A 277,626-nucleotide genomic window follows, 5' to 3' on the forward strand; every position below is an offset into this window, starting at 1 on the left:
TGGGAGAGCTCATCAACAGATTCCTGGGCTGCGATTCTACTTTTATTTCCTGTGTAGCCCACATGTTTGCAGGGAGTAGGATTTTGAGGCCACCAGAACCTTTAACACCCATAAATGTGCAGAAGTGTTTTCAGATTTCACTCCCTTAGATCTTGACTGTTTTATAGCTGCCCGGGCGCCCTTGGCCAGCATTTTCAGCACGTGCACCTGGGATGGAGCCAGAGGCCCACAGCACACGGTACGAGAGTCACACACACACACGGAGCCGTTGCGCTTCCCTGGGTCTGAGCTCCACCTGTGGGCAGGAAGTCCAATCAGGCGAGTCGTGGGCGTTTGTAGGGTCGGCACGCCTGTGGCCATCAGGTCCTGCTGCCCTCTGGCCTTCCTACCTGCCAGGCCATCCTCTCCCGGCCACAGCATCCCAGGCCCGGATCAGCTTCCCCATCACCATTGCCCGCTGTCCAGTTCGGCAGACACCCTGTGCAGTGGCCCTTGGGAAGCCACATGTGGCCTTTCCTTCAGGCTAGGTGGACAAGGGGACGCTGCAGCAGCGGGCCGTCCGTTCTGACGCTCACAGACCTTCCTGTACCAGCAGCTGTGTGCAGAGTCCTGAGAGCTGGCCGAGTGTGCTCTCCTGCCCTGTTCTCTGCAGTGCTGGCGGCGGTCCCCAGGGGTCCCCTGCCCCTCCCTGTTACCAGGCCTGATGGGTGCCCTCTGGGCGCCGCGCAGGGCCTGTGGAGACCTCCGCCCAGAGCTCAGGAGGGGGAGCAGGTACTCAGCTGTTGGTAGCAGCTGCTCTTTCGGGAGGTGGTCCCAGGGGTGCCTACTAGGCCTGACCTTATGGGCTTCCTGCTGAAGCTCCAAATGCAGCAGAAAAGGGAAAAACGACTTCTTCCACGCCAGGTGGGTCCCTGCGGGGCTCCCCCCACGTGCGGCCACCACCAGCCCCGCTGAGCGCCCCGCCAGCTCGTGCACCCCCACCCCCCCACCCCGGCCCCGGCCACCGGAGCTGCAGGCTGGGCTGGCGGTCAGTTTTTAAACTGCGGTTTAACAAATAATGGGAGGAAGACACACAGGCAAATGACTCCCCTCCTGCCTGTTCATTATTTTTAAACTGTGTCTGCTTTTCAGTTTATTTTTAAATCTCAAAAGCACAAGGAACATGCTGTTTATCTCCGGCAAGCCTGTTCTCTCCGACGTGACCATTCGCCACTTCCCGGCCAAGTCTGGAGCATCCCGCCTCTGGCCGGGCCCCAGTTGGCCTGATGGGCAGGAATAACCCCGTAGAACCCATGGACCCCGGACACCCGCTCCTTCAGGCCACGGGGGCCTCTCCCTGACCAGGGCAGCTTACCCGGCTCAGCCCCTGACCTTTAAAAACCTTATCGCGGGCTTCCCTGGTGGCGCAGCGGTTGAGAGTCCGCCTGCCGATGCGGGGGACACGGGTTCGTGCCCCGGTCCGGGAAGATCCCACATGCCGCGGAGCGGCTGGGCCCGTGAGCCATGGCCGCTGAGCCTGCGCGTCCGGAGCCTGTGCTCCGCAACGGGAGAGGCCACAACGGTGAGAGGCCCGCGTACCGCAAAAAAAAAAAAAACACCTTATCGCGGGCTTCCCTGGTGGCGCAGTGGTTGAGAGTCCGCCTGCCGATGCAGGGGACACGGGTTCGTGCCCCGGTCCGGGAAGATCCCACGTGCCGCGGAGCGGCTGGGCCCGTGAGCCATGGCCGCTGAGCCTGCGCGTCCGGAGCCTGTGCTCCGCAACGGGAGAGGCCACAACGGTGAGAGGCCCGCGTACCGCAAAAAAAAGAAAAAACCTTATCGTGTTCAGGGGAAATCTTTCTACACTGCTTTACCCACGTGACGCCTTGCAGGCTTAAGGTATAAAGGAGAAATACTGTAACCCTTTTCCTGGTGACTTGGGTCATTACAACGATTAATTGTTTCTAAATCTTAACAGTTTGTTGAGGGCTCCTGACATGGTCCAGCTCCTTTAATCTTTAAAACCACCGTACGTGGTGAGTTCTGTTACCACCCCCAGTTCACAGGTGGGAACGCTGAGGCTCAGAGAGGTGAGGAAGCCTGCCAAAGTCACCCCCCGCCCGCACCGTGGTGCATGACAGGCCGGGATTGGAGCCAGCTCACCTGATGACGCTGCCGTGACACCGAAGCCCTGGAGGGATGCTGCCTCGTGCGGGGCTGTTTGTCCCTGTGCTAAAAGGCCCCAGACACCTTTTCTTAAACTTCTTGTCGGAGGGGGTGTCAGTTATTTCTTTCCTTAAAAAACAACTTGTTTCGGCTTCTGGTCCACCCGTATCTGGGATGGACTTGATGAAGAAGACTGTTAGAAATGTGTGCAAACCAAGAGTGGGTAGGAGCTGAAGGAGGGCCGAGATGTGTCAGGGAGTCGTGAGCAAAACCGCAGCCGAGATGTTCTGTGATGCTTCCCTTCGCGGCTGCCGAGAGGCTTGCTTTTGTCCGTGTTCCGCATCTCGTTCAAAATCCAGTAGGGCTCTTCCGGGTTGTTCGCAATAACCGATGGGTATCAAGTGCCCACCGGAACCCAGAATTTCGGGGTATAGTACAGGCACCCCCTCTGTTCAAACTCAGGACCAGCTGTGAGGTGCGTGGCAGTGCCAGCTTCGGGTGTGAAACCAGGGCTCAGAGACGGTCCATGCCTTGCCTGCTACGCCAGCTGGTGAGTCCAGAAGCCCCTCGCAGGTCGGACACCGGGAGCCCCAGATCAACTGAAAGGCAAAGGAAGGGAATGAGGGGGACCGCAGATTAAGAGACTTAGAAGGGGGCCTCACAGTCGGACCCTCGGGATGCACCCTGGATGATGAAATCGTAAAGGTGAAGGTGAGGGTCTGGGAGGACCGGCGGCGGGGCCGTGGCCGGGACTCGTGCCGGATGGGCTCCTGGGGTGACTGGGCAGCGCTGACTTCTGACCTGGGTGGTGGTTGCAGAGTGTTTGTCTAGAGGAGCTCATGAAGCCGAACGTCTGTGTGGTTTTCTGTATTTACATTTTATTTTATAATAAATGAAGCTTAGAAAAGAAGCTGCTCTGGGTGGAGCCCTGGGAACGGGCCCCGTGACAACCCGGGCCGGGTCCCTGCTCTGGGTGAAGGGACCACAGGGGCCTCCTGACCAGGAGGGGCCCACTCGGAGCAGCTTCCAGCATTTTTGGAACAGCTTCCCGAGTTCCACCTCTGTGGTTCAAAACCACCTATACTGGTATTTTAGAACATGGTTAAGTCCACCCACTTATTTTTACTTAAATAAATGTGTATCTAAGAGAAACTTTAAACCGTTGCTGCAGTTAGAAAGTCTTCCTCACATGTAATAAATGGCAGGTAATATAAAAATGCACAAGCGAGCGTGAAACACCAAAGTGTACCATCGGTCGCTCTCCTCGTTTTGTCTGCAGTAGCTTTGTGCCCGAGGCTGCCCTGTCTGTAAAGTAGAGAGATTCACGATGATGGAGTTGCAATACAGACCCAGACTCCTCTCCCTTGACACCCTCAGGAGGCTGGAAAAAAGAGACGCTTTCCCACTGAGACCCGTGATGGCTAATGCACCCCTGCATCACCTGGCTGCATCCAGCGTCTGCCCACGTTTTAGAAATGTGTGACGTGCTTATTTCGGGTCTGGCTCAGGACGCAGAGGGGGCTTCAGTGGCCGATTCGAGGGGCTTTGAGAGCTGGCTTTTTCCTAGGAGTGGACAGGGTGGGACGGAGACCCTGCTGCTCGGAGACTGGGAGGTGACCTCAGCGACGGGGCCACCAGGGTGCCCGGCGCAGTGTCGCCGCATTGCCTGGAGACCCCTCCCCAGGGATGGGCTGGCATCTGCTGAGTCGTGGGCCCTTCTCCAGGGAACACCGGCTTCCTCTGTTGGGTTCGTGCCGGGATGGTGCGCTCCCCCTCAGCCTCTCTTCTCGTGGGGGACAGACAAGGCAGGGGCTGGCGTGGACGTGCCCCAGATGGGGAACAGGGAAGAGGCGCCCAGGTCAGCTTCACTCAAGGTCTGCACATCTGCTGCATGGAGCAGTGACTCTCCTGCAGTGTCAACAGCGCCCAGGGGCACAGGGTCCCTCAGCGGCGTCCTTTCAGTGTCCACACACTCACCTTTGGTTCAGGCCAGTTTTGAACCCCTAGTGTGAGTGTCCAGGGAGGCTGTAACAAAGGACCACTCGTGGGGCAGCTTTTTTAAAAAATAGATTTATTTATTTATTTGGCTGCGTCGGGTCTCTAGTTGCGGCACGCAGGATCTTCATTGCCGCGTGAAGGTCGCGCACGCAGGGCGGCTTTAGAACCACAGAAACTTGTTCTCTCCCGGTTCTGGAAGCCAGATTCTGAAATCAAGGTGTGGGCAGGTGAGCCGCTCCTTCTGAAGACTCTGGGGGAGGAAGCTTCCTGCCTCTCCCAGCTTCTGGGGAACCCGGGCATCCCTGGACTTGTGGCCGCGTCCCTCCAGCCTCTGCCTCTGTGGTCACCTGGCCTCCTCCTGTGTCTCTGTGTCCTGTTCTCCTCTTATAAGGACACGGTCATTGGACCAGGACCCACCCTGCTCCAATGCAGCCTCATCTTCACTCGGTCGCATCTGCAGAAACCCTATTTCCAAAGAAGGTCACCTTCACAGGTCCCAGGGGTTGGGATGTCGACGTACCTTTTGGGGGGGCCTCATCCCACCCGCCGCACCCAGGAGTGGGTGGCCACAGTGGGCGGTGGCCAGGAGCTTGCTGGGACTCCTGGAGACGTGGTGGTTAAGAGCTGGGCTCTGACTGACCGAACGGTGGGAAGGAGAGGGGATGGCACTCTGGAGACAGGGGTGACATCACGGATGTGGCCCCATTGTCCTCCCAGCGATCCCGGATGCGGGGTCAGGGGGCTGCCTTATTATACAGATGAGATCGTTTGGGCCTCCGGAGAGGCAAGGACCGCTCAGGCGCCTGGCTGAGCTGGGTGTGACTGCTGGGGAGACCTCCCCACCAAGGGATGGGATGTGTCCTGTTCCCCCTGGACCAGCGTTTGTCCAGTGAGCTCTCACAGCACCCACACCCGCGGGGCACAGGTCGCTGGCCCCGGCATCTGGAGGTGCGGCATCGTGGTCCTTGGCCTCCTGGCCGCTGATCTGCGCCGGAGACATGAACCCCTCCAGGTCCACAATTCCCTGTGTCCTGCTAAAGCGATCGGCCAGGCCTGGGTGCATCAGGCACGCCCACCCCCCGGGCCAGGTCCTCGCTTCGCGCTCAAGGGCCCCTGGTTCCTCCCCTCCTGCGAGACTCTCAGCGGGTCCCAGGCCCTGGGGAGTGAACCGGGGGAGAGTAGCTGTGCTTGTCTCACCTGTGTTTACCTGGGAACCGAAAAACACTCTTTCAAGAGAGCCTCTTAGAAGGCAAGAAACGTGCCAGCTCCTTCCCTGGGGCCCTGGGACTCTGGCTCCCGAGGGCAACTCCTGGCTGCCTGGTTGCGGTAGGAGCTGCCCTGGGCACGCCTCTCCCTGGTCCTGCAGCCCTTTCTGCCCAGACCTGGGGCGCTGGCTCCCCGGGCCGCAGGGACCACTCAGGAGGCTGTGGTGACACAAGCGGGGGAAACGGCAGCTGATCGGGTTCAGAGGCCTGCGTCATCGTGTAGGGGCGCGGGGGTGAGCACTCAGGGTGGAAAAGGGAGACAAGGGCCTCGCACAGCTGTGTACCAGCATCCGGCACTTAGGACACCCTCGGCAGGGCCCAGTAACCAGGCTGGCCGTACCCCAAGCTGCCGGGCGCCCGGCCAGGGCAGTGACTGCCCGTTGACACGTCGGCGAGAGCCGGGTCGTTTTGATGATCAAAGAGGAAGAAAGGGAGCAGGGTTGGGGGCTGCCCTCACCTTGGGGGCACACGGGCGTGTGCCGGCGCGGGGGCCGAGGGCTCGAGCCACCCGACCCGCTGGCCGTCGGCTCTGGTCAGCGCCTGGCCTCACCTCTTGGTGGTGGGGTTGCCTCCTAGGAGGTCCCAGAGGACGTAAACCCAGGAGCCTGGGAGAGGCCGCGGTGTGCACCCGACCAGAGTGGGCACAAGCGTGCTGTTTGGCCGTGAACCGTCCGTATGGGCTGCGCGGGCTCCGAGCCTGCTGACCGGCCACACGGCAGCCCCGCGGGCAGGGCCGAGGAGCGGGGTCCCGGCGGCGGTGGTAGTGGGGAGGGAAGTGACGAGGGGCTTGCTGCCAGAGTCCCCTGCCCCAGCACGTGTCGCAGCGCTGTCTAGGCCGCCCAGCAGGGCAGCCTGCTGGAGTGGTGGCCTCCGAGGGGTGACCGCCCCCAACCCAGGCCGGTGGGAGCTGAGGGCAGCACCCGGGCCCCCGCTCCCAGCCTCTGCCAGGTTTCCGGCTCGGGGCCTCTGGTGAGGTGTTGCTGATCTTGGGGGGCTGTTGTGAATCAGGAGAGACGCCCCGGACAGCCGGGAGACCCACATAATCAGGCCGGAGTCTGTGAAAGGCCTAGGGCAGGGCCGGAGGGCCCCAGGCCGCTCTGCAGTGGGCGAGGCGGGGGCCCAGCCGCTGGGGGTCCACGCTCTTGGGACGCTGCAGCCCACCGAGCGGCGGGCACCGGGGACCCCCAGCTGTTCTTGCCACTCGTTACCTGGCTGACTCTGAATCTGGATCACCTTCCCCATTTCGGGGAGGGAGCACTGGCTTTTCCCCGGGGTGCAGCCTCTGATCGGCCGGCTGTCACCTTTTCAATGTCCTCAGAGGCACCTGGCTTGTTTTTAGTCTTTTAAACTCTGAGCCTTGTTTGGGGGGTGGGGTGAGGACAGGACTCTAATGTTATGTGAATTTCTTCTCTCGTTTCAAGGCTTTTATTAAATTCTCCCTTTAAGCTTTCAAGAGAGAGCTTTGAGCCTCTCCTTTTTGACTCTGTATCACAGAAAATGTGAAATACGAAGGCGGAGAGGACAGTGTAACAGAGGCTCCCTCGACGCCCCGCGGTCCCCAGAGCCGACCCCGGACGGACGCAGCTGCACCTCATCTCCCTGGACTCGGGTTTAAAATAGAGCTTCGTGCTCAGCTCCTGACCTTCACCCCCGCTTTCTCCTTCTTTTGTCGCCGGCCTTCATAACCGCCGTAGAGCACGTGTTCAGGGTGGAGGTGTCCCCAGGTTCCCCTCCAGGTCTGTCTGTGTGGGATTTCCAGGGCAGGGCCCCGTGGCCATCCACACACAGTGCTGGGGAGCAGGAGGCAGTGGGGAAGGTTCTGGAAGGTCACACCCCAGACAGCCCACGTGACCTCGAGGAACTCCTGGAGGGGTCAAGCCCACCCTCCCCGAAGACCCTCAGGAGAGACTCCAGGCGCTGTTTCCTCCCTGCCTGGCAGAGTCCCGGGATGGGCCTCTGGGCCGTGCGTCCCCAGCCTCTGCCTCTGCTGTGCTCTCCCGCGTGCCCCCTGCCCCCCGTCTGTTCATGGCCCCTTGGAGCAGCTCTGAAGGTGGAGAGGTTACTTCCTCAGTCAGCCGAGTCTGGTTCCCGAGCGCCTCACGGATACACATCCCACTCGGTCAGATCACCCCCGCCTCCATCCCCCCCCAGGAGCATCACCGTTGGTACATGCTACTTGCTGAATGCTCCCCGGGCACTGGGGCTGCAGGGACAAGCCGGGTGCCCCACCTGGGGTACTGCTCCCAGGAATGGAGGAGATGCCACAGCAGAGGTTCTGAGACCTGGTGCCGGGTGGGGGTGGGGGGTCATGTGAAGAACAGGAGACGAAGAGCTAGGATTGGGGGAACAGCCCAGGGGAGTGGCCCTGGGCCAGACACCGGCCCTGCCAGGTGCTAGGAGCTGAGGGCCTCTTGGTGAGGCTGGGGCGGCCGTGGGCATCTGGAGAGCAGGCTCCGGTCCACTCCGGCCTGGAGGTGGAAGGGCCGTGCAAGTGGGGGGAGTATGGGGTTGTCGGCTCCCAGAGAGGGGGTCCAGCTGGGCGAGAGGGACCCCAGGCTTCCCCACGCTCCTCCAAGGCCCTCGGGCCACCTGCCCTTGCAAGACCACGTTCCCCCGAGTTCCCCGAGTCCGGGGCAAGAGCTCCTCCCGCCCCCTGGAGGCCCAGCATCTCTTGCTGCTTCTTGTTTGCTTTCGGGCTGCTGACAGCTCTGCCGGGGGCGTGCTCCGCAGTAAGACGGGCGCGCGCTCTTCGTGGAGAGCAGACGAGACGGAGAAGGTCGTATGGACCGATTTACACACTCACGGGTTGATGGCTTCCGTCACCGCGCCCTGGAGCCTCTGAGGCACAGCCCACTCCTTGGCATATCCCTTTCGAGTCCGCAGCGTGGTCTCCGTGGCCACGTTTAGCATCCGCTGTACCCACATCCCTTCGTTTACTCGCCACCTACCTGTCGGTGGGTATTTTCACTGCTGAAAATAGCCCTGCAGAGCAAATCCTCCCACATGTGTCTCTTGGCACAGATATTGATTATATGGATTTCACGCCCCATAGTAAATTTCTGGAAGTCGGATCATCGGCTCAGGGGACGCTCGTGCTTGACACTTTGATTCACGCTCACAAACGACCCTCCAAAGAGGCCGTGCGCCTTCCCCTCCCTCCGTCCCTCCTCAGGGCCGTGTGCTCATGGGGTGTCCGCTGGGCTGACCCATAGGGCACAGAGGAGCAGCCTGAAAGCAGGGGGCTTCCCGCCGAGCAGCGGGCCATAGTCTGTCGCCCTGGGCCGGCCTCGGTCTGTGACTGGCCCTACCTGAGCGCTCAAGGTCAGTTCAGGCCGACCAGCAGAGGCAGGTCCTGCGCTCAGCCCCTGGGGACACGGAGTGTGAAACACACCCGACCCCGAGGGCTGCAGCCGAGCGCCCCCTCCTCCTGGGACCTCTGCCAGGATCACCTGGACCCCTCCAGACCGCTGTCCAGCCCGGCCCCTGGAGCGGGCCTGACCAGGCTGGCCAGACCTCTGCCACTGGAGAAGGAGGGGCTCGCTGAAGTTCCACCGAGGGCAGGCTGCCTGAGGCTCGGCTGCAGGGCGACACCCGCCCCCGTGCCCTGGGGACCCAGCGAGTCGTACACCTGGTCACGCACGCCCGGTCTGCGCAGAAGCCACCTTTCCTGTGACCGACTCATTATTCTCACTTTGGAGCTGGGGGGAGGGCTGAGTCCGTGGAGTCCTTCTCCCTGAAAACTGAAGCCTGGGCAGGATCCCCGGGGGCAGAGCTGGGGCCTGGACCCGCCCCACCACCTGGCCTCCCCCAGCCCCGGCCCGCCGTGCGTGCCCGTCCCCCCTCTGATGGAGCACGGTCCTTACTCATCACTGGGCTTTGGGGGGCACTGGGGCAACAAGACCCCTCTGTCCTCAGCCGAGCCACGTCTAAACTCTCAGCTCCCCCTGCAAACCAGGGGCGCGGGGGACACATGAGCAATAGAGGGGCCAGGCCCCCTCGGTTTATGGGCTCCACGCCCCGATACTCTCGCGGTCCGTGCTTCTCTGTGCCAGGCCCTGCAAAGGCCAGCGCCATCCTCTCCCGGGCCTTGGAGGGACCCCAAGATCAGCCCCCTTCCCGAGGAGAAACCTACCTGCTCCCCAGCACCACGTGCCGGCGGCTCAGCGGTTCTGCCGAAGACACGTAACCCAAAGTGCAGTGGAAACCCAGGGCCCAAGCCAGCCGGACGGTGGGAACCAGCCAGACGCCCTGTCCCCGGGTCCAGCAGCCATGCCCATCGGGGGCCCCGGCCACCATGTTGCTGCAGCCCAGCCCCCTCTCAGGCTGGGGTCTCCACTTATATCTTCTCTCCCCTTCCCTTGCAAGGGCCCTCAGATCTTTAGAGACCCCTTTCCACCCTCCCACAGAGCACACTGCTCACCTCCCGGGCCTCCACCAGCTCCAGATGTCCGTCCGGGTTTCCCCGAGGTAAGCGTCAGTTAGAAATGATCATCGGCTGCTCTGGGCTCTGGGGCCGACGCTGCTGGGGCTGGCATGACCCAGGGGGGCAGCGGGCAGCCCCCTCCACTGTTCTCTAACGGGGGCTCCCCAAACAGCCCCCTCAGCCCACCCAAATCATCGGGGAGCACCGCTGGGCAGTGTGACTTTCCTCCGGTGATGACACAAAGAAAGCACATGATGGACCACCGCTCGTCCCAGAAGGGCCACAGGCCTGGGTTCCATTCAGACCCCGCCAGCCTCGGGCCCCCTCCCTGCCCAGGCCTCGCCTGTAAAATGATACTCGATTCTTGCTGGGTCGGAGTGGGGGGCTCGAGTCTGTGATAGCACCTTGAGAAGTCGGCCCCCGAGAACACACCCCTGGGATGCTCGGGGACACAGCCCTTCCCAGCCTCGGGGTCCCCAGCCGGTGCTGGGCCGGAGCCAGAACAGATCTTCGCAACCCTCGAGAACCCTGGTGGTCCACTGGTTGGGATTCCGCGCTCCCAGCGCAGGGGGCCCGGGTTCGATCCCTGGTCAGGGAACTAGATCCCACATGCCGCAACTAAGACCCGGCGCAGCCAAATAAATAAATACTTTAAAAAAAAAAGGAAGCAGCAGCTGGGGGGCAGGAGCAGCTTGCTGGAAGCTTCAGGGTCGGGGGTGACACCAAGCTGAGTGCTGGGGCCGGTCCCAGCTCTGGAGCGGGGTGTCGGGCAGCGGGGAGGCACCGCTGGCCCAGGGACCCGGGAGACCAAAGGCAGGGATGCGTGAAGCTGCCTGGCATTTGAGACCTGGTACCGGGGCCATCTGCATGGCAGGAGAGCTGCCACCTCCCAGGAGCTCCCTGGGGGCTCCATGGTGGAGGGGCAGGGGCGGGAGGGTCTGAGGCTTCATCCGGGGATGGAGCCCTAGGAGGTTAGTCAAGGGGGCGACAGGGTAAAAGGTGGCTCTGCTGAGGGTGATGGGACAGTGGGAGGAGCTGATGGGTGTCGGCCTGACCCAGGTGAGCGGGAGGGGCAGGTGCAAGCGGAGGGGACAAGGGGACGAGAGCCACTGGGACTCCTGCAGGCCAAGGGGGGCACTGCGTACCTTCCCGTGGGTGGCAAGGTGCTGTAACGCCTCATCCCCACCCCAGGTCTCTGCTGGTCTGGGTGCCCCTGAAACTCCCTGCAGTGAGTTGAATGGTGACCCCCAAAAGATATGTCCAAGTCCTAACCCCAAAAGCCGTGAATGCATCCTTACTTGGATTTAGGAATTTGCAGGGGTAGTTAAGGGAAAGGTCTTGACCGAGGTCATCCTGGATTATCTCGTGGACCTTAAATCCCGTGATTTAGGAGAAAGGGAAGGAGAGGGAGGTTTGAGACATGGACATGCAGGGGAGGCCACGGGAAGACAGAGGCAGAGACTGAGGGTTGTTTCTGTAAGTCACAGAGTTCTTGGGGCCCCCAGAAGCTGGAAGAGGCAGGAGGGAGCCTCTGAGGGTGTGGCCCTGCCGACACCTTGATTTCAGACTCTGACCTCCAGAACTGGGAGAGAATCCGTTTCTGTTGTTTATAAACTGCCCAGCATGTGGTCCTCTGTTCCGGCCGCCCCAGGACACCGATACAGCCCCTCTCTGTGGAAACCTGTTAATTCTCTCCAAAAAGCCTCAGGACGCAGTGAAGCTGCCACTGTCACCGGCCACCTCTACAGTCAGCAGGTGACAGGGGACACTGGCTGCTGTCACCTCTAACCTCCAGAAGGAGAAGGCCCTTCTGGGTCAGGCCCTGATGGGTAAAGCCACCAGTCCCTCTGTCTCCTTGGACTGGCCTTCACTGGCTGGGGGGCAGAGGGGGGATGTCAAACCTCCTCCCCAGTCAGAAAGGACAGCCTGGAGGGGGTGGCCCTGTGGTCTCAGCATGTGGGCGCCTCCCACACATCAGGTCAGGAGCCTGACCTCTCATGGGGCCAGAGAGGGCGCCACCCCGGGGGCTGGGACGGGGCTGTCTCTCGAAACCAAGGGAAGGTGTTTCAGGGCGAATGATGGGGCCCGGAGGGAGCGCCGACGGGCAGGCTGGGTTCCCTGGGGCGTCCCCCAAGGCAGGCATAGACGAAGGGGCAGCAGGCTGTCTGGGCAGGTATCTGAAAAGCTCATCCTGACCCAGAGGGACACGGCTGACCCGAGCCGGCCTCTGAGCGGTCGCTGTGTCCCCGTCACTCTCGGTCTCATTTATAGCTGTCACCTGCTCACGAGGCGCCCGATGCAGCGTCACGCTTTAGAACTTGTCATTTCATGGCGTGACCAACGTGTCAGGGGACAGACCCAGATTTAGGTCTCAGAGCTCGGAGGACAAGCCCTGCCTCCTCACCTCTCCCACAGGGCCATTTCTCAGCCCCAGTGGCCTCCGGGAGCCCTGACCTCGGGGGTCGTTGGGGGTCTCTGGACCCTTCTCCAAACCTCAGTATCTCCACCGGACAAGGCACGGTGGCGGGACTTGGGCTGGGCGGCCGCCGCTTCAGTGTCTGGAGAACGGGTCAGGCGTGCTGACTACACACCTGGTGAGAGGGCCATGGGTCCACTCCACAGAGCTCAGGATTGGCCAGAGGCTGGCAGGGCCACTGGCCACTGTGATTATGATCAATGGAAATGTGATAAGTCCTGCAATTTTGATTTTTTTTTAAAGAAACAGCGTCCATCATCACTTCTGCATAGTGCCTTCTAGACGGCTCCTCTTAGTGAATTCCTTTCCATGTTGAATAATATTCCGTGGTATGGATGGACCACAGTTTGGTTAGCCGTTGATCAGCTGATGGAAGTCTGGGCTGCTTCTGCTTTTTGGACACGTGTGTGCACGCTGCTTGTGGATAGAGGTTTTCATTTCTTCCTTGTTTCTCTTTTGGTCTCTTTGTGAGCCCTTGGCATGCCCCCCGCACCCCGCCAATGTCTCGTGGTTCAGGCCGATGTCACACTGACACTTTGGCACCAGGAAGCCGGACGCCCTCAAGTGGGGTTTGCTTGGGCCCTGACAGTGGGCTGAGGGTCCAGTGAGCAAAAGCGTCTGGAGGCAGGACCGGGGGTCCGCAAGCTTGGTGACCACATCCCTGAGATGTCAGGTCACCTTCCTGGACTGTCCCTACCGTGGCAGGACAAGGTGGGGCCCTCGGCCCTGTGCCAGTTTGGTCCTACCTGACTGGCAAGGCCACTTTCTCCGCCAGGCGCATGACAGGTGACAGAACGGGTTTCCCCAGAAACCACCAGGGAGTGGCAGGTGGAGGCTGTGACCGGGCGCCCACAGCCTGACTTGGGGGTCACTGGTTGGGGGGCTGCCTCTACTGGTTATCCCAGAAGGGCGTGGAAGGCAGGGCTTCTATTCCCGCCCCAGCAGCTGCCCGCCCAGCGGGTCAGTGCTGAACAAGGCCTTGAGCTGGACGCTGAAGGGGCGCCAGGAGCCATGCAGGAAGACCCCGTGAGCTCCAGCCGGAAGTGCAGACAGCCCCTCCCCGAGTTAAAACCTGCGGGCTGGGCTGCAGGAGGGCCAGGGCGGCGGAACAGCGCACAGTAGGTGCTCACGGATCGGGCTGCAGGGGAAGTGGCTGGAGGAGCACGGGACGTGGGGGAGAGAAGGGCAGCCCATCCACCCAGAGGGGTCCTGGGCTCTTGCAGGCGGCGGGGCCGGGAAAGCTGGGGACATGGCAAGGGGGCAGTGGGCTTCCCTGCTGTACGGACCTGCAGCCCATAAACGTTCTCTCTCTGGAGTTCCTGTTCTGGCTCTCAGGACAGTCCCGGCAGATGTGGGCAGCCCTTCCCCTGGGGTTGACGCCGAGCCGGGGGTCGGGGGGCAAGCACGCCTGCCCCGGGTGAGCTGGGAGTCGAGGGGGCGGTGCCACCCGGCCACATGTCCCGGGGTGAGTCAGCTCACCCTTGGGGCCTCAGTTACCGCATCTGTAAAATGCAGAAAAGGCGGGAAAACAGAGCATGGCGACGCTTGCGGTCATTTTTGCTTCCAAGACCTAGGATCCTCCCAGCCCCTGGACAGGGTGGGAGGCCGGCAGGAGGGGAGGAGGGGCATGGTGCCTGCCGCCCACCTGCTGACTCCTTCAGTGCCCTGCAGGATGCGATGCAGGGGGGCGTGCGCCCCTTGGGGAGCTGCCGCTGTGTGAGGATTGGGACTGTCCAGCAAGAGGGAGTTTTCAGTTTATGCAAGGATTCGCCCTGGACGTCAGAGAAGCTGGGCCCCCTCCTGCTCTCTCCACGCACTCAAGTTGTGACGAAACCCCCCAGAACCCAACTCCTGGAAACCTCGGTGAGCCCTGCACCCCAGGGCTATGTAAGAATGAGCTCCAGCCCTACTGGAAACCCCACTGGCCCAGTGCTGGGTGGGAGGGTGTCGGGGGTCCACGTCCTCCCCCACTGCAGATGCTCCTGGAGGAAGCCGGGTGCCGGCCATTCCCAGGTGAGCAGGGAGCCCGGGGTCTTCGCCTTCTGGTACTTGGGTCCTGAGAGCCACGTCCCATCCTCGCCAGGAGCAGTCATGACAGGGGCGGTGAGTCCCACTCAGTGAGTCCCCCGGGGCTCCCCGTGAGTGGGGACCCCGCTCGTCTGAAGGCTCAAGGGGAAGCAGTTTCCCCTAAGCGAGCGGGCTGGGCGCACAGGAATGGGACCAAGGCTCTTAAGGGTCCCGAGAGACAGGTCATTCCCAGTGAGGCTCTGTTTCCCCCTCCAGCCTCGAGGAGCAAAGGGGGCGGCCCAAGGATGCTTGGCTGCATCTGGGGCAGAGAGGGTGCCCCGGCCCTGGATCTGGAGCTCGTTTCCTTCAGAAGAGAGATTCGGGGGGAACAGTCAGGAAAGGAGGTTTCACCCTCCACCGAGACGAGGCCAGGGAGGGGTTTTGTGGAGTCCGAAGCCAGTTGGGCATTAAAGAGGAAGCAATAGAATTGTATGTTAAGCCAGGTGGCGTGGCTTCTATGGTCATTGTTGTTTGTTTTCTTTTAAATTTCAGACTTTTTTTTTAAATTGAAGTATAGTTGATTTGCAGTGTTGTGTTGGTTTCAGGTGTACAGCAAAGTGATTCAACTCTACACATATATATTCTTTTTAAGACTCTTTTGTGCTATAGGTTATTGCAAGATATTGAGTGGAGTTCCCTGTGCTGTGCAACAGGACCTTGTTGGTTATCTGTTTTATACAGAGTGGTGTGTATCTGTTAATCCCAAATTCCTAATTTATCCCTCCCCCCCTTTCCCCTTTGGTGACCATAAGTTTGTCTTCTCTCTGTGAGTTATAGTGTGTGTTGTAAATAGTTGGTTCTTGGCATAAGTTCAGTTATTTTAACCCAGACCGTGATCATGCTTCTCTGTCTCAGCCCTCCGGGGGCTACAACGTCGACACCAAATAAAGGGCTGGCAGCCGCGTGCCAGGCTGCACGTCCTACGGAGTGTGGGGAGCAGGGAGGCGGGTCCGCTTCCCTGAGATCACATGCTCGGTTTTCCCACACGTTGTTCAAAGTCTTTTCCACCTGCAGTGTGGCCGAGGCTGGTTTGGGACAAGACTGGAGTGTAATTACTGCACGGCGTCTGCCCGCCCGGATCCCCGGGGCCATCAAGCAAACCAGCTGAGGAGCCGGCCACGGGCCCACGCGTGCACGCCTGACCCTCACATTTGTGTTCCGTGGCCCCGTGGCGGTGTTCGCAGTCACGCTGGTCTTCCCAGCTCTGTTGGGAGCCCACCTCTCAGCCTCAGTCCCCCAGAGGGCTTTGGTTTCCCCATGGACGGCTCCCCGGAAAGGGGCCTGCGCTGTCTCTGTCCGGCCGCACGCCAAGCCTTCCCCGGCCCCGGCCATCGCTGCACTCCTGACGCCAGGCTTGTCTCTTCAGGGCTCGGTGCTGCAAACCGTTTCACGTTTGTTGGTGCTGCTGTTCTAAACCCTCTGCGAGCCTCGACTCCACAATAACCGTACGACGGGTGCTGCGTGAGCCTGTTACAGACGAGGAAACCGAGGCACTGAGTAGGTGCGTGGCCGGTCTCCCCACCCCATGGTGCTGCCTCCCCGCCGGCTACACCTGTGCTCTTATCACGGGCCCCCGTGCCGTGTTGTCAGTGATCATAGCAGGAGGAGAGGGCAGCCTGACGTCCGGGTGTGTCGGTCAGGGTTCTCTGGTGTGTGTATCTGTAGACGTATAATCTATACGTAATAAACACGTATATATATATATGTAGAGAGAGAGGGAGAGACTTATGATAAGGAATTGGTTCGGGGCTTCCCTGGTGGCGCACTGGTTGAGAGTCTGCCTGCCGATGCAGGGGACACAGGTTCGTGCCCCGGTCCGGGAAGATCCCACATGCCGCGGAGCGGCTGGGCCTGTGAGCCATGGCCACTGAGCTTGCGCGTCTGGAGCCTGTGCTCCGCAACGGGAGAGGCCACAACGGTGAGAGGCCCGCGTACCGCAAAAAAAAAAAAAAAAGGAATCGGTTCGTACCGTCACGCAGGCTGAGCAGTCTGAAAATCTGCGGTGATCGCAAGCTAGAGACCCGGGGCACTGGTGGTTTAGTTCCGCTCCAAACACCAGTGGGCTCGAGACCGAGGAAACGAGCGGATGCTTCGGTTCAGGTCTGAAGGCAGAAAAAATCCAACACCCGAGTTCGAAGGCATCAGGCAGGAGAAATGCCCTTAGTCGGGAGGCTCAGCCTTCGGTGCTATTTAAGCCTTCAAGTGACTGGACAAGGCCCGCCCACACTGCGGAGAACCACGTGCTTTACCGAATCCGCCGATTCGGATGTTCAGCCTCATCCAGAAACACCTTCCCAGACACACCCAGTATCGTGTTTGACCAAATGTCTGAGCCCCCATGTGGCCCAGTCAAGTGGATGCATAAAATTAACCAGGTGCCCTTCTTGTGACCTCCTTGGTCTCAGAAACGAGGTGCCCACAGCCAACCCTGGGCTGCCGCAAGCCTGGGGGATCAGGGAGCCTGGACGCCCCAGCCAGGCCCCCAGTCTCCGGCTCGATGCTGTACAGCATGGTGGGTGGGGAGACGTTGCCCGTCCCCGGGGGTCCAGGCTTACTGGGTCCTCGGTGCCCCTCTCTCTGGTTGGGGAGGGCCCCGAGGCCTGACCGAGCTGGTGGACACCGTGCGGGGATTACGCTCTGTTGATGTCCCAGAACCAGCCTTGGGCACAGTCCAGCTGGGGTATGCTTTGCACGACTTGTGGGAAAACCGGGCATTGGATCTCCGTGGACCTCACGCACCCATGAGCACAGGGGTTCTGCGAGATCAGGCCCTCATCTCCCCCGAGTGAGCCAGCGTGCGCCCCCAACCCAGCACCGAGCAGCCGGGGGCCAGGCTGGCTGGCATTGAAGATGACCCACCAGCGAGCCTGTGAAGGTGGCACGTGAATGAGGGCGCCTCTTCTTGGCAAGAGGCAGGGTTTCTCCACACTCAGAACTGGCCCGGGTCAGCCGGGCTGGCGTAGGAAGGAGGAGACGGAGGCTGCATCGCCCCCGCCCCGATGAGGCTGAGTTCCTGGTGTTCGTGTGGGGTCCTGAGCAGGTTTGGGGGCACCCTGCCGCGCCGTGCTTCAGCGCTCTCAGCCAGCAGACGGGGCAGCCACCTCCCTGCAGGAGCTACAGAGATGCCTGCTCAGGTGTGGCCAAGGTGCTGGAGGAGGGGCGCCCGACCCGATTCCAGGGACGCTGCAGGGCTGGGGCACGGGCAGGGGCTGGGGGAGAGGAAGACTGCTGCACCCACACCTCTGGATCCCACCACCATGACCTCTGTGGGAGACCTGAGCCTTTTCGGGGGCGGGGGCCCCCCGCCCAAGTTGGGGGGCCACATTGCTGAGTCTCTTAGGGAGCTTCTAGGTGCTTTCAGGAGCCCACCCGCCTCTGCACACGCTCTGCCTTTTCCTGGGCTGTGGGCGCCGCACCTCCCCTTCCCCAGATGGTGGTTGTCTGAGCCCCACATGGGCCCGGCCCGGCCTGGAGCTCACACCATCAATCACCCGAGGGACACAGAGGAGAGCTGGGCTGTGTGTGCCCTTCCCAGGTGGCACCACTCCCCGGCGGCACCGCCCTGGCCCTTCACAGAGCATTCCTTTGGGCCACCCCTTGCTGAGACGCGCAGGGCAGAACCCAGCAGTCTGACCAAGGAGGGCCCGCTGGAATCATCCCCTCCCTTTTTCTGGGGGCCTCACTCTCGGTTAACACAGTCCAGGATGGTGGGTGTTGCTTAGGGAACCTGGGCCAGATTCTCCCCTGCGGAGGGAGATCCTTGACAGAGATGCCCTGAGGTAGAGCCCTGGCTGTGCCCATTCCCGCCCTGCACCGCCGAGGGCCAGTGCCCCGCTCCGGGGACCCCCAGCAGGCTTCGGCCCCACCCATCCCCTGGCAGCCCTCCTGGCCTCGTCTCCTTCTGTTTACTGGACGACTGCGCCTCCAGGGGCCGCCAGTCTTACCTACCTAGTTTTCAGGCCCGCTCAGCGCCCGCCCCAGGGCCACCAGGACAGGAGCAGCTGCGGAAGGTCCCGTGGGGGGAGCAGGGGGTGGGCAGGGGGAGAGGCTGAGGCTGGAGGGGTCTGGAGGAGAGTGCAGACTCACCTGAGCCCCCAGAATCCCCTCAGGGTTGGCGATGACCCACCACTTCCCCTCTTCTCCCGACCCCCTCCATGCCCCTCCCTGCCTGCTGGGAGGGAGTCTGGGCCACAGCAGCCCCTGGCCCACTTTGTTCTCCTTTTCTTATTGGAATTTCCCTCCCAGGCTTGGCCCTGCAATGAGGGAAGATGGGCGGGTGGCCATCTGCGGCCGGGTGCCCCCCAGGGCAGCCACCCAACTGCTGTCCGTCAGCGCCACCACCCAGGCGGGCAGCGGCCTGTGGGGTGTCTCCCGGGGGAGGGAGCACGCAGAGCAGAAGCCCCGCTGGGAGAGCCAGGTCACAGGGGATGTCCGGGAGACATCAGCACCCCTGGGAGAGCCCTCCAGTGTGCGGAGGACTTCATGTCAGCAGCCAGCCCCACAGCACGGGCAGTGCCTCGGGCGTGAGGTCACTCCGGGGCCCAGATCCAGCTGCCTGGTTCAGATGCTGGACCTGAGGGTGGGCAGCCCCGACCCTTGACCCTCGGCAAGCCCATCTCCTGGGGGGCTCCTGCCTCCCCTCCCCGTCGTCCTCCCCACTGCCCTGCACCCCGCCTGGTTGCACAGCACCCGTCCTCTCACCGCCCCCTCCCCGTCCCAGAGCACTGCGACCAGGATGCAGTTTGCAGCAGAAACTCAAACTCTCATTTGGGACAGGTGGGCGGGCAGGGTCTGGGTAGGACAGGGTGGGGTCAGGCCTGCAGCGGGGACCACATCCGATCAGGCCACAGTGGCCCGGGCTTCCCAGAACTGGGCGGGAGTGGCCTGATGCAGAGGAAGTGGCAAGTGGGCGGTGCCCAGGCCAGCCGATGGTGGTACTGAGTGTGCCAGTTGGCCCCGTGTCGGTCAGGAAGCCAGGTGGGTGGGCGCCAGGGCCCCGCCCTACCCACGGGCATGTGATCTGGCTGAGTCAGCCGAGAACACCCAGGCAAGGCCTCGAGCAGGGCAGGCCACTTCCTGCCCCTCTCCGCAGGGCTCAGGCACTCCGAGGTGGCCTGACTGGGAACTGTCTCTCTGGGGGAGACCCGTCTCCCACCACCTCCCCCAGGATCCTGTACCCCACTTCCTTTCTGCCCCTGCCCTCAGCCATCTTCAAGGTGCATGGGGACTGGGGGCTTAAAGCTATGCCACCTCGCGGGGACCCGGGCACTGTTCAAGCCACTGGACCTCAGGCTGGTCTTTCCTGCTCTCGGGGCCTCTTTAAAATGAGATCTGCATCTTTAAAATGAGATCATGAGATCTGCTACCCTCACCTCTCCGATATCGTAAGAATCACATCAGGTGGAATAATGCATATGAAAGGGCCTGGGACGCGTCAGGGGTCCATCAGCACAGGTCCAAAGTTCTGAACACTGGTCTGGACCCGTCAGGGATGCGCCCCCATGCCACGGTGCGCTGAAGGGGCTGCTGCTCCCATGGGGGCTGCTCAGGCTGCCCAGTTTGAGCCCCAGATGCTAGGTCCAGCTGGGGGACAGTAGCCAGGACATGTTTCTGGACCCTCATGAGGGTCCTCTTGGCAGGGACTTCGTGGTCACTAGCCTTGGGACCTTAGCACGTTTCTGGAATGCAAATGTGTGGTGTTGACATCATGGTTGCTGTCCTTTAACCGATGGCTACTGTACTTTAACTGATGGCTGCTGTCCTTCCCTGGGATCTGCTGACCTGTCCATTGGGTGTGCAGACAGAGAGCCAAGCAGGTGGGTTCACATGGCTTCATCCCTGAGCTTATCTGTGATTTCAGAGCATTTTTCCCCTCGCCTTTTACAATCCGTTTTGTTCAAGCAGAATTAAGGGCACTCTGAGTGCGGGCACACTGGTGGTGGCCGGGCTGCAAGTGCGCGCTTCTCCTGCACCCGCCAATTAACAGAGAGCCCCCCGTGGCCCGAGCCGCGTCTCCCCTGCCCAGGAACCCTTGCCCTCCTGCCCTCTAGCACAGTTAGGCCAGTTGTGACACTCAGCCACTGGTGAGAAAGCTAACCAGGCAGCCAGGAACTCACACTGGGTTCACCGTCTCGGCCTCTGCAGGGGGCTTTGCCACCCCCACTCAGAGGAACCCCCCCCTTTACAATTAGGGGCTCAGAGATGAGCATGGCCAGCTGAGGCCACACAGCCATTACAGGCAGGACTGGACCTTTTCCCAGGCTCAGAATTGTCCCCCCCCACCTCCGCGCCTGCAGGTGGGATGCGAAGTGAGACCAGGATTCTGTTGGATTCCTTCTCAGAGCCTCAGCCCTTCCCACCGAGAGCTGCAAGCAGCTCATCGGATTCTGGCCCCAGATAAGCGGGCTGGGCATCCTGTCTGTGCTGGCCGATAAGGCACCAAAGACCTTTCTTTACAAAGATCACATTGTTCTGGCCCAAAGGTGGGCCTCTGGTGGTGGAGGGAGGGGACAGTGTTTGGAGGCAAATAACTGCTCGGAAGGCGGCTTCCAGTGGGGGAGGGGAGGGGGCAGGATGCAGGCACCCAGGTGGGGCAGGGTGGGCTCTGTGCAGCTCTCCAGGCCTTGATGTTGGCCAGGCGGCTTGTTTAGGGACAGAGAGCTTGTCACCTACCAGGTGCCCGAGCTAGTGCTGGAGCTCAGGGACATGGGGCTGGCCCAGGCAGGGCCGAGCCTGACCTATACCCCGTCTACTCTGGGCCAGCACCACGTGGGACCCGTCTGCCCCCGACGCTGGGGGGCCTTCAGGCCCCAGAGGGGAAACAGAAGCCGAGGAGCCAGCTCAGGCCGTGCAGGGTGAGGGCGGCCAAGCCGGAAGTCGGAGCTGCCTCCCGTCCTGTGCTCCCCTATCTGTCCCCCTCATCTCCCAGGTGGCCTGGGAGTGGCAATGGGGCAGGAGGAAGTGGGGAGCCCTAAGGAAGCAGACCAGGAGGCTCCTGCGGTTGACAGGAAGGCTCCTGCGCCGGGGTAGAACTTGAAGGTCAGCTTGTCCAGCCCCCTGCTGCCGGGCAGGGATGCACCGAGACACCACCCGTGGATACGTCCCGGCTGTGGTTGCAGGACCCTGACGGCTCCTGGCAGCGATGTTTCACTTGAGGCCCCCGTGGTGCCCATCAGCCCGGGCCTTCTGCATCCTCGGGGTGCAGGCGGGGTACAGGAGTCTGGAGCAGGCTGCAAGGAGGCTGCTGGGACTCAGAGGACGCCGGGGAGGCGGGTCTATCCCTGGATGCCTGGACAGCCACCACCTTGCCCAGAGCAGGGCTGCAGGAGGGGCCCCTGCCCTACTTGCTCCGGGCCCCCAGGGCTACTCCCTGACCCGTGACAGCCCTGACCCCTCTCAAGCCCCCTTGCCAACGTGAGCTGATTCATTCTGGAAATGCTGCATTGGCCCTACGGGTGCCCGGCCTGAGTGGGTACCCAGGGGTTCAGGCAGTCGAGGAATCAGCTGGGATGTGCCCCACAGCGGAAGCCCAGCCCGGCAGGGAGTTAGCGCGTGGACCGAACTAAGACACGAGGGGTGTGTGCCTCGGGCCCCGAGACGGGCAGACGTGCTGCCCCCGAGAGGGCTGGGTCAGGGTTCCTTCCCTCTGCGAGGACCAGCTGAGAGGAGGAGTGGTGGGGGGCCAGCCCTGCCTGTCCTGGAGCTTCGCGGGCCAAGGGGTGGGCCCGCCTAGACGCCTGCCTCCATACGAAGGAGCTTGCTCAGACGGACAAACCTGGCGGTCCCAGCGGCGGTGGGGGGGGGGGGGGCTTGTCCCCAGGGGCACGTGTGCCTCCAGGGCTGGGATTCCTGCTTGCTGGGTGGGCCGCGAGGGCTCCGGCAGCAAACCACAGCCCACCGTCCCCCAGAGGTGCCACCACCGCCAGGGCCTGCAGGAAGCTGACCACACCTGCGCCCTCAACCCTGCAGGTCAGCGTGGGAAACGCTGCCACGCCTTCCCAAGCCCCGAGGCTGGCTTGGTCTTGGGTCTGAGCAGGGGCTGCAGCGGCTTCCCTGCTGAGCTCCAGGCCTGCAAAGCCCTCCCCCGAGGCTCGGCCAGGGCTGGGCAATCCCAGGCCACAGACCTTCTCCCCAGCCGCCGCCCCTCTTCCTGATTCCTGAGCTCCCCCTTAGGGGGCCCGGGAGCCTCTGGGCTGGGGGCCCCCTCTTGCTGAAACACCCGAGGCTCCCACACAGGGATGTCAGGGCCCCTCACGCTCAGGCCCCCTCATGTGCTGTGTCGGGGGCCGTCTCACCGTGTCGGGGTGCCCTTGGGCTCCTTCCTCCAGACCCTGCGGTGTCCCCTCAGACACCTGGACTTCATGATAATGAGGGCCTGGTGAAGCCACAGCAGCCTCACTTCTGGCAGCGGGGGAAGAATCTAGGCAACTGTAGGCCGAGGGCGAGCTGTGTACGGGCAAGCATCACCCCAGTAACCAAGGGTAACGGAGGGGTGTTACTGTGGTCGGGGCACAGGCCAGCCGTCAGAGGTTGGGGAGGCCAGTGAGGGCAAAGCACATGGCGGCCCGAGATGTCTCAGGCGGGCAGAATCCAGGCTCCAAGGGCCCAGGGCTGGGCCCAGAGAGAGCGTGCCCTGAGCCCTTGGGCAGCTGGAGCCCAGGCCGGGACAGAGGGAGAGAGCTGCCCGCCGCGGGTGTGGTCCCTGGTTGCTGGCTCAGCCTGGGAGTCTATTTCCTCATCCGCCTCCCTCCCTCCTCCTCCCTCCATCCTCACGGGTCTGTGCTCCCTGGGCTACGAGCCTTCAGCTTTCCCTGCGAGGTGCAGAGCATCAGACAAGGTCATGGTCAGCCCAGCATCGGGTTGACGGTCCTCCCAGCTTGGAGCCTCCAAGGGTCCGCAGACCCGCCAGGTGCCAGATTCCTCCTGCCTCCTGCCAGTGCCTGGAGGGCAGGGCCTCAGTCCTCGGCTACACCAGGCATGGCAGGAGGCCCGGGACAGGAACCTCACCAGGGCTACCGTGAAAATCGGCCCCCAAGCTGACGCTGGCCAGAGGTTCCTCCCCTAACCCGCAGAGGAGGGACGAAGCCCAGGGACATTTGCTCTGCTGCCTTCATTCACCCCAGGCTCTGGGGTCCACAAGCCCTGGAGCGGAGTGGCGCCCACGCCCGCTGCAAGTCCCTGCTCCCGGCCCTGGGGAGGCTCAGCAAACGGGAGGGACAGTGCTGTCCCCTTTCCTGGAACTTGCACCCTGGGGTGGAAGAAAGTTGACACAGAAGAAGGAATGTAGGAGCAACAGTCCAGCAACTTGGACTGTTCCACGGAGATGTGGCATTGTGCGAGACAGGGGGGTGGCAACCTTCTGGGAAGGGACATTTGAGCGGAGAGTGGAATTTGAGAAGGACCCAGCCACACGGACGGACGGAGATGTGGGCGAGGGCGTTCGGGGCGGGGGGGGGGACGTCAGAGCAGAGGCCCCAGTGGGCACGGGCTTAGCATGTTCAAAGAACATAACGGGGGCCAGTGTGTCTGGGGCAAGTGGGTGACAGAGCCAGGCAGGGAATGAGGTGGGAGGAGCGGGCAGGGGTCCTGACGGCCTGGAAAACAGGAACAAGGAGACAGAGGCCGGACTGTGTTCTAAACGCGGTGTGGAGCCTCTGGCGAGAGGGGCCCTGGATTTAGCTCTGAAATGAACGAAGCAGCATCTCCCCCTCCTTGACCCCAAACGAGATCATAGACAGCAGCCAGGGGTGGGCATTGGGAAGGCCGAGGGGCCGCGTGTACACCCTGAGGCCTTGCCGAAGGAGAGGGGCCACCTCGCTGTCCGAGTGGGTCAGAGGGGGGCCTTTGGGGGCCCACGCCTGCTCTGGGGTGTCAGGACACGGGTGCACGCCGGCACTGCACTCGGATCTGTGGGGGTCTGTTCTGGACCAGCTGTTCAGCCATTTGGATGTCACCTCTGATGTATCTGATTATTGGGCAAATAGGAAGGAAGGGGGGAAGGGAAATCAAGCTGCTCTGCTGACGAGAGAGATTCACGGAGGAGGGAGGGGAGAGAGTTGGGACGGATGGATGATGGATCGATGGATTCATGGATCCATGGATGGTTAAATGATTGGATGTTTGGATGGATGGATGGGTGGCTAGGAGGTTAGATGGATGGACAGATAGGCAGGTGGGAAGATGGGTGGCTGGCTAGCTGGATGGATGGATGGAAAGGAGGGAGGGAAGGTGGAAGGGAGGATGGTGTATATGAGCAGATGGTGGGGCTCACAGACTAATGAGTCCCACTGGCCGCTGGTGGTTAGCTGTGCTGGGGGAGAAGAAAGGCAGCCAGTGACCTCTGTGCCCTCCCCACCCTGCCCTGGTAGAGCCGGGGTGCATGGCCAGATGGGGGAGCTGAGATCTGTGGGCAGGAGCCCCTCTCCGTGCCCCAAGTTTGCAAGACTCAACCCCTAAGAGACAGACAGCTCCAGGTGAGGAAGGCCTACCTGTGTCATCCCTCATCACGTGTCCTGGGGCCTCCAGGGCAGGAGCAGGTCTGACTCACCTTGGGTGCCAGCCAGGTGCTTGGAAGATCTCAGCTACATGAGTAAGACGGCGGCGGACCTCCTCTCAGGTGCTGGCTCCCTGGCCTGAGACACATCTGGGGAGTCAGTGAGTGAGCACTGAGACTGCAAGCAGGGGCTGGGCTTCCAGACTCCTGCCCTCTCCTCCCCCACAGTGGGTTTGCTAGAAGCTAAGCTGAACTGGTGAGGGGGGGGACTCGGGCCAGGACTGAGAATCAGCCTACTTGACTCAAGCACAGCCGTTGCCAATTAATAACTGTGCGACCTGGGGCCCCAAATCCCAACCTCTCTGAAACCAGTTTCCCCCTCTGTGAAATGGCAGAGGTAACAAGCTTAGCCGGGTGACACGGTAGTGATTAGGAAGGGTGGGGCCCCTGGGCCCACTGCAGCCTTGGAGCACCCCCACTCTGACCCCTGAGCAGGGAACACAGAGGAGTTTCCGGGGCTGCCGACGGAACCCTGGGCCACCCTGCCCACTCCTGAAGCCCTGCCCGGGTCCACTCGCCCACCTGTCACAGCAGGAAAGGCTCTGTGTTTCTGCTGCCCCGCCCAGGAAGGCCCAGGGCCAGGGGAGAAAGCGGGAACTTTGTCCTGGGCTTGGCAGGAGGCCACCGGCCCACCCGGGAGGCGGCAGGAGGCACCCCTGGGCCTTTAGAAATCGGTCACTGGGCCTTTATGCAGCACGTCCTCAGGGAGTGGAAAGAACCCAGGATTCCGAGCCAGAGTTCCTGCTCTGCCAACATCTACCAGGCCGTGACCACAAGGCTAGGCCATCAGCTCTTGGAGCCATGATTTTCTCATCCATAAAATGGGCTGACGTCGGTGGCGGCGTGCCGTCCACTGGGAACTGCTTGCCCCAGCCCCACTCGGGGCGGGGCTGCAAGGGGGCAGGAGACAGAGGGAGCTGCCTCTTTCCTAACCTGGGCAGACCGGGGCAGTGGCAGGGCTTGGGAGGGCACGGCAGGCACCTGAAGGACTGGCCGTCGGGCTCCCCCGGGGGCCGCTGCTTCTTTTGGGACCGGACACTGGTTTGGGCAGTGCTGTGGAGCAGGAAGGTGATGTCTTGGGCGGAGCGTGGATTCGGGTGCACCTCACCGTAAGCACGCCTGCACTTCCTCTCCGAGTTAAGGCGCTTTGGGTGCAGGTATCAGAAACCCAGCAGGGAGCTGAAGCCGGGGAGGGCAGGAGGCGGGGTCTCGAGGCGTCCTTAGGTGGGATGGGCAGGCCAGGTTCAGGGACGGCCCCAGCCTCATGCCAGCTCCCCCGAGGGCTCTGTGGCCACCTGTCTGGACCGCCTGCGTCCCCCTCTCTGGGAAGCTCTTGGCCCCCTCCCCTGCGTGCACCAGTCGCTGTCTTCCCACCACGGAGCTCCATCCCCTAGCGGGGGAAGTCTGGTGGCCCGGCATGGGTCAGGGGCCCACCTCAGCTCCACTTCACCGTGTCCAAGGTCCTACAGAGCCGACTTAGTGCCGGGCCTGGGGGGCAGGGGGTCCTGCCACAGCTGTGACAGCCAAACTTCCAGCGGGGCCGGTCCGGGCCTGGCTTCTGCCATGGGCCCTGGAAAGCCTGAGCTTGGCCGTGCAGCCTTCCCTGGGTGACCCGCAGGCCCCTCGGGCCCTCGTCCCATTTCTGAGACGTCCCCTGAGTGGGGACCTGGCTGTAAGACACGGTGGCCCCGGCCACTCGGCCCTGGCTCTCTGGCGGGTCTCTGGTCCCCTTGCCAGGGCGGGTGGAGGATGCCCCCTCCAGGCCGCAGGCTGCCCCAGCCTCGGCGTGAGGCGTGACCAGTACTCTCCCCTCCTTCCTTCCAGAAGCCCCCCAGCGCCCACGCCATGAAGGAGGAGGCCTTTCTGCGACGACGCTTCTCACTGTGTCCGCCCTCCTCCACCCCTCAGAAAGTCGACCCCCGGAAACTCAGCCGCAACCTGCTCTTGGGTGGAGAGAATGAGCTCGACCCTCTGGGTCCAGGTCAGCGTCCACATGGGAACCCGGTCACCTGGCACGTGGGCCACGGGTGGGGACAGCTGCCGAGCCTGGGCCCTCCTCAGCTTCGAAGCCCAGCTGTGTGGCCTCAGGCAGGTCCCTTTCCCTCTCTGTGCTGTCCAGGTTGGGGAGGGAGGGCGTCGGCCTTGCTGTGCTCACACCCCAGCCCCTGGTGCCTCCCGGTCAGGATGGCTCTCCCCTAGTCATGGCTTCTCCACTTCCTGCAAGGACCTGGCAATAAGCCACCAGCCACAGGGAGCGGGCAGGAGTGGCCCGTCAGGCGGCCTCAGGCCTCCTCTGAGACCATGGCCTCTTCTTCCTGGCCGTGAACCTGAGCTTTAGAAACCCACTTCAAAACAAACAAAGCTATATGGAATCTAAAAAAAAAAAAATGGTTCTGAAGAACCTAGGGGCAGGACAGGAATAAAGATGCAGATGTAAAGAATGGACTTGAGGACACGGGGAGGGGGAAGGGTAAGCTGGGACAAAGTGAGAGAGTGGCATGGACATATATACACTACCAAATGTAAAATAGCTAGTGGGAAGCAGCCGCATAGCACAGGGAGAGCAGCTCAGTGCTTTGTGACCACCTAGACGGGTGGGATAGGGAGGGTGGGAGGGAGACGCAAAGAGGGAGGAGATACGGGGATGTATGTATACGTATAGCTGATTCACTTTGTTATACAGCAGAAATTAATACACCATTGTAAAGCAATTATACTCCAATAACGATGTTTAAAAAAAAAAAACGGAGCTGGGCACGGGCAGCCGCTCCCCCCAGGGTCAAATCCAGACACCTCACACCCGCCTCCCTCCCCTCAAGCGAGCTGGAGAGGAAGCGTGCTGGGAGGGGCGCGGGGACAGTGTCCGGCCACCTCCCTCCGAGAGCCCAGCACTGGGGAGCAATGGAATTCCAGCCAGCGGATTTGGGGCGTGGGGGGAAGCCAGGCGAGGTCTGGGTACCCTGAACTGAAAACAGGGTTCCTGTCTTACAGACCCCGGAGGGTGTGCCACACCAGCGCCCAGGGCACCCGGGCTTCTCCCAGCGGTGACACCCCCTCATGACGCTGGCTGGTGCTCATTAGCTCTCTGGTCCCGCAGCCACCGCCTGGGCTGGCTTCCTGCCCCGCCCAGGCCACCCGTGCCGGTGCCCGTGCCTCGCCTGCCACACACTGGGCAGAGGCGGAGGGGCTGCCCGGCAGCCATGCCCCGGTCCTCATGCCGGCCACTCTCTTGCAGGGAAGGACATGGAGCCCAACAGCCCATCGCCGCCCAGAGATGAAGGGCCCCCAACCCCAGGCTCTGCCACGAAGGTGCCACCGGTAGGAGCCCGGCTGTGGGAGGACCCAAGGCAGGGAGCCTGCCCTGGGGACGATGGGAAGTGGCTGGAGGGAGGGGACAGCAGGGCTGCCGGCCGAACCCACCATTGCCAGCCCTTGGCTTTGAATCAGGGAGGCTGCTGGAGCCGGGGACGGAGTCACAGAGCTTGTGAGTTGTTTATCAAAGCCACCTTCTTGAGTAACACAGGTCGGGGATGCAGGGCCCGGAGGAGGCTGGGGCTGCCAGGGGGCCTCAGGGACAGAAAATCATGGTAAAAGGAGGCCCCGGGCTCTTCTGTCATAGGGAACCCGCCCAGGTGTGAGCGCATCCTCCCTCTGCCTGTGTCTGTGCTGTGCCCTCCACCCGTGCACCCTCTTCAGGGCAACGCCGAGTTCGGGGAAAGGGCACGCGCACACACAGATACACACACAGATACACACACACACACACACACACACACACACACACACACACCACGTGCTCCCCAGCCCAGCGCCTCTCAGCTGGGGCCCAGCCGTGCACCTCCAGGCAGAAGCTGTGGTCCAGGGAAGGTGTGGGGCCCCAGGTACAGGTGCCAGGTTGTAGACACGCCCTTCCTTCCCCCAAGGGCCTCAGGCCAGGGGAGCCACGGCCCCCGGATTGGAGGCCCCAGTTCTGGCGGTGCGGCTGGGCGGCTGGAGGCACATAGAGGCCAGTTCTCCCCACCCTGGCTGCCCCGTGAGACCCAGAGTGACAACTGCCTGCTCCTCTGGGACCCCACGCCCTCCCCTGTCCAGCAAGGAGTGTGTGGTGGTCCTCCCTGCATCCACTTCCGGCAGGGAAGAAACCGGACCTTTCGTGGGTCACCCCTCAGCCAGCGCTTCCCCGCCTCGGTCCCCAGGGCTGCCGGCTGCTGGGAGTGCAGTTGGAGCGCCTGCGTTTGTGTGTGTGGAATTTTTTTAATTAAAATTTTTTTTTAGATTACAGTAAAATACACATAACAAAATGTACCATCCTAACCATTTTTAAGTCTACAGTTTAAGTACATTCACATTATTATGTCACCATCACCGCCATCCACCCCGAGAACTTTTTCATCTTATAAAACTGACAGTCTGTCCCCATTAAACACTCACGTCCCACCCCTTCCCCAGCTCTGGGCCCCGCCGTCCTACTTTCTGTCTCTATCATTGTGACTCCTCTAGGGACCTCCCGTGAGTGGATCGCACAGTATTTGTCCTTTTGTGTCTGGCTTATTTCACTCACTATAATGTCCTCATGTTCATCCAGGTTGTAGCTGGGTCAGAATTTTCTTCCTTTTTAAGGCTGAATAATGTTCCACTGTGTGGCTGGACCATACTTTGTTTATTCAGTCATCTGTCTACGGACACGTATATTTTTTTAAGACACAGATTTATTTCATGAAAACATGGTTCTTCCTTCTACAACCCAATAAAACATTAAACCCCATAAAACCACATCAAATGCTATCAGGAACACTTGGTTCAAATTTCAGATTTCACCCATTCAGAAATGATGTCTGGGCATCCTCTCTGGGCAAGGCCCACACCGCTGTAGGTGCTGGGGATGGAGTCGTTGGTAAAACAAAGTCCCTCTCTCCTGGAGCTTATGTTCTAGAGGGAAGACAGGCACCAGACAAAACAAGTAAGGTCTAGAACATGTCAGAGGCTGAGGGAGGAAAGAAAGGACAGCTCTGGACACCCCCAGGTTCTTTTCTTTTTTAACAATTTTTTTAAATGTATTTATTTTTGGCTGTGTTGGGTCTTCGTTGCTGTGCGCGGGCTTTCTCTAGCCACGGTGAGCGGCGGCTCCTCTTCGCTGCGGTGCGCGGGCTTCTCACTGCGGTGGCTTCTCTTGTCGTGGAGCACGGGCTCTAGGTGCGCGGGCTTCAGTAGTTGTGGCTCGTGGGCTCTAGAGCGCAGGCTCAGTAGTTGTGGCGCACGGGCTTCGTCGCTCCGCGGCATGTGGGATCCTCCCGGACCGGGGCACGAACCCGCGTCCCCTGCATTGGCAGGCGGACTCTTAACCACTGCGCCACCAGGGAAGCTCCCTAAATCACTTTTTTAAAGGTATTTTTAGGTTTTTGGTCAGACTCCCGCGTTCATGGTTCTGAGCAGCGTGTCTCACTCCTGGGGGTGCTGCGTTATCGCCCCACTGTGCCTTGAGGTTCAGTGGCCCTCGGGAACGAGCAGGGGGGTCTGGTGGGCCTTGGCGGGGTCCCCAGCATGGCTCTAGGATGGAGGAGTAGGGGCACTGTCTGCAGTGACCCGGCCCGGTGGGGCTTGGGGGGCCCAGGAGCAGAGGGTTGCAGGGCACAGACGCCCCATCCCGTCCACCCCCCAGCCCCGCTGTCTCCAATCGCACCTCTCTCTTCCTCTGTTGCCCCCAACAAGCTCCTTTCAGCCGCATCTGGTGGAAAGCTGGGCGGCAGGGAATTGGCAGAGGGTTCATTCACTCACTCATTCATTCATCCATTCATCCAAGATGCTCACCGAGCTCCCAGCTGCTGGTGCCAAGGGGATGCTGGGATGAAGCCAAGCCCAGTGGAGCTCTCGACAGTAAGCAGAAACGTCTGTGTGGCTGTAATTGCAGGAGATGCTCAGCCGGCCAGGGGTGGCTGGTGTCATCCGGGTCTGATGCCAGCAGGGTGGGCAGAGCCGTCTTCCTCCCGGGGAAGCAGCTCAGCGGGGCCTGAGGAAGGAGCAGGGGTTGCTCAGCAACAGGGAAGAGCATTCAGGCTGGGGGAACAGCATGTGCTAAGGAAGCTAGGCATAAGAATCCCAGCTCCCCGGGAGCCGGAGGATCAGCCCGGCCCCCAGAGGCCTGTCGCCCAGCTCCTTCTCACCACTCCTGCTTCAACACAGAGGATGCTTCCAGAGCAGAGTCCCCCAGGCGCCTCGTCCCATGTCCCTGTCTTCCTGGGATCCCTGGCCCGAGTTCAGCCCAAGCTCGGCCCCTCACGAGCTGTGTGACCTCTGCCAGGTTCTGAGCCTCTCTGTGCCACAGCCTCCTCACCTGCAGGGCATGGGTAGTAAGAATGCCTGAAGCTGCGCTGGTTCCCGTGCACACACATGCTCTCCAACCCCCTCTCTCACCCGCTGTTCCCTGGGGGCGGCCTGTCCCTCTGTTCTAACCCCAGCACCCGAGGCCATGCCTGGCACGTAGTGCCGTGGGGACGGCCGGTCCCCGGGACAGTTCCGGCCGCAGCCCTGCCCCTGGCTCTGCAGCCTCGGGGGTCACTGCGCCTCTCTGTGCCTCAGTTTCCTCATCCATCGGGTGGGGGTGGTAACTGGGCCCGCCTCCTGGGTGGTCGTGAGAAGTAGGTGAGCAAAGGCAGTAAAGACCTGAGAGGACCCGGCAACGGCGGAGCGGTCAAGAGCGTTGCCAAGGCTGCTCACCTCACGCAGGGAGGGAGCTGAGGGCCGTTGGCCTCTGGTCCTCCGGGCCTCCCTCCCTTGCCTGGAGGCTCGGGGTGGAGGCACTCAGCCCAGAGGACGAGCAGGGCAGGCAAATTTCTGCAAAGGACCAGAAAGGGAACGTTTTAAGCTCGGCAGCCACACGAGCTCCATCGCGAGAACTTGCCGTGGCCGTTAGAGCCAATGCAGCCACGACAGCAGGCCAACAGTGGGCGCGTCCGGTGGCCACGATCACCTGATTGGTGGATGCGGAAATCTGAATTTCATCATTTTCACATCTCACGTTGATTTTTTTTCCCCCCATCCCCTTAAAAATGTAAAACCCGGGACTTCCCTGGCAGTCCAGTGGTTAGGACTGTGGGCTTCCACTGCAGGGGGCGTGGGTTCAATCCCCGGTCCGGGAACTAAGATCCCGCAAGCCACGCAGCATGGCCAAAAAAAACCCAAACAAACTGTAAACCCCATTCTGGCTTCGCAGGCTCCACAGACGCAGGCCCATAGCCTTTAGTCCTGGCTTTTTCTCCCCACTCCCCCACCCCGGCTGCCATTTCCCCGTCTGTTAAAGGACGGAGGCCCCATCCGCTCCCAGATCCCTGGATGCAGCTGCCTGGTGGGCGTGGCTGGCTGCACCTCCTCCCTGCAAGCGTTGGGAGAGGGCCTGGGCGTTGCCCCACCCAGCAGCTGCTGTCAGGGCACTAGGGATGGGGGTCCCCACTGCATACGTGCGCCCTCCCTGACCAGAGGCTGGGCGCCAGGTGATGGCTAAGATGGACGCCTCCTGGGCACCACGGGGAGGGTCATTGCCATGTGCCCAACGCAGGTCCCCAGGGAGGGGGTCCACCGCAGACACGCCCCCGGTGACCCACCCCAGCTCGTGTTCACGTGCCCACCTCCTGAGGCCTGTTCACCCCCTCCCCCGGGGCAGGGAGGGGGAGGGACGCCTTTCTCCCACCTCCTGCTTCCTGCGCCCCGGCACCACCCCTCACCTCCGCACACCTGTCCTCTTCTCCCCTCCCTCCAGCAACCTGAGTCTTTCTTGCAGGCAGAATACAGGCTGTGCAATGGGTCCGACAGGGAATGTGTATCCCCGACAGCCAAGGTCACCAAGAAGGAAGCTCTCAAGGTGGGCCCAGGCCTGGGGAAGGGGCACGGTGTGTCGTTTGTTGGATGAATGGGCACCCCAGCCAGTGAGGCCACACCTCCACCCCAGCCTGCCAAAGGGAGGGGGACAGACCGCACCCTGGCCACCTCCACACCCCCTCTTCCTGTGCTCTCCCTGCCCCCCTCCTCGTCCCCTGGCTAGACGGTGGAGGCCCTCGCGAGTAGAAGGCCCCCCGGGAGGGCCAGCCCAGGGCCTCCTCCCCTGACCCACCTGCGGGTGCCCTGGGCCCAGGCACAGAAGGAGAGCTACCGCCAGGAGAAGAAGCGCGCCACCAAGCAGCTGCTCAGCGCCTTGACAGACCCCAGCGTAGTCATCATGGCCGACAGCCTGAAGGTGAGCACGTGTGTGTGCCAGCGCTGGCCAGGCTCCCTCGGGAGGCCTCCCCCAGGGGCAGTGCAGGGTCACTAGCCACTCGGGAGACGGTTAGGCATGCTGGCTGCTGCAAACTGTATGTGTCCTGGGGCTGCCCTGACAAATGGCCACAAGCTGGTGACTTATGACAACCAAAGATGACCCCCAGGTCCAGAGGCCAAAGTCCAAACTCAAGGTCCTGGCAGCGCCAGGCTCCTTCCCGAGGCTCTAAAGGAGGGTTCTTCCTGCCTCTCCCAGCTTCTGAGGGCCCCGGGCATCCCTGGACTTGTGGCCACGTCCCTCCAGCCTCTGCTTCTGTGGTCACCTGACCTCTTCCTGTGTCTCTGTGTCTTCTTCTCCTCTTATAAGGACACGGTCATTGGACCAGGGCCCACCCTGCTCCAATGCAGCCTCATCTTCACTTGGTCGCATCTGCAGAAACCCTATTTCTAATTAAGGTGGGGGGTCCTGACCTGCTGGCGGGGGTCCCAGAGTGCCCATAGAGCCCCCTGCTGGGATACAGGAGGGAGGTGAAACTCGGACTTTGGGAGAAAGGACCGGGGTTGTGTTCAGACCTCACTGAGGCAGCGAGAGAGTCCCTCAGCTCCCAAGCTTCGGTTTCCCCCTCCGTACAGAGGGGGTAAAGCTGCCGAATCCCGGGGCTGCCACGAGGGGCAGAGGAGACAAGGGGACCGGGGAGCCTGGGCTTCTACAGAGCCCTGGGCCCGCGTGGCTCCTTTTCTCTGCTCCACAAAATTACGAATAAAAAATTAAGTACAAAAGTGAATATTTAGGATGAGAAAAGAAATGATCACAGGTTTCAAAATCACAAAGCTGACAATTGCAGCAGTCACTTCCGATTCCCAGTTCCCCCCAGGGCCCTGGCAGGGCCTTGAACTTGAGCTCCATGGACTTCACCCGTACATCTGGCTACAGCACCCTCCTTTGGATTCACCATCATTCCGAGTTCCTGTTAAATCCTAAAAGAGAACTCTGCCCAGAGCCCAAAGCCCTGTGTATCCGCCCCGCCCCCAGCCGTCCAGATGCCCCTGGGTCCCGGGCAGGCATGACGGCAGCGCCCCTCCCCCCAGATCCGCGGGACCCTGAAGAGTTGGACCAAACTGTGGTGCGTGCTGAAGCCGGGGGTGCTGCTCATCTACAAGACGCCCAAGGTGGGCCAGTGGGTGGGTACGGTCCTGCTGCACTGCTGCGAGCTCATTGAGAGGCCCTCTAAGAAGGACGGCTTCTGCTTCAAGCTCTTCCACCCACTGGACCAGTCCGTCTGGGCCGTGAAGGTACCGCAGTGCGAGCCCTGGGGCTTGGGAGGGCCAGGCAAGGAGAGAGCCCCCGGGGGCAGGTGGCTGTGTGGGAGGAGAGCACAGATGGGCAGTCAGGAGGCTCCTCCTGGGGCCCCAGCGGCACGGAGTCCAGAAATGGGCTGACAGGTCCAAGGGTTAAGTCACTCAGTGGCCAGGGGATCAGATGTGGTCACTGGAGGTTGGGGGCGCTCAGGGCCTGGGGGCCCCATGGGATGAGATCACACCTCGAGCCGTGTCCAGAGGCTGAGGAATGCGGCCATGTGAGGGCAGCTGCTCTGAACCCAGACCTCACCCTCATAACCTGGGGGCTGCCCAGCCCAGGACCAAAGGGGGTCAGGTTGCCAAGTGAAATCCTGAATGCCCAGTTAAATTTGGATTTCAGGGGAAGATCAGAAAGTTTTTTTAGGGACTTTCCTGGTGGTCCAGTGGTAAAGAATCCGCCTTCCAATGCAGGGGACGCGGGTTCAGTCCCTGGTCAGGGAACTAAGATCCCCCATGCCGGCAGGGCAACCAAGCCCGTGCGCCGCAGCTACCGAGCTCACGTGCCTCAACTAGAGAGCCCCCATGCCGCAAACTACAGAGCCCACGCGCCCTGGAGCCTGCGCGCCACAACTAGAGAAGGGAAAACCCGCAGGCCACAGCTAGAGAGAAGCCCGCGCGCTGCAATGAAAGATCCCGCGTGCCTCACGAAGATGGTGCCTGCCACAACTAAGACCTGACGCAACCAAAAATAAATTAAAATAAATAAATCTTTTTTTAAAAAAAGTTTTTTTAGGATAAGTATGTCCCAAAAAGAAATGAAATTGAGATATTTGTAGTGAGGTGGATGGACCTAGAGTCTGTCGTACAGAGTGAAGTAAGTCAGAAAGAGAAAAACAAACACCGTACGCTAACGCATATATATGGAATCTAAAAAAAAAAAAAACTCTGTCCCAAATATTTCACGGGGTATACTTACACTGTGTATGTAATTTTTCTGAGATTCAGATTTAACTGGGTGTCCTGGATCTGCACCTGCTGATTCTGGCCACCCTAAAGTGGGGGGGCTCAGAGCTGGAAAGCCAAGGGTGGGACCACCAGCTAAGAAGGGGGACCGAGCACCCCACCCGTTCACCTCTCTTGCCGCCTGCCACATCTGCGTGGTCAGGTGCCTGACCCTGCCTAGGGTCCTGAGGCCCCGGAAGCATCCATGCGTGTCTGAGTGTGGGTCCACGTGACCGCACAACCTGTGTTTCCACCCATCCCCGGCCCATCCCTTGGGTGACGCCGGGTCTCTGCCTCTCCAGGGCCCCAAAGGTGAGAGCGTGGGCTCCATCACACAGCCCCTCCCCAGCAGCTACCTGATCTTCAGGGCCGCCTCCGAGTCAGACGGTGAGTACCTTCCTGCCCTGCTGGTCTCCACGGTGACCCCACCTGAAGCACCCCTCCCCTTGGCGGGATTTAGGCCGGGTGTATGGGACCCCGGTTCGGACCCCTTCACCGCCATCCAAGGAGGCAGCCTGGTGTCGGGGGACGAGCCCGCCGCTCAGCAGCCCCCTCTCTGGAGCCTCAGTCTTCCCCGTGGGCAAAAGATGGACAGTAGCAGTGTCTCCCCAGTTGCTATGCGAATCTGATGACCTTATTTAAAAGCAACCAGATAACAGTTACTGGGTGCCAACCACGTGCCAGGCACCACTGAATCAGCAGATGCTACTGTTACCATCCACGTTTGACACATGCGGAGACAGGTTGGGTGAACTGCAGGTGAGAAAGTGCTGGAGCCGGGGCGAAGCCAGGTTCCCAAATCAGCGCACGTGTTTGGAGCGCCCTCTAGTGGCTGCCCCGAGTAAACGCGGCTGCCCCCCCCCCCCGCCCCCCACCCCCACACACCCCGCCCCATCGCCGCCCCATCGCCGAGCCCTGAGGGCCGGCGCCTCCCAGGGATCTGGTGTAAGACTCCCACCCCACCAGCAGTTCAGGGCAGGCAAGGTCCTGCCCGAGGCAGCCTGGCCTGACCACTGGGCTCCGGCCCTCCCGGCTGGGAGTCTGGGGCAGGCGGCCGTCCCTAAGGTGCCATGCCACCCCCTGGTGGCCAGACGCTGCATCCACGCTCCAGGGGGCCGTCCTGAGTCCCTTGAATGCCACCCTCATTTCCCCAGCCCCCCACTCGGTGCCAGGCCCCCTGTGGGCCCTGGGATGGGCTGGGCAGCTAGTGCTCCCGGGGAGCCTGCAATCTAGTGCGAGAGAACAGCAGCAAACCAGCAGACGAGGCCAACTGGGCTGAAGCATGTGCTGAGTCCCTGATGGGGTCGGGGGCCACGGTCAGGGAGGAAGGGCATCCACAGCCCCTGTGGGTATCAGGGTGGGCTTCCTGGAGGAGGAGGAGGAATGGGCTCGAAGGATGCGTGCTATTCAGGATGTCTAGTCCCTCGTGGCAACCACAAAAAACGCACGTCAGGGCCCCAGGCCCCACTCAGCGCGTGTGGGTTTCCCAGCTCTCGCCTGCGGGCTCTGCTCCCATGAGCGCCCCACCTTCCACCACCATGACCTTTCAGCCCTGGCTGAAAGTTGGAAGGTTGGTATCCAGCCAAGCCTGCAGTGAAACCCCCCGCCCCCCGCGGGATGCCGGGTGTCCTCCTGATAACCAGGAGCCACCCTCCCTGCAAGCCCCTCCTCCGCGATCCCCAGCGCGCCCCTCCCAACGCCAGGTCCCGGGATGCACCACAGAGAGTTAGGGAAGGAAATTCACTGTCTCCAAGAGGGAGACACTTTGAGGCTTTGGAGAAGGAAAGAACCGAGTTCAAGGTCCTTCAATCCCAGGTCCAGCCTGCGGGCAGCCTCTACCAGAAGGGCTGCAGGGGGCTGAGGATAAGGGCTGGGGGCTGGAGGCGCTGGCTCTGGCCACCCCACCCCGGCTCCCCGCCTGCCTGGCCCTCCCCTCCCCCCGGAGCTGTTCCAACACCAGGGGCTGCCTGTCTGCGGCCTTAGCTCAGCAGCCCTTCCCCAGCCTGCCAGCCCCCCTCCTGCCCTGTGCTGCAGGCCAGGAAAGCCCTGGGCGCAGAGACCCCCTCCCGCCCCGACCCGTGGGGGCCAGTCTCCATCAGGGAGGGCCCTCACCCTGACGCCACAGGTGGGAGCTCGCAGGACCTCTGGGTGCAGAGTGGCCTGAGCTTGCTACACGTATGACCTTGAGGGGGTCACTTACGCATCCTGGCCTTAGCCCTTGTCTGTGACGTGGGTGACCGACAGTGTGCTGGGAGTGGGGGGTCCGGGGGGGGGCTCCTTGTTGAGGAATGGAGGGATGGGGGCGGGCAGGCTCCCTGACAGAGGGGCAGGAAGCTCCCCAGTGTGCAGTGGTTGCCTCCCCAGCTGGGGGCTGCTCATCGCCCCTGACCCGCCCCCACCCCCCCACTACAGGCCGCTGCTGGCTGGACGCCCTGGAGCTGGCACTGCGCTGCTCCAGCCTCCTGCGACTCAGCTCGTGCAGGCAGGGCCGCGACGGGGAGCCCGGGTCCTCGCCAGACGCGTCACCCTCCTCGCTCTGCGGGCTGCCCCCCTCGGCCGCCGTCCACGACCAGGACCTGTTCCCGTGAGCAGGGGCGTGGCGGGCAGGGACCAGCCTCTCCCGGGAGCCTGCGGGGGACTCCTGGGCCCGGGCTCTCCCTGGCACCACTGCACGGGGTCTCCTTGTACGTGGGGAGAAGATGGGGGGCAAACGCCGCCGAGGTCTGGCTGCCCAAACCCCAGGCCAGGAGGCAGGCCTCCTCCACTCGAGGTGGACCGGGGAGCCTCAGGGTGTTCGCCTGTGAACTGGGGCTTATGGTGTCAAATGCCCATCGCTGAGGCTTTTCAGCACAGGGATGGGGCTGAGGCGCCAGGCAGCGAGGGGTGCCCCGGGTGAGGGTACCGGGGGGTGTGCCCAGAGGTGGGCGTGCCAGGGCCTCACCTGTGACCAGCAGCCCACGGGCGCCGTCCACCTTCCAGACTGAACGGGTCCTCCTTGGAGAATGACGCTTTCTCAGACAAGTCAGAGAGAGAGAACGCTGAGGACTCAGATAAGGAGACCCAGGACCGCAGGCGGAAGGCCGAGAGCGGGAGTGAGCAGTCGGAGGCCCCGGGGCGCCCCACGCGCAGAGGGACCACGTACGTGGTACAGGAACACGAGGACCTGGGGGAGGTGAGAGCCCGCCCTGCCTGGAGCTCGGGCGCCGCCCAGCACCCACCCCGCACCCCTGAAGCGGTGGAGGCGACGCCTGGCCGTCCCCTCGGGGAGAGCCCGCAGGGTCTGCTACACCCAGAGGGCCAGGGGCACGGGAAGGCCAGGATGGCGGGACTCAGGGAGAGCCGGGAGGGCCGCGGGGCTCTGGTGAGGGTGTTGGGGGGGCCACAGGGCAGGTTCAGGTGGCGGCCTGCCAGGGTCCAGGTGAGACCTTCAGAAGGTCAAGGGGCAGAGGTGGAGCCTGGGACCCGCTAAGGAGGAGCTGTTGTCTGGACAAAGCTGACGGTGCCCTGGACCCAGGCACAGTCGGGGTGGGGAAGGGAGAAGGGGTTCAGGGCGCGTCCAGAGGCAGATGGCGATGCCACCTGTGAGACGGGCGCTCTGGAAGAAAGAGCTGGCGGCTGGGGGTGGGACCCGACTGTGTCCCAGGCTTGGACGTGCAAGGGAGACGCTGCTGCACGGGAGGGTCTGGGGCTTAGGGGGCCGTCTGGACATAGGGCAGCCCAAGGGGCCCAGGGGCCCAGGCACCCCAGCCTTCAGAGGCTGAGCACAGACGGGGCTCCGCAGAGGAACCCTGGGAGGCATGGCAGGGAGGGGAGGGGTGGCCTCAGGGGCAGCTGTGCTGGGAGCTGGAGGAGAGACAGGGTGACACGGGGGTGGTGGTGACCTTCACCAGGGCACTTTTGGTGGAGAGGAGGGGCAGAAGCCAGAGGGAGAGGGTTAGAGGGAGTGCGGGTGGGATGGAGGGTGCAGGGGATTCCCAGCTGCAGCAGCTGCCGTGCGCGCCCCGAAGCTGGCCTGGACATCAAAGCCAGGGAGCCACAGCCTCATGGGGGTCAGACATGACCGCTGCCTCTGGGGGCTTCCCCTCCCCTCGGTGCCCAGGCGAGCTGTCCAAGTGAGTGCCACTAGGCCTCCGCCACAGCTGTGCAGACACAGAGAGGCAGAGTGACTGCCTGAGGCGGCCCAGCAGGGTGGTGATGGGCCCTGATGCAGGGCTGGCTGCTGGCACCCCATTCTGCTGCCTCCCTGGGGGGTCAGGGGATGGGGATCCACAGCCAAGTCTAGCCACACCCCAGGCCCGAGGCCCTGGAGCCACAGACCGGGGGGTGGGGATGGGGGTCCATGGGGAGGGGCTTGGCGTTGGCCCGGGAACTGTGGCTCGATGGCACTTCCCGAGAGTGGAGGGTCCCCGATGCACAGTCCTACCTGGGAGCACCTGCCCCGCCAGCCAGCTGTCTTTAGACAGCCGCATGACCCTTTCTGAGATCACTCTGCCCACCTGAGGGTTTGCTGGTTGGTGTGGCCTGGGAGATGGAGCCCCCCTACCCTGCCCCCTCGCCCCCTGCCCAGACAAAGCCCAAAGCTCCGGGGCTCAGTCTCTCTGTGGCACGTGTTTGGAGCCTCGGTCTCAGGGAAGAGAGGGGGGGCCCAGGGCGGCCCCCTCTAGCCGTGCGATCCTGGACAGGTGAAGACCCCCTCTGAAGGGGGTGCAGGCCTGAAGCACCTGTGTCACCCCATGAAGACAAGATGGGCTGGGGGTGGGAGGAGGTCTCCTCGAGCACATGGCACCTGCTGCCGCGGCACAGGTCATGCAAAGTCCACAGACAGGTGTCAGTAGCCAAGGTGGATGTGCACCAACCGCGGGGAGGGCCCAGGCTGGCCAGGAGCAGAGGCAGACGGGAGCCGGCCTGGGCCAGCGGCTGCCCCTCGGGCCTGCTGGAAAATGCAGGACTCAGGTGGGGCTGGGACAGGTCCTCTGGGTGTGGCGGCCCGGCCAGGGGGTACGCGTGGCCGCCCTACCCCCCATCCCGCCCCCTCCAGGCTCCCCGCCCAGCTCTGGCTGCAGCCTGACCGCGGTCCCTCTGCCGGCAGCTGGGCGAAGCATCGCAGGTAGAGACAGTGTCTGACGAGCACAAGAGTCTGATGTGGGTCCTGCTGAAGCAGCTGCGGCCGGGCATGGACCTGTCCCGCGTGGTGCTGCCCACCTTCGTCCTGGAGCCCCGCTCCTTCCTCAACAAGCTCTCCGACTACTACTACCACGCCGACCTGCTCTCCAGGTGAGCGATGGGGAGGTGCCCAGAGACACCCCCCCCCAGGCTCCCTCAGCCCCTGCCTGCCCCACAGAGAGTCCTAAGGGTCCCCAGGAAACTGTCCCTGAAGCCTCTGCCTCCAAGGGGCCCGGCCTCCATGGGAGGAGCTGGTGGACAGGGAGGACGGGGCAGCCCCACGTCCGGTCAGGGCCACCATTACAGGTGAGCCCAGCACCTTCTGTGCACCTGAGCCCTGGCATTGGCTCCCTCAAGCTGAAGAAGGCGGAGGTTGGAAGGGGGGCTGCAGGCCCAGCAGCCCACGCAGAGGGAGCTGGGTGAGGGCGAGAGCATCCCGGGGGCTTCCTGGAGGCGGCACCCTGCCGGCCTCGAGCCAGCAGCACCCTCTCTGCCCCAGCACTGGAGCCACCCTGACATTTTCCAGTTCTGTGGAAAACCCGATTCCCCGGAGTGTTGGGGGAGGGTGGGAAACTCCTTTTTGGGGGCTGGGCAGCTGGGGAGGGGCCTGGGTTTTCAGCAAGTGAATGGAGGTTGAAACGGAAGGAGAGAGGGCGCCGGGAAAGGGCAGAGGGCGGCCCAGGTCCCCCGATCTGGAGTGAGGGCATTCCCCCACCCCATCGCAGGGCTGCACTGGAGGAGGACGCCTACAGCCGAATCAAGCTTGTGCTGCAGTGGTACCTGTCCGGCTTCTACAAGAAGCCCAAGGTGAGAAGCACCGGCCGGGGAGGGAGCAACTACAGCCCAGCCCTGCGCCCTGGCACCCAACCCCACCCAGAGTCCAAGGCCATCCCCTACCCCGCGTGACCCTGAAGGATCCTGGTCGTCCCCACAGTGGTCCCAGGTCCTCAGAGATGGGGGACCAAGCCCTGACTTCCCACCCAGGGAAGCGACTGAAATAGCAGGGCTGGAGAATTGGGGCTTTAACTTGAAAGGTCATTAGAAGCCGCAGGGGGCTTTGAGCGGGCTGTGCACCGGCTTCCCCTGAGGTCCGGGGAGAGCTTGATGTGATTAGGGTCTCACGTGCCCCTCAGAGCCAAGAAGTGGGCAGGGCACCTCGTAGGCCGTCCGCCCAGAGTGTAAACCAAGGGTAAAACATAGTCGCCCCAGACCAGGAGTGGGGCGCTGTTCCCAGATGCTGGTGGGAAACTAGACATCCCTTCTAGAGACCTCCTCCCTACAGGTGCCCGGGGCTGTGGGCAGCAGGCAGCCCCTCTTGTTGTCCCTCGGTCCACACCCCATCCCAACTGGCATCTGTGCCCCACCCACAGCTTCTCACACAAGCCTCTTTGTTCACTGCCTGCAGGGGATCAAGAAGCCCTACAACCCCATTCTGGGGGAGACCTTCCGCTGCTGCTGGTTCCACCCCCAGAACCACAGCCACACCTTCTACATAGCTGAGCAGGCAAGGGCCCGGCCACCCTGGGCTGGCTGCTGGGTTCTGCAGCGGACGGGGCCCTGGCAGGGGGCAGGGGGCGTCTGACCCCCAGGCATGTTTCTGGGTGGCTCCACCTTCGACCACTGGAAGAGCTCTGGCCTCACTGCTGCCAGCAGGGATTCTCCCAGGACGCGCAGGCACCATCTTGGCTGTGACAGCAGAAAGTGTTTCCTTAGGGAGGGGGGACAGCGCATCCCATTTCCCTGGGGGGATGCGGGGATTGCATTCAGCTCCCCACCGGGCCCCAGGACTCAGGCCCGGCTTCGCTGGACGTTGGGGCTGAGAGATGGGGACTGCCCTTGCGCCTGCTCCTGGCACTGGGAGGGATGTGGTGGGGGACCGGGCCTGCCTGCTACTGGGGCTGTCGCAGGAGCCACCTCTCCACCCACAGGTGTCCCACCACCCACCCGTGTCCGCCTTCCACGTCAGCAACCGAAAGGACGGCTTCTGCATCAGTGGCAGCATCACAGCCAAGTCCCGGTTCTACGGTGAGGGGGGCTCCCCTGGGCCTCGAGGAAATGGGGGGAGGACTGACCTGCCGCACTCGGTGGTCACCAAGACCTCCCCCGGTGGCCATGTTCGTGTCCCTCTCCGCCTCTCCTAGCCAGGGCCCACGAAGGGTAAAGTGCTCAGAGCCTGGGGTCAGGCAGAGCCCTCCGAAGCCCCCTCCCCCCGGCCTCTCATCCCTCAGCCGTAGAGTTTGCACTGATGCTGGGAGGGTTACGGGAAGGAGCCACATGAAGGTGCCATCTAGAGCTGGCTGTCCAATTCAGCACCACTGGCCACACGTGGCTATTTTGATTGATTCAAACGAAATAAAACTTAAAAGGCAGCTCTGCAGTTGCTCTGGCCGCAGTGCAAGTATCCACATGCTACATGGGATAGAACAGTTTCATCATCACAGGACAGTCTATCGGGCAGCACCCCTCAAGAGTCTGGCACCGTGGGTCTGTCTGCATTTTTCCGTCCTGTCGACCTTCCTATTGTTCTCACTGGCGGGCAGGTGCTCTGAGTGCCTCTGTGTGCCCAGCAGACTGCAGAGGGTGTACAGGCTCGGCCCACCTTTTCCACCCCTGTGCTCCCGTCACTGACTGTGGCTGTGACTCTCAGCCCTGAGCGGGCTGTACCCCCTCTCCGCTGGTGTTTAAAATCAGAGCAGAGGCCCTAGTTTGAAAAGGTCTGAAGCCTCCACCCTAAGAATCCCTGCTTTAGTAAGTGAAATAAGCATGAACACATGGCGACTTAGGTAATTCCTCAGGATGGATGACTTGTACGACCTGGACGGGGCCTTTACAGAATCTGAGGCTCAGAGAGGTTAAGCAACCCGCCCACAGTCACACAGCTGGAGGTGCCTGGGACTCTTTCCACCTGTTGGAAGGGAGCTCAGGTCCTGTGACTGGGGGTGGAGGTGGGGGCCCAGGTCCCGAGGATCAGTCTCGTCTCACTGGTCCCACTGCCCTGTCTCTGCAGGGAACTCACTGTCAGCTCTGCTGGACGGCAAGGCCACCCTCACCTTCCTGAACCGGGTGGAGGATTACACGCTTACCATGCCCTACGCCCACTGCAAAGGTGAGAGGCCATGGTACTCCCACCCTGGAGGGCAGAACCCAGGCCGGCTCCCTCAGGGAGAGCACGCTGGTTCTTGTCTATTTGAAGGTATCTTATTTGACCCTCACTCTTCCATGACTTTTTAGCTGGGTATGGAATTCCAGGCAGATTATCCTTCTGTCCTCTTTGGAAGCTTGTTACCACCTTCTAATTTCCATTGTGGTTGGTGATCAATCATCTGTTGGCCTGTTTGTTACATGTTCTGCTTTTCTCTGTAGCTGCTTTTAAGATCGTCTCTTGTCTGTGGTTTTCTGCAATTTCACTGCAGTAGTTCAAGGTTTGGATTTCTTTTTTTTTTTTTTTCCTCTACAGTGTCGTGTTAATTTCTGGCATACAGCAAAGTGATTCAGTTATAGGATTTCTTTTTTATTTTTTAATTAACAGACTTTCTTTTTTACAGTGCTTTTAGGTTTACAAAACTTTTAGCAGAAAGTGCAGAGCTCCATATACCCCCCCATCCCAACATGCACACAGACACACAGACACACACACACACACACACACACACACACACTCGGATCCCCTACTGTTAACATCTTGCATTGGTATGCTACAATTGGTTAGCTCATGTTGACACATTATTATTAACTTAAGTCTATAGTTTACATTAGGGTTCACACTTTGTGTTGTACAATTATATGGATTTGGACAAATGCATGTTTCTACCGTTACAGTATCACAATAGTTTCACCACCCTAAAAAATCTCTTATGGTTAGACGTGAATAGATGAATTCACCTATTCATCCCTCCCCCCTCCCCTCAACCCCTGGTAACCACTGATCTTTTAACTGTCTCCATAGTTTTGCTTTTTTTGGAATGTCATAGAGTTGGAATCCCAGGGTATGTAGCTTTTTCAAACCTGCGTCTTTGACTAAGCGATATGCATTTAAGATTCCTCCATGCCTTTCGGTAGCTTGACAGCTCTGGATTTCTTTATTTCTTCTATTTGTAAGGGCTTTTGTTTGTTTGAACTTTTTTTTTTTTTTTTTTTTTTTGCGGTACGTGGGCCTCTCACCGCTGTGGCCCCTCCCACTGCGGAGCACAGGCTCCGGACGCGCAGGCTCAGCGGCCATGGCTCACGGGCCCAGCCGCTCCGCGGCGTGTGGGATCCTCCCGGACCGGGGCACGAACTCGTGTCCCCTGCATCGGCAGGCGGACTCTCAACCACTGCGCCACCAGGGAAGCCCTGTTTGAACTTTTTAAGCAGCGATTTCATGGTTTTGATCAAGTGTGGGAGTTTTTAAGCCCTTATTTTTTAATACTGCCTCTCTCCAATTTCTCAATTTTTTTTCTAGAACTTCAGACACTCTGTGCCCTGCATCTGATATCTTTTACGTCTTTGCGTTCTAGATAAGTTCTTTAGATCTACCTTTAACTATGATTAACCTAATATTTAACTCATCCACTGAGTTCAATGTCGAAGTTTTGGATTATTTTCCCCCCAGAAGCTCTACTTGATTCCACTTCAAACCTTCCTGTTCTTTTATACTTGTATCTTGTTCCTCGATCAAGTTCACAGTTTCTTCTCATAGATCTGTAAACATGGTAAATGCAATTCTTTTCTATTCGCTATCTAGGAATCCTAATATTCTAGCCAGTTTGCAGCTGTGTCCCCACTGCCCACAGCAGTGAGATTCTGGATAAACATTTGTTGAGTGGATGACTGTATATATTAAGACCTTGAGATTCTAATTCTGCTTGGGGTTTTCCCCTGTACTAGGCTGTCATGTACAGTAGGCTGTTTCTGGGCCACACAGGAAGTTTCCATTTGAGTCCCAAACTCACCTTACAAATTGAAGGCCAGGGATGTAGGGGGTGGGGATATTTTTAACCCCTAGAACCCTGCCCAATGCAACTGTTTCCTTGGCTCTCCTTTTGCTGAGAGCATAGCGATGTGAGAGTCCCGGTTTTATGGAAATGTCTCGGAACACACTTTCCTTGTTGCTCTGGCCCAAGCCCCTCTGTCCTGCACCCCACTGGACACCAAGGGCTCAGGTCAGCAAAGTCCTCTCTGCTCAGAGGACAGATGCACTTCTTCCTCTTTCTCCCCCTCTCCTTCTTGTTTGTTTTTTCTCCCAGAAGATTGCCCTTATTTTCTGGCATGACTGTCTGTTCATTAGTGCATTTAAAAGAGCATTACTTTTTCTTCAACTTTTCATTATTGAAAACTTCAAACACATGTGAAAGGACAGTGACCCCCCACACACACACACACAACGTACCCAAAACGCAGCGAGCACCAGTCGTTTCCTTTATCCCCACACGCCTCCCACCTCATTCATTTGAAGTAGACCGCAGATATCACGTCATCTCTGCGTTTCATAGTGTCGCTAAAAGATAAGGAATCCCCTTCTTAACCACAACCACGGGACTATCATTACACCAAAAATTAAAAAAAAAAAACAAAAAAAAACAAAACTCAAGGCTCTTTCCCTAATACCATGAGGTATACAGTCAGTGTTCAATGTGCTCTGATTGTCATAAATAAATGTGTGTTTACATACGTACATACACACGTATGTTACGATTCACTTGTTTGAACAGGATTCCAGAGAAGGGTCACACTTTGTGCTTGGTGTGAACCTTGACCCTTCTTTCCCTTGCACTGTATTTGTGGAAGGAATAAGGTCATTTTCTTGTGGGGTTTCCTCTAGTCTGGACGTACTGGCTGTGTCCGTGGTGTAGTTGAACGTATTCTCTGTAAACTGGAAGCTGACCTCATCCCTGGAGGTCTGATCGCTTTTCAGGCACAGTTTTTCCAACAAGACAACAGTAGGTGGCTTCCCGTCCTCCTGCCGTGGGGCTCGTGACGTCGGGTTGGCTCCACGTCTGTGATCTTAAGTGACGTGGATTCTCAGCTCCTGGTCCCTCCAACCTGGTGACGGTCCATCGCTCCTTCATCCAGCCAGCAGGCAGCCTCCTGCGAAGAGAAAGTCGCCCTCGCCTACCACGTGCTTACCCGCTAGGCCAGTACCTGTAGGATAAATGCCAGAGCTCTTCAAAATAGTCATGAGTTTTCCTTCCCTTGCCCCTGGCTCCTCCAAAGGGGATCCTTGGTGAGGTCGTTGTTGCTTTGAGTATTATCTGATCAGAACATGCATGATCGACTCGGAACATTCCAGCTAGAACATTCCATGCTCCTTGTGCCTTGTTGGCCAGCGGGAGCCCTCAGATTGGCCCCTGTGTCCTCTGTACCCAGCCCAAGTGGCCTGCCTCCTTTTGCTGTGACCCCGGGAGACCCTGACGTCTCCTGCCCTACACCTTGAATCGGGCATTGCTCCTGGGAGACCCAGGTTCCTGCCAGCAGGAAATGGTACTTAGACACCGTTGTCTGGAGGCGAGGTCTGCTTCCTACGAGTGGTTTGATCATCGTTTCTAGGGCTTTCGTCCAGTGAGCTGAAGATAGAATCTTTTTTTTTTTTTTTTTTTTTTACGATTAAAACAGGTGAGTTCACACTGACATTTCCAATCCAGATTCAAGACGGCCGGTCTTTTAACGCCCCATTCACCTCACACGTGAAATGTCTCCCCCCACGCCGGAAAGCCACTTTCCGTGACCTCGCCACGCTCGCTTTTTGTCCTAGCACACACAGCACTCAGAGTGACACTCAGCCCCACCACCAACAGGGCGATGGCTGAAGGCAGCGTGGGCTGTGATGTCTGTGCTTCTTGTCCTGAGTAGATCCCTCTGGGATCTGTAAGGTCATCAGATATACCCCTCTGGGATCACGCCCACTCTGGTCTTTTGTTTCATTTCACTTTGGATTTTTAGGAATTGTTCTTTTAACTTCATTTTTAAAATAATTTTGTAAATGAAATATGTACCTGGTTCCAAAGTCAAAACTACATAACAAGGTATAGACAGTTCTAGGGTCTCTCAGACCTCCTCCCCCACCCTCCGCAGTAGAGAATCGGGCCCTGCACACCCGGCCCTGCAGCTGCTTCTCTCACTCTGCGTTGGTGTGTCCTGGAGAGACACCAGAGCAGCTCAGAGGCCCGACTCCCTTCCATGTAGCTTTTCCACCCTGTGCACAGGGGAATTGGGGGGTGATTCCAGCCTTTTTGCAATTTCAATTAGCTTGTCTTTTTAAATTTTTTTTTAATTAGTGCTAAATCTTTTTTTTTTTTAAATAAAGTTATTTATTTATTTATTTTTGGCTGCGTTGGATCTTCGTTGCTGCGTGCTGGCTTTCTCTAGTTGCAGCACGCAGGCTTTCTCTAGTTGCGGCAAGCGGAGGCTACTCTTGGTTGCGGTGCATGGGCTTCTCACTGCGGTGTCTTCTCTTGTTGTGGAGCACGGCCTCTAGGCACGCGGGCTTCAGTAGTTGTGGCTTGTGGGCTCTAGAGCACAGGCTCAGTAGTTGTGGCTCATGGGCTTAGCTGTTCCGCAGCATCTGTGATCTTCCTGGACCAGGGCTCGAACCCATGTCCCCTGCATTGGTAGGTGGATTCTTAACCACTGAGCCACCAGGGAAGTCTGTTTTTTTAATTTTTTTTTTTTTTTTTTTTTTTTTTATGCGTTACGCGGGCCTCTCACTGTTGTGGCCTCTCCCGTTGCGGAGGACAGGCTCCGGACGCGCAGGCTCAGCGGCCATGGCTCACGGGCCCAGCCGCTCCGCGGCACGTGGGATCTTCCCAGACCGGGGCACGAACCCGCGTCCCCTGCATCGGCAGGCGGACTCTCAACCACTGCGCCACCAGGGAAGCCCTGTTTTTTTAATTTTTGAAAGACTTATTTTATCCCACATCTCTAAGTGTTTTCAAGTGAGAATGATCCTTTCTTCCTTCCTTCTCCTTCCTTCCTTCCTTCCCTCATTTCTTTTTTTCTTTTAGAGTAAGCCCTCCATAAGACCAGAAATAGAAGACTCATGCTTTCCTTCAGTAATTAAAAAATATATGTATTAAGTTAAAAAAAAAATAAAACCACGTGGGCCCGTCCTGGGCGCAGCAGTGAGCAGGGAAGATGCAGGCACCCACATCGGGGCAGGATCTGCGGAGCGGAGTGACAGGCCTTGACGAGGGTCTCCCGGGGGCAGTGGGGCTCCTGGGAGCCTGGAACAGGGGCTGCTGGAGGAGGTGACCTAGTAAAGGGTGGGGGTGTCTCCCAGACTTAGCAACTCGCATGAGCAAAGGCCCTGGGGCCAGAGACCCCGTTCGATGCAGGGAGCTGGTCACTGCGGAATCAGGCCCGGTCACGGGCCCTGCTCACCTAACGAGATTCTCCCCCTCCTGGCAGCACTGCCCCCAGAGCGCCTGCCCCCTCCCTGCTCCCGTCTCGCCCTCCGGGCCCTGATAGGGGCCTCCCCGGCTCAGTGTTGCTGGGTCAGGACTCAGTAGAGGTCTGGGGACTCGGCTGGCCAGGGGGTGGCCCTGACCCCTCAATGCGGCTGTGTTCCAGGCATTCTCTACGGCACCATGACCATGGAGCTGGGCGGCAGAGTGACCGTCGAGTGTGAGAAGAACAACTTCCAGGCTGAACTGGAATTCAAGCTCAAGGTAGCACTGGCCACAGCACCTCGGCCACCCAGGGGCCTTGGGGGGCGTGGGGCTTGGGCCGGGGAGAGGCAAGGCCTTGGGTGGCCCCCTCTTGCCCTCTCAGTGCCCCAGGGATGGTTTCCTGAGCAGGTGCACATGGACAAGCAGCTCCTGGCTTCCCTGTAGCACAGCGGGGCTCGGAGAGGGGAAGGGGCTGCCCACAGGCCACACAGCAGAGCTAGGACAGGCCCAGGCCCCTTCCCCACCACGGGGCACAAAGCCCTGGCAGGAACCCAGCACCCTTGAGCTCAGGCTGGACCGTGGGCGAGCGTGGCCACCTCCAGCTTCAGTCCCGTCCCAGCCGGCCCCCCATGCACTGGGGCCGGGAGCTCACCTCCCGCCCACCCATGAGGAAGGGGCCCCTCCTCCCCAGCTCCACGAGGGGACCTCACCGGCGTTGTAAGGGCATCATCTCGGGTGTGTCCCCACAGCCCTTCTTCGGCGGCAGCACGAGCATCAACCAGATCTCCGGGAAGATCACGTCGGGCGAGGAGGTCCTGGCGCGGCTCACGGGACACTGGGTGAGAGGCCGCCTCCGGGCAGGCGCGGGTGGGCCCGGGGGCAGCAGAGGCCACGGCCGGTACCTCTGACCTGCCCGGCTGTCTGGGGCAGGACAGGGAAGTGTTCATCAAGGAGGAGGGCAGAGGAGGCGCCGAGCTCTTCTGGAACCCGAGCGAGGAGGTCCGCGGGCAGCGGCTGAAGCGCCACACGGTGCCTTTGGAGGAGCAGACAGAGCTGGAGTCAGAGAGGTAAGGCCCGGGCGCCGCAGGACCCCTGCCCACGGCTGGGGTGGCCGGGCCGGCAGCTGCTGTCTCCTGGGTGCACGTCCCCTGGATGTCTGTGGCAGGGAGGATGGACCTGAGTGGACCTTTCTTGGCAGAGGACACATCCAGCTGTGGGCAGCTGGAGAGAGAGCAGGGGAGGCCTGGGGAAGAGCAGGCTCCGGGGCAGATGACCTGCAGTCCACAGGGAGGGCCCTGCTGGTGGCAGGTGTGCGTCCAGCCCAGGAGACCCGGGCACCCTGAGAGGCAGTGAGCTCCCTGTCACTGGAGGCAATCAAGCGGAGGTTGCTCTGAGGCTCCCCTCTAGTGTGAGGGGACGGGACTGCCCAGGTCCCCCCGCTCAGAACGTGTGCTCCGCTCGCAGGCTCTGGCAGCACGTCACCAGGGCCATCAGCGAGGGTGACCAGCACAAAGCCACACAGGAGAAGTTTGCCCTGGAGGAGGCACAGCGGCATCAGGCCCGAGAGCGCCAGCAGAACCTGGTGCCCTGGACGCCGCAGCTGTTCCACCTGGACCCCACCACCCAGGAGTGGCGCTACCGATACGAGGAGTGAGTGCTGGCAGACAGCGGCCTGGGCCCCGCGGTGGGCTGGGTAGCAGACCCCCACCATCCTGGCCCTGGGTGATGGGGAGGGAGGGTCACACAGGGGCTGCACACAGGTGCAGGCAACGGTCACTCCCCTGGGGGTCTCCGGTCCTGCTGGGAGGCTGAGGGCTGGGCCGGGCTGGGGCCCCCTCACTCCGAGGGCCACCGCCCCTGCCAACAGACACTCTCTGGACCCTCCAGCCACAGCCCCTGGGACCCCCTGAAGGACATTGCCCAGTTTGAGCAAGACGGGGTCCTGCACACCCTGCAGCGGGAGACCATGGCCCGCCAGACCACCTTCCTGGGCAGCCCGGGGCCCAGGCACCAGGTCAGCACCACCCCCAGGGCCCCTGCTGGGTCCCTCCAGGTGTGGCCCCATGCCCACCCTCACACCCACCTGCCTGGCCCCCCTCCTCTGGGTCCCCCACCCTGGCACACTCTGACCCACATCCTAGCAGGGTCTCCTCTGGCATCCCCCTGCATCCCTGTCCTGCCCTTCCCTGCCCAGCATGGGGCCTGGACGCCTGGATTTGCAGGACGCTCAGTTCCCAGGGCACCCTGGTGTTCAGGGCACTGTGCCAGGGTGTATGGTCCTGGCCCATCAACCCCCAGAGCCGCCCTCTGCGGTGCGGGCAGCATGCTATCCCATTCCACAGATGAAGAAACAGAGGCTCTGGGCAGCCCAGGGACTCGCCCAAGTAGGAGCAGGAGACGGCGCATTTACCCAGATGCCTGGGCCTCAAAAGTGTGGGAGAGAGGGTGGGAGGTGCGGGGGAGGGCAGGTGGGAGCTTCCAGGAGACACGAGGAAGGAGAGCTCCAGACAGAGGTGCCTTTTGAGGGAAGCCTGGAGTGGCCCCCACCACGTGGGCAGGTTCCACGTGTGGAACAGCACACACTACGCCAGCTAGGCACCCACGGTGCACACGGCCGGGGGGCACGGCCCACCCGGGGCAGGGAGGGACGGACTCCCCATCTTGCCCAGGGGCCCCAATTTTCCCAGCAAACAGGGGCCACAGTATCTCACTAGCCACGTGTGTCCCACCCACCCTTCCGCCACATTCCGCGGCCCCTCGACCTCGACCAGATGGCCCCAGCCCCTCGCACACGTGTCCACCTGACGCCCCTCTGCATCCTCCTCCTTCACTTAAGCCTTTCTAGTCGGCTCAGGCCCCACCAAACCCCAAAACCTGTCCCTGCAGCAAAGTCCACCTGGGTGGACTGCCCCACCCTCCATCTCTGTCTGCACCTCCCATCGCTGACCCTACCCCCCAGCACTGACCCCACCCCATCGCCGACCCCACCCCCCAGCACTGACCCCACCCCCATCGCTGACCCCACCCCCCCATCAATGATACACATCAGAGCCACAGGGCCCTAATGCAGAGCGTCCAGGCACCATCCTGGGCCTGTCTGTTGGACACAGGCCTGCTGTCACCTGGCCACTCCTGTACTCAGGGGGCTTGTTTGAGGCCGGCCAGCCTGGGGGTCCCTCCATGATGGGGGAGCCCTCAGCTCACACACTGAGCGGGTCCCTGGCCCCACCCCCATCATCTCCGCATGTACTGGGCAGGACCTCGTGACGGTCCCCAGGCCGCCGCAGAGGGGCCAGCAATCTGCATTACCCCTGAGGACCCTGAGGCCCGGGGGGGAGTGAGGCTCCAGTCCAGGCAGGCCAGGGCCAGACCTCCTCTGTGCACCCTGAGCCAGCAGTTCCCTCCTCTGCCGGCCACCTCCTCTGGAGCTGCCCTGGCATAAGCCCACCACGTCCCCAAGGCCAGCGACACCCCAGCAGGTCCCCGAGGGCACGGCGGGCGCACGAGGGTGCGGTGGGTGTGGGTGAGCTCCCGGCCACAGCCGCTCCATCTCCCTCCAGGGGTCTGGCCCCGACCGGCGGCTCCGCAAGGCCAGCGACCAGCCATCTGGCCACAGCCAGGCCACCGAGAGCAGCGGCTCCACGCCCGAGTCCTGCCCAGAGCTCTCTGACGAGGAGGAGGACCGTGACTTCGCTCCCGGTGAGCCCTCCGGGGCCAGGCCCTCTTCAGGGCGGGAGGACAGAGAAGCCGAAGGGCAGAGGGGGGTGTGAGAGGGGGCAGGGCTCCCGAGTCTGCACTCAGGGGGCGGGGGCCAGAGCGAGGGGCGGGGCTGTGACCTGTCCATCTGTCTGTGACTCCCCGGATTGGCTCCTGCCTCTCTGCCCCCTGCCCTCAAGGGCGTGCCTGTCTCCCCAGCTTGGTTCCCGCCTCTGGGCGAATCAGAGGCCAGCGGAGCCCGGGGTTCCCTCTGGAAACATCCCTCGGCACCACCTCCCTGTGTTATTAGCTTCAACTGAAGGCTCCTGTGAGGTGGGACACGGCCCCACGACCCCACCTGCCGGCTCCCCAGACATCCCCGCTCATCCTCACTTCTCCCCCCCACCCCGTGTTCCCTTGTCCCCCGGGTCCTGCGTCCCAGGCTGCGAGAGCCCGTGCCCTCGGTGTGGGAAGGAAGCGTGGCGGCTGCAGTTGCTGCACGAGGGGATCCTGTCCATCCGGGAGGCCCAGCAGGAGCTACATAGGTGGGCCATGCTCGGGGGTCCAGCCGGGGCTCCGGGTCAGAGAGCAGGAGAGCCAGAGCCGGCGGGGGGTGAGGGCAGGCGTTCACCTGCACTGTCACTTGCGCTAGAACCCTCAGGACTTCAGCCGGTCCGGCTACTGGGCGAGGAGGACAGGGGACCTCCTGGGTTCTGCCCTCTGCGAGGGGCGGGCAGGGCAGAACGCGGCGTGTGAACAGGCTGAGCTGGCAAGGAGGATGCTGGGTCTGGCGGGGGCTTGATGGAGTCCAGGTGAACCAGGGCAGGGCTGCCCGTGCTTGTGGCGGGTGGAGCAGACAGAAGCTGGAAGGAGGTGCTGCCAGCACCGGCTCCCCCGAGGATGCCTCCTACCGCCCCGCGGTGGCCCCAGCTCCAAGAATAGTGGGTCCTCAGGAACAGCTGGGTGAGTCATCTCGGGGAAGACTGGGAACACACTCTATTTGCCGGCACCAGGAGGCAGAGCCCTGCTTGCCAGCTCTGCCCCAGAGCCAGGCTCCCGGCTCCAGCAGGGCTGCAGGACTCCCGGCCTGTGGGACCTCGGGCTGTCCCTGCCTCGGTCTCCCCATCTGTGAACTGGGGTGACAGCAGTGGCCCTGGGGCGGGAAGAGGATGGAGCAGAGGGCTGAGCTCTGTGCCTGGCACCCAGCAAGCACTTAACCAGCTGTTAGCATCGGAGCCGCCCTCGGAAGCCTAGAATTTCATGCCTGTGACCCACCCATATGTGGCATAGAGGCATTTCACACCTTTTTAGCACCCCACTCCACTGCAGGCTGTGTGGGGCTGAGAGAGGGAGAGGAATGCTGTCTCCACGGTCAGGGAGGGCTTCCTGGAGGAGGATGCAGGTGGGCAGGGAGGAGCTGCAAAGGGGGAGAGCAGAGGCCAGCACTGAGAGCAGAGGGCACCACAGGTGGGCTGCTGCCAGGAGAAGGGCGAGTCAGGTGAGGGGGCGGAGATGGTGGAGCTGAACCCAGAGGCCGTGGGAGCCGGGAGGGTCGGGGTGGCCATCTAGCACCACAGGAGGAAACTAGTTGCCAGGCGGGTGGCTGGGAGAACCACCGGAAGCTTCTGCTGAGGTCCAGACACACACTGACGTCAGAGTCCAGGGCGGGGCTCTGGGTTTCCTGGGCTGCCATACAGAGTACCACAGGGAAGCAGCTTCAACCACAGACATTTACCTCTCCCAGTCCTGGAGGCTGGAAGTCCAAGATCAGTGCAGGGCTGGTTCCTCCTGAGGCCTCTCCTCGGCGTGTAGACGGCCGTCTTCTCCCTGGTCCTCACGGGGTCGTCCCTCTGTGTGTGTCTGTGTCCTGACCTCCTCTTCTTATAAGGACAGCAGTCCTACGGGATTAGGGCCCATCCTAGTGGCCGCATTTTACTTTATTCACCTCTTTAAAGGTCACATCTCCAAATACAGTTGCATTCTGGGGCGCTGGGGGTCAGGATTCCAACAGAGGACTTTGGGGGACACAGTTCAGCCCATAACAATGGAGGTGGGAGGGAGGATGTAAGAGGCCCAGCTCCCCCAGCCTTGACCCCCCCACACCCGGAATGTGTGCCCAGGAAGCGCAGTGCAGCCACTGTGCCCTGGGTCCGTCCCCCCGCATTTGCACCCCGGGGCAGGGATGTGCCATCCTGCCTGGGCTGGCCCCCGCTGAACTGCGGTGCCCTATCATTCCAGGCATCTCTCGGCCGTGCTGAGCTCCACGGCACAGGCCAGGCAGGCACCGGCCCCGGGCCTCTTGCACAGTCCCCGCTCGTGGTTCCTGCTCTGCATGTTCCTGGCGTGTCAGCTGCTCATTAACTACATCCTCAAATAAGAGCCCTTCGGGGATGGCGTGGGCATCGCCTGCAGAACTCGGGCAGCCCCAGCCTCCGTCCCAGGCACCTAGCACTTTAAGCCAGCCCCGTGGAGGCAGAGACCCAGCGAGCACGGCCTCTGTGGACAGAGGGGCCCACAGCGGCACAACAGCAGGAGGGACCTGGGGGGCCACACGGGGTCCTCCCGGGGAGGCGCTGGCCTTAATGCTGAAGCCAAATGCCACATTCGTCATGCACTGCACTCCCTGGTGACCTCGTCCCATCCTCCCTGGTCAGCCTCAGGGTATTGATGGCGGAGGGGCAGGAGAGCCTGCAGGGCTCTGGATGTCCCCCAGCAGGGGTGAGTGGGGGGCGTTGAGGAGCAAGCCGGGACCCCAGGCCCTCCTTGGCCTAACACACAGGCCATCCCTTCCTGAGACCCTGCCCACATTGCCGTGGAGGGGCCACAGGTGGGCTGGGGGCGCCAGCTGGACCGCTTTGGAGAGGGCGCTTGGGGCTTTATTCTGCCTTTGTGCTGTCTGGACAGAGCCCAGTTCATATACCTACAGGACGCGCCCCACCTCCCTCAGCCAGGACGTGCCAAGCTGGGGTGGGCACATGTGAGCACGGCGTGCCTGGGGACAGCGTCCCCGGCCCGGAGCCTGAGTTGGACACTGCTCAGATTGATGCACGGTCTTCTCCTCCCACATGTTTTTAATAAACGCAATCGCAGTATTTTAGGCAGGCTGCAAACAGCGCCTGGCGTCTGGCCTCCATTCCTGTGTCAAATGCCAGGGTGTGTGTGTGTGTGTGTGTGTGTGTGAGAGAGAGAGAGAGAGAGAGCATCTGCACATGTAGATACACACGGAGCCTTAAACTATGTTGTGACGGTGTCATCTGAGCTGACTGTCCAGTTTATGTACCCACGTTCTTACCCTCCCCCAGTTTGGGGACATGTCTTTGCTCCATCCCTTGAAATAAACAAGACACACATATTGTGTGTGTTGTCTTCTTGGGGAACTTCTGGAAACTGGCGGGGGTGGGATGTCTTTCAGGGGAGAAACTCAATGCCAGCAGAAGCTGTCTGGGGCTGGAGGGGCCCAGGGAAGGGTCCGAGGCCCTGAGGATGGAGGGAGGAGGTCTGTGAAGGATGGGGGTGCAGTTTGCAGGGAGCAGTTAGAAGCAGCCCACCCTGCTGAGCCAGCGCCAGGAAGCTGGGGTCCTGTCAAACAGCCGCTGAGCCAGCTGAGGACACGGGAGGGGCGCTGCCCACCGGGGCCTCCAGGGTGGCCCTCAAGCCCATTTGGCCTGGTCCCTTCTCCACAGTAACAGCCCCCTCCCTGCCCTGCTGCCCCCAGCCCAGCCCTTCAGTTCCACTGTGGCCACCATTCCCAGTACTCACAAACACCAGGGCCAGGTGAGTGGGCCTCCCTTTTCTGGGACAACCCAGGATACCCCAGAAGGGGAGGGTGGGGACAGCTGACCGCAGACCCCATGCACCACAGTACAGGGAGACTGCAGCCCAGCCCTGACAGTACACGAAGGAGGAAAGACACAGAGGGAGAGGCCGCAGGACAGGATGGACTTGGACTGGGGCCGAGGAAGGGGCAGGTGGGCACTGCCATCCCAGCCCTCACGCCTGCACCAAGCAGACGGGACTCCCAGGATCCCGCATCGAGGGCAGTCCCCCTAGACTGGCTCTGGATCCCATGTGGTTGTCCCTCCCTGCTGAGGGTGGGTGCTTTCCAGGTGGAAGTATTCTGCACCTTGTTACTGAGGCAGGTTGCTCTGGACCCAAAGCCCTGGGCCACCTATCTTGCACCCTGACCCCTTCAGAGCCAGACGGGGCCACCCTGCTGCAGCCTGATCCACCAGCCCCTCCAACCCCTGACCCCTGCAGCCTCGGAATCTCCTCCAGAATTCTCTTTATGTCCTTGGTAGGCCAAGAACTACTCTAAATAACGAGGAAAAGAAAGCTGGGTGGGCATCGTCCCAGGGGAACAGGTGGCCAATGCCCAGAGGGGTGGCTGCAAGGGCATCACGCAGCCCCTCCGTACAGTAAAAACCTGGACGTGGTTTCAGGCTCCATCAGCCAACTCTTGGGTGTCCAGATGCTGGTGGTTAAATCTAGAATGATGTAGGGTCCAGAGCTGGGCCTCCCACCCTCACGTCCACTCAGCACCCATCTCCCCTCCCCGCTGACAGTGTGCCTGGCTTGGCTCCCAGGGCATCTGGGCGGGACGAGGATGTTGCAGCTGGACTAGGAGAGTGGAAGCTCAGGAGGGCCTGTGCGGGTGCCCCACCTCACCCTCTAGGAGACTCAGAGCAGCAGAGAGGCTGAGGAGATGCACTTCCTGGGGACACGGTGACAGTCACCTCACCTTGTCACCTCCTTGGGTGAACAGCCAGCAACCTCTAGTAGGAAGAACTTCTAGCAGAAGCGACCTGGGTCCCGGACAGGGCAGAGAGACTCAAGCAGCTGAGAGGGCCCCCTGGAGTACGGGATTCCGGGTGGGGGCGGGGGACGTTGGAGGAGGTTGAGGAGATGAAGGGGCGCGAAGCTCCCTGTGGATGTGCCTGGGCTGCATCCTGCTCTCCCCACGAAGGAAGGGTCTCCTCCCCTTGAATCCCTCTCATCCACCTCACCCGCCTCCCTCATCAACGTCGCTCCCGCGGGCAGCTCAAAAGATGCTGTGGGCTGAGGCGGGGAGAGAGAGACAGACGCTCGGTGTGCGGCGGCCACCCGAGCCCAGGTCGGAGCCCCTGGGGCATCTGGGGCCGAGGGCGCAGGAGGGGCGGGTGAGGGGGGACCGGCGGTCGGCAGCGTGCTCGCCCAGGAGGGGCTGGGGAGGGGGGCGCGGCAAGCGAGGCGCTCCGTCCTTTCCTTTGCAGCGGGGGCTGTGCATACACCCTGCTCTCCCCCGCCCCCTCGGAAGCGACTGGGCAACAAGTTAAACTTGAGGGGAGGGCCGGGAATGGCCGTCCCGGGGGCGCCAAAGCCCGAAGCCCATCGGTGGCCCCGGCGCGGCGACGGCCTGGGCTGAAGACCTCGGCATCTGAGGCGGGAGGGGCGGGGGCCAGGGGCGGGCAGGGCCGAAACGTGAGTCTAGGACCACCGGCTCTAGGCGTCTCCTCCGCGTGGCCGACCTACGGGAATTCGGGGAAGCGGAAAGTACCGCTTCCAGCAGGGAGGCGCGGCAACTGGGAGGCGGAGCCCGTGGGTGGGGCGAGGGGAAGGCCGTCCGCTCCGATTGGGTACTTTGGTCAGAAGCTCCCCTCCGATTGGCTGTGAAGTCAGAAACTCTTCAGTGAACGGGGCCCGGGGGTCGACGGGTAGCCAGGCTTGGACGTGTGACCGCAGTTGTCGGCTCGTCCGAAGAGGCGTCGCGATGGAGCCCCGGGCGCGCGGTGTCCTGGCGGTGCTGCTGCTGCTCGCGGCGCAGGTGGGACGGCGGCGGAGGGGCTCGGGGGAGGGAAGACTCTGAGAACGGGAAGGGGGCTGTGGCCTGGGCGCGCGTCCGGAGCGAGGATGTCCCGGGCGGCGGGACATCCCGCACCCGGATTCCCATCCCGAGCAGGTCTCAACGGGAAGTTTCCTGCACCCAAAGGCCCAGGCGGGGCCGAGCCCGCTGCACATCCTTGGTGACTGAGCGCGGGGAGCCCCAGTGGAAGGGGGGGGGGCATGCGAGGGACGGGACTGCGGAGGGCCGGGGCTGCGGGGGGTGCTGTGTGTGTGTGTGTACCTTCAAATATATAATACAAAGATGTACACATTCACATACACACTCAGATCCCCGTTCCCAACCCATAGACAATATCCTTTCTTAACACAGTCTATATGCAACAGGTGAAACGATTAACTATAGACTAGAAAAAATCAAATACTAAATTCCAAAGGTTTACTACCACAAAGGGTCTAGTTCTGGCCATGCAAATAAAATAGGCGCCCACCATCGAAGTAGTCAACAAATCCACATGCATTTGGGAACTAAAGAACATATTCCCCCCAAATAATACTGCTCTGTATCGCGAGTGGAACAGCACGGAGATGCTCCCCCGAGGAAGCCCACTTCCACGAGGGAGGCAGTGCTCCGGGTTGGGGGGTGACTGCCACTCCTTGCTCAGGGGTCTCGGTGTCTGCTTCCATCAGGAGCAGAGGCATCTTTTGATAATGCCAGTCTCCACTTTCTGATTGAAGGTGACCATGGCAACCGGGGAGACCCGGTGTAACCCGGGGGAGTATGAGGTTACCAGCCTTTCCCGCTGCAGCAAACTCTGCCCGGCTGGTGAGTCTGGGACCACTTCCAGAGCCTTCCGGGGCAGACCCTGCCTGGGAGGAGGGAGGCCGCAGTCCCTTTGAGCAGAGCTGGGGGCTGCCTGTGGGGAGTACCTGGCTGTCTGTGGGTGGGAGGGCCTCTCCTGGGCAGCTGCCCAGTGCCCCACCTCTGCACCCACCTTGGGGGCTCTCGTGTGAACAGAGTGGTGTGTGCTTGTTTTGAGATGGGTGAGGTGAGTTCAGCAGGGTTTGGAGGACAGAAGTGGTGGCCCATGCCCAGGCTGGACACGCCCACCTTCCCACCCGCACCCCATCCACACTCAGACAGGTGTGCCCACGTGATCAATGAAAGTCCCTTCACGGCCTCCTCTTGTAAGGGTCCAGCCACACACCTGTACCATCACCATGGGCATCGTCCACTCACACACACCTGTACACGTGCCTCATTTTATCTGGGAAAGTGTGCCTTCCGGGGCTCCTGGTTCAGAGACCAAACACCCAAAACCTGGACACTCAGGCCCGTATCCTCCCCACACACACCCACGCACACCCGCCAGTACACACACTACATACATCTATACACACACATCCATGCGTTCACACGCACACCTACATGAACCACATGTAGGAAAGAAAGGGACACAGTTGGTCCAACATGAAATCTTGTGACCTCTGCCCAGCATCCACATACTGCATGTCATCAGTAAAAGCCAAGGGGCAATTCAGGTCCCCGGTTTCTGGGACACCTGTGGCCTCGGATCAGTCCAGAATGTTCCAAGGAGACGGGAGGAGAGGGGTGGGTACTGTGCAGGGCGTCTGGCCTCCAGGTGCCTTGGGACCTCCTCATGCAGAGGCCTCAGAGACCAGGCAGGGTCTGCGGCAGAGCAGGACAGCCCTGGACACCCACCTCCCCTCCGTGTACCACCTGCCACAGGCTACTACGTCAGCAAATACATAGACCAGGACCACAGCGTTGGAGAATGCAGGGAGTGCGAGTATGGAACCTTCCGGGCCCACCCCAGTGAGGAAAGCAGCTGCGTGCCGTGTTCCCAGTGCCGGGAGGGTGAGTGGGCTGCCGTCCAGGCAACGTGCCCCTGTCGACTGGCCCTGTGGGAACCTCACCACAGGAAATTATCACAGAGGAACACGGGGATGGGGCTGCTAGAGCAGACATCACAAAGTGCTTGGTTTTTGTTTTGTTTTGTTTTTTTGCGGTACGCGGGCCTCTCACCGCTGTGGCCTCTCCCGTTGCGGAGCACAGGCTCCGGACGCGTAGGCTCAGCGGCCATGGCTCATGGGCCCAGCCGCTCTGCGGCACGTGGGATCTTCCCGGACCGGGGCACGAACCCGTGTCCCCTGCATCGGCAGGTGGACTCCCAACCACTGCGCCACCAGGGAAGCCCCAAAGTGCTTGTTTTTATCATGATGCTGTGTGTATTGGCTAAAGAATCAACCTACAGGTCATTAGGATTTCAGAGTTGCTACGTATAAGGATGATATACAGAAGTTCTTCCAAATCTCTGTATATCGGTGACATTGTTTTTTAAAATGTAATTGAAATATACCACTTCCATTAGCAAAAAAACCCCCAAACAAACAAGATTCTTTGGAATAAATCTAGCAAAGCATGTGTAAATGTGTAAGTGAACAAACAACATTTAAGGAAATCTAAATATGGAGAGGAATACCACAAGATAGTAAGCAGGAAGGCTCAACATTTTGTTGGGGGGTTTTTTGGGCCACACGGTGTAACTTGCAGAATCTTAGTTCCTGACCAGGAACTGAACCTGGGCCACAGCAGTGACAGCGCTGCGTCCTAACCACTGGACAGATAGGGAACTCCCTCAGTGTTTTAAAAGTATCAGTTTTCCCAGGAATGGTTCTTAGATTTAGTGCATTCCCAATGAAAATCCCAACAGAATGTATCAACTTATCATGCCATACCCCTTAAGTAGATACAATTTTAGTTTTAAAAAGTAAACTATCCCAATAGGAGATTTCATAAAACTGGCTATGCTGATAGTTGCCAAAACAGCTTCCTTTCCTAAAGGAGGAAAACAAGATAGCACACTGGCTCCCCCAAGTACTAGGACTCTGTACAGAGGACAGTTCATCAGTGCGATATTCACGTGGGGGTGGACAGTGGGCCCCGTGGAAATAGCCCCGTAGATGTGAAATGTGGGGTGTGGCCCCAGGAGCGAGCCCGTCACAGGCGAAAGGCGGAATCCCCCAGTGATGCTGGGAGAGACCGTTCAGTGTCCACACTGAGTAGTGCTCTTCCGATCTTTGTGGGACAAACGAGATGGACAGAATGATTTGGGGGTGTTTCTGAGCAGTTGGCCCTGTGCCCCAGCCCAGATTGCAGGGTCACCCACGGGCCCCGCCACAGACACTCCAGATGCAGGGGATGAGGTCTGGCTGGTCCCTGTCTCCATCCCTGCTGGGGAAGGAGGGGGGTGAAGATTCTGAGGCTTTGACTACGAACCTGGACGTGGCCGGCGTGGGCAGGACAGAGTCCAGGCCCCTGTGACTGACCCTTGGCCTTCCCTCCAGCAGATCAGGAGGTGGTGACTGAATGCTTCTCAACTAGCGACCGGCTATGCCAGTGCAAGCAGGGCAACTTCTACTGCGACTCCATGGACTGCACAGAGAGCTGCTTCTGGTGCAAAAGGTGTTGGCCTGGGGTGTGTGAGCTGAACAAACAGGCCTGGGCGTGGGTTCCCTTCCTCCATTCACTGCCTGTTTGGCTTTGGGTCACTTATTCTTCCGCCCCCTTCCCGGAGCCTCCGTTTTCCCATGTGTAAAATGGGGCTAATGGTGGCACCTGCCCCCAAGAGGTGTCCTGAAATTAAGTTAGACAAGTCACCTGGATGTTTCCACCTGGTGACGGACTGGAGTCAGTGCTCATTCCTTCCTTCCTTCCTTCCTTCAGGTGTGATCATGAGCCCCGTGTGGCCTGCAGGTCTTATGGCAGGCCTGGCGCCCCCAGCCATGGTGGAGACCATCCCAACACCTATACAATGACAAGCCCATGAGGGACAGAGGGGATGCTAGAGACAGCTCTCTAGAGCAGATGCCCCGTGAGGGAGGGAGGGAGGAAGCTCCAGGCAAAGAAAACCACAGGCAGAGAGGACGGCAGTACCACGCCCTGAGGCAGGGTGGGATGCCCACTGTCACGGTAAGAGTCTCCTGGGACTGCTGTAACAAAGCACCACAAGTGGGTGGCTTTTAATAAACAACAGAAATGTATTCTTTCACGGTTCTGGAGACCAGAAGTCCGAAATCAAGGTGTCAGCAGCCGTGCTCCCTCCGAAGAGTCTCAGGGAGGAATTTCCCTCGCTCCCTCAGCTTTCCATGTTGCCGGCAGCCCTTGGCGCTCCTTGGCTTGTAGGCACATCACTTCAATCTCTGCTTCCACCTCCGGGTGGTCTTCGCCCTGTGCGCTCTTCTGTATCTGCATCTTCACGTGGCCTTCTCTCTGCCTGCATACAATTTCCTTCTTGTAAGGACGCTGGTCATCGATTCAGGTCCACCCTGATCCAGTATGACCTCATCTTAACACGATTACGTCTGCAGAGACCGCATTTCCAAATAAGGTCCCATTCTGTGGTTTCGAGTGGGCACAGGTACTGGGGGGACTTTGGGGAAGACACAGCGGTAAAGCCACGTGTAAAATCGCTCACGTTTGTAGACTCTTAAATACAACTCAGACCGTGTTGAACTGTTGGCTTGGGGACCGGACAAGTCCAGAGTAAGGACTGCCCTCAGGTCTGGTCTGATCAGGGCTCTGGCTTCTCTGGACTTGCTTGCCTGTCCCCTTCTCCATGAGCTTCATCTTTAGGCTGACTTGCCTCTTGGTAGAGATATGGCTACAGCAGGTCCAGTCCTCATAGCCACACACATCTCTATCCGGGAACAGAGGCAGAGGGAGGCCCCTCCCCTATATATCAGAGAATCCCCAAGCGTTATTTTCATTGAGCCATTTTGGGCCAGATAGCCCAGGAAATGCCAGACACTGATGGCCTGAAGCCTGGTGGGGCAGCACAGGACCCGGGGCTGGTCCCTCGAACCCCTGACGGGTGGGTTTTAAGAAGGATGCTTTGGGCTGGGCCTGGGCGGGGAGAAGTAATACTCAGAGTTTCTTTATTCTTCCTCTCAGGTGTGAAGACAGCACCATCCTTCAACCCTGCAACGCCACAAGGGATACAGTTTGTGCCGTAAAAATTCATCCAGAGGCTGGTACGGTCTGATTCTGTCTCTTAAATCCATAAAAGTAAAAAGTTGAGGTTCTGTGGGCCCTAAGGTCCCTGTTGTCACAATTCAACTCTGCTGCTGTTGCTTGGCTGTGTGTGAATAAAACTTTATTTATAGCAGTGGGCAGGACTTGGCCCATGGGTCACCGTTCATACACTCCTGTCTTGAGTAAACAAATAGAATCCTTGGGGACAAGCGGTGGCTCTGCCATCCTTGTCCCCATGTTGGGGCCGTGCCGGCTCAGGCACTATTTTTTTTTTTTTTTTTTTTTTTTTGCGGCACGCGGGCCTCTCACTGTCGCGGCCTCTCCCGTTGCGGAGCGCAGGCTCAGCGGCCACGGCTCACGGGCCCAGCCGCTCCGCGGCACGTGGGATCTTCCCGGACCGGGGCACGAACCCGCGTCCCCTGCATCGGCAGGCGGACTCTCAACCGCTGCACCACCAGGGAAGCCCCATTCTTTTTTTTATTATTGAAGTATAGTTGATTTACAATATTGTGTTAGTTTCTGGTGTACAGCAGTGATTCAGTTTTATATATATATATACATACACATATTCCTTTTCAGATTCTTTTCCATTATGGTTTATCCCAGGATACTGAATAAAGTTCCCTGGGCTCTACAGTAGGACCTTGTTGTTGGTCTGTTTTATATATAGTAGTGTGTATCTATTAATCCCAAACTCCTAATTTATCTCCCCCTCATCCCCCCTTACCCTTTGGTAATCATGTTTGTTTTCTACATCTGTGAGTCTGCCTCTGTTTACTAAACATGTTCATTTGTGTCATATTTTTAGATTCCACACATAAGTGATTTCATGCGGTATTTGTCATTCTCTGCCTGACTTACTTCACTTCATGTGATCATCTCTAGGTCCATCCAGGTCCCTGAAGATGTCTTGCCCATTTTTATATTCGGTTGTCTGGGGTTTTCATTTTCTTATTTTTGATGATTATTTATAAACATTGGTAATTATTTATAAGCTTGGGATACAAGCCCTTTGTATCGGATATCTGCACCCACCTCTGCCCCCGAGAGTGCCTTTTTACTCGCTTTATGGGGTCTCTTGTGGACAGAGGTCCTTCATTTTAATGAGGTCAAGTTTGTGGCTGTTTTCCTCTATGTTTGGTACTCTTCCTCTCCCGGGTGAGAAATCTTTGCTCACCCGGAGAAAGTATTCTGCTCTGTGACCTGCCAGCAGCTTCGTGGTCTTACCTTTCTCTTTTTCACCCTACACGAACCTGGAATTAGTGTTTTGCGAGGTGTGAGGTAGGGGTCTAGGTTCAGTGTATGTTTTCCCACTGCACATATCGACTACCCCGTTTTGTGTTTTGAAGACGATCCCTTCCCCGCCCTCAGTGTTACTTGGTCATAACTGAGCGCCGTGTCCATCTGGGCTTCCTGTCTGTCTGTTCTGGGGCCAGTGCCACTTTCCTGCCAACCTTGACATTGGAGCTGAAGTCCCCCTTGCCTCCTTCCACAGGGTCGTCAGGCCACCCTTGGACTCAGCACATCCACTGAGGTTTAAAAATCAGCTTGTCAGTTTCCTTCTGTTTTAAATAACATGCAAGGACCTTTTTTCTTTAAATTTTTACCGGAGTATAGTTGATTTACAATGTTGTGTTAGTTTCAGGTGTACAGCAAAGTGAATCAGCTATACATATACATATATCCACTCTTTTTTAGATTCTTTTCCCGTATAGGGCATTACGGAGTATTGAGTAGAGTTCCCTGTGCTGTACAGTAGGTCCTTGCTGTTTATCTACCTTATATATAGTGGTGTGTATATGTCAATCCCAGTCTCCCAATTTATCCCTCCCCCCTCCTGCACCCTGGTAACCATACATTTGATTTCTGCATCTGTAACTCTGTTTCTGTTTTGTACATAAGTTCATTTGTACCCTTTTTTTAGATTCCACATATGAGTGATATCATATGATATTTGTCGTTCTCTGTCTGACTTACTTCACTCAGTATGACAATCTCTAAATCCATCCATGTTGCTGCAAGTGGCATTATTTCGTTCTCTTTTATGGCTGAGTAGTGTTCCATTGTATATGTACCACATCTTCTTCATCCATTCATCTGCTGATCAACATTTACGTTGCTTCCATGCCCTGGCTATTGTAAATAGTGCTGCAGCGAACCCTGGGGTGCATGTGTCTTTTTGAATTATGGTTTTCTTCAGATATATGCCCAGGAGTGAGTTTGCTGGATCGTATGGTAGTTCTATTTTTAGTTTTTTAAGGAACCTCCATACTGTTCTCCAATATGGCTGTACCCGTTTACGTTCCCACCAACAGTGCAGGAGTGTTCCCTCTTCTCCACACCCTCTCCAGCACTTGTTGTTTGTAGATTTTCTGATGATGCCCATTCTAACTGGTGTGAGGTGATACCCCACTGTAGTTCTGATTTGCATTTCTCTAATAATTAGTGATGTTGAGCATCTTTTCATATGCTTTTTAGCCACCTGTATGTCTTCTTTGGAGAAATGTCTATTTAGATCTTCCACCCATTTTTCGACTGGGTTGTTTGTTTTTTTAATATTGAGCTGCATGAGCTGTTTATATATTTTGGAGATTAATCCTTTGTCCGATGATTCATTTACAAATATTTTCTCCCATTCTGAGGGTTGTCTTCTTGTTATGTTTATGGTTTCCTTTGCTGGGCAAAAACTTTTCAGTTTAAGTAGGTCCCATTTGTTTATTTTTGTTTTTATTTTCATTACTGTAGGAGGTGGCTCAAAAAAGATCTTACTGTGATGTACGTCAAGGAGTGTGCTGCCTGTGTTTTCCTCTAAGGGTTTTATAGTATCTGGCCTTACATTTAGGTCTTTAATCCATTTTGAGTTTATTTTTGTGTATGGTGTTAGAGAGTTTTCTACTTTCATTCTTTTCCGTGTAGCTGTCCAGTTTTCCCAGCACCCCTTATTGAAGAGGCTGTCTTTTCTCCATTGCATATTCTTGACTCCTCTGCCATAGATTAGGTGACCATGGGTGTGTGGGTTTTTCTCTGCACTTTCAATCCTGTTCCATTAATCTATAATTCTGTTTTTGTGCCAGTACCATACTGTCTTGATTACTGTAGCTTTGTGGTATAGTCTGAAGTCAGGAAGCCTGATTTCTCCAGCTCCATTTTTCTTTCTCAAGATTACTTTGGCTGTTCGGGGTCTTCCGTGTTTCCGTGTACATTGTAAAAATTTTTCTTCTAGTTCTGTGAAAAATGCCACTGGTAATTTGATAGGGATCGCATTGAATCTGTAGATTGCTTTGGGTAGTATAATCATTTTCACAATATTGATTCTTCCAATCCAAGAACATGGTGTATCTGTCCATCTGTTTGTGTCGTCTTTGATTTCTTTCATCAGCATCTTATAGTTTTCTGAATACAGGTCTTTTGCCTCCTTATCCCTAGGTACTTTATTCTTTTAGATGTGATGGTAAATGGGATTGTTTCCTTGATTTCTCTTTCTGATCTTTCATTGTTGGTGTATAGGAATGCAAGAGATTTCGGTATATTTATTTTGTATCCTACAACTTTACCGAATTCATTGATTAGCTCTAGTAGTTTTCTGGTGGCATCTTTAGGGTTTCCTATGTATAGTATCATGTCATCTGCAAACAGTGACAGTTTTATTTCTTCTTTTCCAATTTTTATTTCTTTTTCTTCTCTGATTGCCGTGGTGAGGACTTCCGAGACTTTGTTGAATAATAGTGGCATCCTTGTCGCCTTCCTGATCTTAGAGGAAGTGCTTTCAGCTTTTCAGCATTGAGTATGATGTTTGCTGTGGGTTTCTCGTATATGGCCTTTATTATGTTGAGGTAGGTTCCCTCTATAACCCGCAAACACTTTTAAAGGCTATTATAACACCAAAACAGAAGGCAGAATGAGGAAGGGCCTGATCAGAGAATAAAAAGAGCCTTTAAGCAGAACAGTGGCTACACGGGAAAGACCCGCTCCTTCCTCCTCTGTCCTGGGTGACAGATTGCATCAGGGTGGCCGAGCGTCCACGGCTCTGATGGGCCCGCCCCGCCCCCCGTGTCTGTGCGTCCACGGCTCCTGTCGGCGCTGGGAGCTCAGCAGGGTGAGACGGAGACACCCCGGTGGTCACGCCAGAGGTCTCCCCAGGGTGGACCCTGCCCTGTCCCTTGGGCCAGCGTGGCCCAGCCCTACTGCCATGAGGACTGGCCATCCCCTCCCTCCTCCCAGCCTCCTCCGGGCTCTGCCTGCTGCTGGCCCTGTAGTAAATCCTGCAGCTGCGACCACTCACACCTGAGCCCCATCCCGGGATGCCAGGGCCTCTTGCTGCTCTGCTGGCCGGTCAGACCTCCTGCTGCTTCCAAGGATGAGAGCAACAGCCCAGGGCCTCTGAGCCCAGGTCCTGTCTGAGCAGGAAGGAGGAGCCTGTCGTGCCTCCTGCCGGGGAGGCTCGTGGCGACAGTCGTCAAGGGAGCACTTCGGGGCCTGGAGAATGGCGATGCTGCCACCACGCCCAAGAGCTGCATGTCACTTGGATGGGGTAAGCGTGCCTGGCACTGCGACAGCATTCTCTGTTTTGCCTCCTTGCAGGAAACCTAATGTGGGCGTGGATCCTCCTTGCTGTGACTCTGGTCCTTTCCATCGCCACGGCCATCATCACCGCCATCACTCGCCACTATAGAAGAAGAGGTAAAGCAGAGTCACGTTGATCCTTGAGGAAACCAGGTCAGCAAGGGCACCAGGAGCTCAGAAGTGGGGGCCTGGGGTCAGTGGTTCCTGACGGGAGCCTCTCGTTTGAACACAGCTCTGCTCACTTTCCATCTCGGGGGCCCTGCATGTGTCTGGGCTCGGAGCCGCCCGCGGCGTACTCCCCGACGTGCAGGGCTTGAGACCAAAGTCGCAGGGCAGCTGCTGGGGACAGGCGTCCAGGGCGCCGGGGGCCGGGAAGCCAGGAGAGACGGGTGCAGCTCCAGCCAGGGGGTCTTGGAGGAGGCGGTCCCTGGGTGCTGGGGAAGCTTACCAAGTAAGTGCCCCTCCTGTGTTTTCCCAGCTGCGTGTTTTTTCCAGTCGGTTGTCGGTTTTGGGAAACGTAAGTCCACTTTCTTGACTGTGAATTCGAGGCATTTCCTCTCCTCACAGAAGTTGCTGTAATAGTTAATATCAATTGTTTTCTGTTCTTTCTCTTCTTTTTGAGTTGCAGAAAATCCAAAGGAGCCAGGCAGCCCTGTAAGTATCCCCTGGGATTTGTCCAGTGAAGCCCCAGGAGGTGGAGGGGTGGGGGACAGCCCCAGGCCTTCCCCGCTGCGTCCACATTTAGCCTGTGCAGTGGTGTCTGCGCCCACCTTAGCGGAGCCCTGGAACATCTGTGCTGGAAGATTTAAATTCTGCTGGCGCACAGGGGACAAAAGGCTTTCTTTGGTATCCCAGGGCTGCTGAGACAGGTCCCCATAGACGGGGGGCTTAAAACATTACGAGCTTACTGCCCCACAGTTCTGGAGGCCAGAGATCCGAAGTCGAGGGGTTGGCGGGTTTGGTCCCCTCGGGGCTCTAGGGGCAGGTCCTTCCTCGCTTCCCCTGTTTGGGGCTGGACTTGCTTGGCACTCCTTGGCTTATGGGCGCGTCACTCCAATTTCTGCTGTGTTCACACAGCCTCTCCCCGTGTGTCTCTGAATCTCTCTCCTTTTAAGGGCACTAGTCATAGGATACCAGTCCCACTCTTATCCAGTATGACCTCGGCTGAAGAGACCCTATTTCTAAGTAGGTCCCATTCACGAGTACTATGGATTAGGATGTGGGTCTATCCTTGGGTGCCCACCATTCAACCCACCACAGGCTTCTCTTGGGATCCCCCGAGGAGTCGGTGGCAGAGCAGGGACCTGACCCCGTGCAGTGTTCCTCTCGAAATTGCACAGGCCTTGCTTACCTATCAGACAGTTGGCATTTCTTTCCTTAAAAGTGGCTTGGGAAGGGCCTGTCCTGCAGGCTCCTGTCACCAGAAGAAACGACTTTGTTCTTTAGTCACCTAGAAGCAGCCAGCCCAAGGAGGTGCAGATGCCCATGGACCTTGAGAGGGGCCAACCAGCCCCTGGTGTGGAGACCAGGCCGATGTTGGAGGTAGAGGACTCAGCCCTGGCGCCCGAGGCCAGGACTCACCCGGGACCCTCCAAGGACGCTGGGGAAATCCTTGAGCTACAGGAGCTGGGGGCCAAAGGAAGTCCAGCAGCCCCAGAGCAGACAATACAACAGACTCAAGCTCCCGAGACCCCCAGGCCCCCAGGCCAAGCAGAGGTGTCCCCTTCCCTCCACAGCCTGGAGCAGGTAAGTGGACCGTTGGGAGGGTCTGAATGATGACCAAGCCCCTGCTCGCTGAGTGCAGGGCTGTGTGTGGCGCTCTTGCAGAGTTCTTGTCTGAGTTTCCTGAGGCTGATATAACAAAGTCCCACAGCCCAGGGGCAGGGAGGAGGGTGTTTAAACATCAGACTTTTATTGTCTCATGGTTCTGGAGGCTGGAAGTCGGAGATCAAGGTGTCGCAGGGTCACTTCCCGCCGAGGGCTGTGAGGGAGAATCTGGTCCAGGCCTCTCCCAGCTTCTGGCGGTTTCCGGCAATCTGAGGTTCCTTGGCTTGGAGGAGCATCCCCCCATCTCTACCTTCATCTTCACGTGGCCTTCTCCCTGTGTGTGAGTCCCTCTCCAAATTTCCCCTTTTGATAAGGACCCCAGTCATATTGGATCAGAGGCCACCCTAGTGACCTCATCTTAACTTGATTGTGAGCAACAATGCTGTTTCCAAATACGGTCACAGTCACAGGTACGGGGAGGACTTCAGAACCTTTGCGGGGACACAGTTCGACCCATAACCTTCCCCAACCCTACCTGCTGTCTGAGGGTGTAACAGGGAAGAGCCAATTCTGACTCCATGTTGGACCTGTTTCTTAGACTTTAGCCATTGCTTTTCATTGCTTTTGTTACTATAATCATCCATAACGGCCTGCCTCGGGGAACCCTGCCCCTCTGCCGGAATGTTAGACCGAAGTGCCTCTGTTCAGCTCACAGGGAGACAATCTGACCCCGCCCACCTGTGAATGGCTGCAGAGAGGAAGAAATTAACACATCCCCTCCTCAGTTCCAGGAGATGATTTGCAAGACCGATGGTCCTCTTTACTTTACTTCCCCACCGCCTCTCCCTCTCTGTTCTGCCTTTTTACTTTACTTCCCTGTCTGATTCTATAGAAGAAAATGGCACCCGGACTCCGATAAGGTGGTTATTTTGAGACATAAGTCTGCCATCTTCTCGGTCTGCCGGCTTTCCGAATAAAGTATTCCTTGTCTCAACACCTCACGTCTGACTTATTGGCCTGTGTGCGGTGAGCAGCGCGAGCTTGGACGCGGTAACCAGGGGACCATGGCACCCGGGGGGGCAGAGGCTCAGCGTGTGTCCTCGCTGGGCCCCAGGGCTGGGAAACAGCAGGACCGAGGAGGCACAGCCCGTGGTGCTGGACCTGAAGCCTCCTGCGCTGTCAGCAGAGCTGGGCCAAGCAGCCCCTGGGTGCCGGGCCTGGCATCTGGTAGAACACGGGGCTGCAGGGGCAGGGTGTGCGATGGATCCCGAGATGGGTGGGATTGTCCCCGGTGGGCCGTGTCCAGCCGTGCACAGCAGGAAGCGACGGTTCCTATCCTCCGCTGTGGGGCTGCTGGGGGCTTTCCCGAGTGGGTGACACCTGAATGGGGTTTGACAAATGATCAGACACCCACTAAGTGGCCCTGCGGGGGAGGGCCAGGGTTGCTGGTGATGAGCAACCCTAAGGCAGGGCAAGGTCAGGGGCTGAAGAAAGGGGAGACTGGGAGGAGATCACGGACCCCTGGGCCATCCTTGCACAGCCACGGGGCTTGAGAAGTCCGGAGACTGTAGGTTCCATGGGTCGTGCGCCATTATGCATCTTTTCAGGGAGCCGGCCTGTGACTTTTGTCGGATTCTCCAGGGCTCCTGAGACGAATAAAATGCAGAAGTTGGGGCCCCTGCCGAGGGTCAGGTCAGGGTGACGTGCCAGTCCCTGGGTGTCCCTCTGGGGCTGTGCTGTAACAGGGCAGCTGTTCTTACCCTTTTTACCAGCCATGGGACAGAGCAGTGGGTCCTTGCCGGCTGTGGGCAGAGGCAGAGCTGAGATTTGAACCACGTGGTCAGGCTCCTGGCCTCAGGCCCAGGCATCTCAAGGAACGCCTGGCCTCATCCAGGGAGAACCCCGTGCTCGTGGCAGCTCCTTCAGACAGGTGGTCAGCTTTCATCTGTCTGGCGTCCCGTCCATGCTCGGATTTCCCTGAACTAGGAGGCTGTGTGGATAAGTCACTAATATTTGTCCACAGTGCATGTCTGTAGACCTGTGTCCTCTCCATTGTCTTATCCAGAGAGCAGGTCACCGCCAGGTGACATCGTTCAGCTGTTACCCGAACCCCCCGGGGGGGAAGGAGCTGGGCCTGGGTCTGGGAAGAGTCAGGAGCACATGCAGAGCAGCAGGGACCCCCGCCCGCCCAAGCAGGGGCGGCCGTGACGGCACGGTGTCGCCCGCACGCCCAGGCCGTGTCCTGGGGGAGTGTGACCCAGAGGATACGCTGGGCTGTGAGCTCTCTGCTACCCGTGGGGGGACGGAGTGGGGGGGACTCCCCACGGGCTGACTCAGGGGTCTTATCATGTTGATAGAGGCCCACCGGCCCCCAGCCACAGCTCCCACAAGAAACCAGGTTCTGGTTCTATTTCAGTAGAATTCCTCTAAGAGGCCACACAGGTTTCTGCTCCCGGAACCATTTTATTCTCTTCTCTCTGCAGGAATATGAACAAAAGTAGTTTTTGAAGGACGTTTCCTGTGTTGGTAAGTAGTCTAAATTCTTCATTTTCTTTTTTTATTTGTTAACATTTTTTTGTGTGTTTTTTTGGTTAACAAATTTTTGTTAACAAATTTTTCTCGTTTATTTGTTTAGGCTAAATCTTCCTTGTTGGGACTTCCCTGATAGTCCAGTGGCTAAGACTCCATGCTCCCAATGCAGGGGGCCTGGGTTCGATCCCTTACTGGGGAAATAGATCCCACATGCCACAACTAAAGATCTCGCATGCTGCAACAAAGATCCCGTGTGCCGCAACTAAGACCTGGTGCGGCCAAATAAATAAATATATATTTTCTAAAAGTCTTCCTTCTTTGACATGAATGCTAAGGCCTAATGTCTTTATTTTTGAGACGGGGGACCACCTGCCTACCCGAAGCTTAGGGAACTTTCCTGTGGACTTGAGATCCACTTTTTCACATTCACCAATGGCAGTAGAGAAACAGATATTTGTCAGATGTAAGTTTTGTGGGGTTCATAAAGAAGGATTGGATGTTGTTTTTATTTTATTATACATTCCTGTTTTTAAGAGAAAGTATGAGTGGGTGATGGGGATACTTATCTAACCCTAGATCAGTGGGTCCCCATGGCTGGGATGCTACGGGCTTAGGGGCAAAAAGGGCAAGATTTATCGAGCACATGCTGTGTGCCAGGTGCTTTTTATAATCTTATTCTAACAGCTCTGGGAGACTGCCCCATTTTACAGAGTTAAAACACGACAATCCGAAGCTCAGAGAGGCTACAAAACTTGCCCCAGGTCTCAAGGCCTAACCTGGTCCCCCGCTGATGCCAGGAGGCCTACCCGTCCGGAGCACCTCACAGCCCATGGCTGCGTGGCATGTGAGAGGGGCAGGGCAGGGCGGACGTCAGCAGATGCTTTATCCACAGGGCTTCTGACTTGCCTGGGGTTCCTTCTCCCAGGTTCACTGGCACCAGTAATGAATGAGCAACAGACGTGTCAAGAGACACAGCAGGTCATGGCCAGACCTTGGCCTCCCGGCCCCTGGGCCTGATCCCTCCTGTGGGATCATCTGGGCTGGCGCAGGACTTCCCAGGTCGTGGGCTCAGGGCAGGTGGAAGCACCTCTAGGGCCACACTCCTGGGAGCCGAGTTACAGCGGATGCTCCACGGGCCTCCCAGGAATGTAAACAAACTCTCCCTTTTTGCTTTTATTTTTTTCATCCATCAATAAGATCTATTGTGAATTCAGACATGAGGTTCCAGAAAGTAACTGGAAGATGTCATGGGGTCTACTGGACTTGAAGAAAATGATGAGATATGGGAACCCCAACATCCAGGAAATTTGGAAGAGCTCCTCAGGCGGAGGAATGGGCTAGGGAGGGACATTTCTGTATTTAAACTCGTGGCTGCCCTCCATAACATGGAGCTACATATATGTTTGCAAATTATAAACAAATTGGTTGCAGAAGGTATCTTAGGTAGGCATACAGAGAGCTCCCAATAAACTCTTTTTTGACACAGGGCTGTTACTTTACACAGTGTCCTGGATGGGTAGGGTCTGAGCTTCTTTTTTTTTTTTCTTTGCGGTACATGGGCCTCTCACTGTTGTGGCCTCTACCGTTGTGGAGTACAGGCTCTGGACGCGCAGGCCCAACGGCCATGGCTCACGGGCCCAGCCGCTCCGCGGCATGTGGGATCTTCCCGGACCGGGGCACAAACCCGTGTACCCTGCATCGGCAGGCGGACTCTCAGCCACTGCGCCACCAGGGAAGCCCGGATCTGAACATCTTTTCCAGTTCTGATCCCACCAGAAACTTCATGAATCCCAGATGGAACTGCAGTCCTTATCCCAATGGATTCTGTATAAACTTCCAATGGGGACATCAGCTCTGCCCACAAGCAAAGGTGCTTCTCTGTCAGGGGCACTGCCTGTGGCCAGTGTGGCAGAGATGGGATCCCAGGGGACTGCTGATTGCACTGGGTGGGCTCACGTTCCTCGGAGCATTTCCCTAGGCTCTGCGGCCAGGAGAGTTTGGTGGTTGTCTTTCTGCCCCCATCAACTCCTTGATCTCAGAGTCACTGTGATGTCTGCATGACCTGCGACAGGGCGTGGCATTGAGCAGGTGCTCCATGAATAGGTACAAGGAAGTTGGTGACAGGCAACCTACAGGCCGCTCTGAGTAGTCAGAGACGTTGGTCCATACCTGGCCCTGGGACCAGACTGTCCCTATCAAAAATGGGCAGAAGGCTCTGCTCAGTATTCTGTGATAACCTCTATGGGAAAAGAATCTGAAAAAGAATGCTTATATGTATATGTATAACTGCATCACTTAGCTGTATACCTGAAACGAACACAGCGTTGTATATCAACTATACTCCAATATAAAAAATAAATTAAATTTTTAAAACCGGCCAGAAGAAACAACAAAACAAAACAAAAAATGGGCAGAAGACCTAAACAGACATTTCTCCAAAGAATACAAACAGATGGCCAATAGGCACAGGGAAAGATGCTCAACATCACTAATTATCAGAGAAATGCAAATCAGAACTACAACGACGTATCACCTCCCACCGGTCAGAATGGCCATCATCAAGAAGTCTACAAATAACAAATGCTTGAGAGGGTGTAGATAAAAGGGAACCCTCTTACACTGTTGGTGAGAATGTAAATTGATGCAGCCACTATGGAGAATAGTATGGAGGTTCCTTAAGAAACTAAAAATAGAGTTACCATGTGATCCAGCAATCCCACTCCTGGGCATACATCTGGAGAAAACTCTACTTCCAAAAGATACATGCACCCCAGTGTTCAAAGCAGCCCTATTCACGATAGCCAAGACATGGAAGCAACCTAAGTGTCCGTCGACAGAGGAACGAACAAAGAAGATGTGGTACACATACAATGGAATATTAACTCAGCCATAAAAAAAGAATGAAATAATGCCATTTGCAGCTACGTGGATGGACCTAGAGATTGTCATACTGAGTGAAGTAAGACAGAGAAAGAGAAATATCGTATGATATCACTTATATGTGCTATCTAAAATATAATAGAGATGAACTTATTTACAAGGCGGAAACAGACCCACAGACACAGAGAACAAACTTGTGGTTGGCAAAGGGGAAAGACGGGAGGGATCAATTAGGAGTATGGGATTAACAGATACACACCACTATATATAAAATTGATAAACAAGGGCCTACTCTATAGCACAGGGAGCTATATTCAGTATCCTGTAATAACCTATAATGGCAAAGAATCTGAAAAAGAATATATATATGTATGTATAATTGAATCGCTTTTCTGTACACCTGAAACTAACACAAAGTTGTAAATCGACTATACTTCAATTAAAAAAAAAAAACCCAAAAAACCTAAGACTATCCCTCTGCTCTTGTATCTGAGGATCAGATTGGAATGTGACCAGCTTTAGGCCCCTGCTTCCTAATCCAGAACTAGCCAGGGTGGGGCATGGTGACAGTCACAGAGACCTTTTTTAAGTACCTGAAACTATTTTTTTAAGGAATGGATATCATTATAAACTTTTTGAGATAATTATAGATTTACATGCAGCTGTAAGAAATAATATGGAGAGATCTCCTCACCCTTTACCCAGTTTCCTAAAATGCTAACATTTTGCACAATTATGGTACAATATTAAAGCCGGGATAATGACACTGACACAGTGAATATACCCAACATTTCCATCATCACAAGGACCACTCATGTTGCCCTTTTTTTTTTTTTTAATGTTGCATCTTTTTTTTTTAACTTTTTATTTTATATTGGAGTAGAGTTGATTAACAAGGTTGTGTTTGTTTCAGGTGTAGCCACATCCACCTTCTTCCCGCATTAACTTCTGGTATTCACTTGTCTTTATTTCTATGATTTTTGCCATTTCAAAATGTTAAATAACTAGAATCACACAGTATGTAATGTTATGAGATTTTTTTTCTTTGCATTTAGCATCATTCTTTAGAAAAGTAGCTTAAACTGTTAAAGTTTTAATGCCAAAGATACGCTTTTGCCAAAAAGTTGTACAATTTAGCAATACTTGCTTTTATACTTTTTCTTTACCTAATGAAATTTCTGTCCTAAGTGTTTCTTTTCATTCCCTGTGTGTGCAGAAGCTTGAGTGTGATGTCCTTGGGAGATGGTATCTTACACAGAGGAAGGCAGAGGCGCTGAGGATGTGATCTGTGGGCTGAGGGACTCTAGAATGGGGATTAAACGCCAGAGAAGCCTCTTCTCCTCGTTTGTGTTATTCCCCCCGGGGCCTCTGTCTCTGGGAATGACAACCCTGTCCATACAGAGTGTGCGCTCCACCCTGCCCCCCTTTCTCACTCACCCCAAACATCATCAGTCCTTGGAAATGCTCACAAAACAGCTGCTTTCTTCCACCCAGCACCAAGTGTCTTCAACTTCAAGTTCATTATTAAAGGAAATGCCATAACCACCAGTCTCTCTCAGGACAGAAACGTGGGTGTCATCCCTGGCCCTCACCTCGCTCACCCGCCCCACCCCCATCCCAGCATCTGCTGCCCCTCACGGCTCTCCCAGATCTGCCTGCTCACCCTGCTGGTCCAGGGCACCGTCTCCTCTCCTACAGACTATCGATAAGGCTTCCTGTCAAGTCTTGCTTTCCTCCTGGCTTTTTCCCTAATCCACTCCACCGCCACACAGCAGCTGGAATGAGAGGTCTACAGCACAAATCCAGTCAAGCCTGCTGGGTCTCTGCCATTCTTGACTTTGCTTACAAGATGCTTCAAGAAGCGCCAGCCCTAGCCTTTGCCCCAAGCCCCATCTCTCGCCAGGGCTGCTCCAGCCTGCCCTGCGGTCAGGCTGAATTTCTCAGTGGCTTGCTCTCTGTTGGTGTCACTTGCAGGACAGTATCCTCTGCATGGAATGCACTTCCCACCCATTCCCAATACCCTCCTCTAAACCTCCTTCCAACTGGTCCTCCCTCCCCGGACCCTGGGAGACAATTTTTCCACGCAAGTGGGTGGGTGGGCGGATGGTTCAGGCGGTAATGCGAGCGATGGGGAGCGGCAGATGAAGCTTCGCCCTCCCGCCTCTCACCTCCTGCTGTGCGGCCCGGTTCCTAACAGGCCGCGGACCGCTACCGGTCTGCAACCCGGGAGCTGGGGACCCCTGCTCAAGGGCACTGGCCGCAGCGCAGTAGGAACTACAACTCCCAGCATGCCCCGGCCTGCGGCGTCTCGAGCCGCGGCGGTTGCCTAGCGACTGGGCGTGTCCCGGAAGGCGCGCCGCCTCCGGCGGGACTTCCGGGGCGGTGGTTGCGTCAGATTCTGGGAAGCTGTCGGCGCGGCCGCGAGTGGGGCATTCCAGCGATGGCAGGTTCTTCCGCGGAGCACGGTGAGTGCGCGCGGCGGGCGGGCCAGCGGGGGCGACCCCGGGCCGAGGGGCGGAGGGGCCACCGGGGATCTGAGGGGGCGCCAGGTCCCTGAGGGGCGGGTCTGAGGGCGCGCAGAGGGCGGGGCGCGACCCCCGGGCCCCCCCGGCAGGCCCCTCTCCTCCAACCTCGCGGGGACCCGGCTCCGGACCCGGAACTGCCGAGGCCACCCCGTCCCCAGCCCCGGTCCCCTCCTTGGGTCCTCCGGGTTCCATTGCGCCTTGACCCCAGGACGTGGCCCTGCGTTTCCCCCGCCGGTCCCTGGGCCGGACCTCGCCCCTCCTGTCCCCTGGACTTTGGGGGACAGGCACAGCCCTAGGGTTGTTTTCGTTTCCGCCCAGCCCGGGCAGCACCCGAGTTGGCACTTAGGAAAATGAGACCGAGGAAACAGGGTACGCGGACATACAGGAAAGGGCTTGGGGTTTTACGAAGGCTTTCATCTGCGGCTGCAGACAGTGGCCATTGGGACCTGCGTGGTCACAGCGTTATTGCCGCCTCCGAGGTTCCGTGAGCAGCGCTGGCTCTGCCCACCAGAGTCACTCGTGGCGCCAGCCGGTAGACACGCCGCCCACAGGCAGACTCCAGGGAGCGCTGGGCCCTTGCTCCCCTCCCTCGGGCAAGATTGTAGGTGCCAGACAGACCGGAGGTTGTCCCTGGATTCCCGAGTCTGGAGCAGACTTTCTTCAGGAAGAACTCTCAGTGTGTAGTATTTATTCGCCGGGCTGCCGGGTTTAGGCTGTGCAGGCTTCCTGGAGCCCTGTGATCCCTCTTGCTCCTGGGGTTCCAGGCGGGGAGCTCTGACCACCTGGGTAACCCAGTGACGTGGGAGGCCCCTGATGACAGGGCTGCTGTGGTACCCACCTTCCGGGCGCCCCGCATTCCACACGACAGGTGTGCCTGGATTCCAGCACCATCTCTACCCACCTGGAGCCTCGGCCCTCGGCCCTCAGAAGTGCACCCGGACTCCTGTAACATAGCAGCGTGGTTGACACCCCAGTCTTCTGAGCGAGCCGGGCTGGGGGCCCACCTCTGCCCCTTCCTCACGTGCAGCAGGGTAACACGTCCCCGCTCGGAGGATGTAGTGGGCATTAAAGGGGCTGGTAGAGGTTAAGGGTTTAGAAGAACACTTGGCGTGAAACGGGCGCTGTGCCCGGGTTGAGAGCCCAAGCTTGTTTCTTTTCTCTCTTCCTTCCTTCCTTCTTTCCTTCTTCATTTGTGAACACAACTGACGTATTCGGTTTTGGGGTTTTGGTTTTTTCAATTGCTTCGGAACTTGAGGTTTTCAGAGCCTTGGTAAGAATTGGCCTGTTTCTGGAGATTGATACCAGAGTTCTAGATATTCTTGCTTCCCGGGTTCTGAATGCTTTTCATTCTCAAGGTTGGATTTTTTCGAAAGTGACCATCTTTCCGGACTTTTTAAGGAGACCCTCGTCTAGAATATTCTTCCCATTTCTGGTCATCTTCCTTAAGTTGGCTCAGAATGTCCATTTGGTTCCCTGCCACTGGGGTTAAAGCTTTTCCTTTGTAGCTTGAACGTGCAGCCTGTTCCAGGGCCCAGTGTTTTTAGAAAGACGAGTCTCATCCCTGAGGACCCCGGGGTGGATGGAGCGCGTGTCAGAGGCCTTGCCCTGCAGATCGGGCCACTTTGGTGGCTGTGTGTTAGGTCAGGTTTGCAGTTTAATTTTTTATACAGTGTAATTCAAAGGTTCTTCGTAATAATACAGCTAGCTTTTTTTCTTAGCGTGAGTCTGTGCTAAATATATCTGCAGGGGGCCTGTAATCCTCAAGAGCAAGGCTTTGTGGTCGATACTGCCCTTATCTTCCTGTGCAGGCAAGAGTCCTGAGGTTCAGAGAAGTTAAGTGATTTGTCCAAGGTCACACAGCTAGCCAGGGCCTGTGTGACTGCAGCAGGGACGTTGACTACTCTGCCTTGCTGCCTCTGATGACACCATTCAGATGAACAGCAAGCGCCCCAATTCCAGAGCGCGTCAAGGCAGACAAGAGGAGGGAGCTGATACACTTTCCTGTGTTTCCCAGAGAAGAAATGAAATGTACATATTTATAGACTACAGACATCTGCTCATCCCTGAACCCACAGTCTCCTGGTATTTACACCTTGGGAGTTGTGAGAGAGAGCGCCCTCGGGGGGAGATTAAACCGTTCCCAGTGTCCACACTGCTGTCCCCGGGCAGTGGTGCCGTCTGATCACCTGTGTGTCCTCAGGGCATCAGGTCGTGGTGCTTCTCGTGACCTAAAAATCCCACGTGAAAGACTCACATCTGCTGTTTCTGTGGGAAATTGCCCCTGAGCGGTTGAAAATAATTTCCTTAAATAGATCTGTCACTTTATTTATTCAGTAGATGTGCTTCCGGCACCGGCTCTGCCGGACGCTGCTGGCCGTGGAGATGCAGCATGCCTGGAGGAGCGTCTCGGCCTTCCTGGGCCTTCCGTCCAGCGGGGTGGGGTGGCCGGAGCCCAGAAGCCCGATGCCTCCCCAGGTTGCATGGGCCATTCCTCTCTTGGTCGCTCCCCAGTGCGTGTGCTGCCGGGTGGCCTGAGTCTACGCAGGTGGTTCAGGGCCCAGGCCCCTTCCCTCTAAGGCTCCACAGTCTGCCAGAAACTTGGCCGGCTCCTTCTCTGCCAGCTGCCCCGTGGGCAGGGCGGAGTGCAGGGAATCACGCCGGAGACAGGGTCGGTCCGGACGCTGCTGTGGGCATTTAGCCTACTGGCCAAGCCCAGCCCCGGAGCCCCGAGACAGAGAGCCTGGGTCTGGGGAGCCCCCTGTGCTCTGCTCCTGAGGGAGGGCCTGGCTGCAGGGCCGGTAGGGAGCCTCCCGAGAGAGGCTGGAAGCTGATCCTAGAGAAAAAAGGGGAGCGGGAGTCCTGGCAGAGAGCACCTCGTGCACTAAGACCAGAGGGCCAGCAGCACTGCTTTCCGGCAAGTTCCTGAGGCCAGAGTGGGGAGGGGGGCTGGAGGTGGGCCACAGGACCAGGTCTGCAAGGGCCTTGCGGAATTTGGGTCTTGTCTTTGCATTCTGGCAGGATATCTGCCCCCTCCCCAGCGTGTACCAAGGCAGGTAGAGCAGGAAGAACCCAAGACGCTGGTAACCGGTGGCCTGGGCCCGTGGCGGTGGTGGGTGTGAGACGTGGACAGTCTGGGGAGGACCGGGGCAGGTGCTGGGTTTGCCGTGGGATGAAAGAAACAGCCACCCAGCTTCAGACCCAGTGGGGAAGGTGGCTGTACCGTTCTCGGACTTGTCCCCAGTTGGAGGGCGAGACACGATGCTTGGGAGCACCCTGTGGACAAGTGACTGCTGGGCCTCCAGGGCTGGTGCTCAGGACAGAAGGGGGCGCTAGAGAGGGCCTGTGGGAGGAGGTCCTGGGTGCCGGGAGTGGGTGGCATTGCCACCAGGTGGGTGCACCTCTCTCCTTTATGAGATTCGTGTGAGGAGGGGATCGATTCGTTCGAGAAGGCTTTTCCAGTCCCCGTTCTGAGAGCCACCTGGGCAGGCTGGGAAGCCCCACAGGAAAGAAAAGTGGGCCTGAAGAGGGACCCAGGGGGAGGGGCCGCTGCAGAGGCGGGCCAGGGAAGCTGGAGGAGCCTTTGCAGAAAGGACCTGACCCACAGGGCCGGGTGCCGCCGGGGCCTCGCAAGGTGTGGACCCGAGAGGCCTTCAGCAAGTGCGGGAGGGGTGCAGACCCCCGCTGCGCTGGGCCTGGGAGCTCAGGAGGAAGGCAGACCTGCGGTGAAGGGGCCTGCGCTTCAGCAAGCCGCCTGGGGGCTCTTGGCAGCTGAGCTCTGCACCCGCCCCACCCAGGTTCCGATTCCAAAGGTCTCAGGTGGGCCTGGAACGGGTGCTTCCAGGAGCTGGCCCTGCTGCCACTGCGCTGGAGCCTCGCTGAGTGGGAGCCTGACTGGAGCAGAGGAGGGGGTGGGAGAAAGCAGGCCGCGGGCTGTTGTCCAGCACGTGTGAATGCTGATGGGAGGGGCCAGGGGAGGTGACGGCTTGGTGTGAATTCGGTTCCTTAGCTGGTTCTTGTGTTCGTGCGAGTTCAGTAAGCGTTTTCTAAACCGTGAAGACCACGGTCCACGTTTAGGGCCTTCCCACAGTCAGAAGGTGTGTGTCCTGCGATGCATTTCTGGATGGACCTGCGGTGGACCTGGCGGTGGGTGTGGCGCGTGCGTGGGGCTCCCTGGGGAGGGCCAGCGTGGCCAGTGGGCGCCCTGCTCGGGAACCATGTCCTCTCATCTTGGCATCACGGGCTGATAGCCAGACCGCAGTCTGGCCCAAACCCAGGGCCACTTGAAAGCTGACCAGTTTTTAAATTTGTTTCCTCAAGTTACGCTTAGCTACAGCTGCCACGGTGACCCCGTGACTGTCCCCCTCTGCCCTGCGGGCTCCCTGCTCCAGATGGGGCTTCTTAAATGCGTGTGTGATCCCTGGGTAAACTCCTCCAGGGCAATTGCAATGGTAGTAATACAGGAGCGATTAAAATAGTAGTAATGGCAACTGCTGGGCGCTGGCTGTGTGCCCGGCAGTATTTCAGACAGTTTACAAGTGTAATTTCTCTAACGCTCACCAGCTTTGCCAGGCGTGTGTTGTGTGAGCCTGATTTACCCTCGAGAGGAGCCCGCCGGGTGAGGGAGGGAGGGGTGCAGACCCCGCTGAGCCCTTGTCCCCTGAGCTGCTTCATTAGTGCTTTAAAGCCATCGTGTTGGTAGAATGTTTGACATGTTTTTCTCATTGTGAAAATAACGTATGCTTATCGTAGAAAATGTGCGCAGTGCAGAGAAAAGAGGGAAATAAAATGCCCTGTGCGCGTACTCCTCCAGGGTAGCCAACGTCAGGGTCTCTGTTCCTGGAGTAGTTCCGGAGTGAGGGAAGTCTGTCCGGTGCTGTCCTGGGGGTAAAGGGGCAGGGGGAGCTGGGGGACCACGCAGCTTCTCAGAGAGGGGCTGTCACCTCTGCTTCCTTCCCCTCCCTCCTGTGTCCTGGCATAGATGGCTGCACCAGAGGGATGCTCGGAGACGGGGAGAGGGAGCTTGGAGGGTCGGTGTCGGGTGACCAGCTGCCGAAGGATGGCCTGGCCCACTCCGGGATGCGTCCCCCCCGCCGCCACCGCCCCGGCTCTGTCCACCCTCTGGCAGGTCCTCTGACTTAGCTTTCGTGAACTGAACTTTCTCCATCACGAGAAAGGAGCATGCTTCCCGACTCCTGACAGGCTGGCAGGGCTGCCGGGGAACCGTGCCAGGTGCAGTGAAGTTCCCTGGAAGGAAGACTCCGTGCCAAGGAATTTATGTGGAGTTAGGTTTCCCGGTGCCCAGGACCGCCCTGGCAGGTGCTGTTCCCTTCTCCCTGGGTGGGAGAGAGCTGTCCTGTCAGAGAGGGGTGGGGGGCACAGACCCGCCTGGCCTTCCTTCACTGTCTCAGAGGGGATCTGAGCCCTCAGGCTGGGTCCTTAGAGCCAGCCACCTGCCCCCGGGAAGGAAGGCGAGCTGGCTGGCGCTGCTCCAGGGCCCTCGTGGGTTCCCCAGGGTTCCCACTGGCACCTTGGGCGGGAGGGGCCGCCTCTGTGTCTCTCTTTGCTCCCTCCGACACTTCCAAGAACTGGAGTGGAAAGTAGCTGCTTCTCCTGGTAGGTCAGGTGTGGAACAAAAGCAGCGCCCCCTGTAGGTGAGCGCCCTCGGGCAGCAGGACTCCAGCTCAGCCCGCCACAGGTTAGAAGCCTTCTTAGACTCAGCCGGGTCCCCACCCTGGTTCCTGGGTACCGGGTGCTTCCCGGGAGAGGGCTTACGAGGCCCTGGAGTGACAGGTGATGCCGGCCTCCCGCGGGCAGGCCTGCACTGCGAGGTACATCTGCCGCCCATCCGTTCGTTCAGCAAATTCACCGAGTGTGTTCAGAACGTTCCAGGCTTGGTTCTAGAGGCTGAGCATGTGCTGAGTGAGTGAATCGGATAAAATCCCGGGGGGTGAGGCAGACAATAAAGGAAGGAAAGCAGGGAAGTGTGTGTGTTAGAAATAAGCGCTATGGAGAGATAAAGCAGGAAGGGGTCGGGGCCCCGGGGGGCGGGGGGTCACTTGGAACAGTGCCCGGGAGGACCCAACGGAAAAGGGGACACCCGTGGAGCCCCGAGGAAGGGAGGGAGGCTGGCTGTGTCTGGGGGAGGCTTCCAGGCAGGCAGAGCAGGGGGCATGAGGGGCGGGGGCGGGAGCTGAGGTCAGAAGGGTGTGGTGGCCCTCCTGGCCGGCGCGAGGACCACTCTTGGTGGGACGGGGGCTCTAGAGAAGGAGCGTGGGCCACTCTGGCCACGGTGCCCTGCGAAGCCCGGATACCAGCAGGGGCGCCTGCATCCCAGGGTCCAGGCGAGAGAAGGGCTGGACCTGCCATGGCAGTTGGGGTGAGAGGGCTGGGTTCCGGGTACGTTTAAAGGTGGAGGCCTGCAGTATCCAAGGGCATGGCGCTGGGTGATCTGAGGGTATCCTGTAACAGGCAGAAGGGTATTCCTAGCCGTGCGCCTCAGGGCCACCCTGGGCTGGCGCCCCCGCGGTGCGGTGGGCAGGCAAGCATGCCGGTCTTCCTGGAAAGCCTGGGCTTGAGAGCCCAGGGAAGACGTTTCCCTGGTGCCCATGCTTGTCCTGGGGATGAAGAGGTCGGGGTTCAGGAGGTCCCCGAGAAGCCAGCCTCCGGGAGGCTGGGCCCTGGATGGTCGTAGCCCCTCCCTGGGCACCTGAGGACGTCCGGAGATGCTGCCGGCTTTGGTCCTTCTGTTGGCTCCTTCCGTCTCACCCCCGTGCCCAGGAAGGCAGCTCCGGGTAGGCCCTGACGGAAGGGTTTCCCGCGGTGGAGACGGTGCAGGAGGGTCTCGTGTGCACAGCTGCTTCCCCACACGTGTGCTCTGCTGTCTGTTTGCAGGCGTCCTGTGGGCTTGGTCGGGGCGAAGTTCCTGTTTCTGTGCCAGGCCTGGCCGGTGTCGGCCCATATCTCCTCCCGGCTCGGAGCCGTCCCGCTCTGGGTCCAGCACGGTGACCCAGGGATCTCGTGGTGTCCGGCAGCTGGCTGCGAAGGGCTGCGGTGTCAGGGTGTCTGCCCCGTTCCCAGGGAGAATGAGAAACCGGGCTTGTGCTCTCCCACTCGGAGCCGACTCCGGGGCTCAGGGTGTGTCTGTGTGGAAGGGAACAGGCGCTGGGCCCTGTTCACACTCGTGGACTAGGGGACCAGGCTCCCTCCCGCAGCTTCAGGGACTGGTCTGCGCCCCTCCCCCCGATCTCCTGCTGTGCCCCCCCCAGCCAGCAGGTGATGAACGCATCCGCAGGGTAGTTGGAGCAGTGATCGGGGACGTAGGGAGGAGGTGAGGGTCTCGGGGCAGCAGGGGGGGAGGAGGGGCTCAGTGGAGTCAGTGCCGTCGGCGGCTGTGCCTGCTGCCTGGTCCTCGCTCGGGCTGGACTTCTGTCCTCCCATATCCTTCCTGAGGATTCCAAGGCAGAGGAGTGGCCTCAGGTCCCTGAAGGGGGGCAGGCTTGTGCCAGGTGCTGGCTGGACGGTTGGCCCCCTCTGGCAGGCATTTCCGGGGGCGGGGCCGTGGTCCTCCCAGGAGCTGGGCCTTGGCTGCTAGAAGCCTCACCGGTGCCGGGTTTGGAGAGCTCTGCAGTTCTTACGCGCCACCCATCGCCCACCCAGGGACTGGTCAGCACCAGCCCTCCCAGCACCCAGTGCACAAAAGGGTGTGTGCGTGTGTGTTTCTCTTTAATTGAGGTGAAAATCACCAGCGATGAAACTCTCCATTTTAAAGCGCACAGTTCCGTGCATTTAGAGCACTCACGGTGTTGTGCGACCACCCCCCCCTTCTAGTTCCAAAACAGTTTCGTCCCCAGATGGGAACCCACTGGCAGTCACTCCCCACTCCGTCCCCCAGCCCTGGGCACCCGCCCGTTCTGGACATTTCCCAGCCAGAAGGGTGACCCTGGGACCCCATTCTCTGGACTCACCCGGGCCTCCAGCCCCACTGACGCGTGTGCCTCTGTCTTTGCAGCTCCCGACTACAGGTCCGTCCTGAGCATTAGTGACGAGGCAGCCAGGGTGCGGGCCCTGAACAAGCACCTGAGCACGCGTAGCTATGTCCAGGGCTTCTCCCTGTCCCAGGCGGACGTGGACGCGTTCAGGCAGCTCTCAGGCCCTCCTGCCGACGCGCAGCTCTTCCACGTGGCTCGGTGGTTCAGGCACGTGGCCGCGATCCTGGGCAGCCCCCGCGCCCCAGCCCCGCCCTGTGGGCTCCAAGCAAGTGAGTAGCAGAGCGGCTCCCCGGCCGTGAAAACCTCCCCTCGAAGTTCTGTTCACACTCGTGGGCTAGGGGAGCCCACGAGTGTGACCTCCCTCTGAGGTCAGGGCCCTGAGGGTGCGAGGCGCCCACGGGGGAGCCCGCGGGGCTGGCGCTTGTCCCCGCACTCAAGCAAGCAGACTGGGGGGCCTGCTGGCGCCCCCCGAGGGGAGATGAGGACAAAACGCCGCGAGGTCAGCCCCCAAGGATCACGACCCCGGCGGCTGCTGTAGCAGAGCCTCTGGGAGGGGGGAAGGCCTGTGCCCCTCTCAGGGCCGGCCTTGGCCGTCAGCTCACTCCCGACCTGGCTCGGATTTGATTGGCTTCTTTTCCTTTATTCTTTCCCTAAGATTGCAGGGTGTGTGTCCACCAGATTTAGAATTATTGGATCTTAAGGAGGTATTCATGGGCATGAACTCTTTGGAGACCAGAGAGAAGGCGTTTCTGGGCTTTGAGATAAGACCAGTCTTGCAGCTCTGGCCCCCACCTGTCGGTGTGATGTGTCTGGACCCCGTCATTTCGGGGGCGATTCTGGAAAGTCTCTGGGGCGCGTGGTTCCTGGGTGGTCTCTCTCCTCCGGTGAATCGAGGTGCTTCTCCCATGATCGCCGGTGCCCTCAAGCGGCTCGGCCTCCCCGGGGGGGCTTGGAGCATGCGCCCGAGCTGCGAGAGGGGTCCAGTGCCGTCTGAGTCGTCCCTGCTGGGCTGGGCAGCCCGCGGGGGCCTTTTCCGGATCCCTTCGGCTGGGACATTTGGACCGTCCCCAGCTCCTGCACCGCTGCCTGGCCTCTGCTGGGTCCCCCTCTGTAACGGGGCAGAGGTGGGATGTCGTCTCTCCAAGCGTGGGGTGTGTTTTGGTTTTCTCGGTGATCCTGCAGCAGACACCCCTTCCCCGGCGTAGGTGGGAGCCTTGCTGTGTAGACCGTCTCCTCCCCGTGCCTCCAGGCGGTGACCCAGGGGTGTCTGTGGTGGCAGGTGCTTCTCTCCCAGGGCTCAGTTGTCAGCTTGTCCCCCAGGTCCCCCCTCCCAAGGCACGGCCTCCGGGGGTGGAAGTCAGGGTGGGTCGGGGGCACGGCCTGTCTGGTGTTGCGTCCGGGGAACTTGTGGGGAGAGTGATGCAGACACACGTGAGGGAAAGGCGGGCCTCTGCCCTGCCAGTCGGGGGGCCTGCAGGTTCACCAGGGCGGTGAGGGAGGCACCTGGACAGCGCCAACAGGACTATTCACCTCCTTCCATTTCCAAGTCCCCCGTCACCAATGCCTCCCGGGGGCCGGCAGGGACCCTGAGTGGCCGGGGACGGCGGGTGGGCTGGTGCCCAGAACCCTCAGAGCCGGTGTCCTAGGCCGCGTCCCGGATGCCAGTGGCCGAGCGTCCGCCTCCCCGCATTGCTGGCCCGTCTCAGACATCTCTGCAGCCTGTCCTGGGTGGGAGTGCCCCCTCTCCCAGCCCCTCGATCCCCAGTGCCCCGCCGGCCTTCCCTCCATGTCCCACTCCTGCTCGAGACCTCCAGCTGGACATCTCAGCACCGACATGCCCACAACTGGCTTGTCACCGTCCTCTGCGCTGGCCCAGCCTAGGTCCCTGTGCCTCTTGCCATGGCCACGGGCCTCAGCAGCCCCGGGGAGCCACTCAGACACAGGAGGTGGACCAGGGCTCTGCCTAAGCCCCTTCCCCACCTCTCTGTTCCTTCTCTCACCCCCTCCCCATCTTGTCGCCTCCTCTCTGCGGCCCCGGCAGGGAGGGTCCACTGTGCTCAGGGTTTCAGCCCTGCTGTGCTGCTCTGTGTCTGGAGCGCCCCTCGCCCAGAGCGGGGCTCAGTCCAGACGGCTCCTCCTCCCGGGGCGCCCTCTGCCACTGGGCCCCCCTCACCCCCCTACCCGCCCTCCTGGGAAGGATCTTCAGGGCCTGCCCTTCACTGAAGAAGGCGTGTTAAGTCCCCCGGAGCGTGGGTCTGTCTGCGGCTGGGTGGGGTCTTCAGGGATGTGAACCCCTCTGCTGCCCCTCCTCCGAGGCTGAGGTGCGCGCTGCGCCCAGGGGACCGGGGACCTGGCTGGTGCATCTCCCTCCATCTCCCCTCGGCACCCTCCCTGCCTAGAGCCTCGTTCTCAGGGCGTCCCTGAGTGGCACGTGCAGGTTACGTTGTCAAAGGTCAGGGGTTTGTTTCCCCACCGCAGCCACGTGCCTGGGGCAGAGCCAGGGCAGGACTGGGGGTGCTAGCGAGCAAAGGCACGCACGGTGTTTGGGACAAACCAGAGGAAGGGCAGACGCCTCAGGAGGTCCGTGTCAGGGTGGGGAAGGGACTCTGGTGAAGCTTCCTTCTTGTTAAACCGAGGTAGCGCCCCCCCGATTGTCCCCTTTGGCAGATGGGGATTGTGTGTGCCGGTTTCCTTGAACTGTCACCGGCTGTGTGGCTGTAGCCACGCTTTGGGGAGCAAGAAAACCCAGGTGTGACCCGGTGTCCTGGACAGTGTCCCGCCGGCCGGGCTCCCTGGCTGCACCCTCAGCTGTGTCCTGTCACTGCCGTCCTTTCGGATGAGCCTTCGGTCCCACGGGCCCCGAGCCCCCCACCCCGGCCCCTGGCTCAGGGCAAGCACAGTGGTCGTCAGGCTCACGTCAGTGTGTGGGCAGCTCTCGCCGGCGTCCCCTGTTGTCCCAGGTGGCAGCTCTGTCTTTGTGTCGGGAGCCGCAGCATCTAAGCAAGGGGAGGGGTTGATGGAGTCATAAAGGGGCAGGTGGGGCGTCATCAAATCGTTTGCTGCGTTTACGGTGAACCCTTACACCACGCCGGACCTCAGGAGGCATTCGAAGTGTCAGGGGGACTTGGGCTTGGCCACCTGAGAGTTCGCTGGCACTCCCTGGGGTCAGGAGCTGCTGGATAGCGCCGTCTGTCCCCTCCCCGTCTGCCTGTACACATGTACACACACACACACAGCCACCTCCCACCCCCTGCACCGTTCAGTTACGTGCATCCCTGGGTGCACGTGGCCAGGCCCAGGGCGGAGTGCTCCGTGACCCGCAGTAGGGAGCAGCAGGTCGCCTGGTGGCCACACTGGACGTGGACTCTGTGCCGGGAGGAGGGAGAATCGCTTTGCAGACACAGAGGCAGGGGGCGGGGTTGGGGGTGGTGCCGAGAGTGGGCACCTGTGCCCTCAGGTGTGCAGGCGGCGCCCTGGGGGTAGCTGGAAGGTCACCAGATGCCCAGGGCCTGTGAAGACTCAGCTTGGTGGCTCTTTCCGGCCCAGGCTCTTGGGGCGCAGGCTGTGTGAGGCCCGCCCTTCGCCCAGCGGGAGGCCTGTGCGCTTGAGCAGCAGGGGCGGGGGCGGGGCTGGAGGAGGAGGGGGTGGGGCTGCCGGGGGATGTGATCGGAGAGGCTCGGCTCCCTGAGCCCCTGCCCTCAGTGTGGGGAGGACCCGGAGCTGCTCCCAAAGGCCTCCGGGGCCGCCCGTGTGGAGCCGTGAGTGCCGGCATCAGCACCGTGTCCGGGAGCCTACATGTCGCCCGGGTGGGGGACAGGAACTGCGCGGGGAGCCGGCCACTGACCCGCAGCTGTTTCCGTCCTGACCTGGCTTCTGCGGCCGGAGGTGGCCCACGTCCTGTGAAGCCTCCACGGAGCCCATCCTCCTGAGGGGGTGGCCAGCTGCGTTGCGGTCCAGGCGTGCGGCCGGCCCGGGTGCAGGGCCCGCGCCTCCCGTGCGCCCTCAGGCTGGGTCGGGCGCCTCATGCTGGGAGCCGGCGGAGGGGAGGCTGGGTGTAATGGGCCTTCTCCCGCCCCGTGGGGTTGGGACTGTGGGATGCGCCGCCACTCAGACGTGAGCAGGCAGAGAGGGGGCACGAGCGCTGGACGCGGGTGATGCTCTCAGGGTCCACTTTCCCCTTGTTCCGCGGGTGACCCAGCTGTGCTCTCTCCCTGGCAGGCAGAGGCCGGCGCACGCAGCCCCCGTGGTCTCCTCCAGCCGGGTCCGAGCCGTGCCAGCTCCGCCTGTACAACAGCCTGACCCGGAGGAAGGTAGGGGGGCCCTGGGGGCAGGGGCGGCAGCTCTTAGCTAGCGAGCGTCCTCTGTGTGGCCGGGGCAGGACTGTCCTCGGAAGCACACCCGGCACGCCTCAAGGGGCCTGCCCGTCGGCGCTCTGGCTCTGGCTGTGCTCGGGGCCAGGCCCGAGTGTAGATGCTCGTGGCTGCTCTGAGCCAGGCCAGGAGCCAGCGTGCTCTTGCAGGGGACCTGTGGTGGCAGCTGGTGTCCCAGTGCCAGCCAAGCAGGGCCTGTTGCTGTCGGGGGCCCAGCAGGTGTGGGGACGAGGGCAGGATCGGCCGGGGCCGCTCAGCAGGGCCAGTGTCTCCAGAGATTTTGAAAAGGACTCCGGCCGAGGGCTCATTGGATTGCCATCAGCAAGCACCCTGAGCAGATGGGATACGGGGTCCCCCTCATGGACTTAATTGGTGACAGCGGCCCCTGAACTGGTCTGAGACCATCGGGCCGTCGGCGGGAGGCCTCGCTCTCCAGGCCGGCTCCTCTGGGATTGCGGACCCCCGGGCATCTGTGAAAGGAAACATCCCCGCTCACGTCATTCCTGGGGGCAAAGGCAGGGCGGTCCCTGCGCTCAGCACGGGGCCTGGCTCGCAGCAGGTGCTTGATGAACGGAAGAGCAGCAAAAGCAGGAGCGTCCGTCTCCTTGACCCCCAGCTTGCGTCCCCGAGTGGGATCCCAGGGAGGAAGGGGCCTGCCCCCATCCCAGGTGACTGTGACTTTCCCGTAACACTAAGCAGTCCTCGTGGAGTGTGTATGAACCATTTGTCTCTGGCGGCTGTGGTCCTGCACGGTGCCTCCTGCATCCTTTGTGACGGTCATTCCTTCATTTCCAACCAAGGACGTGTTTGTACCTCAAGACGGGCGGAGGGTGACGTGGTACTGCTGCGGGCCCACCGTCTACGACGCCTCCCACATGGGGCACGCCAGGTAGGGCTGCACCTGGGCGCCGCTACAGGGACCCAAGCTCTGAGAGGAAGCCCAACGCCCAGCCTTTCCTCTTATTTTTAAGAAGAAAAATTTTCATTCCGTCAGTACTACATATTCACTGTAGAAAAACTAGAGAGACCAGATAACCAGAAAGAAAAAGCCCACAGCCCCGATGTTATTACTCTCCTGGACTCTGACCAGATACTTTCCTCCGTGTGCCTGGCAGTTCCTCCTCATCCGAGGCTCTGGAGGTGGGGGTGGGGGTCCCCGGTGCTGGGATCCCTGACACCCAGATCCGTGGCCAGTGTGCAGTGCCCCCCGCCCCGCAGTCACGAGCGGGGTGGGCATGAGAGTAGCGGCTTTGGGGGGAAATGCGGGGGATCTTTTTCCTTGTATGTGTTTTAACTGCAGAACCAAGGTGATGTGCGTGATGTGCTGTGTGGAAAGGTTTGTCTTTTTATTGTTCTAGGTCCTACATCTCCTTCGATATCTTGAGAAGAGTGCTGAGAGATTACTTCAAATTTGACGTCTTTTATTGCATGAACATCACAGACATTGATGATAAGGTAAAGGGAGTTTTCAAGGTTGAATTTTAAATACAGTGGACGGTACGAGGGAAGAAATGACTTTGGGTAAGTTAATAAAGTAACGTCGGCTTGAGTGCCCTCAGCCCAACACATGCTGTTTGAATCCCCTCTGGGACTTGTATCACGGTTTATGCAGACGATGATATCCTGTATTCAGCTGTTTGGATGCTGTTGGGAAACCTGGGGAAATGTTAATAACACCCGGTGCTCCAGGGAAGGCGCGTGCTATAGTGTCTGGCGCTGCGGGGAGGCCGGGCCTGGCTCAACATGTTCGGACAGTTCCGGCGTCGGAGGCGGGGCGGTGTGTGTGGGTGTGAGCTCAGGCACCGCCCGGCACTCTGCACAGGGACCCGGCAGGTGCCGAGCTGACCCCCATTTCCCTCCTCTGCTCCCAGATCATCAAGAGGGCCCGGCAGAACTACTTGTTTGAGCAGTACCGGGAGAAGCAGCCCCAGGCAGTGCAGCTCCTGGAGGACGTGCACGCTGCCCTGCAGGTGGGCCCCCGGCCGCTCCTGGGTCCCTGGGTCCCCACGTCCCCACGTCCCCGTCCCAAGCGCAGGGGCTGTCCTCGGCGCGCTTCATAAGGTGTAGGGTCATGACGTCTCGGTCACGGTGCTCCCCTGGCCCACGGGGAAAGCCGCCAGGACGGACGGACGTGGGTGGGGCGGGGGGGGGGCGGGGGTGACCGTTGCTGCCGCTTACGGGAGAACCTCAGAACCGGTCACGGCGATCTGCGCCGACTTGTGAATCTTCCACGTGGAGCTCACGAGCAAATGACACGCGTGTGACCAGGACGCAGAAGCTGTGCTAAGCTTCTCAAATGGATGGTGCTGGAAATTTCTGGAATTATTTGAAGAAATTAGTTCTTTCCAATTTAATATTTTTGTTTTGAGTAAACAGTATTACAACTGATGGTGTCAGACAGTGAGGTCAGGAAAAGGCATTTTCTTCTTTTCCATAATTGTCATCTTTAGTAATTGCAGTAACGATTGCTGTTGTGCTTTTCATGTTTTATCTCTGGAAGAAGAAAGTAGGAATGAAATTAGGGCTTAGCAATCCTCTAGGCGGACGAGGGGGGCCCACTGGGCGGTGGTGCCTTCGTGGTGGCAGGTGACACACCCGCGTGGCCCCGGGCACAGCCTTAGGGCGCTGCCACGCCCGGCTCGCTCAGACGAGGCAGCGCAGGACAGCCTGGGCCGCAGGTCAGGGTCCCTCTGGGGTGACACTCCACAGACACAGACCTCTGGGTCGCCACGGGCAGAACTGGCCTCGTGCGTGGAGTCACCTCTGGACTCGGGGTTCTGCTGAGCGGGCATAACAGCTGTGGCCTCTCCTCACGCTCGCAGCCGTTTTCAGCAAAGTTACGCGAGACCTCGGATCCCGACAAGAGGCAGATGCTGGAGCGCCTGGAGCGCGCGGTGAGGCTGGCGGCGGAGGCGCTGGAGGAGCCGGCGCGGCGCGGCCTGGCGGGGGAGGAGCTGGACGGCCGCGTGCAGGTGAGGCTGAGGTGGGTCCCGCCGGCCCCTCGCCTTTGCCCCACTGCCTTCAGGGAAACAGCAGGTGCTCTCGGGGCGGAGCGGGCTCCTCAAGGTGTTTCCCACACTCGCCGGGGGCTCTGTCCAGCGTTGGCACTGGCAGCACCTGGGGCAGGCGGAGCGAGAGATGCCGGTGGGCCTGAGCTCCGGGGCCGCGGGGACCCGCTGGGCTTGAGCCTTCCCCGCGGCGGCCTTCTGCCCCTGAGGGCGGGCTCCGGGTGCCCGGCCTTCCTCCGGTCCCGACGGCCCTTCTCCTCTGCGCCGGCGCCCCCTGCCGGCCGCTCGCAGAACCGCGGGAAGGATGCAGCCAGGGAGGCTGCGGCCGAGGGCGCGGACGTGTAAGGGGGTGGCCGCCTGCAGGGCCCCCCTCTTCTGGGGCCTCGCGGGGCAGGATGCTTGGTGTGCTTGTCCTGAGCTTCGTGAGGAGTCAGGCGCACGGGATCTTGGGGACGAGGGCTTTCCCGCGGGCGTGCTTCTGAGACGGGCCGCACGAGGTCCCGCCCTCCCTGCTGTGGACGCCTCGGGCCCAGCCGTTTATTTCTTCTCCTGAGAAGCTGGTTACGTTTCCGTGTTACCGGCAGTGATGCTGGGAATTCTCTTCCCAACGATTCCAGTGAGGCCCTTTTTGTTAAAATTGTGGTAAGGTATGCATAACATACAGTTACCACTTGAACCATTTTTAAGTACATGTGTTCACATGGTTGCGTAAACATCACCACCGTCCATCTCCAGAAGTTCTTTCGTCTTCCGAAACGGACGCTCTGTCCCCATGGAACGCCCACTCCCCTCCCCTCCCCCAGCCCGGGCCCCACCGTCTGCTTTCGGCCCCCATGAATCTGGCTCCTCCAGGGACCTCACACAAGTGGGATCACACAGTGTTTGTCCTTTTGTGACTGGCTTATTTCCCTCGGCAAACTGTCCTCGAGGTTCAGCCACGCTGTAGCCTGTGTCAGAACGTCCTCTCTTCTTAAGACTGCGTACTGTTCCGTGATGTGGGGGGACCACGTTTTGTGTGTCCTGTCATCCTTTGATGAACGTTTGCGTTGTCTCTTGTGACTCATGCTGCTATAAACATGGGTGTGCAAGTATCTGTTCGAGTCCCCGCTTTTAATTCTTCTGTGGGTATACCCCCAAAAGCAGGTTGTACGCCAGCTCAACTTTTAATATTCTGAGGCACTGCCGTGCTGTTTTCCATAGAGCACAGGGGTTCCAGTGTCTTCACATCCTTGTCGACCCCTGTGCTTTTCTGTTTTCCTGACTTTGCAGGACATTTGGTCCATGCCAAGAGGTCCTTGAAATTTGGTCCCATCCAAAACGTCCATGGTTATATCTGGTCCATGCCAAATGGTTTTAGATAGGACCACACTTCAGAGGCCTTTTGGTGTGGACCGAACGTCTGATGGACCAGATGTCTTACATGTAAATGTATCCTCCTGCTGACATGCTTCCAGTGTCCTGTTAATTTGCCTATACACCAGCACTTTGTGTTGCTGGATTCGTTCCTCTTTATCAACGGAACGTATACTGTAAAGTGGTAATTACTGTGGTTTGAATTTGCATTTCTCCAACCTCTCCTGAGACTGAGTATCTTTTCACGTGTTCACTTGCTGGCTGTAATTCTGCACATCCATCTTCTGCCCCGTTTTCCACTGGGCTGTTTGTCTTCTTCCTGGTTTGTAAGCATCCTTGGGTTTTCCCCAGACACTAATCCTTTCTCATTTAAATGTGTTGCAAGCACCTTCTCCTAATGTGTGGCTCTTCTTTTCACTTCCTTTTAATAACAGAGGGTCTTAGTTTTAATGTATTCAACTTTATCTGTTTTCCCTAAACTTGGCAGTTTTGTGTCTTAAGAAATCTTTCTTGCCCTGAAACGTGAATATATTCCCCAGTATTTTCTTCTGAGGATTTTAAAGTTGTACAGGTCACATTTAAGTCTTTGATCCCCCAGAATTAGTTTTTGTAAGTCATGTGAGTAGAGATCCTATCCCCTCTCCCCCGCACAGATATGGGAGGCCCCCCCTTTCCTCAGCCCCTTTCTGTCGTGTGTCGTGTCTCAGTTCTGTTCCATAGGTCAGGTTATCCACTCTGTGTGAGTCTCACCGCGTCTGTCACCAGTGCCTGGAGAGGTAGGAAGCCTCACCTTGTTTTTGTTCTCCAGGTACGGTTTTCTTTTTTTCTTTTTTAAAGATTTATTTATTTATTTATTTTTGGCTGCGTCGGGTCTTAGTTGCAGCACGCGGGATCTTTCGTTGCCGCATGTGGGCTTCTCTAGCTGTGGCATGCTGGTTTTCTCTCTCTAGTTGTGGCGCGCTGGCTCCCGGGTGTGTGGGCTCAGTAGTTGTGGCTCGCGGGCTTAGTTGCCCTGTGGCATGTGGGATCTTACTTCCCTGACCAGGGATTGAACCCACATGCCCTACATTGTAAGGCGGATTCTTTACCGCTGGACCGTCAGGGAAGTCCCACCAGGTATGTTTTGAATGCTCCTTGCTTGTCGAGTCCCATACAAGATACTGCTGGGGTTTTATTTATTTATTTATTTATTTATTTATTTATGGCTGCGATGGGTCCTCGTTGCTGTGCGTGGGCTTTCTCTAGTCGCGGCGAGAGGGGGCTGCTCTTCATCGCGGTGCACAGGCTTCTCATTGCGGTGGCTTGTCTTGTTGCGGAGCACGGGCTCTAGGCACGTGGGCTTTGTAGTTGTGGCACACGGGCAAAGTAGTTGTGGCTCGCGGGCTCTAGAGCGCAGGCTCAGTAGTTGTGGCGCACGGGCTTAGTTGCTCCGCGGCATGTGGGATCTTCCCGGACCGGGGCTCGAACCCGTGTCTCCTGCATTGGCAGGTGGATTCTCAACCGCTGGGCCACCAGCGAAGCCCTTCAATACTATATATTGATGGATCATTTCAGAGCTCCACCTTTAAATGTGTTGATCCTCTCTATTCTCTCTTTCTATTTCAAAAAAAATTTTTTAAAGAGTTTATTATTTTAGAGCAGTTTCAGGTTCACAGCAAAACAGGTTTTGTGTTTTGATAAATAAAGGTTTCCTGTGTACCCCCCACCCCACCCCCATACACACAGAGCCACGCCCACTGTCAGCATTCCCCCCCCCCCCCAGAGCCGTATGTTTGTTACAACTGGGGACACTACACTGACACGTTGTCATCACCCACACAACAGTTTACATTAGGGTTCTGTCTTGGTGTTGTACATTCTGTGGGTTTGGACAAACGTATAGTGATACGTATCTGCCCTTAGAGTCTTCCACACAGTAGTTTCCCTGCCCTAAAAATCCTCTGTGCTTCGCCTGTTCATCCCTCCTTCACCCCAACACCTGGTAACCACTGATCCTTTTACTGTCTTCATAGTTTTGCCTTTTCTGAATATCACAGAGTTGGAATCATGCAGTATGTGCCCTGCTCAGATTGGCTTCTTTCACTTAGTAATGTGAATTTAAGGTTCCTCCGTGTCTTTTCATGGCCTGATAGCTCACTTCTCTGTAGCACTGAAGGTTAGCTCATTGTCTGGACGGACCACAGCGTATTTACGCACTCACCCACTGAAGGGCATCTTGGCTGCTTCCAAGTTTTAGCAGTTAGGCATAAAGCTTCTGTAAACATCCATGTGCAGGTTTTTGTGTGGACATAAGTTTTCACCTCTTTTGGGTAAATACCAAGGAGCGTAACTGCTGGATCATGTGGTGAGAGTAGGTTTAATTTTTCTTTTTTTTTTTTTGCGGTACACGGGCCTCTCACTGTCGCGGTCTCTCCCGTTGCGGAGCACGGGCTCCGGACGCGCAGGCTCAGCGGCCATGGCTCCCGGGCCCAGCCACTCCACGGCACGTGGGATCCTCCCGTACCAGGGCACGAACCCGTGTCCCCTGCATCAACAGGCGGACCCTCAACCACTGCGCCACCAGGGAAGCCCCTAATTGTTGAAGAAACCGCCAAACTGTCCCCCAAAGTGGCTGCACCATTTTCCACTCCCACCAGTGGCGGATGAGAGTTCCCGTTGCTCCAGATCCTCACTAGCCTTTGGTGTTGTCAGTGTTGCAGATTTTGGCCATTGAAATAATGTACAGAGTATCTCGTTGTTTTAATTTGCATTTCCCTGAAGCCACACGATGTGGAGCATCTCTTGATATTTATTTGCCATCTTTATGTCTTCTTTGGTGAGGTGTCTGTTAATGTCTTTGGACCTTTTTTTAATCAGGTTGTTTTCTTATTGTTGAGTTTTGAGAGTTCTTTGTATATTTTGGATAACAGTCCTTTATCAGATGTGTCTTTTGCAAATATTTTCTTCCGGTATGTGGCTTGTCTTTTCATTCTCTTGACAGTGTCTTTCCCAGAGCAGAAGTTTTTAATGGTGATAAAGTCCAGCTTATCAATTCTTTTCTTTCATGGATCACGCATTTGGTGTTGTGTGGAAGAAGTCATTGTCAAAGCCAAGGTCATCTTTGAAGTGCGTAAGGTCTTGGTCTAGATTCATGGTTTTTGCATGTGATGCCCAGTTGTTAAGCACAGTTTGTTGGAAACTGTTTTTGCTCCTTTGCTCCTTTGTCAAAGAACAGTTGGCTATATTTATATGAGTCTGTTTCTGGACTCTGTTCTGTTCCATTGCTCTGTTTGTCTGTTCTTTCACCAACGCCACACTGTCTTGATTACGGTAGCTTTACAGTAAGTCTTGAAGTCGGGGAGTGTCAGTCCTCCACCTTTGTTCTCCTTCAATATGGTGTTGGCTATTCTGGGTCTTTTGCCTCCTCTCCATATACACTTTTTTAAATTTTTTAATATTTATCTGTTTATTTATTTGGCTGCGCCGGGTCTTGGATGCGGCTTGTATGATCTTTTAGTTGCGGCATGCATGTGGGATCTAGTTCCCCAGCCAGGAATCAAACCCGGGCCCCCTGCGTTGGGAGCGTGGAGTCTTAGCCACTGGACCACTAGGGAAGTCCCTCCATGTACACTTTAGAATCAGTTTGTCAATATCCATAAAATAACTCGATAGGATTTTGATTAGGATTGAATCGAATCTACAAATCAAGCTGGGAGGAACTGACACCTCGACAGTATTAAACCTTCCTATCCCCAAACATGAAATGTCTCTCCATTTCTTTCATCAGAGTTTTGTAGTTTTCCTCATGTAGATCGTGTACGTATTTTGTAAGACATATATGTGAGTGTTTCATTTCGGATGCTGATGTAAATGGTATTGTGGTTTTAACTTCAAATTCCACTTCTTATTTCCTGGCCTTTAGTTTTGTCTTCTTTCCCAGTCAATATACAGACGGTCCCCGACCTCTGACAATTTGACTTGGGAGTTTTTGGCTTTACGATGGTGCAAAAGCAATAAACAGTCAGTATAAACCATACTTTGAATTTTGATCTTCTCCTGGGCTAGCGATACGCAGTCCAGTACTCTCTCGGGATGCGGGGCACCATCAGTGAGCCTCAGATCGCCAGGGTGAACAACTGACACACTTAAAATTACACTGTGCCTAGACAACCATTTTGTTTTTTGCTTTCAGAACAGTATTCAATACTTTACATGAGCTATTTCAACACTTAATTGTAAAATAGGATTGGTGTTAGATGATTTTTCCCAAGTGTAGGCTAATGTATTCTGAGCACATTTGAGGTAGGCTAGGCTAAGCTATGATGTTGGGTAGATTAGGTGTGTTAAAGGCACTTTCAGCTTAATGATATTTTCAACTTATGATGGGCTTATAATCCTGTATCATCCTTTTTTTTGCCCTTTTCTTGCCTTATTGCATTAGCAAGGACTTCCAGTATGATGTTGGAAAGGACTGGTGAGAGGGGACATTCTCGCATTTTACCTCATCTTAGTGGAAAAGCTTCCGATTTCTCACCACTAAGTCTGATGTTAGCTGTAGGCTTTTTGTAGCTGTTTTTTGTTTGTTTATTAAGTTGAGGAAGTTCCCCTCTATTCATTTACTGAGAGTTTTTATCATGAATGGGTGTTGCATTTTGTCAGATGCTTTTTCCGCATCTATTGGTATGACCTTGTGGTTTTTCTTTCTTCGTCTGTTGATGTGATGATTTACATTGATTGATTTTATAAAGTAGAACCAGCCTTACATACTTGTGATAAATTTCACTTGGTTGTGGTATATAATTCTTTCTATCCTTTTGTGCTTTCAGTGTGGTAATATTTTGTTAAGGATTTTGCATCTGTATTCATCAGAGATTTTTTTTTTTTTTTTTTTTTGCGGTACGCGGGCCTCTCACCGTTGTGGCCTCTCCCGTTGTGGAGCACAGGCTCCGGACACGCAGGCTCAGCGGCCATGGCTCACGGGCCCAGCCGCTCTGTGGCATGTGGGGTCTTCCCGGACCAGGGTACGAACCCGCGTCCCCTGCGTCGGCAGGCAGACTCTCAACCACTGCGCCACCAGGGAAGCCCCCACGAGAGATATTGATCTGTGGTTTTCTTGGAATGTCCTTGTCCGGTTTAGGTATTAGGGTAATGCTGTCCTCCTAGAAGGAACTGGGAAGTATTCTCTTTGCTTCTGTCCTCTGAAAGAAACTGTAGAAAATTAGTATAATTTCTTCCTTAAGTGTTGGCAGAATTCAGCAGTGAATCCATCTGGGCCTGGCGCTTTCTATCTTGCAAAGTTATTAATTATTGATTTAACCTCTTTAATGGATACAGGCTTATTCAGATTTCTCTGTATCATGTTGTGTGAGTTTTGGCAGATTATGTCTTTCAAAGAATTGGTCCCTTCAGGTTATCAAATTTAGGGGCACAGAGTTGTTTATAATATTCCTTTATTCTTCTTTTAACTTCCATGGGGTCTGTAGTGATGTCCCCTCTTTCATTTCTGATATTAGTATTTGTGTCCTCTTTTTTTCTTGGTTAACTTGGCTCATCAATTTTATTGATCTTTTCAAAGAACCGGCATTTGGTTTTGTTGATTTTCTCTATTAATTTCCTGGTTTCTGCTTTAATTTAAAAAAAACATTTATTTGTTTGTGTGGTTGCACTGGGTCTTAGTTGCAGCAGGCAGTCTCCTTAGTTACAGTTCGAGGGCTCCTTGGTTGCAGCTCGCCGGCTCCTTAGTTGCAGCACGTGAGCTCCTTAGTTATGCATGCGAACTCTTGGTTGCTACACGCACGTGAGATCTAGTTCCCTGACCAGGGATCGAACACGGGAGCCCTGCATTGGGAGCACGGAGTCTTAACCACTGGACCACCAGGGAAGTCCCTCTGCTTTAATTTTTTATTATATCCTTTCTTCCGCTTACTTTGAATTTTTTTTTAATTGGCAACAAGCTAACTTTATTTATTTTTATTATCACTATTTTTTTGGCTGTGTTGGGTCTTCGTTGCTGCACGCAGGCTTTCTCTAGTTGCGGCTAGTAGGGGCTACTCTTGGCTGTGGTGCACGGGCTTGTCACTGCGGTGGCTTCTCTTGCTGTGGAGCACGGGCTCTAGAACACAGGCTCAGTAGTTGTGGCACTCGGGCTTAGTTGCTCCGCGGCACGTGGGATCTTCCCGGACCAGGGCTCGAACCCGTGTCCCCTGCATCGGCAGGCGGACTCTCAACCACTGCGCCACCAGGGAAGCCCTTAATATTTATTTACTTATTTATTTATGTATTTATTTTGGCTGCGCCGAGTCTTAGTCGCGACAAGTGAGATCTCTGTTCTGTTTTTTTTGGCCAGCCTCTGAGAACACAGGCGTTTTGGTTTTCAGTTTTGGAGGCTGCTGCCGAGATCTCCTCAGGCTGAGACTCCTTCCTCAGTCACGTCCGGTCAGGCCCGTCAGAGACGTTCTTCACTTCCATTTAGGCGCTTTCCCCTCTAGCATCTCTGTTTGGTCCTGTCAGAGACGTTCTTCACTTCCATTTAGGCGCTTTCCCCTCTAGCATCTCTGTTTGGTCCCGTCAGAGACGTTCTTCACTTCCATTTAGGCGCTTTCCCCTCCAGCATCTCTGTTTGGTCCCGTCAGAGACGTTCTTCACTTCCATTTAGGCGCTTTCCCCTCTAGCATCTCTGTTTGGTCCTGTCAGAGACGTTCTTCACTTCCATTTAGGCGCTTTCCCCTCCAGCATCTCTGTTTGGTCCTGTCAGAGACGTTCTTCACTTCCATTTAGGCGCTTTCCCCTCCAGCATCTCTGTTTGGTCCTGTCAGAGACGTTCTTCACTTCCATTTAGGCGCTTTCCCCTCCAGCATCTCTGTTTGGTCCTGTCAGAGACGTTCTTCACTTCCATTTAGGCGCTTTCCCCTCCAGCATCTCTGTTTGGTCCCGTCAGAGACGTTCTTCACTTCCATTTAGGCGCTTTCCCCTCCAGCATCTCTGTTTGGTCCTGTCAGAGACGTTCTTCACTTCCATTTAGGCGCTTTCCCCTCCAGCATCTCTGTTTGGTCCCGTCAGAGACGTTCTTCACTTCCATTTAGGCGCTTTCCCCTCCAGCATCTCTGTTTGGTCCTGTCAGAGACGTTCTTCACTTCCATTTAGGCGCTTTCCCCTCCAGCATCTCTGTTTGGTCCTGTCAGAGACGTTCTTCACTTCCATTTAGGCGCTTTCCCCTCCAGCATCTCTGTTTGGTCCTGTCAGAGACGTTCTTCACTTCCATTTAGGCGCTTTCCCCTCCAGCATCTCTGTTTGGTCCTGTCAGAGACGTTCTTCACTTCCATTTAGGCGCTTTCCCCTCCAGCATCTCTGTTTGGTCCTGTCAGAGACGTTCTTCACTTCCATTTAGGCGCTTTCCCCTCCAGCATCTCTGTTTGGTCCTGTCAGAGACGTTCTTCACTTCCATTTAGGCGCTTTCCCCTCCAGCATCTCTGTTTGGTCCCGTCAGAGACGTTCTTCACTTCCATTTAGGCGCTTTCCCCTCCAGCATCTCTGTTTGGTCCTGTCAGAGACGTTCTTCACTTCCATTTAGGCGCTTTCCCCTCCAGCATCTCTGTTTGGTCCCGTCAGAGACGTTCTTCACTTCCATTTAGGCGCTTTCCCCTCCAGCATCTCTGTTTGGTCCTGTCAGAGACGTTCTTCACTTCCATTTAGGCGCTTTCCCCTCCAGCATCTCTGTTTGGTCCCGTCAGAGACGTTCTTCACTTCCATTTAGGCGCTTTCCCCTCCAGCATCTCTGTTTGGTCCTGTCAGAGACGTTCTTCACTTCCATTTAGGCGCTTTCCCCTCCAGCATCTCTGTTTGGTCCCGTCAGAGACGTTCTTCATTTCCATTTAGGCGCTTTCCCCTCCAGCATCTCTGTTTGGTCCTGTCTTGGGATTTCCGGCTTTCTGCTTACATTCCCCACCTGGCTTCGCGCGCTGCCTGCTTTGTCCACTAGGGCCCTTAGCATATCGGTCACGGTTGTTTTAAATCCCTGGTCTGATAATCCCAGGATCCCTGCCACGTCTGGTCCCGTTGCTCTCTCTGTCTTTTCCGAAAAGTGGCGTTTCGGCTTTCGGTACGCCTTGTGCTTTGTCTTCATGGTAGTTAGTACATGATGTACTGGGTAGAAGGAGCTGCTGTCAGTAGTCGTGTGGCGAGGACGCCCTCTGTGGTCCTGTGATGGGTCTCAGTCCTTCAGTGGCCTGTGCCCGTGGCCTGTGAACATCACAGGTGTCTCTGGGTTTCTCCTCCCCTCCCCCTTAGATGGGGCAGGACGTGTGGAGGGGCCTGGAGGTGGACGTTTTCCTCCCCCAGGTCAGGTAGGCTCTGCTAGAACCCCAGCAGCTTAGGTTCTGGTTAGCCGGTTCCTCCCGAGGGCAGCCTGGTTAGGAACAGAATGCTTTGTCATATTTCAGAGCAGTTCCTTTGCCTCTCCCCCTGCCGGAAGCATGAGGGGATTTTTCTCCAATATTTACTGTGAGTAACCGTCAGGGCTCCTAGAGGTAAATCTCACAAATTTGTGGGGCCCCAAAGGCTGGGTCGCCCTGGAGTTTTGATCTCGGACTCGTCCACACCGAGCCTCCAGCGGGTGGTCAGTTTCAGTTCCGGCCTCCCTGCCCGTCACTGGGTCCCAAGCACTTTCTGCCCCGGTAAGTGGCGTTCTCTGCACCTGCCCGTCTCTCTGCTGTTCAAGGGGCGGCAGTTTGCCCTGGGCCTCTTTCCCTTACGGATCTAAGAGGAGTAGTTGCGCAGCCTTTCGCTCATTGTCGGGACAGAGTGGCAGCTCAGGACTTCAGCTCATTTCCTGGTTTAAGCATTTGAGGCCATGAATTTTCCTCTAAGTATCATTTCTGCTACTTCCACGTATTTTGACATTATTTGCTTCTGAACGGTTTTTTGTTTCCATTTTGATTTCTTGTTTGGAAACCCAAGAATTATCTAGAAGTTTGTTTGATTGGAATCTCATTCTTCTGCTTGGTCATGATCTGTGTCGATCCCGAGGGCGGGGGTGGGCTTTCTGCCCCTCCGCATGGGGCAGGCCCTGCCCCTGGGCACCAGCCTGGTCCTGGGAGGTTTCCCCTGCTGTCCACCAGCGCAGTGGCACATGAGCGGCTCTGTTCTGTCTGGGAGCTGCCACAGGGGGTGCCCTTGCCACCGCTTCCACGCCCAGGTTCCCTGCGCCCTCTCCCCCCACCCTTTGGTCTTTGCCTCCGCCCCTGCCAGTGGACCGCAGACCGCCTGCCTGTCCCCACGTCTGTCGGCTTCGGGTAATGAGCAAAAACACTAGATTCCTCCAGGGCAGAGCTCCAGGTCCCCCTGGCCTTCAGGACTCCGGCTGCAGCCCTGATGCTGTCACATCACGTCTCAGATGGACGTTCCTGTGTGTGGTGTGAGTGCTGCGGTGACAGGACACGACTCGTACCCATGCTGCACCATGGGGCCTTTGGTCAATGGCATGTGGCCGGCAGGGCGGCGTGGCCTTGGAGACTTCCCACCGGGACGTGGCTCCGCCTCCTGTTGTGACCCTCCCCTCGAGCACTCAGGTGTCCAGGCTGTGGCTGACCACACCACGTGCTCTCCCACACTGCACCGCTGGGCCTCCCCAAGCTCACCCTGACCCTCCGGCGCCACGGTCAGCGCTCTGAACACTCCGGCCTCTTAACCGCCAGGCCATCCGTGGGAGCGCCGTGGTCTCCTGGGTCGGGGCCGCGTCTGTGCATCCGAGGCCTCGAGTGACACAGGTTGACCGCGCCAGCTGTGAGCCCGTGAAAGTTGCACGTGTGGGCGGATATTCTGTTTCTCTTTCTTCAGGTGCTGTTGGAAGAAGCGAAGGATCTGCTTTCCGACTGGCTGGATTCCATGCATGGCAGTGAAGTGAGCGACAATTCTATTTTCTCCAAACTGCCCAAGTTCTGGGAAGCGGAGTTCCACAAAGACATGGAAGCCCTGAACGTAAGTGTCGCCGACTGTCTTGACCTTGCTGTCTTGGGCTGAGGATCCCCCATGACCAGAAGGCCTTGTGGGATCCAGACCATTTCACTTTGCAAGTAAATTCAGTTAAAGATGAGCGTGGCGGCGGGGAGCAGGGGGCTTCCGGGCGCCAGCAGTGCTGCAGCTCCCCTTGAACCAGGACTTTGTCATCGTCCCCAGGTCCTCCCTCCAGATGTCCTAACCCGCGTTAGTGAGTACGTGCCGGAGATCGTGGACTTCGTCCGGACAATTGTGGACAACGGTTATGGGTGAGCTTGAGGCCCTGCTCAAGGCTGCGCAGCATTCCAGGCAGGTTTTCCAGGGAAAGCGGCTCTCCTCTGGCTCCAGACCGGGAGCAGAAAAGCGCACGGTTTTGCTGCTCAGGGTGGTGGTGCCCTGGGGCTCCCGTTACAAAGCACCACGCGGCAGGCAGCTCAAACCACAGAAGAGTCAGCGCACAGCTCCAGGGGTCCCTGTGTGCGTGCACACGTGCCGCTTGTCCCTCCCTTTGTGTCCCGATCTCTTCTTATAAGGACACTGGCTGTACTGGATTAGGACCCCACCCTAATGGCCTCACTTTCACTTGATTCCCTCTGTAAAGACCCTCTTTGCAAATGCAGTCAGACTCCGAGGTGCTGGGGGTCAGGACTCCAGCATGTGGATTTGGAGGACACGGTTGAGCCGTAACTTCGCCTTATCGGCAGCCGCTTTCCTCTGTGCCACTTGGTTCTTAGCTTCCCAGTTGCTTTGTAAGAGAACCCTCTGGGTTTTCCTTGGTAGTGGCGGCTGTTCAAACAACCGTTTAGCTGTACGGAGGCCATGTCTTTGTTCCAGGCAGGAAGGGGAAGCAGGAGGGTGGTGCTGGCTACACCCAGCCTGTCCCCGAAGCCCCCGGCAGATTTGGTCATACAGCTTGGGGCCTAGTCCAGGACCTGGGGCCACCCCCACCCAAGGGGCTGGCCAGCACCTCTGCCCAGGCCCGTGGCCTGCCCTGGGGACCACAGTGAGAGATGCTGTAGGTACCACCTGGCCCCTGGTCCACTGGGAAGCTCCCAGTTAAGGCCACGCGTCACCAGGTCCCCAAAGCAGCACGCCGTTGCCCTTGGGCACCTCCAGGTCTTTGGAGACGCAGGCCACATGGTGAGGGCGCTCAGAGTCTTCCTCGTGTTGGGTCCCAAGGCGGGTGGGCTTTATCCTTGCCGGGCCAGGATTTGGCCCCAGGTTACCGTCCTCACCATCTGCCTGCGTGGAACGCTTTTCCCGTCTCTGAGTCAGCGTTTTCAGAAACAGGCAGCAAGTGGACCTGTGGACGGGGGCCAGGCGTCTGTGTGCTGATGCCAGGCCCCCGCCCGGGAGAGCTGCCATCCCCCTCGCGCGAGGGGAGGCGGGCGGGGCCTTGGAGCAGCAGGAAGTGCCTGGCACAGGGACCAGGCCGTGGGTTCTCGCGAAAGGACGATAGTTCCTTGCACCCCCACCGCCCCCCACCGCCACCCCCACCCGTCACACGGTCACCGTGGGGCAACTCCAGACTGCCAAGCTGAGTGATGTGGGCAGGGCCACGGCGGGAGGAGACAGGGCATCCCAGCCTGGAGTAACCCCCATGCTCCCAGGAGGCAGAGCCTGGCGGGCCGGGCAGGTGGTGGCGTGTAGACAGAGGCAAGGGTGGCAGGGCGGAGGGACAGGCTGTCAGGGAGTGTGGAGTCCCTGTCCCGGCCCCTCTCAGCCCACACAGCAGCTCTGTTTGAACAGCCTCCTGGCCTCCCCGCAGCGTGGCCGAACCAGGGGAGGCTCGCAGCTGGAGCAGATGCCCCAACGGCCTGCGGGTGTCCAGGCCGGCCCGCGAGCACCTCATCACACCTCCCCCAATGGCTTTGTTTTCCAGCTACGTTTCAAACGGGTCCGTCTACTTCGACACGGTGAAGTTTGCCAACAGTGAGGGACACTGCTACGGGAAGCTGGTGCCCGAGGCCGTCGGGGATCAGAAAGCCCTGCAGGAGGGGGAAGGTAAACGGACCGGCTCGAAGTCAGAGCCAAGTGGAGCCGCGGCCTCACCGCACACGATCGGGGTCACCAAGGTTCACGGGGACCGTGGTTTTTCACCTAAAGGGATTTTAGGAGCTCTGTACGCTAAGCCCCTGAAATGTATTATACTTAAGAAACAGAAGAGTGAGTGGCTGCAGTGCCATCCTGAGAAGCGTACAGACCTCGGGGCCTCGGCCGTGGGGTTGGACTTTGCTGATCTCTCGGCACCCAGAGCACCCAAGGGTCGGGTGGGCTGTGCTGGACACGCAGGCGGGTGTGTGGAGAGGAATCACACGGTGCTGAACGAGGGCACGTGTACCCACGTGGGGCAGCGGGGAGCCTGCGGAGGGAAAACCCCAGGGTGCTTTGGTCGAAGGCGTGCAGTACCCCAGTGAGGGAGTAGACACAAGATCGTTTACTTACCGATCCCACGAGTAGGGCCGGAGGTGGGCACTGGGCGGGGAAGGGCAGTCCCCCATCCCAGGGCAGGAGCGAGCAGCTGTTACTTGTAAGGCGGCTGTGGGAAAAGGAAGGTGGGAACTGAAGCCCGGTCCTTCTCTGGAAGTCCAGACTGCGGCTGTGGGCAGAGCTGTCCTGCCGTGAGAAGCGCGGGCAGCAGCTCAGAGCGGCTGTGTTCTCAGCGCAGGGAGTGAGACCGTGTATAACGACAGCCCCGGGCCCATCCTGATCCAAACGTTTTAAACAGAGACACAGTGCCTTTTCTGGACCAGGCGGGATTCTACTTGTCTTCATAAGTGTTTACTTTCACCCCCTCAGTGTATCGGGGGGAGCAGTGCAGGGGCTGCTCTCACACTGCCGGACACACGCTGTTTATCCACCAGCGTTTCTGGGAGGCACTTTGGCCATAAATATGTTCATCTTTTTTTAACCACGGGTACCGTTACCGCTTTTATCGTCCTTACATTTATTTTTTAAGATAAAGGATGTTCTTTTTTTTTTTTTTTTTTCCTTTGACCGTGTTGGGTCTTTGTTGCTGTGCGTGGGCTTTCTCTAGTTGCAGCGAGCGGGGACTATTTTTTGTTGCGGTGCGGTGGCTTCTCTTGTTGCGGAGCACAGGCTCTAGGCACATGCGCTTCAGTGGTTGTGGCGCACGGGCTTAGTTGCTCTGTGGCATGTGGGATCTTCCTGGACCAGGGCTTGAACCCATGTCCCCTGCATTGGCAGGCGGATTCTTAACCACTGCACCACTGGCAAAGTCCCTGTCCTTACTTAAATTTCACCATTATGTATACTTAGAGCATAAGTATATACCAGCCTTATGTCCAGATTTTCAAAATGTGACGATAAATGGACAGGGAGCTGTAAAGATGTGATGTATTAGACGTTGTAGAAGATATTAAACAATTAGAGGGTCTAGTGGGTGGTAAACTTCTGTCTGTATGCCCTTGCATGGTCAGCGGCCAGGCAGACTTGTGAATTTCCGGGCTGCGGTTGGAGGAGACGCTGTCCAGGACTGAACTGAAGTCCTGGCTTGCTGACAGAGTCTCCCCAGACTTCAGGCCTTAGACAGACTCAGGAGTCTTTGTCAGGACACAAAGGCAGCTTTACTGTACAGGTTACAGTGCCGTCAACGTACGACTGTACGACGTTCATACTTTTTTTTTTTTTTCGTTCATACGTTTTGATCAAGTATCTTTACCTCAAGGGCCCTGTTCTAAAGAGATATCAGAACTTAAAACAGGACGACACAGAAACATGGAGGAAAGGCAGACCGAGTTAGTTTTACAGCGTGACCATCCGACCCAACGGCGTTTCAGACTCACGGCCACTGAGCAGGGCCAGGCATCAGAGGCAGACCCCTCAGATCATGGGGCTCACGGTGGGAGAGCCATGTCAGGGGACCAGAAATGACACCAAGAGGGGGAAGCAGAGGGATCGTGTGGTTTATCTCTCTTCCGTAAAAAATCAGGAGCAAATAGCAAGTGTTACCAGGTAGTGACATTTGTGTCAAATGCAGAGCGGGGGAAGGGTGTGTGAGACAGAGCAGAGCCTCTGGTACAGGATTTTTCAAAGTTGATTTTTAAAGTTACAGACATTCATGAGTAACCATGTTCATTATGAAGAAAAGTTTAAAACCTCAACGTACGTTACCTGTCCGGTAAAGGGTGGGTAAAAGAGAAGGTCCCGGCGCCAGGTCAGATTACGTTTTTGAGTATCTGCCGTCCCCGACACCGTGGTTAAAATGTGCACGGTGAGAAAATAGATACAAGACCAGCGTGGTACTTGTCCTGTTTGTTGGATGTGTCTATGTTCTTCTTACATGGATTCACAAACCCACAAGTCAAGACACCAACATGTTAATCGTAGTTATTCCTACGTTTCCAACAACATAAAAGCAGTTACCCCTGCGTTTCCAACAACATGTTAATAGCAGTTACCCCTGCGTTTCCAACAACATGTTAATAGCAGTTACCCCTACGTTTCCAACAACATGTTAATAGCAGTTACCCCTACGTTTCCAACAACATGTTAATAGCAGTTACCCCTACGTTTCCAACAACATGTTAATAGCAGTTACCCCTGCGTTTCCAACAACATGTTAATAGCAGTTACCCCTGCGTTTCCAACAACATGTTAATAGCAGTTACCCCTGCGTTTCCAACAACATGTTAATAGCAGTTACCCCTGCGTTTCCAACAACATGTTAATAGCAGTTACCCCTACGTTTCCAACAACATGTTAATAGCAGTTACCCCTACGTTTCCAACAACATGTTAATAGCAGTTACCCCTGCGTTTCCAACAACATGTTAATAGCAGTTACCCCTGCGTTTCCAACAACATGTTAATAGCAGTTACCCCTGCGTTTCCAACAACATGTTAATAGCAGTTACCCCTGCGTTTCCAACAACATGTTAATAGCAGTTACCCCTACGTTTCCAACAACATGTTAATAGCAGTTACCCCTGCGTTTCCAACTGTGGCACCTTTTCCTGGTTCTTGGTCGTGTTTTCCAAGTATTCTGCGCTTAGTGCCTGTTTCACCATCCCAGTCTTTGTGTTCAGCGGTGCCTCCGTCTGCACTGTGTCCCTCCCAAAGTGGCCTTTTTCCAGTCATCCTGCGTTTGCAGCCTGGACAGGAGAATGAGATTCATTCCTGTTCTGGAGTTTTCCAGCAGGTGTCCTGGTGAGGCCCTCTAGGGCCTGAGTGCCGGGCAGAGGCCCCATCACCCAGCAGGCAGCCCCCACTGCCTCCCCACTCGGGGATGCCCCGCCTGCAGGCTGGGCTGACCGGTGGGTGTTCATTTTCAGGAGGCCGATGTGTCCGTGGCCCCAGCACGTGGTCTGGGGACGTCTCCCGTGGGGCTGTGGATTCCCTTTCTGGCTGGCTTCATCTGCGTTCAGCGAGTGTGGGGAGGGAGAGGGGGAGGGTCTTCCAAGGAAACGGAACTTGGCCCAGGGAGCAGTGTTCCCGTTCGCTCTTGGGGTTAGACTGGTCCATAGCCTCCTTCCCGCAGCTGCCCTGTCCTGATTTGCCACCTTCAGGCTGGGGGCGCCACACACAGCAGCCTGGTTGCCCTTACGCCCCCCAGAACCACAGCCAAGAGGCCCGCTGGGTCTTAGTACAAGATCCCGCCTACACGAGCCCGGGTCCCCGAGGCAGGCCCATGAGAACAGCGCCTCACACTCTGGGCCAGGCACTGTCATTGTCCTAGACGAGGGGCCGAGGTGGGGCGGCAGTGGAGGCAGGGGGTGCGGGTCCAGGTCCAGGGGTCGTCGCCCTCGGACGCCGGCTTGTGAGGCCGTGGCTTCTGAGCTTGCGGTTAGGGCTTCGTATCTAGACCCTGGGCAACTCCAAAATCTGGTCACAGTCAACTTGAAGGAGTGCTTGACCAAGTTAACAAACAAGTACCTGAATCGTCCCTGGACCGAGACAATTCCATCCACCGAGTACCCGCCTCCCCTGTGTCCGCAGGCGACCTGAGCGTCTCGGCCGAGCGCCTCAGTGAGAAGCGGTCCCCCAGCGACTTCGCCCTCTGGAAGGCCTCCAAGCCCGGGGAGCCATCCTGGCCGTGCCCCTGGGGAAAGGTGAGCACCCGGGATGGGGCGCCCGGGCCTGGGGCCGTCACCTCCCTGCCTTCCTGGGACTTGCGTCTTCCGCTGCATGGCTGGGGTGGTGGCACTGGACCGCCTTGGAGGCCCCTCTGTCCCAACAGTCTCTGACCCGGGGTACTAGGGGACGGATCCGCCCTCCGACATCCCCTGTGACAACAGTCCTGGTGGCCCAGAGCTGCGGGAAGAGGTGTCGGGAGCGGGGGATTCCTTGGCCTTCGCGAAGCTTGTTGTGACCTTTGTAGCCTGGGGCCCTATTCGTCTTTTCGTGTGCGGGACTTGACCCTCGTTCCCATAGAGCTCAGGGGTTCTGAGGGTCGTGGACAGGGGAGCGAGTCCCGGCCCGTCACGGGGCGGTCACGGTGCTCACCACGTTTGGGTCCCTAGGGGCGTCCAGGGTGGCACATCGAGTGCTCGGCCATGGCAGGCACCCTCCTCGGAGCCTCAATGGACCTTCACGGAGGGGGCTTCGACCTCCGCTTCCCCCACCATGACAACGAGCTGGCGCAGTCGGAGGTAGGGGCCGAGGTCGCCGTCCTGGGCACACACGGGGGGCGGCGAGGTGCTCCCCAGCAGAGCCTGGCCTCCACGTCAGGGGCTCTGAACCGCATTACTTAGTCCAGCTCGCGTGTGAGCAGCCTGGCCCTTGGCAGCGCAGACCCGGATTCACGCCGGGCGGCACTCCTTCTGCACGTCAGGCGCCCTGAAAGCGGCCGGCACCCTCTGTCCGGCCCGCAGCGGCGCCCCTGACCCCCGCGCCCGCCCTGTCCACTCAGGCCTACTTTGAAAACGACTGCTGGGTCAGGTACTTCCTGCACACGGGCCACCTGACCATCGCCGGCTGCAAGATGTCCAAGTCGCTCAAGAACTTCATCACCATTAAAGACGCACTGAAGAAGCACTCAGGTAAAGAGGCCTGGACGCTTCTGTTGTCGGAGGCACGGGGTTGGAGCTGCTCGGGAGGTAAGGAGCCCCGCGCCTCTCTCCGCAGCCCGGCAGCTGCGCCTGGCCTTCCTCATGCACTCGTGGAAGGACGCGCTGGACTACTCGGCCAACAGCATGGAGTCGGCGCTGCAGTTTGAGAAGCTCCTGAACGTGGGTCCCACCTCCCCGAGGCAGCTCTGGGCCAGCACAGGGGGAGGCGGTGCCTGCTCCCCACGGCCCCCAGAGGGAACGGGACGCGGCCAAGGCCACTAAGCTCTGGGGGGGAGGCCAGCTCCGCGCCACCTTCCCAAGACACCTCATGTCACGTGTGGCGCCTCTCATTCAGCCCCACCCGCTGGCTGCACCTCAGGGGCCCCCAAGGCTGAAACCGGACCCACTTGTCTCAAAGGAAAACCCTTCCCTTCACTTCCTCCACCTGTGTGACGTTCCGATCGCACCGTCAGTGGAGGCACGTCAGCAGGACGGCTCCTTCCCAGGTTTCTCTGGGATGGAAAGGTCTGAATGCTCTTAGAAGGAATTTTCATATTTTAGGAGTTTTTCTTAAACGTGAAAGACCTCCTCCGAGCCCCCGTTGAGGTAGCCGGTCAGTTTGAGAAGTGGGAAGACAAGGAAACAGAGCTGAACGAGAGGTGAGGCGGCGCCTTCTCTCTGGGGCCCGCGGGCGGTCCCCGCAGCACGCCCGCCAGTGGGGAGGCCGGTGGCGCCGTCCCTCCCACTCGTGCAGAGCCACGCTCAGAACGGGCCGCCCCGGGAAGGTCGTCTGTCTGACGCCCCCCGCCTTCCTTTTCCGCTTCCCGTTCAGCTTTTACGACAAGAAGGCCGCGGTTCATGAGGCGCTCTGTGATAACGTCGACACGCGCACCGTCCTGGAGGAGATGCGGGCTCTGGTCGGCCAGTGCAACCACTACATGGCAGCACGGAAGGCCGCGAGGAGGAGGCCCAACCGCGCCCTGCTGGAGAGCGTCGCCCGGTACCTCACACACATGCTGAAGGTGAGCCCCCTGCGACGGTGCCAGTGCGGGCCCGCGGGTCACGGGAGCCACGCCGCTCTGTTCTCGGGTCCTGCCACGCCTGTGCCCGAGACAGCAAGCCCCCTGCCCCTGTCCTCGCTCCGAGCAATTTCTCCTCTTTGCCTCTGCTTATCCCCTCCTGTCTGGAGGTTTGAAAAGCACAAGGGCTTTCTCCCACAAGTGGCCCTAACATGCTGTTCACCACGCCCACCTCGTGCTAACAAGTCCCGGGTCCTCTGCAGGGGGCTCCGTGGTCCAGTGGCTCATGCTGGGAAGGGGCCGGAAGGGCAGCGGGAGCCAGACCTCGTCCTGGGTCAGGTGCGGGGGCACCCAGGCCTAGGTTTCCGTCTCTCCCCACCCGGCAAGGCCGTCGGCACTTCGGCCCGCCCCTCCCGGGCGCAGCGGCGTGTTTCGAGGACCGGTCCCCGCCTGCCACCTCTCAGGACCTCCTGTCCTGCATGCCTCTTTCTTCCCTAGATCTTCGGGGCCATAGAAGAGGAAAGCTCCCTGGGTTTCCCCGTCGGAGGACCTGGAACCAGCCTCAATGTGAGTAAAGCACACCTGGGCCCAGAGAAGCTCCCTGCTGGCCGCCCCGCCAATTTGGTGTTCCCTCCTGGGGCGTCTGAGACCAGCAGTAGGTCCCAGCCTGCCCTGGGCCCTCCAGCCTGAGCCCCACGTGGCCGAGTCTCGGCCTGGCTGGGGAGTTGGGCACAGTCCGCCCCCGTCCTCACCACCAGCTGTGTTGTCTTTGTGAGCTCGGTCCCAGGAGACCAGGCTGCACGGGCCGGTCCTCAGCCCCCAAGCATCTGAGCCATAGCCACGGGGCATCATCACGGCCATGGGCATCACTACGGCCATAGGGCGTCAGGAGTCCCGCGCCCGCGTTTCCCGGCATGCGTGCACCTGTAGGCAGACAACATGTGGAACCGTCTGTCCAGTGGGTCCGTGCAAGTGAGAAAACTCGCCAGTGGTTGTTGGTATCTCCTTCGAACTTGGCATCCGGGCAGACACACGGTTTCTGCTGCGGGAGGAACATCACGTAGGACAGGCACACACTCAGGTTCATCTGAGACGCGCTGGCCCTCCTCCCCTGGTCGGGAACGCTCTTTAAGTATTTGGTTAGAAGGCACACGTAAATGCTTACACGTAACGGGTCAAGTCCAAAGTAAAAAGGCAAAACCTTTTAAAAGTCCTGTTACCCAGTGAGGGACGGCGTGAGGCACTCTCTCCTGCGGACGGAGATTAGGGGTATTTCCCCAGGAGCTGACTTGCACCCCAGGAAACAGAATGCCAGGCCCTGTCCCCGGGCCCCTTGCCAGCCTTGGAAGTGGCTGTTGCTATGGTACTTGGTGCTTTTTAGGAAGGAAACCCACGTGGTTGCTTTGTTTTCTCGTGCAAGCAATCCTAGACGTGTATTTTTTTTAAGGAGAAACACACGCTAGAAACACCTTGGAAGGAAGTCTGCCTTTGAGCTTTAAAAAAATGTGTCCAGGGCTTCCCTGGTGGCGCAGTGGTTGAGAGTCTGCCTGCCGATGCAGGGGGCGTGGGTTCGTGCCCCGGTCCAGGAGGATCCCACGTGCCGTGGAGCGGCTGGGCCCGTGAGCCATGGCCGCTGAGCCTCTGCGGCGGTGAGAGGCCCGCGTACCACAAAAATAAAAAATAAAAAAAATGCGTCCAGCATCGGATGCCTGGTGTTTCTGGCCCCCAAGCCTCCTCCACCCACCCTTTGAAAACAGCTGCCTGGAATAAGCGGCCCCGAGAAGCGTGGTGGGTGCCGGCTGGGCCGAAGGACAGGCCCGAAGTCACGCCTTTCAGAGTTCACGGCTTTACTTCCAGACCTGCATGGTTTTAGGAGCGGGTCTTGAACCACCTAGTACTGAGCGGTCTACAGCGTGTGCTGGGGTAGTGTAGTCGGCTGGGCCGCTGGGGGTGCCGGCCTGAGACCCTCCTCCAGGCCGACCTCAGGCACGCTGGCCAGCTCCCCGCAGCGAGGCTCCCCTGCGGCCGTGTGCGTGTGCGGGCGGGTAGGCGTGTCCTCAGCCCACGCGCAAGATTGGGCCTGAAGCGGCTTAGGCCGTGCTGAGGGCTTGACGGCCTCACCAGCCTTTGCATTTAATCGTTGGGATTTTGGTCACTGAGCTGCATGGAGGCACGGAGTCTAGTGGAAAAATACGGTGGATGTAACAAAAAAGGTTTTCCATAAAATTGTTATTTCTCTGGTTTGGATTCGCCCTCTTGGGTTTTCCTTTTCCAGTGGGCTTTGCGTCCCATGGCCACCTCTGAGTCACCGCGGGTGGTTCAGTGTTGCGCAGACGTGAGGGTGCGTGTGGACAGCAGACAGTTGATGGTACACAGGCGTGTGTGTGGCCTCGGGTCGGACCCAAGCACAGCCAGGCTCTGTGGTGCCGGCCCCAGTGGAAGGGAGGCCCCAGCCCAGGAGGAACGGCCTCAGCTTCAGAAAACCATCCCTCCTGGGAACGCCCAGTGTCACCTTAGGGACAGGCTTTTAACAGCCGTGTCTGCCTGAGACAAAGGAGCTCCTGTGAGCCACTGGGCGGGGCCGCCCACAGGACTCAGTTCGCTGGGGGGAAGGGGACCCTCTTACTGTGCTGTCCGCGCCACCACGCGGGACGCCCCCGTGTCCGTGAGCCGACCGTCGGGGATGGGCACGCGCACCCTGGACGCGGGTCACAACGGGGCGTCCGCCAGCCACACGTCCCTTGGCAGCCCTGCCCTGCGGCGCGTGTACTGGGCTCTGTCCTTCATAAACACGAGGGTGGCTGGTCTCTCGGTGACCCAAAATGTTCTTTCCGCAGCTCGAGCCCACAGTCATGCCGTACCTGCAGGTGTTGTCGGAGTTCCGGGAAGGAGTGCGAAGGGTCGCCCGTGAGCACAGAGGTGAGGCCGTCACGCGCTCCGTGGCCTGGGCACGCCTGGCCGGTCCTCTACTGCACGTTGTCCTGGGTGTTGTAGGTGATGAGCAGCATCCCTGGCCTCTGATCACTAGATCCAGGGACACCCCCCGCCCCAGTCAAGTCCTGGTAGCCACACACACGTCCAGACGCCAAGTGCCCCTACGGTCAGGGCAGCCGAGCAGAGCCTGGGGACACTGTGAGGGGCCAGCGTTTCCTCACCTCTTTTGTTTGTGGTGACTCGGTTCTGCTCTCTGGGGCGTCCCCAGGGTGAGGACTGGAGGTGTCCTTGTCCCTGCCCTGCAGAGGCTCTGTGGTGACTGCACAGCCTCTGCTGGGGACAGTTCTAGGTTCTGCTCGGGGCCTCGCCAGCGGCCCTGGGGACTTGGGATGAGCTGGGATCAAACGTGTTGTCTTTGGGGCCAGTTTTGAGCAGTTGTTAAGCGGGCGGTGAGTGGCCTCAGGCAGGCAGTCTGCTTCTTACTGTGGTGGTCTGGACTCACAAATGACCACCACGGCTAAAACTGACCTTGCAAGGTTCTGGGCCTGGTCCAGCTGCTGTCCTCATGTTGCTTCTTTAATGTTCGTGATTCGACAGAGGTGGGCAGCGAAGCCCCTGGAAGGTAGAGGCCTTGCCTGGGGTCACATGGGGGTCGGGGCAGACCCCCACTGTCGTCGCCTGGTGTGCTGTGCCCCCCCCCCAGTACCCTGTGTGATGAGAAGTCACACCTGGAGCTCATCCGGGTGGGGCCTCCCAAGGGTGGAGCCAGCAGAGGCCAGATAGGCGGTCAGGGAGCCTCCAGGGGAGCTATGCCTCAGTGGGGAGTGGGCAGGCCCCGGGGTGGGGCGGGAGCTGGCCGGGGCCTGTCCCAGGGCCAGCAGAGCAGGGGGGCTCTACCGACAGAGAAGAAAGAAGCAGTTTCTCCTTTAGTGCCCACAGTCCATTTGGCCAGAGAGCTCAGGCCTGGCCAGCAGGGATGTGGAGTGTGGGTGTGTGACCAGGAGAGGCTTGGGAAATTGGGAAGAAGTTAGAAGGGCCGGGACGGGCACACGGTCAGAATGGGAGACCGGCAGGGCGTCAGGAGCCTCTCTGCCACTGGAGAGATGGTAGCCATTAGCTGTCGTCGTTTTTTTATTGTGGTTAAATATACACAATGTAGGAGTTACCACCTCAACCATTTCTAAGTGTAAAGTTCAGTGGCCTTCAGTAATTCACATTGTTTTGAACCGTCACCCCCATCCATCTCTAGAACTTTCCATCTTCCCAAAAAACTGTCCCCGTTAAACACTCACTCCCCTCCCCTCCCCCAACCCCTCATCCCCACCATCTACTTTCTGTCTCTGTGGGTGTGACTCCTCCAGGGACCTCATGTGAGTGGAATCAGACAGCATTTGTCCTTCTGCGTCTCGCTTATCTCACTGAGCGTAACGTCCTCAGGTTCATCCACGTTGTAGCTTGGGTCAGGATTCCCTTCCTTTTTTTTTAAATTTATTTATTTATTTTTGGCTGCCCCGGGTCTTGGTTGCTGCACGCGGACTTTTCTCTAGTTGAGGCGAGCGCGGGCTACTCTTCGTTGCGGTGTGCAGGGTTCTCGTTGCGGTGGCTTCTCTTGTTGCGGAGCACGGGCTCTAGGCACACGGGCTTCGGTAGTTGTTGCACGCGGGCTCGGTAGTTGTGGCTCACGGGCTCTAGAGTGCAGGCTCAGTAGTTGTGGCACGCGGGCTTAGTTGCTCTGCGGCATGTGGGGTCTTCCCGGACCAGGGCTCGAACCTGTGTCCCCTGCATTGGCAGGCGGATTCTTAACCACTGGGCCCTTCCAGGGAAGCCTCTCCCTTGCTTTTTAAGGCTGAGTAACATTCCATTGTGTGGATGGACCATATTTTGCTCATCTGTTCATCTGTGGATGGATCCCGTCTCCTTTTGTAGCATCTCCAAGCCTGCGCCCGACAAGGTCTCCCTGCTCACTGCCCATCTGTTTTCCACTCCCGTGTCACAGCCCCGCCCCACAGTAACCAGCCCTGATGGATGCAGGCTGCCCCGCCCTGAGCCTTGTGGCTCTGTGGACAGTACACACGGGGAAGGGTGCGGACCGCAGTTGCAGGGTACAGGGAGGTGCTGGCAGGGGCGTCCAGCAGATGGCCACACAGAGACACGCTCCTTCCCCTCTAGAGCCTGGAGTCAGAGCCCCTTGGCATCTGCAGGGCTGTGAGGTCCCCGGGGCTAGCACGCTTTGCCAGGTGCCCTGGGAAGGTCACTACCTTGGCCCACGTCCAGGGAAACCTGTTTTCCTTTGCTGGGCTCCGTCGTGGTGGTGCAGCTGCTTCCTTCCAGAAGGGGCCCTGCCAGCCACCGGCCGCCCCATCTCTGTGCACCCACCACTGGGAGCCGGTCCACACAGATCCGCCCATCCCCACTGCTGTCCCAGTGCCTCTTCTCCACAGGGCAGCCTCCGCTCCTGTCTGGGCCTTGCATGAGGTTCCATCCCAGCCCCAGATTCAGTAGCCGCAACTTCAGACCCGGATCTGCACAGCATTGGGAAGACCCCAAAAGCCTTGGCTTCACTCCTGCTGGTATGGCAGGTGGGCGGGGTGGGGGACAGCATCTTCTGTCTCCATGTACGGGCTTCTCCCCCCACCCCACCCTGGAGGCAAGCTCCCCGTCTGTGCTCTTCTTTTAAGGTTGCATTAGCTGTTCTGAGACCTTTGTTCCATATGTTTAAGAGTTGGTTTATTGAATTCCTCGAAAATATCCAACTGGGGTTTTCCCTTTAAACAAAAATAACTTACTGAAGTGGAACTCGCGTAACGTAAGCCTGGCCGTTTTAAAGTGAACCATTCAGTGGCGCTGAGCGCCTTCCCAGCGTTGTGCGGCCACCGTCTCCTTCGGGTCCCAGCATGTTTCCACCCTCCAGGGTCACGCCGCCTGCCCCAGCCCCTGGCAGCCACCAACCTGTGTTCTGTCTCTGGATTGACCTGTTCTGGGCATTTCACATAAATGGAGCCCCACAGTGTGTGACCTCTTGTCTCTGGCTTCTCAGCAGAATGTTTTCGGGGTTGTCCACACTGTAGCCTGTGGCGATGCTTCATTTTTTTTTAGGGCAGAATAATCACCAGATACGTATACCGCTTCCGTTTATCCATTCAGCCGTTGATGGGTGTTTGGACTGTTTGCACCTTTGGTGAACAGGGCTGCTGTGAATATGCATGTGTAAGCATCGGATTGGGTCCCTGTTGTAGTTGTTTTGGGTACACACTTAGGAGAGGAATTGTGGGATCATACGGTAATTCTGCGTTTAACTTTTTCAAGACCCACCAAAGTGTTTTGCATGGTAGCTGAACCATTATGTGTTCCCACCAGCGGTGCACACGAGGGTTCCGATTTCTCCACATTCTTGTCAGCCCCTTTTATTTTCTGTTTATTTTTGTTAATAGCCGTCCTGGTGGGTGTGAAGGGGAATCTCATTGCGGCTTTGATTTGCATTTTCCCTGATGAGTAGTGACGACGAGCTGCTTGGCCGTCTGAACCTCTCCTTTGGAGAGTTGTCTATTCAGGCCCTTTGCTCGGTTTTTTTTGTTTGTTTTTTTTAATAATTTTTTAAAATAAATTATTTATTTTTATTTATTTATTTTTGGCTGCGTTTTTTGGGTATTTGTTGCTGCGCGCGGGCTTTCTCTAGTTGCACTGAGCGGGGGCTGCTCTTCGTTGCAGTGCGCGGGCTTCTCATTGCGGTGGCTTCTCTTGCTGCGGAGCACGGGCTCTAGGTGTGTGGGCTTCAGTAGCTGTGGTGCACGGACTTAGTTGCTCTGCGTCATGTGGGATCTTCCCGGACCAGGGCTCGAACTCCTGTCCCCTGCATTGGCAGGCGGATTCCTAACCACTGCACCATCAGGGAAGTCCCCCTTTGCTCATTTTTATTTGGGTCATTTGTCTTATTGAGCTGTAGGAGCTCTTTCTTTATTGTGGGCACTAGACCCTCTTCAGAAATGTAAGTCGGGAGAGGGTGGAAGAGAAAGCCGGCTCCTAAAGTGCGAAAAAGGTTTGGAAGGAAATCCCGGGGGCAAGTTTGAGCTCCGTGGACCAGAGCAGGCCTCAGATGGAGGTGAGGGTCGCTCTCTCAGCCTTGTGGAGGCCATCTAGAGGATGGCGCCTGAGGGGCCCCAGGGAGGGGTGTCCCTCCCCTGGGGGTATGGCGGGGAGGCGGGGTTGGGCCTGAGGGTGTGGAGGGGAGTCGGTGGCAATGATGGCAGGGCCAGCCTGCTTCCCTTCCCGTTACGGTGAGCAAGCATCCGTTGGGCACTTGCCTGGGCCAGTGCCCTGGGGTCTCCTCAGGGCTCTGGGGGGACCCGTCTGAGCAAGGGGCCCCGAGGGGCAGAATGAGGGGAGGGCCCAGATACAAAGGGCCTCGTCCCACCAGCCCTGTTGCGGGGCTGGAACGGGGCTTTTCCTTGACTGGCGTTGGGAAGCGGGAGACTGTGCGTCACGCTGCACGTGTGGCTGGGGCTCGGGCATCCCCTGAGATGTGTGGGGCATCGTCCATTCATTCATTCACCCGTGAGTGGACTTGTGGGGCACCGGCACAGTGCTGCGGGAGCACCCTGGGTTCTGGGGACACAGTGGAGACAGGACAGGTGAGTGAGTGACCACATGGGCCGTGGTCAGTGCTGCGGGGAGGGACAGCGCAGGGCGGGAGGGGTCTGCTTTGCTGGCACCAGCAGGAGTTCCCACTGGCCCAGTTCCTAGCCCAAAGCTGAATCTGCTTCACCCTGAGGTCAGGGTCTCAGAGCTGGAATGTCCGGGTGAGCCTCTCCTGACGTCTGCACAATCGTGTTTAGTTGGGGTTGAGCCCATATGGGCTCTTCAAGCCCAAGTACAAACGGGCTGGCCTCTCCCTGGTCTGGCTGGGCATCAGACACCCTGGGCGCCGTCCGTGATGGCCATTACAGGACTCTCCCAGGCTCCCCCGAGCTCCTGGGCCTTCACCGGCCCTAACCAGGTGGTGCAGAGGTTAACACTGTCCAGACTTGAAGGACCCGTCCCGTCAGGCCCAGAGGCCACGCCAGCCGTCTGCTCAGCTCTGCCCACTCTGGCTGCTTCGTGTGTGCCGTCTCTCCTGGAAGAGGCGCTTCAAAGCCAGTGGGCCGGCCAGGCTCCCCGGGCCGCTGCCCGTTCAAGCCCAGCTCTGGGTGGCCACTTCCCTCGGCTGGGGCGAGGCTGGCCAGGAGCGCCAGTGCCCAAGGCAGAGTGTCGCTGAGGTGGGGCGTGGGTCCCACCCCCAGGCCTTTGGCCCCTTCTGATCCCTTGCTGGGCTGGGGCCCTGGACGGCGGGACGCGGCCGCCTCTCTCAGGATCGCCTTGCCAGGGCCGCGGGGGCTCGGCGCTCCCAGGCGCCTTCCCGAGTGACCGGGGAGCTCAGTCCCGTGCAGCATGAATCCTGGCGCCCCTGGGCCTGCCGCCCGCAGGGCTCCCCCCGGTCCGCGCGCCTCTGCGGTCAGTGCCCGCCTCTAAGCAGGGCCCTGAGCCGGTGCACAGACCACGGGTCCAGGGGCTGCTCTGGGCTCACCAGTGGCCGCGACGTCTGTGTCTCGGCTTCTCCTGCATCTGTGGCCAGTGGAATAGCCCGGCCCCTCCAGAGGCACGGGGGGGGTGGCTCTTCCGTGGGGCCCGGGCGTTTCCGGGCCCAGTGGACCGAACTGCTTCCTCTGTCCACAGTCCCCGAGGTCCTGCAGCTCAGCGATGCCTTGCGGGACGACATCCTGCCTGAGCTGGGGGTGCGGTTTGAAGACCATGAAGGTGGGTCCTCTGGGCGTGACACCGGGTCAGGGGAGGGACACAGGGTGGAGATTGCTTTTGAGAGGAAGAACTCCGGGACGGGTCCGAGGACGCTTCGCCTTTTACGTGGTGAACCCCCCATGATGCGTGGTCCTGGGGGACCTGTAGTTGTACCTTCTTGGGCATCACTGCCAGCACCTCCTCTCCTGCGGCCTGACTGCCCGGCGGCCCTGTTTTTGCGGGGCCACTGGCCGCCTTTTCTCGTGGCCTGTCACTTGGGAGGCAGCCTGTGTCATGTGGATTGTCAGCAAGTTTCACAGCTTGTGTTTCGACGTGGTGGGAGTTTGGGCTGCATGGAAAATTATTGGATTTTAAACACTCAGATGAATGTCTTATTTTATGACTCCTGGGTGCTTGGTCTTGAGCAGCAAGGCCTCCCCACAGCACAATTAACATTTGACCTGTGCGAGCAGGAAGGAGGTCCCGGCTTCTCTCGGGGGCCCTGTGGGCGGGAGTGGTGTGGGCCGTACTGGGCTTGGCCTCGTCTCACGGCTGTTGGCCTTTCAGGACTGCCCACTGTGGTCAAGTTGGTGGACAGAGATACCTTACTGAGAGAGAGAGAAGAGAAGAAAAGGGTGAGTGAAACCACAGTGACCTGAGCTGGGTGTTTTGTTTTTTGTTTTAAGTTGTTCTTCTTCTTCTTATTATTATTTTTTTTATTGGCTGTGTTTGGTCTTTGTTGCCGCGTGCGGGCTTTCTCTAGTTGCACTGAGCGGAGGCTGCTCTTCGTTGCGGTGCGCGGGCTTCTCATTGCAGTGGCTTCTCTTGTTGCGGAGCACGGGCTCTAGGCGCGCGGGCTTCAGTAGTTGTGGCTCGTGGGCTTCAGTAGTTGTGGCTCGTGGGCTCTAGAGCGCAGGCTCAGTAGTTGTGGCGCACGGGCTTGGTTGCTCCGCGGCATGTGGGATCTTCCCGGACCAGGGGTCGAACCCGTGTCCCCTGCACTGGCAGGCGGACTCTCAACCACTGCGCCACCAGGGAACTCCCTGAGCTGGGTGTTCATTGAAAATGTAAATATCACTGGAGTTTATATACTTCACCTTTAGAAGTTGGCATTTATACTCTTAGTAAAAAGTGCCAACGTTTATAAACGTCAGGAGGAAGGACGAGATAGGTAACTACTGGGCGATTTTCTAACAACAACAACAACGAGATCCAGCTTCTGATGAAGGACCCGGGGTACAAGGGAAGACTTGTCACCTCTGGGAAACCGCGAAGCTGACAGGTGTGGTCATACCTCGCTCTCACCTGAAGTGGTGTCTCCCTGTCCCTGGGGTTGAATGTGTCACAGTCACACCTCCACCCACTCCCGCCCCCAGCACCATCCTTCTCACGCCTCAGATGTTACTACACCTCCGTGAGCAGGGCTGAGCCAGGGACTCCGTGAAGTGGGACAGTCCCTGCTCTCGGGGACCTCAACGTGCCATAGAAAGAGAGAGGCAGGAACAGACGCAGTGCCTGTCAGATCTGCTGGGCACAGCTCGCTGGGTGCAGGGCCCGAGAGGCCTTAAGAAGAAACCCCAGGGAGAGGAGTTTGGGAGGCTGGGTGGGAAGGGGCCTCGACAGGTGTCCACAAGGAGAACTGACGGGTGGGTGGGTGGTCGGGGAGCAGAGCGGCGAGGCTGGCCCGGGGCTGCGCTGGACGTCGGGGACGCTGGTGTAGACGCCAGGAGGGGCCGAGCATGAGAATTAAGGAGCCCGGGTGCCGGGGAAGGTCTGGCTGGAGTCAGGCTGGTGCGAGGTTACGGGAGCCGGGCTTTGACCCCAGTCCAGGCCCTTCTTGGCCGCTCCCCCCCCTTTCCATCCCGTTCGGTCACCCCCGCTGGCGTCACGTCCCCTGGGTCGGGTTCTCCCCATCCTTGGACACCGCAGCGTGTGGGCCGCCCCGGCCCTTCCCCGGAGGTGACGTGGGGCTCACTCCCGCTCTCCCCCCAGGCGGCCCGGGGCGTAAAGACAGGGCAGTGAACTTGGATCAGGCACCCCTGCCCATGTCTTCACTGGCCGTAAGGCCTTGGCGGGAGGGATTTGCCATACACTTTCCCTCTGGTAGCTCGAGTTTCCAGCCGAGGGAATCCCACCCCAACCCCCATGTGTGGAGGCGCCTGGGACCACGGCCTCGTAGGCTGTCTTCTGCTCCCCCAGCGGGATAAGCACCTCCGGTCTCTAAGTGGAAAAGCAAAAGCCCTCAGCACCCGTCTTCCCACCTCCCAAGCTCCGTGCCGGGTCCCTCTTCCTCCGTCCACCCTCAGCCCCTCCTGCTCTGCTCAGGTTCTCCGGTGACAAGGCGCATCCTGGGGCGGCCCCGCCCTTGACCCCTGCTCTCTGGGACCCTCCCTTTACTTCCCCCACTGCACTGCCTGCATTTCCCGCCTCTCTGGCGTCCCGCCACCCAGGTGACCTCACCCCGTCCCAGGGTCCCTCTGCCACCTGTGTGCCTGTGACCGCCGATTCTCTCTGGCCCAGACTCCTGTGTCCAGCCGCCTACCTGAGGGCTCCGCTTGGCCAGGAAGCACCCGAAACCCAAGACATCCAAGAGGGAACGCGTGACCTTCATTCCCCAAACCCATTCCTTCTTCCTATCCGGGGCACACGCTGTCCACATGGTGGCCCGAGCCCAAACCTCCCGAGGCAGCCTCAGGCCCCTCCTCATGGGCACCCAGCCCAGCCACCAGGCCCTCCCTCCCTCCCTGCCTCCTGCCCGGACGCTGCCTGCCTGGTGGGAAGTGGGCTCTGGCCCCCTCCCGCCCTCCCCAGGTGCCTGGGCCCCTCGGGGTTGGCCCTCGCCGTGCTGTCCCTGGTCCCGCACCCGACCGCAGCCCCCCTGCTGCCGGGCAGGTCTGGTCCTTTCTTCACGTTGGTTGCGCTGCAGGTGACCTCACGCGTGGTGTCCAGTCACCGCCCCGCATCGAGAGCAGGGCTGGGTCAGAGCCCAGCTCACAGGGATGGGCGGGGGGACGGCAGGGAGCTTGTCCTGTCCCTCTCCCACCCAAGAGGGGCCTGGGCAGCTCCAGCTCACGGGGCGTTTGCTGTCCCCCAGGCTGAAGAAGAAAAGAGAAGAAAGAAAGAGGAGGCCGCCAGGAAGAGACAAGAGCAGGAAGTAACGTCTGCTCGGGGGCGGGCTCCTGGCGGAAACGCACTTTGACCCCATGCCCTACCCCCTGTGCCTCCTTGGGGCCCAGCCGGGCGCCCCCTCTGCCTCCGTCCCCAGCGGTGGCCGCGAGCTCCAGGACGGCTTCTGTGGCCTTGATCCTGCTGTGCTGTGTGCACGGCCGTCCCCCTGTTCCTGCAGAAAACACCTGGCTCCCTCCTTTCACTTCCCTCTGCCCAGCCGTCGCTCCCTGAACCTGGGGGCTGGGGTGGGAGCCGACACGGGGTCACGGGCGTGGGTCTCCACGCGGGCTCGGAGCAGCGACCCCATGTCTGTGTTCCAGGCGGCAAGGCTGGCCAAGATGAAGGTTCCGCCCAGCGAGATGTTCTTGTCAGAAAGCGACAAGTATTCCAAGTTCGATGAAAACGTAAGAAATCCTTTCTTTTCAGAACGTTGTTAGACCATTAAGTTGGGATGACAGGGGTTTTCAAACTTGGCTGAGAAGATTCTCTGTCCAGGGTGCTGTCTGCAGGAAGGCGGGCTTATGTGGGGCTGTTTCAGGTCCAGCACGTGCCGCCCAGTACCCAGGGCCGCCCCTCCCTCACCGCGGCCCAGCGGCTCTGGTGCCGGGCATCGTGGCCTGGGCCGGTTGATGGGTTTGCAGGGACTCACCCCACAGACGATCCAGAAGGGCCATGGCACGGGTGTGCCCATTGCTCCAGGGGCTCTTCAGCGTGGCTACTCATGGCCGCTTGGCCTTGAGACCCTCAGGCCTCCCTCACTGGTCTTGTACGTATTTGCTCGTATCAGAACCATGTCGACCCTGGTGGGGAACGGTGCCCCTCACCCCTCAGGCAGGGGGGCACACCAGGATGGTCGCTTCCCAGAGGCTAGCACAGGCACCTCGGAGCAGTGCGCTGGGTCCAGAGCATGGCGGGGAGTGGATGCCGGGCAGGCGGACCGGCCTGGTCAGTGGGCGGTGACCGCCCGTGCTCTCGCCTTTCAGGGTCTGCCCACACACGACACGGAAGGCAAAGAGCTGAGCAAAGGGCAGGCCAAGAAGCTGAAGAAGCTCTTCGAGGCCCAGGAAAAGCTGCACCAGGAATACCTGCAGCTGGTTCAGAATGGAAGCATCCCGTGAAGGCGGGGCCGAGGCTCCACACCGCCCCGGGGGCACCAGCTCCCCGCCCCAGGGACTCTGCCGCCCGCTCCAGGCGCGTCTACAGTGTTCCTCGGGGCCTAAGTTAAGGGTTCTGTCTGGAGGGGGCTGGGCCACCTCTGGCTCTGAAACGTCAGCAATAAAGTCTTCCCAACGCGAGGCCGGGCTCTGTCTGCCGTCACCCTGCACGGTCAGCGCGCGAGGGGGCCGGCCGGGCTGCGCGGTCAGCAGGTCACAGCACGGGAGCTCAGGCCACTGAGCGGCTCAGCCGAGGACTGTCCCCCCCAGCCCCCCCGCCCCTGCCCCCGTGCAGATGGCTATCGGCTAATCTCTGGTGTGTAGGCGCATTAGGAGGCATTTGAGTAGGAAAAAGACAGGCTCAAGCTGGCAGAGCCCGCTGGCGCCTCACACAAAGGCTGCTCGGCCGGGTGCCCGGGTCCTGCTGGGTCAGCTCGGCGCCCTGTCTCCGCAGCGATTCTGCGGGCGGGCGGGCCGGCTCAGCACGGCTGGCGATGCGATGGGAGGAGGGGGGATCTCAGCAGCACAGGGCAGCGATGTCCCCGCCAGGAGAGCGTGTCCTCACCAGCCTGCTCTCGCATTCTTACTCCCGGGGCTGAGAATCCCCACCTGAGCTCCAGGCCTGGATGGAGCAGGGTGGCAGCGAGCCGGGACCGGCTCCACCTGCAGAAGCGCGGGGCCGGGTCAGATCCGCGAGAACCGGCGACGGAGCCCTCGGGGCTGGGAGACGCCATCCAGGTCTCGCTCGCGGCGATGGCGGGGCAGGGGGCTGGGGTCGGGGTTGGCACCCTTCACCCCCGCGGCCCGCCCGTAGGAGCATCACCCCCAGAGCAGGTGGGGAGCAGCCTGCTGGCCAGTGCCGGCTGCTCTGGGGGGCTCCCACCCACCCAGCCACACGTGGAGCACGACAGCTGTGACCCCACGAGGACAGGCCCTGCACATGTTCGACTTTGGAACCTTGTAAATGTTCTACGTTAAAAAAATAAGCCAGTAAGAGAAAAGGCCCCAAAACGAAGTGGAACAAACCCAGGGCAGTTATCTACCTAACTAGTCACCCCAGCATTTAGTGCCTGAAGTGCCAATGACCTTATTATTGACCCCGAGGGTTCCGGGTGGACCGGCTCCTCTGGGCGGGTCTGAGTCAGGGCCCCACACCGGGTGCGGTCAGAGGGCGGGGGTCTGCGCGCTCATGCCTGGGTCCTGGGCGGGGGATGCTGGGGTGTGGCCTCCAGGTGGGCGGCCTCTGCGGGTCCCAGGAGAGTTGGGCACCACGTGCCCTTTGGGATCTAACCTCAGAGGTCACGCGGACCCCCTCCATCCTCCCTGAGGGGAGGCTGCCCCGGGGCCCACCTGCAGACCCCTCCCTGTGACGGCAGTGGCAGGGCCCGGAAAGGGTGGCAGCTGTTTAGGAAAGCGCCACCTGCCGCAAAACCGCAAATCAAACCGGTGAGAAAAGGGCCCCTTTGGTTGATTGGAGAACCTGCCGCTTCACTGCACTTCTTTCGGAGGGTGTGTCCTGAGGCCAAAGCCGTGCGGAGAAGTCAAACCTGGTTCCATCGTTGTGTCGCTGGGCGTGGTGCTGGCGTGGTCGTCACCCTCCGCTCCGTGCGGGCAGTGGACACGTGCCTCGACAGCAGCCCCGCATTCATCCATCGTGAGGAAAAGCACCAGAGAATCACGTGCTGATAAACACGAACGGAGAAGACAGCGGAGGAACTGACGCTTGACTTGTAAACAGCAGGTATTTCCCGGCCACGCAGGCTGAGAGGGGACCACCCCGGTGGCCACGAGCACCCCCAGGGCCAGCTTCCAGGCTCTGAGTGCCATCCCCTCTCCTGGGAGAAGCGGCCAATTCCAGGCCGAGGGCAAGCGCACGTGGAGGCCCAGGGCATCCTGGTACCCTGAGGGGAAGCGTCCCAGACGGAGGGGTTGTGTCAGAAGGACACGGGACAGACCAGGAACACACACAGCAGCCAGGAGAGTCTCCAGGGCATCGGGGCAGAGGGTCACGCGCAGTGAGATTCCAGTGAGATGACTCGAGAGGACAGAACTAGAGAGAGCGGCGTAGCGGTGCCAGGGGCTGGGTGGGGGCTGACTAGGGACAGTCCGGACCCTTCACCCTCAGTGGTGGCTGAGGAATCTACGCCCGTGGCCACGTGACACCAGGGCTGGTGTCCCAGGGTTCATCTTAGGCAAGATGTACCTGTCAGGAAACCATGTGAAGGGCACAGGGACCCCTCTGCCGCAGCTTCCTGGGAACCTCTCATGATTTCAAAGTAAAAAGCCTCAGGAGCTTCCCCTGGCTGAGTCTGCGAAAACTGGAGCCCTGAAAAGAAGGGGTCATTGAAATCCAGGCATCCACACTTATTCTCAAAAGCAAAGAAGACCAAGACATAATAACTTGTCACCACTGGAGGTGACACCTGGTCCACAGACTTATTTATAAGTGGCAGGATTGGGACTTGCCTGGCGGTCCAGTGGTTAGGACTCTGTGCTGTCGCTGCCATGGCCCTGGGTTCAGTCCCTGGTCGGGGAATTAAGATCCCGCAAGCTGTGTGGCGTGGCCAGAAAAAAAAGGTGGCAGGATTAAACGTCTCCCACCCTCCATGGAAACTATTTCAGAGCCACCCATGTCCCCACTGAAAGGGGCAGCAGTGCCAGCGAGTAGAAGTGGACAAAACAGGACAGTTGGAACACCTCTGTTCTGGGGCCCCGAGTGCAGCCCCGACTCCAGCCAGGGCGGCAGTGGACGCCGAGACCCCTGCTGAAAGTTGGGAGCTGACTGTTTTCAGGACGCCACAGCGTCCCCTCGCAGGTGGCTTGTCGGTCACAGGGGACTGGGAAAGGTGCGCCTGTCACCTTACAACTCGGAGCTCTGCCCATCACCCCCTCCCCCCAGCACTCAGTCTCAGCATCCCCCGAGAGGGACATGTGGGCCTGAGGGGTGGCCTGCAGGGGGGAGCCCGGCCTCACCTGCACAGAGGAGTCTTTCCACTAAAAACACGGAGTAGGTACCGAACAAAGCTTTTAGACCCGTGCTGCCCGGGACCTTGTTAAATCACAGACCCTGACTCGGATCTGGAGATTCTGCGTTTCCTCCAGGTCCCAGGGTGATGCCCCTGCCTCTGGTCGGGGGCCCCACCTGGAGGAGGAGACTGTCCGTTTCACTTCCTGCTCACCGGCAGTACTGGGGACCGAGACACAGGCGGGAGGTGCCGCAGAGAGGCAGCCAGACTCATCGAGAAGGGCGCCCTCCTCGGGACTCGGGAGAGATTCGAGAAACAAAACCACCACCTCCCGTGTGTGAACCTAATAGCTTTGAACAAGCTGGCCACAGAGATGTCTGGGGACACGTGTGCATGGGCGTGGTGTGATGCTAAGGAATCTGGTGAATTTTGTTCGTGCGATCGTGCCACTTGTGTCCACACATGTCCTTAGCTTGGGACAACGTGGCGTGGTAACTGAGTCTTCGACAAAGAAAACTCATGAAGCAAATTAATACAGATGCTTCGGGTCACACCTGAGTGGCCGGCGTCTATCTGTGCCCCAGGTCATCCTCTCTACCTTCCTGTGTTCCAGACTCTTCGTGATCAAGTGTTGTTTAAAACATGCCGCCAGGAAACCCTCTCGTCTTTAGTGGACGACTGGGGTGGGTCGCGGCACCTGCAGGGGGTGGCCTGGGGGCTCCTGGTCAGGAACGTCCTCACTGTCCCCTTTGCATTCGGCCTTTGCACTCTTACAGGCTGCAGCAGAACCTTCTGGAACAAGCTGGGGTGGAAAACTCCTTTAACTTGTAAAATGTCAGTTCACCTGTAAAAAGTGTTTCTTTTGCGTGTGTGCATGAAACCTCTTTCCAGCGCTAAGAGCCAAAATTGTCTTCGTGCTTCTCCCCAAAGAGAAATCTTCCGTGTTTTCATTATTAAAAAAATCACAGGTTCACTATTTAAAAATCGAATCACGCAGAAGAGTACCAGACTAAAGTAACGACGGAGTGTCCCCTTAAGGCCATCTAGAGCGAGCCTGTAACAGTTTGGGGACAGGCTCCTGACACCCTCCTTCTGAGTTTACAGATAGCGGCCCTCTCCGCACGGAATAGATGGTGGCTATTTTCTGAAGTCATCTGCTTCTTCCTCCTGTCTCCATGTGTCCTTGTCATTAGACCATCATGACCTGGGGGCCACCGCCCTGGGGAGGGATGTCAGGTGCTTCTGGGGCCCCGTGCTCCCTCTCTTCTGCCAGCCCCGGGGGTTACTCACTGAGCAGTGCCCACGAGAGGCGAGGGGCAGGGCCCCTCCAGGGCCAGGTTGGTTGTGGTCCAGCCGTTTTTGAGCTGGGGGGCTGAGGGAGTCATCCAGCCCACCTCTATTTCCTCCTCTGGAGGTGGGGACGATAGTGTCCACCTGGGACATTGCTCAGCCAAGGCCTTGCCATCATTCAGTGGCCCCGAGACGAGGCACAGTCTCTAGGTGGGAAGGAAGACAGGGCGCCCGTCCTCCTGAGCTCAGTCTGGGAGGAGCTCAGGCCGAACAAGGAGCAGAAACCAAGGGCAGGGCCACCCCTGGAGGGTAACCCCCTGAGTTCCCCATGGCCGGAGGGCGAGCCAGGCTGGGGACCTGCGTAGAGGGGCTGTTAACAGGTGTGCGTGAGCTCAGAGCCCGGCGGTGTCAAAGTTACGATGGTGGGAAAACGAAAGCCACAAGGTGGCCAGGGGCCTTGGAGTTCTAATCCCAGCATCTCTCAGCCCTGGTCTTACTTAGCATCATCCGGGGACTTTTCAACAGACTGATGCCCGCTGTGCCTGCCCCGTTCTGAGTTCACTGGGGGCAGCAGGGATCACAGAAGGACGCTGGGCAGCAGAATGCCACCAGTGTGCTGGCGGGCAGCGTGGAGGATGGGGCCGCAGGAGGACGGGCTGTGACCTCCAGCCAAGGGCACGAGGGTGGCCTTAGCCCGTGAAGAGCTGGGACCCTCCTGGCTGAGGAGGAACCAGCCCAGTGGAGATCCGTTTGCTGGCGCTTCTGCTGTCAGTGGGTAGTCAGAAAGGATCGTGCCCACAGAATAAGACACGCCACTACAAGGCTCCGGTGTCAGCAAAGCTTGGGTGTTTGTCAGAATGAACGTGTCTTGAGGGACTTCCCTGGTGGTCCAGTGGTTAAGACTCTGCCCTTCCAATGCAGGGGGCGCAGGTTCAATCCCTGGTCAGGGAACAGTAGCCAAAACAAACAAAAAAAAGACACAAGGCCCCACATGCTGAGAGTGGTTCTTTCTTTCTTTTTTTTTTTTTTTTGGCCCATAGCATGCGGGATCTTAGTTCCCCAACCAGGAATCGAACCCGCACTCCCTGCAGTGGAAGCGCATAGTCTTAACCACTGGATTGCCAGGGAAGTCCCCTGGGAGTGGGTTTTTAAAGCTGATATGGCAAGGCAGGAAGCGCAGGCAGCCGGTGGGTCTGCTGCCGGAGGGCGGGCGTCTCGCCCCGGGTCCCTGGGGATGCTGCCGGGGCCCGGGAGGGTGAGGGCAGATCCCTGAGTGGGAGGTGGGCAGTGGGAGGCCACCCCCCAAGCCCCTCAGCCTTCACATCGTGTAGAGGCTCCAGAAACTCAAGGACACCTGCAGCAGCTGCCCTGTTGTACTGGACTGAATAATGCAACCCCGCAAATCCATGTCCACCCAGAAGTCCACAGTGTGAGCTAATTTGGAAATAGGAGGCTCTTTGCAAATGTAATTACTTAAGATGAGATCCCACTGGAGTAGGGTGGGCTCTAACTCAAATATGACCGGTATCTTTGAAAGAAAAGGAGACAGCCACGGGGACAGGCCACATGAGGACGGAGGCAGAGGCTGAAGGGACGCCGCCACAAGCCCGGGGACACCTGGAGCCCCCAGAATCTGGAAGAGGCAGGAGAGATCCTCCTCTATAGCCTCCGGGGGTGGGAGCGGGGCCTACCTACAACTCGATTTCAGACACGACTCTCCAGAACTGGGAGAGAACACGTTTCTGTTGTTCAAGCTGTGTGGTTTAGTGTACTTCGTTGTGACAGCCCCAGGAAACCAACAGGACCTCCATCCTTGTAATTTCAGCCTCTTGAATAGACAAACACGTTTAATATGACTTAATGCCTCATTTAAATAAACCCACTTGTGATTATAAGGGGGGGGGTGGCAGGAAAATACAGTCAGACTGCAGGCAGGCGAGGACTGTTGCCTGATTTCAAAACAGATACGAATAGAACGTGGTGCAGGTTCCCAGGAGCTGCTCCGCACGAGGCCTATTCCCGTTTCCATTGGGGAATCTGGGAATCAAGGCCTGAGAACCGAGAAGACGTCAGACCCAGGGAGGGCACTTGCGATGGCAATGCTGGCGTCACTCTGAGCCTGGCACCCGCCCATCATGCCCACGGGCAGATGAAGACGTGGCGTGCAGCCTGGCCCAGGCATCACCTTGGGGGCACCTGCCCAGGCTCACCTCCTGATGGGGCTCCCAGGTGCTATCGTTAGGGCCGTGAGCCACCCTGAGCTATCTGCAGGTCCTGGAATGCGCTATGCTCCCCTCCTGGCCTCTCCTGCTGGTTCTCAGGTGTCAGCTGGGACACCACTTCCTCCCGGAAGCCTCCCTGATACACTCCTTCTAGTGGTGGGGACGGGGCAGGAGGTGGGGATCAACATGCCCCCCGTCAAGTGCCCGTGGTCAAGAAAGCTGGCAGTGGTGCCCTGATGGTAATAAGCACGGGGGTGGCAGCGGCAGGATGTTCAAGGAAGGCCCCTCAGAGGAGGTGACTGGACCCAAATGATGGCAGGAGCCCACAAAGGGACATGTGCACAGAGAGGAGTTTTAGATCATTTACAACCTCCCAAAAGGGGCCTTTCTCCAGACCCATAAGAGCCCCGAAGGGGGCAGGCCAGGGGGCGTGGATGACCAGAGGTGTGGACAGGTGGACTCCACCATCCCAGGTCCGGCCTGCTTTCTCCAGGTGGCGTCTGGGCCACAAGCAGACCCAGGAGTCAGCCCTTCTGGCCCCTCAAAGGGCGGCTCCGAGTGGCCCCGTACTCAGTGTGCAGGCCCCACTGAGCACCAGGGCCTGTGGCTGCCAGGGACCAGATATCATCTGGGGCAGGATGCAGGCTGAGCCCTTGGAGGAGAGGTAAGCCTTGGGGAGCAGGAACTGAAGGGCAGGTTACCCACTCCCCGCCCCGCCCCTGTGTCCTCAGGTGCTGAGTCCCCTGCCCGTGCCAGGCGGCTGGGGCCATCAGAACAGACACCTGCACCAAGGCGACTGCTCACCAGCGCTGTTCCAAGTCTCCCCCAGCCCCATGAAGCAGGTGCTGTTAAGTGTTCCCATTATACAGATGGGGGAACTGAGGCACAGGCTCTCAGTCAGGCCTGCCGGCTGGAATCGGATACAGCAAGGATTTAGCCCGGGGGGTTGGACCCAGGAACACCTGCCCCTCTCCCCCCGCTCTTTGCTGCATGGCCTACTGGCCAGGACCACTGCCGGGGCACCGCCTTGGTATGACGTGGACTGAATGGCAGCCTCCAAATTACAGGTTCAACTCCAATTCCCGGAACCTGGGCATGTGACATTCAGATATTGGGGTTTTGCAAATGTAATCAAGTTAAGATGAGGCCATTAGGTGGGCCCTAGGACAGTGACTGGAGTGTCCTTTTAAGAAGAGGACACAAGAGGGCTTCCCTGGCTGTCCAGTGGTTTAGATTCCATGCTTCCACTGCAGGGGGCATGGGTTCGATCTCTGGTTGGGGAATGAGGTAAGAAGAGGTGGTAGTGGCTCTGAGAATAAGAATATGCAACTACGTAATTTTTCATTGAGCAAAATGTTTTTATATACATTCCCTGCATTGAACTGTATTCCCTAGCATCACAGAACGTTAGCACTAAAAGGTACCCAAAAGATCACTTATCTCCTCTAGCAGATGAGGAAATTAATGTCCAAGAAGGTAAATGTCTTTCTCAAGATCATAAATCCAGGACAGGATGACTCTGTAGATGGTTAATGATTCACAAGGGACAGTGGTCCCAATGTCAGCAGGGAGGGTGAAAGTTACCCTTGACAAGACTTTAAATCGCTCCTAACATACAATGTAGCGACAAAGCATTAGCAAGTGAGTCCACCAGAACATTTTCCTCTAATAAGGAAACACATCGCTTTTTTTCCCATTGAATCCCAGATGAATCATTTGGCTTGGTTTTATGGGGCCAAGTTGCATGGGAAAAAAAATAATAAATTTAAAAAGACATTATAAGAAATACCTGGCGGGGGGCTTCCCTGGTGGCGCAGTGGTTGAGAGTCCGCCTGCTGATGCAGGGGACACGGCTTCGTGCCCCGGTCCGGGAAGATCCCACATGCTGCAGAGCGGCTGGGCCCGTGGGCCATGGCCGCTGAGCCTGCGCGTCCGGAGCCTGTGCTCTGCAACGGGAGAGGCCACAACAGTGACAGGCCCGCGTACTGCAAAAAAAAAAAAAGAAAAAGAAATACCTGGGGAGTAAGATCAACTTAGGAAGTCGCCCTGTTATGTTCTTTGGGTGAAAAAGTGACTTGAATAGCCCATCTTTCTTTTATACTTCTACTTGTCCCCTAATTGTGTGCTTTTTTTTTTTAAATTTGCTTTCCTGAGTGTATGGAGAGGAATTTATATGCTACATTTTAAAAGAATGAAACCTTACTGAATAAGTGACTTAGAAGGCTTAAATGTTTGGGTTTCAGATGGCTGCGATTTCCACTTTAATGTATTAATATCACATACGGGTTGCATGGTCCTTGTTGCGCTTGATAATTTTTGTTATTGTCCCTGCTATAGTTTATTCTGTTAATCATGTTATCAGTAAGTCTTAACCTTAACCAGAAGCAGCCACCAGCAAAACCAGTATCAACATAAGCTCCACACCCTAGGCTCTATGTCTTGGGATTTCTGCAAGAATAATCACAAAGAAGGAACTATTCATCAAACCTAAAATGTGGATAATCATTTACACTTAACTGTATACCAAGAGTACTGTATTTGTTCCAGGGTAGCTCAAAACTCTTTGAAAGTGCCATATAGGAAGTGGGGAAAACGAGTAATCCCATTTTAACAAGAATGTATACAGATGTGAAATAGGAAAATAAGGGATCCGGAAAATTGTTATGGTCCTAGCCTCATGTAGTTTATATTTATTTAATTTTTTTGGCCATGCTGTGAGGCATGTGGGATCTTAGTTCCCCAACCAGGGATCGAACCCGTGCCCCCTGCAGAGGAAGTGCAGAGTCTTAACCACTGGACTGCCAGGGAAGTCCCTCATGTAGTTTAAAATTAAAGTCTATGCATACAGAAAATATCTGCAAGGTAATTATTAGAATAACGGCAAGAAAAGTCAGCACAGGGAATCCTTTAGATTCAGAGCCATGACTTACTTTTCAAATGGAATAGACTCAGCTAGTGGCAGTTTTGCTTCTAGAGTAACGTGGCCTTGAGAAAGCCACTTCACCTGCTTCTATGGATTCATCTGTTTCCTCCTATAGACTCTATGCCATATTCATACATCTCATCTTCCCCTCATTATTTCAGTGGTGACAGTGGCAATTTAGGTTTACATCTTGGCACCTAAAACTCTTTGGACTAAAAAGTCCTAAATAAAAACAGTCGTTAAAAGAAAAGTTTCATGTAAAATTACCCAGCGTCTCAAAAGTCAATGAAAAGTTACCCAGGGACCCTAATGCAGAAGTAGTATTTGAATCTTTACACACAAATGCGGTAAAGTGTGTCAGTAACTAATAAGTTGCCTCCCTTGTAATTCTTTCCATTTTTGGATTTCATATGTCAAAACAAACTCCTTCGCTTAGCTTGTGAGCGTAGTAATTAGACAGTATTTCAGATACTCATTTTTGGAGCACAGAACTAATTAACAACTAACCCTGTTATAACAGGCTAAAATGAGAGTAATGTTTTCCTAATACATAATTGTATTTCTGAACTTGAGTAGGGATATTTTGAGCTGTTTGGTCACATGTTAAATATTTTGCGCTTTTTAAAAGATTCCTGATAATACTTCTCAATTCTTTCCCATGAGCCCTGAATGTAATTCTGATCTTATATTTTTCAAAATGATCTACGGGGAATTCCCTGGTGGTGCAGTGGTTGAGAATCCGCCTGACAATGCAAAGGACACGGGTTCGATCTCTGGGCCGGGAAGGTCCCACACGTCACGGAGCAACTAAGCCCGCGAGCCACAACTGCTGAGACTGCGCTCTAGAGCCCGTGCTCCGCAACAGGAGAAGCCACCGCAATGAGAAGCCTGCGCACCGCAATGAAGAGTAGCCCCCGCTCGCCTCAACTAGAGAAAGCCCGCGCGCGGCAATGAAGGCCCAACGCAGCCAATAATTTAAAAAGTATATATAAAATGATCTTCGTCTCCCTTTATTGGAAAATGTCACTTCATCAATCCTTTATCAATTAAACTCCTGCTGTGGCTTGACCGGCATGGGGTGGGGTGGGGGGGGAGGACCCACAGAGACACAGAGAAGGCCATGTGATGCAGCCACAAGCCCAAGACGGCCCAGAGCTCCCAGAAGCTGGAAGAGGCAGGAAGGACCCTGCCCTGGAGACTCTGAAGGGAGCCCAGCCCTGTAACGCCTTGATTTCTGCCTTCCTGCCTCTAGAACGGTGAGCGAACACAGTGCTGTTGTCCTTTCTAAGCCCCACGGCTTGTGTCCCTTTGTTGTGGCAGCCACCGGAAATTAAAACAGCATTCTCAGTCCTGTTGCAGACAGAAAGGCTGTGGACAATGTCGCCCACCTTCCCACCAACTCACTGAAGTGACCCGGGGAGAGGCCACTCCACTACAGCCGTTCCACCAAGGGCCAGGCCCAGTGGCCAGCACACAGGCTGCTCCCCCAACTGGCGCCGGCGTGCTGCACCACCTGCTCCAACCCTGAACAGACAGGCAGGGCCAGATACAGTGGCCTCGTAGATATGCGCCTTTAGTAAACAGGAGGAGGACAGACCTCCAAACTTGAAAATGCTGGTGCTCTTTTCTTTCGTAGTTTATTGCCTCCTCCCCCAGCTCGGCCCCATCCTCAGCAAAAGCAAAACAAGGTCACTACAGAAAAGTCAGAAAATCCAAGTTAGGCAAGCAGGGATCCCACACACGCCCTCTCAGTACAGATGCGGGGCAGAGGCTGGTCCCCGCCGTGTGGGTCCCACCTGGGTACCTGCTGGGCACCCTGCGGCTGGTTAACTGACAGTTATGTCCTTAACAGCCCCATCCAACAAGAGCCTCTGGATGATTTCAAACTCCTCCCCCCCGCCCCCTTCAAACTTGCTGAAAGTTAGAACGGGTTTCAGAAGCGACCCCGCTCAAAGAAAGGGAAGTTTCTGAAGAAACGGACAAAAATAATCAAAGACCCCTCAACGGAAGATAGCGCCCAGAAACACACTCTCAGAAGCTCGGGCCTGGCGGATGTGGGTTTCCACCGAACTGTCGTCTTACTCAAGCGGTTTTCAGATTAACGCTTTTCCAGGAACTGTAACGTGGTGAGGCCGGGGTCGGTACCCCGGCCCCAGCGGCCCGGCCCTTCCTTCTGGCCGGTGGGTCTGTTAGGCCCGAGCCGGGCTGAGACGCTGGGGACGCGGGCCTGGGCGCTGCCCCGGGAGAGCCCGTGAGTGCGCGGGATGGGGTGGGGGAGGAAGAGGGGACCCCACGCGCCAAGCCCAGTAGGCAGCACGAGCCCGGGGATTTGAGGGGGGAAGCCCAGGCCATGGGGTCGCGGAGGTCGGCGGGGTCAGCGCGCGCGTCCCTGGGGCTGGAACTCAACTGGGATGGGGGGGCAGACAGGGGTCGCGGGAGGTGGGTGGGCCCCGAGACAGCGCCCAGTCCCACGGGGGGCTGGGGAAGGGGGGTGCACAGGCCGGGGGGTGGACTGTGCCCGAGCGGGGGTGGTCGGTCGGGGTGGGCTGTTGGGATGGGGAATGGGCTGCGCAGACCGGGATGAGTGTGGGGCCGGAAAAGGGGTGCGCCCGAAGAGAACACGAGAGTAGGCTGCAGCAGACGCCCCCCACACGTGACCTCCGCGCACCTCCGGTCCTTAAAGGGGCGGAAGGAACGCGGGCGCGCGCCACGCTGACGTCACACATCCCTATTTGCATCCGGCCCGCGGGTCTCAGCCCCGCTCAGCGCGGCGCCTCCTGGGCGGCCTCCGATTGGCCGTCACCGGCGGCGCCGAAGCGTAGTTGACTTGCGCCGCGCCCTCCCAATCGTAGCCCGCTTTGCTCGAGGAGGGCGGGGCCAGGAGACTCAGCCAATGGGAGGCGGCGTTGTTGGCGGCCACGGCGGCGCACTCCCGGAGCGAGCGAAACCCAGACGGCCGCCGCCACTGCCGCAGGAGGCGTGAGGTGCGGACGCGAGGTTCGGTCGGGTAACGGTGTTAGTGGCGGCCGGCGGGGCGGGGACCGGGGCCGGGGCCGGGGCGGTGGGAGCCGCGGAGGAGGCCCGGGGCCGCCATCTCGGGAGGCCGGGCGGCAGGGGCGGGGCCGGGCCCGGAGCGCCCGGAGCGGCGGCGGGGAGCGGGCGGGCGGGAGCGGGCGACGCGGGTGCGACCGGGGCCCGCGGGGAGCCGGGCGGGGCCGGGCGGCGGCGGCGGCAGGTGTCGCGCCCCGCTCCTCCCGCGGCGGCCTGAAGGTCAGGAGAGCTTTGTTTCCGCGCGGCTCCCGCCCGCCGGCCCCGCGGCGTCCCCGGGAAGGTTAAGGCCACGGGTCGGGCCGCGAGGACCCGGGCGAGCGCGGAGCCGCCCAGGGGCCTTTTGTTTTCGGAACCGGAGCCTTCCCAGGGCTGAGTGACCGTTAGCCGCGGCTGCAGCGGGCTCCGGTCCCGCGTCCGACGGGTGGGTGAGGCTGCAGCGTGTGCCGGGGCGACACCAGGACCTTACAGGGTCCTGGGTGTTGTCGGGGACGGGCGGCGACGTGCGCTCGCAGCCGTTAACGGACGCGCCGGGAGCCGGACGGGCCCGGCGTGCCCGGCAGGGTGGCCGCCGAGTCTGCGCTACTTTACTGCTTTACGTCATCCTGCGGACGGGGAAGTGGGGCCGTCCGAGAAGTCCGTGAGCGTCACGGATGGGACGTTGCCTTGCGCGTCTTAGTCCGGAGGTGGTGACAGCAGTCACATCGGTGTGTTTGTACCTGACTGCTGGGCCACTCCCCCGCCCCCGCCCACCCCCTCGATCCTGTGTTTTCCGAATGCTTTCCGTTAATGATCAGACTTCCCGCCGTCCGCAGTTATCCCCGGTCTATCTAAGCCGAGTCCTGCGAGAAGCGTTTGGGCCCCGAAGAAGGCTGTGTCGGGTTCCTGGCGGGGATGCTCCTGCACTCACCTGCCAGCAGGGCTTTGGTTCACATGCCCCCTCTGTTTTACTTGCATGTCGCTGTAAAGTATAAAAATAGGCTTGTGAAAATTCTCAGAGTGAGTTGTTGAACTTAAAAGTTGTCTTTTCAAAAGTTACTGCCTTCCTGTAAAAGTAACTATCTCTAAGTGATTAATAGCTGTCCTGCACACCAGGGACTCCGATAATCTCTGCCTGCGTTGACTCATTTCATAATAGTCTAATAACTTATGCGATAAGCACTGTTGTTTTCCCGTTTAACCACTCAGGAAGCTTGAGGCCCTGGAAGATTAATCCATAACTTGGATTAAAATGCAGGCAGTTTTAATTTTGCCCAGCTTTACTGTTTCTGTAGAAGAGATGAGAAGTTTTAATAAGAAATTGTTTTTATTATTGCACTGAGCCTCACTGAAGTCTAGTTTTTGAGCATCATTGATGCTGGTTGATCATTTCCAGCTCAGAATTCTGTGATTCCACAGAATGCTAAATGCTTCCCATAGTAGAATCTGGAAATGATTTCAGACGGTGATTAACAGTAGCTAGAGGGATAAATGATATGCAAATGTAAAATGAACTTCTGAGAAAGAAAGGTGGTGATAGAGTAGGGATATATTTAAAAGGTTAAATGAGTGACTAAAGTAGAGGGAAATGGCTTAAAAATTAGCGTTATCTATTAGTGGTTAATTTGTTAAGAGTTGACAGGAAAAAGAAACCCCAGAAAATGAATTTTCTCGATTTATTAGCTGCCTTTTTTTTTTGTTTTGTGACAAGGAAGGTTTTTTCTTTCATGTTTTGAAGGTAAATATTCTGTTCTGAGATTTGGAAGGATTGAAGATAAGACTTTTGGTCAATAAAAATACCATTACAAAACTTAATTTCTTACAGAATTATAGTGACAAAGGGGATTCGTTTTATAGATAAAATAGGTATAGGAATTGTGACCTTTTCAAGTTTACTTAGAAACACTTTCACTAGAAGTTTGAGGCCTCTTCTCGTGGTATGATGAGAGTAATTATTCTCAAAATAATTATAATTATATAAATAATTCCAACGCTGTAGTGCTGTCTTAAATACCTGTTATTACACATACATTTACAGTCTTTTTTTTCCCCTGGTTGACCCGTGTTACTAATTCAGAATGTCTGCGGTTATTTGTGCCTCTGTATTATAAAATAACGTCTAAATGCCTTTGTGACTTTTGCATTACTTTTGAAAATACTGTATAGAATAGAGATTGGAGAAATTGATTGAATTCTTTGCAGTAGCTGATTTTATCACTTGGTTTGATAACCTCAGTAAACTGAATTCTGGAAAGGATGCGTGTGCTTTAGGGTTGTGTCCCCTAAAAGTGTAGACATCGTAGCTTTGTGAATTGACCGTTCAGATTATCGGACCCTTCTGTGATATTCTGAGTTGGGAGGTTTTAATCTGTATGAGATAGTTCAAAAGTTTTTAGAAATTGCGTGCTTAGAGTTGGGATGTGTTCATCAGTATGTGACAGTCTGAATTCATACTTGAATCTTTAGTTAAAATATTTCCGTTAACCTGTCAGGATTTTTACCAGCCTCTTGATATTGAGAGCATATTAATTCCCTGTATCTGCAGTTCTCTGACCAGCTAGGGTTCAGAGTGAAATCTTTTCCTTTTTATTTTGAGCAGTTGATAGTCTTCTAGCATCAGGAGGAGGTGACCTCAAATGTAAATGCGTACGTGGGGTAATAAGAGTTACGAATTACTTATTTTCAGGGTGGCTTTTCTTTTCTTGTTCATTGTCCACAGTTTTAAAATGGTTTAAAACTGTTCTGATAAGCTCATGTTGTACTTCCACAAGTTTTATTGGAGAACCCAGGGGGGTTTTTTGGTTTGTTTTTTGTGGGGTTTTTTTGTGTGTTTTTTTGTTTTGTTTTGTTTTTTGATAAATAGTATCTGTAGGCCGAGGGTGGTTTAAATTCCCAAAGCCCTAAGGGCCACCAACCAGTATGAAACAGGGAAGAACCATTACTGCTCAGAACCAGTGTTCCCAGTGACGGCACTTTGAATAATCAAGGCAGCGTTGAGGAGCGTGTTGGGAGGTTGGTCTGGGATTGCTGTCTAAGTGCTGTTTTGTTTTCTAGAGGTAAAGGTGTTTAGGCATCCAAAGTAGAAGGCTCATGTTACTTAGTGTGACTAGTCTGCCACCGGGATGATTTCAGGAGTAGAAAGTAGCTGGTGTGGCATTATTGCAGGAAATTGCTCTCCTCCAGCCTTAGCTTAATTTGCACAATTTCTCCTAGTTCAGTGAATACTTGCCTTCCTAAACTGCAGTTGTGAGATTTTTCCTTGAGCACAACCCTTATTAATGGGTAGTGAAGAATTTTATGTTTGACTGTTACGGAATTTTCAAAACAGACGACGTAGGTTTGTTGTTGTTTGACAGCCATTGGTTTTCTACCCTGCCCTCTTCAGAGAAAGCAGGGCTGCTTTACACTGTTTGCCATTGAATTTTAAACTTCATGAGTATTTAGTAACAGGAGAGGCAGTGTATTTCTGTAGTAAGAAAACTACAGAAGATCACTTAATGAACTTTACCTTTTGATCTGGGCCACTCACTGTGTGGCCTTGAAAATTTCCTCTTAGAAGTGTACTGTCAGCTGTTATTAAAGGTGCTTCCATTCTGGGTCTGTGGGACTTTTTTTTTTTTTTAGTGTATGTACTGTGCATGTTATTATTACCCCAAAAAGCCTGTTCACAACAAGAGAAGATGACTTCTGTGTAATGGTTGTGGTGTGGCAGAAAGGTCGACTATACAATTTAAATACGTGCAAAGGGCGTAAGTATTGTAATTTAAAACGCTACTTGTTTACCCAGTTATCCAAAGTAGCTTTCGGTGCTTGGCATCTGTTCATCCACGAATGCCTTCTCTCTGCTAGGCACAGTTCTAGGTACTGGGGTATCTTATTGCACTGAACAAAACAGACAAAAGACCTTACCCTCAAGTATCTCCACGGTGGGAGACAAACAAGTTAGACAGTGGTAGGTGCTTTTGAAAACAAAAGTAGAGAGAAGGAGTAGGGATATGGGTTTTAAATAGGGTGGAGAGGGTAAAGCCTTACTGACAAGGTGACAAGACCTTGGATTAAGAAAAACCTTCAAATATTTGACTCATTCAGTCATATACTAACGAATTGCGGACAAGAGAGTGGAGGAGGAAATTGGAGCTATAACGATGAAGAACCAGCGTGCCTTGAGTAAAAATAGACTGTTTTGGTTAAAGAAGGGAAACTTTTTTACTTTCTTCCTGAAAACTGAGGGCTTGGTCTCTAGCAAGCTTCTGAAAAAACAGTCCACCGTTGTCTCGTGGCCATTGGATCTTCTAAGCAGATGTGACTTCCTGTGTGTCTTCCGAACCTTCTTAGGAGCGGCTAAGGTGCGCCTAGGGTCCCTGACACCACCATGCTGTATACAGGTGACACACGAGCAGATCATCACTCGGCAGCGGTGAGCGAATGGGTGAAGCAGATTGCTTGGCCACTGTCTCCTGCCTAGTCCTGTGCTGGGCCCAGGGACTGCTGCGTTGAGCAAGTAGATAGATCTCTGCCTTCATGGAACTTACTCTTCAGTGGGAGGCCAGAGATGGATCATTCATCCATTCTTTTTTCAAAAACATGACGATAAAAAGTTTCAAACATATGTAGAAGTAGTGATTCCCCCATATGTACCTAACATTTAGCAGCAATAATTAACTATTTGCCACTTTAGTTCGTCTGTAAACATGTAATATATGTGATTTTTAAAATAGATTTTTCGATCATAGCAAAAGAAAAAGTGCGTATGTATTAGATTATCAATCATTACACGTGATTGAAATCAGAACATAATTCTCAGATCACTGGTTTGAGTTTAGAATCTGGACACTTTTTTTTTTTTTTTTAACTTTTGAGAGGTTACAAGTCTATTGAAGGGTTTGTTGATTTACAAGGACATTTTCCATTATTTCAGCTATTTACATAAGTTATCTGGTTGTTTATTTTAGATGTTTTGACTTACCTGCTGGCATATTGAATCCAACGCAATTAACTCCCAGTACTAAGGAATGCAGTGACAGAGACTGGATAAAGAACCTCCTGATTAGGGCTTTGTATAGTGGCCAGGTTTTGTGGGTAGAGACATTGGGATGTCCTGTGGGGATATCCTGATTCCTTCTTAGAGCAGATGAATGGCTTCTTTGTCCTTTCTGATGTGTCCCAAGCCAAAGTATGGTCTGGTACTCCTGGAGGATTTGGACCTGTACCCTGGGACTGATCAGACTCCACGATGGGATCGCCAGCCCTCAGACTTTTATGTGAACCAAGTGATTATGCTGTGGGGTTCATTTAACTGCCACCCTAATTTAATAAGTATTATAGACTATATTGAAATTCTAAAGTCTTAACAGAAACATGTTGATTACATTTAAATTAATTTTAATCATCTCACGGGAAGATATGGAGGACCTCTGACTTAAGACAGCTAATAAATGTATTAAAATTGTTGGTTATGTGAAGGGCGACCATGTTCCCCAGTTTACACCTTCTTTGTCTCTTGCGAGTGGCCCGATTTGAAATTATAGGATTACTCTCTAACTGTAGGCTAAATGTTTTCAGTTAAAAATTAAGAATTTAAAGTTATATTGGATAACTTGCTACAAAAATAAATTTTTTTTCCCCTAGGAAAATTTTTTTGTTTGGGGTAAAAATAATCCATAAATCGGATTGTGAGGTAGCTTATATAAATAAAAGCAAAACGTTCATTTGTGTAATCATGGAAATTTGCATGTCAATCCAGATTTAGAATTATAGGCTCAAAGTTTTTGACCCTGGAAGGGAAACTGAACAGCTGTATTCTTTTGAAATTTTAGAATATTCTTTTGCCTGGTATTCCTTTCATATTTCAACTTGATTGCCTTTTAGAAGTAAGAGACCCTTTTGATGAGGCTTGGGACTGTGGTTTCATAAAATTAATATTAAACGCAGTATGCCACCATTTAAAACAAATGGATGGTTATATTTCTCACACTTGCAAATTTGGTAATTCCTTATAATTTTCTATTTTAAGAAAGTTTTGTTTGATAGTGATTGCTAAACGAAAGCGAATAAATTGTGGTGTGAAACTTGAGTAACTGAACTCCAGCTTGTTTGTGATATGTCACCACTCTACATTATTTTTTCTTAGATAAGGGTAGCAATGTTTAAACTAACTCGACTTATTGGTTTCATATCAAGCAATAGATAGGATGATTTGTAAGCGGTTATAAAAGTGGAGAGAGACCCGGAGTAGGTCGTGTACTGGGCACTTCCTGTGTTTAATTCCGTCTTCACAGCAGCCTCTCAGGTAGGTCCCTTCTAGTTTATGGATGTTGAAACCGAGGTTACACAGCTAGGAAATGATGGAGATGGGATTCAAACCCGGATCAAAACCATACTGTTTATAGTGTGTGTGCTTTGCTTTAAACATTGAGTTCTGGGTTTGTGTTGTTGTTTTGACCTCAGAGAATTTTCTTTTCTGTTGTTTAAACTCATTATTTTGTTGTTTTTCTTTCCTTGATTTAGCTCCTTTTGGGGGCGGAGAGAATGTTTCGTTGGGTTTAACCTAATTGCTTTGTCATCATGTCACCGAAAATAGGATCATTGTATCCATGGGATCTTTTAAATTGCAGTGGTGTCATTCCAGGGGAAAGTGAACCTCTTTGGCCTCTATTCTGCAATAGAGTGTTTATTTGTTCACCAGGTATTTATTATGTCAGAGGCTGTTTCGGTCCCAGAGACTACTACATAGTGAACAGGATGGAAGGAGTGGTTTCACACTCTACTTCTAGACAGTGGGTTTCTTGGGAATGCTGCTCAACTGCAGGATCCTGACCCTGGCTGAGCTGTTGATTGTCATCTATTCCAACAACAGCAACAGGAATTTTGAATTGAGCAGGTGGAAGTGGCGGCAGGAAGTGAAGTGGTTTGTGGGGGTAGGGAGAGGTCAAGAGGGTCTGGATCTGAAACGTGAAAGGATTTTAATCTAAAATGGAACCAAAGGGTATGAACGGGTAGCTCTCACGCATGCATCCTCAGGAAAATGAAAGTTGAAGACTGAGACTGATTTCCCAAAATTGCCTGCTTTACAGAAGATTGAGACTTATCCTATAACCGGTGAGTGTCTTCCAAGAATCTCTCTCCATCTTCAAGTCAGTGAACTTGGCGTGGCTCCTGACTGGGTTTTCCCCTTTTGCACTCTTTGCCTGTAAAAGCAACCTGCCCTAAACCTTCAGGCTTACCTGCCGCTCACTGCAGTTTAACGTGTCCCAAATTGCAGTTCTTCTGCTATTCCCAAATAAACTCGGTTTCTGGTAACTTGAGCTTGCCTCAGTTTACCTCCTTTCTTTTAGGTTGCCATTACATGGTGTCAGAAGTGGGATCCAAAGGAGATACCCACCAAGGAGCGGCAACCCCCAGAGTTGAGCAGGGCACCCACACTTGAGCCCTTTGTGCTCTTCATTTTCACGAGTTGCCGCAACTTGGTTAGGCAAGTCTCCTCTTGGATCTCAAGCTCCCTCGTTTTGGTTGAGCTCTCTGGCTTTATTTGGGATCTGGATAGGGACAGACTGTCCTTCTGGAGAGTACTCTTTTGTTCTGAATCCAACAATGGGATACCAGTCATCTAAATGTTTTAGAGGTGGCTCCCTTCGGGAACTCTGATGTGTTTTTGTTTGTTTGTCTGTTTTAAATATTTATTTATTTATTTATTTACTTGGTTGTACTGGGTCTTAGTTGCAGCAGGCGGGCTCCTTATTTGTGGCATGTGAACTCTTAGTTGTGGCATGCATGTGGGATCTAGTTCCCTGAGAAGGGATCGAACCTGGGCCCCCTGCATTGGGAGCACGGAGTTTTAAACACTGCACCACCAGGGGAGTCCCTCTGAGGTGTTTTTTAATTAATTAATTAATTTTGGGCTGCATTGGGTCTTCGTTGCTGCGCGCGGGCTTTCTCTAGTTGCAGTGAGCGGGGGCTACACTTCACTGCAATGTGGTGGCTTCTGTTGTTACAGAGCACGGGCTCTAGGGCGCGTGGGCTTCAGTAGAGGTGGCATGTGGGCTCGGTAGTTGGGGCTTGCAGGCTCTAGAGTGCAGGCTCAGTAGTTGTGGCACTCGGGCTTAGTTGCTCTACGGCATGTGGGATCTTCCCGGACCAGGGATCGAACCCGTATCCCCTGTGTTGGCAGGTGGACTCTTAACCATTGCGCCACCAGGGAAGTCCCACCTGATGTGTTTTATTATGATCTTTCCTCATAGACATTTTTGACTAAATGGACCAGTCTTACTAACGATAACTTAGAACTTCAGTGGCCGTTACAAGGAACCTTTTATGTCCCCAAACTTGTTTTTCTCCGAACCAAGTTAGAAGACCATGGTTACCAGATTAAACCATCCACATAGGGTAGTTATTTTAATTGTTATCTGGAGGCTTCTAAATGGGTTCAGGATTATAAAATTGCCTCCTTACCAAATACTGTTTCCAAATTGAAGCAAATAAGCAGCTAAAGGTGGATTTTTAAAATGTCACTGGCCTCTTTCTTGGTGTGAGCTGAGGTCCGTCCTACCCTTACTGCTCCATCTCCTTTGTACCTCTATCTTTGCTGCCTCCTTATCCCTCCCCTCTCTCTGAACTTCCTTTCTGTCCTGTCACTGAACCCTCACCTGCCAAGCCCATTAAAACTTCCCTTTCAAAATTAGACCTTCTGAGCATCCTGCTAAACCGTAGCAAACTTCCCGTACCCCATGGACAAAGGTCAAGCTTAGGGCTAGGGACTGCCCTGGTGGTCCAGTGGTTAGAACTTCACCTTCATGCAGAGGGGGCACGAGTTCTACCCCTGGTCGGCGAGCTAAGATCCTGCATGCCTCGTGGCCAGAAAACCAAAAAGCATAAGACAGGAGCAGTATTGTAGCAAATTCAGTAAGGACTTTAAAAATGGTCCACATCAAGGATATCTTTAAAAAAAAAGGGCTTAGGGTTATAAGGACTTTCCCAAGGTAACACGGATCCTCATAGATTTGGTGAGGAATTCAGTATCGTAACCCTGATTTACCAGCTTGGTCCCTCCAGTCTCTATCAAACAGTCCACATGCTTGTCTAAAATAAGTCAAGCCCAGCACTGGACTAAAACAACCAGTTGAGAAAACCCTTAACCATCTCTTAGGCTCCCCCACCCTGCAATTTAAATTTTGATTGATTTATTTATTTTTAGTTAATTAATTAATTTTGGGCTGTGTTGGGTCTTCGTTGCTGTGAGCGGGGGCTGCTCTTCGTTGTGGTGTGCGGGCTTTTCATTGCGGTGGCTTCTCTTGTTACAGAGCGCGGGCTTCAGTAGTTGCAGCATGCAGGCTCAGTAGTTGTGGCGCACGGGCTTAGTTGCTCCGTGGCATGTGGGATCTTCCCAAACAAGGGATCGAACCCGAGTCCCCTGCATTAGCAGGCGGATTCTTTTTTTTTTAATTTGTTTTTGGCTGTGTGGGGTCTCCCTTGAAGTGCGTGGGCTTCTCATTGCGGTGGCTTCTCTTGTTGCAGAGCACGCCTCTAGGCAAGCGGCCTTCAGTAGTTGTGGCTCGCGGGCTCTGGAGCACAGGCTCAGTAGTTGTGGTGCACGGGCTTAGTTGCTCCACGGCCTGTGGGATCTTCCCAGACCAGGGCTCGAACCTGTGTCCCCTGCATTGGCAGGCAGATTCCCAACCACTGTGCCACCAGGGAAGTCCGATCTCTTAGGCTTAAACGAAACCAACCACCAGCCCTTTTATGTGATCAGGCTGGCAGTACAGCCAAAAGCCTGCATGAAGCCATCCCTAGAGTCTTCCCCAAGTCCATGGACTGGAACAAGATTCAGGCATGCACCCAAAAGCCTGCTGTATCTGTCCATAACTGTTAAAGCAGGCTCCAGATTGTTTTCAAGGAAAATTTCAGGCTTCCCACGGATGCCGAATCCACCCAGGTGGCTTTTAATTCCACGTTTGTATATGATCTAACCAAGGACTTACCCTGTTAGTCAAAAGAACCTGTATAGAATGGGAAACAGTGTCTACCCTGATCTTGTCACTTTGGCCACTCAATTGGCTCGTACCCCGGAAGATGACACCAAAAGAAAGGCAACTCCCGCAGATGGAGACTCAAAGCAAATCTGGCCGTTGGAAAAAGGATTGCTATAAATTGAAATCCAAACACTTGCAACCCTCCAAGAACCGACAGCCAAACCCACCCCAAGGATGTGACTCAGAGGACACACAGGGACTGTTCCCTGTCCGTCCATTAAATAGCCTGGGGAAGACTCTTATCCAGATCAGAAACAAGTTCCTTATAGTATTAATTGGCACAGGGACTGCTCTGTCAGTGCCCAACCTAACTACAGCGAAACAGTTCCTTCCTCACAGTGTTACATACGTTCCGATAGTGGGGACCTCACGCTGCAACGTGTCCCTGTTTCCCAGCCCATACCTTTTTGTCTGGGGCCTTTGCAAAACAAACACCCATTTCTCCTCAGCAGTGTGGCTCCTATACATGTATTAGGATGAGATTTCCTGGAGAAATAGCATGCTGCCACTTTTTCCCTCAAGAGGCAGTATTCCTTCAGTTCAGATCAACACTTAGGGAGATTAAACCCCTTTTTGCCTTTATTACATTGCAAAGCCAAGAAGACCAAGCTTTGGACTTACCCCACTATTAACCAGGTACCCCTCCCCCCCACTCTTTGGACAGAATCCTCAACAGACATAGGCAGAATTCATAGTGCCTCTCCTATTAAGACGTACAAATACCCTATAAATAAAGAAGTCTTCCAGGACATAAGTTCTATCATAGAAGACTGTAAGGCCGAAGGACTCTTTGTCCCTTGCACTAGTCTTTGTAATAGCCCTGTCTTACCTGTAAAAAACCCAGCAGCCAAGGAGGGAGATTTGTGCAGGACCTTTGGCAATAAACAGCATTGTAATTCCTTGCCACCCTGTCACCTGTAATCCCCACGTGCTGTCAGTGTTCATCTCTACTGGAAGCAACTTTTTCACTGTGGTCGACTTAGGCAGTATGTTTTTTTAGTATTCCTGTTGATAAAGAGTCAATATCTTTTTGCCTTTATCTGGGAAGGACAACAATATACCTGGACAGTCATGCGTCAGGGCTTTACTGAGGTTCCTCTTCTGACAGATTTTAAAGGCTGACTTAAATGACGTAGAATTCTCTGGAGGCACCACCTTACTGTAATATGTAGCTGATTTGCTTCTTTGCTCACCCTCCCAAAATTTCCACAAAGACATTGTTCACCTGTTAAAAATCTTAGCCATTAAGGGATATAAGGTCTTGAAGGAAAGACTGCAATTTGTCCAAACTCATGTTTGATATCTAGGACATTTAATCTCAGAACGGAGACTACACCTAGATCCCGATAGGCTTCAAGGCATTTAAAACTCTCCAAACCCCCAAACCAAATGTCAGTTACGGGGTTTTCTTGGGCTAGCTGGTTATTGTTGCAACTGGGTTCCAAACTTCTCTTTAATGATTCTGCGCCCCATATGCTCCCTTTTGTTGTTGGCCGTGCCACATGGCACGTGGGATCTTAGTTCCCCGACCAGGGATTGAACTCGGGCCCCCTGCATTGGGAGCCTGGAGTCTTAACCACTGGACCACTGGGGAGGTGCCTTTCTAAAGAACAGCAAACCTGACCTCATTCTTTGGGATGACCAAGATCGTTTAGCCTTTGAAGGAAAGTTTAATAAATCCACCGACCCTTGAATACCCAAATTATCAGCTACCCTTTTCCTTATTGTATATGAGAAGGAAGCGAATGCCCTCGGGATATTTACCCCAAAATACGGGGCTATCACTGACCCCTGGGTTACTACACCCAACGGTTAGGTCCCTGGCCTGAGCATATGGCATGGCTTAGAGCTATGCCTGCTGCTGTCCTCTTAGTAAAGGCTACCATCTTTGCACCTCACACCGTTGAGGCTCTCGAGTTCACACCACACTCAACACCTTTCAGCAAGCCATTTTACCCCTTTGAAATCTTCTTACTCGCTGTGCCCGCGTCACTCCCATTCAGTGTAACAGTCTCAACCCTGCAACCTATCTTCCCTCCTCCACTGATAAAATTTCTCATGACTTCCCGTGATGACACCTCATGACTACTTACAGGAAACCTCCTTGATGAATCCTGATCTTATGTGGTTTACTAATGGCTCTTAGCTGAAAAATGAAAATAGTGAATTTTGTGCTGGGGATGTGGAAGTATTGAGGCTGCCGCCCTGACTTCGGCTGCTTCAGGTCGACGAGCTGAATCACACGGGCACACCTTATCTTGTTGTGCTTCGCAGGTATTGTGTCTTTTTGTAAATTGAAGGCTTGTGACGACCCCGTGTCAGCGTCGGTCGGCGCCATTTTTCCAACAGCATTTGCTCACTTCATCTGACTGTGACATCTTGGTAATTCTCACAGTATTATTGTATTTGCTATAGTGATCTGTGGTCAGTGACCTTTGACGTTCCTACAACTCGGTGAAGACTCAGATGATGGTTAGCACTTTTTAGCAATAAAGTATTTTTAAATTAAGGTATGTACATTGTATTTTAAGGTATAATGCTATCACACACTCAACAAACTACCATATAATGTAAACATTTATATGCACTGGGAAACCAGGAAGTTCATGTGACTCACTTTACTGCAGCAGTCTGGAACCAAACATGTAGTACCGTGGAGGTCTGCTTGTGTACCCTCACTCAAACATGCATTTCAGTCAAAGGCAAGACAGCACACCTCTTCACTGATATGTGCCTTTGTAGAGTGGTGCAGTGCTTTGGAATGTTATGGAAACAACAGGGTTTCCTTACTCCCAGTGGAGATAAAATTAAGAATGGCCCTTATGCCCAAAGTCTGTTGGACACCATACTGCTGCCGGCAGCTCTAGCTATCATTACAGGGCCTGGGCATTGCAAGTCTGATTCACTGGAAGCCAAAGGAAACCACCTCCTTGATACCTCTGCAAAAAAACACTTCCTTTATGATACCCATAGACCAAACCTCCGTCATGGTCCAAAAGGCTCTTCCCCCAGCAAAGACCTAAGAGAACTAGCCAGGGGAGGATAACAGCTGGCCTCTGAAAGAGAAGAACACAACTGGAAATCTGAAAGGCTGGCTGTTGGACCCATGAAGAAAAGGGGCTCTGGTTTGAACCCAGTAATAAGCTGTTTCTGCCAGAAAATCTAGAACTTCCCTTATTGACCACTGTACCTGGATTAGACCATTGGTCCACTGAGAAAAGGGTAACCTTTATAAATCAGTGTTGATAGAGAAACTCCAGCAAGACCACAAAAGGCACTTGTTTGCTTGTTCTACTTGTCATAAATTGATCCCAAGGAAGCCTGTTTGTACCGCCTCAGGACATTTTAATGCACCAGACTGCTGACGCTCTGGCAAGTGGATTTCATACAGTTGCCCCCACTCATGGGTATAAATATGCTCTAGTAACGGTTTTCATGTCGGACTCAAGCGTTTCCATGTAGAGTGGTGACTCCCTCTTCCATAGCTAAAGTCCTTGTAGAAAAGATCATTCCCACTTGAGGACCTCTCCCGCCCCTGGAACTCCAGGGGACCTACTTCACTGGGCGGTTTCCATCAGGCTTATCATCCTCAGTCTTCAGGGCTGGTTCATGCAAACGTAATTGTAAAGAGCTGGCTGGCTAAGTTAGTTGAAACCCTCCAGATACATTGGCCAAGAGTAGTGCTCTGGTTCTTCTGAATCTTAGATCTACATTTGGGATTCATAAATTCTCACCCTTTGAAACAGTCACGGATGGCCAAAGCATTTAGCCTCTGCTTTGTTTGACCCCACTAATAAAAGGTTACATACTTCACATTTTGCAGGGGTCTAAAATCCATTGAGAATAATCGTGCTGTAGTAGAGCAGTCTTTCTACAGTGTGCTCCCTGGAGATGAAGATGTCAGTTTACAGCCTGGAGACTTCAACTACTGGAAGAGACCTATGCATAAAGACTCCCTCCTCCCTCATTGGAAGGACTTCTACCAGGTGTTACTGACTAATCCCTGTGCCACGAAGCTCCCAGAGTTAGACTCCTGGATTCATGTGTCCCATCTTAAAAAGGACCCCAAACCTGAGTGGACCTGCAGCCCAACTCAAGACTGAAAGCTAAGAATTTCTAAGGACTGAAGCAGACGGCTTTCCAGAGATCAGAGATATCCGGCCCAGGCCTGTGAAACCTGTTTCAGCCAATTCTGTATCACTCAGCCAAGTCACGCTGCTATAGTTGTAATTGTCCTTTCTTTGGCCTCCTTGCCGCCCTCTAGTTTGGCTGTAATGCACCCCTTTGCTCCCACCTTACAAGAACTCTCATTCCACCAACCTTACTGATTGCTGGTGATGATGAACCTGAACTGGAGGCCTGGCCATTATCCTTAGAAGGGTGGTGAAACCTGTCTGGCAGAGATACAAGGTTTTCCTTTGGCATCTTTGTGGCTATACTTAAATTGGCACCTGACATTACAGCATTCCATTGGGTGCCCCACCCCTAAAGGAATCCCTCTCACTTAAGCCTGGCCTCTTACCGAAAAGCTTTCCAGTGTTCCAGAAGCATTAATGGGACTGGTGAATCTCTAGGCTACCTCCTGCACCCTTGTAACACTTGTATGTGATTCAGATGGCCATGGGTTCATTCCCCACTGGAATCTAGGAGACTGACGTCTCCTCCAGCATGTATCTCTTTGGTGGGGTGATGAAAATTTTAACGATACAGGGAGTAGAAAGCTGATGTGCTGTCTTCAGTGGCGCCTCATGGGGAGCTGATCAGAGATCTGTTGAGTGGTAGGAACTAATTCACCCTAGCTTGTCCCTGGCAGATCCCCAGCCTCCATCAGAACCTCACCCACAGTAACCAAACTCACCTGTTACTCCAAATATATTGAAATTTAAGATATTCCTCTAACTGTCCTCACGGTGCTAAACAGAACCACTTATCATGCGTTGTTTATAGATGACTGATTTTGATCATGAGATCTCTTTTATTCCAGGAAAAGAAAAAACCCTGTCTTTAGAAAACACTGGTTATTTCCTTCTGTGTGGAAGGAATGCATACCCCACACTTGCCCTAAATGGGAAGTGTGCTTGGAGCCCTGTCCTCACTCCTGATGCTGGAGTTGGGAAAACCCTGCCTTCCATCGCCCTTGGGCCCAATCTGGGTTCCTTCTCCTGCCGTCTTGAGAGAGCACACCGTAGCTGGGATGGATACAATTTTGGGTGGATGCCTACAGATACGCTCCTGGTAGATAGAAAGAGATTTTCCCTTTGGACTTTTCCCCTTGAGTTGGAGTAGCAGAACTTGAAAAGGCAGTTAAGAATCTCTTCAGGTTCATGGCTGCTACCTTAATGCTTATGTCAGAGCTTTTGGATATCAACAAACGCAAGTAGACAGCCTAGCAGAAGTTGTCTTACAAAACTGCAGAGCCCTAAACCTCCACACTGCATAGCACGGGGGAACCTGTGCCCTGCTTGAGGAAGAATGCTGGGGTTTTTTTTGTTTTTTTAAATTTTATTTATTTACTTATTTATTTTTGGATGTGTTGGGTCTTCATTGCTGCATGCGGGCTTTCTCTAGTTGCGGAGAGCAGGGGCTACTATTCGTTGCGGTGCACAGGGTTCTCATAGCGGTGGCTTCTCATTGCGGAGCACGAGCTCTAGGTGCGTGGGCTTCAGTAGTTGCGGCACACGGGCTCCGTAGTTGTGGCTTGCGGGCTCTAGAGCGCAGGCTCAGTAGTTGTGGCTCTAGAGCGCAGGCTCAGAAGTCTTGGGACTTCCCTGGTTCTTAACACAAGGACTGAAAGTAGTGAAAGAGGACTTCCCTGGTGGCTCAGTGGTTAAGAATCTGCCTGCCAGTGCAGGGGACACGGTTTCGAGCCCTGGTCCAGGAAGATCCCACATGCCACGGAGCAACTAAGCCCACGTGCCACAACTACTGAAGCCCGTGCGCCTGGAGCCCATGCTCTGCAACAAGAGAAGCCACCGCAATGAGAAGCCCATGCACTGCAACAAAGAGTAGACCCTGCTTGCCACAGCTAGAGAAAGCCCGCGTGCAGCAACGAAGACCCAACGCAGCCAAAAATAAATAAATTTAAAAAAATAATAAAAATAATGGAAGATAATGTCAAACTATTAACTGAAATAGGCCATACCCCCGGGACCTGGGCCATTTTTGACCTATTAGATATAGGCAGCTGGGGAAACAGGTTGAGAAGTTTATTCTAGTCAGTAGCTATAATTGGACTTCTGGCCATGGGTATAATCCACATGGTTAAATTTCTCCTGTTTTGTATCAGCAGGCAAATGTCTTTCTCCCAGGTGTATGTACGAAATAAAGTTGTTTTTCCTGTATGTAACTGCAAAATAAAGGCTTATCCTGAAGCTCAGCTGACCATGGAAACTGAACTGACCACGTCAGAGGAACATAACTGAGGTTCACCATTTCTCAATTGTTTTGTTCGAATGAGGCCAAGTATCTGCTTGCTGTTTGCCTCTTCCGTGGGATGAGACATCTGAGGATGGTCCTCCTCAGCTCGGAGAGACCCATAATCCACGTGCAGCTAATGGTGCCTCTGACTAAGTGAGGTACCCACACAGTAAGACTGATGAGCAAGACTGATGAGCAGTGCTCTTTGTGAAAGAGTTTAATCAAAAGGGGGGGATGTGAAAGGATTTTAATCTAAAATGGAACGGAAGGATGTGAAATGGAGAATCTCTTGTGCATGCACCCTCAGAAAACAAAGGTGGTGGGACTGTTTTCCCATAAATGCCTGACTTACGAGAGATGGAAATTTATCCTCCAACCAGTGAGCGTCTGCCAGGGATTTCTCCGCATCTTAGAACCACTTGCTGCATGGTCCCTAGATGGATTTTCCCCTCTTGCACTCTTTGCCCAAAGAAGCAACCCACCCCAAGCCTTCAGTGAACTCACCTGTAGCTCGCTTCAGTATGTGTGTCCTGAATTGCAGTTTCTCTGCTGTTCCCAGATAAACTCTATTTCTGGAAACTGGAGTTTGCCTTAGTTTACCTCCTTTCTTTTAGGTTGAAAGAAACCCCAATCCACACCTTACTAGCCAGGTAACCTTGGGTTAGTCACCTCACCCTTCCCATCCTCAGTGTCCTCTTCTGTGCAGTGGGGATGCACCCTCCCTGCCAGAGTTGCTGTGGGTATAAATTGCGGGAAATTGCCTGTCACGTGGGGACCTTGCTAGTACAGAAGGTGTTGGAATTAGGTGTGTGGCTTGACTGGGTGGGGAAAACGGGACTTTGTCCGTTAAGCTGGCAGTGACAGCTGCTGCAAGAGAGAGCAGTTGGTGTGTGTGGTCTACACAGAAGGTGCTGGTGGACATAATTGTTAGACAATGGAGACTTTAATTACATAGCCAAATTGTAGTTGGTTTCAGTGTGTAACCAGTTTGGCAGTAGGTGTCAGTATCCATTCCTATTCTTTGACCCAGAAATCCTACAGTCACAATCCTACTATTGCCAAATAAAGAATTACTTGGAATGGGAAGCCATGTAAACTAAGATGTGTTCATGTAGATGTTATCCGCAGTATATCGGGGGGAAATCTTCAGTATTTAACAACTGGTAAAAGGTAAGTGCATTAGCTCTTAAAATGTTGTCATCAGATGTTATTTTGAAGACCTGCCTGTCTCATGTTTTGCATTTGTGATATATGAAAAAGCAGAATATAAGCTTGGGAATCGGGCTTCCCTGGTGGTGCGGTGGTTAAGAATCCCCCTGCCAATGCAAGGGAGATGGGTTCAAGCCCTGGGCCAGGAAGATCCCACGTGCCGCGGAGCAACTAAGCCTGTGCGCCACAACCACTGAGCCTGCGCTCTAGAGCCCGCGAGCCACAACTACTGAGCCCGCGTGCCACAAGTACTGACGCCTGCGTGCCTAGAGCCTGTGCTCCGCAAGAAGAGAAGCAACCGCAATGAGAAGGCCACACACCGCAACCGAGAGTAGTCCCCGCTCACCGCAACTAGAGAAAACCCGTGCGCAGCAACGAAGAACCAACGCGGCCCAAAATAAATAAATTTATTTATTTTAAAAAAAAAAAAGCTTGGGAATAGCCCGGATGCGGCTGTATGTATGCAGTAGATTGCGGAGGAGCTAAGCCGGGAGGTGTAGGAATTCGGGTTTCTGTGTGGAGTGACTTTGGACTCAGCAGAATGGGATGGGGACCGTTGGAGGGTTTTTCCTCTCCTGATTTTCATTTGTTTCCTTAAATCATTTAGCTTTTTGAAAAAGATAATGTAACATTTATGTAGTATTTCGAATTTTTAAAGTAATTACAATGTTTTATTTTGAAACAGAATTACCTAAGAAAGATGCACTTAAAACAATCGTAGTTCATAAATTCCAGTTGGAGCTGTATTTCCTAACTGTGAAGCATTATTGTTCTCTTTGACCCTGAAGCACTGATTAAGGGGTTTGGGCTTTGCTCAGATACCTAAGAATGAGTCATCGACCAGTTGTCAGCTTGAAACCACCCTTCAGAGGGGCATCTGAAGTGGATTTACTACATCTAGGACTAAGGAAATGTGATCACCAAACCTGTTTTTAGGTCTGCATTTAGATAGGGCTTTGAAATTATACTAATATCAAGTTCTATTTAAGTCATAAATGTCTTAGAACCCACCTTTAATATTTATAGGTAGAAAGTCACCTAATCTGGAGATAATCTTTTTTTATATGTCTCTTGTAAAAGTGGGATCATAATTGAGTGTATTACATGATGTTTTTACACAAGTACTGCATCTTCAGTGTAGAAGTAGTAGAACATACAGAATAAAATTTTAAAATCATTCTGAGTTAAGGTTTGAAAGGCAATGTGAGCACCAGTAAATTCTTTGAATTGCTCTAAAATAATTGGTCTAGCGTAAATAAATGTTTCTGTTTCTGAAACTTATTATAGACATAAGGCAAGTTAAAATTGATGAATTGTCTTTATTCTGAAGTCTGGTCATTTTAGTGCCAACAAGAGAAATTTTTTATGAGTAAATGTGCTTGCACTGAAAGGCGTATAAGTTTTTAATTTGATGAGTTTTCACAAGTGTGTATATGCAAGTAACCAGTACCCCATTCAAGGTCTTGACATTTCCATCACCCCAGAGCAGTCCCTCCTGCCCCTCCTTACGAGGTCTCATCCCCCACTGAAAATCACTGTGAAAAGAGTACATTTGAAAATTTTTTGTCTGTGAATATTTAGTAATGTTAATTCTTTTTTAATTTGTAGGAGATAAAAACATTCAGATGGCAGATAACAGGTAAGCCAAAATGGACCTTGTTTATTGGAGTTTAAATTTTACTTGGTGAGCAAGAGGCAAGCCTTATTTCTGTAAACATCATTAGGTGCTCCAGCTGATGGCTCTTTTTTTCCCTCTGTGTTTTTGAGCCCATAAAGAACTTGCTTTAGATGGGAAAAGTGTGTCATATATTGATACTAAAAACCTTTATGTTTTTAGAGACTTTGGCTGTCCCACAGAGTCACTGTGGGCACTGTGTCCTAACAGCTTGGCAAGGTGGCTTTTTTTAATAACGGTGAGGAAAGTATTTCATAGGTAACACGTGTGTGTCTGTAGTTGTCTTCTGCTCAAATCTGAAGTTACTGTGGAGACACCTTAATATGTTAAATAAGAAAAACGCCATAGTGCTATTTATCTGTGAAACTTTTCTTAGAGTAATACTTTTTAAATATATTGTTTTAGTTTTTCAGATGGGGTTCCTCCAGATTCCTTGGAAGCTGCTAAAAATGCAAGTAATACAGGTCAGTTCACCGCACGTGGGAAGGTGAACCGTTGGAGAGTTTGCGTGCAGAGCAGGGAGGCTCCTACGCAGACCACAGTGCACCTCTACCTGCCGTCTCGCTCTTAGCGCTGATTGCCAGGCGCTCAGGCTTTTTTCGCCTGTGCCTTTACTTCTCTTCCCGTGATTATTCTGAAGCACGTCCCAGATATCATATTATTTTGATACGATCATAAATTCATAGATATATTACTTTTCCTCCAGTTTCTTTCTTTCTTTTTTTAAATACATTTATTTATTTATTTTTGGCTGCGTCGGGTCTTCGTTGCTGCACACGGGCTTTCTCTAGTTGCGGAGAGCGGGGGCTGCTCTTCGTTGCAGTGCGCAGGCTTCTCATTGCCGTGGCTTCTCCTGTTGCAGAGCACGGGCTCTAGAGCGCAGGCTCAGTAGTTGTGGTGCGCGGGCTTAGTTGTTCCATGGCATATAGGATCTTCCCGGACCAGGGCTCGAACCCGTGTCCCCTGCATTGGCAGGCGGATTCTCAACCGTTGCGCCTCCAGGGAAGGCCCTTTCCTCCATTTTCAAGTATTTATCTATGCTTGTTTTTCCCTCTGAACTGTTTGAAAGCAAGTTGTGGATATTCTGGCTTTTTCTTCCTAAAACAATTTAGTATAAATTTCCTGAAAACTAGGATAAAGTCTCATAACCACAGTGCCACTACCACAACCAAGAAATTTAATGGCGGTCCAATACTATTAGCTAATGTGCAGTCATGTTCATATTCTGGTTTTCTCAACATTTCTTTTACCTCCGTACCCCACACTCAAATCCAGAGCTGGCCAAGGATCATGTATCACGTTTAGTTCTGTCCCCTTTATTCTAGAGTTATCCCCCCACCTTTTTTACCCTTCCTCGCAGGGACACATCAGCAGGCTGTGTGCTCCAGCTGTAGCTCCAGCTGTAGAATGCTCCGGATGGGTCTCGTGGTTTTCTCCTCACTAGATTCAGGGTAAATGTCTTGGCAAGACGAGCACATAGGTGACCTGATGGAGTGGCAGTGCAGTTAGGCCTGTGACGGGGCTCCCGAGAGTGCTGACATGGTGAAGACAGTGTCTGCCGGTCTCTGCCCTTACGGTCCTTGGAGTAAAGAAGCTGTTGGGCACCCTGCGGGAATCCTGTTCTCCGTAAGACTCTTATGTAGGGATTCGGGCACCGCTGATGATCCTTGCTGAATCCGTGATGACGCTGATGGTCACCAAAGGGTGTTTTTCTAATCCTATCAATCTGACTAACATATTACATCTATTAAAGAAATACTTCCCTACTCCCCCGCTACCCCATTTTAATGTTACTGTAGACTCGTGGATTAGCTTTTTATTCAGTGTTTAATCATTTGCCATCACTATTCTTTTTTTTAATAAATAAATTAATTATTTTATACAGCAGGTTCTTATTAGTCATCCATTTTATACACATCAGTGTATACATGTCAATCCCAATCGGCCCAATTCATCACACCACCAGCCCCACTCCCCGCCGCTTTCCCCCCTTGGTGTCCATACGTTTGTTCTCTACATCTGTGTCTCAATTTCTGCCCTGCAAACCGGTTCATCTGTACCATTTTTCTACGTTCCACATATATTTGTTAATATACGATATTTTTCTCTTTCTGACTTCACTCTGTATGACAGTCTCTAGATCCATCCACATCTCTACAAATGACCCAATTTCGTTCCTTTTTATGGCTGAGTAATGCTCCATTGTATATATGTGCCACATCTTCTTTATCCATTCATCTGTTGATGGACACTTAGGTTGCTTCCATCTCCTGGCTACTGTAAATAGTGCTGCAGCAAACACTGGGGTGCATGTGTCTTTCTGAATTGTGGTTTTCTCTGGGTATATGCCCAGTACTGGGATTGCTGGGCCATATGGTAATTCTATTTTTAGTTTTTTAAGGAACCTCCATACTATTCTCCATAGTGGCTGTATCGATTTACATTCCCAACAACAGTGCAAGAGGGTTCCCTTTTCTCTACACCCTGTCCAGCATTTGTTTGTAGATTTTCTGATGATGCCCATTCTAACTGGTGTGAGGTGATACCTCATTGTAGTTTTGATTTGCATTTCTCTAATAATTAGTGATGTTGAGCAGCTTTTCATGTGCTCCTTGGCCATCTGTATGTCTTCTTTGGAGAAATGTCTATTTAGGTCTTCTGCCCATTTTTGGACTGGGTTGTTTGCTTTTTTAATATTGAGCTGCATGACCTGTTTGTATATTTTGGAGATTAATCCTCTGTCCATTGATTCGTTTGCGAATATTTTCTCCCATTCTGAGGGTTGTCTTTTCATCTTGTGTATGGTTTCCTTTGCTGAGCAAAAGCTTTTAAGTTTCATTAGGTCCCATTTGTTAATTTTTGTTTTTATTTCCATTACTCTAGGAGGTGGATCAAAAAAGATCTTGCTGTGATTTATGTCAGAGTGTTCTTCCTATGTTTTCCTCTAAGAATTTTATAGTGTCTGGTCTTACATTTAGGTCTCTAACCCATTGTGTGTATGGTGTTAGGGAGTATTCTGATTTCATTCTTTTACATGTAGCTGTCCAGTTTTCCCAGCACCACTTATTGAAGAGACTGTCTTTTCTCCATTGTATATTCTTGCCTCTTTTGTCATAGATTAGTTGACCATAGGTGCATGGGTTTACCTCTGGGCTTTCTATCTTGTTCCATTGATCTATGTTTCTGTTTTTGTGCCAGTACCATATTGTCTTGATTACTGTAGCTTTGTAGTATAGTCTGAAATCAGGGAGTTTGATTCCGCCAGCTCCGTTTTTTTCCCTGAAAACTGCTTTGGCTCTTTGGGGTCTTTTGTGTCTCCATACAAATTTTAAGATTTTTTGTTCTAGTTCTGTAAAAAATGCCATTGGTAATTAGATAGGGATTACACTGAATCTGTAGATTGCTTTGGGTAGTATAGTCATTTTCACAGTATTGATTCTTCCAATCCAAGAACATGGTATATCTCTCCGTCTGTTGGTATCACCTTTAATTTCTTGCATCAGTGTCTTATAGTTTTGTGCATACATGTCTTTTGTCCCCCTGGGTAGGTTTATTCCTAGGTATTTTATTCTTTTTGTTGCAGTGGTAAATGGGAGTGTTTCCTTAATTTCTCTTTCAGATTTTTCATCACTAGTGTATAGGAATGCAAGAGATTTCTGTGCGTTAATTTTGTATCCTGCAACTTTACCAGATTCATTGATTAGCTCTAATAGTTGTCTGGTGGCATCTTTAGGATTCTCTATGTATAGTATCATGTCACCTGCAAACAGTGACAGTTTTACTTCTTCTTTTCCAATTTGTATTCCTTTTATTTCTTTTTCTTCTCTGATTGCCGTGGCTAGGACTTGCAAAACTGTGTTGAATAATAGTGGTGAGAGTGGACATCCTTGTCTTGTTCCTGATCTTAGAGGAAATGCTTTCAGTTTTTCACCATTGAGAATGATGTTTGCTGTGGGTTTGTCATATATGGCCTTTATTATGTTGAGGTAAGTTCCCTCTATGCCCACTTTCTGGAGAGTTTTTATCATAAATGGTGTTGAATTTTGTCAAAAGCTTTTTCTGCATCTATTGAGATGATCATATGGTTTTTATTCTTCAGTTTGTTAATGTGGTGTATCACATTGATTGATTTGCTTATATTGAAGAATCCTTGCTTCCCTGGGATAAATCCCACTTGATCATGGTGTATGATCCTTTTAATGTGTTGTTGGATTCTGTTTGCTAGTATTTTGTTGAGGGTTTTTCCATCTATATTCATCAGTGATTTTGGTCTGTAATTTTCTTTTTTTGTAGCATCTTTGTCTGTTTCTGGTATCAGGGTGGCGGTGATGACCTCATAGATTGAGTTTGGGAGTGTTCCTTCCTCTGCAGTTTTTTGGAAGAGTTTGAGAAGGATGGGTGTTAGCTCTTCTCTAAATGTTTGATAGAATTCACCCGTGAAGCCATCTGGTCCTGAACTTTCATTTGTTGGAAGATTTTTCATCACAGTTTCAATTTCCTTACTTGTGATTGGTCTGTTCATATTTTCTGTTTCTTTCTGGTTCAGTCTTGGAATGTTATACCTCTCTAAGGATTTGTCCATTTCTTCCAGGTTGTCCATTTTATTGGCATAGGGTTGCTTGTAGTAGTCTCTTAGGATGCTTTGTATTTCCGTGGTGTCTGTTGTAACTTCTTTTTCATTTCTAATTTTATTGATTTGAGTACTCTCCCTCTTTTTCTTGATGAATCTGGCTAATGGTTTACCAATTTTTTTTATCTTCTCAAAGAACCAGCTTTTAGTTTTATTGATCTTTGCTATTGTTTTCTTTATTTCTATTTCATTTATTTCTGATCTGATCTTTATGATTTCTTTCCTTCTGCTAACTTTGGGTTTTGTTTGTTCTTCTTTCTCTAGTTCCTTTAGGTGTGAGGTTAGATTGTTTATTTGAGATGTTTCTTGAGGTAGGCTTGTATAGCTATAAACTTCCCTCTTAGAACTGCTTTTGCCGCATCCCATAGGTTTTGGATTGTCATGTTTTCATTGCCATTTGTCTCTTGGTATTTTTTAATTTCCTCTTTGATTTCTTCAGTGATCTCTTGGTTATTTAGTAACGTATTGTTTAGCCTCCATGTGTTTGTGTTTTTTATGTTTTTTCCCCTGGAATTGATTTCTAATCTCATAGCGTTGTGGTCAGAAAAGATGCTTGATATGATTTCAGTTTTCTTAAATTTACTGAGGCTTGATTTGTGACCTAAGATGTGATCTGTCCTGGAGAATATTCCATGAGCACTTGAGAAGAAAGTGTAATCTGCTGTTTTTGGATGGAATGTCCTATAAACATCAATTAAATCTAGCTGGTCGGGCTTCTCTGGTGGCGCAGTGGTTGAGAGTCTGCCTGCCGATGCAGGGGACACGGGTTTGTGCCCCGGTCCGGGAAGATCCCACATGCCGCAGAGCAGCTGGGCCTGTGAGCCATGGCCACTGAGCCTGCGCGTCTGGAGCCTGTGCTCCGCAATGGGAGAGGCCACAACAGTGAGAGGCCTGTGTACCGCAAAAAAAAAAAAAAAATCTATCTGGTCTGTTGTGTCGTTTAAAGCTTGTGTTTACTTACTAATTTTCTGTTTGGATGATCTGTCCATTGGTGTAAGTGAGGTGTTAAATTCCCCCACTATTTTGTTACTGTCGACTTCCTCTTTTATAGCTGTTAGCAGTTGCCTTATGTATTGAGGTGCTCCTATGTTAGGTGCATATATATTTATAATTGTTATATCTTCTTGGATTGATCCCTTGATCATTATGTAGTGTCCTTCCTTGTCTCTTGTAACATTCTTGATTTTAAAGTCTATTTTATCTGATATGAGTATTGCTACTCCAGCTTTCTTTTGATTTCTGTTTGCATGAAATATCTTTTTCCATTCCCTCGCTTTCAGTCTGTATGTGTCCCTAGGTCTGAAGTGGCTCTCTTGTAGACAGCATAATATGGGTCTTGTTTTTGTATCTATTCAGCGAGCCTGTGTCTTTTGGTTGGAGCAGTTAATCCATTCACGTTTAAGGTAATTATCGATATGTATGTTCTTATTACCATTTTCTTAATTGTCTTGGGTTTGTTTTTGTAGGTCCTTTTCTTCTCTTGTGTTTCCCACTTAGAGAAGTTCCTTTAGCAATTGTTGTAGAGCTGGTTTGGTGGTACTGAATTCTCTTAGCTTTTGCTTGTCTGTAAAACCTTTGATTTCTCTATCAAATCTGATTGAAATCCTTGTGGGGTAGGGTAATCTTGGTTGTAGGTTCTTCCCTTTAATCACTTTAAATATATCATGCCACTCCCTTCTGGCTTGTAGAGTTTCTGCTGAGAAATCAGCTGTTAATCTTATGGGAGTTTCCTTGTATGTTATTTGTCATTTTTCCCTTGCTGCTTTCAATCAATTTTTTTTGTCTTTAATTTTTACCAGTTTGATTACCGTGTGTCTCGGCATGTTTCTCCTTGGGTTTATCCTGCCTGGGACCCTCTGTGCTTCCTGAACTTCGGTGGCTATTTCCTTTCCCATGGTCGGGAAGTTTTCGACTATAATCTCTTCAGATATTTTCTCGGGTCCTTTCTCTCTCTCTTCTCCTTCTGGGATGCCTATAATGCGAATGTTGTTGCATTTAATGTTGTCCCAGAGGTCTCTTAGGCTGTCTTCCTTTCTTTTCATTCTTTTTTCTTTATTCTGTTCCGCAGCAGTGAATTCCACCATTCTGTCTTCCGGGTCACTTATCCATTCTTCTTCCTCAGTTATGCTGCTGTTGATTCCTTCTAGTGTATTTTTCATTTCAGTTATGGTGTTGTTCATCTCCGTTTGTTTGTTCTTTAATTGTTCTAGATCTTTGTTAAACATTTCTTGCATCTCCTCGATCTTTGCCTCCATTCTTTTTCCAAGGTCCTGGATCATCTTCACTATCATTATTCTGAATTCTTTTTCTGGAAGGTTGCCTATCTCCACTTCATTTAGTTGTTTTTCTGGGGTTTTATCTTGTTCCTTCATCTGGCACATAGCCCTCTGCCTTTTCATCTTGTCTATCTTTCTGTGAATGTGGTTTTTGTTCCACAGGCTGCAGCATTGTAGTTCTTCTTGCTTCTGCTGTCTGCCCTCTGGTGGATGAGGCTATCTAAGAGGCTTGTGCAGGTTTCCTGATGGGAGGGACTGGTGGTGGGTAGGGCTGGGTGTTGCTCTGGTGGGCAGAGCTCAGTAAAACTTTTTTCTGCTTGACTGCTGATGGGTGGGGCTGGGTTCCCTCCCTGTTGGTTGTTTGGCCTGAGGCAACCCAACACTGGAGCCTACCCGGCTCTTTGGTGCGGCTAATGGTGGACTCTGGGAGGGCTCACCCCAAGGAGTACTTCCCAGAACTTCTACTGCCAGTGTCCTTGTCCCCCTAGTGAGCCACAGCCATCCCCCACCTCTGCAGGAGACCCTCCAACACTAGCAGGTAGGTCTGATTCAGTCTCCCCTGGGGTCACTGCTCCTTCCCCTGGGTCCCGATGCGCACACTGCTCTGTGTGTGCCCTCCAAGAGTGGAGTCTCTGTTTCCCCCAGTCCTGTCAGAGTCCTGTAATCAAATCCCGCTACCCTTCAAAGTCTGATTCTCTAGGAATTCCTCCTTCTGTTGCCGGACCCCCAGGTTGGGAAGCCTGACGTGGGGCTCAGAACCTTCACTCCGGTGGGTGGACTTCTGTGGTATAAGTGTTCTCCAGTTTGTGAGTCACCCACCCAGCGGTTATGGGATTTGATTTTACTGTGATTGCACCCCTCCTACCATCTCGTAGTGGCTTCTCCTTTGTCTGTGGATGTGGGTGTTTTTGGTGAGCTCCAGCGTCTTCCTGTCGATCACTGTTCAGTAGTTAGTTGTGATTCTGGTGTCCTCGCAGGAGGGACTGAGCGCACGTCCTTCTACTCCACCATCTCCCTCACTGTCCATCGTTATTCTTTTTTGTGTGCAGATTGTCCCATTTGCCAATGGGGTCCCTGTAAGCTGGCTTCTGTGTCCTTTTGCTGCGTCCCCGTCCATTTTGAGTTCTCTGTAGCTTTGTGGCATAGGCGATGGTCCATTTTCCCTTGAACTTTCCTTTCCCCAGACCTGGAATCTACATTTATGCAAGGAGGCCTGTATCTTTTAGTTGGGACAGAGATTTAAAAACCAAAATATAAATCCCATCTGCCATTATTTCTAGACCTTTCAGTGGCCAGAACTAGCGATGTGTGTTTGTGTATATGTTTAGTATTTACATACAGTTTTGTATATACACAGTTACATATGTTTTATACACATACACGGTGCTTCATGTTAATGATTGGGATTGTAGGTAAAAGGTAAAATCGAGTGCCTACTTGTTGTATTCAGCTTGCCCGCATCACTGTCTTACAAAAGGTGGGGGAGAACTCTAGATCTGCGCTGCCTTTTGAGTCGGGCGAGGGCCCTAAGTTTGGGTTTCCATACAGTGTCGCTGAGAGGGAATCTTTTCAACACACAGCCTGTGCCGCGAGCCAGGTGTGAGCCAGTCTGCGGCACAGCTGACCTCCCTCTCGGCGTCGTGTTTGTTCTTCGGGAGTCGGTACAGTGTGTGTGAGCTGTCGCAGAGGGGCGGGGGCTCCTGGGAGGAGGCGGGTTTGGGCAGGAGGGCAAGGTGGGTGAAGGTGGAGGCAGAGAGCGCCTGGAAGGTCTGGTGCCCCCAGGGAGCTGGTGGGAGTCGCGCTTTCCTGAGCTGGGGCACAAGTGCGCGCTGATTTCCTGAGCCACGGGCACCGTGTCCTGGTCCTCGGCTTCCAGAAGGGAGGTAGACTGCCTGAACTTAGCAAGTGACAGTGTCCTCGGCGGGGACTGGGGCTTGTGCCGCTAAGGTGAGGAGCAGAACTCTCCAGGTACCCCCGGTGTGTTTGTAACCATCCCCTCGGTGATTAACACGGAGGATCGAATGCCTTTACAAGTAAATGTTTTTGAAACAGATGTTGTTTCTTTTTAACTCTTGATAGAAAAGCTCGCAGACCAGGTGATGCAGAATCCTCAAGTTTTGGCAGCTTTGCAGGAACGACTTGACAGTGTCTCCCACACTCCTTCGAGCTACATCGAGACGTAAGTGTGCTGTGAGTGAGACGACGCAACTTTAAGAGACAAAGAAGAAACCTCTCCTGGTTCCTTAGACTAGGAATAAGTATGTTTTTCATTCAGTTGACCTTGCCTGCTGAGAGCCAGGCTCTGGGGTCCCGAAGGTGACTGCTGGGGTCAGAGCCTGGTAGAGGCCACAGGCCTGTGAGGGCCAGGGTAGTGCGGTGTGTCAAGTTATGGGCGAGTGTACGGTGCCAGCCTGCAGGGTGAGAGGCCTTCACAGGTCCCGTGAGCAGGCGGACTGGGGTGTCAGCAGGGGGCGGAGGTGCAGGCAAATGGGGCAGTGCTTTCTCTTCACGGTGGCTCCTGGTTCGCTAAGAGACCCAGTCCTGCCTGGCTCACCTACGTGAGCCTGCAACAGCGAAACGTGGCTTATTTGGACGAGGTCTGTGTCTTTGTTGTACTGCACAGTGAACACCGTAAGGATGCCCACCCTCCAGGCCCTTGGACTGCTCGTCTCGGGGCCTCGGCTGCTCCGGGCTTCCCTCCTCCGGTCAGTGCACGGCTGCGTCTCAGAGAGTCACCCCGCGCACACACTAGCTGGCCCACGCGGGGCTGGGGACAAGGGGGCGCAGAGGGGGCACGCTTGGGGTCTGCTCTGCCCGTAGAGAGGGTTCTTCGGGGGGCTGACCTAGTGGGGAAGGTGGGGTGTGGTGATGCTGGGTGCAGGTAGGAGAGCTGAGTGTAAGTGGTGCTTTCTAGTTTCTGGCTTCAGAAACTGGGTGAATGGGGTAGGTGGCATTCACTGAGAGTAAATGGGGGAGGGGAACAAGGTTTTGTGCGATAGAATTAGTTCCACGTTCCATGCTGTACGTGACGTGCCTGTTGTGGGGAGAAGAATGGTGTGTAGTTACTCTTACTGTCTGGAGGCTGGCTGGGGAGGATATCTGGGTTCAGTTGGCTTAGAGGTCCTTGTATTTTTACTCCATTAGGAAGATTAGAAAGTTAGGAAATAACGTTAGGTTGTGTAATTAATGTAGAAAAGAAGTACAGATGTTAATGTATTCGGCGTTACTAAATTCTTACTCTGCTTTTTCCTTGTTCTCTAACTAGCAGTAGTTCTAGAACGGTTTCTGTAGTTGGCAGTCTGTAGTGAAGGACCTTTGTCCAAACTGAGGTTGCCGTGGGTATGATTATACCAGGACAGGGTCCTTTGTGATTCAGGGCTTTTCCACTACACTTGACCCTCTGTATCCACGGGTTCCCTGGGTTGTAGATTTGCAGATTCAACCAACTGCGGATCAAAAATATCGGGGGAAAACTTTTCCAGAAAGTTCCAGAAAGCAAAACTTGAATTTGCCTCACGCCAGCAACTATTTGCATAACATTTACATTGTATTAGGTATGGTCAGCAATCTAGTGCTGATGTGTAGTATACGGGAGGATGTGCCTAGCGTGCAAACACTGTACCATTTTATGTAAGGGACTTGGGCACCCATGCGTTTGGATATTCACAGGGTTCTGGAACCAGTCCCCCTTGATGGCTGTATTTTCTAAACAGTGCTGTGCTTGGGAGCTGCCTGGTACTGTATACCATTAGACTAATGCCAGCCCCGCCCTTGAGGAGTCAGCCCACGTGGAGGAGGACTCTGAGGGCAGGACCCAGGCCCACCAAGGGGTATAGTGTGGGTCTTTGTGGGGCCCAGGAGTCTGCTCTTTTTTTTAAAAAATTAATTTATTTGGTTGCACCGGGTCTTAGTTGCGGCATGTGGGATCTAGTTCCTGACCAGCGATGGAACCTGGGCCCCCTGCACTGGGAGAGCAGAGTCTTAACTAACCACTGCACCACCAGGGAAGTCCGCAGTAGTCTGCTCTTTGTTCCAGATTGTGACTCAGGACTTCAGGTTAAACAAATGATTTTAATGGGTTTAAAATGTTTTTTCCCTTCTGATTTATAAAAGTAAGGCATACAAACTAAAATGTTTCTTAGAAGGTAAAAAGTATCAAAGGGCTAGCAGCTGGTAGTTGTCTGACTCTAGACTAGAATGCACGCCTTGTCTCTGTCGTCTCTGGTTTTTCCCTTGCTGTGTCAGCAGGAGCTCGTCCTGTGGTGCTGAGTATTCCTTGAGGACACGGTTGTGGACAGGCCCTGTTTTAATCCTGCTCATCTTGTCATTGTTGCCAGTCTTTCACTTTTACAAATAATACATCAGTGGTCACTCTAGCACATAAACATTTGGTTATTTCCTTAGGATAAATTCTTAGAAGTAGATGCAAAGAATATTTTCAGGGTTCTTGTTTACCCTTAAGAAAGATGAGTCGATTAGAGGGCCTCTGCCCTCAGCCTCATCAAACCTGGGAATTTCTAAAATTTTCTTCTCTCTTTTATTTAAAAAAATAAAAGATCTTACTTCCCCGACCAGGGGTTGAACCAGGCCCTCGGCAGTGACAGTGCAGAGTCCTAAGCGCTGGACCGCCAGGGAAGTCCCCCTGGGAATTATTTTTTAATTGCCAATTTGGTAAGGAAGAGACATCAGTTCTTTTAAATTTACATTCTTTTGGATATTTCATGAGATTGGACCTTTCTTCCATATTTCATTATTTGTATTTTTTGTGAATTATCTTTCAGCTTCCTCCTCCGCCACCACCCTGCTTTTCGTGGGGGGGGGGGGGGCGGGGAGGTGGTGTTTGTCCTTAATGATTTTTAGGAGCTCTTTTTCATGGTAAGGATGTTAATTCTATGTTAATGTTAATTTATTTTAGTAAAAAATAAGCATGCCGCCTTATTTTGCAGGCATATGGATGTTTTATTTTTTATTTCCTCTCTTTTAGTTTACCTAAAGCAGTAAAAAGAAGAATCAACGCACTGAAACAACTTCAGGTGAAATGTGCTCATATAGAAGCCAAGTTCTATGAAGAAGTTCATGACTTGGAAAGAAAGTATGCAGCATTATACCAGCCTCTCTTTGACAAGGTAGGGAACTCTGTTAGTAAACTTAATTAGTATATGTCAGAAAGTTCTTCAGGCAAAACATCCAGATGTACCCAGTGAATCGTTGAATGTTACTCTTTTTTTTTTTTTTGACATCTTTATTGGAGTATAATTGCTTTACAATGATGCGTTAGTTTCTGCTGTATAACAAAGTGGATCAGTTTTACATATACATATGTTCCCATATCTCTTCCCTCTTGCGTCTCCCTCCCTCCCACCCTCCCTATCCCACCCCTCTAGGTGGTCACAGAGCACCAGCTGATCTCCCTGTGCTATGCGGCTGCTTCCCACTAGCTATCTGTTTTACATTTCGTAGTGTATATATGTCCATGCCACTCTCTCACGTCGTCCCAGCTTACCCTTCCCCCTTGCAGTGTCCTCAGCTCCATTCTCTATGTCTGCGTCTTTATTTCTGTCCTGCCCCTAGGTTCTTCAGAACCATTTTTTTTTTAGATTCCATATATATGTGTTAGTGTACGGTATTTGTTTTTCTCTTTCTGACTTACTTCACTCTGTATGACAGACTCTAGGTCCATCCACCTCACTACAAATAACTCAATTTCGTTTCTTTTTATGACTGAGTGATATTCCATTGTATATATGTGCACATCTTCTTTATCCATTCATCTGTCGATGGACACTTATATTGCTTCCATGTCCTGGCTATTGTAAATAGAGCTACAGTGAACATTGTGGTACATGACTCTTTGAATTATGGTTTTCTCAGGGTATATGCCCGGTAGTGGGATTGCTGGGTCGTATGGTAATTCTATTTTTAGTTTTTTAAGGAAGCTCCTTGCTGTTCTCCATAGTGACTGTATCAATTTACATTCCCACCAACAGTGCAAGAGGGTTCCCTTTTCTCCACATTTATTGTTTGTAGATTTTTTGATGATGGCCATTTTGACTGGTGTGAGGTGATACCTCATTGTAGTTTTGATTTGCATTTCTCTAATAATCAGTGATGTTGAGCATCCTTTCATGTGTTTGTTGGCAATCTGTATATCTTCTTTGGAGAAATGTCTATTTAGGTCTTCTGCCCATTTTTGGATTGGGTTGGTTTTTTTTTTTGTTTTTTTATGCGGTACGCGGGCCTCTCGCTGTTGTGGCCTCTCCCGTTGCGGAGCGCAAGCTCAGCGGCCATGGCTCACGGGCCCAGCCGCTCCGCGGCATGTGGGATCTTCCCGAGCCAAGGCACAAACCTGTGTCCCCTGCATCGGCAGGCGGACTCTCAACCACTGCGCCACCAGGGAAGCCCTGTTTCTTGTTTTTTGAGGTAGGATTGTATTGCTATAGACTTCCCTCTTAGAACTGCTTTTGCTGCATCCCATAGGTTTTGGGTCGTCGTGTTTTCATTGTCATTTGTTGCTAGGTATTGTTTTACTCCCTCTTTGATTTCTTCAGTGATCTCTTGGTTATTTAGTAGCGTATTGTTTAGCCTCCATGTATTTGGGGTTTTTTTACGTATTTTTCCCTGTAATTGATATCTCGTCTCATAGCGTTGTGGTTGGAAAAGATACTTGATATAATTTCAGTTTTCTTAAATTTACCAAGGCTTGATTTGTGACCCAAGATATGATCTATCCTGGAGCACTTGAGATGAAAGTGTATTCTGTTGTTTTTGGATGGAATGTCCTATAAATATCAAGTCCATCTTGTTTAATGTATCATTTAAAGCTTGTATTTCCTTATTTATTTTCATTTTGGATGATCTTCTGTCCATTGGTGAAAGTGAGGTGTTAAAGTCCCCTGCTATGATTGTGTTACTGTCGATTTCCCCTTTATGGCTGTTAGCATTTGCCTTATGTATTGAGGTGCTCCTGTGGTGGGTGCATAAGTATTTACAGTTGTTATATCTTCTTGGATTGATCCCTTGATCATTATGTAGTGTTCTTCTTTGTCTCTTGTAATAGTCTTTATTTTAAAGTCTATTTTGTCTGATATGAGAATTGCTACTCCAGCTTTCTTTTGATTTCCATTTGCATGGAATATCTTTTTCCATCCCCTCAGTTTCAGTCTGTATGTGTCCCTAGGTCTGAAGTGGGTCTCCTGTAGACAGCATGTATACAGGTCTTGTTTTCATATCCATTCAACCAGTCTGTGTCTTTTGGTTGGAGCATTTAATCCATTTACATTTAAGGTAGGTATCGATATGTATGTTCCTATTACCATTTTCTTAATTGTTTTGGGTTTGTTATTGTAGGTCTTTTCCTTCTCTTGTGTTCATGCCTAGAGAAGTTCTTTTAGCATTTGTTGTAAAACTGGTTTGGTGGTGCTGAATTCTCTTCGCTTTTGCTTGTCTGTAAAGATTTTAATTTCTCTGTCAAATCTGAATGAGATCCTTGCCGGGAAGAGTAATCTTGGTTGTAGGTTTTTCTCTTTCATCACTTTAAATATGTCCTGCCACTCCCTTCTGGCTTGCAGAGTTTCTGCTGAAAGATCAGCTGTTAACCTTATGGGGATTCCCTTGTATGTTATTTGTTGTTCTTCCCTTGCTGCTTTTAATATTTTTTTCTTTGTATTTAACTTCTGATAGTTTGATTAATATGTGTCTTGGCATGTTTCTCCTTGGGTTTATCTTGTATGGCAGTCTGCACTTCCTGGACTTGACTATTTCCTTCCCCATATTAGGGAAGTTTTCAACTATAATCTCTCCAAATATTTTCTCAGTCTCTTTCTTTTTCTCTTCTTCTGGGACCCCTATAATTCGAATGTTGATGCGTTTAATGTTGTCCCAGAGGTCTCTGAGACTGTCCTCAATTCTTTTCATTCTTTTTTCTTTGTTCTGCTCTGCAGTAGTTATTTCCGCTATTTTATCTTCCAGGTCACTTATCCGTTCTTCTGCCTCAGTTATTCTGCTATTGATTCCTTCTAGAGAATTTTTAATTTCATTTATTGTGTTGTTCATCAGTGTTTGTTTGCTCTTTAGTTCTTTTAGTTCCTTGTTAAACGTTTTTTGTATTTTCCCCATTCTATTTCCAAGATTTTGGATCATTTTTACTATCATTACTCTGAATTCTTTTTCAGGTAGACTGCCTATTTCCTCTTCATTTGTTTGGTCTGGTGGGTTTTTACCTTCTTCATCTGCTGTGTATTCCTCTGTCTTCTCATTTTGCTTAGCTTACTGTGTTTGGGGTCTCCTTTTCTCAGGCTGCAGGTTCGTAGTTCCTGTTGTTTTTGGTGTCTGTCCCCAGTGGGTAGGGTTGCTTCAGTGAGCTGTGTAGACTTTCTGGTGGAGGGGACTGGTGACTGTGTTCTGGTGGATGAGGCTGGATCTTGTCTTTCTGGTGGGCAGGACCTCATCTGGTGGTGTGTTTTGGGGTGTCTGTGACTTTTTATGATTTGGGGCAGCCTCTCTGCTGATGGGTGGGGTTGCGTTCCTGTCTGGCTAGTTGTTTGGCATAGGGTGTCCAGCACTGGAGCTTGCTGGTCGTTGAGTGGAGGTGGGCCTTAGCGTTGAGATGGAGATCTCTGGGAGAGCTTTCGCCGTTTGATATTACGTGAGCCCGTGAGGTCTCTGGTGGACCAGTGTCCTGAACTCTCCTACCTCAGAGGCACAGGTCTGACACCCAGCTGGAGCACCAAGACCCTGACAGCCACACGGCTCAGAAGAAAAGGGAGAAAAAAAGAAAGAAAAAGAGACACAGAGAGAGAGAGAGATTTATTAAAATTAAAAATAAAAAATGTTTAAAGTAATTTAAAAAGAAGAAGAAAACAAGAAAGAAGAGAGCAACCAAACCAAAAAACAAATCCATCAATGATAGCAAGCGTTAAAATCTGTACTTTAAAAAAAAAGGGCAGACAGAACCCTAGGACAAATGGTAAAAGCAAAGCTATACAGACAAAATCACACAAAGAAGCACATACACACTCACAAGAGGAGAAAAAGGAAAAAATATATATATATATATCTACACATATTAAAAAAGAAGGAAGACAGCAACCAAATGAATAAACAGATCTACCAATGGTAATAAACTCTAAATACTAAACTAAGATAAACATAAAACCAGAAACAAATTAGATGCAGAAAGCAAACCCCACGTCTACAGTTGCTCCCAAAGTCCATCCCCTCAATTTCGGGATGATTTGTTGTCTGTTGAGGTATTCCACAGATGGAGGTACATCGAGTTGATTGTGGAGATTTAATCTGCTGCTCCTGAGGCTGCTGGGAGAGATCTCCCTTTCTCTTCTTTGTTCGCACAGCTCCCGGGGTTCAGCTTTGTATAGGCCCTGCTTCTGCATATAGGTCGCCTGAGGGCGTATCGCTCATACAGGACAGGGCTAAAGGAGCAGCTGATTAGGGGGCTCTGGCTCACTCAGGCTGGGTAGAGGGAGGGATACGGAATGTGAGGTGACATTACAACAGCCTGAGGCATACTGTGTGTTCTCCCGGGGAAGTTGTCCCTGGATCACAGGACCCTGACAGTGGTGGCAGCTCCCGGGAGGGATGGTGTGGATAGTGACCTGTGCTTGCATACAGGCTTCTTGGTGGCAGCAGCAGCCTTTGCGTCCCATGCCCGTGTCTGGGGTCCGCGCAGATAGCTGCGGCTCGCAGCCGTCTCTGGAGCTCGCTTAGGCAGTGCTCTGAATCCCCTCTCCTCGCGCACCCCGAAACAATGGTCTCTTGCCTCTTAGGCTGGTCCAGACTTTTTCTCGGACTCCCTCCCGGCTAGCTGTGGTGCACTAGCCCCCTGCAGGCTGTGTTCACGCAGCCAACCCCAGTCCTCTCCCTGCGCTCTGACCGAAGCCCCCACCCGTCCAGCGGTGAGCAGGCAAGCCTCTTGGGCTGGTGAGTGCCGGTCAGCCCTGATCCTCTGTGCGGGAATCTCTCCGCTTTGCCCTCCGCACCCCTGTGGCTGCGCTCTCCTCCATGACTCTGAAGCTTCCCCGCTCCGCCACCCGCAGTCTCCGCCCACGAAGGGGCTTCCTAGTGTGTGGAAACCTTTCCTCCTTCACGGCTCCCTCCCCGAGGTGCAGGTCCCGTCCCTATTCTTTTGTCTTTGTTTTTCCTTTTTTCTTTTGCCCTACCCAGGTACGTGGGGAGTTTCTTGCCTTTTGGGAAGTCTGAGGTCTTCTGCCAGCGTTCAGTAGGAGTTGTTCCATATGTAGATGTATTTTTGATGTCTTTGTGGGGAGGAAGGTGATCTCCGTGTCTTACTCCTCTGCCATCTTGAATGTCTCCCCGAATGTTATTCTTTAAGCCCCAAAACTTAGAATCTTAAGCTATAAAAGCATCCAGTTTTCAGTCTTTTTATGCACATTATTTACAGTTTCACTGTCTTCACTCCCAAGTTTCTGTGTAACTGAATGTAATGGTAAGAAGATCTCGTTTTTACTTAGAGAAGGGAATTCATCACTGGTGATGCTGAGCCGACAGACGCAGAATCCGAATGGCACAGTGAGAATGAAGAGGAGGACAAATTGGCTGTAAGTTTTTTTTAATGAGCGCCACTTGTGTTCTGTTTCAATGCTGTTAGAAATAAGATGGTTTGGGGTGGTGATCTAGTGGTTAGGATTTTGCACTTTCACTGCTGTGGCCTGGGTTAAATCCCTGGTCTGGGGAACTGATACCCCGTGCAGCGTGGCTGGTGGGGAAAAAAAAGAAATTTGATGGTTTTCTTTTACAAAGAAAAGAGCTCCTAACAGTAGGTGCGGCTTCAGCCTTAGGTTGGGTGTTTAGATTTCTTTATGACAGTGGAACTGGACAGCTTGGTTCTGTTAGTTAATGTGGTGAGCCAGACACAGTCCCCTTCTCAGCCGTCTGTGGCACCTCTGCACAGTGGCACAGTGAGATAAGGGATCAGGGGAGTAGGGATTGAAACATCAGAAGAAGTCTTAGTCGAGAGAAAGCAAAAACCCACAAGGGAGAGCACAGCTGTGTCTGTACAAGGGCAGATACTAGAGGGTGGGCTGTGGTGGGGAGAGCATACTGGAAACATCCGTGCCATCCCGTTCGGGGACCAGCAGTGACAGTGAAGTAGCCCCAGTGCATCTCGCCACTTTACATTGGTAAATGGTCCTTTTGGTGATGTGCCCTGTCCATCACCTGCTTGCAGCCTTTTTTTTGGTGACGGGTATCATTCCAGTGCCACGGAGAGTCCCAAAACGACAAGGTGAACTTTGTTGACCTGATTTTACATTTGGGAGTGGCTTTTCTATCCTATAGTATAAACTTCCGGGGTTTTTTTGCTTTTGTTTTTAAGTGTGTATTAGTTTTGGTAGCTATACATCTTTCTGATCTTTTAAAAACATGTAGAATCTGGCGTAGTTGAAGCCACGCCTGTGGATCAGTATAGTTGTGAATCAGTTCTTCATTGTGCGAGGAAAATCTGCCCCTGTTAACTTAAAAAGCCCCTTGTGATCATGTCTTCCTAAGAATCACATGTCAGGCCTGTGATGTTAGAAAAGACTACCCTCCTCGTGGCTACATCGCCTTTCTCGTCACCCCCCTGATGTTCGCATGGTGCCTCTGTCCCGACGTCTCCGTATCATTGGACGTGCAGCTTGCGGGGCAGTTTCTTGTTGCTGGAGATCCTGGAGTATCCCTCTGGTGGTTATCCCAGGATAACCACCCCCCAAGTGCCCCCCAAGTCGGTGGGGGGGGCATTGTATCAGCTCTTCAGCTCTTTTCCCCTTGGTCGGGAGTTACATCTGGCTGGAATGCCTTAAATGCTTTATTCCTCAGAGACGTTGGAAACTGTGATGGGCACAGTGGTCTTGGAGATGCAGTTTCAAAGAGCAAGGGTTTTTGATAGAAGTTGACATGGGATTCTGAAAATACGGTCTGTATTAAGCCATTCAATTATTTGTAAAGTTGTTGCTTCATGATAAGTATCCAGTTTTGCATCTTATTTTTCTAGGGAGACATAAAGAATAAAGCAGTCATAGCGGAAAAAGAAGCAGCAGCAGCAGAAGAGCCAAACCCAAAAGGCATTCCAGAGTTCTGGTTTACCATCTTCAGAAATGTAGATATGCTAAGTGAATTAGTTCAGGTAAGCAGAGGCACATTCCCACTTCAGAGAAGACATTATTTATTTGTGAACTTTCAACCGCATGTCTAGCAGTTGTTGATTGTGGGTAGAAAGGCGCCTTCTGTGACCATAACTCAGAGGAGTCAGGGTCCCCGGGAGGTCTGGCTGCAGCTGGAGCCCCCGTGCGCCCTCGTGTAGCGGCCCTCACGGAAAGGCCTGCCACGCGGGACCTCAGCCGAGCTTAGGGTCGCTTTGTCTCCTGTAAAGCGTCTGTTGTCTCACCCCAGGAAGCTTGTTAACAGATTCCAGACCCTTCTCTACCTCACAGTGATGTGGACAAGCGAGAAGCGTGAGGACGAGGGGCGAGAGTGGAGGAGTTGATACTGAGTGGTGAAGTGTGCGTGCGTGCATGTGTGTGTACACACGTACCCATGAGCGCGTTTACACACAGGCGCACGCTCGCTGGCACGCAGTCTTCTGTTTTGATTGATTTTTGAAATTTGAAACGGGCCTATTGTGCCAGCTTGCTAGTTGTACAAGTATTTAACAAGCTGCTAATAATTTCTAATCATTTTCCTTGAAAAAGTCTTTTTTTTTTTAATGGGAGTGGTCAAACTTTGTCTTGCCTTGTTGAGCTTTCTCTAATGAAACGGTGAACCAATTAAAAGGTAACAAATGTGACTTTCCCTGAGCTCAGTTATGGTAGAAGTTTCCAGAATTCAGAAATAGGTACTGCTCAGAAGTCCACAGTGGGGGCCATCTCTGCATTTGGACTTATTCCAGACGGGTCAGCACAGTGCTTTTATATCAGAGCACGGCCACAGGTGGCGTGCAGCTAGCTCACTCTACTGCAGTTTGCAGAGGTTTCACAGCTGCAGTTAGAATGGCTCAGAGAGTTGCTGCGTTGCTACGTCTGCTGCCTGCCTTGTTCAGTCCTTATCTGTAAGCCAGAACTGAAGAAAAGGTGGAGGGGATGCGTTTCTTACTCCCCTTCCAGACGGGGGGAACATTTAAAATACATGACTTAACAATAGCCTGTGTTTTCTTGTCTCATGTGAAAAGGTGCGGTTTAAGAATACTAGACTGTTGGGAATTCCCGGCGGTCCAGTGGTTAGGACTTGGCCCTTTTACTGCCAGGGCCCGGGCTCAGTCCTTGGTTCGGGAACTAAGATCCCATAAGCCGAGCGGCGTGGCCAAAAAAAAGAAAAGAAAGAAAGCATACTAGACCAAGAATACTAGAAGACTAGAACGCCATGAGCCAGAAATTTATTGGGAAAATTGAGTAATATATGCTAGAACCAGATTCTCACCCTGCCTATAGGTTAGTCACTTGGGCAACTTTTAAAGCTAAATAGCAGCATCAGTGCCTCCCCACCCACAGGTCAGAGAGAGTTTGAGGTGTTTGTAGAAGCTCTCTCATGATTCTGATGTACCCCCAAGGGTTGAAAATCCCCATGCCGGCAGAGCAGACGGAGAAGGGTGTGTGTACCTGTCACTGGGACGTCTCGTGGAAGTGCAGGCTCTGAGTCAGTAGGTCTGGGTGGGGCCTGAGGATCTTCGTTTCTGATGTGTCCCCCAGGTGATGCCCATGCTGCAGGTTGGGGGCACACTGTGAGTGGTGGCAGGGGTGTCACGAGGTAGGCTTTTTGGTGCCGGTTAGGCGACTTGATTGGGAGACCTGGCTCCTGGTGTTGCCCGGCCAGCCAGTTAGTAACCCAGGGATGGCGCTGCTGCTTCATCTGTAGCATTTCTCTGGTTTCAAGTACAGTCAGCTGTACCTGAATGAGGTGTCTCTTCCATTCTCCCAGCACCTCTGTCTTAGTATCAGTGCTTCAGTATTTATGCCACAGAGTGTCTCGCTGCTTTTTGTCTTACAGTTGTAAAAAGGTGTCATTTTTTGAGTACTCATGCAGTATGCAGAGAGTGATGAAATCTGGTTTGGGCCGTTTATAACCTGAAGCAAGTAATGGTAGTAGGTTCCATTTTGGTCAGATGTTAAATCCCAAAGGTGGGTTTGGCTGTAGGTCCTTGGGTTCTCTGTTGGTGGTGGTGGCCAAGATAGGTCCAAAAGCAGAGTTTTGAAACTTAGGGAGAGCGGCTTTAAGTCAGTCCCTGAGTTGCTTCCACTGTTGGCCCTGAGTTTTGAGCCTGCTAACTTAGGGCTTTCCGTTGTGGTCTGGACCACAGAAGGTCCTTGGCCCTCAAGGCATGAGGCTGTTGGAGGAGATCAAGAGCATCATGGCCGTCTCCTGGCTATGGGGCAGCACCAGTGGTGCTGCTAGCTTGACGGCAGTGGGCTCGAAGGTCCCAGTGCCGTGTATTTGGAAAACATACTGGTGATACATTCGCCTTGGTGATTCTAGAACTAGGCATACGTGCTCAGTCAGTGATACACGTGATCTTGGGGCCAAGTGTTTTCTGGTTCTAGAATTTAGGATTTGACATCTCAGACTGATGTGGCCTTCTTTGAAAACTGCTTTGGACTTAACTTTCTGTCTAGAGACTTGGAAGATGCCTTTGTTACTGCTTTTCTTTTTGGTTTGTTCTATGCAGGCAGACCTCGGAGACATTGTGGGTTTGGTTCCAGACCCCTGCAGTAAAGTGAATGTAGCATTAAAGTGAGTCACATGAATTTTTTGGTTCCCCGGTGCGTCATAAAAGTTAGGTTTACACTATACTGTAATCTGTCTACTAAGTGTGCGATAGCATTATGTCTCAAAAATGTACTTAATTTAAAAATACTTAATTTAAGATAATTTAAAAATACTTCATTGCTAAAAAATCCTAACCATTGTCTGACAATGCAGGGTTGTCACAAACCTTCAATTTGCAACAAGAACAACAACCAAAAAAACCCCCCAAAACCCCACCAAAATATCTGTGAAGCACAGTAAAGTGAAGTGCATTAAGCGAGGTCTGCCTGTGATGTAGAAAGAACTTAAAATTGGGAAGTTGGTAGTTATCAGGCTCAGCGGAACCTCAGGAAATCCTTTCGGTCCAGTCCCCAGACTTCCAGGGTGAAGTGACTGTTTCACAAATAAAGCCCCTCTCGTGAGTATGTGGTCACTGGGTTTCAGGTCCTGTGGTTTTCTTTTTTCTGAGTTTTTCTCAGTTGGCCTTTCTCAAACGACAGGCCCTGGTGAACTTCTGTGTTTGCATAACGATGACTCGTAAAGGCATAGAGCCATCGTTAGAGGCTCTTCCGTAGTGCCTGCCATCAGGTCTCAGACTTGCTTTGTGAGTGTCCTTGACTGTGTGTGTTGTTGGATTTGGGATATTTATCACCACGTGCCCTAAGCGAGGGGAATTGGCTGCCAAGGTCAGTAGCTTGTCCAGGCATTTCTTCTGATTCTGTCTCTTAGGAGATGCTGAGGACCAGCAGTCTTAATTGACGGCATTTCCGACCCCGTCTATACTGGCAGCTGGTGGGGCTGTGAAATCAGTCAGGGCTCTTGCCCCTGGCAATGAGCGCGATGCCCTTCTGGCTTGGCATTGGTGGTTACCAGTGCTCCGTGCCAGACAAAGGTGGCACCTCATTGCTGCCACCCTAAGACTGCTAGTGACTGAACAAATTTGGGTGGCTTCCTGGGAGTGACAAGGACGGAATTCCAACAGGGCTAATTATCCAGTGTCTAGGAGTAGGTGCAACAGTGACTCAGTGAGAACATGTGTGTTGTCTGTAAAAGCTCAGCAGAACTTTCTTTTCTGCTCTTCATGGTTAGGAATATGATGAGCCAATTCTGAAGCACCTGCAGGACATCAAAGTGAAGTTTTCAGACCCTGGGCAGCCTATGGTGAGTACTGATTGTTTGAACTCCTGGTTGGTGTCAGAAAGGGTCAGGCCACTAAGGGTAAAGGGCTTAGAGCCAGAAATCCACACCCGGCCATTCAGTTGCTGGGTGACTGGACTGAGACGTGTGTTCTCACGTTGCATCCCTGGGCGTCACCCGGCAGTGTGCGCAGCCGGACAGTAACTCAGTCCACCAGCTGTCCGGGGGCAGGCGCAGGAGGGGCCTCCTCCGGCGCGGCCTCCACTGTGCCATGCTGTGGTTTCTGGGCTAGTTTGTTTCCTCTGTCAGATGGGGTGATGTCCTCCTCCTCCTGAGCGTCTCCCAGGTTTGTGAGGGTGGACTGTATGTAAAACAGGCTGCAAAGGGTGGTTGGTGCGTATTCAGATATAAGCAGCACTTTAACAGAAGCCCAGGACGCGAGTGAAGGACATGTGCTAGGTCTCACCTTCAGGAGCCACTGCGGGTACATAAGACTGAAAAAATGGTTCCCTGCTCTTTGATTTGTCTTGAAACACATCTGTCCAGAATACTTGCTCTCGTAGGCTGCCTACCAGTTAGTGAGGGGAGTTCGACCTAAGCCAGCCTGTCCTTTTCTGTGAAGCAGCCTTGAGACGGTGATGCCTGTGCTGGGGTCCTCGGGGAGCACTGTTCGTGACCTCCCAGTCTGCCTGTGGCTGGTGGGTTCCATTCCAGTGCCACAGCAATTCCAGCACCACACAACTGACTGCCTGCCTGGTGGCTCTTGGTTTCAGGTTTTGAAGACACAGTGCCTGAGGGCCGTGGGGCTGAGGCCCGGTCTCTTCCCACTTCCCCACCACAGAGCAGTGTGAGCGGGATTCCCTCTACCCTGGCCTGCGGGTGATGTCTGCTGGGGGCAAGGGGTGGGGGCACACACACCTGTATCTGTCCCTTTCCTGGTCTGCTCCACTCTGGAGGTGACATTCACACATCCCTCCGCAGCAGGTGGGGTGTGGACACCAGCCAGAGTGATGCCTGCTCACAGGTTGGGGGTCACTCTGGTAGCTGAGGGAGCCCCTTCTTTCCTACGGCACCCAGGTTATTGCAGCGCCTTCCTCTTGTCAGTTTTTTCCCAGTAATCGCTCCTCACCTGTGCGAGGCTTGGCCACAGCGTCCCCTAGAGGTCTCCTGTGGCAGAGTGCTGTAGTTTGCTGTGATGGGTGTGAATTCTCTTTCCGTGTGTGTGTGTGTGTGTGTGTGTGTGTGTGTGTGTTGTGTGTGTGTTGCGCGCACACACACACGCACGCACCTGTTTGATGATTTCCTTGGTCCATTCCCTTTCTTCCTCAACCCATCTGTCTTATATTTTCCTCGGTCTCTTCTGTGGCCCATAGACAGGCTGGAGCCCTAGCTGTGGTAGACTAAGTCATTGTGAAAGTCATACGTGCTTGCATAAGAAAAGTTAGAAAGTACAGAGAAGTGTACAGAACGCTGTGCACTCTTTTAGAGATGACTGTCAGCAGCTTAGTGAATTTACCCATAGTCTGCACTTTTTAAAATGGTTATGAAACGGGGTCTTCCCTGCTTCCACATGCCGTGGAGCAACTAAGCCCATGCGCCACAACTACTGACCCTGCGCTCTAGAGCCCGCGAGCCACAACTACTGAGCCCCTGTGCCACAACTACTGAACCTGCGCTCTAGGGCCCGCGAGCCACAACTACTGAGCCCCTGTGCCACAACTACTGAACCTGCGCTCTAGGGCCCGCGAGCCACAACTACTGAGCCCCTGTGCCACAACTACTGAACCTGCGCTCTAGGGCCCGCGAGCCACAACTACTGAGCCCCTGTGCCACAACTACTGAACCTGCGCTCTAGGGCCCGCGAGCCACAACTACTGAGCCCCTGTGCCACAACTACTGAACCTGCGCTCTAGGGCCCGCGAGCCACAACTACTGAGCCCCTGTGCCACAACTACTGAACCTGCGCTCTAGGGCCCGCGAGCCACAACTACTGAGCCCCTGTGCCACAACTACTGAACCTGCGCTCTAGGGCCCGCGAGCCACAACTACTGAGCCCCTGTGCCACAACTACTGAACCTGCGCTCTAGGGCCCGCGAGCCACAACTACTGAGCCCCTGTGCCACAACTACTGAACCTGCGCTCTAGGGCCCGTGAGCCACAACTACTGAGCCCCTGTGCCACAACTACTGAACCTGCGCTCTAGGGCCCGCGAGCCACAACTACTGAGCCCGTGTGCCACAACTACTGAGCCTGCACGCCTAGAACCTATGCTCCTCAACGAGAAGCCACCGCGATGAGAAGCCCGCGCACCACAACCAAGAGCAGCCCCCACTCACCGCAACTAGAGAAAGCCCGCACAGCAACAGAGACCCAATGCAGCAATCAATCAGTCAATCAACAAATTAATAAAATGTCTAAAGAAAATAAAATGAAACCACCTTACTTCAGAGGGAAACACAGCCAGGGTGTTTGCCCCTCCTCAGGGTCACTCTCCAGGGTCACCATGTTTGTACCTCAGCGAAGTGGAATCCCAGTGTGTGGACAGTGTTGCGCTGCTCTCTTCACCTCATGTAGGCCCTGCAGGGTGGAAAATAGTTGCTGCATCTGTTGGCTGTAAAAAGGTTCAACAGGGCTTCCGTGGTGGCACAGTGGTTGAGAGGCCGCCTGCCAATGCAGGGGACGCGGGTTCGTGCCCCAGTCCGGGAGGATCCCACATGCCGCGGAGCGTCTGGGCCCGTGAGCCATGGCTGCTGAGCCTGCGTGTCTGGAGCCTGTGCTCCGCAACGGGAGAGGCCACAACAGTGAGAGGCCCGCGTACCGCAAAAAAAAAAAAAAAAAAAAAAAAAGGTTCAACATTCCCCAGAATATGCCACTGCCACCACCACCCCGTTATAAATTGTTGCGTTATGATCAGCTTACTTGTGCCCCAAGCTTTTGTTTAAATTTCTGATGATTTCCTCAGTTTAGGTTCCTTTTACTATAATTACTGGGTCGAAGGAGACAAACCTTTATAAGTCCCAAAGGTAGTTCAATTTACACTCCTGCTGATGCTACTGGTATCTTCTCACACTTCTCTTTTTGTAATAACATTTTTTGGTTTCTTTCTATGTTGAAATAATTTCAAGCTTAGAGCAGCACTGCAGCAACAGTACAGAGAATCCTCATATGTCGTTTGCCTGGACTTGAGTTGTCTGCTTTGACCACATGGGCAGCATTGCCTGGGGACCGCCTCCTCTCTTCTCAGCACAAGTGTCGGCAAAGACAGTAGCAGCCGTGTTTACTTTGCTGGGTGGAAGAAATGGAATTGTACACTCAATTGCGAGTGTGGCTGGGCATTTGTCATACGTTCATGGCTGACTTGGCTGTAGGGGGTGTGAATGAGGTCGCCTCGTCCTTGGGCCCTTTTCTGTTGGACTGTTAGACACTTTCTTTAAATCATCCCCAGTTGTGTTTGACTCATTCTTGACTAAACAGAGGCCTAGGGAAAGGAGGAAAAGTAGGAAAATATGAAGAAAGGAAGTAGCACCCTTGGTTTGGAGAAATGGCAGGAGAAGGAAATGGGGAGAGAGAGAGGAAAATAAATAATTCTGTCCATATCTATATGGACGTAATGAAGGACGGAATAGAACAGTGCCATTCGTTAGCCCAGCCCAGTCCCCAAGGTGGGTCATCCACATTTGTGGTCACCACCCTCAACAGTTTTCAAGTAATAGCAGTCTCCACTGACTGAAGTCCAAGATAAAGATCGGGTTTATGGGGCCTGGGGTCAGGTTCAGGAGAGCCATGGAGAGGGATTCCGCCGATGTTCTGACTCCCTATAGCTGCCTTCCTGTCCTCGCTGCACTTTGGTTTTGCCAGCCTAGTGACTTGTGGGTGTTGACCTCCCTTCCCCTCCAGCCCACACCACGCTGGCAGGGGTCAGTGGAGACCTGGCCAGATCCCTGCCATCCCTTCTGAACACTGACAGGACTGCCTCCAATCCTCTTGGCCACTTGTGTCTGTACTTCCCAGGCCCTTGTGGCCCTTCTCTTCCTCATCCCCGTCTTGGGGGAGTTCTTATTTCACTTCCCCTTGTGCAAGTGGCTTGTTTTTAGTCTTCTTAATTTTTCTCTCAACTGATGGTTGTACTATTACAATAAAAATAGAAATAGCTAACATTTAGCAAGTAATGCCTATAAACCTGGCCCTGTTCTAAGTGCTTCCATAGATTAATCCTCAAGTGAACTCATGGAGAGAAAGGGTTGTTTATTCCATTTTGCAGGGGAGGAAACGAAAGCATAGGGACGTGGAATAGCTTCCCAGAATCACGCAGCACTGACAGGCAGAGGCTGGCCAGACCCAGAGCCGGTCCTTTAGACTGTTGCTTACTTCCCCCAGGTTGTCTTGTCAGAAGGGCTGAGGTCAGTATCTTTGCACTTGCTGCTGCATCCATCCAGGCATCCTCCTGAAGTAGGACACATTCCTCAAAACAGAATTATCGGGTCCCAGAATGTTTTTTATTTTGTTAATATTTTGATATTGCCAAATTGCCCTTCACAAAGCCCTTTACAGTATATGAGTGCCCCTGGCTTCCCAAAACACTTGCCAGTACCGTGTGTTCTTTGGACATTTTGCACAGGAAGGGGCCGTCTCATTTTATTTTTCATTTATTTTGTTACTGAATATCTTCTGATTTGTTACTACTGCTCTGTACACCCGTTTGTCCATCCCTCCCATGCGTGTCTCTAGGTCTGAAGAGTGCTTTGTGAGTGAAGGGTGAACTTGGTGTGGTTTGAAGAGGCCCAGTCAGTGCCCCGCCTTCTCTCCCCACGTGGAGTCTTGGCCCTTCTGCTGCGTGGCAGAGGAGGAGCTGCTCTGCCCAAGAGAAAGGAGAGGGAGACAGGGTTCTGCTGCCGCCTTCTGCCTCCAGACCCCCGCCCTGCTGTGTTCTCGGGGAAGGGAGGGTGGGGCGGCAGGGAGAAGCCACACTCCTCAGGAGAGCTTGTCCTCCCCGGGAGGGGAGGTGGCGGGGCCCGAAGGGTGATGGGTATTTGCCCGCCTGCTGCCCTGCTTTAACTCCGCGCTGGTGCTTCTGCAGTCAGCAAGTTCTTATGTGGCAACACCTGTTGAGCTTTTCAGTCATGCTTTCTGCCTGTGGTGTCATGCTTCGGGAAGAGCTGGGTTCCAGTAAGTACTGTGTGATTCATAAAGTCGGTCGCTAATTAGTCATAGACTTGAAGTGGTGCTTAGCCCAGTTTCTGTCTTTTTTTCCAGTCTTTTGTATTAGAGTTCCACTTTGAATCCAACGACTACTTTACCAATTCAGTCCTGACAAAAACGTACAAGATGAAGTCAGAGCCAGATAAGGCCGATCCCTTTTCCTTTGAAGGTCCTGAAATAGTTGACTGTGACGGGTAAGGAAATGCCATTGCAACTTCTTTTTCTGAAACAAAAGCAGGAGGTGGTTTTACAACTTTACAAGTAAGATGGAAGTTAGGAATAAAGCAGAAAGCCTTTAATCTGTTTAAAAGCCCAAAAGACAAAGATGGAAATTAAAGTCTCTCTAGGAATATGATGACTGGCGCTGGGAAATGTAGCATGTGGTTACGTGGGCCAGGGTTTGGGGTGGTGGCCCGATTTCCTCGTTTTAATGAGGGCATTGGGATCTCCAGTCACCGAAAGTGAAGCAGTGATCATTGAACTGATAAATTCCTCTCGGCGGGTATTTGTTGAGTGAATGAATCCGTCAGTGCAGGGCAGCACTGACCACGGTGAGGCAGCATGAGCGTGGTTGGCCTCAGGGCTGAGCGCCTTGGTGATTGCAGCCTGTGGACCACCAAGGAGAGTGGCTTGGAGTTCACTCCTCTTGGGTGGTTTGAGACGGTTTGGGAAATTGTTTTATTCTTGATTGAAACAGTTATCCTTATTCACTGAACCAAGTACTTATCCTGATGAATCTCCCTGTGTGAGTAATACAGAACTCTCTTAAAATCCTGCTAGACTTAAATGGCCAGAGTAATGTAGATTGTTTCCCACGGCCAGGCCATCGGGTGAGAAGGCCTGCCTTTCCAGGCATGTCCTTGAGCAGACGCTATTCAGACACTGCCAGGGCTTACCTGTTGGTCCAGGGTGATTCAGAGCGCGGTCCCCGCCAAGGGCCGCTCAGCACACTTGGAACATTGTGTCTTGCTCCGGTCACCCGTGTTTGCGGTAGCCACCTGCTTGCTTTCTCCAACTTGTCCCACTCGCTTAGCTAGTTGTCTTGAGAATTCAGGCGCCTGGGTGGGTGGCTTCCTGTGCGCTGTGGGGTCTGTGACGGGGCAGCAGGTGACAAGCCCTTGAGCGGGCGTGGTCACGGGAAGAATGTTGGAGGCTCCCTGCGAAACGTCTGGGGGTTAAAGCTGTGCAGCTCCGGGAGCTGCCGCGCTGACAGCCTGCCTGGCGGGGCCCTCCGCCTTCACTGGCCTTCGCGTGAGCTCACCGTGTGCCGAGTGCTCGCGCGCAGGTTGCTGCGTTGTTCTGGGGTTAAGCACAGAGCTGTGATTTGCTTGCTGGACACACGTGTGACCAGTTTTTCTCATGAAGTGTGTACCCCCGTGATCACGGTCTCGTCCCTGTAGGTGTACCATTGACTGGAAGAAAGGAAAAAATGTAACAGTCAAAACCATCAAGAAAAAGCAGAAACATAAGGGCCGAGGCACTGTCAGAACAATCACCAAACAAGTCCCCAACGATTCCTTTTTCAACTTCTTCAGTCCGCTGAAAGGTGAGTGGGCTGGGTTGTGACTCCAGGTTACACACAGAATGACTGTTAACATCAGGAAGGAGGTTCTGGTCCTCTGGCAATCGTTGGGGGACGGAGCCGTGGCTGTGCAGGCAGGCCCACGGGTGCCTGTCCTGGCAGGAGGGTGAGCCTGGGCAGCTGTCGGAGCTGCATGCCCCCGCCCCCAGGGGGAGGGGTCCGCATGGCTGCTCTGCTCACACCCCTACAGCCTGCAGGGCGTCGGCCCACCCCTCCCTCTCCCCTCCCTCTCAGGTGGGTTTTTGGTTTTTTCTTCGAGCCTTGGTGTAGAGCACAAGGGGTTTGGGAACTTACATATTGTGACAAACACAGACTTAGGACAGAATCATAGCTTGGACGCTTGTTCTCTGCTCCCTGCTCCCACCCCCCAGTAAAAGAGAGATGGAAGTAGTAATGGCTCAGCCGCTGGTTTTGAGGAAAATTACTTGGAAGTCTTCACATAATTTCCTAATCCTGAGAATTCGAAGACCAGACCCGCTGGCAGCGTTAAAATATGGATATGAGGGGAAAACATTTTCTCTTTATTTTCCGTGAACAAAAACAGTTGGAGATAAATGGCAGCTCTGATCTAGGCCATTGGTGGCCCTTTGGGTTGTTTGTCGGGGCCACGGGGTGGCTTCCGTCTTCACTCTGACTCTCGTGCCAAGTTATCAAGCTGCCCATCACCATGCAGTCCATCGTTTTTCACTGTTGTGGCTATTTTCCGTGACTTGTCTTTGAACCTGGAAGATGCCGATGTATATCAGTTTTGGGGACAAGAATAGCCATAAATGTAGTTCTTAAATTTCCTTTTTTGGGAAGATCCCTTTCAGAGCCTCACATACGGGAGGCTTCCTGTGTGAATTCACTGTGAAGCAAAGGGACTTTGATTCCTAAATTCAGTGGCTTTTTTGGATGTTTTAAATAATTAATAACAATTAAAATGGAATCAAATGGATTCAAGAATTTGGGGGTGATTTGGGGGGGTCTAAAACTGTATTGCGATTGCACAAGTCTAAAAATGTATGAGAAGTCATTGGATTGTATACTTAAAGTGGGTGAATTTTATGGTATATCACTATTTTTAAAGTAATTGAATAAACATAATATCAAGTGATATGCTCTATGAAAAGGAATAGAGGATGACAGTGGGGGAGGGGTGATGGAGTGGTCAAGGAAAAAACCCAAACTGCTGAAATGCTTTTTGAAATGAAGGAAATAAAAGATGGCTAGTCCAGCAACCTGTTTGGCTTTAATCCTACAAACTGGCCCAGAAGTCAGGTGAGGAAGTCCTTGCTGTGATTGTTGCCGCCCCTGAGTCCAGAGGCCCCGAGCCTGCATCTTAAACAGCAGGTGGGGCTCTTACACGCCGAGGCTCGGGCCCCCCACCGCCCACGGGGAGGGGTGCTCACACCAGCACCCGCTCCGCCGTGGCTGAGATGGCGCGTGCCCCTCTCTGTGCTGGCCACGGAGACAGACCTTGCAGCAGAGGGGTGACAGGGAAGACACAAAGGCAGGGTGAGCCCGGCAAAGGGGACGCGATGCCTGGCGAAGCGCCACTGGGCTTCACTGAGCGTGGTTTTAAGTCTGTGTTTTCTTGGTTTCGTGTTGGGCTGTAGTTCGGCACCAAGGTCTGTAGGGCCGTGGGTGCTGGAACCGAATCTCAGCTCACCTTTTGTGTGGAGCGCGGGCCTCTGCTGTGGGTGTCGGTGAGTAACGTCACCCTGCGTGCTGCAGTGTTTGCGGGAGGAGCGGCTCCTCGCTACCTTCTCCTTCCCCTTTGCAAGCAAGCAGGGATGCAGCTTCCACCTAGCTGAGATGCAGCACCTCAGTCGCACTGAGGACTTACAGCCTTAAAGTGCTTCCTGTTTCTCTACCGAAACGTCGCTTGTAGTTTTGTAGGACACGAGTTAAAACTCCGCTTAAAACAAAAATGCCCTGAACGGCCACAGTCTGGGCAGCCGGTGCACCTTTCCATCTGCTGATGCTTTAAACGTCTGTAAATTCTCTTCTGAAAGTGGCCTTCTCCAGCTGGGCCTGTGAGCGTTACTGGGTACCGGCCTTTGGCCCTTGATTGGGGGTGGGGGGAGGGAAGGGGGCCTGGCGGTGCTGGGGCCACAGCCTCAGCCTGCAGCAGACAGGGGAGTGGGGAGCCGGCCAAGGGGGGGCACGAGCTTAGGCAGTTTCTAGTGAGATGTTCCATTTTATTTGTCAGCTGGGCTTCCTGCATGGGCTTTAGAAGGTTTTGGTTGTCGATGTAATGCAGATGTGTTTTGTCTTTTTTTCTAGCATCGGGGGATGGAGAATCACTGGTAAGTTGTGTGTCATTATCAAAAAAGTATGTTGTTTTGCTGTTAAGGTCCTTATTTCCTGAGTAGTTTGCTACTTTCTTTTTAATCTGTTCTTACTGCCTAAAAACCAAGGGTGAATTTGTATCCACTGCACCGTGGGGGTGGGATAGAAGCGCACGTTCCGTGGGTGGACCTGAGAGCAGGCGTATCCTTGAGCCTCACCCCCTCGCACATGTGGCTCTGGGCCCTACGCTTTCCTGCCATTTGGCTGCAAGGGTTCCTTTAATGCGGCCTAACCTCAGAGATGCCTGTCACCCAGAAGTGCCCGCACTGGGTGCTTATAAGCCGAGTCACTGGAAGTGGGGGGGGGGTCAGGCACGGGCAAGGGAATGGATGTTTACCCCACTGAAGCAAGTTAGCACTTGGCTTTTCCCCTCAGGATGAAGACTCCGAATTCACGTTAGCCTCCGACTTCGAGATTGGACACTTCTTCCGTGAGCGGATCGTGCCACGCGCTGTGCTCTACTTCACGGGGGAGGCCATAGAGGACGACGACAACGTAGGTGGCCTGTGGGAGCCGCTGGGGCCAGAGCGGGTGCTGGCTTGGGAAGCCCAGCCGAGATTTTCATGGCGTCCTCCAGCAGGTCCCCGGGGCACTGCCCTCTGGGGTTTGGAGGAGGTAGACTGGGCAGGGAGATGGCGGAGGCGGGAGAGGCAGGCCTCTCTGAGGTGGCTGAGCACCACACGCCCACGCGGGCCCGGCCAGCGACTTGCTCCCGAATGTCCTCTAAGGACCCAGGGGTTCGCTGCTGCACTCGAGGTCTGTGGCTTTGGGCGACTTCTGAACACGAGGAAACTCCTGTTCGCCAAGCGACGGCCAGCGCAGCCGAGTCGTGCCGGCATGTGGCATATCGACCCCAAAGAAATAGAACCCCACACTCCACAGAAAAACAGCCCGGCTGCGCAGGCCACCTTCCCCTCTGCTTGAAGGAACTCGCCCTCCCACAGTCAGAACTTGGGAGCAGGACCCCTGAGCACAGCCTGGCCAGCTGCCCCGGGCTGTCACCTGAAATGGTTCTCCATCGTGACCAAGGCCCGGTTGCCGCGAGCCCTCTTGTTGTGTGGAGATAAAGGTCTGTCCTGTGGCGTGTTGCTGGAAGTGTGCTTAGGTGCTGTTTGCTCCCTTGTGTTGAGTGCTCTGAGGTTCCTTTCTGGCGAGGTCTGTTGTGGCTGCTGGACAGGTCCGAGCTGCTTCGTGCCCTCCTTTGTGCTGAAGGCCCCCACGCAGCGGGAGTGGGCCAGCCCAGGGCGTACTGGCTACATCGCCTGACACTGGTGAGCTTCTCAGGTGCGGCCTGTCCATCCCCGGGCGGGGAGGTACTTGTGGGAACCCGGGAACACGGACACACACAGCACAGCGCAGTTTGGGGTCATCTTAGCGCTCAGGTAGTTGCTCAGACTTAAGTTTTAGGAAATACTGGTTATGCGGCAAATTCTGGACCAGCGCTGTCCAGCGCACCTTCTGTGATGAGGGAGCTGTGCTCTGCCCCGTCTGCCGCAGCAGGACTGGCACCACGTGACGCTGGGAGGTTGAAGGTGCGGCCCTTGGCAGCTGAGGAACCAGGGTTTGCATTTATCTAATTTGACCAAAAAAGATCGAGTGGCTACACACAATGGGAAGCTCAGCTCTAGACCAGCGGTCTCAAACTGTTTTGATCGTACACCCGTCAGTCTAAAAGCTTAATTAGCAGCTCATGTATATTTATTTACAGTGTAGGCAGCATAGCGACTCCTGGTGAGCAACACAGTGTGTTTGCCTGCAACATCCGCGTCCACGCTCATTCATAATGCCTTCGGTGCAGGCGCCACAGGTGCGCAGCGTGGTCCAGGGGCTCACGTCAGCCTGCGTCTGCTGCGGCCCCAGCTCTGCCGGTTCCCCCGCGTGGACCGGGGCTGGTGGTCGTCACTCCAGCTGCTCCTCAGGCTCCTGGCAGAGGAGGCTGGGTGGTACTGGGACAGAGACGAGTGCACTGACGTCAGACACGCCAGGGACGATGTGGACACTGGGCATCGTTATGGGGTGAAGTGGGCGGAGGAGGAGTCCTGGTTTCGTCTTCCACACTCAACGTGGGTCACCTCACTCGTCCCACGGGCTGCACACCCCACTCTGGAGCCTCTGCTCTGCCCGAGTGTGAGATGCCCGCACAGAGCTCGCTCAGAGGATGGGGCCAGGGTGAAATGATGGGCTTAGAACCTCAGAAAATGGGCACCCGAGCCTGTGTGAGGCTGGTTCCAGTGCGACCTGAAATGCTGCAGTGAGAGTCTTGTCGACTGCAAGACACTGAAAGGTCTTCTTTGTTAGAGGCCTGGAGGAAAAGGTGCCAAGACACGGTCAGATCCCAGGCCAACCGCACCAGGCCCTGCCCGCACTGTGCTCTTCTGAGTTCCCTTTGAGTCGTTGCTGACGAGTGGGGGGGCGGGGGGCTCCAAGAAGAAAGGGTTATAAGAGAAAGCTTGCTGAATCTTCATGTGTCTGTGTCAGTGCAGCCACCAGGGACGAGGGTTATTTCGTTTTGTTTGGCTTTTGACAGCAGTCTGATACTCGGGACTTGGCTGAGAGCCTGGCCAGCAGTGTCTTTGGACACACAAGACATTGAATTGAGACATTCATTCAGCCACAGTGTTGGAGTTTCTCCCATGCACACTTTTTCTGACTTATTTTAAAGATTAAACACCAAGATTTTATTACATTTCTAAGTGCAGATTAAAGATTTCCCCTTGTCTGAGTTATAAAATGACATTGAAAGTCCAGTATGTGATAAAATTACGCTACTGGTCTGCTTAGATCAGCCAGTTTCCCAGTTGGACCCAGCGCACACCCAAGCCAACGGTTTCCTTTCTTCACCCCGTCTCCATCCGTAGTCTTCGTTTTGAGTGGTTTTCGGATACCTGGTATCCTATTAACATGGCGGGGCTTGTGAGCAAGCAGCCCCGCAGTTCTGGCCCTGGCTTGGAGCAGAGGTGCCGGCGGCAGACTGGCCTCTGCTGAGAGGCCAGGCCACTTCCCGCTCTCCTTAGGCCCTATACCCCTGTGGGCGCTTGACGGGCTGTGTCTGGGTCAGGTTGCCATCACGCTTTATAAAACCTAAAAACGGGCTTCCCTGGTGGCGCAGCGGTTGAGAGTCCGCCTGCCGATGCAGGGGACGCGGGTTCGTGCCCCGGTCCGGGAGGATCCCACGTGCCGCGGGGCGGCTGGGCCCGTGAGCCATGGCCGCTGAGCCTGCGGGTCCGGAGCCCGTGCTCCGCAACGGGAGAGGCCACGACAGTGAGAGGCCCGCGTACCGCAAAAAAAAAAAACCAAAACCTAAAAACCTGTTTCCTTTCTTTTCAGTTTGAAGAAGGTGAGGAAGGAGAGGAGGAGGTAAGACATGGTTTTTGTGAGACATCATTCCCCGAGGTTGCTAGGCCTTCTCTGTTTGAGTGGATGAAGGTTATGAAGTCAGGGGACCACTTTAGACTCGTCTCGTGGGAAGCTGCCTTTGAAGCTTTCAGCCCTATTGAATACTACGGAAAGACACGGCAGATGGGTAGCAGTGTCCAGTTTGACCCTGCAGTTGGCTTATGAAAATGCATCTTAGAAAATAACCATTTAGCAAACCAAATCCACTTTTTCAGCAGTATGTTTATTTCAGGGTTATTTGCTAGAACAAGAAGTGTCCAAAGGAGGGGATGTAAAGAAGTATGGCTAGCAATGATTGTAATTGCTTTCCTTCAGAATCAGAGTATTGCTTTATTTGTGGCTGGTGAATCCACAAGAACTTAAGTCCTGTCTGTTCAACTAGCTCTCACTCCTTTTAATGCAGGAATTAGAAGGTGATGAGGAGGGAGAAGATGAGGACGATGCCGAAATTAACCCCAAGGTTAGTTATTTGGGGCTTCCCACGCCTGTGTATGCTACACTGTGGACCTTTTAAAACACGTTCCCCACTTTGAGGTAGTGGTGTTACAAATATGTACCTGTCATTCTCTATTTAGGAAAGTTAAAATGTACCAGGAAAGCACTTGAATGAGGAGCTGTTTAGACACCTGGTATATAGTTTGAGTGTTATATGAGTACTAAACTGCTTTCCGGTGCTTTCCCAAGCTCTATCTTAACTGGAGAAACTTGTTCAGTAGAGCAGCTTTACATTCCATCTTTAATTCTTTTAAGATAATGATTTAACTGACAACATGAATAAACTTTTTTGTTTTGTGTGTTTGTTTTTGGAAAAGGTACAGAGACGGGGCTTGGTGGGGGGCTTGTTTTGTTTTGTTAATGATGGGATAATGGAGTTGTAGGCATAATTTTACAATTGTACATGGGCTGAGAATACTCAAAAGACGTGTCTCGATAGCTCAGGTAATTTGAAATAAATTAGGAAGCTTTGCAAAAAGACAAAACAAAACAACCAATTAGGATGAGTGGGCGGTCCCATTAATCTTACGCCTGTCTGAGTTTTTACTTACGGACTCAGCTGAGCGTACATCAGGGACTTTGCCACTTGACACATATTTTAAATACAGAACTGTTCTAACGCTGTCCTGAAGCTGTAATTGCTCACGTGACATTTCTAGTTCACCTGACTCTTAGGACCAAATGTATCACGGGCTGTCAGAATACTAACATCACTTGGCATTGTAGAATCTTTATCTCTATTTAAGTAGACGTTGTTTGTTTGTTTGTTTACCCCCGTTGTGCCTGAAGTGGACCGGGCACTGAGCTGTCATTGTGTAGCTGGGTCTGATCGCTTTATAGCACCAGATGTTCCTATGAATGCATGCTTACAGCAGTAGTTCCTCCTGGGGAAGAATTCGTGGTGGGTTTAAATCCTCAGTGTGCCTTATAGATACTGCTCTGGGAGTGGGCTCGGGCATGTTCATGTTTTCAAAGCCAGCCTGTCTGTTGGGGCGTCACCGTATGGACGGCGCACCTGTGCTCAGTTCCTGAGCTGCGAGCCTAGGGCCCTGCTTTGAGTGGATCGCCCTTCGCTGTCGGGTAATAATAGAACCGCGCCGTGCCCGGTCCCAGGTGTCTGTATCTGGCTGTTCTTCTGTGCTCGGGGGGTGCTGATGCACACGTTCACGGTGGGGTTTCTAGAGCAGAGATGGCTGGTTACCGTGTCCACTGCTGGACTCAAGTGCCCTGTCTCTGGTCGCTTGTCTCACTGACAGTGGCTGCTCTGTTCCCCATTTCTTGTTGTTTCCTCCTGTTCGTCCTCTCTCTCCCCTTGCCAAACCTTCTGTCTCCTCTCACGTCTGGGTTTTCTAGAAGAGAATTCTCACCAGGTGATCACAGATAGCTTAACAGAAAGTAGAGACATGTCAGTAGTAAGCCTTCGTGAAGCCTTCGGTCTGTTGTGTTGGTTGGGAGTGGGCGAGGTGCCTGAGGAGGGCCCTTCGGTCAGCCACGTGCAGTCGAAATGCCCTAGTCCTGTCCCCTGGGGTCGTGACGTGACACTTCTGTTCCTCCACGTGCACCTCCTCAGAGGGTGCAGTCACATCACAGTCTGTACAAGCACAGGAAGATCAGGAAGAAGTGTTGCGGTGTTAAAGGTACAGATCTGGGTGTTGAGGTTTCCCATCTCAAGGTCGATATTTTTGCAGCCCTTTGTATCATGAGAAATGGTGGCTCTTTCCTCCTGTATAATTTTGTGCATTTCATTTTCTTTCATGCTGACAGTTCCTTTCAATTTTTTTCCCCATTTAGGTGTAATTTTTGTCTGTTAATCATTCATACGTTTCTAGGTAAGGTGGAATTCCATTCATTCCTAACTTCCAAACTTCTGGTCTGTGCTTTGTAGCAATGCCATGTTGCCGTGACTCGGTGGAGCGTCCGGGCGCACTCGGCACGTGCGGGCCCGGACAGGGGCTTTCTGAAGAGCAGTGTTTTTGTGCAGGTGTCTGTCGTGTGTGCTTTTAAAACCGAGTTGGTGATGGGGCTGCCGCCCCCCTCCCCACACCCCCCACACCCGGGAAGAGGACAGAACAGGAGGGCCCTGGGACCAGGATGCACAGGTCCCCCGGCCATGCTGGCCTCAGCAGGACGAGGTCTGCTGCCTGCTGTGATTCTTCTCGACGTGTGTCTGTTGCTTGTTGATACTTTTTCAGTCCAGGTGCTTTGCAGACCGATAGATAATAAAGGGGTAACTCGAATGCGCCAGGATCTTCTCTCTCAGAAGCTGCTGGCACCAGTTTTCACAGCAGCGTTAGTAAGTGCCGCTGAGGGGCGCACTGCTCGAACAAGCAGAGGACCTGTTGTAGATCCAAGTGAGCGCTGCAAGTCCCAGGAGCCGCCCTGTCCCCCTCCGGGGGTCATGGGTCCTCGTAGCTCTGCCCCAGTCATGAAGTCCCTCTCGTACGACACCGTCGGCTTTTGTGGGGCAACGGAGGAAGGTGCAAACAGGAGAGCCTGTGAGAAGCCAGGGCGGCAGCGTTAGCATCTAGGAGAGAGCAGGGGCTGCCCGCGTTGAGCTAAGCAGACCAGCGGTGTGGGAGCGGCTCCCGGGAGAGCAGAGCTGTGTCTCTGCACCGCAGAGCCGTGGGCTGGGGGTCTGTTAGCCCCGTGCCTTCGAGGGCCCATCTGCATCGCCCTCCTGCTTACTCGGGCGGCTGGCTTTCTTACAAGACTAACGGGCAGGTGGGCAGACTTGGGCTAAAGGAAGCATTTTCATTAGATGAAGTGAATGTACACCTGGGATCTTTTCTGTTTTAAAGGGTCAGATCTGATCATTTAGAATTGTGTCTGATTCCTGCTGCCCTGTGTGTCTGAAGAACGTGTCAGCCAGGCTGGTTTGGCCCGAAGCCCCACTGCTCCCCACTCTACCCGTGACTGCGAAGCATCCATAAATGGTCCAGCCTGTACCTCTGGGCGAGGAGGACTCTTCTGTGGCAGAACCACAGCCGTGCCGTCTCGCCTGTGTCGTCAGGCGCCCCGTGGAGCGGGTCGTGTCATGGGCTGTTGGGCAGGCACTCGGGCCTCGGGCCCCCAGCCCTGAGGCCATGGTGGTGGCGTGTGCTTGCTACCATCAGTGCAAGCCCTTCTTTTCAGTGCCCGCCCCCACCAGGCAGGGTGTTGACTGTTAGTTTGTGCCTTCGAAGCACCGACTCCCGTCCCTTGACGAGCGGCAGCATGAGAGACTGGGCTTCCAACAGCTTCGTGCCGTGGGGCAGAGGGCGCTCGGGTTTAGTGCAGTATTGCTCTGCCCTCTGTCACGGGCCGAAACTGTGGTGTCCCGGTGATGAAGCTCACATGCGTGGCTCCAGGCTTCTGCGCTGGTGCCAGGCTGGGCTGAACGTGGCCCTCGGGAGGTGGGATGCTGCCTGGCAAGCCCCACCTTCTGCCTCCTTCTAAACACAGCGTCCCCACCCGACTCCCACCCTCACAACAGCCCGTCCTGGTCTTGGTTTTGGCGAGGACCCGTCCCTCTAGCAGTCTTCAGCACCCGAGGAAGGAGTTCGTTGTCAACAGACAGATGGTTGATGCCGTCTCCTGGTTAAAGATAGATGTGATGTCACTGAGGCAGCACCTTGTAAACCGTGTGCCGCTCTGCATTCATGGCGTCCTGTACGTCCTGCGTATGTATTTACCCAGAGGATGTAGAGCAGCAAGCCCACGGCCCTGTGCCGCCCGCCCCGCCCCGCCATACCACAGCCATGACACCGTCCCACTCCCTCAGCTTCAGCTTCTCTCACCTCCTTCCTTTCTGCAGATCCAGCTATGGAAACCCACACACTTCTCCCCCGTCCACAAAAGGCTGCACGCCACTGCCCCAGCCCCTGCCAGTGCTGTCCCAGTCCTGGGGCACCTCTGCACCTCGCCAGCGAGTCTGGGGCCGGCGTCTGATCCCCCTGGCCACAGTCTGGGCCACCTCCAGGTTTCCCCTTGAGACGACAGAGTTTGAGTTAGGTCTCTTTCAACTAGGATTTCTGATCGGGGTATTTGTTTTGGTGCCCAGGCTCTTTCTTTAGCGGTGTTTCCGGTGAGCGTGTGATGGGCCGGTGCCATTGGCCCAGTGCTGGGCAGCGCTGGGCCGAGACCCGGGCCAGACCTGGAAGTCCCAGCTTGTCCCTGTGCTGTTACACTTACAAACAAGGAGCTTAGCCCAGGGCCCCAGATTATCGTTTTGTCTTTATGCACCCTTTACACATCATCTTTTTCATCCCTTAGGTGTGGTTTCCCAAGGAATGAACTGTAGCCCAGCTTATTCCATGCAAGGTGTCAGTTGTGTTATCCCAGATGGTTCTTCTGAACTGTGTGGTGCGGGTTTTTCTTAAGACTCCGTAGATGTGCCAAGTTGTATTCAGAGTAATGTCATCTTTGCAGCCAAGACCATAGGTTACTGAGGAATAAATTAATTTGCTAAGAAGTACTGGTGAAATCGTTACCTGTCTCTCAGGCTGCTGTTGGCCTCCACACAGCATTCATGCGGTCGCTAAGTGGGTTTCAGCGACAGGAGACGCAGCTGCCAGACCACACGGAAGTGCGTCTGCTCCTTGTCTCGCTCGCGCCTTCTCTGAAAGGACGGAATTCCCAGCCGAGGGGGCTCCTGGGAGGACTGGGGCCTGGCTGTGGAGTTCTTGGTGGCCTCTCGTCCTTTGTCGGGGCGCCACGGGCCAGTGCAGGAGAGGCTTTGCTTCAGGGCCCGGCCTGGGGGCAGGTGTGCTCCAGGCAGCGCCGGGAGCCTTGTTCACCTCGGGGATGGAGGGGAGCCAGCGCTGTTTCCCGCCTGCTCACCCCAGAGCTGAGGCGCCTGCCAGCTTTGGGACGAGGGCACTGCTGTGCGTTTAATTACTGTCTGCCACCCGAGGACCTCCCTCACTCGGAGACCCTCCTGCTGAGAATTAGAATGTCTTTATACAGAGAGAGGCAGCCCCGCTGTGACCTTGTTACTGGGAAGTTAGCTGCTTATTTGTTACTATTTTTAAAGTGTATTTGTAGTGGCCATGTTTTCAGCAAGAACAAGTGACTTGAGTCTTTGTTTTCGTTGTTGGTTGGAGATGCCTGGTTGATGGAATTGCTCGGTTCTCTACAAGTCTTGTTCTCTCTCGTTGACAGAAGGAGCCCAGCCAGCCCTCGGAGTGCAAGCAGCAGTGAGGCGCCGCTCGCTCGTGTGGACACGTGCTCACGCCTGACTTGTTTTCGAGTGCATGATTTTCACTTTAACTTCTCCTTTTACTTTATTATTTTGCTTAACCTGTACAGTGGCAACTCAGATGCATTTCAGAAATAGGAGGTTTAATTCTAGCACGTTCTACGGCCTTGGGGGCAGCTCAGTGGACCCGCCCAGCCCTGCCTTAGGGAGGGCCTCGCAGACCGCTGGGGCGCATCACTTGACGCTGGGGGCGCGTGTCCAGGGCGCAGTTCCAGGGCGTGTAGATCCAGTTCACCCCTCCCGCCATCAGACGGGATTCCTGCCTCTTTGGAAGAAACCCACATGCAGTTTCCAGTTGTCTCGGGAGAGCCGGCCGGGGTTGGCACTCATCCCGCTCGCCCTTTGGCTTTATTTTCCTCGGGGCTGGGGTGAGGGGTCGCGGCGCCCACTGAGCCTGAGGCGCGAGCTTGTGTGATTCATCTCGTATTTATTTCTCTCACGCTTGTGAGGGCTTGGGACGTGAGCTGTCCTTCGAGTTTCTGAGACCCTGTGGGCACCAGAGACCCGGTGCCCCGAGCGAGAGTTGGTGGTCCGCCCGCATGGAAGAAGGCCTCCCTCCTGCCAGCCGTGGGCCGGGCTGGTTCTCGGGACGCACGGACCACGCTTGGCGCTGAGGACGGGGGGGGGGGGGGGGGGGCGGTGTGGGGCTATGGGCAGAGCCAGGGTTTGCCAGGCTTCGCGGGGAGGGGCTCGGGCAGGAAAGTACAGCTTTCCCACGTAGCGTGTAAAATGTCTTGCTTTCTCGGTAGCTCCAGTTTCTCAGCCTCACATTCACCTTGTCTTAAAAGCCCTGGGTTCCGAGCGACCCGTTCTTGGCTGGAATGTGGGTGTCGAGTGTGTGACCTCTGGCCCCAGGGGCATCCACGCTGTGGCCAGGCTGTAGACTGCTCAGCCTTACTTAAGATACATTTGTAACTGAACACAGTGTTTTCCATTTGTACAGACTAGTTAGAATATTCTATTAAAGCTGTGAACTGCGAGCCCAGTGCCGTGTGTCTTCATTGCAGGAGGCCCGGCGGGCGGGTTGGGGCACTTGGGGCGGTGGGGCTTGGATGTGGTTGCGCAGCCTCCCGGAGCCCCGGGCGTGGGCAGATCCGGGGCTTCCGGGCTCCTGGGCTTCTGTTTTGATTTTGAGGCTTTCAAGCCCATCTTGAGTTAGGCTTGCCGGCCCACTTCACCGTCGGGGTGGGTCTGGGGTCCCCGGGTGGGCCCTTTGCTGCCCCGAGAGAGCGTCTGCTCCTTCCCCCAGCAGAGTCGTTTCTCCACGTGTGCGGGGCTGGGCCTTTCCGATGAGAAGGTTCCAGGAGGGACACTTGCTGCGCCATGGCCACGTTCGGCGTGTCTTCTCGCTGGTGCTCTTCTGGTGCTTGCGCCCTCCCTGCTTCCCTTCATTAGTGGGGAGACACCTGGTGCCCGGGCTCTCGTTCCAGCTGCCCATCTGGGGATCGGCCCAACCCGCATGCAGCACAGAAGCCGGTGCCCAGCTCGCCCGGTGCCTCCTGCCGGCGGGGCTGGCTTCTCCCGGGAGCGGTCAGAGAGAGCACACCGGGGGCCACGAGAAGAGCCAAGCAAGGCTTCGAAAGAAACGTGCTTTCGGGGTGTCCAAGACGACCATAGAGCCAGAACGTCGTCCACTCCTGAGGCCCCCGGGCCGGCCGGGTCAAGACCCACCAGAGGTGGGCGGTGGTGAGCCTCTCCCGGGCCTGCCCCGACGGCCACCGAGAAGAGACGGGGGCACCAGGGGGGCCTCGTTCCTGCAGACACGCAACAAAAACCCCATCCTTGGAGGGTGCTCGGAGGCCTGCACGCCCCCCACCCAGTCCCCTCGGGCCTCCAGCAGAGCTACCATCCTTGCTGACCCCGGGCCCTCAGAGTGACCGCATTTAGGACAGTGGAGTTGACAAGTACCTATGGGGTCAGATACGGTTGCACAAAGTGACGTGTGCAGGTAACTTGCAGGGGGAGAGCGGGGACAGTTTAGTGCCCGGAGTGCCTGTCCCTCTCCTGACTGTCACCAACGGGTGGCGGTGCCGGGTTCATGCCCAGGGCAGTGACCCTGCACTCAGGCACGTGCAGGGTGCTGGCGAGTCAGGTGAGAGGCTGGCTGTCTTCTCGCCGATCGGTCGGGGGCAGTGAGGGTTTGGCATGTGGTGTGACGAGAGCCTGAGGAGACTATTGGGGCCTCCGCCCAGCAGTCTTTGGGGCTTCAGGAGAGGAGGCGTGTGTCACTCATGTGCGAGCTGGTGGACGGTAGGTGCCGCCGCAGTTTGAGATGGCCAGGGGGTGGGGGAGGCCCTCCCTCCTCGCCCCCCAGGAGACACGATGAGTCAGGTCCCACACCCAGGGACTTCTCTGGTGGTCCAGTGGTTAAGAATCCACCTTGCGGGCTTCCCTGGTGGCACAGTGGTTGAGAATCTGCCTGCTAATGCAGGGGACACGGGTTCGAGCCCCGGTCTGGGAGGATCCCACATGCTGCGGAGCGGCTAGGCCCGTGAGCCACAGCTACTGAGCCTGCGCGCCTGGAGCCTGTGCTCTGCAACAAGAGAGGCCACAGTAGTGAGAGGCCTGCACACCACAATGAAGAGTGGCCCCCGCTTGCCACAACTAGAGAAAGCCCTCGCAAAGAAACGAAGACCCAACACAGCAAAAATAAATCAATTAATAAAAAAAACTTCCTACCCCCAATATCTAAAAAAAAAAGAATCCGCCTTGCCATGCAGGGGATGCAGGTTCAATCCCTGGTCGGGGAACTAGGATCCCGCACACCCCCACTAGAGAAGCCCGCGCACCACAGTGGAAGATCCCTCGTGCTACGACTAAGTAAAAAGGTCCCGATGCAGCCAGATAAACATTTAAAAAAAGAGAAAGTCCCACGCCCACAGTGGGCTTTGTGGCCAGAGGACAAGCGCACCTGCCTGCCAATGGGGAACGTCCTCTGGGATGTGTTGAGAGGAGCAGAACCTGTACGGTGAGCGTACCTGTGCGTGAGTGCACACCTGCGTGAACACAGCTGCATCTGGGTTTCCAGTCAGAGGAGCTGTGTGCCTGGGGGAATACCAGGCTTTGGTGGACCCCTTTCTGCGTTCTCTGTGGGCAGCCATGTGACGTAGTGACCAGACACAGTGGTTTTACGTCAGGCCAGTGTAAACGGGGGCAGAGGGAGGGGTGTTCAGATTGCTCACATTGTGGCACCAGGTTTATTTCCCCCATGGGTAAGAAGGGTGGGCGAGGGTGCCACCCCCCCCCGGGGCGCTGGGGCCTCAGTCTGCCACTCAGCTGTTCTGGGTACACTTGGTGGTAAGGCTGCAGCACGAAGCCCTGAGGCCGTGCCCTCCCCAGCCATGCGCTGTGGCTCTGACCCCACAGCCATTCACCCTCCTGTTGGACCCTCCAGCGCCTCGGAGCGCCCTGTCTCACCCTGGGTGCTCACAGGCTCCAGGGCTCCATCAGTCCTTGCCACTTGTGCTGGAAGGTCACGGAGCGTCCAGTAGGTTTGCCCGGAGCCGGCAGCCTGGAGGCAGCGGGAGGGTAGCGCTCCTGGTGGCCGGCTCTGCCTGGGAGCTGCAGCTTCCTGGGGCCCAGGCTGCTGTCACCACGGGACTGCAGCACTGCCTGCCTGCTTGGCCTCCGTCCCCACTGAGCCTCTGGACTGCCGCAAGCTGGGGAGGGCTTTGATGACCAGGCCTCCCCAGCCCTGCTTCGGGGCCCCCTCTGGGCCTGGCCTTCACGTTGCTCGTGAGGGGCCACCTCCCCTCCCGTGGCCTCTGCCACCCCTGCCTGCCCCCCTCCCTGGGTTACTCTCCCCAGGCCACCCTTGTTCTGTCGCAGGCCGCAGGGCCTGGTTCGATGCCTCTCCCACAGGGCCTGGGTCTTGTCTGTCACGCACGCTCAAAACCAAAGGGCTAGGACTTCCCTGGCCGCACAGCGGTTAAGAATCTGCCTGCCAACGCGGGGGGCACGGGTTTGAGCCCTGGTCTGGGAAGATCCCACATGCCACGGATCAACTAAGCCCATGTGCCACAGCTACTGAGCCTGCGCTTTAGAGCCTGCGAGCCGCAACTACTGAGCCCTCGTGGCACAACTGCTGAGCCCGCGCACCTAGAGCCCGTGCTCCACAACAAGAGAAGCCACCGCAGTAAGCCCGCGCACCACAATGAAGAGCAGCCCCTGCTCGCTGCAACTAGAGAAAGCCTGCGCACAGCAACGAAGACCCAGTGCAACCAAAAATGAATAAATTTAGTAAACCCAAAAAAACCAGGGACGACTCCAGGCCCAGCTGCCGTTCTGAGTCCCCCCCGCCCCCGCCAGCCTCGGCATCCTGACTTCCGGGTGGTGTGTGGCCTAGTGCCCCGGCCTTGGGGAGCAGGGGCTCCCTGCCTGAAGGTGGGGCGGCAGCAGTGTCTGTACCCCACACGGACCAATCCTTGGCCATAGGAGCCCAGCAGCACGGGGCTCTCGAAAGCATCACCTGAGCGGGGCCTTCCACGACGTATCTCTGACTTCCAAACCTTCCAGGCCGCACAGTGACCACGGCTGCCTGGGGGTGGGCCTGGGGCTGCCCAGGGCGCTGTCTCGGTTGCGTGTTCGCTTGTCAAACTCCTCAAAGTCCCTCACGTGGGGACGTTTGGTTTTACGTATGTAAATTATACTTTAGTGAGGCTGATTTTTCAAAAGCCCCACAAGTTGGGGAGATTCCACTTAAAACTCTGGTTTTCCCCTTTAGGAGTTGGGAGTTGTGGCACCTAGGGCCTGGGGTGGCGACAAAGCCTCCCAGGCCCCTCCGCCCCCGGTGGCCAGCCTGCTCTGCTGGTCCATGGCTCCCACTTGGTGGGGCAGGGGCCAAGCAGAGACCCGACCCCCCCATTCCAGGGCCCCACAGTCCCCCCAGCCCCAAGGGCTCCCTTCTTTTATTTTAAATTTGTTTATGTATTTATTTTTGGCTGTCTTGGGTCTTGGTTGCTGCGAGGGCTTTTCTCTAGTTGCAGCGAGCAGGGGCTGCCCTTGTGCGCGGGCTTCTCATTGCGGTGGCTTCTCTTGTGGAGCATGGGCTCTAGGCGTGCAGGCTTCAGTAGTTGTGGCATGTGGGCTCAGTAGTTGTGGCTCACGGGCTTAGTTGCTCTGTGGCATGTGGGATCTTCCAGGACCAGGGCTCGAACCCGTGTTCCCTGCATTGGCAGGCAGATTCTTAACCGCTGTGCCACCAGGGAAGCCCAGGGGCTCCCTTCTTTAAGCCCAGGCTGTCACGGGCCAAGCTGGGCTTCTGCTCCCTGAGCGCTTTTGTGGGGGCCGTGGGGGGTGGGCTGGGGTTCCCTCCAAGCCTTGCCCCAGAGGTGGGCAGCTGGGCTGTCTTGGTAGTGCTGCTGACCTCTGACCTGCCCTCTGCTCAGAAATGTCTCCTCCACACCTCCCAGCACCGCTCCCCCCCCACCTCTGAGTGCCCAGTGGGCTGGGCAACGCTGGGTGGGCTGCAGAGGCCCGGTGGGAGAGGGGCCACCTCCAGCTGCATCCTGAGGGAGCCCCTGGCCACCAGCCAAGCCCCTGGTTGCAGCAGGGGCTGTCTCCGGGGCTGGGGCCCTGCTGGAGGGCACTGTCCCAAGCGTGGGTGGCCCCCGGCTCCCTGCCAACGGCCTGCCCGGCACAGCCACACCTGGGCTTTTGGCCCCTGCTTCCGAGTCCTTCCGAGCAGCTTCCTTCCTGTGGAGGTGGACACGTCCTCCCAGCCCCAAGCTCAGAGGGCAGAGCCCCGTGGGGGGCGGGAGCCCATGACCTCAAACCCAGCCATTCAGGCCCCCGACAGCAGGACCTCCAGAACCCCTCCCCGGCCCTGGCTGAGCTTTCGGTCCCTCTGAACTTGGTGTGATTCTCCGGGTACCTTGTCTGCCTGGGATCCGCCTCACAGCCTCGGAGCCTGGGACCCTCTGTCTGTGGATTCCCACTGGGCGCTGACCCTGGAGACCCCCTTCAGCCCTGCCTCCTGAGGCCGCAGGGAGGGTGAGGCTCGCACACACCCCGAGGCCAAGTCACGTTGGTATGCCTGGGTGGAGCCCCTGTCTTTCTGTCTCCACCCGGCCAGTCACTGAGCCAGCCTGGCCACGCAGACTCAGCTCCAGGGCGGTGGCCGGATGTGACTTTCCATGGCAACCTAACAGGCCTGGCCTGGCCCGGCCCAGCTGGGCTCCAGGCTCGTGGGGTCTGTGGACCTTGCCCAGGCCCAGGAGGACAGGGGCAGGAGACCCCACAGACACGCCCTCTGCGGGCTCTTCCCTCTCGGGCCGGGGGCTTTCTCCAGGGCCCCTCTGCAAGTCTGGGGGTGTCCACCAAGCCTCAGCCTCCCCGGCTCACGCATCTGGGCTGTGAGGAGACCCATCACTTGCCACCCTGGGGATACGGGAGAGGAAGCCTGCGCGTGAGGCCAGAGCCGCCCTCCTACTCCGACCCCGGGCACGGGTAGGGCTGCCCACGCCACCTCCCCAGTGCCTGCCAGTTGGGAGCTCTGGGCCTCAGCGAGCCTGGAGCGTGCGTCTCGGGGGACGGGCAGGCACTGGGCCAGCGTAGTCTGGGCTCTTCTGCCATGACCCCGTTTTTGGCAGGGGGCTGGAAGGTCCCAGCAGAGCTCCTGGAGCTGCCCTCCCAGGGACCAGGACCCTGACCTCCTGAGAAGGAGGAGAACCAAGTAGAGGATGGAGCCCAGCCCCCAGGCTGTGACCCAGAGAGGTCACCTTTCCCAGCTCTGCAGTGGAAGTGGGGGAGGGAACCGTGAGAGGCACCCCCAGGCCCGGTCCTTGGGGTCCCGTCACAGGGCAGGGCTGAGGGGCTCCAAGGACGATGGGAGGAGACTGGCCCTGAGGAAGGGGCTGGGCCGGGGTCTTTCCTCAGGCTTTCAGCACAGCCTTTCTGATCTCCAGAACTGGAAGGTAATAGACCCGTGTTCTTCACAGTGTGTGGTCATTTGTTATAGTAGCCCCAGAACACTCGTGCAGATGGCCACAGGCAGCCGGGCTAGAGGCTGGGACAGGAGTTGCGCCGGCGGGCAGGTGGTGGTACAGAAGCGGGAGGGTGGACTTCAGGAAGCAGGGAAGAGAGTGCCTGGCCTCTGGCCTGCAAAGTGGGAGGCACAAGGGGACACTGTTTAGAGCATGAGATACCTGGGGTGGTGTGTAGGGGGGCCTGGAGACCCTGGGCCAGGATGCCCAGCCCCTCAGCAGCTCATGGGTGGGGGGGGGGGCCAGGATGGGGCTGGTGGATGGGAGGGGCCACGGGCACAGACCAGCCCCGAGACTGCGGTGCCTGGTGAGGGGCTGATTGTCCAAACCAGGTGATGTGGAGAACTCCTACTCATCCTTGAAAACCCAGCTCAGAGCTCACCGGTGGTCCCTGGGAAGCCTGGACCTCACCACCCATGGTCAGCTAACGACCCCATCACTCTTGTCCGGTCCCCATCTGCCATCAGACTGGGCTGCAGGCCCAGGAGAGGGTGAGAAGGTGTGGATGGGAGGGTGGGGCAGGCTTAGCACCAGACTCCCTGGGAGCTGTATCAGTGTCCAGGGGCTGCTGTAACTGACCACAAGCTGGGTGGCTTAAAACAAACAGAAACTTAGCACTTTTACAGTTCTGGAGGCCAGAAATCCAAAATCAAGGTGTTGGCAGGGCCACGCTCCCTCCAGTGGCTCTAGGGAAGGGTGCTCCTGCCCTTTCCAGCTTCTGGGGCTCCAGGCATCTCTGGGCTGTGGCCGCGTCCCGCCAGCTTCTCTCTGTTGTCACGTGGCCTCCTCTTCTCCTGTGTCTCTGATGAGGACACGTGTGCTGGCATTCAGGCCCCTCGATAATCCAGGAGCAGCTCCTCCTCTCAAGGTCATGAATTTAATCGCATCTTTTGCCATATAAGGTCATCACCTCCATCCATCTCCAGAACTTTCCATCTTCTCAAACTGACGCTCTGTCCCCGTTAAACACTCACGCCCCTCCCCTCCCCCAGCCCCCACTGTCTACTTCCTATCTCTGTGAATGAGAACTCTGGGGACCTCATGTGAGTGGGACCCTATTCACTCTTTTACTGTATAAGGTCACATTCACAGGTTCTGGGATGACGACGGACACATCTCTTGGGGGAGGGCCACCGTCACCCCCTACAGAAGCTGTTCAGACAGACACAAGCATGTGAAGAGCAAAGACGGCAGACACATGGGGCTCAGAGAAACGCCCCTGGAGCCTGGACCCCGTTTTGGGCCACAGTTGGTAATACAGAGCATCCATTGTTCGGCCAGCTTTGGGGAAACGGGCACCCTGACTGCCAGGAGGGCTGTAAATCGGTTGGCAGGCAATCTTGTCAGAGTTGTGACATGTTTAACTCAGCAATTCATGTCCTCCCAGCTGTCCTGGTGAAACGCCGCACATATGGGTATGGTCAGCGTCACACAGACACTCCGGCAACATTGCCCACGGGAACTGCAGCCTGAGGCCCAGCACAGGAGGTGATTAGGTGAGAGTGTGGCCGGTGGAAGGGAGGCGGACTCATGGGGGACACCCACGACCTAGAAGAAAACAAGACCTGTCCCCCTTTCTATCAAACAGATTAAAAATGCAAGCTCGTGTCTGCAGACATGGATATTCACATTTTCTCAGTTGTGCTAGAATACACATTACACACAATTTAGCATCTTGACCATTTCTAGAAGCTTAGCCAGCTCAGTGGCATGGAGTTCATTCACGATATTGGACAGCCATCCCCACCATCCGTCTCCAGAACTTTCCACCTTCCCAAACGGACACTCTGTCCCCATGAAACACTCACTCCTCTCCCCTCCCCCAGCCCCTGGCCCCCAACGTCCTGCTTCCTGTCTCTATGGATTTGACGACTCCAGGGACCTCGTGTGAGTGGAATCGGACAGAATTTGTCCTTCTACGTCTGGCTTATTTCACTGAGCGTAATGTCCCCAAGGCTCATCCACGTTGTAGCCTGCGTCACGATTTCCTCCCTTTTTAAGGCTGAGTGATACTCCGTTGTGTACACGGACCACGTTTTGCGTATCCGTTCATCCATGGACAGGCACGTGCTTCCACCTTTGGCTGCTGTGAACACGGGTGTGCAGCCATCTCAAGTCTCTGCTTGCTTCTTCTGGGGACAGACCCGGAAGTGGAATTGCTGGATCACATGTTAATGCTAGTCTTAATTTTTTGAGGAAACGCCAATGCATTTTTTATTGGGCTGGCCAAAAAGTTCTTTTGGTTTTTAAGTAAAAACACATTTTTCATTTTCACCAAGAACTTTATTAACAACGTATTCACCGTTTCGTTCCATTTACCTTCTGCCGTTTTTCAGGCAACTTCGTAATTCCATCTTCCCAAAACTTTTTATCTTTTCGAGCAAAGAACTATTCCGGGTGCCTTTTACAGTCTTCTAATGAATTGAAAATTTTTTCCATTAAGGGAATTTTGTAAAGACCGAAATAAATGGAAATCCGAAGGTGCAATGTCTGGTGAATAAAGCGGATGAATCAGAACTTCTTGGACACTTTTCATCAATTGAGAGCAGTGTCTGTTGGAATTAATCGTTTGGCGTTCTGCAAGGAGCTCATCATAGAGGACTCCCTTCCAATCCCACCCTATACACAACATCACCTTCTTTGGATGAAGACCGGCCTCCGGTGTGGTTGGTGGTGGTTCATTTCGCTGCCCCACGATCTCTTCCGTTCCACGTTATCGTACAGTATTCACTTGTCATCGCCCGTCACAACTTGTTTTAAAAACGGGACGTTTTCGTTACGTTTATGTGGAGAATCGCATGCGGAAGTACGGTCAAGGTTTTCTTCGCTTAACTCACGTGGAACCCAAACATCAAAGCGATTCACATAACCAAGCTGGTGCGAATGATTTTCAGCGCTCGATTTGGGTATTTTGAGTCTGTCGGCGTATTTTGAGTATGTCGGCTATCTCCCGCGTGGTATAACATTGATTTGTTCTAAATTAATGTCTCGATTTGATCGCTCTCAACTTCAACGGGTCTGCCTGACCGTGGAGCATCGTCCAGCGAGAAATCTCCAGCACGAAACTTCACAGACCACTTCTGACACGTTCGATCAGTCACAGCACCGTCTCCATACACCGCACAAATCATTTTATGCCTTTCAGTTGCGTTTTTACCTTTCTTGAAATAATAGAGCATAATGTGCCGAAAATGTCGTTTTTCTTCCATCTTCAGTATTAAAATGGCTACAGAAAAATCCACCAATTTTGATAAGTTTTTAAAATGCACGCTGACGTGACAGCTGTCACAATGCAACCTAACAAAATTGTCTTGAATACAGTTAAAGACAAGTGAGCGCTACCAGAGCCATCTCACGGAAAAAAACGAACACTTTGGCCAACCCAGTAAAAAGGATCAAAGGTCACTTAACCGCATCAAGAGTGGACCTGAGGTGGGGTCGCGAGAGAGGAGCGCTCAGAACTTTGAAATAGAGCTTTGCAATCATTTCAGCCAGTTTTTACTTTTTATGTCAACAGTTGGTAACTATTTTGGTAAATGTTTAAAGTAGTAAAGAACTTGATTACAATACACATGACAGGGACTTCCCTGGCGGTCCAGTGGTTGAGACGCCGTGCTTCCACCGCGGGGGGCACGGGTTCGATCCCGGGTTGTGGAACTAGTATCCTGCATGCTGCACGGCACGGCCTAAATAAATAAATAAATAAATCTAAGGAAAACAGAAATACACATGACCGAAAAGAGAAAACAAAAATACACATGACAGGGTCCCAGCCCAGACCTGCTGCACAGACTCTGGGGCCAGGGTGGGCGGGAGCAAGATGTTCTGTCCTGTGATGACGCAGCCCAGGCAGCTGCAAGGGCTGAGCACCGTCCAGAAGGTGGTGGCCATGCCTTGCCCACTCGCCCTCCCCCCTTTCCTGTATTTTGTTCATACATTCATCCGAGATTCCAGAAAGGTCCCTTGTCCCCGTGAACCAGGCCCTGGGCAGTGTCTGCTGAGTGACAGGAATGACAGCTGGCTCCCCTACCCGCTCCGCACTCTGTGATGATGGGAGAGGCCCCTCCTCTCAGCTCCCCCAGGCCTGGACCAGCCTGGCCCTGTCCCCGCCACCAGACACCCCCCACCCCGCCCCGAGGTGTTCTGGTTTCACAGACAAGCAAACAGTCTCCACTGACATCAGTTGCTCTGAGCAGAGAGCTGGGTCTCTTGGATAGGGAGGTAGATGCTTTTTAGGCCCACTCATTTCCAAAAACACTTCGCGAGTGCCTGGGCTGGGCCCTGAGGGCCCCAAAGACTATGACATTGTCACTGCATTTTAGGAGCTGGTAGTGACTTCTGAGCAGGGTACTGAGGGATGAATGGGCGCTTGCCAGGACCCAAGAAGTAAAGGCGCTCTGGGTGGTGTGTCACTGTTTCTCATTCGATCCCCAGCGCCTTGTGAGGTGGGGCCTGCCTGTCGGACTCCAGCTGAGGGGCTCAGGGAGCCAGACAGAGGGATGAACCTGAGAGACCAAGGCGAGGCTGACAGTGAGAGCCTGAAACCAGGTGGGGACAGGCGGCCTGCCTCCCGCCCTTGGACCGCTCACTTTTCCCAGGCTGCAGCTTTGGGGAGAGGGACTGAGGGCAGGCCTGAGTCACAGGCCACGGCCGATGGGCTATGTTGGGCTCAGGTCAGGTGACATCAGGCCACTTCTCAGGTGCTACAACTCCGGGCAGCTGGGGCCTCCCCCCCACCCCGCTGCCCCCGGCCCGCCCCAGGCTTGCATGGAGCAGGCAATGGAACTCCAAGGCCTGGCAGTCAACGTGGTTGGTGGGAGCAGGCCCGAGGGTGTGCCCCGGCAATCCCAGAAGGCTTCCTGGAAGAGGCAAGAGGTGGGGGGGGGGGTGTCTTCCAGGCAGGGGAGCAGGGGACCTGTCCTCAGGGCTGTCCCTGAGCACTGCCACTCACAGGAAGAGCCCCAGGCACAGGGGCTGCCCGTGATGCACAGCTTCCTCATCTTCCTTTCGCCAGGCTGGTTGGGCCAGAGCCTGGAGGGCCTGGCCTCGTCACCGCTGGGGAAATGACCTCACTCGGGGAGTTTCGAAGAGGTGTCCTCTCTCTGCCCCAGCTGCCTGACATCCTCACCCAGCTGGAAGGGATGACAGGTGTCCCCAGCCGGATGTCTGGGGACCAGTCTCGTCTGCCTGGTGGGACGGGGGGTGGGGGTGGGGGGGTGGGGGGGGAGGGGGTCTCCTCAGGCTCCGCGTGAATCCCGGATGCGGCCCTTGGATAAATATTAGTAAACTTGGCTCAGACCTACGCTCTCTGACGCCACTGTCTCGAGGCAAGGCCCCGCGCTGGCCCCTCCCCGTCTGAGAAGCAGCCACCGAACATCCCCAGCCCAGAGCCTGCTCAGCCCTTCAGGCAGAGGCTGGTTCCTGCCCCCAGGCTCGGGATGCAATAGGATGAATCTGAATCCCACTGGCGGGCTGGGTGACCTCTGCTGAGCCGCTTAACTCCTCTGAGGAGCCCCACCCGGTCCTTGCAAACACCAAGAAAGCAACCCAGCGGCCCCCGCCTCATGGGGTGACCCTGAGGAAGAAAGCAGGGCCCACACGGGCCTCCCCGAGGGTGCCAGGCCCCTGACCCTCAGGCTGGGGCTCCTCCCTCCCCAGCACCAACCTGGCCTGGCGCCCTGATGGGCCGCAGCCCGCATCCGCACCCAGGGCCTCGGTCCCCTGCAGGAAGCCAGCCTGGTGGGTCCTCTGGGCTCCTAGCTATCAAATGGCTCAGGGGTGTCTCCCCGAGAGACCTTCGCTGGGGTTGCAAGGTCAGCGCTTTGCTTCCTCCTCATGTTCCAGAGGGACCCTCAGACGGGCCTGCTTCAGGCGTGGGGACAGGGTCCCCTCCTTGCTCTGGGTTCCTGCTGGTTTGGCCAGGCGGCCCACGGGCCTCTGGCTGGAGGGGTTTCCAGGCCCCCCGGGGCAGGGGCGTTGGTGGTGAAGCTGCCTGGGGGGGATTTCCACCAGCCCATCCCCATCCTCCGGGGAGAGTGGCAGTGGGCTCCCCACCCCCTGTGACCTGCTTTCCCAGCTCCCGCGGACGCCCACCTGTCAGACCACGTCCCCCCCAGGTCATTGGTCACCGACTGACTCTCCCCAGAAAGGCCTGGCTGTTGGGGACAAAGAGAGGAGCGCTGGGTGGGCATGGCGAAGTGCACCTCACCTGGCCTCACCTGGTTTTCAAGGCCTCTCACATCCCTTCCTGTCTCTCTTGCCCCGCCCTCCCTGGGGCCTCCGCTACCACGTCTGTGAAATGGGGCTGGAAGAATGCCCACCTTGGGCCTCGCTCACCTGGGCTCCTTGGGAATCCCCCTGTGGCACCCCGCCCTCCCCATGGAGACCTCCAAGCTGTCCTCTTGCCCACCCCCAACCCCGTACTCCCCAGGGCAGGCAGGGCTTCTCCCCTCTCCCCTCTCCTCGGGGTCCTAGCACCAGCCAGGCTTACAGGCACACAGTAGGTGCTTAAGCAGTGCCGAGTGTCTGTGGTTTGCCTGGCCCTGAGGTTCCAATGACTGGCCCCCGGGTGGGGGAAACGGGCTGGTGGGCCTCGGAGGGGTCCCGGCAGAGCGCTGGACACCCAGGGGGCTCACAGTGGCTTCCTAGAGGCAGCAGCCTGGCCCCTGGGCTGCCTTTCCCGTGGCCCCGACAGCCCAGGGCCCCCTCAGGACAGAGAGCCTGCGGGAAGGCGGGTCAGCAGTCTCACCCTGCCTGATGCTGGAATTCCCTTTACCAGCTCTGCTGGGATGCCTGTAGTGATGGGGAGCTCACCCCCTTACAAGTCTGCCCTGTGTTGTCTTGAGGGGCGATCTGTCTCCCCACCCACCCACCCTGTGCTCCCTTCACCCTCTGGCCTGCCACCCCACGGGCCTGCCGATTCCAGCTCCGCCCCTCCCCCCAACACTGACCAGCGTCCCTATGCTTGTCCTGTGCTCCCTCCCGCAGGCCAGAGTCCTGGGCACCCCCTGCCCTCTGCCACACCGCTGACAGTTGCCCTGGACGCACAGGTGGGCGTGTCCATCTGCAGAGGCCTGGCCCAAGCCACTCATCTGAGCCAGCGGTGCACCTTACTCCTCACGGTGACCCTGAAGGGCCAGGGTTGGGATTTGCCCAAGGCCTCAGAGCGGGGGCAGGTGGGGCAGGGTTGGCTCCACGGCCGGCCGGACGGGCCCGCACCCAGAAGGTCCCACATTGGCTTTATGCTCTGCCTTCACAGTCCTGAAAATACCATGAATACTTTTTGAACCAGGGTACCTGCGTTTCCATCTTGCACCAGGAGGGGGCGTGGCTCTCACAGCCCCAACGGACTCGTGCCCTCCTTGCTCCACTTTGCACCACCTGCCCAGGTCACAGCCCGGCGGGGTGTTGGAAGGGGCTGGCCCCGGAGCGGCTGGGGCCCCCGTAGATTCCCTTCTGCCGCCACCGCCCCCCACCCCCCGGGAACCCTGGAGGAGCCAGCGATCACTTCCTGTTAAACCCTTTAAAGGAAGAGGGTTTAAAAAAAAAAAAAAAAAAAAAAAGGAAGAGGGTAAATAAAAAGACTTGTCCGGCTGGCAGGGCATGACTCAGCCGCCCCCGGCCCGGCCCAGGCCGAAGGCCCCTCTGCCCCCCACGCACCAGCGCGCTCCGCGCCCCCTCGGCTCCCAGTACCTCTGGCGGGTCCGCCGGTGCGTCCTCCCTCCCCCCACGTACAGCCGCCAGGAGGGCCCAGGGAGCGGGACAGGCGCCCGGGAAGGGAGCTGGGAGCGGCCCTCACACTTACTGAACACTAAGGGGAGCTGTTCTAGCATTTTCCGTGCGTTGCCTAATCCAACAAGTGTCATCGTCCCCCATTTTACAGAAGAGAAAACTGAAGTTCAGAACACCTGCTCTCCCGGTCGGCCCGACGACCCAGGGGGAAGAGGGCAGGTCGTCCCAGGCGCGCCGGCCGGCGGGTGGCAAGATGGGAGATAAGGCCGGCTGGGGCAGGGCCACCGAAGGGTCTCCCCGGGGGCCTGGGAGGAACTGGGGCCGCGACTGCATCTGCCCCACGAGCGGCAGGGCTGGGTGTCGGCGCGCCTGGAGGGTGGGGGTCTGAGCCTCGCCGTCACCGCGCCCCGGGCCGTCCCCGGCCTCGGGCGCTTCCCGCGGCTCCCCGGCAGTGAGTCACCGCGGGCAGGGCGGGCCGCAGCGCATTCCTCCGTGGGGCCGGCGTCCGGGGCGGGGTGGGGGCCATTGAGTCGCTCCACGGGGCCACGGGTCTGGGGCGCCGGGGGAACGGGCTGCAGACAAGGCGAAGGCGGGGCGACCACGGCGACCCGGGGTGAGGGTGCGGCGCGCAGCCCCGGGGTGGCCAGGCTGGGGGGACCGGGGCGGGCTGGGCCCAGGAAGGGGGCGCGGGGCGTGGCCGAGAGGGGGCGTGCCCGGGGCGGGCCGGACCGAGCGCGTGGGGCGGGGCCGTTATAAAGACGGCGCCGGGGAGCCGGGGCGCATTGCAGAGGCTGCCACCGGCGGAGCGCCTTCGCTTCTGCGAGCTGCACCCGGCCGACATGAAGACCCCCGGGGAGGTGTTGCGCGAGGGCGAGCTGGAGAAGCGCAGCGACAGCCTGTTCCAGCTGTGGAAGAAGAAGCGCGGCGTGCTCACCCCTGACTGCCTGAGCCTGTTCCCCACCGGTCCCGGCGCGCGCCCCAAGGAGCTGCGCTTCCACTCCATCCTCAAGGTGGACTGCGTGGAGCGTACGGGCAAGTACGTCTATTTCACCATCGTCACCACCGACCGCAAGGAGATCGACTTCCGCTGCGCGGGCGAGAGCTGCTGGAACGCGGCCATCACACTGGCGCTCATCGACTTCCAGAACCGCCGCGCCCTGGAGGACTTCCGCAGCCGCCAGGAGCGCGCCGCGCCCGTCGGGCAGCCCGAGGCCGGGACGGCCCGCGCGCCCTGAGCGCCGCCGCGGTGAGTGCCGCCCGCCCACCCGCCCGCTGGACGCGGTCCTCGGGGAGGCTGATGTCGACCTCGGACGTCGGGGGGAGGTCCTGCCCCGTCTAGGGAACGCTGTCGAGAGGGGACTGGGGGCCTCGACAACGCGGCGCGGCTGGGGCGCGCGGCAGGAGCCGTCGCTTGCCCCTGCCGTGTCCGGGCCTCGGGAGACCCACCGGCTGGACTCCGGCTCGCTCAGCCACCGGGCTCGGGCACAGCTCCCTGAACCTCCCCGCTCTCCCCACAGGAACCACACACTGGACGAGTCGGGCCGGACGCGGGCCGCGCCGGCAGGAGCTCAGGGAATGCCCGGAGCGGCAGAAGCCCCGGCGGCGCCCAGCCACTGACCACGGCGAGGACAAAGGCCGGGGCTGCGTCCTACCCAGCAGAGAAGGACCCTCCCGTGCGGAGCCGCAGAGCCTCGCCCCCGCTGTGCGGGTGCATTAAATTATTGGACTATCTATGTATTTATTTTGATGGTATTTGTGTTAAAACCATCTGTCTTAATATATATACATATATATATGTGTATATATATGTGTGTGTATATATATATATATATATGTGTGTGTGTGTAATCAATGTGTCCATTCCAAATAAACTACCTGACTTGTTCTCTTTTCTACCAGCCGGTGTGGTGCAGTGAGCTTCCTGCGGGAGGCGAGTGGGTGGCCCCTTCATTCAGTGTGTGTTAGTTGGGGGGAGCGGCCAGGCCACCCCAGGTGTCCGAAGGGCAAGGAAGTGCTCTTTGAATGAACACCGTTATCCGCTGGACCCTGGCCGCACCATCGCTGGAGGCGGGGAAGTGCCCTGGGAGTGGCCCTGACTTCCGCTCCCGGGTGTGGAATGGGGAGGACAGGGCCCCCGGCTTGCTCCCGGAAGCCACTCACAAAATGCCCCTGTGAGGTCATCACGCCTCCCCCATCTGAGCTGCTCTGGCCCTCGGTGGGGTACCCGACCCTAGCTGCCCCCTCCCGCCCCTGCCCAGACCCCTGAAAGGAAGCCTTCAGGCCTCTGGCTGCCCACCGGCCGCACTCCTCTTAACATGCTGCCAGCCAGTGCCTGACGTGCGGGGCCAGCAAGGTGGGCAGTGCTTCTGGGCCCACGGGAGACAGGCCTGCACCATTTCTGCCGGCGTGGCAGGAGGCTGAGGCCTCCGAGTGGCCCAGGATGTGACATCAGGATGGGGAGGCCCAGCTTCTGCCCTTCCTGCCCGCTGGGACCCTGTGCATCCAGGGTTGCCCCCAAACCCCCAGGCTCCGGAGGGGAGGTGTGCCCCTCCACCTGGAAGGGCTGTGGGTGATGAAGAAGCCTAGGATGGAAGAAAGGGACAGGACGCTGATCCTGGCCTAGCCAGGGGACCTTCATTTCACCTTTGTGGCTGGAGGGAGCCAGGTGTGGGGGGCAGAGGTGAGGGGAGTGAAGGACCAAAATTGGGCCCTAATGTCAGTCACTTACCCTTGATGGGGGGGGGCACCATCACAGGCCTCCTAACCGGGTGGCAGGGGTCAGACTGGGGAGGGGCTGTCCCTCTGCTGGGAGGCCTGCAGGAGCCTGGGTGCTGGGTCCAGAGAAGAAACCATTCCTGCCATGAATTTTCTCCTGAACAGCACTGTGAAGCCCCTGTGCAAATGGGGAGGGGGCTCCTTCAGAGAGTAGAAAAGACCAACCCCAGGGTGCGCTCCCATGCTGCCCTAGCCTGGAGACCCCTCCCACCAGACCCTCTGGGTGAATGGCCAAAGTCAGAGGGTGGGACCCCAGTTCCTGGCGGGGCTCAAGGGGAGGCAGGGTCTGGCCTGAGCCCTTGGGCCGGGAGGGTGGGCGGACCTTGGCTCTCTGAGGCCCCTCCAGTTGGGACGTGAAATTCTGAGGTTGGGGTTTCTGAGTGTAACAGCTCCTTTCAAAGGCAGCCTGTGGGGGAGGGGTAGCCTTCCTGGTCTCAAGGGCGTCTGTAGACACCTGACAAGGTTGTCCTTTCCATACTGGTCATGGGGCACGGCAGCCTGCTGGCCTCCCTGTGTCTGGTACCCCTTCTCTGTAGCACCTGAGCTGGGAGGCGGGGGGAGGGGGAGGCACAGCTCCCCAGTTCTCAAGCCTGGATGCCTGGTCCTCCCCACTGGGCTCCCCAACAGTGAAATGAGGGTTCTTTTCCTAGACCTCTTCCCAAGCCTCAAAAGTCCTGATCTTTTCAAACAACCACGTCCTCCTTCTGTTCACGAGTGGAAGCAATTTCAAGGGCTGAGGAGGGTGCGGGCGGTGTGTGCTCGGCCCCAGGCCGGGGGTTGGTGTGGGGTGGGGGGTGTGAAGGGGTGAGCACGGAGCTCCCTGTCTCTGGGGACGTCGTGGGCAGAGCTGTCTGGGTGGCAGCAGGGGGTACTCCTCACGGGCCTCGGTGGCGGACTCCGGGGGCAGGACCCACCTCCCACGGGGATGAACTTGGGCGATTCTGCTCTCCCTGGAGCCCTGGGGCACAGCTGCAGGCCCTCTCCTCCAGGAAGCCCTCCAGCATCCAAGGCTCCCTGCTGCCCTCGTCCCCAGGCCCCCTGCCCAACTGATAGAAATCAGGCTGGAAGAGGTCCTAAGGGAGTTTATTGCCAGTCTGTGCCTGGGGGCCACGGTCACCAGGCTTTGTCCATCTTTGGGGGCACAGGCTGCCTCCAGAGGACCAGCAGGACAAGGAAGTTGACGGCGAACTGCATGTGGCCGAAAACAGGGACTCCGAAGCTGTGGTACAGGAGGCCTCCCAGGGTGGGCCCCAGGGTTCTGGTCAGGGGCTGCACAGAGGCGCAGAGGCCCAGCATGGTTCCTACGGCAGGGGAGGGGAGGGTCTCTCAGCATCACTGCCCCAGCCGCCCACGGCCTTGACACAGCTACAGCCTCCCTGTCTCCCCCGCCGCCCTCCACGCCCCACCCCCGCTCCCTCCCTGCAGACCCCCCCGCCACGCAGGGGGAGCACGGGGCCCTCTCGGATGGGGATCTGAGCCTCTGCCCTGCTCCAGAGAGTTCCCAAGCACAGGAGGAGGCTGGGAACAGGGCCCCAGGTTGTGGGCCAGGCCCCCCCGCACCAGGCCTGCCTGAGAGGTGGCATCCCAGCCAGGGGCCTCCCGAAGCACCGCGGTGAGGGCTGGGCCACCACACAGCCCTGTCACCTGGCTCCCGCCCTCACGTGGACTGCAGGGAACTCCCCCCAGGGCGGGGGAGGGGCTTTGGGGCGCTCGAAGGGCCCGCACCTGCTTCTCTGCACCCACTTCCCGGGCTCGCCTGGCTGCCTGCACCCCTCTTACCTGACACCCCTACCTCCACGCCCCTCTTGTCAGCTGTGCCCTATGAGGGCCACCAAGCGTGTGGCTCCTGTCAACACTGCCGAGGGCCCCAGGCTCCAAGGGCTTCACAGCCCTCGCTCTGGGAGCTGGAAAGGCCTGCCCTTGGGTCAGCTGGGCGTGGCCAGCCTCTCCCGACACCCACATGCCCTCTCTCCTTCAGAGCAGCCTCTCCCTACGCCCACATGCCCTGCAGACACCAGGGAGCAATTACCGCCCCCTCTGTGGTTTCCGGTTCCCAGGCTGGTGCTGGGAACCGGCTCCTGGCTCCTTCCAAGCTGAGGGATGGTGCCTCTGGCACATGGGGCCCTGGTGGACCGGATCTGCCCCGCCTTCCTCCCTCTCAGGCTCCGCCCTCCTCCCTCTCAGGCCCTGCCCTCAGCTCTCGAGGCCTTGCTCCCCTCCTCTCTCCTCCTGGCCTCTCACACCTGCCAGCCCACAGCCTCCAGGAAGCCCTCCAGGACCAGTCTAGTCTCCCAGGACCACAGAGCCACAGGTCTGGCCGGCCTTGGGGTCCCCAAGGCAGTCCTGAGAAGAGGCCTTGACCAGCAAAGACCTCCCCATTTTCATCAGGGCCTCTAGACCTCAGTCTGACCTTCCCAGACAGGCAGGTAGATGGACGGAGGGTCAGCCAGGGCCCTGAACTTTCTGGCCCTGCTGCCAAGGAGGGAGGTCTTTGACCTCAACCGGCCCACAGGAGCCCTTGACCTTGACCTGCACCATGCCCGGGGCAGCACGGGGGCAGAAGCCTGGGCAGCATCGGGCCCAGGGACCACCAGTCTGGATGGGAGACTCCTTGGCCTCAAGAAAGAAGGCCAGGTGCAGAGTGGGGGGACTGCGGGTCCACCTCTGGGGGCGCCTGAGTCCCACTGGGTGGCCCGGGGGCAGCACTCACTCCCTCACTCGTTCACTCAGGAAGCACCTGCACATCCCGTGCGCAGGGAGGGAACAGGAGGTGCTCCCCATGCTAGCCACCCCCTCTGGCCTCTAGCCATTCTCTGCCCATGCTTCAGAGCCAAGCCAGACGCCACCTCCAGGAAGCCCTCCTCCCCTCCCCCAGGCCTGGCCCTGGACTGATCAGCAGGGCCTGGTGCAGGGTTGGCTGGGTCTGGCTGGGCTGGGTGGTGGGCAGGATTCTCTCCTGAGCCCTCTTGCAGCCCACCATCCCCATCCTGCCCACTCAGACCCCCAGCCGCCCACCCTACTCAATGCCCACTGAGTCCAGGCAGGTCCCACATTAAGGCAGCTGCTTTGCCGGAAACTGCTCAGCAAGCTTCCCAGAGAGGAGGGCCGGGGTCTCCCCAGGGCCTGCCCGTCACCCGGCCCGGGATGCCGCACTCACCCGTGTCTGAGGCCGAGACGGCATTGGTCAGCATGCTGTCGGTGACCACGTTGAGGGCACACAGGCTGAAGACCAGGCCTGGCGCGAGGAGGCACAAGTGGAAGACATTGGCCATCAGAGCCTGCCGAGGGGCAGAGCAGGGGTCACGGTCACGGGGGCCTTGCAGGGCCTCGCGGGAACAGGGTGGAACTGCCCATCCCTGAGGTCCCACTGAGGTGGCCCTGGGTTGGGGTAGAGGGGGCCAGGGGGCCCAGGGGCTCAAGTGCAAACTGGGCACCGGCAGAGGGTCAGGGGAGCGGGCCTGGGACCCTGCTCTTTGCGGGGCAGCCAGAGGCGGGAGCTCTCACCATGGCCAGTCCCACCACGCTGAACACCAGCACGCTGGCCCGGAGCAGGGCTCCCTCAGAGAAGTGGCTGCTCAGCCACCCGATGACCAGGCCCTGGAAGACCTAGGTGAGGGCGAGAGGGTGGAGGTGGGCGCAGCCGGGCCTGGGGAGGGGGGCTGGGCTGCGGCCAGCTGCGGGACCTCCCCCACCACCTGCAGCCCCTGGGGCCACTGCCACCAGCCACAGCAGGCGCCAGGCGCAGGGCACAGGGGTGAGCCTGTGGTACCCACGATGGTCTCAAAGTCCCAGGGGAGACGGGGCCAGCAGCCTGGGCACCTCGCACGCACACGCACACGCACACGCGCACGCACACACACACGTACACGCACCTGCGCACACACGCGTGCACAGCCAGCCACTCAGAGGTCCGAGTTCCACATTCAAAACTAATCCCTGCAGTTTCAGGCGTGCTAAACGCATTTTAATCGAAGGGCCGGTTAACTCCTGGTGGGGGTGGGGAGGCCACGGCTTACGGTGCAAAGAGCTTCTTTGATAGGAAAATACTCCCAGTGTGGCCCCGACTCCAACCCTGGGGACCCTTGGGGCCCTGGGAAGCCCCCTACCGTGTCACCTGGCCCCCATCCTGGCCAATCACTCGTCCTCAGCCCCCTCTTTGGCTGTCTCCTCTGGGAGGTGGGACCTGCCCCATTCACAGATGGGGAGACCAGGGCACAGAGGAGAGGGGGGCTGGATTGGGACCCGAGCTCAGAGCCCTGGTGCCCATGTGGGGTCGCCCTCCCAGCTGGCCCTGTGGAGGCCTGGCCCCAGCAGGCGGGCACACCAGCTACTGTCAACTGGGGCCAGGGACTGGGCCAGGAGCCCTGTGTCCTCCACATCTCAGGAGGCCACAGCTCCAGTTACAACTGGGTAAACTGAGGCCCAGAGGGTGGATGTCACTTGCCTGAGGTCCCAGAGCTGGCCAGGAGTGGGGCTGGGCTGGAGCCCAGGGCGGTGGACTTGTCCTGAGCCTGGGCAGGTAAGCAGGGGGCAACCAGTCTCCCCAGATAACCCCCACTGTTGCTCGGCCCTCCACTTCCAGCTCTGTCCTCCTGGCCGCAGCCCCCTCTCCCGGCCCCAGGGTCAGCCAGCCAGGAGCCAGGCTCCCCTTCCTGCCCTCGTGGGGGTGGGAGGAACGGCCCAGAGCAGGGACACCCTTGACGCTGGGGATGTGACTCAGAGGGCAAACCCAGCCCTCGGCCATCCCCAGGCCAGGGGGAGGAGGCTCCCTACCTGGTCCCCTGCCACCTCCTCCAGGCAGACAGGAAGTGCCCGGGGCGCAGTGGGTTTGGAGCAGCACCCCCTGGGGCTGGGGTCAGGCCGCGGCTGCGCCCTGTGACGGGGCGGGCCCACCCCTGCGGAACAGGACGGGCCACTCCGAGCTGCCTGCCTGGCAAAACGAAACTGTCTCAAACCAGCACCAAAGATGTCCTTCTTTAAAAAAAAAAAAATCCTACTTTCACACTTGCTTATCTTCGTTTTCGTTTGTTTAAAGGGAAGATCTACTTGGCAAGCGTCTTGTAGTGCCCTACACCCCGAGAGGAAACCACCAAACCAGGAGAGAGGTTTCAATCTGCCTCAGCTTTTCATACAGAGCCAGAGACCAGGACCCTAATGGACTGGGGTCGTCTTTCCATTTTCCCATTAACTTGAACAAAGCCTAAACTTTTGTGCCTTACGGGTTATTACATGAAACTAGAGCTACCAAGCACACCAGAAATTTCACTTTCTCCCAACCCTCCCACCTGGAGACCCTGTCTGCTCACCTGTCCTGCTCCCCGCTGCCCTGGCCCGAGCCACCTCCACCTCCCCGGAGGTCACATCGGCCACAAGCACCCAGTTCCCCAGCAGGGGGCTAGTAAGACCACATCCAGCCTCCAAATGGTTCCACCCACTCCGAGTAAATCTGAGTAAATCTGGGTCCTTCTTGGCCTTGCAGACCATGCCCCACACATCTTCAGAGGGCAGTCCTCTCCCCTCAGGCCGGCCCAGCCACCCCAGGGCCTTTGCACCTGCAGCCCCTCCCTGTCTGAAGTTCTCTCCCTCCAAGCCTCTCCGTGGGCCAGTGGAGAGCCTACCAGCCCTAACCCTAACCCCAACCCTTACCCCATCTGAAGCGGCATTTCTGCCCCTCCAAGGGCCCTGATTCTCCTTTGCGGTTTTGTCGCCCCTGACACACCAGATGCGCCAGTGGTTGGGGGCTTGCCTCCGTCTCCCCCACCCCATACGACGGAAGCTCCCTATCACTGCAGCGGCGCTGTGCCTGGGGCACAGATGAAGGCCGAGTGGGGGGCCCTCGCAGGAGGGTCCTAGAGGGACAGAGGGCTGCCAATCCCCCCTGGGGAAGGGTGACCACCATCCCCTCGTGTTAGGACCATCTGGGCTGCCACCCCCTGAGACCCCAACCCCAATGATCCCTGTACCCAGGGGGCTGGAAGGGGATGCTGGTGGGGGGGATCGCCCTTGGGATCAGGCGGCAACCACACCTCAGGTGGGGCAGGAAATGGTCTGCAACGGAAGCAGCAGGTGCAAGAGCAGCTGTGGGGGACCAGGTGGGAGGCATGGTTCACCCAGCGGCGGGGCCGCCTCCCCGGACCCTCGGTGACCAGCTCTACCCTGGCGGGGCGGGGAGGGAGGCACCCGACAAAGGTGGCTTGGGCCTCCCGTGCAGACGCATCTCAGGCCCTCAGCCGCCTCCACCTTCCCTCCGCTGGACTTAGGGCCTGGGGCCTGGCACCCCACACCGCTCCATGGGCTCCCTGCCCTCCCCAGGCTCCTCCACCCGGTCGGACTGTGTTGGGGTCCCCAGCCCCCCACCCCCAGGCACTTTCCCGAATCCCACCGCTGCTCTCCAACCCTGTCCACCACCATCCTCACAGGTGCTGGAGCCCAGGTCCGTCTCGGGCAGGCCCACCCTCATGCCTGACCAGGCCAGAGGCTACCAGGGTCTGTCCCTGAGGGCCTCGAGGGGTCCGCCGGCTTCAACCAGGGTATAGGCTTGGTCTCCTGGTCCCGGGGAGCCCAGGACAAGCTCAGGCTGGTGCTCTGGTCCCAGGCAGGCAGGAGCAGCCGTTTATTTTATTTTAAAAATTGTTTTTTATTTTTAAGATTGTTATTTATTTCTTTTTGGCCGCAATGCACCGCTTGCGCGGATCTTAGCTCCCTGACCAGAGATCGAACCCGTGCCCCCTGCAGTGGAAGCATGGAGCCCTAACCACTGGACCTCCAGGGACGTCCCAGGAGCGGCCGTTTAGAAGAAAGCTCCAGTGGCCTCCAATCTAGAGTACTATTACTGTTGTTGTTGCTTTCTGTTTCTCTCTTTTCCTCCACCAGGCTGGCACTTCCCAGCCCACCCAGCTAGGCCATCTTGGCCCACGGTGGGGTGGGGGGCCAGCCCCTCCCAGGAGTGGCTATTTTAGAACCAGAGTCTAGTCCTGGGCCCAGAGGCACGGGCAGCAGATGGCCTGGAGGTGCTGGGAATGCCACTCGCTTCCGGAGAGCGTGAGCTCTCTCCCCCGCCCAGGCAGGTCCCGGAATAGCCCTCCTGCGCTCCGGCTGTCAGGCAGATGTCCCGGGTGGCGGCTGCACGTCGCCACCTGTCCCCGCCATGCTCACGCGACTGGCGGGCAGGCGGGTGGGACGCAGAGCCCGGCCATTCTCCTTGTAACGTGCCCCACCGCTGGGGTCTGCCCCCTTCCCGACCTGTCCACCGCCGGCGCCCAGACGGACACGTGGCGGACCACGGGCCTCCGCCGTGTTTCCCAATGGGAGGCCAAGGGCTCGCCAGCCTCCACTGTGGATGAGTCTCCCCTCTCCCCTCTCAGACGGGACCTCCGGGCAGATGGGTGGGCAGACAGACCCAGGCGTGGGAGCCGCGAGCAGGGAGAGGAGGACAAGCCAGAAGCTAAGGTGTGCATGCAACACCCAAAAGGCGGGCATGCAGGACGGCACCTGCGCTGCGGAGAAACCGGGTGCCGGTGCTCTGTGAGGTCCTGGGACCCCAACACAGGCCGACTGCCCAGAGGACCCTGGGAGGGCAGGGAGCCCACAGAGCGTGGGGTGCCGAACCCCCGCCCACCCTGTGCGCCCAGCATCCACTCACCATCTGGAGGACCCCGAAGAAGGACATGAGGTAGCCGGCCTGGGCGGCCTCCAGCTGAAAGAAGTCCATGGAGATGAGGGAGAACATGACCATGAAGAGCCCTGGGCGAGGTGGGGGGTCAGGGGTGAGGGGTCAGGGCTGCGCAGTTGTGCCCACACCTGCTCCCCCCATCAGGTGACCGTCACGGTGCCAGGGGCTTGGCCGCGGTGCCCGGCTCAGGGAAGACCAACGTGAACCTTCTCTGAGGTTGTCCCTGGCAGGTCCACCCCATGCGGCTGCTGTGGGCCGTGAACAGGAAGGTGCCGGAAGCTGCCCCGTGCACAGGGTGGCCACAGCCCAAGGCCGTCTGGGGGTGGAGACTGGGAGATGGGGAACCCTGGGCTGGTAATGTAGGAGGATTTGGCCCCAGAACTGACGTCGGTGACCTGGGTTGCCGTCACTGTGCCCCACTGAGCCATCCTGAGTCACAGATGGAGCTGGGCGGGGGGCTTGCCCAGTTTGCCTGGACAGAGAACTTCCTGGGCTGAGGGACTAACCCTTTAGCGCCAGTGTGGGGGCACCTGAGCGCCTGTCAACCCTGCCTCGCTGACTTGTCCTCTGCACTCCTCCCCTGGTTGGAGGACCCCAGATGGGGGCTCTGAGCGGTCACTACTGGGCACGACTGCGGTCAGGGATGCCTTCAGTTCCACCGAGAATGTGTGCGTCCACCTGCAGACGTACCGTCTTTCCCACCTCCCGGACTGTCCTGAGAGGCCCTGGAAGCCACAGGCCGGGGCAGCGAGACCGTCTGTAGAGCAGGGGTAACTGGGGCCCGAGCAGGGCCCTGGGGGGCAGGAGGGAAGGACGGAGACCCTCACTTCTTCCTCCTTCTGGCCTGTGCAGCCACATCCGCATGAACCAGTGGGCTGTCACCCTCTCTGGGACAGATGTGACTGGACAGGGCCCAGTGGAGTCTCGGAGCGTGGGACACAGGGCAGCGCGAAGGGGTGACGCGCGGGCTGCAGACCTCCGTCTCCGCGGCCCCGAGTTCTCAGCCGCACCGGGCTCTGGACGCTGGCCGGGCGGCCGGGACTCACCTGAGGGGAAGCCGCAGATGACCTTGACCAGAAACACCGGCAGGACGCCGGGCTGCAGCAGCAGGCAGGTGATGGCCTTCAGGTCAAACACGCTGGCCTTGGGTTTCCCTGAGGCACCCGGAGAGGCCACGGTAGCACCGGACAGCCCGCGCCCCAGGGCCCACTGGGTGCGGAGGAAGCACTCCGGCTGCCCGGCGCCCCACACCCACCGGGGATGTGAGCTCGTGCTCAGCGTGCCTCCCACCAGCCCGCCCCCCCACCCCACCGTGAGCCCCGGGCAGCTCATCACACTCAGGACTGGGCCTCGGGCCCTGCTGACCCTGGGGACCTCTGAATTCAGGGGGCGGCCTGGCCTGGACCCGGGCTCCAAGTGATGGAGGCTCTCACTCCCCAAACCCGCATGACCGGGGCAGCTGCTGCCTGCCTGGCCCTGGATCTGGGCGACGGCATGACAAGGCTGGTGAGGCAGCCGTCGGCCAGGAGCGGCCGCTCTTGGTGGCTGCGAGCGGCCACCTTACCCTGATCCGGAGGACGCTTGGGTGCCACGTCATAGCCTCCCAGCTGGGTGCGGTGGTGCCTCCCTGCTTGCCTCTCCCAGGTTCTCCTATGCCTCGGCCCTTTTCCTCTGACTCTTTGCAGGCCAGGCCCCCACCCAGGCCCTCCCTCTTGACTCTTTCTGGGCTGTTCCATCACAGCCAGGGCTCAGGGGCCTCCTGTCCCAGGTGGGTCTCTCCAGAGCTCTCGGTCACCCGGCCAGGAGGCATGGGGTCCCTGTGCCAGGCCAAAGTGGCTGGGCTGGGACGCCCTGGAGGGGACCCCCCTCTCGAGCCCTGACCGCTCCTCGTGGGGCCTGGGAGGCACATTGAGCCCACAAGCTCTAACCCGACTGTGCTCTGCCCCCCGCCTCGGCACCCCACCCCGGGAGCTGTGCTCCCTCACGTTCCCCCCATACAGCACAGTGACCGACTGCTCTGGGCCTGAGGATCCTGGTGCGCCATGCCCGCCCCATCCCAGGTCCCTCCTGGTCCTTTCCAGGCTCAGCTCCAGTGGTGTCCGAAGCTGGGAGATGCCCAGCGTCCTGGAGGGGCCCAAGGAAGGAAAGAGGGCTTGAGTGGCCCCGAATGCCCCAGGCCCATTGCCTGGAGCACATCCCCTCTGCCCCCGCAGATGAGAAGCCACCGGGGATGCTTTGGCACATCGTGGTATTGGCAAAGCCTCCCTGAAGGGTGGGCCGGGCTGGGGGAGGCCTAGCCTGAGGTCCAGGGTGCTGGCTGGTGGGAGGGGAGGGCTCACACTTCACTCTGGCCAAGCATCCGGAAGTGGCATACCTGGTGGGGTGTAACCGGTGAGGTGTGTCCGGCAGGGTAGACCCAGCGGGATGTACCTGGTGGGGCCTACTTGTGTGTATCTGCTGGGGTGTGTCTGGTGTAGCTTACCTGGCAGGGCAGCCTGGGCACGGGCGCTGGCCCCTTTGGTGCTGGTGGGGATGCAGGTGAAGCTGAGGATGGCTCCCAGGAGGTTGACCACAAGAGCCACGATGACCGGACACTGAATCCTGTGAGCGACAGTTGTGGTCACACAGGGCTCAGGCCCCAGGGCACAGGTGTCACCTGCGGCATCTCCCCCACCTGCCCCTTCAGGCACACTCAGGCTCTGACAGCTGAGAACAGCTCAAACCCCACCACTCATGTCCTCGCAGGCTTCGAACTGGAAGCCAGGCCACGGGACCCTCAGGGCACATCAATGAGGTGATGGATGAAGAAACAGAGGAAGCTCTTGCCTTCCCGACCCTCAGGCTGTGGATACAGCATATGCGTCCTGGCGGCCTCTGAGCATGGGTGGCAGTGGGAGCCAGAATGTGAGCCCCAGAAGGGCTGGGCAGGGGCCTGGGGCGGGTGGCGACTCTCCAGGGGACGTTTGGCTCCCAGGCTGCTGAGGGGTGAGAAAGGCCCCCGAAGGACCGGGCTGCTGTGCGGTGTGCACCCACTGCTCCCGGCTTGGACGGGGCTGTTAGAGGCCTGGGGGCTGTGTTCCGCGGAATTGGAACCAGCAGGGAGGATGCTCCCCAGACAACCCTGGCAGCGCCAAGGGTCCTCCCCACCCTGTAGAGCAGGAGACTGAGGCTCCCGGGGGAAAGGGCCCCGTCCCCAGAACCCTCAGTCCTCCGGGCTCTGGTGGGACTGGAGGGGCCGCCTGGGGTGGAGGAGGGCAGCTGAGAAAGTGACCACTGCCCTCAGTGACTCAGGTGAGGCAGGGTGCTGGCCCACGGTGAGCAAAATGCCAGGTGGCACTGGGGCCAGGGCGCCAAGAGGGGCTGGAGAGACGGGGGCTGACGTGCCCGGTGGGCAGGGGCTTGGGTTTGAATCTCAGCTCCACGCACCCACATGGAAGACTGTGGGACCCCCTGCAGCCCCATCTGCGTCCTGGCGATTGTCATGCCTCTTTCCCCTCCTGGGGGAGGACAGGCCTGCACTTAGGGGGCCTCAGGAGCACCCCACCACCACTTCCTGGAGGGGGCGGGGCAGGCTGGGCCCATGGGGTAGGGGGGGCGTTTGGCCCCCCGATAAACCTAGGACACAGCCCTCAGGGTGCCTTCCCGCCTGCCCACAGCGGCACCAAGGGTCGTGACTCAGGCACTCAGCTGTCACTTCTGAGGGAGCATTTCCCCTCCACGAGTCACTACGTGGAAACTCAGCCCTCAACCTCTCTGGACCGCACGGGCAGACCTCGGCCTCCAGCTCCAGGCAGCCCGTGTCACCCGGGACAAAGGCACTGGGGCCCGGCCCCTCTGATTGTCACCGTTTCCCCCTGAGGGCTGGAGGAAGACAAAGAGTGAAACAGAAGATTCATACTGAGCCGGGCTGCTTCGACCGCCAGGCCTGTGCACAGCCGAACACCCTGCCCCTCTGAAGCACGGAAAACTCCTATACATCCTGCAAAGGCCCTCTCTGTGAGGCCCTGCCCCTCTTCCCCAGTGGGCGCCCTGTCCTCTGAGAAGGGCTTGCTCTACTCCAGGGCCAGTATCCACCCCCGAGGGCAGGTGGGCCTGGGTGGGACCCTGTGCAGAGACCCCAGTGGGCATCAGAGCGTGGACTAAATGGACGACAAAAGTCCTGCCCCAGACCTTGTCAGCGTCCTGGGAGACGCCCTCCGCACTTTCACGTGAGGCAGCCATAAGCTGCCTGTGACCTTCCTCCGAGTTCAAGGAGAGGACTCCCCCGCCCCCACTCCACCACAGGTGCACCCACGCGCACACACCTGCACACATACACGTGCATGGCTCCTGCGGGAACCCCAGGCAGGGAAGCCAGTGGGGACTCCAGCACCAGAGAATGGGCCTCGGCAGCCCCTTGTTTCTGGGGCTGGGACCTGCCCGGGCTCACACAGTTGGTCAGTGCTGCAGCCGGCACTGTCCAGTCTGCATGTGCCACCGACCTCTCCCCTCCCAGACGGGCCCATCTCTGGCCCCCAAGCCGATACCCACTGCCCAGGATGCTGGACATTTGGGCTTTCTGGCGGCAGGGGTTCCGGACAAGTGGGCGAGTCCATTGGCTGCCAGGTGGGAAGGGTCAGAGGGCACTGGACCCCAGAGTGAGGCCTCTGCTCAGACCCAGGGGAGGCATGAGGCCGGGTACGGGCCCCACAGGCCACCGTCAGAGAGAGGGGCCCTTTCTTCAGGACTGTGGCCTCACAGGCCCGCACGTCACTGCTCCGGGCCTGCCTGGGCAGGGACAAAACCAGCTTTCTTTGCCAGATGCCCCGGAAGTGCGTGAGAGCAGAGGCGGCCACTTAGATGGCTATTTTGGGAGGCTGGTGACAAGTGAGGGGTGGTGGCAGGGAGCCAGGCCCCTTCTCCAGAGATCTCTCCTGTCCCTGTGTGGCAGCCAGTGAACCGAAGGGGACACGGGGACCCTCGGGGGCCCCGGGAGGGTATCGGGGCCCACAGCTGCCCCAGGGGAGGCTTGGGTGTCCTTCCCCACCCAGAGTGCTCTCCGACTCCCCCAGACAAAATGGCAGAAAGGAAAGTGGACAGACAGCAGGAAAGCGTGGCAGCCCCGGGTCCCACACGGGGGCCTTCTCGGTGGGGACGCCCTCCAGCCTCGTGCCCCTACCCACTGCTGCTCTGTCGTTCGAGACACAGCTCGGGAGCCCCTCCCCGGGGGCCTCCAGTCAGCCCACCCCCAGAGTCTGCCTCTGGCCCTGGGGACCTCTGGGACGCCAGTCGCGCAGGATGGGGCTCTGGGCCACCTGTCCACTGGCTCACTGGACTGTTTTTACAAACTGGGCACTGACCATGAGGCAGGCACTGTTAGCGTGTCTTTGTCTACCCACCCCCTTTTATTTTTGGTTGAATGCATGGATGGGAGACTGGACGGATGGACCCATGGACACCCTGAAAGGGCCCCGGGCCAGACTCAGGGCACCCGAATTCTCTGTCCCTTCTCTGTAGCTACCCTGCTGGGTGACCTCCTTTCCTCAGATGCAAATGAGGGCTAGACTCACAGGGGTCACCCTCCAGGGACCCCCTGTCCCACGCCAAGGCTGTCCTGGAGGCAGCCCACCCCAAGTCCCGCCGATGGGAGGCCTGTGGAACTGACCACGGCTGCCACCGGCGCTGGTCAAATGGCAGCGGACACAGACACCACTTTTATCCTTATCTCGAGGGCCCGGAAGTTGCCGACGTGACGTTATCAGGAGGGTGGCAGGCCTGGCCATCTGCCCACCCGGTACGGACTCTGAGCCGGATGCCGTCCATCTCCTGCCCGGCTTGGAGGGGACAACTCCTCCTGCAGCTGGAGCTGCCCTCTCTCCCCGCGTGCTCCGGGGCTCCCAGAGGGGATGGCACTCGGCCAAGGTCCCCAGGCCTGGCCGCAGGTGGGGCTCAGGGCCTCCTGGGCTGCGTACCCCTGTCCTGTCCAAACTGAAGGGCAGGCTGGGGTCAGCTGGCTTCATGGGAAGTCTGGCCGTGCGGGGATCCTGAGAGGCACCGGGCATCCAGCCTGAGCTTGCCGGGGAGAAGTCCCCCTGCCTCTCCTGATCCACAGTCCCTGGCCCTGTGGCTAGAACGGTGTCTGAAAATGGACGTCTTGTGGGTCCACCCCATCTTGTGGGACGTCAGCCCCCCTCTGGTTTCCGAGTCCCAGAAAAAGGCCCTAACGCTGTGTCCGGCCTAACCCTCTGCAGCCCTCTGTGTCCCCTGAGCATCTGTCCACACAGGCCTCCAGGCAAGCCCCAGCCTCCTTCCTGCCCCGGGGCCTTTGCATGGGCTTCCCCTCTGCCCGGAACACCGTCCAGCTGACAGGTCTAGGCTGAGGTTCCCAGCCCCACTGCTCTCAGCCATTTGTGCCCTGTCCATGGACCTCCTAGTGCCTGAAACACCCGGGTTCTGTCTGCAGGGGCGGCGCGAGCCCCGGGGTTGGGGGAGACCTCCACACCCTCGGTGAGCCATCTCCAGCACCAAGTGGGGTAGGCAGCCTGGGTGACCCGTGAGTCACCCCTGTCCCAGAGCCACTCAGGGCAGCCCTAGATGTCTACTCATTAACTCCAGGGACACTGCCGTGTCACTGGGGTGGAAACCTTCCATCAGCAGGATAAGGGTTTCCCATTCCCTCGCCCGGACCAAGGGCCGAGATACGGTTCTCGGGTCGACTGGCTCCCCCCAGGCCTCCAGATAAGCAGCGGGGTCACACCAGCCGAGTCACCAGGGCCTGCTGGGTGCGGCGCAGGGCTGCAGTCAGAGCGGGGCCACAAGCCGGCCAGTTAGTGCCCAGGAGGGCCAGCCGGTGACACTGAGGCCCCGGTTTGCCTGACCTCAAGGGTCTGTGGCTGGACCTAAAGGAGCGGCCACCCTGGTGGGCCACCTCCGGGGGACAGAGCCTTTGGGGGCTGGACTGCGGGCCCAGCTGTACCTGTGGCCTGTGTACAGCACCTCAGCGCTCAGAGGAGCAGGGGGTCCTGCGAAGACCCCCCCACACACACTAAGTCCAGCCATCAGGCCTGGGCTCTGCCTGACCCCACCATCAGCGGCGTCTGACAGGTGGCCCCCCACTTCTCAAATCCCGGAGCACCCCCGACCCGGGACCCAACTCTGGTGGTATTAGCAGGTTGGTGCCGCCCACCCCAGAGGCAAACTGGTGGGCCAGCAGAGAGGCTGGACAAGGGAGGTGGGGCATCTGCCCTTGCCTTGGGGCATCAGGGTCCCGGAGCCCACCTTCCCTGGGCCTTGGATGGAGACTGGGGGCCCACTTGGGGGAGGGGATGATAGAGGCCTCCCCAGGCTGTGAGGTGCCAGGCTCGGGGACATGAGTCACAGAGCTGCCCCCTCACCTGCTAAATGACTCAGGACCCAGGTCTGGGTCCTCCATGGGAGCTAGGCCTCCCAGCCCTGAGCTCCAGACTGGGCCCAAACCAGTTATACCACTACCCAGCCCACGGCAGTGGCTGCCAAGGCCACTTCCTCCTTCCACCTGCTTCCCAGCAGGGGGTGGGGCACGGCTGGGGACTTTAGGGGCCTTTAGGGGGCCGGGGTGGAGGTGGGCAGGGAGGAACGGCCAGGGAGACCTCACACCATGCCTCAGTTTTGATTGAAGGGGGGGGGCGGTGGGAATGTGGCCTTTACATCTTGCCTGGGCCTTGCCAAGAGGCAGAGCAGGCTGTGGGCCAGCAGAGAGGCTGGACAAGGGAGATGGGGCATCTGCCCTTGCCTTGGGGCATCAGGGTCCCGGAGCCCACCTTCCCTGGGCCTTGGATGGAGACTGGGGGCTCCATGGGGGAGTCTTACCCTCTCCAGGGTCTCGGTCTCCCCACCTGTCAAAGGAAGTGTATACAGCGCCTTAGATCTTGGGATGAAAGAAGGGAAGCTAGTGGGATGCTCAGGAAGGTGAGGGCAGGGGTGGGGGTGAATTTGGAGGCTACTGGGAGGGAGAGGGAAGTGAGAGTGCCTTCTGGGTCAGCAGCTGGGCTGGAGCAGAGGGCAGGAGGGAACGTGGGGTGGGGCTGGCCAGAGGAGGCCTCTGTGTGTGGTGGTGGCGGGGGGAGCGGGAGGGACGCTGGCAAGGTGAGGAAGGTTGCCCATGGCCCACAGTAGCAGGTGGCTGGGCTGGGAGGTGAACTCCGAGTCTGGGCGCTGAGAGCCCCGTTGTGAGGGGCAGCTAGCGGGGCTCCTCCCTGCGTCGTCTCTCCCTTCCCAGCACCCGCCTCACGCCCCTGGTGCCCCTCCTTACTCTGCAGCCGCTGACCCTCTTTCTTTCCTCCCTGGGGACAGAGGTCCTCTTTCTCCTGACCCTGGTCCATCTACCAAAACAGGCTCCGCCCTCATCGCACATGGAGAGAGGCAGCTCTGGTTCAGGCGGAATCCGTCACGGGCGCAGGGTCCCATCCTTGACCCACACGCCTGGATCGCCCTCCCTTCTGGTCCTCCTGGTACCTTTTCCTGATCTCCGGCTTCTAACATGAAGTGCCGGGCACCAGCCTCCATCTTAAGCAGTTCCCAGGGCTAAGAAACCACCCACTCAAGGACACAGCCCCACTGTCCTCCAACTCAGACTCCCCCACCCAGCCACCCACTCTGGGGTTCCTGCAAGTGTGTGCTGAGCACCAGACTCATCCTGACGGAGACCCAACTCCTGCTGGCACCCTGGCAGCTCAGATCTCAGCGAGGCCCTCGACTCCCCCAGGGCCAGCCCCAGAGTCTGGGCACGGCCTTGAGTTCACACTTACACCCCAGCCATCAGCAAAGCCAAGCCAGAACCTGCCCCTGCCCTCTCCCCACCACGGCCATCCCTTGTCCACCTGCCGTCCTCTCCCACCTGGACTGATTCAGTAGCCACCTCTCTGGTCTCCCTGAGGTGGCCTTAGCCTCCACATTCTCGACACAGCAGCCAGGTCATCCCCTGCCCCTGCTCATGCCTCCCAGGGCTCCATGGCCTGACCCACTGCCCACCTCTTCTCCTCCACTCCAGCCACACGGGTCTTCTCGCTTCCCCAACCTCAGGGCCTTTGCACTTGCTATCTCTTTGCCTCCCCAGATGTCCTCCAGCCTGACGTTATAGGAATACACATCATGTTCATTCCATCTGAGGACTCGCCTGTCCTGTTCACCACTGTATCCCAGAACCTGGAATCCCAGGGGCACTTAATAGGTGTTCAATAAACATCGATGGGGAAATGAATGAAGCAGTCCTGCCCTCTGCACCCCACCCTCCTGCTCACAGCACTTAGCAGAGCCAGCCACCCCCAGCCCAGCTCTGAGGAAATGATGGGGAGGGGGTGGGGGGCGGAGGCCTTGAACAGACCTCCCTCGAGAGAGGCAGCTGCCTTGACAAGGCCACTGTGCCCTCCTGTCCCCCAATCCCTGGGGCTCAGCCATCATCGGCTCTCAAGTCTGGGGCTGGTCTGGGGGCACTCAGGGAACCTGGGGAAACTCAGGCCCCCAGGGGCCCCGGTATATGGTCATTCAAGATGGCAGGGCCAGGTGCTGGCCTCATGCTGAGTGCATGCATGTGTGGTTCAGACACCAGGAAGGCCCCTCGCCTGAATGGAGGCCCAGGGCAGCTCATCCAGGCCCAGGCAGGGTGGGCGGGTCACCAGCTGGCACAGGGCCTCCACCCACAGCTGGGCCGGGCACCTGGATCCCCAGAGCAAAACCAAGGTCTTGGGCCTGAATGAAGGTAAGGTGCAAAGTCCATTCCTATGTAGGAAGCTGGCTTTGAGTGGGTGTTGGAGCGCCTGGGGGAGGAACGGGGGTGGGGCAGCATAGGGGGCAGCAGCAGAAGCTTTCTCCCTGGCCAGGCAAGGCCTCTCCAGGGCCAGGTGTCCTAAGTCCAAGGGTATGCACGCCTAGGGCCACTGGAACAGACGGCTCTGTGCAGTCCCACTGCAGGGTCTGTCCCTGGAATGGGGTCCACTCTGCAGACCACATGTGAGAGCTGCCGCCCACAGGCTCTCAGGACGCTGGGCAGGAGTTGAGTTTAGCCCCCGGACCCCTGGGTGCGCAAAACTCGGGGTGGGCTGGGCGGTGAGGGCAATAGAGACCTTTAGTTCACACACGCTAGCTTTTTACCCCCCCGCAAGCCACCCTCGCTCCTTCCGGAGGCAAGGGGTCTGGCTGCCCACAGCATCCCCATCGCAGGGAGGTGACGGCACCATCACCCCGCCCCCAAGGCCTGCCGTCTGGTTCCTTTAGGTTCAGTGTGGGATCTCCCAGGAATGAGCAGCCCGAGCGCACGGACCCGGTGCGGCTGCAGCATGCGGCGACGGCGCCCCCAGCCGGCTGCCCCGCCCACGTCTTCCGGCCCCGCCCACGTCTTCCGGCCCCGCCCACGTCTTCCGGCCGCAACCCGACTGCTGGCCACGCCCGTCTGCCGGCCGCGCTGCCCCCTGCTGGCCACGCTCACGTCTGCCGACCGCACTGCCCCCTGCTGGCCACTCCCTCATTTGCTGGCTGCACTGCCCCCTGCGGGCCGCGTCCCCGCGGGCCCTGCCCACCACTCCTAGCTAAGCCCTCGGACCCCGCCCACCGCAAGGCCACGCCCCGGATGGCCACCCCCAGCTGTAGGTTCCTGCAGGTCACCCTCCCATGTAACCCACCCGCTCAGCGTGCACATGGGGAAACCAAGGCCCGGAGAAGTGGCGGGGCTGGGCTGAGGGCCGGAGCGCGGCGCAGAACCGACCCAGCCTTGGCCGTCCTGACCCGTACCCACACCCCGCCTCGTCGGCCCGCCCTGCCCCCCCACGACCGAGTCCCCGCCCCGGACACTCACCCGCACGTGCTGCTCAGGGTCCCGCCGAGCAGGGAGCCGAAGATGACGCCAACGCCGAAGCACAGACCCAACCGGCCCAGGGCCGCGGGCCGCTCCTCAGGCGCAGACAGGTCCGTGATGGCCATCTGGGCGGCTACGGGGTGGGACGGGGGTGCTGACAAGCGCGGCCCCCTCGCCGACCGTCTTGTGGCCTACGGACCCAGGCCACGCCTCGCCATCCCCGCACCCCAGACCCAAGCCACAGGCCACGCCCTCACACCACTCCACTCCTCTGACCTGCCCCCACCGCCAGCCACCCCCCCACATCACCCGCGGGACCCCGACGTGTCCCCAGGCCGCGTGCTCCCCACCCTGGTCGCGGCACAGGCCACACCCCATTATTCCTCACCTCGGACCTACCCCCTTCCGCGGGCTACGCCCCCGCATCACCCCTCCATCCCGGTCCTGTGCTCCAGACTAGACCGGCACCCTGGGAGTGGTCTCCGCCCCAACCCCTGGCTCAGGCCACGCCCACACCAAGCTCCCCCGCCTCCCTCCGGTCCCACCCTTGGCCCTGGCTATTCCGACCCGTTCCCGCCCCACTCATAGTCCTCCAGCAGGCCGGAAGGCGCCCTACCTGGCAGCGTGTGCATGAGGGCGCCGGGCAGGCGCGAGGCAAAGAGTAAGGGCACGCCGGGCAGGGCCGGGCTGCAGGCGGCAGCCAGGAGCAGGTAGAGCGCTGAGGACGCCAGGAAGGAGAGCGTGAACGCTGCCCGCGCCCCGCGCTGGTCTGCGAACCTGGGGGCCCCACACCTGTGACCCTCACAGGTGTGAGGCAGGCTTCCCGCTCCTCGGCCCCACAACAACCCCTTGGGACTGCCAGGGAACCGGGCCGCAGTGCCCCCACGGCGCTGATCAGGGAGGCCCGGTGCTGCAAGGGTGGGCGGGGGCGCCCAGGGCCCTGCTGGGCTGCTGGGCTGCCTCCTCTCAGGGCCTGTTTCTCCATCCTTCCAGTGGGACAGTTTTCAGTGACCTCGGGGGGGTCTGACCCACACGGTCATTCCCACGCCTATGTGAATAACTTGTGGGATGCAAATGTACCAAGGGCATGTGCTTATTTTACAGAAAGCGCTTCCCAGGCTCAAGCCTGGGAAACCACCCCACCCCACCCCACCCCGGGGCCTCTGCTCTGTCCGATGTTACCGGGTCTGGAGACCCTTCTTTTCTGTGGAGTAACTCTAGAAATCTGACTCCTGCCACGTTGATCTGTCCATGGCAGGCTTTGCGGGAAGATGTCTGCTGTCACGTCCCTGAGCCCAGCGCCCCCGCTGAGGCTAGCGGGAGTCTGGGGGGTTCCAGTCCCCAGAATATTCTTTTCCAGAAAAGTTGCTGGTGGGACCCCCCCCCCCCCCGGGCTCAGTGGGGCGGCGCATTTATAGCCATGAGGGTCTCACCAATTAAATCCTCTCTCTGGGTCTGGCCACAAACCAGAATTCGTGGAAGTTAGGGGTGGAGATACCCTGGGAGCAGGGGCTTAACCCAGTCTTAAAGGGACTAAAGCCGCTCTGTGCTGCGGGCTGGCCGTCCGTGAAGCAGCGGCTGCCATCTCTCTAGTGGGGCCCAGTGTGAGGTTTGGGAACCTGGCGTAACCCAGGCCATGACCTCCAAAGGGCGGGCCTGGATCATCGTGGGGTGAGGGCCCCCAAACTTCCCTGCCCCATGGTACCTGCCAAACACGGGCCCGCCCAACAGCTGAAGCACGCCAAAGATGGTCTGCTGGTAGCCGAAGGCAACAGAGTCCAGGCCCAGCCTCCGGGACAGGTACTGAAACATAGGCGGGGTCCATGGGAAGGGCCTGGAAGGACCCCAGCATCTGCAATCTGGGGTCCTCCGTGGGCAGGGCGTAGGAGGGGTAGCCCTGAGCAGGGTGGGAAGGGATTGCGGGTCTGGCTCTGACCACTCCGCAGTGCACGTGGGGGGACCCGTGGCCCTGGCGCTCAGCGGCCCTGGGCTGACCGGCTGCTTATCTTGTAGCGGGGAGCCCAACAGGGGCTTTGGGTCCAGGCTCCAGGGACTCGGTACTCAGTGCAGGCAGTTGCGGGCCCCTCCTTCCCCTCTTTGGGGTTCACCTCAGATGGGCGAGGGCAAATCCCATCCTACTCTGGCTCTGCACGTGGTGTCTAAAAGCCCCTGGAGCTCAGCATGTCCAGAACTGACTCCCGGTCTCCCTCCAAGACCAGCTCCTCTGCCCCACCGTTGATGTGTCCACCCTTCCAAGGGCTCAGGTCCAAATCCGCAGTGTCATCCCTGAGCCCCCTGTTTTTCGCACACCTGTATCCCATCCATCAGCAACTCCTGGGCTCAGCTCCTTCTCCCCTCTCCAGCACTTGTCCCACTGCTGCCCCACGGCCTTTGCACTGGCTAGCTTGCTCCCGTGTCTCTTTTAAGGCTTCGCTCAGGGTCGCCTTCTCAGGGAGGCCCTGCTGACCCCGAACCTGCCACGTTCCTCGGCACCCCCGGCGCCCTTCCTGAAGCACAGTCTATGCACTGTTTACTGCCGGTGGGTGTCGCCAACACCCAGGACCGCCAGCGGCAGGGGTGCCCTTTGCACTCTGCGGTATTCTGAGTTCTGAGACCAGGTGCTCAGAGTACCTGCGAGCATTTGTTGAACAAACACATGCATCTCTTGGGAGAGCCAGTGGGAGGAGAGGTGGCGCCAGCAGCTGCTCTGTGCCCCGCGTGCTAAGGATTTCCGCTGTTCTCTCATTGCCCCAGCACCAACTCTCCGAGGGAGAGATGGTCGTCACCTATGTTATGATGAGGACAGCAAGGTACCTGGCTGCCAAGGAGAGGAGAAAGGGCTCAGACCAAGCCATTCGGTGGAAGTGAGCTGGGCTTGGGAAGCGGGGGAGTTGGGCTCACTGTCTGGCCAGGGAGCCCTGCCAAGGCCGGAATTGTGACAAAGGCAATACCCCCTCCCACCCAGGTCCCCGGGCCCAGGCTGCTCATCAGAGTCTCCTGGTGAGTGGCCAGCGGCTAGCGCCGTGGTCCCACCCGGACCAGACAGATAAGGATCTCTGGGGCTCTGGGTCTTCCAAAGTCCCCTGGGTGCTCTCGCCCCAGGAGGGTGAGACCCCACAGGGCAGTGTGGGATGAATAAACAAGAGTGCACGGAGGAGGAGGGTGGGCGTCCAGGCCCAGCAAGCCACAACGGCCACTTGGACCAAGGGGCAGCTATGGCCAGGCAGAGCTCCAGATCCAGGGAGGCGGCATAGAATGAGCTGGATCAGTCCTGCCCTCACATCCTGGCTGGAGAGACAGAAATAATCTCGTGCCATGAAGTACAATGTGGGGTGTGGGCAAGCTGCGTGAGGACGGAACAGCCAGGACGGGAGGGCAAGTGAGCCCGGGTACCTGGCAGGTGTTGGAGGGAGGGCCCCGCCCCGGAGGAGACCTGAGCAGAGGCCTGAGTGGGACTAGAGAGTGAGCTGAGCAGGTGTCGGGGTGGCGGATCGTAGGGCAAATGCCCCCAGGCGGGGCGGGAGGTACGGCGCTAGGGCAGCCGTGGGGAGGGGGGCTGTCATGGGGACAGCTGGTGGTGCAGCCAGAGCGCAGGACGTGCTGAAGAGGGGCGTCCAGAGGCGTAGTTCCCAGGTGCCTTAACTTAGCTCCAGCATGGCAAGGGGTCCCCAGCGTGAGGAGCCTGGGCAGCATGAGGCCCGACCCCCGGCCGTCACCAGGGCGGAGACGAAAGGTGAGAGGGGCGGCGAGGGCATGCCGGTGGCCAGGCTGCCTGTGGAGGGGTACTCACTGGCATGACTGAGGACTGCATGAAGAGGCAGGCGAGCTCCAGGGCTGCCAGCACGTACACGAGCAGCGTGACCCGGGACAGGTCCAGGGTGCCAGTCCTGCTGGGGGACTGGCCCTGGCCCCTGGAGGCCCTGACTTCCTGCATCCTGGGCCGGCGTTGCTGGGAGACCCCGTAGGGATCTGAACAGGAGGCTGGAGGAGTGGGCAGGGGGCAAAAGTCCTGCTGTGCTGGGCAAAGGTGCTGAGTCATGGGGCAGGAGGCAGGCGGCCCTGAGAGGGCCCGTGGGAGAGGACGGGGATGCCGGACGGGGCATCTCCAGCCCCTGGCCGTGCGACCTAGGGCCCATCTGGCTCTTGGAGAAGACCACAAGTGGCTCTCCCCCTCCACGACAGACAACTCTGGGTCTCGGGCACACAGCCACCATGGAACCGGAGACAGGGACCCTCCCCTCCAGCATGGGCTGGTCTCAGTGCCCCATTTTTAGAGGGAAACAGAGGCGCAGAGTGGTTGTCGACTGCGGCTCAGGTAGGTGACTCCTGTGGTTAAGGGGCTGGCTGGGTCTCTGTGCTGGGGGTCTGGGGGATCTTCCGGCCCACAGTGCACCCCCCTGCCGCCAGTACGGAGTGGCTTTCAGAGTGTGGCCTACTTTGCCCAGCTCCTCCAGCCAGAACCAGAGGGGCTTCTGGAGTGGCCTGGGGGTGGGGGTGGGCGACGGCTCAGCCTTGCAGGCCCCCAGGCAGGGCAGCTCCGCCTCACCTCCGGCAGCAGGGCCCTGTCTGCTCCCCCCACCCCCATCGGCTGGCGCCAGATTCCGCGGTTCCACGGAGACCTCCACAACCTCTGGCTGTACGGTTGGGCCAAAGGGCGGCCTTCAGAACCTGGGCCAGGGGTGGGGATGCGGTGACATCAAGGAGGGGACCCGGGGTGCGGGGAGCTTGGCGGGGAGCGGGCCAGAGGCTGAGAGCAGCGGGTCAGGGGCACCCGGCTGGCAGGGGCTCGACACCGCGCGGGGTGTGGGTCAGGGGCCGCCCTGCTGGAGCGAGCTCGGGTACCTGCCTTCGCAGGGGTCAGCTTGGGCACCGTCCTGGTGAGGCGAGCCCTCCTGGGTGAGCTCCGGCCTGGCCCTTCCGGGGCAGGGCTCGGGCACCCGACCTCTCGGGGGGACCTGGGACACCCACCCTCCAGGGATGAACTCCCTCCGTCCCGGAGGCTGACCCCCGCCCCCTCCCGGCCTCCGCACTCTCATTGGCCAAGCCTGACACGCCCCCCGAGGGCCCCGCCCCACTCCGCGGCCCCGGACCCTACGCCGCCTGCTACCTCCCCGGCCCGGCTTTGCCGGGACCGGCTCCCTCCGGCTTTTCTCCCAGGTCCTCGGGGGAGGCGGGAACTCAGATCTCTCGAGCAGTACTGGTGTCCGGTCCGGGCTTGGGGTGGGCAGGGTGGGGAGGGGGAGGGGCGGAGGGACTCGAGACGGGCTGGGAAGAAGGATGCGGGGGAGGGGTGGAGGTATGGGGAGGGGTGGGGTGCAATGCTTGGCTTGCCCCCCCCCCCCGGCTTGCCCCCAGCCTAGGGTCTGCAAAGAGACCCAGAGGAGGGACAGGGAGAGAAGAGCGTTTCTGGGAACCGCTCCTGGGCCCCTCACTCCCCTCCCCCCCAGAGCAGGAGGCTGCTGGGAGTTCCTGAGACGCCGGTTTTCCTCATTTCACTCTGCGGCGACCTCACCGGCTTGGTCAAGGCCATCGGAGCCCCACGATATGCAGGTTCACATGGCTTCACGCTGTCCCTCCGCGGGACCGGGCGGGGCCCCCTTGCAGCCACCCAGAGCCCCTGCCGGAGCCCCCCGGGGGGCACACAGACTCCCCCTTGGGTCCAGGCACGATTTCGCAGATAAGTAACCAGATGCCCGTCCAGTACTCTGCTACTCCACCACCTGCCCTGCAGCCCAGAGCCAGGCCAAGTGTCAAAACCAACATGCCCTCTGCCCTGTGCTTACCACAGCTCACCAGTTTTCTAACTTCAGGGTCGAGAAGCCTGAGACAGCAGGGGCAGGCAGCCTCGGAGCCGCCCCTGCAGGGCCCGGGAGGGCAGGCCAAAGTCCAGCAGTTAAGCCTGGAGTCCGGGAGCCCCAGGCCTGCTGTGGAGCCTTTCAGGGAGGGGCTAGGGGGTCCTAAGTCTGCAGGGGGAGTGGGCCTGAGGTGGAGGAAGACTTCAGTCCAGATGCACGGGGTGGGCAGGAAGGGGCTGGTTACTCACCTCTCCCAGCGTCACGCGGGCCTACGGGGGGCATGGAACTGGTTGGAGCAGAAGCAATGGGATCCAGCCTAAGTATTTGTCATGACAGGCTCTGTGGGCAGGGAGCTTCCTGGTCCCAGGGAGTGTGGGAAAAGTGCTCTCCTAGCCCTGCAACTGCACTCCCCCTGGACCCACTCCCAGCCCCCGGGGCACTCACAGCCTCTCAGAGAAACTTGCTGAAGTTCTTCTGGGTGAGGCTTATCTGAGCAGGGCTGGGGAGGAGGGCTTCTCAGAGGAGGTGACACCTCTGCAGAGTCCTAAGGATGAGCTGGCAGGATCCAGGGGGCTGGAGTCCCCCCTACCACCACCACACACCCACTGCCTGGCGATGGGCTGCGACACAGGCGTGCACAGGCGTGTGTGTGTGCACGTGGGTCTGTGCGTGTGGGAGAGGCCAGACAGTACCCAATACGTGGGACGCATAAGGAAATGATACACGGATTGCAAGCATGTAGGCTGGCTCTGCGTGCCGTGGAGCCGTGGCAGGGCCCTAAGCTCTTCTGTTCTAGAAGGAACCTCTAGCTGATCAGGGACCAAAGGGGGTGGGCCAGTGTAGAGACACTTCTGCAGTCCTGAGAGGGGGGACGTGGACTTGGATAGGAGGTGGCAGCGGAGCGGGAGAGTCTGCAAAGCCAGGAAAGGAGCAGCTGACGGAGTGTCTGGGTGGTGTCCGTCAGCCGGGAAGGAACCAGGGTGTGAGTGTGGGATCTTGAGGGGAGAACCTGCTGGGGCTCAGTGCTCGAGGGGGTGGAGACGTGGGTCACACATAGGTGCAGGAGTGTGGGGTCTGAGCTGGGGGTACCACAGGGTGTCTTCTGCATCGAGGTAGTATTTAGGGCCCTGACTCAGGACGAGATGAACGCAGGAGGGGTTGATGCGGGTCCAGGGAACAGTGCCTTTTACCCTTACTATTCCCCGAGGGGCCCACCTCAACGTCACCTCTTCAGGGACGCCAAGGAGGTTTTGGCTGGGGCAGGACCAGGGCTGGGGGCAGGTCTCCGCCAGAGCTTACCTTCCCAGCCCAGGTGAGGCACAGTTTCAGGCCTTGGCCAGCAGGAGGGTGTCCAGACCCCACAGCAGCACCTGTGCCCCTCACAGCATCCCCAGGAGCTCAGACTCAGCTTGGTAGCTGTCCTTGAAGTCGCATCCTTACGAGGGGCACCCCAGCCCACCGCAGGCACCGGGGGCCTGGCCTCAGTTTGTGAGCACCACCTTGGAGGCAGTTGGGTTAAGGGTCTGGGAAGGCGGGTGCAAAGTCCCTCTGCAGATGCCAGAGGAGGGGCTGGGCTGGCAGGTGCCGAGAAACCTTCCAGAACTGGAGTCTGTGACTAGGCTCCTGGGGTTGGAGTCTGGGCAGGGGCTTCTCGGAGGAGGGGGCAGGGACTGGGCCTTGTGTTGGTTCCGACTCACCCCGTGGGTGGGTTCATGGGATTGAGGCCTTCAGGACATGGCCTGGCCACATCCCCAGAGGAGGCTCTGCCAGCCAAAGGGGGCTTCTCTGCTGGCCTCTAGTGATGCAGGGACCCCTGGCCCCAGCGTCCAGGCCGAGGGAGGGCAGCAGGCTGCACAGGCCTGGGGTCCCACCTCTCACCCAGTAGCTCCGCCCTGCACCTGGCCCAGTGCTGGGATGCAGGGCCCCACGTGGTGAGGTGTGGGTCACTCAGTCCAGGGGCTCATGCCAGCCGATGGCCACAGCTGAGAGAGAAAGAGTCTTGACGGGGAAGCACGGCCGAGAAGTTTGCTGGAGGTGGCCTCAGGGATAGAGGCCTGTGGACCGGAGACCCCGGGGCCCTCAGGTGATGGCTGGGGTACACTGTGGGATGGCTGTGTCCCCTTTCTACCACGACCAGAGGAGAGGAGGACCAGGGGGCCTTGCTCTTGGGACCCTCAAAGAGGTGCCAAAGGCCCCGGCTTGCCTGGGACATGGGGCTTTCCATGTGAAAACAGGAACTGTCCTGGAGAAGCCCGGCCAGCTGGTCACCCTCCCTCTCGGGTCCCTGGAGGCCAGACAGACTCACGCTGGGCCTTGACCTACAGGAAGGAAGGAAAGACGCTGGGGTGGGCGACAGCCCGGGCAGCGGAGCAGGGGTGGGCACTGCAAGGTCACAGTCCCCATCCCCAGGGCCCTGGAGGAACACCTTACCCCAAGTTCCATACTTGGGCAGGAACTACAGCTTCAGCGGAGAGGTGTCCATCCAGGAAGGCGTGGAGGGGGGAAGTGGCTAGCAGCTGGTGGTCTGGCCTGGCTAGGGCCTGGGTGCAGGGTGGTGAGAGGGCAGAAGGGCAGCCTGGAATCAGGAAAAGACGAGCCTTCCAACTTCATGGGAAAGCAGGGCTCAGAGACAGTAGCCATAGACCTGTTCACCAGGCTGGGAGGGCGGAAACCGTGGCAGGACACGTGGCACGGATGCACTCCTCTCCATGTGCTCCTGGTGCCTCAGTCCCCGAAATAGGCACATGCCTGAGGGACCCGGAGGGGCCCCACATTTCCCCGAGCACCACCTCCTCCAGTCCTGGTCCCTCATCCCCCACTAGAAGGGACCGCCCCATGTTCTGACCATCCATCCCACACACGGCGCCTTCTGGAACCTCTACCCATCAGGAAGAAGCAGGAAGGACTTCCAGGACCCCAGAAGAGAAGTCACAAGCCCAGGCACCCCTTCTTGCCCCGGAGAACCCCCCTGGCCGGCACCAGTGCCTCCCCCTGCCTGGATGGCAGTTTCAGAGAGCCTGGCTCTTTGGTCTCTGTTGGGAGCAGCCACGCTGACACCTCAAGAGGTGACAAGCAGCAGCTTCCCTTCTGGGCACCCTGGGACCTGGTGGGGGAGTTTCTGGGGCCCCTGCTGCCTCCCACCCCTGGCCCTCTGGTCCGATGCCCAGCTCGGGAGGCGGCCAGGTCTCGCACGCATTTTGCAAACCGGAGAAGCGTGAGGGATAGCCCCGGCCTCTCGCCCTATCCCTTCCACTGGGACTCAGCCCTGCTGGATGGACAGGTGAACACAGACGAGGGCACAAGTCAGACACCCCTGGTCCAGGCCCTCATTTGACAGTCGAGGAGGAGGGGCTGCCCAAGGTCACACCGCCAACAGTGACCGAGCCGGGACCAGACTGGCTCTGCAGGCAGCCCTCCTGGGCCAGCATCTCCACAGCTCACCCGGCTTTGACAAGCATCTCATCCTCTCAAGCCTCAGTTTCCCCATCTGCAAAATGGGACAGTGCTAATTCCTCCCTCGTAGGATACATGTGAGGATTAAATGAGGCAATCTGCACATAAATTGCGTGGCCGGGGCGGCTGCCTGGCCACGGAGCGGGTGTGTTGCCAGCAACAGCAAGGTGCCAACCGGGGATGGTGCTGAGCATCGGGCATGCGTGCAGCCGGGTGAGACAGCCTGTGTTCCATGAAGACAGACCCACCGGTCGCTGTGATGTGTGTCCCACAGACCCCCTGGGTCGGCTGGTAGCACTGTCCAAGCTGCTTGTTAGGTAAATACTGCTTCACCCTGTCTGACAATTTATTAGGGAACTGCACATGATTTGGGGGTACAAATGCCTTTGTTGGGGTTGGAGTCTCCTTGCCAGCCCACACCCCTGGGCTCAGAGCAAATGTCCACTTTTCATTACAAAGGCAGCTGGTGGGGTCCTCGGTGCCCGGCTGTGCCCTGCCCACCCCTCTAGGTCTGGAGGGAGAGACCGACGAGGCAGACGGTGATGCCTCTTCTCAAGGAGGGGGCCACTGTGCCAGGCACATACGGACATGGCCTCCGAGCCTCATCAGGAGCCTTACAGATGAGAAAGCAGAGGCACAGAGGGGTTAAGCGATTTGCCCGAGGTCACACAGCCAGGAAGAGGCAGTCGCTCTGCCCAACTCCAAAGCCCACAGATTTGCCCCTCGACCAGGCAGCGCCCACTACCTTGCCCCCTGCCCCATTCCTCTTGCTGTGCGAAGATGCCACCGGCAGGAATCTGGGCCCACTGGCACCCTGGGGGCAGCCGTGGGCTGTGGCCATACCCTCCTGTCCCCCCAGCAAGGACCTGCTGTCTCTCACCCCCCACCTGCACTCCAGGCCATGAGGCACCTCCTGGCACCATCCTCCGAACTCCCCTCCCTCTCCTTCCTCTTACCCCCCATCCCAGGCTCCCTGAGCCCTCAGGCCTGGCCTCTCCCAGGCTCACAGCCTCTGCTGGCGCCCTGTCATTGCCGCTTCCCTGACTCTTCCTCACCTCGCTCCCAACTGCTGGTCCTGGCACCTGCAGCCACCACTCAACCACAGGACCCTGGACCCCCAGCTAGAACCCTCCGGGGCTCCCTGGTGCCTTCAGGATGTAGCCAGCTCCTGGGCCAGATGGATCCCCAGGCCCTGCAAACCTGCGACCCTCTCCAGCCTCCATCCAGCCCCCGACCCAGCCCATTCCCTGCTCCCTCTCCAGGCACCAGCTGCGACGGGCTGTGGAGGCCTGCAAGGCCTGGGCATGGCCACCTCCCTGCCTGGGCCCCTCTCCGTTCCCAGACTCACCATCCTCACCCCAAAGCTGGGGTGGCCCCTGCTGGGGGCTCCTGCTGTATCCCACTTCCCACCATCATAGCACAGCTGTCCCTGTAGCTGTGGAGGTTCAGGGTTTGTGCCTGACCATGGGCAGCTTGGAGGCGGACCCCAGGCCTTCCCTGGCGGCCCACAGGGTTCCCTTAGGGTGTGGGCTTATTTTTGGGGGTGTGGACAGCTGATGGAGATTGTGGGGCACACGTGTCCCTTCAAGCCTGCTGTCTTATCTGCTGTCCCCCCAGCCAGGCACTTCTGCCCCGAGGGGCCTGTGTCTGCCCAGATGCCCGCTGGGCCTTAGCCCCCAGCCCAGAAATGGGAGTTATAGTTACTGGTTTGGTCGTTGATGTTGTCAGGTGGGCCAGAGTCCAGTTCCCCGATCAGGCCTGAAGCCCGGGCACACCCCCGCCCCAGCAAGTGAAAGTGCCCCATCCTAACCACTGGACCACCAGGGAATTCCCCAGTTGTGCTCCGTAAGGGAACGTCCGCGCGCGGCCCCCCAGGCCCAGCAGCGGGGGCAGGCAGGGGCGGCCAGGTGCAGGCCTTACAGAGAGATCCAGTGACCGACCGGCGGCACCGACGGCGCGAACAAGGCAGAGGGCGCTGGGGTGAGGCCGGGCCCCTGCAGGACCTGGCAGGAAAAGGAAGAGGAGGGGCTGAAGGGCAGCCGAGGGGAGGGGGGAGGGGGGAGGGGAAGAGAAGGGGCGAAGGGGAGGGGGGAAGGCGAGGAAAAGGGACGCGGACGGGGGAGGAGGAGGGGCGGCTGAGGCCCTCACCTGGGTTCGGTAGCCTCTTTGTCTCTCCCCTCTTTGGCTCCCCGGCCCCCTGCCCACCCTGGAGACAGCAGAGACCGCACGCTATTTACCGCTAAGGTGTGAGGGACACCCTTCACCCCAAGCACCTTGGGGTGCTGGGAATTTTTTGAAACTGAGGCTTCTCCCTCCACAGCCTTGACTGGCCACAGTGGGCAGACCTCACCCCAATCTTAGACTCGAGGAGACTCAGGGTCACAGAGAGTGAGGCCCTTGGCCAAGGCACCCACGGGGGGAGGAAGAGTGAGGTGGGCAGGCAGGCGGCAGTGGGGGGAGGGGGTGGCTGGAGGCTGCGCAGGGTCCGCCCTCCACTTTCCGGCCCCAGTGGGCTGCGTGGGCGGGCTGCTGGCGGTGGTGCCCTTTGTGGACACCAGGGGGCAGCAGGCCCCCAGTTTGGGGCCTCAAGGCTGCTGCCGGCGGGTGGGGAGGCGGCCTGGGCTGGTCTGGCCGGGGGCCCAGGGGCTGCCGCTCACGTTGAGGACGGTTGTGGTCCCCCTGCCCGGGCCATTGGGGGAGGGAGGGGGACAGGCACCGCTTCTGCTGAGCCCCTACTCTTTGCAGCCCTGGCTTGGCCGGGTTGTCTGCTTTTACCTCCTGGCCTCTGTCCTGATCAGCTGCTGCTCACCTTGGAAACGCTGCGGGGGCGGGGCGGGGAGCGGCCGGGGGGGGGGGGGGCGGGGCGGGGGGGGGAGTTGGGCAAACGTGGGGAGTGAGTGGATAGGAGAGCGGACAGAGTGGTGAGGGCTGTCCTCCTCGCCTGACCGTGGGCGGGCAGCAGGCAGGCGGCTGCTCCCTCATCCTGCCCTGACTTGCGGTGGGAGCCTGCTGGGGGTGTCCCAGTGCCTGCGAGTACTAGGTGCTCAACTGATGTCTCACATGAAGTCTCTCCTGAAGCCTAGGAAGCCCCTGCCTCTTGTTCCTCCATGGCTGCGGGGGTCCAGGTCCTGCTGTGGGAGGGCTGGGGACCGTCACATCTTCTCCCTGGCATTTCAGCTGCTCTGACCACCACGCGGAGGTGTTGGAAGCAGGGTGGGAGAGGGGGTCCCTGGTGTACCCTGTGGGTAGAAGATGCTGACTCACAGGGGACCCCACTAGCTCAAGAAGACTAGACAGGAAGTTGGGGGGGCATGGTGGGCATGAGGTCTGGGAAGGGGGGGGGTCATCTGCTCATCCCCGATGTGCTTTTCTTGCTGTTTCCCTGGCAAGGTGAGCCTCTGGCCCAGGGGACCGTCCAGTCTGTGTCCTGCGGGTGGGGAGCTGGTGGGACTCAGAGCTGTGGCCACAGAGGGTGTCTGAGCCAGGCCCTGAGATCTTCCTCGGTGCCTGCCCCCCGCCCCAGGACACCTCCTCAGCCCTGGGAGGGTCTGTCTGGAGCCTCGGATGACCAGTGGTCCAGGGGCTCCTGGGACTTTGAGGACTGAAACCAGCAAAGTCCCAATTAAGGCGGGAAGAGGGGTTCCCCCTGCTTGAGACCCCCGGGGTCGGGGGAAGCAGCCCCGGTCTATGGTCTATGTTGGAGATGGGGCGGAGGAACTCTCACGTCCAGGGCTGTTCCTGTTCCCCCGCTCCTCCCCCGGGGCTGCGCAGCCCCTCCCACCGACTCAGGGTGGGGGGAGTGAGGACCCCGGCCCGACCCTGAGTACAAGGCAGTCCCTGTAATCGGAGCTTTGGGTTGTGCGGCTTGTGGACAGTCACCGGAGGGAGGCCGGCACCTGCGGAGGACGTGCCTGGCAGCCGCCCGCGAGAACAGCCCCTCCTGGGGGGCCGGGGGCGGGGCGAGCCAAGCGCGGGAACTCGGTGCGGGAGGAACAGTCTCGCTGCGCGCGGGGTGCTGGGCCCCTGCCAAGGGCGCCAGGAAACCTCCCCCTGTGCGTGCGGGCGAGCAAGCACAGAGCCGGGCCGATCCGCCTGTCGCTGGGGGCTGGCTGGTTAATCTGTAACTCTCCCTACCCCTCGGGGCCTCCAGGCCCCATCTTACGGAGGAGAAGGTGAGGCTCAGCGGGGCAGCGGCCTCCCCAGGGGGCCTGCCAGGCCGGCCCAGGGCCTTGGTGAAGTGCGCCGCTGGGTGATGTGCTTTGACTCCCCGGGCACGCTGGGTGAGCTGGTGGGGCAGTGAGGGCCTTACCCTGGTGGGCGGGAGGTGGACAAGCTAAGATCTGCACGTGGGAAGGCCGACTTGGCTGAGCGGGAGCTTGGTCACCTCCCTGGTAGGATGAACCCCAGGGGTCAGCCATCCCGGGGAAGGGCCATACACCCACATGTGCCCGCCCCTGGCTCCAGGGCTTGCGGGGGTGTCAGGGGAAGTTAACCTCGGGACCCTTGACTTGTTTCCTCTCCCGCTTTTGTGCCTACCGGCCCCTCATAGCAGTCAGGTGGAGGGGCTCAGGGCTGGGCCAGAGGCACAAATCAGCTGCCGTTGAGCGCTGGGTGATTGCAGGCAGGTTGCTTAACCTCTCTGAGCCTCAGGCTCCTCCCTTGGCAAATGGGCATCAAAACGCCTCCGTCTTCAGGTTCTTGGAATGATTTGAGGCAAGGAGGCCAGCCTCAGTGCAGGGCAGGCTCGAGGTAGCTATTGTGGTCACCAGTTGTCATGTCCTTCCAGACTCCTCAGACAGGGCAGTACCCTGGATAGCAATCGGAGAGCTGTGGGAAGGGCACAGACACAGAGGCCCCTGCAGGGTCCCCAGAAGCACTGCTGGGGGTGGGCCCTGGCACACCCACTGCCTCAGTGGGTCCCCAGGAGAAGGGAGGTTTGGGGCAGCCAGAGAGGCCGCTGATGCCGAAGTCAGCCACCAGGGGGAGGCACGCGGCTGAGGATGGCGTTTCCCTGCCACCAGAGACCAGGTTCGGCCACTCATTCCGGCAAGCACGTTTCTCCTCCCTGGAAAAAGAGCCCACAGTATCCACCGACTGTGGGGTGTTGTGAGGACTAAACGCGCCCCCCCCCCCATCGGGCCTTAACCACTGTAAAAGCTGGAACAAGTCCCTGAATCTTCCTGAACCTTCCTTTCCTCACCTAGAAAATGCCAACCGGGATATACCCGTGCCATATACGTGAGTCAGGGGAAGTAGTGTCTGTACCGGATGACTCTCACTGTTTAGTGACTGAAGATGCAATGAAAGTTTCTCACTCCCGTCCTGGTCAGGTGGGTGTGCAGAAGGCGCCGTGGGTCTGGTGGTTCGGCTCCACGTGGGCTTTCAGGGCTCCTGGCGCTGCAGGCTCTGCTGTCCCCAGGGGCCCCCCTCCCCCCCCCCGCCCCCGCCAGTGGGGAGGGGAGGAGGACCGCTTGGCTGGTTTTGATGGGCGCTGCCTGGAAGTGGTGCAGAGCACCCCTGCTCACGTCTGTGGCCCCCGTCGCAAGGGGGTTGGGCACGTGGGCTTTCTGGGTGCTTACAGGAAAAGGCAAGGGTTTGGTGAGCTCGTAGCTTTTACTCTGCTGCTCCTAGGCTGGATGAGGTGAGAGCTCCAGAGATGTACCTGCAGGATGCCAGCAGGGGGCCTGGTGCTTAGGACTCCCCCCACCCGCCGCTGCCAATAGGCTCCCCGTTGCTGCACATGCAGGATTTGGGGGGGTAGGGTAGCCCCGCCCTTCCCTGGTTCTGCTGTCTGCACAAACATTGTTCCTTTTAAATGCTTCTTTCCTTTGCATACATTTTAAGTTACAAAAGCAGATCCTGGCTGTTGTACCGAGACACATATTTGCTTGTCCAGAGCCCCTTGGGGCGGAGGGCTGGGCCTCTTCTCAGTGCTGGCGGCTCCCAGCCCTCCCCACCGTCCGTCCCTGGCACAGGGAGGGACCCAGCCTACTACTGGGAACAGCAGGTTCAGTAAGCCAGTGGGTACCATCCTGGATCGAATTCAAGGTCACAGACTCAGAAGGTCACCTCCCTGCCCTAATGAGGTGACTGAGTGAGGAGGTGTCCCCATGGCCCCTGGAGAAATATAACTAGGACACCAGGCAGCTGGGGGTGGCCCTGGCAGCTGACCCAGCCTCTGTGCCTCCAAGCCTCCAGCTCTCCGTTCCCTCCCCCGTAAAACAGGTGAGGCCCAGCAAGGGATCTACGGAAACCATCCTGTGCAGGGCTCAGCTGGCTGAGGGCTCCACAGCTGCCACGCTATGTGACCCAACATGTTTGGGACGCCCACTTCCAGTCCTTGGAGACGGGACTCCAAGTCACATGCTGTTGGGCTTGTCACTGTGGGGGGCCCTGGGACCCATCTGCCTGAACTCAGCTGGCACCCATGGAGGTGTCTCGTGTGCACCCAAGGCAGTCGGGATGGCCCCCCCAGGCCTGTCCTCAGGCCAGACCGTGCAGGCGCAGGGCAGGGTCGCAAGAGGCCTGGTGCAGGGTCAGCTCCCGTAAGTTATGAAGCGTGCACTAGGTCCCCTGCCCTTGGGGGGGCCAGGGCACACAGGTGTTCATACCATGGGGCAGTCCTTGCCAGGGACGAGAGTGCTGGCTCCCCTGGGTGCCCAGAGCAGGGCTGGGAGTGCGGTGGCTTCAGTCTTGTCGGAAGGGAAATGGCCTGGAGGCTGAGCCTGGGCTGGGGGTTGGCTCCTTCCCTGGCCTGCCCTCCCAGATGGCTGAAGTCAGGGCATCCTGACCTCTTGGGAAATCCTGGGGGCCATGTGGTTCCACGTTTGGTGGTCACTACCCACTGTGGCCCTGTGCATATGGCCTCTGGGGAGACTGGTGTGGCCGTGGCACTAGGGTGGGGCAAGGCCCTGCCTCCTAACTCCAGGCCAGGTGATATCAGCCCCACCCAAGGGGTCCACAGGGCCAGGGGAACCTCTGTCATCTTATTTTCCCGAAGATAAAAAGTTGTACTGGACTGCCCTGGTGGCACAGTGGTTAAGAATCCGCCTGCCAGTGCAGGGGACACCGGTTCGAGCCCTGGTCCGGGAAGATCCCACATGCCGCGGAGCAACAAAGCCCGTGTGCCACAACTACTGAGCCTGCGCTCTAGAGCCCGCGAGCCACAGCTACTGAGCCTGCGCGCTACAACTACTGAAGCCCGTGCGCCTAGAGCCCGTGCTCCGCAACAAGAGAAGCCACCGCAACGAGAAGACAGCGCGCCGCAAGGAAGAGTAGCCCCCGCTCGCCGCAACTAGAGAAAAGCCCGCGCAGAAACGAAGACCCAACGCAGCCAAAAATAAATTAATTAATTAAGAAAATTTGTACCAACTGTACTTGTGGAAAACTTGGAATAGAATGCACAAAAAAGAGTAAAGAAATACAACACGAATCATTAACTTTGCATCAACTTTGGTCCTGCTGTCAAGAGCCGAGAGTGGCAACGCGCCCTGTCCCTTAGCTGGGCTGATGGCTTCTCCTGCTGGACTTCATCCCAAACCTTGCCTCCACAAGCCTCCTCCAGGACACATCTGCATGTTAGCAAGGAGTCCCGTCCCTGAGGGGACCTGGAACCCACCTGACCCTGCGGGGGAGGCAGGCAGGTTGGGTTGGGTCGGCCCCAGCTCACCTTTCTCACTGGGCTCGTGGGCTCACCCAGGACAGGGGCTGGGAGCTCAGGGCCCTGCTGGGCCCTCCAGCAGGAGCTTGGCCGTCCCCCTCCCCACCTGAGCTGCTGGAGGCATTTCCTAGGCCCCCAGCCCTGGGACAGGCTGGGCCAAGGAGATAGCTGCAGAAAGTTCCAGTCTCCTGTGGCCTGGCCCCGATGGGATGGCCACTGGGGAGAGCCAGGGGCCACACCAAGAAGCGGGGGAGCAGGGTCATAGGCCTTGCCGGGCAGGTCCTTCCCTTTCTGGGCTGGCTTCTTCTCTCCCTGACACTGTGGTAGGGCCCACTGGCTCGCATGCCCTGTCATTCACTCTTAGGTGTGTACTTTCCCAACCAACACGTTTCCTGGGCACAAATGAGGGGGTGCTAGCCTTCCAGGATGGAGGCAGAGAAGTGCAGCTCCTATAAGCAGCTGGACCAGGGCTGCCTGGGCGCCCTCGTGGCTGCTCTCTGCTGCCACCCCCCCGCCCCCACCCCATCTGGCGGTTCCCTGTGTGACAAGGGATAAGCCTGGCCCAGAGGATCGGCATGCACAGTCAGGGTCCCAGGCTGGGCAGGGCCAGCCCCACCCTAGTGGAGAAGCCTCCAGCGCCCTGTCCAATAGCCAGCTAGCCAACCCCCCGCCTGGCCAAGCCTGAAGTGGCCGAGCACCCAGTCAGTGACGTAGCTCAGGATGTCACAGGGTGCATAGCTCAGGATGGGCACGGCCAGTTTCCCATCCACTGGGCAGGACGGACGGGCCCAAGAGCTAGAGTCTCCAGACCCTGGCTCCAGGCGATTGTGGGCCAGCTCTCAAGGTGTCTGCCACTTCGCCCTTGGAGAAAGAGTGGAGCAGAGCCTCCCTCCCCCGGCCCCCCAAACCCCTCTCCCCGCTCACTCGTGGGCCTTAGGTCTAGCAGGTGTGTTAGGGCTCCAGGTGCGCGGAACCCTGCCAGGCACACAAGCCTCGGGCGCAGCAGGCCGCGCGGGGGCAGCCGAAGACCCTATCTAGCTCCAGCCAGGGACGAGCTGGCCGCGGCGGGTTAAAGGCCCGTCAACTGGCGCGGGAGGCCCAAGGGCGAGCGCGGGCGGCGGGGCTGGGTGCCCCCGGGGGGACGAGTCGGGCCAGGCCGAACGCCGGTCTTGCCGGGGGTCGTCGCCCGCCGCGCCCGGTAGGGCGCGCCAGCAGAGGTGGTGGGGGGGGGGCGCCCGCGCCACCGCCGCCGAGCAGCCCCCGCCTGCAGACAAAGGAGCCGGCGGGGGGCGGGAGCGGGGGCGGGGGTGGGGGTGGGGGTGGGGGGGGATGGGGCGAGGGGGCGGGGCGCCGCGGTGTCACGTTACCGCCCGCAGCGCCCTTTAACTCCGGCTCCGCCCCGCGCACCGCCCCCTCCCCCGCCGCTGCGCGCGCCCCGCGCCCCGCCAATCGGCCCTCGCGCCCCGCCCCGCCCTCGGGTGGGTGTGTGCGCAGGGCCAATGGGCGGCGGGCGGGGGCCGGACCGCCGGAGGGGCGGGGGCAGCGCGGCGCCGGCCAATCGCCGCGGTGTTGTTGAAACTGAAAATACTACATTATGCTAATAGCAGCGGGGCCCGTGCGCGGGGGGGTGGGACCCTCGCGTATAAAGGGGCGCGCGAGGACTGGGCGTTCCACAGGCCAAGTGCTCTGCGCTCGGTGGGTGCCAGCCAGGCCAGGGCTAGCCGAACGAGCGAGGACAGGCACCCGAGGGGGCGCGGCCGCCGGCCGGACGACACAGCGAGCGAGACTCAGGAGCAGTCCACGGCCCGACAGCCAGGTAGCCGCCGCGCCGCCCTCCCAGCGCGTCCCTTTGCAAATGCAGACTCCGGCGCGCGGGGTCTCACTTGCGCCCGGCCTCCGCCCTCCTTTCCTCTCTTCCTCCTCCTCCTCCTCTCCTCTCCTCTCCCGCCGCCCGGCCCGCGCAGCCCCCGGAAAAGTCCGATGCGTATCTCCGCAGCGCGTCGGCAATGGAGCGCCTGGTCGCCCGCCGCACCTTTCCCCTGTTCGCGCGCACCAGCGCTTGCCGCAGCCTCTTCGGGCCCGTGGACCACGAGGAGCTCAGCCGCGAGCTGCAGATGCGCCTAGCCGAGCTGAGCGCCGAGGACCAGCGTCGCTGGGACTACAACTTCCAGCAGGACGTGCCACTGCGGGGCCCCGGGCGCCTGCAGTGGACCGAGGTGGACAGCGACTCCGTGCCCGCCTTCTACCGCGAGACGGTGCAGGTGGGGCGCTGTCGCCTGCTCCTGGCGCCTCGTCCCCGCCCGGACGGCGCGGGCGATAGCCCGCCCTCCGGGCCGCCGGCCGATGAGTCCCTCGACGGCCTCGGGGAGGCGCCGGCGTCGCCGTCCAGCGGCCCGTCCGTAGCGCCTGCCCCGGCCCCGGCCCCGGCGCCGCAGGAGAGCTCTGAGCCGGAGGCGGTCCCGCCGCCGCGCAGCCAGGAGCCCCTGGCCGAGCCGCCGCACTCAGGGATTTCGGGGCGCCCCGCGCCGGGCACTGCCGCCACTGCCACCAATACCAACGCCGCCGCCGCCACTGCCGCCGCCGCTGCCACCACTGCCGCCGCCGGAGGCGCCGCGATCAAGAAGCTGTCCGGGCCTCTCATCTCCGGTGAGTCCCGCGCGGCCCCGCCCCGGCCCGGCCCGGCCCGGCCCTGCTTTGTCCGGCCGGCCGGGCTCCCAGGCCCTCGGGGGCCTCTCTTGGTCCCCGCCTCCTCCGTGGCGTTAAAGGGCCCGCAGCGCGCGGGGCGAGGCAGCGCCCGCACCCCGTCCCCGCCCTGTTGTTGTGCTCCGGAGAGGTTCGCGCGGGAGGGTTGGGAGGGCGCGCTCTGGCCCCCTCCGAGCGCGATCCTCGCCCGGGCCACTGGAGACCCTCCTCGGGCGCGGCCGGGCGCGGCGATCGCGGCACAGAGGGGGTTAAGCGCGGCGGTAGCCCCGGGGGGCTTGGCCGCGGGACAAGGGGAAATGCTTACACAGCACATTGCGCGGCGACGTAAACAAAGCTGACCCGCCGCGGACCTCGGCGCGGGCGGGGACGGCGCCCCCCCACCGGCCGCCCAGCCGCCCGCGCCTCCTCCCGGCACCCTCTTGGGCTCCCCGGCCGGCCCCGCCCTGACCGGCCGCGCGCGCTGTCGCCCGCAGATTTCTTCGCCAAGCGCAAGAGACCCGCGCCCGAAGCCAAGGCGTCGAACGAGGTTCCCGCGGGATGCGCCGCGCCCGGCGCCGCTCCAGCCGTCGGCTCGGCTGAGCAAACCCCGCGCAAGCGGCTGCGATGAGAGGTGAGCGCGGCAGACGGGGCGGGCGGGGAGGGGCGTCCCGCGGGGTCCCGGCGGCCACTCTGTCGCCGCTCGCTCACCGCACCTCTCTCCCGCAGCCTCGCGCCCAACGAGCCCCGAGGGAGCCCGCTGGGCAGCGGACAGGAGAGGAGCGCTGGGCCTCGGCTGGGACCGTCCATGTAGCAGCAACCGGCGGCAGCTGCCACGGAGCAGCGTTCGGTTTTGTGTTTAAAGTTTGAAAACTGTGCAATGTATTAATAACGTCTTTTATATCTAAATGTATTCTGCACGAGGAGTACACTGGTCCCAAGGTGTAAAGCTTTAAGAGTCATTTATATAAAATGTTTAATCTCTGCTGAAACTCAGTGCAAAAAAATGAAAAAAGAAAAAAAAAAGGAAAAAAGGAAAAAAACATGTATATTTGTACAAAAAGTTTTTAAAGTTATACTAACTTATATTTTCTATTTATGTCGAGGCGTGGGCCGCTCTGCCACGCGCTAGCTCGGTTATTGGTTATGCCAAAGGCACCTCACTCGCATCTGGTTATCGACAAATGTAAATTTATTTTTTATAGCGGACTCTGGGGGGAGGGGGTCGCTCACAAGCTGTAGCTGCCGTACAAGCCCATCTAGCTTGCAGTCTCTTCGCGCTTTCGCTGTCTCTTTTTACTATTATGATTATTTTAAACTTGAAGACAAATCTGTTAAAAGAAAAAAAAAAAAAGAAAAAAAAAAGAAAAAAAAAAAAGGTTCCTGAGCCGTCTGCACCACTGCCCCGGCTCCTCGTCCGCCGGGTTCTAAATAAAGAGGCCGAATAATGCTGCAACTCAGCTCCGTGTGTGCTTGTACTGCCTCCAGCTTTCCCCTCTGGCACCCCCAAATGTTAGGGAGTTAGAACTCAGGGGGCAGCCCTAAAGGGAGGGAGGGGGGCTTTCTCCTGGCAGGGCTGGCCCACGCCCACCTGCTCCAGGGCCCTAACTTAGGGATGAGCGGCCCCGCCCTCGCTCTGCATTTATCACACACACACACACACACACACGTGCAGGGCTGTACACGGAGACCAGGGCTCACTGTTTCCCCGGTTCCAAGGAGACCACCCCAGCTGCCCTGGGCCGAGCCCCAATGGGACTCAGGTGGGCACCTGCGGGGACTGGGCCGGTCGCAGGCCCGAAGAGAGCGAACCTGAGCCTGAAATTCTTAAGGCCCCGCCCAAGGTGGACCCCAACGGCTCCGAAGTCCTCCGCTTCGTGGGCTCCGGTGTCCCCCAGGGTGGGGCCGCAGGACCGCAGATGTGCTCTGGCCTCTTCTCTCGCCCACGGTGGGGGAGGGGCAGCCTGCAGGCCTGCGGGGAAGAAGGGAGAGGGGGAGGCCAAGAGGAAGGGCCCAGGGGCAGGTGGGGGTGGGGAGGGATGAGATGCGCCGCCCCTTCGGTGGAAAAACTCGAGGCCGGATCCACCCGGGCACCCACCAGCCTTCTAGTTTCCAAGTGCTCCCTTTTAGTCAAAAGGAGAGGTTTATTTTTTTTTTTTACAGCTGACCTATAAACCTCTGAAAATTATGGCTTACAATGGAAAGGGTGGTGTAAAATAGCAAAAACGGACGGCTAGCAGTATCTTTGCTGGTGCCTTGGGCCTGGGGAAGCGGAGCCGTGGTGGTGTATTTTTTTAAGTTAACCGTTTTGGGGCTGTTTGCGACACTGATGTCCCCCACGGATCAGGGTCAAAGGCTCGGCTGAAGCCTCGATTTCGGAGATGCGTTTGGACATGCGATTCACTTACCCTCCCCCGCAGCTGCCTGAAAGGGTGGGGAGGAGGGAAGTGGGACCGGCCCGAGGCCCAGCTGGGGCTGCACGCTGAGAAATACCTCCCCTGGGAAATGAGAGTAGGGGCCCTGCCGCCTCCAGCTCAGCCCGAGCACAGCCTGGGAATTAGACCTGCCGAGATCTGACTTCAGGCTCTGCACCCCTCCTCTGGGGTGGGGGCCTCCCCCAGGCCTGCCTGTGTGACCAGGTGGGAGCTCAGCCTGGCCGAGCGGGAGGGAGGAAGATGGCGCGAGCTGGGAGTCCGCGGGCAGCGCACCCTGCTGGAATGACCGTCCACACTGAGGACAGAGTCTGGCTGGGGGTGGGCACGTCCCCACCCCAAACTCAATGCGACCGGGCATCCTACCCGCCCCCGACCCCCTGCCCCCGCTCTGATGCTTACAACCCTAGCCCCCAGCACGGACCTGGGGATGCAGCCCCTTGCTACCCAGCTTCCGGGTGTCACTCAGGGTGGCTTTCTCAAAAGCACCAGGGCCGTGTAGGGACGGGAAGGGGACACTAACGTCGTTTCTGGGGCCAGTTTCTCCCCCAGGCAGGAGCTCGCAGCAGAGACCCAGAGGTTGCCCTCCATAGGGAAAAAGCACCGGATTTTGAGTCACAGCGCGACCTGGGCAACTTCTTACGGACCAGGCTGGGAAGACAAAATGTAGGGCCGCTGACCATGAACCAATGATGGGATGATAAAGGGGCAGAGGCTGAGCAGGGACTGCCCTGGGCAGTGGTGGGCAGGGCGCTTTAGCTGGGTGTTTGGGGAAGCCGTGGGATGGGGTGTCACCCATAGGGTGAGTGTATTGGAGCCAGAGGGTCCTGATGAAGCTGGAGAGTAGGGCCGAGGGGGCCACTCGGGGGTCTCCCATGGCCCTGGCCTGGCCTGCTGGTGCGTGTTGGGCTGGCACATGGTTTAAACACTATTCACTGTAGGAGTGCCTTTGAGGGTCTGCCTGCAGGGCCTCTCCACGCCCTGGTGTCCCACTGCTCTCCTGAACCTTCCTGATTCTGATGGGCTGGCATCAATCGCTGGACCTTGTCTGCAGGCAGTAGGGAGCCCTTGGGGAGACTGAAGCGGGGTGACAGAAGCTGAGGCAATTTTAAGAAAGCATCTTAAGGCTGCTGGGAGGAGAACAAAGGAGGGGCCGGGTAGGGGCTACTGTGGCCGGCCACCCAAGCAGAGGTACCAGGTGGGCAAACGTTCCCAGTGCCTCCAGCACACCGGACACTGCTCTAGGCACCAGAGACACAGCGATGCATGAAACAGACACAATTCCCTGCTAGCAGGAGCTGCCTCTGTGGGGAGAGGTGACATAACCCGGGGCCAGGGGCCTATTGTTTAAAGCAGGCCATGCCAGGAAGCCCCCCTCACACCCCCCAGCAAGTGCATCTGAGCTTGGCGGAGGTGAGGGGTGCAAGTCTTGAGGATTAACTGGGAGAAGATAGTTTCAGCAGAGGGAGCAGCCAGTGCAAAGGCCCTGAGGTCTGGAGTGCTCACAGAATAGTGGACCAGAGGGGCCGGAGTGGGAGGTGGGGTGGGGGGAAGCTGGGAGATATATTGGGAGGGAGAGCTGATGGGACTTGCTGATGGACTGGTCGGGGTGGGGCATGGGGGGGAGTGGAAAGCGGGGAAGCGGGGGAGACCTCTGAGGTTCCTGGTTCCATGTTAGTGTGAATGTGGGCCATTCTCAGAGCTGAGGAAGCCTTCCCAGAGAAGGGGAGAGCCCCTTCTTTTGGACATAAATTGTAGTTCAGGCTACCCTGCCCTGATTTCCACTCTCAGCCAGGCCCTGTGGACACCAGGACAGTTCTGTCCATGAGGCATTAGCTTTCCACGTTACAGGTGAGGACAGCAAAGCCACTGGCCCAGGCTCACTCGCTGGCCAAGTACCCAGTCAGGACACAGCCCATGCTGCTGGCCCAATGGCTCTAGCTGCCCTCCCCCGATGCTGTCTCAAGAGCACTGTTGCTTTTTTTTTTTTTTTATAGGGCTTCCCTGGTGGTGCAATGCTTGAGAGTCCGCCTGCCGATGCAGGGGACACGGGTTCGTGCCCCGGTCCGGGAAGATCCCACATGCTGCGGAGCGGCTGGGCCCGTGAGCCATGGCTGCTGAGCCTGCGCGTCCGGAGCCTGTGCTCCGCAACGGGAGAGGCCACAACAGTGAGAGGCCCGCGTACTGCCAAAAAAACAAACAAACAAAAACAAAGAAAACCAAAAAGTTTTTAGACGTTACTTAAATATTAACGAAAGTCTATATTTTATATGAGTTCACTCTCCATGTTGGATATTGTATGGGTTTGGACAGATGTATAAGGACATGAATCCACCATTACAGGATCCTAAAGAGTATTTTCCTGCCCTAAAAATCCTCTGTGCTCTGCCTGTTCATCCTTCCTCCCAACCCCTGGCAACCACTGAACTTTTACTGTCTCCATAGTTTTGCCTTTTTCAGAATGTCATAGTGTTTGATTCCTACAATGTGGAGCCTTTTCTCATTGGCTTCTTTTTTCACTTCACTTTTTAAGTTTCCTCCAAATGAGCTTGATAGCTCATTTTATTTATTTTATTTATTTTTTGTTTTTGTTTTTTTGGCGGTACGCGGGCCTCTCACCGTTGTGGCCTCTCCCGTTGCGGAGCACAGGCTCCGGACGCGCAGGCTCAGCGGCCATGGCTCACGGGCCCAGCCGCTCAGCGGCACGTGGGATCTTCCCGGACCGGGGCATGAACCCGCGTCCCCTGCCTCGGCAGGCGGACTCTCAACCACTGCGCCACCAGGGAAGCCCTTGATAGCTCATTTAAAAATATTTCTCAGTAATATTCCATCATCTGGATGGACCGCAGTTTATTCATCTATTCACCTACTGAAGGACATCTTGGCTGCTTCCAAGTTTGGGCAATTGTGAATAAAGCGGTGCACATTTTTGGTGTGGAGCTAAGTTCTCAACTCCTTGGAGGAAATACCAAGGAGCACGGTTGCTGGATCATACGGTAAGAGTACACTGAATTTTGTGAGACACCGCCAAAGGCGCTGTACCATTTTTGCATTCCCACCAGCAGTGAATGCGAGTTCCTGTCCAAGACACTGTTTTTCAAACTTTTCTCCTGGGTGGACCACACTGACCACGAGTTTTTTTTTTTTTTTTTTAGAATGACCACGAGTTTTTAAGTGAATTCAAACAAACAGAAACCTAATTACAATTTAGACACAAAGACAAAGCATAATCAGAAATGAACGTTAGGGCTTCCCTGGTGGCGCGGTGGTTGAGAGTCCACCTGCCCATGCAGGGCACACGGGTTCGTGCCCCGGTCTGGGAAGATCCCACGTGCCGCGGAGCGGCTGGGCCCGTGAGCCATGGCCGCTGGGCCTGCGCGTCCGGAGCCCGTGCTCCACAAAGGGAGAGGGCACAGCAGTGAGAGGCCCGCGTACCGCAAAAAAAAAAAAAAAAAGAACGTTAGAGAATTCCTTGGTGGTCCAATGGTTAGGACTTGGCACTTTCACTGCTGAGACCTGGGTTCAATCCCTGGTTTGGAAACTAAGATCCTGCAAGCCTTGCGGTGTGGCCCAAAAATTTAAAAAATTAAAAAAAAAAAGAACCCTGATGACTGTGGCTTCCTTTCAGTGCCTCTTGGGTTTGACCTGACTGGGACAGAGAGCCTGAGCCATTGGTCAGTTCCTCGTCCAGTTGGCCCTGCATGATGGTGGATTGCATTATTGTCCAAATATTTGCTGCCCTGCCCTGTGGGAGGATTCTACATCTCCTGCATGTTGATATCAGGCTTGGCCACGTGACTTGCTCTGGCCAATGAAATGTGATTTGTGTGATATACGCCACGTCTGAGCAGAAGCCCTTACAGCCCTGGCTATGGGGCCACCTTTTTATCTTTCCACTGAGGGACCAGCAGGGTCCTGATGGAGCTGCCCCTTCCACTGACTTGCAGTGGAACCCAGCCCCAGCCCACCAGGGTGGGACTGTCACAGAGAGAAATCCTCTGTAGTTGGTGTAAGCCACTGAGATTTTTGTTACGCAGCATACGGTAAACTAAGCTGACAGAGACAGCTCCTTTGAAGATCCCAGGTCACTGCTTTAGGTTTCCGGGAATGACAGCAAGGGCAGGGTGGTGGTGTCAAGCTGTCCTGGATGCTTGGACACGTGTCTGGAAAATTTGGAGCCTCCTCTCTGAGCACTGCCTTCAGTGTCCTACAGGTGCCAACTCAAGCCTGTCACATGTAAGGGCGGGGGGCCGAGTCTTTCAGCGTGGCAGGGTCCCGTGTCCTCGCTGGTTGCCTTCTGTTCTGTGGTAGAGTTTGTATATGCTTTGAAAAGTGTCCAGTAGGTGAGGCAGGGAGCATCTGGGCAGAGGAGCTGCAGGTGGGATGGAAGAGCTTGGGGGCAGGATGGTAGCCCCTCTGCATGGCTAGCACAACAGTGACCCAGCTTCTGACTGCATCCCTGACTGCAACATGCTGGCCACATGTTCATCCCCGCCACGGAGATCCACCATCCTGAGCTTTCCTGAGGCCATAGGACTGATCACAAGCTTCCACACGAATGAGACTCCACACGCCACTTCCGCCTCCCCTCCCCTGGCGCTGCACTGATCCATCTGCATTGTCCGGGGCCCAGGCTCTGGAGGCAAGGCTTACGTTCCCCAGTCTCAGTGTGCTGAACCACTAAGGCATCGATACCCACCGCGGGAGGCTGGCAGCTGCTGGCTCAGATGAGTGTTCCTGCAGGTCTTACTCTCAGCTGAAGAGAGTCGCCTCATCCCTGCCCGTACATGCCCCACCTGCAAAGGCTGGCGGATTCGGGGGGCAAAGCCCTGGCCCCTTGCCTTGAACAGACAACTCTGAGAGACCATCCCAGCTCCGGGGCCCCCGAGGGATTGGCTGAGACCTTTCTCAGGTCTGCATCATAGCTCAGCTTCTCCTGTTCTTAACCCTGCTCTTTCACCCCACCAGCCAGGTGAGCGCAAGAGTGGTCCCCAGTGAAACTTCCTGCACGCACACAAATGTCCAGTCACTCAACTAACTTTTTTATATGAGGAAGGAGGAAAATTATCAGGGTCTGGGAACAGGTTGCAGTCTCAGAGCCTGAGCTGTGGGCTGACAGTTGGGTATACTTAAGTAGCCCCGATCTCCTATTCTGAAATTCAACACCGGTATTACATAAGCCTTGAAGTGAGATTTTCAAGGGTAGCGGAGATCCAGATTGTATTGCTGGCATATGTTCCTTAGACTAAGAAAGAGAAGTGGCCTCTGGTGGCCTGAGTGGCATCAGGAAGAAATGCTTCGAACTTAGCCGTTGCCTGAGAGCCCTTGGGTATGGGGCCCCCTTAGGGGCCAGCCCGCTTCTGTGTCGCATGGCTGTGTGATTAGCATCCCCTTCAGCCCTGAAACTCGACCAGGGTTGTACTCCTCAATGCCAGGACCGTGAGGGCAGAGGACCACTGGCAACCAGCCCTTCTCTCCCACTGGCATGAGAACACCTGTGCCAGTGATCTTGTGCCAAGTAGAAGCCATACCAGTGCTTTGTGGTTTAAAACAACGGTTTTGTTTATGCCTACGATGTTATGAGTCAGGGACTTGGGAAGCGCTGGCAGGTACTTTAGCTCTGTTTATGGGGCGTCAGCTAGGGTGCTTTGGTCGGGGTTTGGGGGTTGCCTTCCAAGATGGCTCGGCTCACTCGGTGCCTGGGAGAGTGGGGCTGGCCGCCAGCTGGGGCCTCAGCTGCTTTTCCTGTGGCTTCTCCTCAGGCCTCCTTGGGCTTCCTCACAGCATGGCAGTGCTCCCGGAGCCCTGGTGAAAGCAGCAAGGTCTCTAACAGCCTGGCCTGGGGAGTTGAGTAGAATCACCTCTGCCCCATCTGACCAAGCGGACAAGTTTCCAAAGAGTTTGCAGCCACCTTGGCCATGGCACCTTTCCTGGCAGGGCTCAGTGCGTACCCAGAATTTTCTGGGGGGTTTGCTTCAGGACTCACAAAACGATTGTTACCCAAATTAAAAACAAAACTGTTTTCCTTTAGCAGGGATTTTTAGTAATAAACAGAAAAAAGGTCACAGAGCATTTCCTGTGTCTGAACTGACCAAATGGTGGGAGCGGCTTCTCACTTAGACATCAGAGCTGGATCCAGGCGAGAAGCAGAGTCGGGGGCACGTGCCCATGACAGCACGGATCCCACCCCCACCCCCCGACCCAAGGCCACTGCAACGGTGACATGACAACACCTGATAAGGGCATTTGCTAGCAACCCTTTCTGCCTTCTTTTATTGTATGTGTGTATACTTTATATAGATATAGAATGCATAACAGATATTATATACATGTACATCATACACACAACTTATACATGCATATAATTTCTCTCTTTCTTTGTTAACTTTGTAGCTGGTGTTAAATTTTCTCAGCAATAGTAACAGTATCACTTATATCTCCTTTAAAAAATTTCTTTCCGGGGAACTTGGAACTTGTAAACATACACAAAGTTAATAAAAGATTACCGTGAGCTCTGTGCGCTCACCAGTCAGTCAGCAATCGTTAACATTTCTCGAAACTTGTCAGTTGGTTTCCCTCCCCCACCTCTTAATTTTTTGTTATTGCTGTTTGTTTTAAAGCAGATCCCAGACCCCGAATCCTCCCACGGGGTAAATCTGTCTTTGCCACTGGAACGGGCGTCGGTCTGGGAGTGCAGTGGGGACCCACGGGGCCCGAGGCAGCTGTGGTCCGGGCCCGCCATCAGGGCAGCGCCCAGCAGTTTGTCCCGGAAAGCATTCCTTTCCCTTGTTCTAGAAGATCGCTGCTGGCTTCCAGGGAAGGCCCTGGGCTTTGTTTGAAAACAGCACAAAAACCTTGCTGACCTCACGCCAGTGCCACACCAGAGACCCTGCAAAGGGGACCAGTCCGTGATGTCCTGATTCCAGAGAGCCATCGCTACCCAGAGGACCTCCCTTTGCAGCCCGTCCCACTGGGTGGACGGTCCCTGCCTGGACAGGACATCCCACGTTTGCCCTTGAGTCCTGGCTGGTTGATATGCTGCTGCTTTTCTGAGCCTCTTTTGAGTCATTTTTGGTGATGGAAGTAGTAATAATCCTAATATAATAGTAATAAAACGGAGCTGTCACACATGCAAACCTCCCTGGGAGGAGCCTAGCTGGGGTTTGAGACAAAGGCCAGGGTCTATCCCCTCTGCTTTCTTGTGCAAACCTCTCTCCGCCCTTGCCCTCCCGTGCTGGGAGATCCCTGTGTGGTCTGTTATACCCCAAAGGGGCAGGGACTGGGTCTCAGGTCCCAGGACCCAGTTCCCAGCCTGCACGGAAGATACTTCCACTGGTTCTGATGGTGCTTTAAGCTCAGAGTCATGTGCCTGATCGAGAGAGAGAGAGAGAGAGAGAGAGAGAAGGAGGGAGGAGGGAGGAGGGAGGGAGGGAGGAAGGGAGGAGGGAGGGAGGAAGGGAGGGAGGGAGGAAGGGAGGGAGGAAGGGAGGGAGGAAGGGAGGGAGGAAGGAAGGGAGGGAGGGAGGAAGGGAGGGAGGAAGGGAGGGAGGAAGGGAGGGAGGGAGGGAGGGAGGAAGGGAGGGAGGAAGGGAGGGAGGGAGGAAGGAAGGGAGGGAGGGAGGAAGGGAGGGAGGAAGGGAGGGAGGAAGGGAGGGAGGAAGGAAGGGAGGGAGGGAGGAAGGGAGGGAGGGAGGGAGGGGAGGGAGGGAGGGAGGGAGGGAGGGAGGGAGGAAGGAAGGGAGGGAGGGAGGGAGGGAGGGAGGGGAGGGAGGGAGGAAGGGAGGGAGGAAGGGAGGGAGGGAGGGAGGGAGGGAGGGAGGGAGGGAGGGAGGGGAGGGAGGGAGGAAGGGAGGGAGGGAGGGAGGAAGGAAGGGAGGAAGGGAGGGAGGAAGGGAGGGAGGAAGGGAGGGAGGAAGGGAGGGAGGAAGGGAGGGAGGAAGGGAGGGGAGGGAGGGAGGGAGGAAGGGAGGGAGGAAGGGAGGGAGGGAGGGAGGGGAGGGAGGGAGGGAGGGAGGGAGGGAGGAAGAGAGGGAGGGAGGGAGGGAGGGAGGGAGGAAGGAAGGGAGGGAGGGAGGGAGGGAGGGAGGGAGGGAGGGGAGGGAGGGAAGAAAGACAAACTGTTCGAATCCTGTCAAACGACTCCCCTTTGTTGATTCTAGTTTTGTTTTTCTTTTTGGTGGCTCATTTCAGGGGCTTCGGTTTTCAGCTTTCCGTTTCACTTGTGCCCCTTTGGGGGTGCACAGAGCCAGGCTTAGGGAGCGGACCAGCCCCTCTGCTCTGATGGGCTCCTGCACCTCCCGCAGCCTCCGTCCGGAGGACACAGACTCCTTCTGCCCTGGGTGCTGGAGGCCCCCAGCCCCCTGTGCCCCTCACACCCCCTACCCAGCTCACGCCATCAAGGCGGAGAATGAAAAACCAGCCTGTCCAGAGAATGCAGAGCACAGGCCCCAGGGAAGCAGATCGCTGGGTTTCCACGGGGAGACTTGGAAAGGAGGAGCCTTCCTCAGAAACTCAGCTGAGGCTGGACGGGGCTGCCCCCTTGGAGGCCGGGGGAAGGAGGTGGGGAAGGTGGAACGAAGAGTGGCATCTGGGCGGGGCACCAAGGGGGAGACACAGCCACGCAGCCTGGCTGGTAGAAGTCACTCGAGGTCAGAAATGCCCCAGCAGGAAATGAGATGCAGCTTGTAAAGGACATCAAAGGAAGTGGAAGAACATTCTTCTAATATGTCAGGGAGAAGAGAGGGAGCGGGGAAAATGCTGGCCCTTTATTAGGGGAGTGGGGGGGAGACGAGATGGAGCTAGATAATTAAAATCAAGATAATGAAAATCAAAAGAACTGGAGAAGTCGGAGTGGGGGTGAGCATCTTCCTGCAACCAGGAGACCCAAGGAGCAGGCTCCGGGCCCTGCTGACGCACCCCTCTGCCCGGCACCCCCAGACCAGTGTTTAGAGGCCTGGCCATCTCAGCTGGCTCCTGCAGGCCTGGGGTGCCGCGTCCTTCGGGGTGCACACGGCAGGCCACCAGCACAGGGCTGGCATTGCCAAAGACCTGGCTGCTGAATGCACTCCTTTTCCTGGAAGAAAACCCCAGCTGAACCTGTGTGCCAACACTTGAATGCCTAGACCATTGCGGAGCCCAAGTCCAGCCCCCTCCATGGAGAGAGAGGCAGGGTGTCCATCCAACGGAGGAGCTGCTGCCATAGAGGGGAGGGCAGGCCTCACACCCTGCCCGCAGCCAGGGGCCACAGCCTCCCTCGACTCAGGTCAAGGCCCCTCTCCAGTGCCCACCTCCAGTGCCCACCTGAGGCTGGCTGTTTGGAGCAGGGCCCTGTTCCCTGACTCTGTAGGCTGTGCCCCAAGATGAGCCCGCCCTGCTGCATCTGGGGGCACCCAAGGAGGCATTATAGCTCCTGTAGCAGCACCACTTCCTGGTGGTCAAGATGGCCCAACCTGGCCATCACTTCCACCCTCCAAGGAGGGAGATTTTAAAATGTTTAAAAAATCTGGGGAAATACACAGCTGCATCAAATACATGGAGGAATTAGTGGTCAACCCCCAACCCTAGCCCGCAGGTCTGATCAGTGTGGGCACTGGAAAACACCTGTCCCATCTCCCCCCACCCCCTGTGCCCCTGGGGTGACCACGGAGGTGACCATGGCTGCGGGCTGATTTTCTTTATTATAAGGTTATGGGGGAGTTGATGCCAGACACACATAAGTGTCCAGGAGCTGAAAGCTGTGCCCTCCTGAGAGCGTGGCCCTTCCAGCTGGAGGACTCAGTCCAGTCTCTGAAAGGGGAAGGCTCCCAGAACACCCGGAGGGCTGAGTGTGCCTGGGACAGACAGGGTACTACTGGCCCCCTCTTTTAGGGGCTGGCAGGTCCCTAACTGGGCTAGGCCTTAGTTTAGCGAGATGGGATGGAGCCTGGCATGCCTGGAGGTCAGGGGCGGGGTTGTTTATCCCAGGCCCCGGGGGAGGGGAGGGGAGCGGAGGGGAGGGGGGGCAGGAGCGGTGGGGAGCCTGGTCCTCCGGTGTTAGGGAGCTTTCCCGGGCTCCCAACACCATAAGCAGCAGCAACAGTAACAACTGGGGTTCAAAAGTTCAAGAATTTGGTTCAAAGGCAGATCGAGCGAGCACCCTAAGCCCGGGCGGGTGCGTGGGTGCGTGGGCACCCGGCAGGAGGGACCGTACTGGCTACCCGAGGGGACAGCGGCCCTGGGCACAGGCCTCTCCAGAGGGGAGGCCGCGGTGGGTCCCCGCGGGAGCTGCGCGAGGCCGGAGGGAGCCCGCGGCGGTGCCCCGCGGCCGCGTGTGCGGCGTTGGCGGGCGGGAGGCTCCCTCTCGGGGCCGCGGCCGGGCTGGGCTCGCCGGTCCGCGGGGAGGGGCGGGAAGGCAGCTGGACGCGGCGGCGATTTATGGGCCTTTCAGGCGAGCAGGTGCCTCTTCGGGCCGCCCATTGTCTCGCCGGCCTCACAATGGGGCTGCTGCAGCCGCAGTGCCGGCCCCCGCCGCGGCCCGCGGCCTGCACGGGCGCGAGGGCCCCGGGGCGGCGCGGGCCGTCCGTCCGTCGTGCTTTGGTCGTCAGTGCGTCCGTCCGCGCGTCCTCCGCGCTGCAGGCGGCGGGGAGCCGGCCCGGCGCTCCCGGCGTCTGTCCCGGCGCCTGACCCGCGCGCCCGGCCCGAGGGCACCCCGCGCCCTGACGTGCGCCCGCGGCCGTGGCGCCCGCTCCTCACGCGCCGTCGGGCACCCGGCTCCGCCCGGCTGGCACGGCCCGCGCCGCCGCGTCCCGGGAGCACACACAGGGGCCCATTCTTCCCGGCTCCGCGCAACCATATGGCAAATCCGCGTCGACACAGCAGCCCCCGCTCATTCAGGCGCAGAATGTCCCGCAACGGGGAACAATCAGAACTCTGTTCGCGTCTATTATGGATGCGAACGGGCGAGAAAAAAATCATTTAACTCCAAGAGATAGCCAGCTAATTACCAACCATATGTGAGCCCGGATTCAAAGCGATGCCGAGGAGTTCATTCTGAATCGGGGCGACTTTATTAGGTATAGAAGACAGATGTCCCGACAGCACACGCATCACAGAAAATCGTGTCGGGGAGTTCTTGAAATGTCCGGGAGAGCTCTTTAAATATTAAAGACCCAGCCCTGCTGATGGGCTGGGCTGGGGTCCTCTGGGAGACCCGGGCCGGGAGCAGGACTTAGCAACAGAGACTGTGGCAGACGCCGGCCCTGCTGTCCAAGGGAGGGGCGCCCTCTCCTCCCCCTCCCCGCGGTGCTCAGACGCCTTCCTCTTAGGTGCTCTGGGCGCCCACCCCCGACCCCGGGGAAGGTGCGGAGGGAACCCCGTGGACCCTGATGGCCCAGGGGATGGCTCTGCTGGGGCACCGAGTCCCCGGACTGCCCCCAGGGAAGGAGCGGGAAGGAAGGTAGGGTTGGGGGAGGGGGTGTCTGATTCCACTGGCCCAGCCAGAGCCCGGGGGGGCTGTGCACACGGTAGGTCTTCCACTGGAATTTATAGTGAATGAGTGAATGAACGAATGAGCCAGTGGCAGCCAACCCAACTAAGAAAATCCCTTGTGGGGTGGGTGAGAGTAGGGGACAATAAGGAAGGAAAACACTCCTGATCTCTTAACCAAGAAAATAGCCTCTGGCCATGCGCCCCATTCTTTGAGGAAGGAAAAAGAGAAAGCTCCTTAGACAGAGAGAAAAAATCTTTCTCTGTTTTCCATGCAATGTAATTACGTTCCAGCTTTTTCTCCTTGTTATTCTTTTAAGCCAAATGTCTGAATAAAAGGATTATTCCCCCGCTCCCCCCCAGGGCTGTGGGCGCCTCTGCTGGCTAGATTAACTGCTGCTCGTGGCTTCCGCATCTTCTATGAAAATAAGTGAGGTCAGCTGCCATTCGATTGTCACAGCATATATATTTGAAAATTTAAATATTTGAATCAAAGGAAAAAGGAGGATTTGCATTCTGCCCAATGCGACAAGCGCGTTCCGTGAACACTGTACGAGGGAAACGTTTCAATCGGGATGAATTGTCTCCTCGGAGGAGGATTCTGTATAAAGGCAGTCAGTGCTTTCTCTTTTGTTTCTTCTGCTTTTGTTTTGTGTTGTGTTTTTCTTTCCTCTTACCCGCTCCATCCAGGAGGGTGTTTTCTGAAACCTGGTGACTGACTTTGGTTTCAAGGACATAAAGAAACGTGGAAAAACTCCCAAGAAATGCTCACATCGGAGGCCTCTCTGGCACAAAAGCAAAATTTAATTGAACATGTGCGGGTGGAAAAATAGATATTGGGGACTCCCAATGCCACCAGAATGAGCTAATCAGCTGACTCCAGCTGGACTGGATGAGGCTGTTAATGAAGGCCCGGTGGGCAGGAGGGAGGCCCAGCAGCGCCCGCAGCCCCCGGCCTGGGCTTGGCCCTCCAGGCAGGCCCCGATTCTCCAGGGCACCAAACCTCCCCAGCCACCCAAGTCAGCCGGATCCAAGCGCGCACTCTCCCCAGTTAGCGTTAGGGGCCCACAGCTGTGGGCTTTGCGCGTGGCTTTTTAATCTTGGCCTTGGAAAATGGCATTCTGGGGGACTCCCCACTTTCACAATGAGTCCCTGGGTGTCAGGACGCTGCTTCTAAAGGAAGCCGGCTGTAGGGAGCTTGATGCGCTGAATTAGAAAAGGTCTCAAAGCCTGGCATGGGTGGGGGTTTCTGTTGGTCTGGAGGTGTGGGCCATGGCATCTCTGCCCACCCCGGCTGCCTGGGTCTGGACAGGTGTCTTCCCCTCTGTCGAGTTTTGGAGGGGCGGATGCTGGGGGTATTAGTCTCCTAGGGCCTTCTGTAACAAAGTCCCACAGACATTCATTGTCTCCAGTCGTGGAGGCTGGAAGTCCAAGATCAAGGTGTTGGTAGGGTTGGTTTCTCTGAGGCCTCTCTCCTTGGTGTGTAGACGGCCATCTTCCCCCTGTGTCCTCACATGGCCGTCCCTCTGTGTGTGTCTGTGTCCTGATCTCCTCTTCTTATAAGGACACCAGTCATACGGGATTAGGGCCCCACCCTAGTGACCTCATTTGAACTTAATCACCTCTTTCAAAGCCCCCTCTCCAAATAAGGTTGCATCCTGAGATACTAGGGGTTAGGATTTGACACAGCACAACTCAGCCCATAATTCTGAGCTTCCAGTTTGGGCCTCGTGCCCTGGGGTCTGAGATGACCAAAGGTGAGCTGCCCTGTTCAGGCCTCCAGCAGGCTGGGTCATTGTGAGGGTGGGCGCTGGGCTGTGGCGCCTGCTCCTGAGGCTGGGGGATGGGCTTGGTGACTGAGGTTCATGACTAATGCAGGCTCTAGGGCCTCACACACCTTTCAGAGAAGTCTCGAGGGGGCATCTGGAGACCCCCATCCTTCCAGGCCCAACCCCCCTCCCTTCTGGACGGAATATTCAGAGTCCAGAAAGGGAGGCCATCTCATGCCCAGCTCCTTTAGAACCCGGCCCTGGTCCAGAGGTGCAGGGAGAATGGGCCAGCAGGGCCACCTCAAGGGCCTGAGTCCCCTGCCTGGGCCTCTGGGTGGCCACTCTGCCAGGCCCCTTGCCCCGTGGAATCAGTGCTTCTTGTTTCTGTCTCTTGTACCTGACTCTGGTTTTCCTTTTCCTATTTTCTCCTATCACACTGCTGCTTTTTCTTCTCTTTCCCAATGTCCCCCCTCCCCCCGATTCCTAAATCCAAATAAAAGCCCAGTAGGGGCTGAAATGTGAGATACACTCCACCTTCTGCAGGATGACCTGGGGCCGGATCGCGACATCCATTCTCGCTCCCACCCCCACCCCCAATCCGTTCTGCCCTGTTGCTGTGTGACCCGTGCAGGTTTTTTGACCTCTCTGAGCTTTGGCAGGCCTGTTTCATGGCAAGCAAAATGCTGACCTGTCTCGTGGACAGAGTGAGAAGGAGCTAATGAAAATGGTAGAAAAACACTCCAGGCATTTAAAAAATGTCACGTAATTGCAAAATAATAATGATAACAACAGTATACTTTGGAATTTTCTGGAACTGAGAGCGGGCCCAAGTGGAATTTGGCACGGAGGGGGCCTGCCCTGGCCTCTGTCCAAGGGGGTTTAGTTACTGAGGCGTCCCCAGGAATCCATTCTGAGGCGGCCCTTCTTGTAAGGAGGTCCTGCCATGGACCCCTGCTCCCCCACCGGCCCAGGGCCAGCTCGTGGATTTGCTGCCACAAGGTTTAGGTCACATGGTTGGCAAACCAATGGTGCTTTTTTTTTTTTTAATTCTCAAAATGAAAATAGCCTTATATTTCCCTCAATTGTAGAAGTGTTACACACTCACGGTAAAAAAAAAAAAATGCAAACAATACAGAAGTGTATCAAAAAGAAAGTAAAATTCCCCGAGAGACATTCTCCTACCCAAAGAACACCAGAGATGGTAGCTTGGGGTTCTATGCAATTTCGGGACCCACATTACTTTTTAGGTTCAAAGTGCCATATTTTGGTACATATTTTAAAGCATTAAATACATATACACACATGTATACACATATATTGTCTTAATTTCAAAATATTTAACCATGATGAGAGGTTTAAGACCCGTAATAGGGGTGTGGTAAACAAAATCACAGACACACGGTTTGGAAGAAAGGTTTCAGTACAAGCAGCCGCTGGGGGCTGTAGCAAAACGGGAAGAGGGCTTGCGTCTGAGTAAATGTGGTAGCAAAAGGCCAGACTCTCCCAGGTTACAGGTTTGGGGGGACGCCATTACTGAAAAGTGGCAACACAAACAGGAGGAAGGCACAGACGCTCTAAAGAGACCGCTCACCAGTGCGGACGCGGCCACCGGACCTGAGGTCCAGGGCGGCCGGCGAGGCCCGGGCAAGGCTGCCATCCCAGGACACCTTGCAGGGGTGGAGGAGTGCGCTCCACTGACAAGCCTCCAGCACCATCCCCAGGGGGAAGATGGAAGCCTTCGGTTAACGAAGTGATTGCAGGGGGTCGGGACCAAGCCTTGTTTGTCTCAGATGGGTGTACAAATCTCGTTTGAACTGTTTCCTGGAAAGAAATGAAAGGGGAGGCCTGAGGGGGGCACCTGTTATTTCCACATTGATAGGAAATGGTTTCCATCCCGTGACCATGGAAACTTCCATGGTGCATCCTGGTTGGGCATTTCTCACGAGCCACCCCCTGCCCACAGCCTGTCACTGTGTTGGCACAGATCCTGGGCTGGCAGGTCGGGCATCAGGGGTCGGCTGAGCCCTCTGGCCCAGGCCTGACTGTCAGCTGGAGCCCCCGTGATGTCCCCCACTGAGTCCACTGAGCCAGGTTCTGTGCCGGGTGCTGGGTACTCCCAGGTGAAGGTGGCCGAGGGCGTGCCTGGGGACTGTCCTGGAAGCCCGGAGGGATCTGGGAGCAGGTGAAGGTGAGGGTGGCCGGCAGGGAGGGCACTCCAGGCAGAGGGATCAGCGACCAGGAGCCGTCACTGGGCTGGTGGCCGCTGGACCAGTTCACCCTGCCGGCTGACTTTGGACCTGGCTGATGGATTATCCGATATTGTGGCACGTCAGCCCCTTTGCCCGGGCAGACCACAAAAATACAACAGAAAGTCTGAGGAACACACAGGTCCCTTTCCTTTCTAACGGTCGCTGTGGCCTGAGTTACATGTCAGGAGTATTTGCTGGCCCATAAAATGGCCCTCTCCCTGTTTCATAGCTGGTGATGGAGAAAGTCCATCACCCAGCAGAGCATAGTGTTTGTAAGTTCGTGGTTAAAATACTACAAGGACACGGGGCTGGGGGCGGGGGGTGGGGAAGGGGAGGGTGGGATGAATTGGGAGATTGGGTTTGACATATATACACTACCAAGTATAAAATAGATAGCTAGTGGGAACCAGTGATATAGCACAGGGAGCTCAGCTGTGTGCTCTGTGACGACCTAGATGGGCGAGATGGGAGGGGGTGGGAGGGAGGCCCAAGAGGGAGGGGATATATGTATACATATAGCTGATTCACTTCACTGTACAGCAGAAACTAACACAGCATGGCAAAGCAATTATACTCCAATTAAAAAAAATACTACAGGGTCACAAAGGACCTTCCCCAACATTTTCTCGCTCATTCACGCCTCCTATCCATTCTCCCAAACTCCCCCAGCTCCAGGCCGGCTGCACCCCCTGCCTACCCCTGCACCGCTGTGCCGTCCGGTCTGAGCCCCCTCTGCGCAGAGCTGTGGGTGTAGGGAGCCGGGGACCTGAGGGACCTTCCTCCCCTCATGGGGGCGGAGGCCTGTGAGGGCAGCTCGGCTCCTGCTGGGGCTGGAGATAGAGCGCCCAGGAAGCTGGCTGGCCCCCAGAGGTTGTGCCCCCCGTGGCCTGCCCCATTTCTCGGTCCAGCCCGGCCTGGGCATCTGTTTCTGGAGGGAAACGGGAAGGGGGAGGGGCGTCTGTCCGCATTCCGGTTGCTTGAGTCCCATCCCAGGAGCCGTGGCTCCAGTTAAAGGAGGCCCCACTTCTGCCAGGACTTACCCGGCCGCCCCGAGTGCCGTCCTGGGGCGGGGCCCTGGCGTCGGGGTGCGAGGGCCCGGCCTGGGCAGGGGTCCCCTGGCCACCCCCCGCTTCCAGCCCGGCCGCCCCTTCCCCGCCCCCACGCCGCGCGTCTGTTTGGAGAAGAAAGCGGGCCAATTTGTTTTCATTCAGAGTCACTTAAGATCCCATTTTGGAGAAATGAAAAGAGAAAAGCGCGCTTCCCGCGCCCGGCCCGCTGGGTGCCCGCTCGTGCCCGGCGGCGCGCTGCTGGGGGGACGGCCCCCTACCCCTTCCCTCCTCGCCCCCTCCCCGCCGGCCCCTCCCCCGACCCTGCCGGCTCCGGGTCCGAGGGCGGCGGCCCGCAGGCCGGGCAGCGGCCAGGCCACGCTCTTGGGCATGAAGCGCACACTCGCGGCCCATCTGCAGAGGCGCAATTAAACGCGGGGGGCGGGGGCGCCCGAAATTAGCATTTCCGCGGCCATCTGGCGCGAGGAGCGGGCGCGGCCGGACAAAGGGCGCCGGGCGAGGGGAGAGGCGAGTGTGCCGCGGCATTGACCTGCAAATGAGGCTTTGTCAGCGCATTAAAGCTGGCCGGACCCCCGACCCCGGACCCCCGCCCCCGCCTGCCCGGCCCGCGGCCCCTCGCGGCCCAGGCCCGGGCCTGGCACTCGGAGGCCTGGGGCCGGCCTGGCTCTCGCAGGGCGTGTGCAGGAGGCAGGCCGGGGAGCTGCTGAGCCCCCTGCGCAGGCCTGGTTCTGTGGCTGCAGTGTCCAGCAGAGCCCCTGGGCCTGGGCCCCCAGCCCCTGCCCCCGTGGTGGCGCCTCTGGGCCCTTGATTGCCCTGCCTACCTTGTGGGCAGGGCTTTCTGGAGATGTGGGTGTCCTGCCTAGAATCCCAAGTGGTGGGTGGAGAGCGCGTGGATGGGTGGGGGCCGGGTGGGGGAAATATTACCTCGGGGAGCTACTAAAAACTGACCAGCTGATCACCTGGACAACGCCCCACCCCCTACCCCAGTGGTGTTCAATGCCCTAAGTCTTTGAAAACGGTGACTTCGAAGTGTTTTCACTTAGGGCTTCAGAAGTCAGGAAGTCTTGGCAATGGGCACATAGCTTTCCAGCTTGGTGACCCGGTCTCAATGACAAGCATTGTCCCCTTCCTTGGTCAGGACCAAGCCATCCATCAGAGAATCCGAAGCGTGGGAGGGGGTGCCATCAGAGGAACTGCATGGCTTCTCGGCCGGTACAGCTGGGGCCACAGGGAGGGCCCGGGGCCCTGGACGCAAGAGGCAGGACGGGGAACCCTGGAGATAGAGTCCCTGGTCACTGGCAACAGCATTGCTCAGACTCTGGACACCCCCAAAGGACAGTGTGTGGCTGTCTCTGGGCCTTAGTTTCCCCAGGTGCACCAGTGGGTGTCTTGTTGATCCCATTCAGGGTGGCGCCCGCCTGTGGTCACTGGATCTCCTTTCCCTTCGGCACCAGCTCCCAGCGTATCTGAAGGGGTTGTGGGGTGAGGGCGATGAAGCTTCCCGGAGGAGGGACGTAGAGGGAAGGGAGAGGGACCATTGCCCATCCTTGCATCAGCTGGCTGGGGCTGAGGTCTGGGATTCTGTACAGGGTGTACGGGGGGTTTGCTGGAGATGCAGTTAAGTGCTGGGTTCCGAGGCCGTGAATGCTAGACTGAGTCATGATTTGTGGGAGTCTTCAAATACTTCCCCTTAGCAAGAGCCAGAATTCTAAAATCTTCCCAGAAATATATACCTCGGGGCTCAGGTGAGGTCTTTAGCTGCTCCTTCTGGGGGCCTAACGTTATCAGAGAGAGAAGCTGCAATTTGAGTGGTCAATAACACTCTAGTGACAATTGGTCTCCCAGCTAATTTTCTTGGAAATTGGGGGTCCAGGGACCAGTGTTTAACACCGAGTCTCTTGGGCAGGTGTGCTCAGACTGGGAGGGTGTCTGGTGTTGGACGGCAGGTGTGGGAGCTTTGACTATCGGCCACCCGGAGGGGCAGGGGCTGTGATGTAGCTGAGTGACCCTCAGCCTCATGTGTGGGTCCTGCCTGTGAGGTGGGGCAAAGGTTTCCGGCCTGGGAGCTGTGGTGTTGTTTCTCCACCTGGGCCTTGCGTTTTTGCTGCGTGAATGGGACAGAGTAGTACTCGGAGTGGGGGGTGGGCTGGGGTGGAACCCCAGGGGGCTCCCGAGGGACTGCAGTACAGCTGCAGTACAGGCGCTCTGTCCTGCAGCCTGCGGCTGTCCGTGGGGACGGGGCGCTGGAGGCAGGTACAGCCGGAGAGCAGGTAGAGGGGGTGCCCCCTTCTCTCCTAAGTGGTTCTTGGTGGGCATCTCCCATTCTCCAGGGTCAGGTCCACGCCTTCAGCAAACAGTGGAGCCCAGCACCCAGTGTTGTGAACGACCGCAGCTCCCTGCTCCCGTCCCCAGGAGTTCACAGGTCCAGCCCGAGCTGGCTTCCTGCAGGTCGGCATTTCCTAGACAAATGCCCAAGGCTTCTCCGTGCCATGCATCCCCTCCATAACCCACTGAAGGGGCACTATCCTGCCTGTAGGGGAGACAGCTGCAGAGGACACAGTCAGGGTCTGCCGTGGGTCCCAATTGCTGTGAGGGGCGAGCCTGAGCCACGTTTGGCTGGCCCTTCAGGAAGTGTTCAGGGAGGAAGGACCCCTTGGCCTGGGCTTTGGCGAGTGAGTAGGAGTTTGCTAAATGGAGATGGGGAGGAAGGGCCAGTGTGATGGGTGACGGTGGTGGTGGCAGCCACGCCAGGGGTGGTGACTGGGGGGAGCTGGGGTGGCTGCTGCTGGTTGGAGGGGAGGGTGGTGGCTGGGCGGCTGGGTCTGGAGACCAGGGCTTCCTCCTTTGGGTTTCCAGGCCGTGCTTCTCGAGCTGGGTCCGAGCCTATATTCATGCCTCCCGGCTACAGGACGCTCTTTTCAGTGTGACCAGCCGGGCAGAAGAGCTGAGTGACAGGCAACTCGTGGCCCAGCCTTTGGAGAAGCAGGACTGCCTCTGAGCCCTGAGGCCTCTGAGCCCCGAGTCCCGGCTGGGGCTTGATGCTCAAGAAGGAGCATGGGGCAGCCTAGGAAGAGCCCTTGAACCTGGGTCCTGGCTGTGGAACCTGGGCGTGACCTGCACGGCTTCAGGCCTGGCTGCCAGGGTGGGACAGGACGGCACTGATGCCCCATGGCTGAGTCCACCTCCACTTCCCTCCTTGCTCCATCCCTCTCTTCCTGTCTGGTCCACAAATGGCCAACCTGGCAGGAGACTTGGCTGCAGGAGACCCTGTTGGAAGAGAAATAGTCTCCTTCTGTGTGGGGGGCTGGGCCCTGTCTCCCACGGCCTCCATGAGGTCCGTGAGGCTGCAGCCTGCAGGCCTGAGGGTAGGTAGCGGCAGCGGGACAGCGAGACCATCTGAGGCTGGTGGTCTACAGGACCCCAAGTCATTCTGGGTCTCCTCTGCAGGGTGTTAAGGTGGGAGGGTGTGGGGGGCCTTTTGTCCTCAATGCAACCCATGAATCCACTTGCTTCCTAGACTGCCCCGCAGCTGGCCCATCTGTGAAATGGGTCCAAGAAAACATCCTGGTGCGGGTGGGGGTGGGTGGATGGGGTGGGCTGGGGCTGGCCCTGCTGACCTCGAAGATCTTGGCCCCCTTGGCTGTTTCCTCCACCTGCCTCGCCCTCCCAAAGGCTGCTGCTCGAACCAGCTCTCCTTCTGCTCGCTCCGAGGGGACCCCTGGGTGGGCAAGGGCAGGCCAGGGGCGCCCCATTTGCCGGCTCCACCCAGCTCTGCTCCTCTACAGTACGGAAACGCGGCAGTCGAGGCAGGCCCTGCAGCCTTGAGGGCCTCATCCATAAAATGGGTGCAGTAAGACTCGCCTGACCCATGTAGGGCCCTGTGGGGGGGACTGCCTGCCTTAACGCTTGGCTTGGAGGGTTCCCTGTGCCCGCGCAGGCTGCCTGCTGTCCGTGAGGCTCTGGAGGTGGGGCAGGGTCTCTGCTCCCTTCCCTATCCACCCTGTCACCTGTCCCGGGCACCCAGGGTAGGGTGCATCGCAGCCCTCTGTACCCGGCCGTGGCCCCGGGTGGGCGGGCGGGCGGGCGGTCTGGGCAGTGCTGGCTCTGGGAACCCGGTGCCCAGGCGTGGGAGGGCCCAGGTTGGGTAGGCGGCCGCCAGGTCGGGCCACGCCGTCCAGCAGAGGCTGAATGGGGGCTCTGTCCTGCCGCCTGCGGCTGTCATCTGCCGCTGGGATTCGGTTTCCTGGAAGCTGGTGCGGCTGCAGGTGGATTCTGCGCGGCCCGGTGACCTTGCCGCCCGGAGCCCGGGTGTCTCCGAGCCAGGCGGGGGCCACGGGGGCGGGGAACAATGGGGCCTTCTCCCGGGGGAGCTGGGCCGAGCCGGCAGCGGTAAAGCAATCTGCCCGCGCCCTCGGGCCTCGTGGGCTTGCTGGCAGGGAGAGGGGCTGCCGGGGGCATCGGTGCCAGGCCTTGGCAGGGCTCGAGGGAGGCTGGGCCAGCCGGGTGCCTGGTAACCGAAGCCGCCTGGACACACGCGGGGTTTCGTGGAGCATTTTCAGGGCACGGCTCTGCCTGCCTGCCTCACCTTGGGGCTGGTGGCAGGATGGAGACGGGCAGGGAGGGAGGAGATGAACGTGCCGGTGGGGGCCAGGGGGCTGGGACAGACCACCCGTTGGCCTCTTGTCTCCCCACGCAGCTTGGGTCCTGCGGGAGGTGAGCGC

General features: G+C 57.0%; 6 protein-coding genes and 1 non-coding gene across 8 annotated transcripts; 6 read left to right on the forward strand and 1 right to left on the reverse strand.

Moving 5' to 3' along the window:
• The first annotated feature begins 26,771 nt into the window (after window positions 1-26,771).
• OSBPL5 (oxysterol binding protein like 5) lies at window positions 26,772-55,073 on the forward strand. Of its 2 annotated transcripts, XM_065881666.1 has the most exons (21): window positions 26,772-26,907; window positions 28,162-28,244; window positions 32,701-32,781; window positions 33,052-33,153; window positions 34,263-34,466; window positions 35,777-35,861; window positions 37,887-38,058; window positions 38,454-38,646; window positions 40,564-40,748; window positions 41,363-41,444; window positions 42,043-42,141; window positions 42,566-42,662; window positions 43,645-43,743; window positions 49,182-49,279; window positions 49,750-49,839; window positions 49,931-50,067; window positions 50,465-50,650; window positions 50,888-51,014; window positions 52,561-52,699; window positions 53,139-53,241; window positions 54,935-55,073. In XM_065881666.1, exons 1-21 carry the CDS (start codon window positions 26,772-26,774, stop codon window positions 55,071-55,073), a joined length of 2,637 nt encoding a protein of 878 aa, XP_065737738.1. The 2 variants fall into 2 exon arrangements, with proteins under 2 accessions (XP_065737738.1, XP_065737739.1); XM_065881667.1 differs by lacking the exon at window positions 34,263-34,466.
• A 22,678-nt stretch (window positions 55,074-77,751) lies between these two features.
• On the forward strand, window positions 77,752-125,544 carry CARS1 (cysteinyl-tRNA synthetase 1). Its single transcript, XM_065881624.1, has 24 exons — window positions 77,752-77,776; window positions 85,845-86,093; window positions 89,460-89,468; window positions 90,049-90,134; window positions 90,995-91,083; window positions 91,553-91,649; window positions 92,066-92,164; window positions 93,017-93,166; window positions 104,369-104,509; window positions 104,708-104,796; window positions 106,410-106,531; window positions 110,485-110,597; window positions 111,009-111,137; window positions 111,398-111,527; window positions 111,613-111,716; window positions 112,098-112,195; window positions 112,369-112,558; window positions 113,054-113,122; window positions 115,393-115,474; window positions 121,199-121,279; window positions 121,826-121,893; window positions 124,353-124,412; window positions 124,747-124,830; window positions 125,410-125,544. The coding sequence occupies exons 1-24, from the start codon at window positions 77,752-77,754 to the stop codon at window positions 125,542-125,544; spliced, it is 2,499 nt and encodes an 832-aa protein (XP_065737696.1).
• A 12,363-nt stretch (window positions 125,545-137,907) lies between these two features.
• On the forward strand, window positions 137,908-198,567 carry NAP1L4 (nucleosome assembly protein 1 like 4). The gene is made up of 15 exons (XM_065881431.1): window positions 137,908-137,965; window positions 157,268-157,298; window positions 157,740-157,798; window positions 166,320-166,419; window positions 169,225-169,366; window positions 174,728-174,814; window positions 176,248-176,379; window positions 180,081-180,152; window positions 185,382-185,521; window positions 186,728-186,873; window positions 189,178-189,200; window positions 189,619-189,738; window positions 192,571-192,600; window positions 193,043-193,099; window positions 198,274-198,567. The coding sequence occupies exons 2-15, from the start codon at window positions 157,285-157,287 to the stop codon at window positions 198,310-198,312; spliced, it is 1,161 nt and encodes a 386-aa protein (XP_065737503.1). The 5' UTR covers window positions 137,908-137,965; window positions 157,268-157,284; the 3' UTR covers window positions 198,313-198,567.
• On the forward strand, window positions 180,790-180,916 carry LOC136127687 (small nucleolar RNA SNORA54). Its single transcript, XR_010656145.1, has one exon. It is a non-coding gene; the product is annotated as a small nucleolar RNA SNORA54 (small nucleolar RNA).
• Window positions 198,568-213,881: 15,314 nt separating the features above from the next.
• PHLDA2 (pleckstrin homology like domain family A member 2) lies at window positions 213,882-214,325 on the forward strand. Its single transcript, XM_065882818.1, has one exon. The coding sequence runs from the start codon at window positions 213,924-213,926 to the stop codon at window positions 214,317-214,319; it is 396 nt and encodes a 131-aa protein (XP_065738890.1). The 5' UTR covers window positions 213,882-213,923; the 3' UTR covers window positions 214,320-214,325.
• A 2,647-nt stretch (window positions 214,326-216,972) lies between these two features.
• SLC22A18 (solute carrier family 22 member 18) lies at window positions 216,973-238,384 on the reverse strand. Its single transcript, XM_065882485.1, has 10 exons — window positions 238,129-238,384; window positions 236,044-236,141; window positions 234,955-235,115; window positions 234,339-234,471; window positions 226,014-226,132; window positions 224,578-224,685; window positions 223,502-223,602; window positions 219,364-219,465; window positions 219,017-219,137; window positions 216,973-217,160 (listed from the first exon to the last, which is right to left on the reverse strand). The coding sequence occupies exons 1-10, from the start codon at window positions 238,375-238,377 to the stop codon at window positions 216,973-216,975; spliced, it is 1,380 nt and encodes a 459-aa protein (XP_065738557.1). The 5' UTR covers window positions 238,378-238,384.
• A 14,534-nt stretch (window positions 238,385-252,918) lies between these two features.
• CDKN1C (cyclin dependent kinase inhibitor 1C) lies at window positions 252,919-254,958 on the forward strand. The gene is made up of 4 exons (XM_065882672.1): window positions 252,919-253,062; window positions 253,243-253,892; window positions 254,423-254,559; window positions 254,655-254,958. Exons 2-3 carry the CDS (start codon window positions 253,253-253,255, stop codon window positions 254,554-254,556), a joined length of 774 nt encoding a protein of 257 aa, XP_065738744.1. The 5' UTR covers window positions 252,919-253,062; window positions 253,243-253,252; the 3' UTR covers window positions 254,557-254,559; window positions 254,655-254,958.
• Window positions 254,959-277,626: the final 22,668 nt, after the last annotated feature.

Source organism: Phocoena phocoena, chromosome 8, assembly GCF_963924675.1.
Source record: "Phocoena phocoena chromosome 8, mPhoPho1.1, whole genome shotgun sequence".
Classification (NCBI taxonomy): domain Eukaryota; kingdom Metazoa; phylum Chordata; class Mammalia; order Artiodactyla; family Phocoenidae; genus Phocoena; species Phocoena phocoena.

Coding starts and splice junctions, on each gene's coding strand:
- CDKN1C (XM_065882672.1), top strand. CDS start 253,253: ATGGAGCGCCTGGTCGCCCGCCGCACCTTTCCCCTGTTCGCGCGCACC. Junction 253,893..254,422: donor GTCCGGGCCTCTCATCTCCG/GTGAGTCCCGCG, acceptor TGTCGCCCGCAG/ATTTCTTCGCCAAGCGCAAG.
- PHLDA2 (XM_065882818.1), top strand. CDS start 213,924: ATGAAGACCCCCGGGGAGGTGTTGCGCGAGGGCGAGCTGGAGAAGCGC.
- CARS1 (XM_065881624.1), top strand. CDS start 77,752: ATGGCAGGTTCTTCCGCGGAGCACG. Junction 90,135..90,994: donor ACAGCCTGACCCGGAGGAAG/GTAGGGGGGCCC, acceptor TTTCCAACCAAG/GACGTGTTTGTACCTCAAGA. Junction 91,084..91,552: donor TCCCACATGGGGCACGCCAG/GTAGGGCTGCAC, acceptor TTATTGTTCTAG/GTCCTACATCTCCTTCGATA.
- OSBPL5 (XM_065881666.1), top strand. CDS start 26,772: ATGAAGGAGGAGGCCTTTCTGCGACGACGCTTCTCACTGTGTCCGCCC. Junction 33,154..34,262: donor TCATGGCCGACAGCCTGAAG/GTGAGCACGTGT, acceptor CCCTCCCCCCAG/ATCCGCGGGACCCTGAAGAG. Junction 38,059..38,453: donor CACGACCAGGACCTGTTCCC/GTGAGCAGGGGC, acceptor TCCACCTTCCAG/ACTGAACGGGTCCTCCTTGG.
- NAP1L4 (XM_065881431.1), top strand. Junction 189,201..189,618: donor CGGGGGATGGAGAATCACTG/GTAAGTTGTGTG, acceptor TTTTCCCCTCAG/GATGAAGACTCCGAATTCAC. Junction 189,739..192,570: donor CCATAGAGGACGACGACAAC/GTAGGTGGCCTG, acceptor CTTTCTTTTCAG/TTTGAAGAAGGTGAGGAAGG.
- SLC22A18 (XM_065882485.1), bottom strand. CDS start 238,377: ATGACTCAGCACCTTTGCCCAGCACAGCAGGACTTTTGCCCCCTGCCC. Junction 223,603..224,577: donor CATCTGCGGCTTCCCCTCAG/GTGAGTCCCGGC, acceptor CACCTCGCCCAG/GGCTCTTCATGGTCATGTTC. Junction 219,466..223,501: donor TCTTCGGGGTCCTCCAGATG/GTGAGTGGATGC, acceptor GCCCTCACCTAG/GTCTTCCAGGGCCTGGTCAT.